This window comes from Suncus etruscus, chromosome 15 (assembly GCF_024139225.1).
Source record: "Suncus etruscus isolate mSunEtr1 chromosome 15, mSunEtr1.pri.cur, whole genome shotgun sequence".
Classification (NCBI taxonomy): domain Eukaryota; kingdom Metazoa; phylum Chordata; class Mammalia; order Eulipotyphla; family Soricidae; genus Suncus; species Suncus etruscus.
The window spans coordinates 59,240,968-59,521,421 of NC_064862.1; the positions used below are offsets into that span (position 1 = coordinate 59,240,968).

General features: G+C 49.4%; 11 protein-coding genes, 2 non-coding genes and 1 pseudogene across 18 annotated transcripts in view; 5 read left to right on the forward strand and 9 right to left on the reverse strand.

Annotated features, from left to right (window-relative positions):
- Positions 1-8,906: 8,906 nt before the first annotated feature.
- Positions 8,907-16,608, reverse strand: STX4 (syntaxin 4). The gene is made up of 11 exons (XM_049789205.1): positions 16,323-16,608; positions 16,047-16,148; positions 15,830-15,929; positions 15,633-15,707; positions 15,133-15,203; positions 13,527-13,635; positions 13,380-13,456; positions 10,413-10,550; positions 9,401-9,511; positions 9,229-9,324; positions 8,907-9,137 (listed from the first exon to the last, which is right to left on the reverse strand). The coding sequence occupies exons 1-10, from the start codon at positions 16,350-16,352 to the stop codon at positions 9,247-9,249; spliced, it is 891 nt and encodes a 296-aa protein (XP_049645162.1). The 5' UTR covers positions 16,353-16,608; the 3' UTR covers positions 8,907-9,137; positions 9,229-9,246.
- A 19,430-nt stretch (positions 16,609-36,038) lies between these two features.
- Positions 36,039-54,858, forward strand: STX1B (syntaxin 1B). The gene is made up of 10 exons (XM_049789209.1): positions 36,039-36,259; positions 45,429-45,503; positions 45,709-45,808; positions 45,894-45,968; positions 49,726-49,799; positions 50,005-50,113; positions 50,265-50,338; positions 53,594-53,731; positions 53,821-53,931; positions 54,220-54,858. Exons 1-10 carry the CDS (start codon positions 36,230-36,232, stop codon positions 54,298-54,300), a joined length of 867 nt encoding a protein of 288 aa, XP_049645166.1. The 5' UTR covers positions 36,039-36,229; the 3' UTR covers positions 54,301-54,858.
- Positions 54,859-57,568: 2,710 nt separating this feature from the next.
- Positions 57,569-60,199, reverse strand: HSD3B7 (hydroxy-delta-5-steroid dehydrogenase, 3 beta- and steroid delta-isomerase 7). The gene is made up of 6 exons (XM_049789273.1): positions 60,034-60,199; positions 59,671-59,826; positions 59,150-59,258; positions 58,862-58,961; positions 58,556-58,718; positions 57,569-58,174 (listed from the first exon to the last, which is right to left on the reverse strand). Exons 1-6 carry the CDS (start codon positions 60,197-60,199, stop codon positions 57,741-57,743), a joined length of 1,128 nt encoding a protein of 375 aa, XP_049645230.1. The 3' UTR covers positions 57,569-57,740.
- Positions 60,200-61,109: 910 nt separating this feature from the next.
- Positions 61,110-91,483, reverse strand: SETD1A (SET domain containing 1A, histone lysine methyltransferase). The gene is made up of 19 exons (XM_049789081.1): positions 91,391-91,483; positions 90,617-90,781; positions 90,326-90,421; positions 86,993-87,263; positions 84,342-84,463; positions 83,707-83,933; positions 82,608-83,448; positions 81,656-82,444; positions 80,845-81,021; positions 80,630-80,717; positions 78,882-79,039; positions 78,667-78,754; positions 74,393-74,707; positions 65,292-66,344; positions 64,730-64,902; positions 64,547-64,657; positions 64,302-64,421; positions 62,017-62,154; positions 61,110-61,936 (listed from the first exon to the last, which is right to left on the reverse strand). The coding sequence occupies exons 2-19, from the start codon at positions 90,764-90,766 to the stop codon at positions 61,763-61,765; spliced, it is 5,091 nt and encodes a 1,696-aa protein (XP_049645038.1). The 5' UTR covers positions 90,767-90,781; positions 91,391-91,483; the 3' UTR covers positions 61,110-61,762.
- Positions 91,484-95,081: 3,598 nt separating this feature from the next.
- On the reverse strand, positions 95,082-101,438 carry ORAI3 (ORAI calcium release-activated calcium modulator 3). Its single transcript, XM_049789206.1, has 2 exons — positions 101,050-101,438; positions 95,082-96,166 (listed from the first exon to the last, which is right to left on the reverse strand). Exons 1-2 carry the CDS (start codon positions 101,275-101,277, stop codon positions 95,504-95,506), a joined length of 891 nt encoding a protein of 296 aa, XP_049645163.1. The 5' UTR covers positions 101,278-101,438; the 3' UTR covers positions 95,082-95,503.
- Positions 101,439-103,008: 1,570 nt separating this feature from the next.
- On the reverse strand, positions 103,009-127,733 carry FBXL19 (F-box and leucine rich repeat protein 19). Of its 4 annotated transcripts, none has more exons than XM_049789110.1 (11): positions 127,574-127,733; positions 126,455-126,655; positions 124,036-124,179; positions 123,845-123,931; positions 123,541-123,759; positions 123,010-123,042; positions 121,319-121,830; positions 108,299-108,462; positions 108,047-108,208; positions 103,612-103,830; positions 103,009-103,516 (listed from the first exon to the last, which is right to left on the reverse strand). In XM_049789110.1, the coding sequence occupies exons 2-11, from the start codon at positions 126,629-126,631 to the stop codon at positions 103,338-103,340; spliced, it is 1,896 nt and encodes a 631-aa protein (XP_049645067.1). In that variant the 5' UTR covers positions 126,632-126,655; positions 127,574-127,733; the 3' UTR covers positions 103,009-103,337. The 4 variants fall into 4 exon arrangements, with proteins under 4 accessions (XP_049645067.1, XP_049645066.1, XP_049645068.1 ...); XM_049789109.1 differs by having other exon boundaries at positions 122,881-123,042; XM_049789111.1 differs by lacking the exon at positions 123,010-123,042.
- A 1,149-nt stretch (positions 127,734-128,882) lies between these two features.
- LOC126029880 (cardiotrophin-2-like) lies at positions 128,883-155,428 on the forward strand. Its single transcript, XM_049788128.1, has 6 exons — positions 128,883-128,985; positions 129,229-129,345; positions 147,850-147,911; positions 148,083-148,236; positions 152,218-152,354; positions 154,970-155,428. Exons 1-6 carry the CDS (start codon positions 128,883-128,885, stop codon positions 155,426-155,428), a joined length of 1,032 nt encoding a protein of 343 aa, XP_049644085.1.
- A 1,416-nt stretch (positions 155,429-156,844) lies between these two features.
- On the reverse strand, positions 156,845-162,085 carry CTF1 (cardiotrophin 1). The gene is made up of 3 exons (XM_049789226.1): positions 162,055-162,085; positions 160,410-160,528; positions 156,845-157,770 (listed from the first exon to the last, which is right to left on the reverse strand). The coding sequence occupies exons 1-3, from the start codon at positions 162,077-162,079 to the stop codon at positions 157,309-157,311; spliced, it is 606 nt and encodes a 201-aa protein (XP_049645183.1). The 5' UTR covers positions 162,080-162,085; the 3' UTR covers positions 156,845-157,308.
- A 4,467-nt stretch (positions 162,086-166,552) lies between these two features.
- On the forward strand, positions 166,553-206,825 carry BCL7C (BAF chromatin remodeling complex subunit BCL7C). Of its 2 annotated transcripts, none has more exons than XM_049789219.1 (6): positions 166,553-166,823; positions 167,295-167,373; positions 167,546-167,654; positions 167,748-167,909; positions 169,425-169,510; positions 206,625-206,825. In XM_049789219.1, the coding sequence occupies exons 1-6, from the start codon at positions 166,732-166,734 to the stop codon at positions 206,823-206,825; spliced, it is 729 nt and encodes a 242-aa protein (XP_049645176.1). In that variant the 5' UTR covers positions 166,553-166,731. The 2 variants fall into 2 exon arrangements, with proteins under 2 accessions (XP_049645176.1, XP_049645177.1); XM_049789220.1 differs by lacking the exon at positions 206,625-206,825 and adding an exon at positions 169,964-170,158.
- LOC126031794 (uncharacterized) lies at positions 197,611-197,704 on the forward strand (annotated as a pseudogene).
- Positions 206,826-225,310: 18,485 nt separating the features above from the next.
- On the reverse strand, positions 225,311-225,417 carry LOC126031583 (U6 spliceosomal RNA). The gene has a single exon (XR_007503415.1). It is a non-coding gene; the product is annotated as a U6 spliceosomal RNA (small nuclear RNA).
- Positions 225,418-243,913: 18,496 nt separating this feature from the next.
- LOC126031582 (U6 spliceosomal RNA) lies at positions 243,914-244,020 on the reverse strand. The gene has a single exon (XR_007503414.1). It is a non-coding gene; the product is annotated as a U6 spliceosomal RNA (small nuclear RNA).
- Positions 244,021-254,585: 10,565 nt separating this feature from the next.
- ZNF629 (zinc finger protein 629) lies at positions 254,586-259,900 on the forward strand. The gene is made up of 3 exons (XM_049789107.1): positions 254,586-254,733; positions 256,881-256,988; positions 257,144-259,900. The coding sequence occupies exons 2-3, from the start codon at positions 256,916-256,918 to the stop codon at positions 259,642-259,644; spliced, it is 2,574 nt and encodes an 857-aa protein (XP_049645064.1). The 5' UTR covers positions 254,586-254,733; positions 256,881-256,915; the 3' UTR covers positions 259,645-259,900.
- A 6,411-nt stretch (positions 259,901-266,311) lies between these two features.
- Positions 266,312-280,454, reverse strand: part of RNF40 (ring finger protein 40) — a 21,601-nt gene continuing 7,458 nt past the window's right edge. Inside the window, exons 1-20 of one of the 2 annotated variants that reach the window (XM_049789095.1) lie at positions 280,131-280,172; positions 279,823-280,023; positions 279,142-279,309; positions 278,871-279,012; positions 277,782-277,988; positions 277,184-277,305; positions 276,811-276,957; positions 276,649-276,723; positions 273,894-274,013; positions 273,482-273,661; positions 273,222-273,357; positions 272,512-272,633; positions 272,000-272,427; positions 271,796-271,913; positions 271,535-271,684; positions 271,139-271,351; positions 270,938-271,063; positions 269,211-269,351; positions 269,024-269,125; positions 266,312-267,399 (exon numbers count right to left, since the gene is read on the reverse strand). In XM_049789095.1, the coding sequence (XP_049645052.1) occupies positions 267,223-267,399; positions 269,024-269,125; positions 269,211-269,351; positions 270,938-271,063; positions 271,139-271,351; positions 271,535-271,684; positions 271,796-271,913; positions 272,000-272,427; positions 272,512-272,633; positions 273,222-273,357; positions 273,482-273,661; positions 273,894-274,013; positions 276,649-276,723; positions 276,811-276,957; positions 277,184-277,305; positions 277,782-277,988; positions 278,871-279,012; positions 279,142-279,309; positions 279,823-279,951 (3,003 nt within the window). In that variant the 5' untranslated portion in view covers positions 279,952-280,023; positions 280,131-280,172 and the 3' untranslated portion in view covers positions 266,312-267,222. Of the gene's footprint in view, positions 267,400-269,023; positions 269,126-269,210; positions 269,352-270,937; positions 271,064-271,138; positions 271,352-271,534; positions 271,685-271,795; positions 271,914-271,999; positions 272,428-272,511; positions 272,634-273,221; positions 273,358-273,481; positions 273,662-273,893; positions 274,014-276,648; positions 276,724-276,810; positions 276,958-277,183; positions 277,306-277,781; positions 277,989-278,870; positions 279,013-279,141; positions 279,310-279,822; positions 280,024-280,130; positions 280,173-280,454 lie in introns of those variants that run through there. The other variant, XM_049789094.1, reaches the window with a different exon arrangement.

Sequence of the window (280,454 nt, forward strand, 5' to 3'; positions counted from 1 at the left end):
GGAGAAATAACATGGAGGTAGGGCATTTGCCTTGCATGCAGAAGAACGGCGGTCCGAATCCTGGCATCCCATGTGGTCCCCCAAGCCTGCCAGGAGCGATTTCTGAGCATAGAGCCAAGAATAAACCATGAGCGCTGCTGGGTGTGACCCAAAATACAAAAAAGAAAAGGGGGGGAGACCAATTATTTTTGTCTTTTTTTTTTGATTCACACCCAGCAGTGCTCAAAGGATCAAACCCAGCTTGGTTACATGCAAAACAAATGCCCTTCTCACTGTACTATTGCTCCAGCCCATGTCATGTCTTCCGTTTAGTCATTTATCAAATATAGTCAATAGCAACCAAAACATGCTTTTGCTATTCTCTTTCCGATTATTTTTTTTCTTTTTCTTCTTTTTTGCCTAATGACCCATGCTCATTTATATGTTATTTATTTCTTGGTTATTTACAGCTTCCATTTTGTTTGTTTATTTATTTTGTTGTTTGTTTGTTTTTTGGTCACACCCATTTGATGCTCAGGGGTTACTCCTGGCTAAGCGCTCAGAAATTGCCCCTGGCTTGGGGGGACCATATGGGATGCCAGGGGATCGTCCTTCCTTGGCTAGCGCTTGCAAGGCAGACACCTCTAGCGCCACCTCACTGGCCCCCAGCTTCCATTTTAATCCAGTGCTTCACTACTGCACACAAATCACCATATTCCCTCACCAGTCACTGTCCAGCTCCAAAGTCAATGTCACATTATTTTCAGTTTAGGGTTTTATCTATTTGGGTTTTGTTGTTGTTGTTTTGGTTTTTGGGCCACATCCAGTGACACTCAAGGGTTACTCCTGGCTATGTGCTCAGATATAGCTCCTAGCTTGGGGGACCATATGGAACACTGGGGGATCAAACCGCAGTCTGTCCCAAGGTTAGCCGTGTGCAAGGCAAATGCCTTACCGCTTGCACCACTGTTCCGGCCCCTTATCTATTTGTTTTGCTTTCTTTCATTTTGGGGTCAGATCCAGCAATGCTTAGGGGTTACTCCTAAATTTGCACATAGGAATTATTCATAGCAGTACTTGGGGGGAGGACAATATGAGATACCCAACCAGAGTTGGCCGTGCAAAGCAAGTGCCCTACTCTCTGTACTATCTCTCCAGCTCCTTCAGTTTGGTTTTTATTTTAGTATTTAGAATATAGTTTAAATTAGTATAACTTAGCATTACTGTGCTATAAAAGTAGGTTTAGGCTTATTATGATGTGGTAACAACCAACCTCCAAATATCAGTGACTCACAGCAAGAAAGGTTTCTCACTTAAATTATTTTGGTTGGGGCTGAAGCAATAGTATAGAGTAAGGTACTTAAGTTGCATGATGCTGAATGTTGTTCAATCCTGGCACAGTCAGAAGAGATCACTGAGCACAGAGCCAGAAATAAGCCCTAAACCTAGTTGGGTGTGGCTTAAAAACAAACAAAATAAACATTTTTGGCTACAGTTCATTCTCATATGATCCTAATTCTGGGATCCCTGTTAAATAAGTTTTTTTTTTCTCTTTCGGTGTTTGGGTCAGCAGCAGTAGTGCTCAGGTGTGTCCCTGAGCTCAGAAGACTATATGTGGTGCCAAGGATTTAAACTGGAGTCAGTGAGGGGCCGAAGCAATAATATATCGGTAGAACATTTACCTTGTATGTGGCCAACCCAGGTTCAATTACCGCATCCTATAGGATCCCCCAAGTCATGACAAAGGTAATTTCTGAGAGCAAAGCCAAGAGTAATCCCTAAGCATTGTCGGGCATAACCCACACTCCTCAATTTAAAAAATAAATAAAATAAATATTCAAACAATTAACCTAGGGTCAGTAGGATGCAAAGCAAACACTTGAATCCCTGTGCTATCTCTCTGACCCTTGAAGTAGATTCAATAGACATTACCACGGCAGAGTTAAAAATAGAAGGGAAGGGCCGGGAAGGTGGCGCTAGAGGTAAGGTGTCTGCCTTGCAAGCGCTAGCCAAGGAACGGACCTCGGTTCGATCCCCCGGCGTCCCATATGGTCCCCCCAAGCCAGGGGCGATTTCTGAGCACATAGCCAGGAGTAACCCCTGAGCGTCAAACGGGTGTGGCCCAAAAACCAAAAAAAAAAAAAAAAAAAAAAAAAAAATAGAAGGGAAGCCATCAGAATATCTACTGTGCCTCTTTTTTTTTTTTTTTTGGGCCACACCCATTTGATGCTCAGGGGTTACTCCTGGCTAAGCGCTCAGAAATTGCCCCTGGCTTGGGGGGACCATATGGGACGCCGGGGGATCGAACCGCGGTCACGGTCCTTCCTTGGCTAGCGCTTGCAAGGCAGACACCTTACCTCTAGCGCCACCTCACCAGCCCCCTCTTTTTTTTTTTTTACCCCAACTCCTCAACTTTTATTTGGAAGTGGTATATTGTATTTCTACTCAATTCAATTAGCAAGCAATGTAAGTAGAACATGAACATATAATTCATATATTTATTATAATACATGTAAAATAAAGTCTATTGTGAGAGGGCTCAGTGGGGAAAAATTGCCTATGTTTGGTACAGTCTCCCCCAGGACAGAAGCAAAAATAAGCATCAGCAAATTTATTCACTTCTCTCTTATACCTGCTGAAGCATTCTGTGCCCTGTAACAGCTCATGCTCGCCATGGCCAGAGGTGAAGTCTTGATAAAGATGGGCAGCACATGGCAGATTAATGCAGCCTGACCTAGAAACAAACTAGATTAAACTAGTTTCCTTTTCTTGGAAATACGAACCATGAAATGTTGAGTGGACGAGAGGCAATGTGTTTCCATTTATTGGAAACTGGGGCATGCAACTAAAAAGATGCAGCTGAAAGGCGGGGATGGAACACAGATTTGGGAAAGTTGAATCAAACCCAAGATCCTGTTCTCTAAAGGTGGTTCTAACAGGAACAGAAAGATAGCACAGCGGTAGGGTGTTTGCCTTGTGGTTCTAATCCCAGCATCCCATATGGTCCCCCATGCCTGCCAGGAGAATTTCTGAGTGCAGAGCCAGGAGTAATCCCTGATTACCGCTGGGTATGACACAAAAACAAAAACAAAAACAAGGGGCCGGAGAGATAGCGCAGGGGCATTTACCTTGCAAGCAGCCAACCCAGGACCTAAGGTGGTTGGTTTGAATCCCTGTATCCCATATGGTCCCACGTGCCTGCCAGGAGCTATTTCTGAGCTATAGATAGCCAGGAGTAACCCCTGAGGATAGCCAGTGTGGTCCAAAAACCAAAAACCAAAAACCAAAAAAAAAAAAAAAAAAAAAAGGTGGTTTCAACAGCAGTTAGAATTTTAATGGAAAACTCTTCAACTCAGGTTGATTTCTCACAGGAAAGGGGTGTATACAAGGAATCCTACAAGGTAGCATAACTTACCTTGTAGGTCATCTACAAACCTACCCTCACCTCTTCAAAAATCTTGGTCCCCACATACTAAAAGTTCAAATGAGCCCACCCGAGGTCTCACTTGGCCATCAAGCCATTTCTTCCAGGAGGTTCTGGACAGCTTCCTGGGTCAAAAGGTAAACAGCCTTTCAGGGGTGGTACTTCCAGAATGGCCAAACAGAAGATTGTTTTTTTTGTTTGTTTGTTTTTGGGTCACTCCGGCAGTGCTCAGGGGTTACTCCTGGCTCTACGCTCAGAAATTGCTCCTGGCAGGCCTAGGGGACCATATGGGACGCCGGGATTTGAACCACTGACCTTCTGCATGAGAGGCAAATGCCTCACCTCCATGCTATATCTCCGGCCCAGAGGATGGCCAAACAGAAGTCACACGTGGTACATGAACATGCAGCTGTGCTGATGTAGCCTGTTCTCCACAAAGATTTCAGAGTCTCTCAGATCCCAGGAGTGTCCTGGGGCCACTGTTTTACTCTGAAGGCAGAGGATGAATGTGGACAAAGGTGACCCACAGAACAAGAATTCACCAAAGATGCAAGACGGGGGCCCGGAAGGTGGCGCTAGAGGTAAGGTGTCTGCCTTGCAAGCGCTAGCGTAGGACAGACCTCGGTTCGATCCCCCGGTGTCCCATATGGTCCCCCAAGCCAGGGGCGATTTCTGAGCGCATAGCCAGGAGTAACCCCTGAGCGTCAAACGAGTGTGGCCCAAAAACCAAAAAAAAAAAAAAAAAAAAAAAAAAAGATGCAAGCCACAGGAAGGAGACAGAATCAAGGGGCCCAGAGGACCCAGATCCCAACCAGTGTTCTTTGGGGGCTGGGTCCTCCGCTTCAGAAACTTCTTGATAGAGACATACAGATTGACAGCAGACTGCTGAGAATAAGGAGCTTGCTAGGCAGGTGTGGGTGTGCCAAGTGTCATTCATGGGTAGGACAGGTGGCTGGCCGAGTCCTCATCCCTTCCCAGCTTTGAACAGCTGCAAATAACGATGAGGAGTGGGGTCTAGTCACTCCTTGTCCCTTCAAGTTCATGACTACTATTTCCTCCAACTTGTGAACAAAGGCCCCGCAGCTTTCCAGAGTCTCAAGGGCCACAGTTCAATAACTGAAACATCTTTGGCTGGCACACGCTTTGTTGAGGTCCTTCCCACATCCCCTGTTATTCGAAGGTGTGCACCCCACTCGGCCCAGCCCCACATCTGCTGCCAATAGTTTCCACTTATGACTTGCCCTTATCTCAGTCCCACCCTACATTCAGACCTGGCCTAGGGGCCCTGTAATAGCCTGCCCAGGGATCACTAGGGCTACCAGGCGGCAGGTGGCCACAGCCCTAGAGGGAGGTGGAGCAGACTGGGTGGCAAGTCACACTGCTGCCTGATCCAGCCCTTTGGTTCTGCCCCTGCTCAGCCCCAGGACAGAGTCCTGATTGCACCAAGAACATGACAGCCTTTACAAGACTGGCCTCACATAGACGCCTCACAGGGACACCCACGTATGTGTTGAAGATCTGGTGCTGCAGCCCCAAAGGGAGCCCTATGAAGTGGGAGGTGGGAAGGAAGCCAGCTGCCTAAAGTAAAGCCTGTAAAGCATCTTGAGGCCAGGAGGGAGGCAGGAGCTGTCTCAACTCTGAAACTAGTATGTCACATCCAACTCCACCAAGATTAATTTTGAGGGCCCAGTGAGGCGCTAGAGGTTAGGTGTCTACCTTGCAAGCGCTAGCCAAGGAAGGATTGCAGTTTGATCCCCCAGAATCCCATATGGTCCCCCCCAAGCTAGGGGCGATTTCTGAGCGCTTAGCCAGGAGTAGCCCCTGAGCATCAAACAAGTATAGCCAAAAAAAAAAAAAAAGAGAGATTAATTTTGAAGCCCTAAGTTCAGTTCTGTTATTACCCTATATGTCTGAGAGCTTCCTCTAGCTTTGGAGATCCCCAGTATCAAAACAAAGTATACAGTTTCTAGTATATTAATCCAAGAGTGCAAACACCTCTGCACTGCAACAACCAACAGAAGAAGAAGAGATCCACGGAGACATTTCAAAGGGTGAGTCTTCAGGTTTAATCCCAGGTAATGCATGGCCCCCAAATTAGGCTGCTAAAAAAGGGGCCATAGTGGTAGCATAGTAGGGAGGGCATTTGCCTTGCATTTGGCCAGGCAACCCCAAGTTCAATCACCAGCATCCTTCAAGCACTGCCACCACCAGGAATGACCCCTGAGTACAAGCCTGGAGTAATCCCTGAGCACTGTTTGTTGTGGCACAAAAACAAAAACAAAAAAGGAAAAGACTGGGGGCCAGAGTCATAGTCCAGTATGTAGGGTATTTGCCTTACACACAACTGGCCTGGGTTTGATCCCCAGTACCCATAATGGTCCCCCAAATCTACAAGGTGTAAGCCAAAGCCATTAAGCACAACTGGGTATGACCCCAATAAAAAAGGGTAACCAGACTAATAGTACAATGGATAGGGCACTGGCCTTGCACATGGCCAATACTGGTTTGATCCCTAGGGATATAAACACCTCATACAGTATTCTGAGTCTATCAGGAAAGATCCATGAGCACAGAGCACAGGAGTAACCCCAGAAGACTGCCAGGCATGAATCAAAAGGCAGAAAAAAAAATAGAAAAGGAGGAGCCAGAGAGCTAGTACAGCAGGTAGGGTGCTTTGCCTTGTGATTAACCAATCTGGGGTAAATTCTGGATACCTCAGATGGTCCTCTCAGATTGCCAGAAATGGTCCCTGAGCACAGAACTAGAAGTGAGCCCTGAGCACAACTGGGTATGGCCCTCAAATAAAAAAACAACAGGGGCCAGAGCAATAGCACAGTGGTAGGACTTGCATGTGGCCAATCTAGGATGGACCTTGATTTGATCCCCCAGCATCTCATATGGTCCCCCGAGCCAGGAGTGATTTCTGAGCACATAGCCAGGAGTAACCCCTGCGCATCACCGGGTGTGACCCAAAACCGGAAAAGAAAGAAAGAAAGAAAGAAAGAAAGAAAGAAAGAAAGAAAGAAAGAAAGAAAGAAAGAAAGAAAGAAAGAAAGAAAGAGAAGAAAGAAAGAAAGAAAGAAAGAAAGAAAGAAAGAAAGAAAGAAAGAAAGAAAGAAAGAAAGAAAGAAAAGAAAGAAAGAAAGAAGAAAGAGAAAGAAGAAAGAAGAGAGAAAGAAGAAAGAAGAGAGAAAGAAAGAAGAGAAAGAAAGAAAGAAGAAAGAGGAAGAAAGAGAGGAAGAGAAAGAAAGAAGAAAGAAAGAAAGAAAGAAAGAAAAGAAGAAAGAAAGAAAGAAAGAAAGAAAGAAAGAAAGAAAGAAAGAAAGAAAGAAAAAGAAAGAGAAGAGAAAGAGAGAGAGAAAGAGGAAGAGAGAAGAGAGAGGAGAGAAAAGAGAGAAAGAAAGGAAAGAGAGAGAGAAAAGAGAGAGAGAAGAAAGAGAAAGAAAGAAAGAAGAAGAAAGAAAGAAAGAAAGAAAGAAGAAAGAAGAAAAGAAAAGAAAGAAAGAAAGAAAGAAAGAAAGAAAGAAAGAAAGAAAGAAAGAAAGAAAGAAAGAAGGAAAGAAAGAAAGAAAGAAAAAGAAAAAGAAAAAAGGCCCTAAAAAAAAGAAACAGCAATAAAAATGTAAAAACTAGAGAAATATTGGGTGTTAAGGCACTTCCCTTGTACATGGCCAACCTGGGTTTAATCCACAGCACAGCATATGGTACCCTAAGCACCATCTGGGGTAATCCCCAAGACCTGAGCACCACCAGAGGTGACTCAAAAACAGAAAAGCAAATTATGGCCAGGAGAGATAGCACAGCAGTAGGGCATTTACCATGCACATGACCAACCTGGGACAGACCTGGGTTCAATTCCTGGCATCCCATATTCCCTGAGCCTGCCAGGTGTGATATCTGAGCACAGAGTCTAGACTTGCAGTGGTCCTCAAACTATGGCCCGCAGACCACATATTGTATTTGTATCTGTTTTGTTTCTTCATTGCAAAATAAGATATATGCAGTGTGCATAAGAATCTGTTCATAAATTTTGTTTTTACTATAGTCAGACCCTCCAATGGTCTAAGGGACAGTGAATTGGCCCCCTGTTTAAAAAGTTTGAGGACCCCTGGGAGTAACCCCTGAGCACCCCTGGGTATGGCTCAAAAAACAAAATAAATAAATAAATAAGTATTGGAAAGGAAAATTAAAAACAACAGGGGTCAGGCTCCTCAGTGTAGATCTCCCCCAGGTATGATGCTCTCAGTCCCTGGCTTTCCAAGGTGAATTCTAATTTAAAAGGCATTGCTTAAGACTGATGAGCAGGGGCCAGAGAGATAGCATGAAGGTAAGGCGTTTGCCTTTCATGCAGGAGGTCATCGGTTCGAATCCCAGCGTCCCATATGGTCCCCCGTGTCTGCCAGGAGCAATTTCTGAGCCTGGAGCCAGGAATAACCCCTGAGCACTGCCTGGTGTGACCCCCCCCCCCCAAAAAAAAAAACCACACACACAAAAAAAAGACTGATGAGCATAGAACAGCAGAAAGTGCACTTGCCTTGTATATTGCAGGCCCAAGTTTGACTGCCATCACCATATAACATCTCTTAGGGCCAGCACATGACACAATCGGTAAGGCGTTTGCTTTGCATGAGCTAGCTTAGGACGGACTGTGGTTCAACCCCCCGGTGTCCCATATGGTCCCCTAAGCCAGGAGTAATTTCTGAGCATATAGCCAGGAGTAATCAGGTGTGGTCCAAAGAAGCAAAAACAAAAAACAGACATATACCGTCTCTTGAGCTCTGTCAGGAGTGATCCGTGAGTCAGAGCCAGGAGCAAACTAAGCACCAAACCAAACGGCACAACCTTTTCCTAGACACAGAGCCTGGCCTGCTGGGTTTTCCTCTGCTTGATAACTTCTTCCCTTAACCATTTCCTATAGCTGGCTCCTCAGAAAACAGTGCACTCAAATATGGTTTGTTCGAGACAGGCCCTCCCCGTCTACCACATTCATAGTAGTAGCTTCAAGAACTCTTCTTTTTTTTTTTGTGTGTGTGTGTGTGTGGTTTTGGGGGTCACACCCAGCAGTGCTCAGGGGTTATTCCTGGCTCCAGGCTCAGAAATTGCTCCTGGCAGGCATGGGGGACCATATGGGGCGCTGGGATTCGAACCGATAACCTTCTGCATGAAAGGCAAACGCCTTACCTCCATGGTATCTCTCCGGCCCCCAAGAACTCATCTTAATGCCTTTTCTTCTCGGGCTCAATAAGGCCCATTGATGCCACACACAGCTCTCACCTGGGTCATCTGGCCTGGCTGGCATGATTGTTTCAAGGGCAGGTATTCACAGAAGTCGCTCTCCAGGAACAGTAATGAACCTGCTGTGGAGTGATTGTTGCCCCTACCTTTCCATTCCTGTTGAAGAGCAGAAGGGCCATGCCAGTCCACTACAGTGCCTACAACAGCCTCCGCTCAGCCCATCTGGGTTGGGCAAGCCTCCCTTCCAGGAATACACATGTGCAGGGGAGTATCCAAGCTCTTTTTCTTTAATTTCTTACAAAACCACATGTCCCAGCCAAACAGGACATTGCAGGCACTTCCCTAGGCATTGTGATCCAAGCAGGGAGGCCCCCATGAGTGCATTGCTGCCCCTCTGCACAGGACCACTGTGAGACGGGGGTGCTGGCTGGAGGCTTTGTCCTACCCTCCCCAGCTGTGGGAGAGAAGGCAGACCCTGGGTCTCTGGAGTTCTCAGTGCCTGCAAGGGAAGGAATGAGAAGAGGGTCTGAGGGGAGTATAGGTTGGAGCTGGGGATGGGACAGGCCAGGGGACAGGCCAGAATATCTCACCAAGAATGAGTGACGCTCTCAGGTCAATGAGACAGCAATGACGACCACCAGAATGAGGACAGTGATGGACAGACAGATGGCAATCAACAGTTTCTTCTGTAGGAGAGAAGGAGGTCAGGGAAAGTTGGTGGGGAGCTGCCCAGAGGCACACAGGGGAGAGCAGGGAGCCCACCTTCCGTGCTTTCTGCTGGTTCTCCAGGGCTGTCTTGACATGTTCCTGCCCACGTTCCACATAGTCCTGTGAGCTCAGGATGTTCTTCTCAATCCGGTTGATCATCTCCCCCTACTCCGAGATGGGGGAAGTTCAGGAGGGGGGCCCAGAAGTCTTGCTGCCCACCCAAAGCTCCCAAAGACTAAAGGGCATTCCTGGGGCCAGAGTGATAGCACAGAGGTAAGGCATTTGCCTTGCACGAGGCCAACCCTGGATGAATTCCGGTTTGATTCCCAGCATCCCATATGGCCCCTGAGCCTTCCAGGAGTGACTTCTGAGCACAGAGCCAGTAGTAACCCTTAATCGCCCCTGGGTATAATCCAAAAACCAAAAATAAATAAATAAATAAATGGCATTCCTGATGGCAAACTTCACACCAAGGAAGTCCTGGAGGCACACTACGGCAAAAAATTCACCTTTAATCATCTGGTCCTTTCAGCCTGGATCCCACTCCTATGGTTCTTTCCATTTCAGAGGGTGAACTCTGCTCTCTTACCAAGCCCCCCAAAACCATGCCCTCTTCCAGTCCTGACCACAGAGGCTGAGAAACTCTCTCTCATCCTGTCTACCTTTGGCACTGCCAGGTTATGCTTTGCCAAAGGAAATCCCAACCCCATGACTGCCAGCTGCAGCACTGAGCCAGTCCCTCCAGGATGGGGCTGGAAGCTCCCTTCATCCTGTCTACCCCAGTACATAATGGAGGAGGCAGGCCCTGAAGGGGCAGCTATGACCAAATTTTAGAAGTGCTAAGGGTATATCAAAGGGGCTCATACCTGAAGGCTCAGTTTCGAGGACAGGGGATGCTGTGTTTGGTTAGAGGACAGGCCTCTGGAAATATGCAATTCTGGGGCCTGATTCTAAATGGGAAGGTATGGGTGTGGGTGATAAAACCTGGAGAGAAGCTAAGGGCTGATTGAGTTACAGCAGGGATGCTGACCCGATACAGACTGTGCCTGGTACCTGGGGTACCCACCTGCATTTCCACCTCAGTAGCTAGAAAAGTGAAGATCTCGTGGAGTTCCCGGATACTGCGCTCCAACTGCTGGATCTCACTGTGCCGGGCCGAGATCTCATTTAGGGCCTGCCGAGTGACCTGCGTGTCCTTCAGGATCTGTGGCAGACAGGAGCAAGGGCTACTTCACAAGCAGCAGGTCAGCAGTTCTGGGGAGCAGGGGAAGCCCTCAGGCTAGCCTGGGACAGGGCCCTGAGGAATAGCTCCAGAAGTACTGATGCCTTTTATCTGAAGAGGACACTTGGTAACTAAGCATTCACCTGACAAGAATACTTGAGTGAAACTCTAGTGAGGCTTAACTCTACCCAGATAAATAAACAAAAAAATGTGAAAAGAGCAGTGGGAGGGCAGGGAGACAGCATAGCTGTCTGGAGCACATGTTGCGTATCTATGAGACCTGGCACTACTGAACCGGGCCCTTATATTGCTGGTACTAACATGGACTCATCAGGTTTAAAATAATGGGTGACATATGTCTGAGAGGAGCTTCCTTCTTCCTTCCTTCCTGGGTCACATATGTCTGAGAAGAGCTTCCTTGAGCAAGACTGGAAAGTTCCATATTTTGTTTGTTTCTGTTTTGTTTTTTGGGTCACACCCAGAGGTGCTCAGGGGTTACTCCTGGCTCTGCACTCAGAAATCACCCCTGGCAGTCTTGGGGGACCATATGGGATGCTGGGATTCAAACCACCATCTGTCCTGGATTTGGCTGCGTGTAAGGCAAATGCCCTACCGTTGTGCTATCTCTCCAACCCCTTGTTTTGTTTTGTTTTTAAAGGAGGACACAGCTAGAGAGAAAATATAGGGGTTAAGGTGCTTGCCTTGCAGGGCTGGAGCGATAGCGCAGAGGTAGGGTGTTTATCTTGCATACAGCTGACCCAGGATGGTCCTGGGTTCAATCCCCAGTGTCCCATATGATCCCCGAGCCAGGAGCAATTTCTGTTTGTTTTTTTTTGGGGGGGGGTGTTGTTGTTTTTGTTTGTTTTAGTTTCTTGGGCCACACCTACTGATGCTCAGGGGTTACTTCTGGCTTTGTGCTCAGAAATCGCTCCTGGCTTGGGGGATCATATGGGATACTGGGGGATCAAACCATGGTCCATCCTAGGTTAGCACATGCAAGGCAAATGTCCTACTGCTTGTGCCACTGCTCCGACCCAGGAACGATTTTTGAGCGCATAGCTAGGAGTAACCCCTGAGTGTCACAGAGTGTGACCCCCCAGAAAACAAAAAGGGTGCTTGCCTTGCAACAGATGACCCGGGTTCAATTTATGTACTTCAAGGTTTCCTTAGCACAAATTGGAAGTAGCCAAAGCATCAGCAGGTGTGGTCCAAACATCCCCCCACAATGAAAATTTAAGGGCGGGCCCGGAGAGATAGCACAGCGGTGTTTGCCTTGCAAGCGGCCGATCCAGGACCTCAGGTGGTTGGTTCGAATCCCGGTGTCCCATATGGTCCCCCGTGCCTGCCAGGAGCTATTTCTGAGCAGACAGCCAGGAGTAACCCCTGAGCACCGCCGGGTGTGGCCCCCCAAAAAAAATAAAAAAAGAAAAAGAAAATTTAAGGGGGGGTGCAAGGATTAGTGCTTCCTTGTAAGCAAATGATGGCAAGTTCAAATCCCTAGGGTCACCATGTGACCTGAGCACCATCCTGGCAGCTCTGCTGTCTGTAAACTCTAGTATCCCAATTTCCAGCTGCACTGCAGCCAGGTGTGTGTCTGTGTGTCACAGAAGTGTTTGTAACTCCTGAGCACCACAACTAAAAGATGTGTGAGTGCCACAGCCAGGAAGGGCTGTGGCTCAGCGGTAGGTCATTTGCCTTGCACATAGCTGATTCAGGATGGACGGTGGTTCTAATCCTGACAGCCTATATGGTCCCCCGTGCCTGACAGGAATGGTTTCTGAGTGCAGCGCCAAGAGTAACCCGAGTGCTGACGCCACCGGATGTGATCCAAAAAATAAAAATAAAAACAAAAAAAGGAAGTGTGGCTGCTGGACAGCACCTGTGTGAGCTCCATAGCAACCATAGCAACCCAGAAGTGATCTTTGGTGAGCACCACAGCCCGGCATGTGTGTCTCCCAAGTCTCTCAAACAACAGCAACAATAAAGGGAAGGGAACTAAAAAAAAGAAAAAGAGAGAGAGAGAACTAGAGAGATGGTCCAGTGGGCTAAATGCACACACTGCACACTGGAGGCCTGGGTAGAATCCCCTACACCATATGGTATACTGCAGCACCTTGAGTACCCTCCAAATATAAAAATAAGAGTAAATCATAAGGGGCCGAATCAATAGCTCAATGTGTAGGGTGCTTGCCTTCAGCAACCTTGGCTCAATCACCAGCACCATATGGTCCCCCAAACCTTCCAGGTTCCTGAGTGCAGAGCCAGGAGGAACCCAAGTATTGGATGTCTTCTAAAAACCAACAAATGGGCCAGAGTGATAGCGCAGCGGTAAGGCATTTGATTACATGCAGCCAACCCAGGACAGACCTGGGTTCAATCCCCAGCTTCCCATATGGTCTCTTGAGCCTGCCAGGAGCAATTTCTGAGCACAGAGCTAGGAGTAACCCCTGAGCATCGCTGGGTGAAACCCATAAGCCAAAATAAATATATAAATAAAAGAAAAATGGGCTGGAGTGATAGCACAGTGGTAAGGCGTTTGCCTTGCACATGGCCAACACAGGACAGACCCCGTTTCAAATCTCTGCATCCCTTATGGTCCCCTGAACCTGCCAGGAGCAACTTCTGAGTGCAGAGCCAGGAGTAACTCCTGAGCACCACCAAGTGTGACCCAAAAACCTAAAAGAAAAACAAACAAACGAGTAACCCCTGAATATTACCAGTGTATGGCCCAAAACCAAAAACAAAACTAGAAAGGTCCCCCCTAGCTGTGAAAGTGTGGATCCAACACAAGAATGCTGGCTGTGGACTCACATTGGACACAAACACCTCGCTCTGTCCACTGTCCAGCATCTGCTCTAGTTCCTCTTCAGACACCATTCCAGCATTGGCTGTGGAAAAAACACCAGGTTCAGTACAAGATCAGCTTATCTGACCCGAGGGCTGGACACCAACACTCACTAATTTTCAGCTGCCTCCGGATGCGCTCCACATTCTTCTCTCGGTATTCAGACTGCAGCGCATTGCACTTGTTGATGAGCTCCACAAATTGCTGGGACAGGATCCCGTGCTATGGATGCAGAGGATAGGTTGGCACACCTCACTCCCTGCCTATCCTGGGCCTCAGTCTCTCATTGGACACAGCAAGTAAACAGCATGCATAGTTAAAAGTGCCCATTGCTAAACCACCTGGAAGGACTCTCCTGTTCTTTCCAAGGAAAAGTCAAAGCCTTTCCAGGCCTACAAGACCCTATATGGCCTACCCACCCCCATTTCCCCTCTCCATACCTCCTCCCAGATTCCTACCTTCCTCCCACCACAGTGGCCTTCCTACTTCCCTGCAAAGCACACCACCACCTCCTTTGGCTTAAACTGCTCATTGTCTACAAAGGCCTTAAGTCTCCCACACACAACAGGGGCTCAAGTAAGTTTTGAGCATTTGTTGAATACAAGTCTCACTGCTCAGGGGACAGACACAAATGCTTAGAGATTGTTCTGTTCCTCTGGGCCATTGACCTCCATAGGTTCCTCTAGAAATACCCTTTTACTCTCTTTCCTGATACTTAAATGTGCCCATTCTTTAAAAGTTCCTTCCGAAGGTCTAGAAAGATAGTATAGTGGGGTAGTATACTTGCTTTGCATGTAGCTAATCTGCTGGGTTCAATCTCCAGCACCCTACATGGGCCCTCAAGTCCCACCACAATAAGTCTTGAGCATTGCTGGGTGTAGCCACAAAACAATCAAAGAAAAAGGAGTTCCTTCACCTGAGACATCTCTGCTCTCCTGGTTTTAGCTGCAAGATGCCTAAACTGCTCCATCTTTAATCTGGCAATATTGCTGGGCTCTAGCAATTCAGAATTTCTAATTCTAATCTCTGAAAACTCCAAAGAAGATCTCACCAGGCACCCAGAGGCTTCTGGTCAGATCATATTGATTCAGTGACCTTCCACCCAGGGAAGTTCCGTTTCTTCTTGAATTCTGCTCACCAGGCAGAGGATGTCCCAGTCATGTGGGCAGGGAACTCCCTGTCATTTATGACTTCTCTTGCTTCTTCCCTAGGCAAAGCTATGAGCCACCAAATTCTCCCTAAGTAGTCTTTGTTACTTGTTCTTCATCTTGGCTACTGCAAAGACTGTCTCCACAGTCAAGTTCAGGTCATATTCCCATTGAGGACCGGATGTTATAGGAAGAAGCTAGGAGCTATGTTAGGAGTCAGAAAACCTGAGTTTTAGGCCTTGGGAGAGTCCATACTTTCTTTTATCCTATTTCCCCCATCTGGAAAATATTGGCCCTGAGAGGGTCAGAACAATAGCACAGTGGCAGGGCATTTGCCTTGCACGTGGCCTACCTGGAATGGACCCCAGGTTCAATTCCCAGCATCGGCATCCCCTGAGCCTGCCAGAAGTGATTTCTGAGCGCAGAGCCAGAAGTAACCCGAGCGCCACCAGGGGTGGTCCAAAATAAAAAAATAAAAAGATTGGTCCTGAGACCTCAGGACCCTTGTTTCTTCCTCTGCTATCTAATGATTTACAGAGCACCTGCTGCAATGATCTGGAAATAAACCTACTTGGGTTTTTCTCATTCTTGTGTTTATTGAGTTATAGTTCTCATCAGCTTCTTCCTTCGGTGGCTCAATGGCTGCAGAAAGATACAGGTAACTGGTGAGGGAAGGTGTTTAACTTGCAACTTTTGAAAATCATTTGAGGATCAAGATACAGGGTCAGAATTAGAACCCAGTCAGAAACAATAGGGAGGTGCTAACCTCCATAAGATTTTTCAAATATTTTGCAATATAGCAATGAATCCTCACAGGTCTGCAAAGCTTCCTAACAAAATGCTTACTTACTACACAGTGGATTGAAAGAATTATAGAAATAAATGGGTTCAATATAAATAAAGAGGAAGGCATGGATGTCACGATGTATTGGTAGCCAAGTAAGGAACTCTAGACCTAGGTTTGCTTTATGACCTGAATAAATCCTGGCTCTCTCTGGGCATATGCTTACCAAACAAACCAGCAATTGGACAAAAACAGAGGGAATAATCTCTGAGGTCGAGAGAGCTTACCCTTCAGCTGTGTGCGAACCTCATTCCCCAGCTGTTTGATTTCTTCGCGCAGATTTTGCAGGTCCTGTTTCATACCTGCCCAAGAGAAGACTCCCAAACATCAGGCACTACCCACTGTCTAGTCCCTGGCCAACACAGGTGTTAGGGAACTACAATCCCCACAATCCCTCGGGCCGAGCACCCAGGGTTCCACTCACTCTCCTCGGGAAGGGGTGTGGCCATGATGGTTATCTGCTGCTTCTCCAACTCCTGGACTTTATTCTCCAGCTTGATGATAGTCTGCCGGATTGCCCGGACCTGAAGGAGGAGACCGAAAGGAGACTGAAGGAGATGCGGAAGTACTCTAGACTGAGCCGCTTTCGACTCCTTCCATGCAGTCCCCTCATGAATCCGCACCATGAACCCCAAACTTACCTTCTGGAAGAACACATCGTCTGGGTTCCCCAGCCCCGCAGTGCCCGAGTTGAGCACCAGCGCCACGCGCTCCGTGTCCTCATCGTCCGAGCTGTCAAGTCCCTGCAAGGGCCAGGGTCGTTAGCATCCTCACTTGCCTGCTCTCCTCCATCCCCAAGGGACCACAGGCTTCCGGCTTTTGCCTCCAGGCCTCTTCGGCCCATCCCTCTCCGAGAGGAACACTTGATGCCTGTAGCCCAGCAAGACCCCACCCATCGCAGCTGCCCGGCTTCTCACCTGCCTCAGCTCAGAGGTCCTGTCACGCATGGCGGCGGCTCCCGCTCCTTCTCCTTCTCCTCGGTCCCCGAGCCTGGAGGGCCTCTAGATGCTAACTTGGGGACCCTGTACCCTACTTAGAGCCTGACACTTCCTTCCCTCGGCCCTCGCTCTGCTGACTCCTATCAGCCCGGATCACAAGTTTCAGAGGTTATATTCCCAAGCACCATCCACAATCGAGGGAAAGAAAGGCTTGCAGCGGCTTTAGGGGACCCCAAGGTTCCACAAGTTGCAATTCCCTTTGCTTGCCCCCCTCCCGTTCCCTGGGCCTCGGCCCCGCCCCCTTCTGGGATGCCTCTGCGCATGCGCACAGGCCCGCGTCGCTTCCCCCTCCCAGCGCAGGCTAAGGCGGAGATCGGAAGTTGTGGCGCCCCGAACGGAAGCGAACCTGCCAGGAAGTGAAAGCCCGCCCCGGGGCCGGAAGTATAGCGCCTCCGACCGGAAGTCTCGTTGCCCACGGGGGTGTGAGTGCGTCATGGGTACGTAAGCCGAAAAGCCCTGCATCGCAGATCACCCCATCGCGCAAGCCCGTGTCACGTGACCCGCAGGCCCAGCTCGCGACCGCGGAACGTGACGCTTCGGCTGTCACGTGTTTCGTTCGACTCCGTCAATTCCATATCTGGAGCAACCTTCTGCCTTTGACGTCCCGAGCTCCGCCCCTCCAGGACTACATACACACCCCATCCCACCTCCCGCCTCGGGGAGGGGACGCTGTAGTTAGCTCCTCTGGAGAGCGTGGCTGGACCCTTGCTGAACTGGGCTTTAAGAGAGGCTTTGGTGGGCCCGGAGCGATGGCGCAGCGGTAGGGCGTTTGCCTTGCACGCAGCTGCCCAGGACGGACCTGGGTTCGATCCCCCGGCATCCCATATGGTCCCCCCGAGCCAGGAGTGATTCCTGACCCCATACCCAGGAGTAACCCCTGAGCGTCACCGGGTGAGGCCCAAAAAAACAAATTTAAAAAAGGGGGGGGGTCTGGAAGGGAAGATCTAGGACCCAGGGAAGTGGGACAGATTGATTGATGACTTCTGGTTTGGGGCTGTCAGCATCATGGGACCTTGAAATTCAGGGGCGATGTACTTCTGGCTTCAGAGAATTGCAGGCTTTTGTGGGCAGACACACGGGGGTGGGAAATGACCTCACTGAAGCTGCTTTGCTCCTGCTCCTGCGCAATCTTGCGGTGCAGCCTCCGACAGGTGGGCGGCTTGCGCAGTCCTGCCTTGCAGCCGTGGGATCACTAGCTGACGGCTCAGGTTGAGAAAAGTGTCTATTGTGTCTGGAGTCCCGAGGGCAGAAGTGACCGCTTTCACCTGTGTCTGCCTTCCAGCTCCTACCCATGAAGGCAGATCTGTCAGATCTGTCGGGCATGACTGCTCAGAATCCTCAGCGTGGAGTTCAGTACCTATCATGGGTTTTCAGTAAGAAAATTGAGAATTTGATTCTTTCATGCCTATGGAGACAAAGCTCATGGTTTCCTTGCCGCTTGCAAGGCCACTTCTTTCTTTCTTTTTTTTTTTATTATTTTTTTGTTTGTTTGTTTTGTTTGGGCCACACCTGGCGGTGCTCAGGGGTTATTCCTGGCTATCTGCTCAGAAATAGCTCCTGGCAGGCACAGGGGACCATATGGGACACCGGAATTCGAACCAACTACCCTTGGTCCTGGGTCGGCTGCTTGCAAGGCAAACGCCGCTGTGCTATCTCTCCGGGCCCCCCTCTCCCTCCATTTTATAAGAGACCCCAAAGATCCTAGAATGGTCCTGGAATGTGGATCAGGTTTCATGCGCCCTCAGTTCAGAGAGCTGCTTTGTTTTGTTTGGGGGCCACACCCGGAAATGCTGAGGGGTTTACTCCTGGTTCTGCGCTCAAAAATCACTCCTGGCAGGTTTGGGGGACCACACGGGATGCCGGGGATCGAACTCGCATTGACCTCATGCAAGGCAAATGCCCTATCCACTATGCTAGCTTTCCATTCCTATAGAATTGCTTTTGTTGATGATGACGTTCTTTGGGGGGGGGACCCCCATACCCAGCAGTGCTGGAAGAAACTCCCTGCTCTTTGCCAAGAGGTGACTCCTAGAGATGCTCAGGGCACTATGAGGTGCTGGAATAGACCTGATCTAGATGCAAAGCAAGTGCTCAGCCCACAGAGCTATCCATTCAGCCATCTTTCTGGGGAGCCTCTAGGAAGAGAAAAAATGGCCCCGCTGTGTTCTGGTAATAAGATCCATATCCCAGTCCTAGAACTACTGAAAACTTGTGAATGTAACTTCTTGTTTCGGGCCCCCAAAAGAGCAAGTTAATTTCTGTGTCTTACTTCCCTCATTGAAAATGGGAATGGGGTCATAACTATTGCTCAGTAGTCTACAACACATGACTTACCCGCAGGAGATTCAGTTTTGATCCCTGGCACAACATACGGCCCCCTTAATCCTGCTGGGGTTACTTCTGAGCATCACTGGGAGTGTCCCCAAAACTATTGGAATAAAAATAATTATAATATTCCAGAGAGATAATACAGCAACACAACACAATACAACACAAGTTCAATCCCAGCATTCTTTATAGTCTAAGCATAGAGCCAAGGGTAAGCCCAGAGCATTGCTGGATATGGCCTAAAAATCAAAGTAATAATAACAATAATTATATGAAGCACATTGTTGCTAAGTGAAATGATAAATGTTGAGTGACTAATACCTAGGGCAGAATAAGTGCTATAAGATATGTAATATATAAAATATGTAATTTATTATAACATGGTGATGATAAGTGGACTCTAAGGGTATCAACAGCCTGAAGGTCAGCCAGGAAAGCCACTCACTATTTGCCAAGTGTCCTTTCTCCTTTCCATCTCCTGAGTCCCACTGTGCAGCAAGCAGGTACTAGGCTGGCAACCTTGCTACTCCTGTACATCTGTCATATTTCCACTTGGGTCTGGCACAGTGTAGATTGTGCCCATTTATTTTATGTCTTTTTTGTCTTCTTTCTACTCCACTAGGAGGTGAGCTCTGTGAGAACAGGGTTTTTTCTCCTGCCTCATTCACTGCTGTACCTCCAGTGCCAGAAATAATAACAGAATAATAATAATAATAATAATAACAACAATAACAGAAAGTTGATCCATAAATATTTAGGAGCAATATTCTGTCATCTTTATTGGATGGATCTGTGAAGGAAAAGAGCAAGAAGAGGATCCGGTGAGGTGGCGCTAGAGGTAAGGTGTCTGCCTTGCAAGCGCTAGCCAAGGAAGGACCGCGGTTTGATCCCCCAGCATCCCATATGGTCCCCCCAAGCCAGGGGCAATTTCTGACCGCTTAGCCAGGAGTAACTCCTGAGCATCAAATAGGTGTGGCCGGAAAAAAAAAATAGCAAGAAGAGCGGCTGGAGAGATAGTACAGTGGGTAAGGTGCTTACCTTAAACACTGCTAACTTGGATTCAATTCCTGGCACCCTATATGGTCCCCTGAGCACTGCCGAGAGTGATGCCTGAGTACAGAGCCAAGGAATAAGCCCTGAATACCTCCAAATGTGGCCCCAAACCCAAAAACATTTAAGAAGGAATCAGAAGATACTTTATTGCAAGATTAAGTCTTGTGACTTAAAAACTAAACCTTGACACAAATGAGTTTCTTTGAGATCAACAATACTACAACACTGTTTAAACTTGGAGGAGAGTTTATAAACCTGCTATTTTTTTTTTTTTTTTTTTTGGTTTTTGGGCCACACCCTGTGACGCTCAGAAGTTGCTTCTGGCTTCTTGGGGGACCATATGGGACGCTGGGGGATCGAACCGCGGTCTGTCCTAGGCTAGCGCAGGCAAGGCAGGCACCTTACCTCCAGCGCCACCGCCCAGCCCCTAAACCTGCTATTTTTCATTGACTAGACCAAACTATTTTCCCACTAACCCAGGTTCTATGCCTAGCATCCTTATGATTCCCTGAATCTGCCAAGAGTGATTCCTGAGCACAGAATCAGAAGTAATCCCTGAGTACCACCGGGTGTGGCCCACCCAAAAAAACAAAAAATATTTGTGAGAATTTCTATTTTTGTTTTGTTGTTTTTTATGTTTGTTTGTTTTGGGGCCATACCCGGCGGTGCTCAGGGGTTACTCCTGGCTAACTGCTCAGAAATAGCTCCTGGCAGGCACGGGGGACCATATGGGACGCTGGGATTCGAACCAACCACCTTAGGTGCTGGATCGGCTACTTGCAAGGGAAACACCGCAGTGCTATCTCTCCAGCCCTGAGAATTTCTATTAAATGAAGCCTAAAGGGTTGAAAAAAATGTCTCAAAGGGCTAGATGCATGCTTTGCATGTAGGAGGCTAGATGCATTCTTTGCATGTAGGAGTCCCTGAGGACTGCCAGAAACACAGCTTGAATATGGGGCCACTGATCATGCAGGGGATGTCCCCCAAAAAAAGGCACAGAGAAGAAATAAAGGAAGATTGAAGTTCAACATATAGAATCTTTTATTTATGGTTGTTATTATTTTGCACTGCTGGAGAAGCAAAGCCAATATTCTTCCATTGAGCTATATCCTTGACTATGGTAATTTTGGGGTTTTAGGGTCACATCTGGAAGTTCTTTTTTTTTTTTTTTGGTTTTTGGGCCACACCCGGTAACGCTCAGGGGTTACTCCTGGCTATGTGCTCAGAAGTCGCTCCTGGCTTGGGGGACCATATGGGACACCGGGGGATTGAACCGCGGTCCGTCCAAGGCTAGCGCAGGCAAGGCAGGTACCTTACCTTTAGCGCCACCGCCCGGCCCCACATCTGGAAGTTCTTAAGGCTTACTCTTGGCTGTGTGCTTAGAGATCATTTCTTATTTTTATTTTATTTTATTTCTTTTTTTGGTTTTTGGGCCACACCTGGCAGTGCTCAGGAGTTACTCCTGGCTGTCTGCTCAGAAATAGCTCCTGGCAGGCACGGGGGACCATATGGGACACCGGGATTCGAACCAACCACCTTTGGTCCTGGATCGGCTGCTTGCAAGGCAAACACTGCTGTGCTATCTCTCCCGGCCCTAAAGATAATTTCTGGCAGGCTCAGAGATACTGTAGATTGGATCTGACTCCTGACAGGTTTGGGGGACCATATGGGATGTCGGGGATAGAACCTGAATCGGTTGCATGCAAGGCAAATGCCCAACCTGCTGTGTTACCACTCCATCTCCCCTCCCAATAAAACTTCTTTTCTTTTTTTTTTTTTTTGGGTTTTTTTGGCCACACCCATTTGATGCTCAGGGGTTCCTCCTGGCCAAGCGCTCAGAAATTGCCCCTGGCTTGGGGGGACCATATGGGACACCGGGGAATCGAACCACGGTCCTCCCTTGGCTAGCGCTTGCAAGGCAAGACACCTTACCTCTAGCACCACCTCACCGGCCCCCAAACTTAGTTTTCAATAGTTCTTGTGAAAATAAGTTTTATAGGGGCTGGTGAGGTGGCACTAGAGGTAAGGTGTCTGTCTTGCAAGCGCTAGCCAAGGAAGGACCGTGGTTCGATTCCCCGGTGTCCCATATGGTCCCCCCAAGCCAGGGGCAATTTCTGAGCGCTTGGCCAGGAGGAACCCCTGAGCATCAAATGGGTGTGGCCAAAAAAAAAAAAAGAAAAAAAAAGAAAACTGTTTGCTGTTTAGGTTATTTGAATGTTTTTTGTTAACACAAGACTGAAGAGATAGTACAGGAGATAAATCCCTTCCCTTTCGTGGCTGCAAACCTGGTTCAAATCCGAAGCACCATATATGGTCCCCTGAGACCACCAGTTTAGGATCCCAAAACTTTTGGGTTATTTTTTTTTGGGGGGGGGGCCACACCAGGTGATGCTCAGGGGTTACTCCTGGCTATGCACTCAGAAATCGCTCCTGGCTTGGGGGACTATATGGGACACTGGGGGATCAAACCGTGGTCCATCCTAGGCTAGCGTAAGCAAGGCAGACAGACGCCTTACTGCTTGCTCCACCACTTCGGTCCCAGAACCCCAAAGCTTTATTTTAAATTTTTAATAAAAATAATATTTAAGGGATCAGAGTCATAGCATACTTGCCTCACTCACAGTTTCAATCCCTGGCACTCCCTACAAATTACTTACTGAAGTAGTGGCAGCCACCCGAAGAGAGAAGATGAAGATGACCTCTCTTACACTTCGCTGGGTTGAGCCACTACTCCCATGAGGCATTTAATTCCTGGTTTCTTCATATCAGTGACTTCAGGGTTTCAAAGGGGTAAGAAATTGCTCAGAAATTGCCCAACATCAATTCTATAATATTTATTTAATCAAAGCAATTCACAAGTCCATATAAACCAATAGCAAAGGGAATCTTAATTTACCATATCTTTTTTTGGGGGGGGAGGGGCACACCCGGTGCCTGGCTATGTGCTCAGAAATTGCTCCTGGCTTGGGGGACCATATAGGACACTGGAGGATCTAATGGCAGTCCGTCCTGGGTCAGCTGCGTGCAAGGCAAATGCCCTACTGCTGCACTATCACTCCAGCCCTAATTTACCATATCATATATACAGATGAAGTGGCAAATATTAATTTATTTATTGGATATTATTCTCTATATATCAGAAATTTGCCTGTCTGCAGATCAACAAAGAATTAATGAAGACATTCAGTATGTATGAGAGTACTTCCAGATATACTGATGTTGGTTGACTATTAAGGTGTAGAATGAGTGCATTGTACTCTATTGAATGAGAAAGAGTATGTATTAGGACTAGAAGCACAGAATGACAGCGGTGGAGGATCTGGGGCAACTTGGGGTTGTGAATTGTATACATCAAAATCATAAATAGCAACACTAACCATGGAACAAACTAAAACTAGAGTGTGTCTGTGTGTTTCTTGCGTCCTTATAAAGAAATCCTGAGGGGCTGGAGAGATAGCATGGAGGTAAGGCGTTTGCCTTACATGCAGAAGGTCGGTGGTTCGAATCCGGGCATCCCATATGGTCCCCTGAGCCTGCCAGGAGTGATTTCTGAGCGTAGAGCCAGGAGGAACCCCTGAGCGCTGCCGGGTGTGACTCAAACCCCAACTCTCACCAAAAAAAGAAATCCTGAAATGCTACATAATAAACTAATAAGGATGATTACCTACAGCTGGTTCACAAGAAAAGGTGATGAGAACATTGTTTTAGTGTAAATTTTTCGGTTTTTTTGTTTTGTTTTGTTTTTGGATCATACCCAGCAGCGCTCAGGGATTCCTCCTGGCTCTATGCTCAGAAATCGCTTCTGGCAGGCTCGGGGGACCATCAGGGATGCTGGGATTCAAACCATCATCCTTCTGCATGCAAGGCAAATGCCCTACATCCATGCTATCTCTCCGGTCCCTACTTTTCATATGTTTTAACCTTGTGAAAATTATTTAAGTAATTATATAAAAAACAGTAAATGGAACCTTTGAATAATTTTAGAAAAGAAGTATATTCGTCAATTCTAACTACTATAACAAGGGGGCTGGAGAGATACCATGAAGGTAGAGTGTTTGCCTTGCATGCAGGACAGTGGTTCAAATACCGGCATCCCATATGGTCCCCCGAGCCTGCCAGGGACGATTTCTGAGCGCAGAGCCAGGAGTAACCCCTGAGCACTACCGAGGGTGACCCAAAAAAACAAAACAAAACAAAAAAATCCACTATAACAAAAAAAAAAAAAAACAAAACAAAACTGGAGAGGGGGCTTGGATAGCAGACATTCATTTGTCAGTCCTGGAGAGAGACCATGGTGCCAACAGATTGGATTTTTGGAGTAGACTCTCTTCATGGTTTTCAGGTGGCACCTATGAAAACATAACAGACAGAAGAAAAGCGCTCTAAACAGGTCGAGAGATAGCACAGTGGGTAGGGCTTTTGCCTTGCATGCAATTGACCCACATCAGGTTAGAACCCTGACATCATCTATGGACCCCCAAGTGTGCCAGGAGTCATTTCTGAATGTAGAGCTAGGAGTAATCCTGAATGCCACTGAGTGTGTCTCCAAAAGAAAAGAAAAGAAAATTATTTGGGGCTGGAGAGATAGCATGGAGGTAAGGCGTTTGCCTTTCTATGCAAGAGGTCATCGGTTCGAATCCCAGCGTCCCATATGGTCCCCCGTGCCTGCCAGGAGCAATTTCTGAGCATGGAGCCAGGAGTAACCCCTGAGCACTGCCGGGTGTGACCCAAAAACCACAAAAAAAAAATTATTTAAGACTTGTTCCTTTTATTTTAGGGGACCAAACCTGGCAGTATTAAGGGATCACACCTGGCAAATCCAGGGCACCGTGTAGGAGGCTGGGGTTTGCTCCTGTGTCAATTTTGTGCAAGAAATGCACTTTAGGGCCTGGAGAGATAGCACAGCGGCGTTTGCCTTGCAAGCAGCCGATCCAGGACCAAAGGTGGTTGGTTCGAATCCCGGTGTCCCATATGGTCCCCCGTGCCTGCCAGGAGCTATTTCTGAGCAGACAGCCAGGAGTAACCCCTGAGCACCGCCGGGTGTGGCCCAAAAAAAAAAAAAAAAAAAGAAATGCACTTTAGCCACTGTACTCTCTCTGCCCTGGTTTATTTCATTTCTTACCATATTTCATTGCATAATTATTGCCACTGCAATATCATCACATACTGGTTTTACAGTCCAAACAATCAGAGGATAGGGCACTTACCTTGCACATGACTGATCCTGGTTTTATTTATTTATTTATTTATTTATTTATTTATTTATTTATTTATTTTTGTTTTTGGGCCACACCCGGCAGTGCTCAGGGGTTACTCCTGGCTGTCTGCTCAGAAATAGCTCCTGGCAGGCACGGGGGACCATATGGGACACCGGGATTCGAACCAACCACCTTTGGTCCTGGATCGGCTGCTTGCAAGGCAAACGCCGCTGTGCTATCTCTCCGGGCCCTGATCCTGGTTTTAGCCCTAGCATTCATCACCTATGGCCAGAAATGATTTTTTTTGTTCGTTTGTTTTTTGTTTTTGGTCACACCCAGAGGTGCTCAGGGATTACTCCTGGCTCTGTGCTCAGAAATCTCTCCTGGCAGGCTCAGAGAACCATATGAGATGCCAGGATTCCAAACACCAACCTTCTGCATGCAAGGCAAATGCCTTATCTCTCCATGCTATCTCTCCGACCCCAGAAGTGATTTTTTTTTTTTTTGCCAGAAGTGATTCTTGCATGCACAGCAAGGAGTAACCTCTAATTACCATTGGGTGTAGTTCAAAAAATAATAAAAATTGGTTGACTTTTTTTTTTTGGTTGATGACTTTTTAACCCCTCCCCACCCCACCTGCCAGTTTATAACCATTTGAAAAAAGATCCATATGGGCCCGGAGAGATAGCACAGTGTCATTTGCCTTGCAAGCAGCCGATCCAGGACCAAAGGTGGTTGGTTCGAATCCCCATGTCCCATATGGTCCCCCGTGCCTGCCAGGAGCTATTTCTGAGCAGACAGCCAGGAGTAACCCCTGAGCACTGCCAGGTGTGACCCAAAAACAAATAAATATATAAAGTGGCTTTTGGTGGCCATGTATGAGACCACCACAAATGACTGGCACAATACCAGGACTACATGTGAAATCCCAACCACATCACAGACAGCATTTGAATCTTTATTATAGTTATCTGACAATTGGAGGTGGAACACTTTGAAGAAAAAATACCTTATTTTGGCTGGAGAAATAGCATGTAGGTAGAGTGTTTGCCTTGCATGCAGAAGGATAGTAGTTCGAATCCCGAGATCCCATGTGGTCCCCGTGACTGCCAGGAGTGATTTCTGAGCCCAGAGCCAGGAGTAACCCCTGACTACTGCTGGGTGTGACCCCTCCCCACCCAAAAAAAAATCCCTTACTTTATTTGCACAAAGATAAAATAAGGGTTGACAGTAGGCCTAGTTGGGTGAAGTGAAGTGGGAGATTTAGGAATCATCCTGGTCCTGCACTGCAGATCTAGACATGGGGATGGAATAGACACCAATAGTCTATCCAACTCCTGCAGATGAGAAGGGATGGGAAGCAAGAAGAAGGGGAGGAGGATCTCTTTTTTTTTTTTTTTTTTTTTTTTTGGTTTTTGGGCCACACCCTGTGACGCTCAGGGGTTACTCCTGGCTATGCGCTCAGAAGTTGCTCCTGGCTTCTTGGGGGACCATATGGGACGCCGGGGGATCGAACCGCGGTCCGTCCTAGGCTAGTGCAGGCAAGGCAGGCACCTTACCTCCAGCGCCACCGCCCGGCCCCAGGAGGATCTCTTGATCTGGTTATATAAAGAGAAGTAACTTGGCTAGAAGAAGAGAAACAAGGGGCTGGAGAGATAGCATGGAGGTATGGCATTTGCCTTTCATGCAGAAGGATGGTGGTTCAAATCCCAACATCCCATATGGGTCCTCTGAGCCTTCCAGGAGCGATTTCTGAGCGTGGAGCCAGGAGTAATCCCTGAGTGCTGCTGGGTGTGACCCAAAGACCAAAAAGAAAAAAAAAGAAAAAGAGAAAATAATATTCTATTGTATCTTTTTGTTTGTTTGTTTGTTTTCAGGCCACACCCATTTGATGCTCAGGGGTTACTCCTGGCTAAGCGCTCAGAAATTGCCCCTGGCTTGGGGGGACCATATGGGATGCCGGGGGATCAAACCGCGGTCGTGGTCCTTCCTTGGCTAGCGCTGGCAAGGCAGACACCTTACCTCTAGTGCCACCTCACTGGCCCCTATTCTATTGTATCTTAGAATAAATCACTGTGGGCCCAGAGAGATAGCACAGTGGCGTTTGCCTTGCAAGCAGCCGATCCAGGACCAAAGGTGGTTGGTTCGAATCCACATGTCCCATATGGTCCCCCGTGCCTGCCAGGAGCTATTTCTGAGCAGACAGCCAGGAGTAACCCCTGAGCACTGCCAGGTGTGGCCCCCCCCCCAAAAAAAAAAGAATAAATCACTGTTACAAATTATAGCAACAATTAAGTATATTAAATCATCAGTTATAGGGAGCCAGAGCAATAGTACAAAGAATAAGGTGCTTACCTTGCAGATGGCTGGAGTGGATTTGATTTCCCAGCATCCTATATGTTCCCTTAAGCCCACAAGAAGTGAACTTTGAGTATAAAGCAGGAGTAAACCCTTAGGACAGTTGGGCCCCTAAAACAAACAAAAGCCAAAAATTATCCCCAAAGGAGCTGGAGCAATAGCAAAACAGATAGGGCTTTTGTCTTGCACATGGCCAACCTGTGTTTGATCCCTGTCATCCCATAAGGTCCCCCAAACACTGCCAGGATTGACAGGATTGAGTGCAGAGTAAGGAGTAACATCTGAGTACCACCAAGTGTGGTCCAAAAACAAACAAAAAACACCCCCACATCAGTTACAGAACACCCAAGTAAATCTTTATTTCCTGGCTTATATTTTTATTGAGGGGACTTTAGAATACACATAGTAGTGCTCAAGGCTAACAATCCTGGGAGTGTTTGGGGATTATATGTGGTACCAGGAATTGAACCTAGATTGGTCACATGCATGGTAAGTGTGCAATCACACCAATCCATTTCCTGAGGGTTTTTTTGGGGGGGAAGAGGACCACAAGTGTTGCTCAGGGGTTACTTCCTGGCTCTACACTCAGGAATTGCTCATAGTGATGCTTGGCGGACCATATGGGATGCTGGGGATCCAAACCAGGTAGGCTATATGCAAAGCAAAAGCTCTAATCATTGTACTATCACTCTGGCCCAGTTGACTTTTTTTTTCTTCCTTTTTTTTAGACTTTTTTATTTTATTTTATTTTATTTTTGGTTTTTGGGTCACACCCGGCAGCGCTCAGGGGTCACTCCTGGCTCTACTCTCAGAAATCGCTCCTGGCAGGCTCAGGGGACCATATGGGATGCCAGGATTCGAACCACCGTCCTTTTGCATGCAAGGCAAATGACTTATCTCCATGCTATCTCTCTAGCCCTAGACTTATTTGTTTTTAAATTTCCCTTTGATTCCCTCTTTGCTGTTGTTGTGATGACTGATGGTTACACAAGCCTTGTTGCAGTACTCAGACACACATGACTGATATGTGGTAGAGATCACATGCTTTGTGGAGGAGCTGGGAGGTCACCAGGACAAAGCTCAGTGTGTGGGGTGGCACAGGAATCAAACTCACTACTAAATACTTGCAAGGCAGCTGTTTTTGGTATTAGACAATGCCCAGACCCTCACATATATAATTTAAAAACATTTTAAACTGGGACCGGAGAGATAGCATGGAGGTGGGATGTTTGCCTTGCATGCAGAAGAATGGTGGTTTGGATCCTGGCATCCCATATAGTCCCCCGAGCCTGCCAGGAGCGATTTCTGAGCATAGAGCCAGGAATAACCCTTGAGCGCTGCCGAGTGTGACCCAAAAAAACAAACAAACAAAAAAGAGAACGTGTTAAACAATTTCAACAGAAATTGTTTTTAATTTTCACAGAAAAAATCAAATGTGGTCAGAGAGATAGTTCACAACAACCAAAATGTAGAAACAACCCACATATACAAATGGATGTATATGTATACATATGTATATGCACACTATGGTACATATACATAATGGAATAATACTTGGCTCTAAGAAAAGATTAAATCATGCAATTTGTCATATGTGGATGAAACTAGAGATCATACTGAATGGAATCAGCCAGAAGGGGAGAAACAGCTCTGATATGTGAGATCTAAACTAGTAGGTGAGAGTACAATGGGTAAGATGCTTGCCTTGCATTGACTGATTCAAATTTGATCCTGGCATCCCACATGGTTCCCTAGAGCCCGTTAGGAGTAATTCCTGAGCATACTCATGAGTAACCACTGGGCACTAATGTGTGTGGCCCTAAAACCAAAAATAAAATAAAGTAAAATAAAGGAGCGGTAAAGATATGGGATGCATGCTGGGAACAGGGGTGAAGGGAGGACAACACTGGTGGTGTTGTCACTATTCACTGTCACTATGTACCTTAAATTTAACTATGAAAGACTTGTAATTCACATTGGTTACAATAAAAATTATTGAAACATAAAATAAAGGGGCCAGAGCGATGGCACAAGCGGTATTTGCCTTGCATGCATTGACCTAGGATGGACCGTGGTTGGATCCCCCAGCGTCCCACATGGTCTCCCAAGCCAGGAGCGATTTCTGAGTGCAGAGCCAGGAGTAAGCCCTGAGCATCATCGGATGTGGCCCCCCAAACAAAGCAAGTAAAAAAACCAAAACACAAGGGGCTGGCGAGATAGCATGGAGGTAAAGTATTTGTCTTGAATGCAGTAGGTCGGTGGTTCGAATCCCGGCACCCCATATGGTCTTCCATGCTTTCTAGGGACGATTTCTGAGCATAAAGCCAGGAGTAACCCCTGAGCACTGCTGGGTGTGACCCAAAAAAAACCAAAAAACAAAAAAACAAAAACAAAATAAAAACAAAACACTTATAATTATCATCAAAAAATGAAAATAAAACATAAAAACACATTAAAGGGGCTGAAGGCTGAAGTGATAGCACAGCCATAGGGCGTTTTTGCCTTGCATGTTGCTGAGCCAGGATGGACCCGGCTTCTATCCCTGGCATCCCATATAGTCTCCTGAGCCTTCCAGGAGTAATTTCTGAGCACAGAGCTAAGAGTAACTCCTGAGTGCCACCTGGTGAGGTCCCAAAACTGGAAGGAATAAAAACAAAACATTAAAAACAGCTGTAGATAGCTCAGACATTAGGAGACCAGTTTACATGGTGGAGACCAGCATCTAATCCCTGGCACTGTTCCCTGGCAAAGAACACGAGACATGACCCAAAACCTAAAGACAAACATGTCCATATGCTGTCCTTTATACAAGAAAAATTTTAAATTAACTGAAAGACATTAAAGAAGTCCTAAACTAATGGACAGAGAAGCATTGTAAATATGGTAAAAAGATTCTCTACTCTAAGGACATCGGTTCTCCCAAAATATTTCCTCAAAGGAGGAACCATGACTCATTATCCCTGCTCTGAGATGATGAGTCTGCATTTGGTGATGGGAAGGGCCAGTTAAGAGGAGAATGATCGGGCCTGGAGAGATAGCACAGTGACATTTGCCTTGCAAGCAGCCGATCCAGGACCAAAGGTGGTTGGTTCGAATCCCGGTGTCCCATATGGTCCCCCGTGCCTGCCAGGAGCTATTTCTGAGCAACACCGGGTGTGGCCCAAAAAACCAAAAAAAAAAAAAAAAAGAGAATGATCAGGGGCTGGGGTGATAGCACAGCAGTAGGGCGTTTGCTTTGCATGCAGCTGAACCAGGATGGACCTGTCTTGTGCGTGCTAGCTAGTTCGATCCCCTGACGTCCCATATGGTCCCCCCAGCCAGGAGTGATTTCTGAGTGCCTAGCTAGGAGTAACCCCTGAGCATCTCTGAGTGTGACCCAAAAACAAACAAACAAAAAAACAAAAAAAAAGGAGAATGATCAGTCTTCCAGGGCTGCTCCCTGGATTGGATCCTGATCCCTGATTTACATAGATTATTTAAACTTTTTTTTGGGGGGGGGCCCACACCCGGCAGTGCTCAGGGGTTACTCCTGGCTATCTGCTCAGAAATAACTCCTGGCAGGCATGGGAGACCATATGGGACACCGAGATTCGAACCAACCACCTTTGGTCCTGGATCGGCTGCTTGCAAGGCAAATGCCGCTGTGCTATCTCTCCGGGCCCGATTATTTAAACTTTTTCTGCTGCAGTTTATCTGTAAGCAAGGGTAATAATAGCAGTGTTCCTTGTTACTACCCACAAAAAAAAAAAATAGCAGATTATCAAGTAGTTGCTGTGGATTAAATAAATGAATATAAATAAGTGAAAACTTAAAATAGGGCCAAAAAATATCTTTCTCTCTTTTTTTTTTGGGGGGGGTCTACACCCAGCAGAGATCAGGGGTTACTCCTGGCTCTACGCTCAAAAATTGCTCCTGGGAGGCCAGAGAGATAGCATGGAGGTGGTGTGTTTGCCTTGCATGCAGGAAGATGGTGGTTCGAATCCTGACATTCCAAACGGTCCCCCTGTGCCTGCCAGGAGCGATTTCTGTTTTTTGGGTTTTTTTTTGGGGGGGGGTCACACTCGGCAGCAGTCAGGGGTTACTCTTGGCTCTATGCTCAGAAATCGCTCTGAGAACATCACTAAAGCAAAAAGTTTATGATGGTTTGAACAGGCAATGAATATAGAGAAAAGATGTAAGACTAAATTCCAGGGGCCTGATAAATAAAACCTGAAATTGAAGTGAAATATGGTGAGGAAGGCTCACAGAATGGTGACAATGCTTGCTATCATCTGCTAGAAGTGAATTTTATGTTACAAATGGTTTCAATGCTTATTTTCTCAGGAATCCTCACACTAGACTACAAGAGCACATTTTATATTTTTTATTTAGGGTGGGGATAGAGCCAGACCCAGGCTGTACCCAGGGCTTACTCCTAAAAGTCCATTATGTTTTAAACTTTTTTGGGGAGGAAGGGGTGTGCCACACTTGGCTGAGCTCAGGACTTATTCCTTATCATATGACAGTGCTCAGGGGGCCATATGAGATACTGGTGATGGAACCAGATCATCTGTGTGAAAGGCAGATGCCCATTGTACTATCTATCTGGCCTTCCAAGGAGGTTTCAGTGAAAAAGTTAGCCTGATTATAGAAGCTTTAGAAACACCAGTTGGGGCCAAAGAGATAATACAATAGGTAAGGTGCTTGTCTTGCATGTGGTAGACCCATGTTCAATCTCCAGAAATCCCATATGGCCCCATAAGCACAGTCATGAATAATTCCTGAGCACAGAGCATAGAGCCAGGAGTAACCTCTGAGCATTGCTGGGTGTAGCTCAAAAATCAAACCAAACAAACAGGTTCTTGGGCAAGAAAATCACAGGAATGGGCCCGGAGAGATAGCACAGCGGCGTTTGCCTTGCAAACAGCCGATCCAGGACCAAAGGTGGTTGGTTCGAATCCTGGTGTCCCATATGGTCCCCCGTGCCTGCCAGGAGCTATTTCTGAGCAGACAGCCAGGAGTAACCCCTGAGCACCGCGGGTGTGGCCCAAAAACCAAAAACCAAAAAAAAAAAAAAAAAAAAAATCACAGGAAGCTGATACATGGCCAAGGTTATCAGTTGGACTTGTTTGCTTGTTTTTGGGCCACACCTGGCAGTGCTCAGGGGTTATTCCTGGCTGTCTGCTCAGAAATAGCTCCTGGCAGGCACAGAGGACCATATGGGATGCCGGGATTCGAACCAACCACCTTAGGTCCTGGGTCAGCTGCTTGCAAGGCAAACGCCGCTGTGCTGTCTCTCCAGCCCCATCAGTTGGACTTTTAAGTACTCAGGAAGATGACTAGCTCAGAATCACTAAGAGGAACGGCTGCTACCAACATATTGTATATGCCTATGTCTACCTTTAGGAGCATAGTTAGCTCTGAGTCACTGGCATGCATGTTTGATTTGTTTGAAGGCCATATCCAGCAATGCTCAGAGGTTACTCCTGGCTCTGTGCTCAAGGGAATTTCTCCTGGGGGTACTCAGGGCCCCATGTGCTAGTGGGGATCTACCTGAGCACAATACATGTGCTCAGCCCATTAAGTCATTTCTCCAGCTCCATTTCAACAATATGAATCAAGCACCTACTCCATGCCAGGTGCTATGGTGCCACTGGAGAGGTGCCTAATGATGTCTTCCTGGGCCCTACTTCCCTTGTCTTTATGCCTGAATAGTAATATTTGGGAGTGAGAAACTCAGTCACTCATGTCTTCAGCCAGGTGTATGCATGGCACCAGGGACTGAAGCCCAGTCTCATGTATGCAAGGCAAGCACTTTACCACTGAAACGCATCCCTGGCTCATCTTTAGAGTATCTGAGTATCTTTTTGCATCTGATCTAGAGGTTGTTGGGAAGAAACCGACGTGAGTAAGATCCAATATAGCGTCACAGACAATCAGCCTACACTTCCTGGACTAGCTGGACTGCTGGGAGAGGCTGACTGGGCCTTGAAGAATAAAATGTCTATCAGAGAAGGGGAAACACCAATGTACAATGAAAGATTCTGAGGCGCAGAGCGATAGAACAGCAGGGAGAGCATTTGCTGTTCATGTGGCCAACCCAGGCTCTATATTCAGTACCCAATATGCTCCTGAACCCTGCCAGGAATGATTCCTTAGTGCAGTCAGGAATAATCACTGGGCACTGCTGGGTGTGTCCCAAAACAAAAATAAAACAAAACAAAAAATGAGAACCTAAGGCATTTAGGGCCCATGATCCCAGTGTGGTGATGGCCAGGCCTATTGGCACAGGGAGGGGTGTAACTGGGGGCTTAAAATGCCATCACAGCTACGCTCTGTCACTTGGAGAGATTATGTCATTTTTTGGGGGGGGAGTGGGGGTCAATCACACCTGCAACTGGTTGCAGGTGGAGACACATAGGAGTAGCTGCCCTAGAGATGCAGATCACTGGCCTAGATTCATCCATGATGGGACATAAGGGCCCTGGAGCCAGCCTGGAATGACCTAGAGGGAGAGGCTGGATCACTAAAGAATGGGACTGTGTCAGAGGTGCAGGGGAGCCAGTCCACACTTAACTGACTTGGGAATCCAGTTCCTTTATAAATCCACTCTAGGCCCTACTTTCCTGATCTTTTTGATTTGTTATTGGCCACACATGGTGGTGTGCTCAGGAGATACATGTATTAGTGGGGATAGAACTGGGCCATTCACTTACAAAGGCAAATGTCTTTTTTGTTTTCTATATCCAGTAATACTTAGGGGCTACTCCTGGCTCTGCGCTCAGGAATCACTCTTGTGGGTTTTCGGGGAACCATATGGGATGCTGAGATCAAACCCATGTCAGTTGCACGCAAGGCAAGTGCCCTGCCCACTGTACTATCTATCACTCTGGCCCCTATTGTATTTTTGGGAGAGAGTGTTCTGAGGCTACTCTCAATTCTATGCTCATGGGTCAGTGCAGAAAGTATTCAGGTTTTAGGTGCCTAGGATCAAAGCTGGATTGGCCACATCCAAGTTAGTGCCTAAGTGGGGTGCTAAGGCCCACCTGCATGCCCAGCAGAGCAGCAGTGGCCTCCCCCTACCAGGGTCGAAGGATAATGGAATTGCTCAGTGTAGAACTTGGAACTTCAAATGCCCCAGCACAGGACAGCACTGCTGGGACGGGAAAGAAGCAAAGAAAACTCCTGGTGCCCTCTGAGAGACAGAAGCGAAGCTGTTGTCTCTGATGGAGAACAGGAAGAAGCACATGGGCATGGACAGCCCCACCAACACATCCAGTCCGGAGCAGACACAGCTTTCTGGAGGAGCTTTCTGGAGGCTGAATTACCTAGGCTTGAAGATGCAGCTGAACATGAAGGGGTGAAAAAGTAAGGAAAGATCCCAGAGGATGGGAGGAGGAGGGATCCGGAGAGAATGGGGAAACATTCAGAGGTCAGGGTGTATGCAGAGGGATGGGCATGTGCCTTTGTGGGCAAGATGTTAGTCAGGTGAAAGGACTAGGGAGGAGGGTTTGAGAAGAGGACCATGGGATGATTGCCAGAGACCGATCAGAGAGGCAGGGACCTGCTGAGTGGTCAGTGGTCAGAACTTGGTGTCCAGCGATGACTGGGAAGTGGACAAAGCAGGTTTAAGGGCCACTGTGGGGTGCCAAAGCCCCTTACCAGAGTTAAGGTGACATGGAGAAGTGTGACATTAAAGAGATAGAGGCTGGGCCACCTTGCAAGCAGTTGACCCTGGTTCAAGTCCTCTCCACCACAAATGGACTTCTGAGCAAAGTCAGGAATAGCCCTGAGCACCGCCAGGGTGACCCCCAAACCATAAAACAAAAAGGAAAATGAAAGAGCAGGATGTTGGATACTGGAGCCCTCGGGGTACCTGAATTCCCTCCAGTGTGTTATGCACAAAACCCTATCATGAACAAACAGTCTTGTAAACCACAGTGCCTAAGATCATTTTATATTTAAATAAATAAAAACGAAGAAATCTGGACAGGAAAAAGAAAAAAAAACATATTAGTCATCGACAGAGCTAGGCCAGGATAGAGCTAGGCCAGCGACAGAGCTAGGCCAGGCAGGTCTGGAAGGTGGTGAGCACCCCGTCCTAGTAGACAGACAAGCAGAGCTCAGAGACGGTCTCTGCATCCGGAGCCCAGATAGCCCGGCCCGGCCGGCAGCGACCAGGCCCGTGTCCTTCTCCCATCACCCGCCTCCGGGAGGGTCAGTCAGTCAGTCAGTCAGTCAGTCAGTCCTATTTCTGGTACCCAAAACGCCTTCTGCACCTCCCCACCCCGAAGCCCCCGCCGGGTCCCACGCCGATACTCCTGAGCACTGAGCAGACACTGAGCCTGGCCCCCCCATTCGCTGGGGGGAACGTAGGCGCCTCTCCCAGGTCACCCGTTAATCCATTCATCCGCCCTTGCCGGTGCTCCCCCCTCCCGCTGCATCTCGGTGCAACTCAGCATCTCGGCGCATCTCAGCCTCTCCTCCGCATCCCTCGGCATCCCTCGGCTTCCCGCCTCGGGGCCGCTCGTCCCCTCCCCGCCCCTCCCCCGCCGGCCCCGACCCCCTCCCCGGACTACAAGCCCCAGGCGCCCCCAGCCCCGGGGCTGCGCATGCCCCTGCTCCCGCCCGCCGGCCCCCTCCCTCCGCCGGCTCCCTCCCTCCCTCCGCCCCCCTCCCCCGCGCTCCGGCGCCCGCATCCCTCCATCCCAGCCTGTGCCGCAGCCGCATCGCCACCGCAGCCCCGGCCCCGCCGACGGAGGCCCCGGCCCCGGCCCCTGCCCGGCCCTCCCTCGCAGCCCCGGCGCCCCCCCGGCGCCCCCAGACCCGGCCTCTGGCACCCAGGCAGGGGGCAGGAGCGGCAGGAGCCCGAGCCGGAGGACGAGGAGGAGGAGGAGCCGCCGTCGCAGGATGAAGGATCGGACTCAGGAGCTGCGGAGTGTGAGCCTGGGGCGGGGGCGCCGGGGGCGGGACCCCGCGTCTGGGGAGTGGGCAGGGGGCGGTGGGGGAGGGGAGGGCCTGGGGGCAGCTGGAGAGAGCTGATGGGGCTGGGGGCAGGGGCAGCCCGTACCTGGAGGACCTGCCTCCTGTCTCCAGTGGAGCTTTTTGGGGCCGGTGGCTGCCAGGGGTGGGAGGCCATTAGCGACGCAAGGGGGGCGGATGTCCGGCCCTGGACACCCCCAGATTCCTGAAGGGACTCTGGTCGAACCTCAGGATGAGAGAGGACAGGTTGCCAGGATGCGATTGGAGGGACTGTCAGCCCCGGGCAGATGTGCTGAGAGAGAAGACTGGGGGCGGTTACTGAGCCAGACCTGGAGCAGGACCTAGATCTGGGGGGAGCCGGCTCGGGACTGAGCCCGCACACGGCAGTGAATGAAGTGTGTGTACTCAAGGGTGCTCCCCCTGGGGAGGAGGCACTTGCCGAGGCTGGGAGGGAAGAGAGCCGACCTGAGGGGCAGCCGTGGCCGGCCAGTGCAGGCCTGCCTCGCAGCCAGGTGGGAGAAGAGGAGGTTTTGTGCAAAAGGCCCTGGAACTGGGTTGTGCGACCTGAACTAGGCTCTGCTGGGGGATCTGGGGCACCCTGAGGAGTTAGCCAGCTGACAGGGCCCAGCTGCAAGACTCCAGCCCCCCAGGTTGCATGGGGTGACCAGGAACAGGGGTGGCGCTGGTGTTCAGTGAGGGGCTGGCCATGGGCCTTGACAGGAACGGTTTCTGGGACGAGGAGGAAGGACCCAGGGTGCAAGGAGGCAGGCAGCCTTGGCAGCTGGCTGGCGGGGAGCTCCTAGCCTGAGGTGTCGTGTGAAGGAGGTTCTAGCCTCAGCCATGCACAGATGTACCCAATCTTCACCAGGAGCCTGGGGGAGGTTCCTTTGGGGGGTCATTATCCTAACCGACAAATGAGGAAACTGAGTTTCAGACAGGCAGGAACTTGCCCAAGGACACCAAACAGTGGTGGCAAGGCTAGCCTGGGAGCAGGGCTTCATTCTGTACCAGGTCACACGGGTCTCTGCTTTGGGGGCCTGTGAAATAGAAAGGGGCAAAGGGCTGTACCTGAGGAGGACACCCCCCCCCAGGCAATGAGAAAGAACCCAAAGGGAAAACAGAGGAAGGTGCTTTTTTCTGGGGAGAAAGGGGGCAAGGAGGAAGGAACTGGTGTTTGAGATGAAGGAATTTTCAAGATTTATTTCTTGGTTAAACTTTTACTGGGGGGATGTAGGCACCTCTTTCCAGGTCACCCCTTAATACATTCATCACCATTCACCTCCTCCAGGCATGATGGAAAAGACATTAACAAAAGTAGCCAACACTCATGTGCTAGTCACTGTTGTAGTATTTTATACCATTAACCTAGATGGGTCTTCACCAAAACCCCAGGAGACTGGTGTTGCTCCATTTTACAGATAAGAAAACTGAGACCTTAATGAAGGATCTGAAGAGCGATGTCTTGAGTAACCAAGAGACAGACCACTCCAGCAACTCCTTCTCTCACTTGAGTTTTCCAAAGCAGATTGGTTTCTGCAGCCCCTCACCCATCTTATTTTGGATTGGGTAAACTGAGGCCCAGAGCAGCTGACCAATTTGTTCAAGGTCACAGAGCTAGCAAATGAGGAATCTAGGGTCAGCCCCACAGTCCCTCTTCCCTGATCCCCAAAGCTGAAGAACTAGGAACTGGGTGAGTGGTAGGAGCAGTGGGGTGCAATTGAAGGGGTGAGTTTTCATCCGAGGGGTTGGGGTGAGGACTCTTGTCTGACAAAGCTGCTGGAAATAGCGGGGAGGGGGGCTTTGGTAGGTGCTGCTTTGGTGTTAGTCACAGCTCAGAGTTTGGGAGGGGGCGGGTGGGGTGGACAGGAACTGCCAGAAGCTGCGGCGTTGCTGTACCCCCCCACCCCAGCTGAGAGGGAGGCTGGCCTAAGAAAAGGGCATCTAAGAGGAGTTCGATTCTTTCTGAAAGGCCCACATAGTCTAAGTTCACTGGTCATAGAGCAGTGGAGGGCACAGGCTTGGAAGTCAGACTGTCCAGGCTCAAATCCCAGCTTTTTTTGGAGGCAGCTTAGAAATAACTTGCTGACCCTCTCTGCTCCCGTTTCTTTCCTGTTTTTTTTTTTTCTTTTCTTTTTGATTTTGGAACCACACCGGCTTTGTTTAGGGTGACTCCTGAAGGTGTCTGGGGGCCGTGCAGTGCTTAGATTGAACCCCAAGGGCCCACATGTAGAGCATTTACTCAACTCTTTGCACTGGTGTCTGCCCCCTCCATTTCTCTGTGTGAATCAGGAGTAGTTATAGTATTTGCTTCCCAGAGCTGCTTATGTATCAAAATTAATCTATGGCTGGAAGGGGGCCTGAGGCCCAGCAATGCTCCACAAGGCTTGTTATGTTTTTGTCTCCTGAGTGCATGTCGGTCCATTGAGATGACAGGATTGACTAATTTATTTTGGAATCAGTGAGGGTTAGAGGTAAGATGACTTGCTCAAGGTCACAGAGCAGTTAAAGGCAGAATGGGTGGAACTGTCCAGGTCACTTTGCACTTTTGGGATGTGGGAGTTGGAGGCTGGGGGCAGGAGGGGTATCAGTCGTGTGTATTGTGTCCCAGGGTCCCAGGAGTAGCATCCGGATGAGGCTCCAAGGAAAAGAGGTAGAGAAGAAGGCTGGTGGCCCTGGGAACACGTGGGCTGCAGCAGGGAGTGAGGTGGAGGGGATGGATGAGAAGAGGCTGAGACTTGCCATGAGGGAGCTGCAGTGTTGGGGACACCCTGGCTGGCCTCCAGTTTCAGGAAGTGCTCCCCGCTTCTGCCCAGAATGCCAGACTCTCTGGAACTGTCCCCACCTTTAGTTCTGTGCCTCCCAGATTGTGGCACAGGTGACTCGTTCAGGACTTGGCTCCAGTGTCATTCCCTGATAAGCCTTACAGGACCGCCCTGTACCCCTTTCCTCTCCCAGTGCCCTCTACACTCCAGCTGCTGGCTGGAGCCTGCCACTATCTCTCCCTGGAAGAGAATGTGGCTCCTGGGGGCATGAATTTCTTGCACTGGGTGCATTGCTGTCTTTTTCCGCACCCTGAGAACTTGGCACACATCCGAGGGATTTGTTGGATGAGTGAATGACTCAGTGGCCCGGGGAGGGTGAGAATGAGCTAGGTGGGTACAGCAGGTGGGTTAGGCTGTGAGGAGAGGAGAGGCGGAGTGCAGAGGGAGGCAGTGCGGGTCAGAGACAGATGGCCCAAGCAGGGGGTGAGGTGGGGAGAAACTGCTGCCTCTAGAGCAAATGACGCTGTACATCCCCAAGGGGCATGTGTTAGCTGAGTATATACATACACATAAGCATGCATACATACATGCATAAGCATGCATGTGTATGCATGTAAAACGCACGCTCCCACACACCCTTACTCTGCAACTTTCCTGTCACCTTCTCATCCCTTTCCACTTCTGTTTTAGATGCCATCTCACTGACTGTCTTTGGTCTTCACATTTTCCCTAGACTCCACTGAGGTCTACCCTACACTAAGGGTCCCTAGTGTCTCTGATGTGGAAGGCCTGGGCTTTTGCAGGGTGTCCGAGGAGGCCACATAGAAACTAGAGACTTGTATATGATGCCTCCTGTTCAGCACCCCAGGGTGATTCTGGGAGAGGCCAAGGCCCTGTGCACATACATGGAATCCTTTCTACACTCAGGGACTTGGTGAGAGACAAAGAGCAGTGTGTCTGGACTCAAACCCAGGTACCCACTTACTTGTATCCCATTGTCTGTTTATTTATTTATTTTTTGTTTGTTTGTTTGTTTGTTTTTGGGTCACACCCGGCGGTGCTCAGGGGTTACTCCTGGCTGTCTGCTAAGAAATAGCTCCTGGCAGGCACGGGGGACCATATGGGACACCGGGATTTGAACCAACCACCTTTGGTCCTAGATTGGTTGCTTGCAAGGCAAATGCCGCTGTGCTATCTCTCTGGGCCCTATTTTTTACTGTTGTTTTTGAGCCACATCCAATGGCACTCAGGACTCACGCCTGGCTCTGCTCTCACGAATCACTCCTGGCAGGCCCAGAGGAAGCATATGGAGAACCTGGGTTGGCTGCATGCAGGGTCAATGACCTACCTGCTGTACTATCTCTCCAGTTCTGGCTGTTTAATTTTGGGCAAGTTAGTTCATCTCTCAATGTCTCATTTCCTCTTCTGTCAAATGGGAACAAAAATAATGCATTAGTCTCTCATCCATGGGGGATACATTCCAATACCCCAGAGGATACCTGAAATTCTGGAGAGTACCAATCCCAATACATAAATACTATGTTTTTTCCTTATGAAGTTTAATTAGGGGGCAGAGAGAAATCATGCAGCAGGTAAGGTGCTTGCCTTGTGTGCATCTGACCCAGTTCAATCTTTGCTCTGACATATGGTCTCCTGAGCCCCCTAGGAGTGATACCTGAGCACTGCTGGTTGTGGCCCATTTGCACTAGAGGAAACTGAGACTTGAGCTGCTCTTATCACTGTCAAGTGAATTGAATGTGGGGTTTTTTGGTTTTGTTTTATTTTGTTGCGTATTTTTATTGTTCTTGTTTTTGTTGTTGTTTTGGCCACACCCACGATACTCAGGGATTACTCCTGGTTCTGTTCTCAGGAATACTCTTGGTGGTTCTCAGGGGAGCATATCGGGTGCTGGGGAATTGAATTTGGGTTGGCCACATGCAAGGGAAATGCCCTCCCCTCTGTACTATCTCTCTAGTCCAGATTGAGTGTATTTGATCATCAACTCCTCTCATCTTGTTGGCCAATGGCCTGCTTTCCTTTTCTTTTCTTAGATTAGCCAAGTCCTCCCAGAAAATCTTATGATTAAATGCTACAGAACAGGGAGCCTATGAACCAGCCCATTTCATAGATGACTGGGAATGCAGAGAAGCATGAAACCTGCATAGGGTCACCCAGTAAGTTGAGGAGACTTGAATTCCAGACTTTCTGCCAGGTTCTTCTGCAGCCTACCTCCTCCCACTGTTTTTCTGTCCTAGGCAAGGGAAATCAAGAGGACTAAGGACCTGGCAAAGTGGACCTTTGGGGACCAGGCAGAGGAAGGTCCCTTCGATATCTTCTCTAATATTATTTGCTGTGAAGTCTTGGGCAGGTTAAACTGTATGAGCCTATGTCCTCATCTGTATTGCAGATGATATCTAGTCAACTAGTGATATCTAGTTAATATACTAGACTGGGCTACTCTGGCCTACTCTCTACTCCTGGCTCAGTGCTCAGTTGACTCCAGCATGCAAAGTTGGTGCTCAAGCTCCTTTTTGGGGTTACTCCTGGCAATGCTCAGGGGTAATTCTTGGCTCTATGTTCAGGGGGACCATATGGGATCATATGGGCTGTCAGGGACCAAACCCAGATCAGTCGCCCATGCAAGGCAAGTGCCCTTCCTGCTGCATTCTCTCCAGTCCTGGTATTCTGGCAGCTCAGCTCTCAGAAGTTAGTCACTGCTCTTGACTCAGGAATAACTCCTGGCAAGCTCAGGAGACCATATGGGATGCTAGGGATTAAACCTGTGTCGGCCGCATGCAAGGCAAATGCCCTACTGACTTTGCTATCACTCTAGCCCCTGGTGTTCAAGATTTTTGAGCTATGTCCAGGGCCCTCACCAAGCACCTTCTCTGAAAATCTAGGCTTTTATCCTGCCTGATGTCACAGTCTACTCCAAAGCACCATGTGAGGTCAGTCTGATCGCCTTTCACAAAGCCAAAGGCTCAGGGGACGGAAGTCATGTGACCTTCTTGTTGCTAACCTGGGACAAGATATTTAGCTTCTCATTACCTCAGTTTTTCCAGCTGTTAAAGGGGCTTTAATAATATCTGTTCTTTGACAATTCTTAGAACTAAACAGATATGTCCAGTCTAGATACTGGCCCATCACAACAGCACGAGCTACATGTAGTATCAGTTTGCCATGAATATCATTAGTCAGTGGCCCTGAGGGGATTTTAATGAAGATTCAATCAGACAAGAATGTATGACCTATGCAGAGGGACTATTAAGGGATAATATTTTCCTAGGTTTCCAGGGCAAAGAGCCTCACCCAGGCTGGGCCTTAGTAGGAACTGGCCTGAGATGAAAACTGGCCTTGTGTGTCTGAGAGATGTGTGTCTGCAACCCAGAAGGGGCTGTGGAGGTCAGTGCTGTGGTTTAGGGGAGAACAGTTATTGCCTGTGTGAGGTTCTGGTTCCATCCTTGGCACTGGGGTGGGGTAAGAGAAAGGAGAGGAGAGAAGAGGGGAGGGGAGGGGAGGGGAGGGGAGGAGAAGGGAGGGGAGGGGAGGAGAGGGGAGAGGAGGAGAGGAGAGGAGAGGGGAGAGGAGGAGAAGAGAGGAGAGGAGAGAAGAGAGAGAGGAGAGGAGAGAAGAGAGAGAGGAGAGGAGAGAGAGGAGAGGAGAGGAGAGGAGAGGAGAGGAGAGGAGAGGAGAGGAGAGGAGAGGAGAGGAGAGGAGAGGAGATGAGAGGATAGAGAGGAGAGGAGAGAGAGGAGAGAAGAGAGGAGAGAGAGGAGAGAGAGGAGGAGAGAAGAGAGAGAGGAGAGGAGAGGAGAGAGAGAAGAGAAGAGAGGAGAGAGAGGAGAGAGAAAAAGGAGAGGGGAGGGGAGAGAGAAAAAGGAGAGGAGAGGAGAGGAGAGAGAGAAAAATGAGAGGAGAGGGGAGGGGAGGAGAGGGGAGAGAGAGGAGGAGAGGAGAGGAGAGGGGAGAAAGAGAGAGTAGGAGAGGAGAGGAGAGGGGAGAGAGGAGGAGAGGAGAGGAGAGGGGAGAAAGAGAGAGGAGGAGAGGAGAGGAGAGGGGAGAGAGAGGAGAGGAGAGAAGAGGAGAGGAGAGGAGAGGAGAGGAGAGGGGAGAGAGAGAGAGGAAGAGAGGAGAGGGGAGAGAGAGGAGAGGAGAGGAGAGGAGAGGAGAGGAGAGGAGAGAAGAGAGAGAGAGACAGACAGACAGACAGAGAGACAGAGAGAAGCATATTTTAAAAACAATCCCCTCTGGCCTTAGAGTTGATCACTGTCCCCCCCAGACTTTCCCGTTCCTTGTTTGTGCCATGGGGACAGTGTCTGTTAGCCTTTTTCCCTAGGCAAGAGTGGTGAAGAGCAGGTTGGGTTACAAAGGTAAAAATGTTCACGAACTGTGGAGATAGTGCACATGCTGAAATTATTTTTCCAAAGCTGTCATGTTTGGGCCTTTTGACCCTTCCTCCATTCTCAAGGACATGTGAGGGGCCAATACAGCATTTCAGCACTTCCCTTGTACCAGGTTCAATTTCTGGTACCACCTATGGTTCCCTGAGCCCTGGTAGGAGTGATTCCTGAGCAGTGCTGGGTGTGACCAAAAACAAAATAAAACAAAAACAGCCAGGGCAGCCCCCCACCCCATCCCTGGCAGAACTGCAGGGAGTTCCCTGGGGGAACAATGGGAGACAGAAACCTGCCTTTAAGGAAGGAAAATGGCTGGAGAACTGGGAAGTCCCAATTCTAGCCAGGAAGGCTCTTGGCCTTTGGCACTGGGTGGAGTGGCTGGTGCTGTTGGACAGAGGGATGGGTGTGCATTTGTCTGTTTTTGGATCCAGAAGATATATCTTAGGGCCATGGTTCAGGTTGGCTTGGGCCCAATGGAGACTGTGAAGTCAGAAGTGCTATGAAGCTATCTAAGTCCTGCCAGTGCCACCTGCCTTCTGGGACCACAGAGGGCCGAGATTGTGGAACTTTCGCTCTGACTCTGTGAGGCTGTTCAGTGCCCAGCGTGTTTTCTGACACAGTGTATGTGTGTGTGGGGTTAGTGTCTCTGCAGACAGCTGGGGTGATTGAGGTGTCCCACCGGAGGACCCCTCCCAGGCTGCTGGCCCTGCCAACTCCCTTGACCATCTTCGATTGCAGCGGGGGCCCATCTGGCTCTGTCTTGGCTCCATCTCAGCTGTCTGGGATTTGTCTGCACCGAGTCTATGTCGATCTACACTTGTCTGGTTCCTGTCACACACCTGCCATCCTGGGACTGGGGGCGAGAGGGCTTCCCTCTTTAAATCCTGACTAGCTGCACCCTCGGGAGATGCAGGGTGGGAGTGGAGGATTCAGTCTGAGTTTGGGCTGGTTTGTCCAGGAAACCAGGTGAACTCTGAATTTCCACTGGGGCTGGTTAGAGCCTCAGATGTAATTAAGTTTGATGAGCCCAAATTTTGCCCTCAGACTGTCACAGGCAGGGAAAATTCTTGAGGCAGGAATTTGTGGCACTGGGGAGTCACCCCCTAGCTCCGAACAAGGGTATAGAGCTGGGATTCAGAAAGGCCTGGAGCACAGCCTGGAGGCCCCTTCTGGGAGGGGGGTGTGGGGGGAGCCTAGAGTCTGGATAGTTCTTCTAGGCGCTGTGTGCGGTGGCACAGCGTCTCAGCGTGGGTGTCTACGGGCCTATTTCTGTGTGCTGCGTGTCATCCCCTCTATCGGTGTCACTGGCCTGTCTGGCGGTGGCGGTGTGGGTGGGTAAATCCCTTTGTGTCTCTGAGTCCTGGGGGTGGAGGGCTGAGCAGCTGCAGGTTGCAACTGGGAAATCCAAGCAAGGCAGAGTCGGTGGGTGTGGAGTGGAAGAGGGGCCCAAAAGCAGAGGTAGAGTCGAGCAGCAGTGCTTGTGGGGGCCATCAGGAGTGAGAGGATGGAGGAAGGCTCAGTGCTCATCTCTGGGCCTTACAACCCTGTCTGTGCTTGTTCCTCTGGCAGCAAAGTGACCTAGTACAGGGGCTCTGACTATCAGTGGAAGTTGGAGGTAAGGCACAGGCAGGAAAGTGAGGCCTTGGGCTGGATAGGGTCGAGGTAGGGGGGTGGAGAACTGGGGATGGCCAGTGACTATAAGAGCCCTGACCTTTCAAATGGTGGCATCCTGGCAGCCCTCCAAGTAGGGAAGTGCTCAAGGCTCCTCCTCTGGATGCCTTTTTCTAACTCTCTCCAAGGTGTCCTTTTGGGCTTTCAACTCCCCAACCTCAACCTGGGTCCTCAATGTTTGTTCTGACTTTTCTGGGCCCTCGCAAACCGCAAACCTGACCCCTGCTCTGAGCTGATCCTGGACATGTTAGGACCACTGGGGACCACTCATTCATACCTCCTCTCTTTGCCTCCCAGGCAAAAGACAGCGATGATGAGGAAGAAGTGGTCCACGTGGATAGGGACCACTTTATGGATGAGTTCTTCGAGCAGGTAACACGCTCACTGCTCCAGACCAACCCTGGCCCCTCCTACCTTCCCGAAACTTCATCCTCCCTGCCCTCACCCACCCTCTCTCTACTCTGGCTTCCTTGACATCCCTCTGGGTCTGGTCCATTCCCCTGAACTCTGGCTGAGTCCCCTGGATCTCCCTGCCTGGCCCTGGCCTTGGAAGGCTCTAGCAGATTTGCTGTCCCAGGTGGAAGAGATCCGAGGCTGTATTGAAAAGCTGTCAGAGGATGTGGAGCAGGTGAAAAAACAGCACAGTGCCATCCTGGCCGCCCCCAACCCTGACGAGAGTAAGTATGCAGCCCAGCGGGCAGACCCAGAGGAGAAGGGCTCTGGGCCCCAGGTAGTCTCTTACCCACCTTGGCCTCCCCTCAGAGACCAAGCAAGAGCTGGAGGACCTTACTGCAGACATCAAGAAGACGGCCAACAAGGTTCGGTCCAAGTTGAAAGGTGAGGAATGTGGCCCCACTCTAAGGAGAGATTCTGGGCTACTTAGTCATGTCTGCACACTTCAGGAGTGATACTTGAGCAGGGAGAAAGCACAGGCACTCAGACTGCCTTCTAGACAAAAGCTGTGTGACAGGGACAGGAGGAGAGGGGTCATCTGAGTGCTGGTGGGGGCACATGCTTCGCAGGCAGGTGGCACTACATATACCCCTGAACACCACTGGAAGTGCTGAGCCAGGGCTAACTCCTGAGCACCACTTGGTGTGACCCCCAAACTAGACCAGATGAAAACCAAACAGTGCATATCTGTATGATGCCCATTGCAGAAACCTGTGTCCGAGTGCCTTCAGTTTCCCCACAATGAGTGCCAGGCAGAGCCTAAGAACCCGGTAGGTGGACTCAGCAGATGCTTCTGAGTTGGTAACCTCGGCTCAGGACAGATTGGACTGTGTGGCTGACATCAGGGGCTGGCAAGCTTTCAAGAGGCCCTGCCAACTGCTCATGTATTCACTCTAATTTAAGGACTTGGGTGCTGGTAATAACCACCTTCCCTCAAAGCACTGTGGGCTGGGAACCTCCTTGTCTGCTGGTGCCAGGGGAATTGCAAAGCGACTGCGCTACTGCTGTCGGCTTCTGCTAGTTCAGCTTCAGGAAGCATTTGCTAAGCACCTACTGTCTACCTGCTGGCCCTGAGCACGCTGACCTTGACCAGGAGATGACAGGGACTTCGTGTTCCCATGGCCAGTAAGCCCTGGAAGCCTGTGCTACTGCAAACAAGTCCTTTGCTCCCAGGGGAGAGAGATGGAAGTACATGTGACCCAATGACCCTGCCTGGGAGGTCATTGTGAAGATGTGGGTGGAGGGAGCCCCAGCTCCATCATGATTTTGTTTTCTTGTTTTTATTCTTTTTATTTTGCCACTGGCAGTCGTGTGTGTGTGTGTGTGTGTGTGTGTGTGTGTGTGTGTGTGTTATTCTCCAGCCCTGTTTGTTTGGTTTTATTTTGTTTGTTTGTTTGTTTGTTTTATTTTTGAAAGAGAAAAGGAGGGGCCACAGAGAGGTAAGGCATTTGCCTTTCATACAGAAGGACGGTGGTTCGAATCCCGGCATCCCATATGATCCCCCAAGCCTGCCAGGAGCTATTTCTGAGCATAGAGCCAGGAGTAATCCCTGAGCGCTGATGGCTGTGACCCAAAAACAAAAACAAAAACAAAAAAAAAAGAGAGAGAAACAGGCTTCATTGGGAAGGGAGAGAGAGAGGAATAACATGCTAAGGAGAAAGCACAGACTTCTCCAAAAGTGGAGAGAATCCTATACACTACCCAGTATGAAGGTAGGAAAGTTTGCATCTCAAGAGTGGTGATGTGGGCCCAGAGAGATAGAACAGCGGCATTTGCCTTGCAAGCAGCCAATCCAGGACCAAAGGTGGTTGGTTCGAATCCCGGTGTTCCATATGGTCCCCCGTGCCTGCCAGGAGCTATTTCTGAGTAGACAGCCAGGAGTAACCCCTGAGCACCTCCGGGTGTGACCCAAAAACCAAAAAAAGAGTGGTGATGTGGGTACATGTGTCCTCATGTCATTTTGTAGCAGTCACCTCTCCACAAACTCTTTTTTTTTTTTTTTTTTTTGGGTCACACCGGCAGTGCTCAGGGGTTACTCCTGGTTCTACACTTAGAAATCACTCCTGGCAGGCTTGGGGAACCCTATGGGATGCCAGAATTTGAACCACCATCCTTCTGCATGCAAGGCAAATGCCCTACCTCCATAGTATCTCTCCGGCCCCCTCTTCACAAACTCTTTATTGACACAGCAAAATAGGATGGTGAGATAGTACAGGGCACTTGCCTTATATGCAGCTGGTCTTCGTTCAATCCTTGTATCTGCCTGGTCCCCTGAACACAGAGCTGGGAGAGCCCAGAGCATCATTAGGTGTGGCCCTACCCTCCCAGCCCCCATAAAAAGGGAACCAAGTTCACAGCTCTTTCTTCACCTCTTTTTGATACGAAAAAAATTTTTTTCAAATAAAAATATTGGGGCCAGAGCAATAATACCTAGTGGGTAGGGTGCTTGCCTTGCATGTGGCCAACCTGAGTTCTGTTCTTGGCTCCCCATCAGTCTCTTGCACCTTTGCTAGGGGTGGTCCGTAAACACAGAGCCAGGATTCACCTCTGAGCACTGCTGGAAATGGCTCTTCAGCAACAACAACAGCAACAAAAAAACAATAAATGAAGGATTATAGGTGTCAAGGAGATGGCTCAAAGACTGAAGCACATATGCTATGTGCAATGACCCTTGGTTTGAACCCTGGCACCACATGGTCCCCCCAGCACAATAGCTGGACTAATGTGCCCCTGAAATGACACTTATGTGGTGCTCCCTGCAGCAGCCCTGCAAGCCCAGCATGGGTCCTGAGGTGCCTGTTCACACACCTCGGGCCCTTAGTTTAGTGGAGTTGACTGACTTCACTGTCCCTCAGGGCAGGCTCTGTTGCTCCAGGGCACAAGAATAACTCAGGTGCAGCAGTTTAGAGGCGCTGACCTTCAGGCCTTCGCTGCCTCTTCATCTTTCTCCAGCACTTGGTGGCACAAGGTTCTAGTTTTTTTTTTTTTTTTTTTTTTTTTTGTGATTTGGGTCACACCCGGCAGTGCTCAAGGGTTATTCCTGGCTTCAGAAATTGCTCCTGGCAGGCACGGGGGACCATATGGGACACCAGGATTCGAACTGATGACCTCCTGTATGAAAGGCAAATGCTTTACCTTCCATGCTATCTCTCCGGCCCCTTGGTTCTAGTCTTGTGACCTTGAGCATCTTAGTTCAAACCTCCCTGTAACCATGAGGTCACTGAGCTCCCATCAAAGTTCTGAGAAGTCAATGGGCTCTGCAAGGCTCCTTCTTCTAGGGCTTTCGGAGGACCCCCAAGTTCTGACCAGAGGCCCCCATGCTGGGCCAGATGTTCTGCCCAGTGGTTACCCTGTGTAGTGGGGTCAGGAAGTCCCTGTGCACACCTTCACCAGCAGTCCCTGTGCCCCTCACCATGCCTGCTGCCATAGGGAGGAAAAGGGTGTTTTCAGGAACGTTCTACGCCTTCCAGAGCCAGGAGGGCTGGTGATTCATTGCTGCTGCTACAGCTTCCCGGCACTGGCATTCGGGGCTGTTGTGGAAAGTCTGAATGATAGGTGCAGGAATGTGTGATGCAGAGCAAGAATCCAGTTCATCTGCTACTTTTCCAGAACATCCGTCAGCAGCGGGAATTCCTTGGAACAGGGTCACTTTTGCAGGGCTGTTGAAACATCTCTCTACTCAGTCTAGGGTTTTCAAAAGGCCAGGTGGCCAGCAGGACAAACCATCTGGAAGTGTTTGCCTGTCTGCCTATTATCAGACACCCCTTTATCACAGTTGTTGGAAGGGCAAAGTACCATCTGTGTGGGGGATAGGACTTGTACCCTGTGGGACTGGGTGGGAGATAGCACTGCCCAAACTGTCCAGAGCCCAATCCTGGCATCAGAGCCAAAAATCTCTCCCACAGCATGACTGGTCACCTGTCTATCTCTCCACTGGCCTTCCAGACCCCCTAAATCTCCTGCCCCTTTATGTGAGGCCTCCTGACTCTTCTCTAGATCCTCTACTCTCTGCCCTGGCCATGGGTGCAAACTGTCCCCACCAGTCTGGGACCTGCTGCCCATTTGTCAGTCCTTCGACCATCCCAGACCCTAGGCCACACACCTGGGGTCTCTCACCTATCCCTGTACCCCTCTCCCACAGCGATCGAGCAGAGCATTGAGCAGGAGGAAGGGCTGAATCGCTCCTCTGCAGACCTGAGGATCCGCAAAACCCAGGTAGGCAGCAGAGGCCAGATTGTGCCTTGTGCTCTGTGCCTACAGAGCTTGTGGGACTGCAGCTAGGCCCTAGCAGAGGATGGAACCTGGGTTCTTAGGGCCTTGGAGACTCCGGGCTGGCTGGGCTTGGGCTCAGGACTGAAAGGCTGAGGTTGTTTTGCTGAGGGGTAGGACAGGCCAAGCTCATTCCTTTCCCTTCCTTCAGCACTCCACCCTCTCACGGAAGTTCGTGGAAGTAATGACTGAATATAATGCAACGCAGTCCAAGTATCGGGACCGCTGCAAGGACCGGATCCAGAGGCAGCTGGAGATCAGTGCGTGACACCCCCCACCCCACCCCCCAGGTCTGCCCAAGCCCTTTGCCAGACCCTCCATCTCTGGAGCCAGCCTGGCTGGGGGTAAGTGGGAGGCAGGTGTCAAGGTCCCAGCTCAGCCCCTGAACTTGGAACTCTTTTCTCCCCATAGCCGGCAGGACCACGACCAATGAGGAGCTGGAAGACATGCTAGAGAGTGGCAAGCTGGCCATCTTTACCGACGATGTAAGCTGGGTCGGGGCAGGTTGGGAAAGGCTTAGTCTCTCCTTCACACACTAAGTTTGAACCTGGTCCAAAGACCACATGTAGCAGGCATCAGAGCCAGACACTGCACTGGTGGACTGAGTGAAGAGGAGCCTTTGGGGTGCACCTTCCTCTTCAGGCACTTTTCAGGGTCATGTTTCCCTGCTAACTCACGTCACCATCTTCAGTGTGGAGATGGGGCAGATGAGGACCTCACCTCAGTCCCAGAGTCGGGCAGGGCAGTACCAGCTCACAAGCCACTCAGCACTAAGGATTTTAAAATAAAATAAATTAGTTTGGGGCCGAGAGATAGCATGGAGGTAAGGCATTTGCCTTGCATGCAGAAGGATGGTGGTTCGAATCCCAGCATCCCATATGGTCCCCCGAACCTGCCAGGAATTATTTCTGAGCGTAGAGCCAGAAGTAACCCCTGAGCGCTGCCGGGTGTGACCCAAGGACCAAATAAACCCAAACAAACAAACAAAAAATCAAATCAATTTGATGGGGAGGGGGGTAGGGCACTTGTCTTGCATATGGCTAGTCCCAGCACAGCAGCCTCAGTAGAAAGGAGCTATGAACCCAGATCCAGGAGGAAGTCCTGAACGGGCAGGTGATGTCCAAAGACCAAAAACAAAACCAACAAAATAAAGCTGCCTGGATAATGTGAGGCCCCCGGGTCCCTCCCTCATCCTGTGACCTTTCCAGGCCCTACCCCCAGTCCCAGCACTATGGGATGTGACCAGTGACCTCACTGCCACCAGGCTGAGTGAAGGCTGGAGCGGCCTACAGTTCCAGCACTGCTGAAGAAGTGAAAGCCAAGCAAAACTAGTTTGTGTTGCTGAAGTTCTTTTGTTTAGTTCAGTCCCTTATCTCACACATGAGTGGCTGGGCCTTACCCCCCACCCACAAATCTTTATCTTTTTAGACTTTTGATCTGGTCTGCCCCACTCTGCTTCTCTGTTTTTTTCTTCTTCTGCTTCTTTATTATGTATTATTATTAATTATTACCACAGCCTGGTTTCCTGTAGTATGAATATTTCTGTTTAATGTGTCCTGTGTTTCTGCCCACCCCATATTCTACCTTCACTGCCCACTTTCCCCAGGTCCCTTCTCTCTCTCTCTCTCTCTTTTTTTTTTTTTTTCTTGGTCACACCCGGCAGCGCTCAGGGGTTACTCCTAGCTTTATGCTCAGAAATCACTCCTGGCCTGCTAGGGGGACCATATGGGATCCCAGGATTAGAACCACCGACCTTCTGCATGCAAGGCAAACGCCTTGCCTCTATGCTATCTCTCTGGCCCCCAGGTCCCTTATCTTGTGCTGTCAGAATCTGAGGCTTTGTTTTCTTTTCAGCCTGCCATTCTTTTGTCTATTGTCTTTTCTTATTTATTTTTCAGGGGTTGGGAGGGCAACTCAATTGTGCTCAGGGTTTACTCTTGGCTCTGCACTCAGGGTCACTCCTGGTGGTGCTCAGGACCATATAGGGTACTTGGGATTGTACCTGGGTAAGCCATATGCAAGACAAGTGCCCTGCTTGCTGTGCTCTCCCTCTGGCCCCCATTCTGTAAACTTCCGTTGTCAGAATTTCTAGAAAGGGCTAGAGGGCCTGGATAAAGCACACTCAGCGGTGACTTTACATTGTCAGCAGTTGTTTCTTTTCTTTTTCTTTTTTTTTTTTTGGTTTTTGGTTCACACCCAGCAGTGCTCAGGGGTTATTCCTGGCTCCAGGCTCAGAAATTGCTCCTGGCAGGTACGGGGGACCATATGGGACACGGGATTTGAACCAATGCCTTACCTCCATGCTATCTCTCCGGCCCCAAAGCAGTTGTTTCTTTTGTTAAATTAACTTCGGCAAAACTGACTGCTGCTCTTTTAGCTTGAAGCCCTCCCCAGCTGCTCTGTTCAGGCTGCTAGCTGGGACAGCACCTGCCAGTAACTGGCCATTGTTGCAGTAGAAACTCAACCTGACAGTGCTGATGGGGACGTCAGGAAAGACTTCCTGGGGGAAGTGGCATTGAGCTTTGCTTAAGAGAGCAGAGAAGATGGGCAAAGAGCACCGAAGACAAAGGGAACAGAGGGGACCAAAACAAGAAGAATGGACTATTGTTGACCAATGTCAGGAGTGAGACTGGGTCTGCTCAGCTTGGGCAATGGGGAGCCTGGAGGGGGAGAGAATAAGCATGTCTGGGTGTGCTCTGACATTCAGTGCTTGTGAGCACTTCACCTGGGACCAGCATTTGAGGAGGAGGTGGCTGGCATCCTCAGGCTCCTGGCTGATGCCCCTCATGTGGTCTGTGGGCTCTGTGGTGTGATGCCTTCACACTGGCGTCTCTCCTGTTGCCCGGACTTGGACCGGATGGAGAACCCCAGTACTGGAAGCCTTTCCTCTCCCAGACATCCCTGTAGGGGAAGGGGAGGGATCCTGAGGGTGCTGATGGACTCAAGACATACTTGGGGCCAGAGCAGTGGCGCAAGCAGTAAGGTGTCTGCCTTGTGCGTGTTAGCCTAGGATGGATCATGGTTCAATCCTCCGACGTCCCATATGGTCCCCCAAGCCAGGAGCGATTTCTGAGCGCTTAGCCAGTAGTAACCCCTGAGCATCACCGAGTGTGGGCCAAAAACAAAAACAAAAAAACATACTTGATTCCTTGTCATTAAACAAACTTCTCTTCCACACTGTGAAGGTCCTTTTTGGACCATATACGTGCACTCCCTTTTTTCTCACCTCACTTTGGGAGCGGCTAGGGCATTTGCCTTATATGCGGCCAATCTGGATTCTTTTTCTTTTTTTCTTTTTCTTTTTTTTTTTTTTTTGTTTTGTTTTTTGGGTCACACCCAGTAGTGCTCAGGGGTTACTCCTGGCTCTATGCTCAGAAATCACCCCTGGCAGGCATGGGAGACCATATGGGATGCCGGGATTCGAACCACCATTCTTCTGCATGCGAGGCAAATGCCTTATCTCCATGCTATCTCTTTGGCCCCCAATCTGGGTTCTATCTCAGGCATCCCATATGGTCCCCCGAGGAGTGATTTCTAAATGCAGAGTCAAGAGTAACCCCTGAACGCCACTGGGTATGGCCACCCCAGAAGACACTATTAAGATCCATGTAATCCAGTAGGGAAACTGAAGTTTGAAGAGACTACCTAATGTACTCCAGGGTGCCTGATTTGTGCAGACACTGGTGGCCACATCGGTTCTCAGATGAGGGTGATCCAGCTGCCCTCTCCTGTTGCCCTAGATCAAAATGGACTCTCAGATGACAAAGCAGGCACTGAATGAGATCGAGACGAGGCACAATGAGATCATTAAACTGGAAACCAGCATCCGAGAGCTGCACGACATGTTTGTGGACATGGCCATGCTTGTGGAGAGCCAGGTACCGTACCGTGTTTGCCACCTGCAGTGGGCAGCCCTAGGTCCCTTGGTTCCTTCTTGACCCAGTCACCATTCCGTGTATACCTGCAGGGTGAGATGATTGACCGCATCGAGTACAACGTGGAACATTCTGTGGACTATGTGGAACGAGCTGTGTCTGACACCAAGAAAGCTGTGAAATATCAGAGCAAGGCCCGGAGGGTGAGCTGGGGCTGGCCTGTGGAGGCCGGTGGGGGCCGGTGGGCCAGAGCCAAGTGGGTGGGGCTGGGCTTGGACAGGGCCGAGGTGAGTGAAGAAATCTGCTGCCAGACCTTGGCTCCAGCTCTGACCTTTTCCTTTTCTGTTTTCTCTCCCCTCTTCTTTTTCCCTTGCCCACATCCCCCATTATCCTGCACACCCCACCTATCTGTCTGCCTGTCTGTCTCTCCTTTGATCTCTTTCTGTTTCTCTGTCACTTTTCTCCATCCCCATGACTCTTCCTGTCTGCAGAAGAAAATCATGATCATCATTTGCTGTGTGGTGCTGGGGGTGGTCTTGGCGTCATCCATTGGGGGGACGCTGGGCTTATAGGCCCCCACCCCTTTTCTTCCCAGATCCCTCCCCCCTACATTGGGAGCAATACCCCCACCATCCTTTCACTCCATCCCTTGCTCCAGGCTCATCCCTAAGACAGATCCAGGCAGTCCTCTGTGACCCTAAGTCAGACCCTGGCATCCCTGGCCTCACCTTGCCATGGACCCACTACCCAACCCCGCACGTAGATAGCAGCAGGCGTGATTCCACATGCACACCAACATGCATGCCGCCGGCACATGCTTGAGACGTGTGGACACCCCAGCGTGTGTGTACATGTGTAGACATGTGTGTAGAAGCACCCAGTCACCTGCCTCCTGCTCCACCCAAGTCTGTGTTGTCTGAGCTTTCCCTGTCACTGGGATTATTCTGTAGACTCTGCACTGGGCCCTGTTGTTTTCTGTGATAGGTGTGTGTGTGTGTGTGTGTGTGTGTGTGTGTGTGTGTGTGTATGGCCATGGAATGCTATGTTTTGAGTCAAACACAGCCACACTTTAGCCTCAGACCCCTTTTCTCCTTGTCTGCTATACAGTGGTATGTGTGTATGTTTGTTTGCATGACTGCTCACATCCCATTTCTGAGGGTCAGTTGACCCAGTACCCGGGCTGTGGCAGACCCTCCTGACTTAGGGTCTGCGAAGCTTGGAGTTGTCCTGGGGACCATGTGTATATGCTCTGAGTCCCGTGAGTTCAGCCAAGGTGAGTGGAAGGATCCACATGTAAATAACTTAAAGTAGCCTATATATATGCGTGCTTCCCCTTGAGGATGTGTGTGTTTGTGTGTGGGGTGTGTGCAGAGAGCATGGGTGGGCTGCAAGGACCCACACAGTAGTCACTGGAGCTCTGTTTTGGGTGGGAAGAGAAATCTATATTTCTATGTTATCTGCAGAGAGAGAGAGAGAGACAGAGAGAGAGAGAGAGACAGAGAGAGACAGAGAGAGAGCGCGCACTTACCTTTAAGGCCTATGCCCTGTCCTGGTGGGTTTCCCCAATTTCACTGCACCATCCCCTACCACTGGCTGCTGCTGCTGCGTGTCTGGTTGGCCACACACTCACTCCATCTCCATTGTGTGACTCTAGCTTTCTACCCTGCATGTCTCAGGGTTCATATGCCTTGGTCCAGATGCTGCCTGGTTCTGCTATGTCCTGAAACCAGTGCCCCTCAGTGTGCTACTGTGCACTGTGCCTCCTGGGGTGGGATGCTGTTCTGGGAACACCAAGGGTCAATCTGCACGCTCCTGCCTTGCACACTCTTGGAACTGGGAGAGACCACTGCCAGTCCCGCCAGTCCCTTGGATGCACTTGGTGCTGTTGCAACTCCTTGAGCCCAGGAGAATCGATGGCACAAGTACTGGAGGGGCCTTTGTGACCACTCAGGACAAGCAGAACCCTGGCACTCACGCCCTTGACACGTCCCCTGTTGAGACATCATCTTAGCTGCACCCCACCAGGGTGAGACCGAGGGTATGAATCTGGCCTGTTGGTGAGGTCACAGGAAGGCGTGGCTCCACCCACCGACAGACAGCACACATGGAAACGGCCATCGGCACTGTTGACCCCTCAGGAACATGGACCCATCAAAGCCTGGAACGTGGGATAAGAATCTGCCTTACCTAGGGTTAGGCCGTGTGTGCACAGGGTGAAGGATGGGGCTGAGGCTGGGGTGAGTCTGCTTACCTGAGGCTCACTTCATGTGTGTGTGTGTGTGCTCACTTCATGTGTGTGTGTGTGTGTGTGTGTATGTATACATGTGCTTGTGTGAAATAATGGACATGTGGCCTGGAACAGAGTCTCCTTCCCTGTCCTGTCCCAGCTTAAACAGTTTTTTCCTACCACCTGGCTGTGTGTGGTCAGTGTATGTGATCCCTTTTGGGCAGGCTCTCCTGAGTTGGGGGACTTGCCTGTTCATTCCCAGAATGCCCTTCTGCAGGACAGGAAGTGAGCCCCCTTGTCTGACTGCAGCCCTTCTCCCCCCCCATCTCAGGCTTTCTGGGGGACATCAGAGCAGGCCCCACCCTGCCCCCTGCTTTCCTTCCGGCCTCCTAGCCAGGACATCTTCCAGGCATTTCTCTAACCCCCACCACTGGGGCATCAGGAGAAAGGGACGGCCGAGGCCAAGCCAATGCTGCCGTCTCTCCGAGTATGTTAGTCCATAACTGCCCATCTCTCCGGGCCTCAGTTGGATCAAAGAATCCCTGAGGGTCTGCTGTACCCCAGCTTTCTATAAGCCCCACATCAGAGGATGTGTTTGCTGTTGGCTGCTGTGTCCGTGCCCCTGCAGTGTTGTTCGGGGCTGGTGTGTCTCTTGCATGTTCTTGGACAAGTGTGTGCTGACCACCTTTCATGCCTGACACCATCAGCCCCGTGTGGGCCCTGTGGGTGGTCCGGGCCTGGCCAGTGCTTGCTGCTCCCCTTAGCCCACTCTCATGAAGCTACCACGTATTCTTCCGTGTGCCTGTGGGGTGCTGCACGCTCCTGCCACCCTCCCGAGCGTGTGGGCATGACCTGTCTCGGCACCCACTTGCCCCCAGCTGCCCTGCAGAGGAATCGATGGGTGGCCTTTCCCCCAACTGTGCAGCCCTGTGCGTTGGCGTGTGTTTCCGTGTTGCTGGCGTGTCATGTGATGTAGCCGTGTTTGCTGACCTCAGCCCTGCCCCCCTCTGTTTTTCCTTTGGTTTCTAGAGCTCTCTCCCTTCCCTCCCTGGAGGGGACAGGACTCCTGGGGCCTGGCTGGGGGGCCAGAGCCAGGCCCCCTTCTCCTGTGAGCCCTCCGAATCCCATTTCTCTCTATTGGTGACCAAGTTGCAAATGGATCAAACAGGAAAACTCTGACCCCTGCCCCAGCCCTGCATGTCCTGTCCTCAGATCCCCACCCCGGGCCGGGAGAAATAGCAACCAGTCCAACAGCGGGTGTGCTGTGTGCTCACTTCCTTGTCCCAGCAGGGACAGGCGCCGTGGGGTGGGAGGTGGGTGCATGCGGGGGTGGTGGTGGCAGAGCAGACAAGCAGTGGGAGACACGGGCCTGGGTCAGCAGCTTTAATACAGGGCTGGGGCAGGGCTTGTGCCAGGGCATCCTCAGGCGAGCTCTGAAACTTGCAGGAAGTGGGTTAAAAATACATGGATTTCCTTGGCTTTCCTTTCCTTATAGAGCATTGAAAGAGCAACTTCTTTCAAGTGATGATAGTGAGAGGCAGGGAGCGCCACTTCCACCCCCCAGGAGGAACAAAAGTGGCAGGAGGAGATGGAAGTAACTGCCCTCCCAATCCCAGCCCAGTCTGGGATGTGGACAGGCCTGTCAGGCCCTCAGCAGGCAGATGCCAGGCAGAGGAGTTGCAAAGATGCCCTGGAAATGCAGAGGCTCAGGGCAGGGGCAGCCTCTATGCAGGCTCAGGAAGAAACGCTGAGTCTGACCCCTGACTCCAGTTGCTACCTTTTGTTTCAAGGCCTGGACTGGGCCTTGCTGACTGACCCTTCATTGGTCTGCAACCAGTGGATGGTTCGAGCCCGACTGTCCTCCCAGGAGAACAGGGGTGTGTAGCCGAAGTGGCGCTGAGCCTTGTCGGTGCTGACTGTGAAGGTGGTGTTGGCCATGGCCAGTGTGTAGGGGTTGAGCATGGGCGTGTAGAGTATCAGCGGCCGCAGCAACCACTGCAGCAGGGCGTTGAGGGTAGCCAGAAGCACCAGCAGCCAGTATGGCAACAGTGGCCGGGTGCCCACCAACTGCAATCCACAGGGCCCCAGGAACTCCATGTTGAAGTCCACATAGCTCCTGTAGGGTGACTCGTCATAGCAGAAGTACACCTGACCCCCCATCACCGCAGCTCGACGCTCCAGCTCCCGGGCTGCCAGCACATGCATCCAGGCCACATTGCCTGCCAGTGGGAGGGGGGCATGCCTCTGAGTACCATCACAGCCATAGAGGTGCCGCTATCTCCTGACCAGCCCTTAAGCCAGCTCCCCGTTCTTTGGGGCCTTTCTCTTTTGGGGCTGCCTGACCTCCGGGGCCAGCCTGTGTGGCCACAAGCCTTCTGGGTAGGTACTACCCCTTCCTCTCCTGGGAAGATGCCGGGCCCACCCTTGCTTCCCCTCTAGCCTGACTTGCTTTCTATGACTCTTGTTTTCCATGGCTCAGCCTACAAATGCCACAAAACTCATCTTGACCCTAACTGGGTTACTTTGACTTTTCTCCCCATCCCAGCCACATGGGTCCTGCCTTGTGGGTAAGCCTCCATTCTGCCTCACCCAGACCTCACCTACATAGACCCGACCATGTTCCACAGATGCTGGGATCATACGGAAGAGCCGTCCCCCCATGTGCAGGCCCTGGTGGTAGAAATCCCTTATGATCTGACTGCCTTCACCATAGATGCCAGTGGGACGCAGGGCACATGTAACCAGGGGCAGCCCTCCTCGAACCTAGGAGCAAAAAGATCAATAGTGCTAAGACCTGAAAGACAGTGGTCTGCCCTAGAGAGGCACTGATAGAGACAGGGTAGATGTAGAGACCAGGCTCTGCCAGTGACTTCTCTTTTTGCCCTTTTACTTATACCTCATCTCACCTTTCTGCCATTGGCTTCCAGAACCAGCTTCTCAGCTAGAGTCTTGCTGCAAGGATAGGGATGACTGTGGACTACTTCATATGGGGTGTCCTCATTGCCCCTAGTGAGGAAGGGGAAATTTGGGGGTAAATGTTTGAGGCATTCCTGGTAGTTCTCAAGGGGCCATGCCTATGCTGTAATAGGATCAAAGATGCTTAGCCCTTTGAGGATCTCTGACTCTGCAAAGGAAATATTCTAATGCCATGAGGAGATGGGGTTCTTTAAGTTTTTTTGGAAACCTCAGCTCACCTGTAGAAAGGATGGCCTTTGGCATTGGGCCCCACAACTTCCATGCTGCTTGTGTAGACCAGGATCTGTGTTCCGGTCTGCACACAAGCCTCAATCACATTCTGCGTGCCTGGGCAAAGGCAGAAGGTTTATCAGCCGAGGCTTGGTCGTCTCCCTCTTCCCCTCCTCTCCCAAGTCTGACTGCCTTCCCTGGTCTAAGATAAAACACAGTGGGCCCCCCCGCCGGGCGGTGGCGCTAGAGGTAAGGTGCCTGCCTTGCCTGCGCTAGCCTTGGATGGACCGAGGTTCGATCCCCCAGCGTTCCATATGGTTCCCCAAGCCAGGAGTAACCCCTGAGCGTCACCGGGTGTGGCCCAAAAACCAAAAAAAAAAAAACACAGTGGGCCTGCTATCAGGTTCACCAGATAGATAACTGGGGAGTCCAGAGGCCAGCAGTAGTGGGGGTGGAGTCAATAGTCAGGAACAGAGTGTAAGCCTAGGAGAGAAAAGTGTTTTTGATAAACAAGTGGTAAGTGGCTCACCCTGCACATTGATCTCATAGATGGTCTTGGAACTGGCCCTCCCAAACACGTCCACTAGCCCGGCTATGTGGATGACCACATGGGCTCCAGCCATTGCTGCTGCCACCTCGTGGGCCTGGGTCACATCACCCTGGATTGGTGTCACCTGTACAGGCCCTGGGGGGAAGTAGAGACAGCCAGAGACTATGTCAGAGCAGTACTCCCGGCCCCTGGCCAGCGGCTGAGTTCAGCTAACACCCTCCAGCACCCACATTCCCAGTATGACTCATTCATCCCATGCACAGCCCTAGAGCATCCACAGACATCATTGGTTTTTCCACCCAGGAATCTGCCCACTCCCCACTCCCATTCCACCATGGTCACCTGTCTTCAGCTCCTCCAGCCACGGACCCAGGTGTAGGTCAAAGACCCTCAGCTCCTGCAGCTGGGGCTCCCGCTGTAGCAACATGCGCACCACATGCTCGCCTAGGAAGCCACAGCCACCTGTGACCAGGTATACCAGCTTCCGGGGCTGTGCAGAAAGTGCCATCCTGGCTGCGGAGAGATCGTCTCACCCAGGCTGCCTGCTGCCCATGCCACAGCACAGGGAACCACCTGTTCCTCCTAGGCTGGAGCTCTGGTCATGAATTGGACATGAATTGACCAGGCTTGTCGGCTGCTTGGGCTGGTGGGAGCAGCGGGGCTCCAACCCCAAACTGAGATAAGGATGTAACTGCTTGGGATTCTTTTGGGGTCACTGTTTTGAGTTAGGGGGAAGTTTCTGGAATGAAAGGGGAGGGTGAGGCAGGGAATTGGAAGGACAGAAACAAGTGGGTTGGAAGGGCTGGGTCCAGGGTAGAGGGTTTCTGAGATCTGGCATCACCCTTGCCTACCTGCATCTGTAGTCCGGAGGCGTCTGAACTGGCCTCAGAAGGGTCTGTCTTTTAGGTTGAGTCGCCTTCCGTTTGCTCCTCCCCACTTGACCAGGAACCAGCCCAGCCTCCACCCTCCACCTTTCACCACACGTCTCTTGCACAACGCACCCCCTAGTGGCTACTTGGTATGAACTACTGGTTGTAGGTTCCAGCGAAGGACTTCTGGAAGGAGATGGAGGAGGCTGAGGTGAAGGGCCTCCGTGGCCTGCTGGTGCGGGGGTGGTGTTCCTTACTCCCACTGCACAGCACCCCTTCCCTCTCACTGGGTTTCTGAGCCGGTAGGAGCCCAGCACCGCTGTGGTTCTGAAGACCTGACCTTGACCTGGGGGATCTTGGGATGACTACCAGCCTCTGAGGCCCGGAGTGATAGTGACTGAGATCTGCATGGCTGGGCTCGTTATAACCCAAAGCCCCTCTACTTACCCCAAACTTCAAGCCACCCATTTCCTCCTCCTCTCCACTTGCCCGACCTTGTCCTCAATACTCATCCCATCCCACTCTTTCCCAAAGACACTGAATCAGTACTTTTGTACAATAAAGTTTAATCACAATTATAAAAATGTGGCGTTGGGTCTGCAGTATTAACATATGTACAATCCAGCCCAATGGGAAGGTCTGCCACCCACCAGCCTGGTCAAGCCAGAGCTTCCAGGTACCAGGGTGGAAGGGCGACCCTCAGGGTCTGGCAGGAACAGATGAGGCAGGGTTCCAGGCACGGAGTCCCTAGGATTGGGGGCACAGGGCCCCCCCCCCAGGGGGAGAACACGGCCACTGCCCCTAGAGGCCCCTTAAACTGGGGAGGGGTGCACGCTGGGCACAAAGGGAGTTCCCATTATTAACACAAAGCAAGAGGGCTATGCAGCCCCTCCCAAGAACAGGATCTGTACAGGCCGGCACCCCAGGTTTCCACAGGAAACAGCTGCTGGCAGCTATGAAACATTTACAGCTTCTTCTCCGCAAAGAAAAAAAATAAGGGGCTAAGGGGATGGGCAGGGGCAACAAGAGGATGGAAGTTGCCTCAAGGGACTGTCTTCCTCACTGGGTTCAGGAGGCCCCCAATATTTGTGTTTGGAGATGGGGGTGTATGGGCCCTGCTAAGCCCAGTAAGGCTGAGTGGGGGCTGGGAGCTCAGGGCACCAAGGGGAATAAATAGGGGAGGGCAGCAGTTCTGCCCCATTTCAGTTGAGGGAGCCCCGGCAGCTCTCAGTGCCGCACAGACACGGGATCTTGTTGTCCTCCAGCGGGAATTTGTAATCGTAGGTGATTTCCTCGTCCACGCCAATAGGCTGCTTGGAGTAGATCACGATCTTCTTCTGGGATTCGATGGTGATAACCTTGGCGTAGCAGTTAGGCTGCAGGAGGGGAAGCTAGTGTGAGAAGAGACCGTGCCCTTGACTCTGGCCACCCCCCAAGTTGCTGCCCCCCTCCGCACCGTGCAGCAGTGATTGATGAACCGCGCCAGGTTGCCACACTTAGTGGCATCGATGATGGTGTCATGGTCCACCCGAAACAGGTAGCTGCTGCCAATGCCTTCCTGCACATAGCGCTTCTCCCGCATGTCGGCCACCATCTGAGAGCACGGGCGAGAGGAGCCACACGAGCACATCAGTTCTCCAAAGAGGAGACCAGATGTCTCACTGAAGGCTCCTTAGGGTTCCACAGCACTTTACTAGACCTGCCCGCTTCCTATCTGCCTATAGCTGCCACCTGACTACGCTGTCAAGTGGGAACCAGGGAATCTGCACTGGTCACTGAGCAGGCCCAGTGATGAAATCAGTGAAGTTGAGACTGGACTCTGCTCCTCTGCTGCCCATCCCAGCCATGTGTGTGCATGGAGGGAGACTCTTACTCCTGGAATTAGGGTGGTGCAGCCTCTGGCTGGTCACACCTTCTTCCCAGTTTCAGGTGTCAGCTAAGTGGGGGAAGAGCCTCACACCACCAAAATTCACTTCACCAGAGCTGCTGGGCCTTGTCCCCTAGACCCTGAAGTTCCCCTGTTCCACCTGTATTGATTCATGACCACAAACCTGCTCTTCTCCGCTCCCATTTCACTGCCAATACCACCTCTCATCCCAGTCTATGGGCAGTACTAAGAAGCAGCCTCGCCTCCCCATCAGAGCCCACTCTGCTGTCAGTTCCCCTGAACCCAGTACTCTTGGGTTTTCAGCTATCTCCAGAGAGAGATTACTCACCTCCAAAGTGCTCTCCTACTTAATGCTACCCCGCCACCTCCCTCCTTCCTCACCTCATGTTCAAATTTATTAATATTTGTAGGGGCTGGAGCAATAGTAGTGTTTGCCTTGCAGGTGGCCAACCCAGGTTCAATCTTCTAAACCCACTCAGGGAATCAGGAGTAATCCTGAGTCAGGTGTGACCCAACAACCCCCTGCCCCAAATCAAAACCCAAAACACCCCAAATTAATAACAGTCCCAAGTCTGGTATCCAGCCTCTCCAGTCTCACATTGCTGCTCCTGGTCAAGTGGTTCCCATTCCAGTCTCGGGACACATGCATGGCCCACCCTATACGGAAGCTCAGCCCTCAGTTCAGCCTAATCATAACTGGGATCACTTCTCCTGCCTCCCTTGAAATACCAAATTCCACCAACTTCTCCTGGAGCTTCCTGGTAGTAATGTCCATCTTCTATTCAACTAGGTTTGTTTGTTTTGGCTTTGAGACCATACCTGGCAATGCTCAGGGATCACTTCTGGCAAGTGCTGGGGACCATGTGCTGGGATGGCCATGTGCAAGGCAAGCACCTACCTGGTATATTATCTCTGGGCCCTCAACTCCATACTCAAGTTTTTTTTTCTTTGAGCCACACCTGGCAGGGTTTACTCCTGGCCCTGTGCTCAGAAGTTACTCCTGGCAGCCTTGGGGGGACAATAGATTGACCATAGATCGAACACAGGTTGGTTCGATGCAAAGCAAACATCCTACCTGCTGTGCTATCACTCCAACTCCCATACTCAAAAGTCCTTAGAGAGTATTAGTAATATGTTTTGTCACATAATTAAGCATCTAGTTAACTAATGCCCATCACTAGTTATTGAAGGAAAAAAAAAAAAGAGCAAGTTTCACCAGAGTCAGAATAGGGACGAATGTGGAGCAGTGTTTCCTAAAGTGGGGGACATCACCTCCCTGAAGAGTGCTGGAACAATGAGGAAGGGCTGGGTCCAATGGGGGGCACTTATTGCTCCCTTAAGGTAAATTTAGGGCTGGAGCAATAGTACAGTGGATGGAGAATTTTGCCTTGCATTTGTCCAACCCTGGGTCGATCCCCAAGCATCCCATGACAACTGCAGGAGTAATTTCTGAGTGCAGTTAGGAATAACCCCTTGAGCATCACTGGTGTGGCACAAAAAAACAAAAAGGCAGGGCCCAGAGAGATAGCACATCGGTGTTTGCCTTGCAAGCAGCTGATCCAGGACCTAAGGTGAAGGTGGTAGGTTCAAATCCCGGTGTCCCATAGGGTCCCCCTTGCCTGCCAGGAGCTATTTCTGAGCAGACAGCCAGGAGTAACCCCTGAGCACTGCTGGGTGTGGCCCAAAAACAAAAGGAAACAAAACAAAAACCCTAAAACAAACAAACAAAAAAACCCAAAAAGGCAGATTTCCAGGGTTTGCTAAGCCAGTGTTATTTTTTCTGAAAAGGCATCTGGGAACCTCAGCTCTAGGGCCAGTTTGCACATGCAATCATCAGAGGAGTGGGATCTCACCTGGCGGATGTTCTGACCCACGTATTCGATGACCATCTCGTCAGCTGCAATGGGTTCCATGGCAAAAAGACCCCACTCATGGATGCGACTCCGGCCAAATCGAAGCTTCTTCTTCCGAAACTAGAAGGTGAAAGGCAGACCCCTCTGCTGGCTTCCTCCCATAAGCCAATTGCTGGCCTTTCTGCTGGTGCCTAACGAAGGGGCCACTCATCTCCCCCCTGGGTCCAACCTTCCTTCCATCCCACCTTGAGCTGGTTGAGCTTCAGCAGGTCACTATCCATGATGGCTGAGGTGCCAATAGCACTCAGCAATCGCCGCTGCTCTGACCGCCGCTCCGAAAGCACCCGGTTAGTCCCCTGTGTGGAGATAAGGGAGGTCAAAGCCCAGGGAAAGAATGTGGGGCAGGTGTGCAGTAGGCAGGTCCTCACCTGAACATCTGTTCCTTCCAGTTGTCGTGCTGAGACAGGACAAACATCCAGGTACCTGTCCTTTTCTTTCTTGCTGATGGGGTAATAGCCTTCGCTACGGGCAGAGCCTGTCTGGTGCTCACGGGGCCCATCCTGGGGTCTCCGCTTGCGTTTTGGAGTGCTCAGGTTGGTGAGTGCAGGGTGTTAAGGAAGAGAAGGGTTTCTCATTGACCATCCTCCCAGGGCCTTATCACCCACCCCAGTCCCAGCTCCAGGAAATGCCTCAGCTCAGCTGGATGTTCTAAATGCATGAAACACAGAAAAGAGAAATAATCCATACCCCCATCTCTTACGTCAGAAACAGTGGGCAAGAACAAAAAGAGGAAGGAAGCAGAGAAAGAAGGAGAAGAGAAATACCAAGGCTGAGCAAGTGAAAGAGAAAAGGATGGTGAAGGAATGAAGCAGCGGGACAGAAGGGGCAGTGGGGTGTGGTGAGGGTGGGGCGCCGGCAGACCAATTCTAGAAGCCCTCCCTCCACGTTCCCTTCCAGGGGGTGAAGGCCAGCCTCTGAGGCTAAGGATATTGGTGTGATGGACCCAGTGAGTGTCATTCAGCCAGTCGGCCCCACTGGTCTGCTGCAGCAGCTGTTCATATGTGAGCCGAAGGTAGCTCATGTCCTCCAGGTCCAGGCCGGAGTTCCAAATGTCATACAGGATGGTCATTTGCTCAAACTCACTACGAGGCTCGAAGGATGGGGGTGGGGGAGATGGGGGTGGTGGGGGTGGCCGTCGGCGCTGGGCATGAGAGCGGAGACTGCGCCTGCGAATGGCACCCTCCCCATCGCTGCTGCTGCTGCCACTACTCTCAGACCACTCGGACTCCTCCTCTTCCTCCTCCTTCCCTCGATGCTGCTGCTGCTGCTGCTGCTGTGGTGGATGTTTCGGCTCCTCTGCCTCTGAGACTACCACTTCAGGGGCCTCTAGAACTTCATCTGCTGGGGAGCTGAAGAGGGCTGCAGGGGCAGGAGCTGGCTCCAGTGGCCGAGGGGCCAACATAGAGGTTGGTGGCTTGACGGCCAGAGCATAGTTATGTTCCAGGAGGATGTGGCTGAGGAAGGGGGTTGGCTGGTCAGCCTCGTCTGGAGTCTCTATGCTGATGACCTCCAGATCTTCACCAGCAGGCACAGCAGCCAGTCCGCGCCTGGCTGGCGTAAGGGCCAGGTTGGCCAGCACTGCCAGATCCACTTCTGTCCCGGGCTCAGCCTCTTCATCCTCGGTGGGGCGACCTCGGCCTGCAGCCCGGCTTCGACTCCCTCTGGACACTTCCTCAGGCCAACTCTTGACCAGAGAAGCGTGGTCCAGGGGCAGGTTGCGTATGGTCCGCTCCACACCTCGGGGGACTTTGCGGGAGACGGGGCCCAGAGGCTTGACCTGTGGTGGGGCAGTGGAAACTGGTTCTGGGACCGGCACTTCCTCCACAGCAGAGAAGGAGACTGTTTTCCGGCGTTTCTTGGGTGGAGGCAGGAGGGGAATTGGAGAGGAGGGCCGCTCATCAGGACGGGGAGGAGGGGCGGGGGGCCCAGCTGGTGGCTCTGTGGGAGGCTGGGGCACACTGGGCAGAGGCTCCTCTGTTGAAGCTGGGAAGGAAACACAAGGAAAGGAGGGTCAGTTCTCAGTCTCAGTAAGGCAGGAGAAAAGCCAGACTCAGTGGGGAGACCACACATCCCAGTCTCCTCAGCTCTGACAGACACGGCCAGCCTCTCCACAGCACTTCAGGTCTCCTGGCTCCCTGCTCATTTGCACACCTCAAGAACAGTTATTGAGTTCCAGTTCTTGTCAGGCCAAGGCACTGAGTGAGTTTGAAGCAGTACCCTCAGAGAGCTTAGAGCCCAAGGAGACATCGTACAGGTTATGTTGCTTTTGTCCTCGAGCCCCACCAGGAGTAAGCCCCGGTGTAAGCAACACCAGATGTGATCCAAAAACAACACAAAACAAAAACCTCCTGGCTGTGCTTAAGGGATTATGGGATACCTGGGATTGAACTGGGACTGGGAGGAGTCCTAGTTCAATACTGGGACTGAACTATTGGCTGTACAATTGCTCTGGCTCAATACTTGGGACTGTTCTTTTTTTTTTTTTTTTTTTTTTGGTTTTTTGGCCACACCCGGTAACGCTCAGGGGTTACTCCTGGCTATGCGTTCAGAAGTTGCTCCTGGGTTGGGGGACCATATGGGACGCCGGGGGATCGAACCACGGTCCGTCCAAGGCTAGCGCAGGCAAGGCAGGCACCTTACCTCCAGCGCCACCACCCGGCCCCGGGACTGTTCTTTTTGTTTGTTTTTGGGCCATATCCAGAGGTTCTCAGGGATTACTCCTAGGCTCTGCACTCAGAAATCGCTCCTGGAAGGCTCAGGATGCCAGAGATTGAACCCAAATCAGTCGCATGCAAGGCAAACACCCTACCTGTGCTATCTCTACAGCCCTGGGACTGGTCTTTTTTGCAGTGCCAGGGATGGAATCTAAAGCCCTGTCTCAGACTCCTGAGGCAAGTTCTCTGCTGCTGAGTCACACCTCCAGCCCTGGTACTGCTCAGGGACTACTGTGCTCAAGTGACCCACTGGTGACACTCAGAGGACTAGATACAAAGCTTATAACTAAACATTGTAGCATCTCCTCCAACTCTGTCACATGTTTTTTGTTCTGTTTTTTTTTTTTTTGTTTTTTTTTCCTGGTCGTCACACCGGATTCCTCCTGGCTCTACCCTCAGAAATTGTTCCTGGCAGGCTCGGGGGACCACATGGGATGCCAGAATTCGAACCACGGTCCTTCTGCATGCATGGCAAACACCCTACATCCATGCTATCTCTCCGGCCCCCTTGTTCTGCTTTACAGCGACACCTGGTGGTACTTTGGGATCACTCCTAGGATCATCATTCAAAGGACTATATGGGATGCAGAGGATTGAACCCAGGTTGGCCACATGCAAGGCAAATGCCCTGCAAAATCAAATGTTTTCTCTATTTAAATTTTCTAGTATTTTACTAAGATTAGTCATGACTACCTAAATACAACAACTAGGCACAAACTAATACAAGTTTTGCTAGCTACATTTTATGACTGGGATACCATTAGTCAGATCTAAATAAAAGTATACATTATTTCAACTATAAGTAATACTGTTTAGTGAGTGAAAAAGATACAATGTAATAACAGCCCCTGTTCTTTCTTTCTTTCTTTTTTTTTTTTTTTTTTTTTTTTTGTTTTGTTTTTTTTTTTTGGGTCACACCCGGCTGTCTGCTCAGAAATAGCTCCTGGCAGGCATGGGGGACCATATGGGACACCGGGATTCGAACCAACCACATTTGGTCCTGGATTGGCTGCTTGCAAGGCAAACACCGCTGTGCTATCTCTCCAGGCCACCCTGTTCTTTCTTGAACATGAATCTTTTTCTCTCATCTTTTGCTAAGTAAATTTATTTAAATAAATCTATTTTATACCATCCCTCAAAAAATGTTTATTTTTTTCTATTATGAGAGTGGGGTATGGGATGATGCCACTTTTTTGTTTTTGGGTCACACCAGTGGCACTTTAGAGTTACTTCTGACTCTGCACTCAGAAATCACTACTGGAAAGCTCAGGTTATGTCAGGGATTGAACCCGGGTCAGCAACATGCAAGGCAAACATCCTACCCACTTGTATTATTGTTCCCCCCCCCCCACACACACACACACTTTTGAACCCAGAACTTCACACACTCAAAACAAGTGTCCTGGGGCCGGAGAGATAGCATGGAGTAAGGCGTTTGCCTTTCATGCAGAAGGACTGTGGTTCGAGTCCCGGCATCCCATATGGTCTCCTGTGCCTGCCAGGGGGGATTTCTGGGCATAGATCCAGGAGTAACCCCTGAGCGCTGCTGGGTGTGACCCCAAAACCAAAACAAAACAAAAAAAAAGTGTCCTCCACTGAGTCTCATGGCTGCTAAAATTTCACTGAAGGATGCCTTCCTCCCCACTGGGGTCCTGCCACGCACCAATAATCCAACCACATAGTGATGTGCATAGGAAGAAGCTTTTGTTTCCTGGGCAACAACCGGTGGTATGCAGGACTTACTTCTGACTTCACTCAGGGATCAGTCCCGGGTCAGGAAAACAAAACCTACCCCCACTATACCACTGCTCTGACTCTATTATTAAATCTATATTACAAATAAAGAAGCTGAGGCAAATTAATAGCCTATCCAAGATCACATGCTAACAAATGGCAGTAAAAATCTGTATCCTTCTCTGGGTGCCATACTAGACAGACAGGAGAGACTGCACTGGAGTCAGCATATGCCGGGTCCCCTGATGGGGGGGGGGGGGTTTGAGTCAAAGGGTAAACCACATTCTATGGGCCCGGAGAGATAGCACAGTGGCGTTTGCCTTGCAAGCAGCCGATCCAGGACCAAATGTGGTTGGTTCGAATCCCGGTGTCCCATATGGTCCCCCATGCCTGCCAGGAGCTATTTCTGAGCAGACAGCCAGGAGTAACCCCTGAGCAACGCTGGGTGTGGCCCAAAAACCAAAAACAAAACAAAACAAAACACAAAAAACACATTCTAGGGCTCATCACAAGAGCCTCTATATATTTTTTTTTTTTTTTTTTGGTTTTTGGTTTTTGGGCCACACCCGTTTGACGCTCAGGGGTTACTCCTGGCTATGTGCTCAGAAATCGCCCCTGGCTTGGGGGGACCATATGGGACGCCGGGGGATCGAACTGCGGTCCTTCCTTGGCTAGCGCTTGCAAGGCAGACACCTTACCTCCAGCGCCACCTACCCGGCCCCAAGAGCCTCTATATTTGACTATTCAGTTTTTTTACAAATCAAGACATTCCGTGTGTGTGTGTGTGTGTGTGTGTGTGTGTGTGTGTGTGTGTGTGTGTGTGTGTGTGTGTGTGTGTGTGTGTGTAATTTTTTTTTTTGCTAGGGCTCCTCACAAGAGCCTCTATATTTGACTATTCAGTTTTTTACAAATCAAGACATTCCGTGTATGTGTGTGTGTGTGTAATTTTTTTTTTTTTTTTTTTTTTTGCTTGGGCATATCCAGTGTTGCTAACTGGACTGGTTATGAGCAAGGCAAGTACCCCTGCTATTCTATGGCTCTGCCTCTACAGGTTTGTCTTTAGTGTGTCCATATCATAGCGCTGCTCCCCTTATCTTCTTCCTTATACAAGCAATGGATCCCAAGGGTGGGAGACATAATACAGTGAGTGGGCAGGGTGCTTACACTGCTGACTCAAGTCAAGCTCTGGCACTCTATATGGTTTCCTGAACCCATCCAGGAATGATCCCTAAGCATAGAGCCAGAAGTAAGTCCAGAATATCACCTGTTGGGGCAAGAGAGAGAGCACAGTGGTAGGCCGTTTGCCTGTACACAGCCGACCTGGGACGACCCAGGTCAGATTCCTGACACCTCATATAGTCCTCCGAGCCTGCCAGGAGTGATTTCTGAGTACAGAGCAAGGAGTAACTCCTGAGTGCTGCTGCCGCTGAGTATGGCCCAAAAAGTCAAATGAAAAACAAAAACAAAAACAAAAGAATACCACCTGTTGTGGCCCCCAAAGCAAACCAAAAAAACTGATGAGAGGGGCAAGAACGAATAGCACAGTGGTAGGGCATTTGCTTTGCACACGGCTGACCCAGGACGAACCTGGGTTCAATCTTCGGCATTCCATATGGTCACCTGAGCCAGGAGCGGTTTCTTTTCTTTTCTTTTTTTTGGGGGGTCGCACCTGGCAGTGCTCAGGGGTTACTCCTGGCTCTGTGCTCAGAAATCACTCCTGGAAGGCTTGGGGGACCATATGGGATGCCGGGATTCGAACCACTGTCCTTCTGCATGCAAGGCAAACGCCTTACCTCCATGCTATCTCTCTGACCCTTCTTTTCTTTTTTTTGGTTGGCTCTAAGCTCAGAAATCTCCCCTGGCAGGCTCAGGGGACCATATGGGATGCTGGGATTTGAACCACTGTCCTTCTGCATGCAAGGCAAACACCCTACCTTCATGCCATCTTCTGGCCCAGGAGCGATTTCTGAGCACATAGCCAGGAGTAAACCCTGAATATCACCAGGTGTGGCCAAACAAACAAACTGATGAGTGTATATGACTGAAACTTAATGACGAACATATTTGTAACTATCTCTCATGGTGATTCAATTAAAGAATTTATAAAAATGAACAAAAAATACAAGGGGAGGGCTAGAGTGATAGTAGAGTGGATAGGGAATGTGCCTTGCATGTGGCTGACCCAGATTATGATTCCTAAACTCTACATATTCCCCTGAGCCTGCCAGAAGTGATCCTTGAGTGCAGAGCTAGTGAAGAGCCAGGAGTAAGCCACGAGCACTGCCAGATGTGCCCCCCAAAATGCCTGAAAACCTAATAAAGATAGGCCTCCAGTTCTCTATCAACTCAACCACCTGTCTTTTCTCCTTCACTTGCTTCCTCTAGAGTTAGGAGGACTTCTGGGTTGTAAGATCTCAACTCCATACTGCTCACTCTCCATCTAGTCCCTTTACACTCTGCACAGGTCCTTTTGCAAAGTGGAAAAGGAGACTGAGACATGACGTCTATCTCACTGAAGACATCATACAGGAGTTAAGGCACTTGCCTTAGCAGAACACATGGTACCCTGATCACTGCTAGGAGTGACCCCAGAGCAGAATTAGGAGTAAGTCCTGAACACTCCTGGATGTGGCCTAAAATCTCTTGAAGGATTTTTAAAAAATAAAACAAAAAACCAATTCATGCATCACCATCATGTTCATACCTTTATGGAGATGATTTTTTTTTTTCAGGAAGCATCAGCTTTATTCATCCCTATTCACCACATGTGTGTGGCCTATCTCATAACCTTTCAAGTATTCAGCCATTCTTAGCTACCCTGCATCTTAACCCCTTTCAGCCATCTTCCTTTGACCTCCATCCTGGTCAAAGACCACAAGAGGCTGGAGATGATTTTTATCAGTTCTAGAGTCCATGCCTCCACCTTTCCTCTCTTTCCTGGCCCATCAATGGAGTAGGAAGTCATTCTTTAGGGTACCCCTTCCTTGCAGTACATGGACATGTTCAAATCTCACACTCTTTGAAAAAATCTAACCTGTCATCAACCCTGTCAATGTTCCTTTCTTAAATCCCAGCTGGATAAACTGAGCACCTCACTAAACCACCAATTCCTGCAAAATGGTAATAGGGATGCTCAGACGCAAAAGACAGTGAGTTTACAACATGGTAGATCTAAAGTTGGATACACAAGAAGTACTCAAGAACAGTTAACAAGACTGGAGAGATAGCACAGCACGTAGGGTTCTTGCCTTGCACACAGCCTACCTGGGTTCAATGCCTGGCACCCTGAACACAGAGATAATAATAAACACTATGACTGCCGGGTGTGACCAAAAAAAAGTTAACTAGTACTATCAATTATAATACCTCAACTATTTATAAAAAGAAGAAAATTTTGGGGGCAGGAGAGATAGCATAGAGTCCTGGTTAGATCCCAGTACCGCATATGGTTCCCAAGCACTACTATGGGTCACTCCTAAGCATAGAGCCATAAGTAGTCACTAAGAACTTGGTGTGACCTCAAAACACAAATAAATAAAAACAAGCTACCATCTCAACATCAGAGAAATGCCCTAGTCCAAATCACCACTGCTGCCTGCTTTCTTCCTACAACCACCTCTGAAACAGCCCCACATAAAACTCTGGACCCTCTCCAAATTTTCTCTGCACTGCATCTTTTCAAAATACACATATGTGGGGCCGGAGAGATAGCATGGAGGTAAGACATTTGCCTCACATGCAGAAGGTCAGTGGTTCGAATCCCGGCATCCCATATGGTCCCCTGAGCACTCCCGGGTGTGACCCGAAAACCAAAAATAAATAAATAAATAAATAAATACACGTTATTCCACTCCTTCACCTAAAGACCAAATTTCTAACATGACCCGTACATTTTGCATGGTGTGACCCTTGCTCGGCATGACTTTAGCCACCGCATTCAGAAGGCTACTCTCCATTTTCAGCCATTTTCCTGAGGTCCTTTTGCAATGCTAAGTGTTCTCTCATGTTGGCTTTGCTGAATTCGAGCCAATAAAGTGTCATGGGGATGATTCTGCTCAGATATGCTTAGGATCTCAACATATCTAGTCCTTTTCTATGCTTTCATGACACTTATCACAGATTTGGATGGGGGGGGGTATTTGGAGGGGGGAGCCACACTCAGTGGCTCTCAGGATTACTCCTAGCTCTGTACTCAGAAATCGTTCCTGGCAGGCATAGAGGGGGTTGGGGAGGGGAATGACCATAAAAGATGCCGGGATTCAAACCACCATTCGTCCTGGATGGGCTGCATGCAAGGCAAATGCCCTACTGCTATGCTATCTCCCTGGCCCCAGATTTTTTTTTAAACTCAACTCATTCACTTTCCTCATAAGTTTCATGAAGGAAAGGTTCTAAGGATACAGTATAATATCTCTTGTACTTACTTTAGTACTTACTTCAATAAGCAAATACACATTGTATAAATGAACACTCTACCTGACAGCATAAATTACGTGTATTTGCTATACTACTGTTGCCGGGGGTGGGAGGGATGCTCAAGGAGCAATAGTACGTGGTTAGGGCATTTGCCTTCCACAACAGCTTACCTAGTATCCCGTTACCAGGAACCTGACCAGGAGTGATCCTTAAGTGCAGAAATAAGCCCTGAGCAGAGCAAAGTGTGGCCCAAAAACAAAAACAGTAATATCGAGGACCAGATAGCACAGGGGCTTAAGGGGTTTGTTTGCCTTGCCTACAACTGAATATGGTTTGACCCACAGCACTGCATGATTCCCCAGCACTGCCAGGTGTGATTCAAAAACCCAAGTATAAATAAAGAATAGATTCATCAATAATACTGAATGTTACAGATCCACAAAGGAAAGCAAAGTCAGAATTAAATTCTGTGTAAATTTGTTATTTCCTGTCCAATTGTCTTTTTAGTCCTGCAAGCACACAGGATCCAGCAGAGAAGAGGCTGAAGAGATCATACAGAAGTTAAGGTGCCCTACATGAAGGCTGACATCCCATTGTCTCTGGTTATTACGTAGTCCTGAAGGCCCTGAGTGCTTCCACAAGCAAGGGTTGAGGCCCCAGCACTAGCTGGGTAACCCAGATAAGCCCCAAAATCATGAGGCCCAAAAAGGACCACATCCTAGAGAACTTACTTTCAAATACCAGCCCAATTGGCTGAAAATTGTTTGGAATGGTCCTTAGGGTCCCTTGAGCACCCTCCAAAAGAATGGGTTTTAAAAATATTAGTAGTAGGGTTGGGGATATAGCTCAGTGGTAGAATGCTTGCCTTGAATGCAGACCACCTGGATTTGATCCTTACACTACAAAGAAAAAAAAATCTAAAAGAACTGCAGGTAAAAGTATTACTAGGAGGGACCAGAGAAAGTGCAGAGAGATACAGATGCCTGGTTTGATCCTAGCATGGCATCTAGTCCCCCGAACACTGTCTGGAGTGATGCCTAAGTATGAGTTAGGAATAGCCCCAGCACCACAAGGTATGGCTCTAAATGTCCTCCTCTGGGCCCCTAACCCATAACTGTTCTTCTTATAAGCACAGAAAGATAAAATCAGCTTCTCTATACAGCTTACCTGGAGATCTGATGGGAGACTTCTCTTGCTCGAGAAGAGGGGTGAGTGGGGAGCTTGCAACTTTCTCCAACTTGGGCTCCTCCACTGGTGCTGGCAGAGGGGTGGGAGGTTCCCTGGGGGGCGATGAGGCTGAGGAGATGGTTGCTGGTGGCTCCTCTTCCTCTTCCTCTTCAGAGGACTCAGATGATGATGATGAGGATGATGATGAGGAACTGGATGAAGTGCTGCTCTCGGAGTCTGACAAGCTATCGTTTTCACCATCTGAGTCAGCATACGGAGAACATTTGGAAGACGAATTGCTTTCCTCATCCTCACCTGGAAATCCAGAAAAGGCAATCAAGGAAATTCAGTTTCTTTTTTTTTTTTTTTTTTTTTTTTTTTGGTTTTTGGGTCACACCTGGCAGTGCTCAGGGGTTATTCCTGGCTCCAGGCTCAGAAATTGCTCCTGGCAGGCACAGGGGACCATATGGGGCGCCGGGATTCGAACCGATGACCTCCTGCATGAAAGGCAAACGCCTTACCTCCATGCTATCTCTCCGGCCCCGGAAATTCAGTTTCTTTGTAAAGCTGGATACAAATGCTTTAGGGTCCACACTAAGTGTTAGAGTGACGACCTCTCTAAAAGAGTTGGTCAAGGTCCCAATTTGTTCAGTATGACAAGCTGGATTCTGCTTAAAGGAAACTACGAAGAACCCACCAAACATGAGTACAATTGGAGACTCTTCTCACTCTTGATGCTCATCTCAAGATCTTTAGAAACCAATTTTCAACAGCCTGGCTGCAGATGACAGTTAGCAGACGGAAAAAGAGACCAAATGGGCTAAAGTAATAGCAAAGGATAGGGCACTTGCCTTGCATGTGGCCAGCCCAGGTTCAATTCCCAGCATCCCATATGGTACCCAAAGTACCGTCAGGAGTCACTCCTGAATGCAAAGCCAGGAGTAAACCCTGAATATCACTGGATGTACCCCACCACTTCTCCAAAAAAGAAATTCCAAGAACTGGGGTTGGAGCAGATCAGGGTGTTTGCCCTGCACCCAGTCAACCCTGGGTCAACCCTGGCACTGAATATGTTCCGCTGAGTCCCCACCAGGAGTAATTTCTGAGCACAGGGCCAAGAGTAATGCTACTCCCAACCCCAGCTTAGCTGGGTGTGTCCCAGCCCCCTTCCCCTGTCCCCCAATAAAACAACTGTTACCTGAGGAATCACCTTATAGAAAAGAAGCCAAAAAGACTATGGAGGGAGTAACAGGTGTATTTTTAAATTTTTTTTTTTGTCATACCTGGTAATGTTCAGGGTTTACTCCTGGCTCTGCATTCAGGAATTACTCCTGGCAGTGCTCGGGGGACTGACTGTATGGGGTAGTAGGGATCAAATCCAGGTTGGTGGTATACAAGGCAAGTGCCTTACCCACTGTACTATCACTCTAGCCCCTGCCTATGAGAAGGGTGCAATCTCTCCAGTTCCACAGTTATATGTTTTAGAAAAGAATTTCCTCAGCAGGGTGGGAAATGGACTGGAATGCTGGAGAAAGGATGGAAACATGGAAGTCAGTTAGAACTGTTACTAGTTTTGAAATATAAGTGAGAAAGACGGGCTAACAGGAAAAAAACAAACGACAAATTCAAGAAACCTTCAATTGGCAAAAACTGACAAAAACTGGGGCCAGAGTGATAGCAGAACAGGTAAAGGTGTTTATCGTTGACAGAGATGAGCAGGATTGGTTCCTGTCATCCCATATAGTCTCTAGCACTGCTAGGAGTGATTCCTGAGTGCAGAACCAAAAGTAAGTCCTGAGTACTGCAGGATATGGCCCCAAAACAAAGACAAAAAAAAAAGGTGACCCAGTGGATGTCACTCATTTAGCAGATGACCTTACACCTCTCACAGGTAGTCTGGTATTCATTCTCCCTTCACTTAGAAAGCAGCTCCTTTTTCGGTTACACTCCCTGTCACTCTCTACCTCATCACCCTAGATTATCTTCTTCAAAGCATCACCTCTGAAATGCTAATATTTGCCAAGTCCCCTCCTCTCCCATGGTTATGAAAAGCTTCTCAAAAGCGGACATTACGGGCCCAGAGAGATAGCACAGTGGCGTTTGCCTTGCAAGCAGCCGATCCAGGACCAAAGGTGGTTGGTTCGAATCCCGGTGTCTCATATCCCCCGTGCCTGCCAGGAGCTATTTCTGAGCAGACAGCCAGGAGTAATACCCCTGAGCACCACCGCGTGTGGCCCAAAAACAAACAAACAAAAAAAAGAATTAAAAGAGCTTCCGGGGCCGGAGAGATAGCATGGAGGTAAGGCGTTTGCCTTTCATGCAGAAGGTCATCGGTTCGAATCCCGGCGTCCCATATGGTCCCCCATGCCTGCCAGGAACAATTTCTGAGCATGGAGCCAGGAATAAACCCTGAGCACCGCTGGGTATGACCCAAAAACCACAAAAAAAAAAAAAAAAAAAAAAAAAAAAAAAAAGAGCTTCCAACACATGGTACTGAGTATAGCACCACCTATGGTACTTATGGGTGCCCTCTAGGAGATTAAAAAAGTTATTTTAAGGGAGGGAAAGGAGGGGATATTGCTGGCGGAAAAGGGGGGGGGGTGTACATTTTATGACTGAAACTCGTCTATGAATGTTTTGTAACCACGGTACTCAAATAATTTTTAAAAAATTAAAAAATCGCCGGAGAGATAGCATGGAGGTAGGGTGTTTGCCTTGCATGCATAAGGATGGTGGTTCAAATCCCAGCATCCCATATGATCCCCAGCCTGCCAGGGGCGATTTCTGAGTGTGGAGCCAGGAGTGATCCCTGAGCGCTGCTGGGTGTGACCCAAAAACCAAAAAAATAAAATAAAATAGTTATTTTACAGATTTTAAATAATGAACTAATATCTTATTTATATAAAATATTCAATGTCTGATCAGTTTTTACATCCAGAAAGGTTCTTTATTTGTTTTGTTTTGGTTTTGGGTCACACCTGGCGGCATTCAGGGGTTCCTGGTTCTGGGCTCAGAAATTACTCCTGGCTGGCTCGTGGACCATAAGGGGTATCAGGATTGAACCACAGTCAGTCCTGGGTCGGCTGCATGCAAGGCAAATGCCCTACTGCTGTGCTATCTCTCCAGCCCCCCCCCATAAATTCTTACTGAAATCATTTACTTTTTCAGACACATAAACAGTATACTATATATTTTCTTTTTTTTTTATTTTTATTTATTTTTGTTTTTTTACTATATATTTTCTAACATAAAACCATTATTGCCTTTTTGGGACAAAACACTTCTTCTATAGGCCAATTCAGATTATTCTCCTTTAAATTCTCTTAATTTTAGCCAAATCATCACAAATCGAATTTTACTAATTTACTGTCTGATAATTTCACTTGCTATTCTTTTAAATTTTGTTGGAGCAGGCCGGAGAGATAGCACAGTGGTAAGGCATTTGTTTGCCTTAGATGTGGAAGGACGGTGGCTCGAATTCTGGCATCCCATATGGTCCCTGCCAGGGGCGATTTCTGAGCATAGAGCCAGGAGTAACCCGAGCGCTGCTGGTGTGACCCAAAATCCCCCCCCAAAATTTTTTTTGTTGGAGCATGGGGTCGGAGCAGTGGCGCAGCTGACCTAGGACAGATCATGTTTGATCCCCCAGAGTCCCATATGGTCCCCCAAGGCAGGAGCGATTTCTGAGCGCATAGCCAGGAGTAATCTTGAGCGTAACCAGGTGTGGCCCAAAAATAAAATTTTTTTTGTTGGAGCAAACATCATGAAATAAATTTGTGTGTCTGTCAAGTAGACGAGCTGGGGGTGGGGTGGGGCAAGGAAACGTGGGGAATTTGTTGGAGGGAAGATCACACTGGTAATAGGGTTGGTGTTGAAAAGAAAAAGAAAGAAAGACCAAACTATGTACCCAAGGTATTAATAAACATGAAGGAACATGAGAACAGAATCGTGTTTGGTGGTAGCAGTCATTGGAAGGGAAGGAAAGCATAGCCAAAGTTGAGCAGTCCAATATGGGAGGGTTAAGGACAGCAGAAAACAGACACCTTGAGTTAAGGGCTTCAGGGAACTAGGCTCTGCTGGGTTGACTTCCAAGGAGAGCCCTGTTGCAACAGTAAAGGTAAGCAAAAGAGAACATTCTAGTTATTGGAGTTTACAGTAAGCTAAGGTAGACAAAAATGTGCCTGAAATGGCAAAGGCAGGAAGTTTATCTGGGGGCTCAGACGACTGAACTCTCTGATCTCAAAACAGAATTCAATTTTATTGTTTATGCTTACCATCTGATGCCTCTGTCTCTTTCTTTGTAACATCCATGGCTTCCTCATGTTCTTCATCGTCCTCATCTTCTTCCTCATCCTCCTCATCCTTAAACAAAGAGGAAATATAGGAACTAAAAGAAGGACAACTAGTTCTCCTGGAGGCAGATGCAGCCCAGACAGAAACTGGCAGTGAGAACTCAGGAAAAGGCATTTGACTATGACTGCTTGCTCACCTTGTCTGAGGAAGATTCCTGGGATGCCTCCTCGCCCTCACTGTCCAGAGCAAAGGACTTGTGGTGCTTGCCCTGGGTTTTGCCACGCTCTTCATCTCGCTTTGGAGGCTTGGTCCCTGGGCGTCCTGGTTCTCCAGCCTCCTTCTCTCGTTCAGGGTCTAGGCCCGGGTGAGTGGTAGTGAGGACAGTTGACCATTGACAACAACAACAACCATTCCCCTACCCTGTGAAAGGAGCTTCGCTTACACCACTGCTGATCTTCCCAATTATCCACAAGACAAATCTCACTTTATTTATTTGCTTTTTGGGCCATACACAGTGGTACTGAGAGGTTACTTCTGGAAGTCTTAGGGAACCATATGGGAAACCAGGGATAGAACTTGGATCAACCATATGCAAGGCAAGTGCCCTACCTGCTGTACCTGGTATCCTGAGATCTAGGACACTGGTTCTAAATCTCATTTTAGAGCCAAAATTAAGAGTTCATCATCAGATTAATACAAAAATCCTAGAGCTGGGCCCGGAGAGATTGCATAGTGGCGTTTGCCTTGCAAGCAGCCGATCCAGGACCAAAGGTGGTTGGTTCGAATCCCGGTGTCCCATATGGTCCCCCGTGCCTGCAGGAACTATTTCTGAGAAGACAGCCAGGAGTAACCCCTGAGCAACGCCGGGTGTGGCCCAAAAACAAAACAAAACAAAAAAAAATCCTAGAGCTAATTAATTAATACTTTATACAGGTTTAAACATATCACACCTATTTTATCTTTCAACCTTTTCTGGGTAGCCCAAGAAAAAAGTATGAACGCAATAGTCTCCATAGGATGTCCCCTTGCTATGTAAGACAAACTGGCAGGAAGGTTATGCAGGAGCTACAGCATCTGATGGTAAACTAGAGTAGATGACCTGGGATTCAGGAAGAAATGATAGTTCAAAAGGCAGAAAGCTTGCCTTGCACATGACAAACTCAGGTTTGACCCCTGAGTGCAGAGTCCCTGAGCACTACTAAGTGGCCCCAAAACAAAACTAAAAGAAAGATAATAAAAATCCTGAGGTTTTAAATGCTGGAGTTACCATTTTTCTATTTTACAGATGGAAAACTGAAACATAGAAAAAATAAAATCAGCATAGCAGAATAAGATTCACAAATCCGGGCCCAGAGAGATAGCACAGCGGTGTTTGCCTTGCAAGCAGCCGATCCAGGACCAAAGGTGGTTGGTTCGAATCCCGGTGTCCCATATGGTCCCCCGTGCCTGCCAGGAGCTATTTCTGAGCAGACAGCCAGGAGTAACCCCTGAGCACCGCCGGGTGTGGCCCAAAAACCAAAAAAAAAAAAAAAAAAAAAAAAAAAGATTCACAAATCCAGGCTACCCCAGGGCAACATTTCCTAGTTAAGTCTGAGATGATCCCTACTCTCAGAATTGCTTTACTGGAACTGGAACCCCACATCAAAACCTCTGCTACCATTTGGTTGTTTTGTTTTGGTTTGGTTTTTGGGCCATACCAGGATGCACTCAGGGGTTACTCCTGGCTCTGTGCTCAGAAATCACTCCTGGCAGGCTTAGGGGACCATATGGGAGGGTCTGTCCCAGGGCGGCAATGTGCAAGGAAATGACCTACCGCTGTGCTATTACTCCGGCCCCGCTGCCACCATTTGGAACTCTCCCCCATAGTCCCCTTTCCTGCTTCTTACTTTCTTAACAACATCTTAGCAGCCCTTCTCTTTTCCTTCTATCCAGCCTTCCACTTACCATCTTCATCTTCCTCAGCAGGAGTCGAAGGCCGGGGTCTCTTCTCTTCACTGGCCTCTGAAATCTCTGATGGTTCTTTTCGCTTTACCTGAATAATGGTAAGAGAGGTTCACTTAGAACTTAAGACACTCATGTTTCCCAAGCTTATTCCCTAAGAAAATGGGGTTCACCTCCTCCTCCCCCATTCAAATAGCCAAGACCATAATTTTGGGTACCTTGAAAGATGGCAGCCGCAGAGCACCTCGAAGCCCTGAGCCAAAGGTGAAGGCCTCGATGCCTGTGGTACCCCCGCTCTTGGCCCAGTCTACGAGGGACAACATGCCTGGTTCTCGGAGCTTAGTCTTTTCTTTATCCTCCTCCTTGGCTTGCTGCTTGGCAGCATTCTGGAATGGCTGCAGGCAGTAGGGGAACTGAGCTGAAGAACCCAGGTGCTCCTTCCTATCTTCTGCCTGAGAACTACTCTCCAGCCCCAGGAATACAAAGACGACATCTACTCATTGCTCTGACACTGAGGCCATACCTTACCTTCCCTTGTTTTGTTTTGGGGACACACCTGGCGACACTCATGGGGTTATTCCTGGCAGGCTCTGGCAGCTGTTTAGACTGCATGGGATGCCAGGAATTGAATCTAGATTGACTCTATGCAAGGCAAAGGCCCTACCCACTGTTATAGCTCCGCCCCTTCCCCCCATCTAGCTTGTTCTAGCCACTACACAGGCTCACTGAACTAAGATTGCATATTTATTTTATCAATAATTTTATCTGCTATTCTACTCTGTAGAGAGAGAAACTGGAAATGGACATCCAGGAGCATTGGAGGCCTGTCCACCGGAAGCAGAGGAGAGCAAGAAAAAGCTCCTGAAGCAGGCTCTGCCACTCTCCCATTCCGTGAGCTCTGATTCCCCTGCCCAACTAGCATGTCCTACCAAATTCCCCTCTCCATTTGTTTTGACCATTTTTCTTTTCTATTCTCAATTGTGTAGCCTGAACTCCAGGTTTCCTCTAGTCCCAGACACTCATCCTCACCTTGGCCTTCTCCTCCTTGCTTTCCCACCACTGGTCAAAAGCACCAAAGGCCACATTCTCCACCATCTTGCGATTGAGGTCTCTCTGCATGATACTCTTCATCTCTTGGACAAGGGTGGCCAGCACATGGGCCACAGTGCCAGCTACTGGTAAGGACTTGCCCTCTGCCTGCTCAGTTTCTTCCCTGGGAGGCAGCCGGGCCTCTTCTCCGGAGACAGAGGAGGAGAGCAGGGGCTCAGCTGTCATGGGCAAAGGCAGGGGGTAGGCCTCCCGGGAGTAGGTCCCTCGGCCTTCTTGCCCTGGTGTATACAGAGCATAAGGTAAGCCATAAGGTGCCTCTTGTGGGGGCGGGAATGGGAGAAAGGCCTCCCCAAAGGCTGCACCAGGGGGAGCAGCTGAGGCAGCAGTCAGTCCTTTGCCCTGCCGTAGCTGATGGAGCCGAGTTAACATCTGGGTCTGCATCTGGAAGGACATGGGCATTCCTCCCCACTGAGCTCCAAGTCGATCCATGAGCTCTAGGGAGTTCACGAAGTCATAAATGTGGGGTGGTGGTGGAGGAGGCGGTGGGTACTCAGGTGGAGGTGGCCCATCAGGCCGGGGTGGGAGGAGGTAGGTAGGCTGGTGGGGAGGATAACCAAGGGGAAGAGAAGCCAGGTAGGGAGGTGGTGGTGGAGGCGGAGGGGGAGGTGGGGGAGGAGGTTGCTGGGGAGGTGTGGGGGCCGGAGGGGGTGAGCCGCCCCTGTCGTCATCGGAGATCTCCATGTCCTCTCCTGAAGAGCATGGAGATGCCTGCAGGAGCACAGAAGAGAGTCAAGGAAAGCTTCTGCCTACCCCTGTGTTTTTCCTCAAGTCCCTCACCTCCTATTGAATGAACTCCCTTCTCCCCTTCAGCCCAGCCCAGCCCAGCCTCCTAGACCACCCCAGGTACCATCACTGGCTGGCCCAACCTCACCTGGTTCTGGCCATTGGCCTTAGGAGACTCCCGGACAGCCCCTGGGTCCCCACTCCCTGTTGGTGTCACATCCTCAAAGTTAGCTGGAGCTGGAGGGGGCGTGCAGGGCCCATGACTGGACCCAGAAGGCACCTCGCTGCCCGTTTCTCGAGTCCCAGGGCCGACACTGCTGTTCTCTTCCTCCTCTTCTGTGTCAGAGGCCAGAAATGAAAACTTGGAGCGCTGCTCTTTCAGCAACATCTCAATGCGGGAATCCAGGCTGCTGTGTTGAGCAAAGGGCACACTCTCGTTGGTGGTCTCTGGGGCTGGGGAGCCTGAACGGGCAGGTGAGGCGGGACGAGGGGAGGTCCGAATTTCTTCTCTCTCGGGGCTAGAGCCCCCACCACCGCCACCTCCACCAGGTTCTGGAGGCTCTGGGGGTGCAGACTCAGAGACAGGAGGCCGATAGTCCTGGTCCGAGGGCCGGCTGGGTTCAGGGGGCAAGTAGGAGGTGTAAGAAGGTGGAAAGCGCTCAGTTGTATTTTCAGCAAAGGGGGCCCCAGGAGGCTCCTCTCGAGTTGCCCGGCGGGGTGGGTAGGAAGCATGGCGTTGATAGCGATTCCAGCTTTCATAATATGCTGGGTAATTTGAGTCAGAACCACGGAAATGAGAGGATGAAGAAGATGAGGAGGACGAGGACAATGAGGAGGAAGAGGCAGAGGACGTGGCAGTTGCCACAGTGGTGGCGGAGATGGCTGCAGAGGTGGTTGTGGTGGCAGAGGAGGCAGAGAAATGGCGGCGGGAAAAGGAATCCTGGTAGCTGTTCTCTGACCGCCGGGGCTTGAAGGAGGTTGAAGTGGTGCTGGGGGAAAAACAAGTTCAGGAGTTAGCAGAGTTCAGCTCTATATGACTAAACCTTACCTAGTAAGGCTTCTCTGTACCCAGAACATCTAAATGCTGCTGGGCTCTGATTGCAAGCTCTGATTGCAAGAGTCTCTGAGGACAGGGCTGAATCCGCAGAGAAGGGGACAAATTATCCACCTCCCTAATTCCCTTCTCAAGACACCCCAGGCTTTCTTTTTCCCAGTGGTAGCTCGTCAAAATCCGGGGGACCCAGCACCTGCTGGAGTAGGCAGAGTCCTGAGAGTAGGGCGTGCTGCCCCGAGATGTGTAGGGGGTTCCTTGGGAGGACTGCGGGGTGAATTGGCCAAAGGAAGATGGGGTATCCTGTCGGCTGCTGGAGAAGCTTGTATCCTGTGAGCAGGGGGTGCCATTGCCAGGTGTGCCCACAGCAGTGCCTGTTGGGTAGGCAGACGTGTCTGAGGAGGAACGGCGGCGGGACTCAGTCTGCAGGGAGCAAAGAGAAGGAGAAAGGATAAGAACAAATACCCGGGGCCCGGAGAGATAGCACAGCGGTGTTTGCCTTGCAAGCAGCCAATCCGGGACCAAAGGTGGTTGGTTCAAATCCCGGTGTCCCATATGGTCCTTCATGCCTGCCAGCAGCTATTTCTGAGCAGACAGCCAGGAGTAACCCCTGAGCATCGCCGGGTGTGGCCCAAAAAAAAAAAAAAAAAAAAAAGAACAAATACCCGACAGCCTGCCCACTGCAAACAAGAACCCCACTTTCCCATCTTTCAAAAACATCTGGGCACCTTTCTTGGCATTTGCTAAAAAACTCAAGAGCCTCCCAAAGACCTCTTGGCACTCAAGCATTTTGCTACATGCGGAAGGTAGCGGCAACTGCAAGCTTCTCACCGTCTCAGTGGCTGTACCAGAGCCCTGGAATTTCTCACTTAAGGCCTTGCCACCCGTGGGCACCGTCTGGGGTGTGTAAGAGCCATTTACTATCAGCTCATAGTACTTCATTCGTTGTTGTCCTGCAAGAAGGAAAATGGGATTAAGAGTCTGAAGGGGTCGGAGAGATAGCATGGAGGTAAGGCTCTTGTCTTGCATGCAGTAGGACGATGGTTCAAGTCCCGGCATCCCATATGGTCTCCCGAGCTTGGCAGGAGCGATTTCTTTTTTTTTTTTTTTTTTTTTTTTTTTTGGTTTTTTGGGCCACACCCATTTGACGCTCAGGGGTTACTCCTGGCTATGTGCTCAGAAATCGCCCCTGGCTTGGGGGGACCATATGGGGCGCCGGGGGATCGAACCGCGGTCCTTCCTTGGCTAGCGCTTGCAAGGCAGACACCTTACCTCCAGCGCCACCTACCCGGCCCCAGGAGTGATTTCTGAGCGTAGAACCAGGAGTAACCCCTCAGTGTTGGCCAGGTGTGACCCAAAAACCAAAAAAAAAAAAAAAAAAAAAAAGAGTCTGATAATCTCAAGTCTACCCTGCTGTGGTATTCCCTGTTTGTATCCAGGCCTCAAGCTTCCTACAATTTCTTGAAAGTCATGGGTTGGAGATTTCAATCGAAATGTTGGGTTCTTCTAGCTCATCTCTACATCAAAGTTCTCACAAATGTCATAAGGTACACTACTTCAGTTTGTTTTTTTTGTTTTTGGGCCATATCGGTGATGCTCACGGGATATTATGTGGTGCTGGGAATCAAACCCATATCCGCTGTATTCAAGTCTGGGGCCAATCCACTAGACTCTTTGCTTTTGAATAAGAATAAACTGAGGGGCCAAACCTAGAGTCTAATGGGTAGGCATCAAGTGGGGCATCTTCATAATGGTGCCCAGAGCTCAAGGCCCACTTCTGATGATCCAGATATGACAGTGCAGGCCTGGAGGTGTTGAAGCAAATCAGGCCATATCCAGCAATACTGATAGCATGGGTATATGGTAAAGGAATCATGCCAAGCATCTTTTCAGCCTCTTCAGTTTATAAAAACACTTCACATCTCATTTTATGCTGGATGATTAGCAGACGCAACAGTAACGTCTACTGTAAAGGTTTAAAGAATAATGATCTGGGCCCGGAGAGATAGCACAGCGGCGTTTGCCTTGCAAGCAGCCGATCCAGGACCAAAGGTGGTTGGTTCGAATCCCGGTGTCCCATATGGTCCCCCGTGGCTGCCAGGAGCTATTTCTGAGCAGACAGCCAGGAGTAACCCCTGAGCACTGCCGGGTGTGGCCCAAAAACAAAAAAACAAAAACAACAACAAAAAAGAATAATGAGCTGCACAAAGTCAGTTTTGGTCAGTGACAGAATTTGAATTCAAACTAGATCATATGATGCTAGATTCTACCAAATTCTATAGACTAAAGATTGCAAAATGGCACCCTGAGTGTGCAAACCAGGCTTCAGTTGTGTTCTATATTCCCCACATGTTGGCTTAAAAAAATATTGGAGGATATCCTTTGAACATGCCCAGGCATAAAATTTGGATGGTCTGTAACATTTTAAGAATCATGGAGCCGGGGCCGGAGAGATAGCATGGAGGGTAAGGAGTTTGCCTTTCATGCAGAAGGTCATGGGTTCGAATCCCGGCGTCCCATATGGTCCCCCGAGCCTGCCAGGAGCAATTTCTGAGCGTAGAGCCAGAAGTAATCCCTGAGCGGTGCCGGTGTGACCCAAAAACCAAAAAAAAAAAAAAGAATCATGGAGCCGAAGCAATAGCACAGCAGGTAGGGCATTTGCCTTGCATGTGGCCAACCCAGGACCAACCCGGGTTCGATTCCCAGCATCCCATATGGTCCCCCAAGTCTGAGTGCGGAGCCAGGAGTAACCCGAGTGTCACCAGATGTGGCCTAAAAACTAAAATACTTAAAAAAAAAAAAAGGCATAAGATTTCACACAAAAACCCAGATTTATGATTCAAAAACTAAGATCACAGGGGCCAGAGTGATGACACAGTGGTAGGGCATTTGCCTTGCACATGGCCAATCCAGGACCAACCCAGGTTCTATCCCCAGCATTTCATATGGTCACCCTAGTCTGCCAGGAGTGATTTCTGAAAACAGAGCCCAGAGTAAGCTGAGTGCTTCAGGGCATGGCCCAAATCCCCAAAATAAATAAATAATAAAAACAAAGATCACATAGCAATTAGTCTTCAATTCCACCTGCAATGGGGCTAAAGCCAACTAACTGTAATCTCCTTGAGACTGACTCTGTACTCTAAGAGATGACACCACAGTCCCCAGGCTCCCTAGTGCTCTCCAGCAGACACCCTGACTGCTTCACTCAATTTTGGGAATTCATTACCAAAACCAGGTCCGAGTTGACAATGCTATACACTAGTTTCTACTCATCCAACAATATGTAACCCTCCAAGTTTTCTTAGCCAACAGCTATACACTAGGTGATCCCAGCCTTGCCAAAGAAAACACAAGCCATATGCGTCTCAGGAAAACACTGATTCCATAACCACACATGGAACTAGAAAGGCTGAATCCAAAGGCATTTGCATGTATAGTCTCCATTGCTGCCCAACCAAGTCAGCAGTCACAGGAGCCCTCACCTTTGATGTCAAGCTGGGCATGGATGATGTTGCCCATAACAGAGGTAAGGTGAAGGTTTTTCACTGTTTCCTTGGCTCCCCGAGTGCTGGTGAAGAGCACGCGGGCCAGCCCCAGGTGCTTGCGGGTACGAGGGTGAAGAAGGATCTCCACCTCTTCTACCTCACCATACTTCCGGCACATATCCTTCAGGAAGGTCTCTCGCACGTTATCATTCAGTCTTGCAAAAGTCACTTCCTTCAGTGGGATCTGGCCGATATAGAATTCATCCAGCTGTGGAGAAAACAAGCTTTCATCTCAGGTCTTTCATCTCATTTGTTTATTCTTCTATCCATGGGGAAATTTTAGTGAGATACATAACATCAGGTGAGACTTGACTCAGAAACTAAGTGACGGGCCCGGAGAGATAGCACAGCGGCGTTTGCCTTGCAAGCAGCCGATCCAGGACCAAAGGTGGTTGGTTCGAATCCCGGTGTCCCATATGGTCCCCCGTGGCTGCCAGGAGCTATTTCTGAGCAGACAGCCAGGAATAACCCCTGAGCACCACCAGGTGTGGCCCAAAAACCAAAAACCAAAAAAAAAAAAAAAAAAAAAGAGACTAAGTGACAAGGAAAGGTGGCCTCCAAACTAAATACGGTTTATCGTTTTGGATTGTGATTGCTGTGAGGCATATATAGCAATGCTCAGGTTATTTCTTCCTCTGTGCTCAGGGATTACTCCTAGCAATGTCCTAGGGCCATATAGGATGCTGAGAATAGAATTTAGGTTGACCACATACAAGGCCCCATCTACTTTAATCCCTCTTTCTTAAATTCTCACCAGACTAACAGTATAAACAAACCATGAAATAAACATGCAGAAATTAGCTGTAGAAGTTGGTTGTAGAAATTAGCCAATGATATATTGGCTCAATATTTACTGAATTACCTTGAACTAGGAACTATGAAAACAAAGATGGGAAAGATAGCTGCTTAGAAAAGAAATCCGGGGCCGGGCGGTGGCGCTCGAGGTAAGGTGCCTGCCTTACCTGCGCTAGCCTAGGAGACGGACCGCGGTTCGATCCCCCGGCGTCCCATATGGTCCCCCAAGCCAGGAGCGACTTCTGAGCGCATAGTCAGGAGTAACCCCTGAGCGTCACCGGGTGTGGCCCAAAAACCAAAAAAAAAAAAAAAAAAAAAAAAAAAAGAAAAGAAATCCCTGGGGCTAGAGAAATAGTAATCGGTAGGGTGCTGGCCTTGCCTGTGGCTGATCCAGGTTGGATCCCCAACAACTCATAAGCTCCTGGAGTCTGCCAGGAGTAATCATTGAATTCAGGGACAGGAATAAGTCCTGAGAGTTGACAGATGTGACCCAAAACAAACAAAAAAAAGTGAAGAAAGTAGACAAGACTGACAATCACATGACTGAACAACTAAAGGTGAAGATGGTGATTTTCATGCAAGGATTGAGTAACCATATGAAGTACAGGGAATAAACCTGGATTGGCCTTGTGCAAGGCAACTGCCCTATTTGCTGTATTCTCTCTTATCCTAAAGATGTTATATGGAATCCCAGAGAAGGAAACTGTTGTTCCTTGTCCCAGAACAATGGCTGGGAGAATTCATAAAGATGTCATTCTTGGGGCTGGAGCCATAGCATAGCAGGTAGAGTATTTGCCTTGTATGCGGTCAACCCGCTTTTGACCCCCAGAATCCTATATGGTCCCCCAAACCTATCAGGAATGATTTCTGAGCACAGAGCCAGGAGTAACCCCTGAGCGCCTCTGGGTTTGTCACCCCCCCAAATGTCAGTCTCAGATATTATAAAAGAAAGGAGTTTACAACAAAAAGGGCACGAAACCTGGCATTTTCTAGAAAATGACTAGTAGGGTAGATACTGATGTGCAATACTAAGCCATGGGATGATGATGCTTGGCCATATATGCCAATGCACAAAGTGGAGACAATAGTAAAGTAAAAATAATAAAACAGGGGCCGGAGAGATAGCATGGAGGTAGGGCATTTGCCTTGCATGCAGAAAGTCGTGGTTCGAGTCCCGGCATCCCATATTGTCCCAAGCCTGCCAGGAGTGATTTCTGAGCATAAAGCCAGGAATAAACCCAAGCGCCACCAGGTGTGACCCAAAAAACAAAAAAACAAAAGAATAATAGGACAAAAGAGTCAAACAACAGTGAAGTGGTATATGAGATGACAAGAGACAAAGAAGCCACTTAAAACAAATATAAGAATATGCAGGATGGAGCCAGAGTGAAGGTGCAAGTGGTAAGGCATCTGCCTTGCCTGCACTAGCCCAGGAAGGATCTCGGTTCTATCCCCTGGCATCCCACATAGTCCCCCAAGTCAGGAGCAATTTCTGAGCGCATAGCCAGGAGTAACCCCTGAGCATCACAGGATGTGGCCCAAAAAAACAAAAAACAAACAAGAATATGCAGGAAACAAACTAAGATCAGGAGTGAGCAAGACTTGCCTACAGATTATGTGACAGTCAAAGGAGAAAGAATCCCAGATGACTCCCAGGTTCCCAGCTAGTTCAATGGGTGTGATCACTCAGAAAAAGGAAAGGGGAAGGAGAGCAAGATGAAGATGTTAAGAACCACTGGGATGGCTACAGAGCCTGTTTCTCCAACGGACATTAAATCAGAACTTAGGAGACTGATCTTGGCTGGAACTTATTAACATTTGGTAATAGGTATGAAAGAGACAGACTGAAATCATAAATCTGAAAACGACTGTAAAGAAAAGTGGACAGAGTAAAAAAAGTGGAGTGAAGAAACCCTGCAATTGACTTATTTAAAAAGAAAGAATATAGTGTTTATTAAGGAAACAGAACCATCAGCTTTAAAGATCTAATAAAGATATGCATATTTAGGGCCCGGAGAGATAGCACAGTGGCTCCAAGACCAAAGGTGGTTGGTTCGAATCCCGTGCCTGCCAGGAGCTATTTCTGAGCAGACAGCCAAGAGTAACCCCTGAGCACCACAGGGTGTGGCCCAAAAACCAAAAAAAAAAAAAAAAAAAAGATATGTATATTTAGAGAATGGAAACCCTGTGAAGACATGAGACAAAGTATCTAAAGGCCAAATAAGAGGGCAAGGATCAGAGAACTACAGAGGAGTTCCTCTGAAGGTCGAGACACCGAGATGTAACAACGGGACACAATCGTATTATGACGCTGAAAACATATACTGATAGGCAGAGCAGAGAGTAAAAGTAGAATAAACCTGTCTTTCATCCTCTCAGGCTACATCACCTTTCTAGAAGTTAAGACTGGACCAGCCCGGATGCTGCTCCACAGCCTCCAGCAGTCAGCCCACTAGAAGAGTAGCAGACACATACCTTGAACTTAGGAACTGGGAGGGAGAAGTCCCTGTTTTTAGATCGGACATGGCAACGGGGATCTTGAAGGTCTTCAACCGGTATATACTTTGAGTCCTAGAAAGGAAGATAGCTCAAGGTGAAACCATGTTATTGAGCGAGACCATTCTTGCAAGAGCCAGGTTCTGGCTGCCCACTTGTAAGAAGTGAGGCTACGAATGGAATTCGAGGTGCTCATGAGGAGGGGAACCGGCGAGTGGGGGCCACAGAGCTGACTCGATGGCAAAGACAAGGTAGGTCTGGGGCACTCACGTTGACACTGAAGTGGATTCCATCATAGCGGTACACCTTTTGAGAAGGCCTGCGCAGGGCAGGGTCCAAGGCAGGATCCACGATGAGCTTGTAGTTCCTCCACTGGAAGCTCGGGGCCTTCTGCCCATCTCCCCCACCTTCTTGATCCATCTTTGCTCATTTACACTGCCAGGGGAGAGGCAGAGAGAGATCCCTAAGAAGGCTGGACTTAGGCCTGACTCCCTGACTCCCCGCCTTCCCTTCCCAGGAGCTCTGCCTCCGGGGGTCTCTCCACCTTAAACCTCACCTCGATCAGCGAGGGGGTCCCCCCAGGTGCCACCCCCCAGCACCTCCATTCTCGGCACCCCGTTCTCTCCACCTCCCTCCCATCCCAACCCTCCCCAAAGGCCCCCAGCCAGGCCCCATCGCGTGCCCCCTCACCTTCCCGCTCTCCCCAGCTCGCGCCCCCGGGCCCCCCAAGGCGCAGGCAGACCCCTCCCCCGGGCCCGCAGGCCCCGCCCCCGCCCGCCCCCTCACCGGCCAAGCGGCCCGGGCCGAGCCCGGCTCGGCTCCAGCTCCGGCGCCCGTGCCCGGAGCCTCCGGCCAAGAGGCGGCACCGCTTCGGGGCGTTGGGGAGCCCGCGAGACGCGGCTCGGCCGCCCCGAACGCGGGTGGGGGTGGGGGCCCGCGCGCCACTGCCCTCTCCGCCCCGCTCCTCGCTCTCTCCTCCCGCTCCGGCGCCTTCGGGCCCCGGCTCCGCGCACGCGCGACGCGGCCCCGCTCGCCCGCACTCACCCGCGCGCGGCTCCCGCTCTCCTCCCCCACCCCGCGCGGCAGCTCGGCGGCGCGAGGCGGCGGCGCGAGACCCGGCCCCGCAGCGGTGGCGGCGGCCGCGGCGGCGCCCCACCACCACCACCACCACCACCTCCCCGGCGCGCGCACCAAACACCAGCGCCACCTGCGAGAGGCCCAGCGGGCGCCGCGTCCGCAGTCGCACTTTCGCCACGGGCGCCGCCGGCCGCCCCACGACGCCGACCGCCGCTCCGCCGGGGCCGGCGGCCGCTCGAGTCCGAGAGTCGCGGCCCGGGGCGCCGGGCGAAGGGCCGCATCCCCCGGGGAGTGGGCTGGGCCGCGCGCGGCTCTCCGGCGGCTGCGGGCCGGGGCGGGCGCTTGACGAATCGGCGGCGGCGAAAGCGGAGGCTGGTCCCCGAGGAGGAGGGGGCGGGGCGCGGGGGGCGGCGGGCCAGGGCTGGGCAGAGCCGAGCGCCGCGTCCGACAGGCGCAGATTCGCCAAGCGGGCGGGCGGGGCGGGGCGGCGCGGCGGGCAGGATGTGCGCGCTCCGGGCTCCTCTTCCCCCGAGCGAGCGGAGCGCCGTCCCGGCTGGCGGGGCTCCGCGGCTGCAGATTCGTCACTGGCGGGAGGACGCCGGGCCCTTCCCCGAGCCGCAGCGGAGTTCTGGAAAGAAGGCCCGAGCGGGTCGTGCCGGCCACGGCCACACTTATCCGGGCGCCTTTCTAAGCAGCGCAGCTCGCGGGGACCGCCGCGGCCCACGCTCCCCTCGGAGCCGGAAGCGCATTGGGGGCCGTGGCGCGCGAAGCCCGGGAACAAGGGGCGGGGCCCGGCCGGTCCGGGGGCGGGGCCCGGCCGGCCTAGGGGCGGGGCCAGGCGGCGCGGCGCGCTTCCTGGAAGGAGGGAGGGAAGGACGGAAGACCCGCCGGAACCCGCGCGGGTGCGAGAGTTGCCCGCAGATGGGAAGCCGCCCTTCGCCTCCGGGCCCCTGGGCTGCCTGGGAGACTGAGACCTGCTGAGGGGGCTCGCATTTTTTTTTCCTGTACTCGTCTCACCACGCGTGTTGGTCTTTGCAAAGTCGACGCCTGGGAGGGTCTAAGACAACCCAGCCGCCGGTCTTGTGACTTAAGGGAGCGGAATGTAATCCTGCACCCCAGATCACCCCTCCGAATCTGACCTCCGTGCAGTAGAAGGGTGGGCCGAGCGCTCCTCCAAGCAACGTGGTCTTAATGCCCGTTTTTATTTTATTTTATTTTTTTACACCGCGTATCCCTTTGCTTGCTTGATCTCCGTCGCTTGAGGGCAGTAACGGCCCAGGTTTACACTCGAGATCGTTGGGATTCTAGAAACCCACACTTCACCTTTTTTTGAAGTGCCAGTACTTGCAGGAAGGAGAACCTCTAGGAGCTGGAGATAGTTCCAGGATCTGTCTATTAGCCCCTTTGGGCGAGTCATTGACCACTCAAAACTTCAGGTGATTTCTTTGAAAAGTTAATGTTAATTCTCACAGATCGGAACAGTGAAGGAAAGCACCCCTAGGGCTTGGTCTGTGGGAATTAACAAACTTATTAGGAAAAGAGAACTTGGCTTATTAGGTCTCAGACCAAAATAATTGAGCAGCAGTGTTTAAATTTATGAGGAGAGACTGGAGACATAGGGGAGCTGGGAAGATGCTTGTCTTGAATGCAACTGAGGTTCAATTCTTGCACCCCATAGGGTTCCCTGAGCCCACCAGGAGTGAACCGGCTGTTGTCCAAAGACCAAGTAAATTGTGAGGAAAATACAAATTCATGGAAGCACGGAGGGGGGGGTGGGGGAATTTACATTGTATTCCTTTCTCAGCTGGAAAGACTGACTTCTTTCTCAGGCCAAATAAAAATGTGATGGTCAAGGTAGCCCAGGATCTCACTATCTGTTTCTGTGGGACATACCCAGTGATGCTCGAGAGTTACTCCTGGTGCTGCTCAGTGGAACATATGGGATGCTGGGAACCAAACCTGGGTCAGCTGTGTGTAAGGCAAACACCCTACCTGCTGTATCTCTCCATTCCTGTGATTTGTTTTGGGGCCATATTCAGCAGTACCAGGGTTACTCCTGGCTCTACACACAGAAACCACTCCTGGCAGGCACAGGAAGCCATATGGGATGCCACGGATTGAAACCAGGTCTGCTCTGTGCAAACGCCCTACCCTCAGTGCTCTCCCTACCCTCAGTGCTCTCGGGCTTCCTGCCGCCCCCATGTGATTTGAAGTGAAATCCTTAACCTTTTGGAACCACCTCTTATCTCTGAAATGGAAACATTTGTGTGGAGGTGGTTGTGAGAAATAAGATAACCTATGTAGGGGTTAGAATTAAGCATAGCCGGTAGAGCGCTTTGCCTTGTGTTGGCTGACCTGGGTTCGATCCCCAGCACCCATGTTATCCCTGGAGCCTGCTAGGAGTAATCCCTGAGCATCACCAGGTGTGGGCCCAAAACAAAAAAGATGAAGACTGCAGGCTTTGCATGTGGAAGGTCTTGGTTTGATCCCTAACAATGCATATGGTTCCTCAGTACCATCAGGAGCAAATACTGCCAATTGTGGCCCCCCCCCCCAAAAAAAAATGCAAAGAAACATCCCCAATGGAAGAAGATCATGGGCATGAGAACAAGAGTATCAATAATTTGGAATTGGGGTGGGAGAGATAGCACAGCGGTAGGGTGTTTGTCTTGCACACCGCTGATCCTGGACCAATGGTGGTTCAAATCCCAGGCATCCAATATGGTGCCTTTATCTGCCAGGAGCAACTTTTGAGCACAGAGCCAGGAGTAACCAAGTACCGCCAGGTCTGACCCAAAAACACAATAATAATAACTTGGAATATCTTTCCACATTCAGAAGGTAACCTATCTAATAGCACCAGGGGATCAGACCTAGAGCCCACACATCCTACCCCCAAGTGAAGTATTCCTTCCCCCAATGCCCTAAACGTTCTATTGAAATGTTAATACATTATTCCTTATCTCTAGGAGACCTCTTACCCATTCACAGCCAAGGGATATCTGTGAAACACATTTTATTATACAAAACAGAGTGCACCAAAAATGCAGTGTTAGAATATGTGTTCCATGGGCTAGGAACTGAACCTTTCTCAAAGCCTTTCTTGAGCCAAAAAAGATACTATAGAGGCCATGCACAGGTTTGATCCCTGGCACTGCATATAGGCCCTGGGCCCTGCTAGGAGAAAGTCCTGAACTGTGCACAGCCAGGTGTGGCCCAAAATCAAATAAAAATTTTTTCAAGCTGTGCTAGGGAGGTAGGCTGGATACACAGAGTCCCCGTCTCCAAAGACCCCAGCACTGGCCCAGGAGAGTGAGAAACATAAAGTTAAGTGTGGGACTAGGTAAATGGGGGCAAGCATTCGAACTTTCTGAAATAGGGTGGCTCCTAGGAAAGATTAACTCTATGCCTGGGAGGCCAGAGAGATAGCACAGAGGTAGGGCATTTGCCTTACACACAGCTGAACCAGGACTGGTGGTGGTTCAAATCCCAGCATCCTAGATGGTCCCCCATGCCTGCCAGGAGCAATTTTTGAGCGCAGGGCCAGGAGTAACTCCTGAGCGCCACAAGGTGTGAACAAAACAAAACCAAAAACAAACCCTCTATGCCTGGGATGGGAAAAAAAACAACTCCCGAAATACCAACATGAAATAGACTGCAAAAATTGGGGATCCGAGAAATAAATAGGGTATAGGACATTTGCCTTGCACATAGTCAACACAGGTCCAAAATCCTGGCATCCCACATGGTCTCCCAAGCACTGCCAGGAGTAATTCCTTAATGCAGAGCTAGGAGTAACGCTTGAGCATCACCTGGTATGGCCAAATATACAAAAACAAAACCAACCTCATGAACTTCATGCCTTCCTTGCTCCTCTCAGCTGAGTCACAGTAGAACTGACAAAACTCAAGGAGAAAAATCTCTCTTCTTGTGGGAGATGCCCCGGGAAAGACCCGGAACAGGAATCTATCTCTACCTGAGAATGGCTACTTCATGTAGCTCTAAGCAGGTGCAGGAACTGGTGTCAGTAGGCCTGAAGCTAAGGGCCAAGCTCAGAGTGTGGCAGTGTTTGCACCAGCCTCATACAGCCTGCAGCTCCCCCTGCAGCCGACTCAGCTCTTCTAGCTCCTGCTTATGGCGGTCTGTCTTGTGTGCCACCAAGGAGCGATAGAAATGCAAGGCAAAGGCCACAAACACGAGCCCCACTGGTACCATGATTGCTGTGGAGGCCATGGCTGCTTGCCAACCTGGCCCATGGTCCTCACCACCACCACCAACACTACACTCTTGCCGGGGTGGACAGAACACAGAAGGTTCAGATGGGGCCACGGGAGGAGGGGATGGCTTAGAAGATGAGCTAAAGGACGTGGTCAATGGTGGCAGAGTCCCAGGCACCTGGGAGGTAGGCACCACAGGGGCTGGTGTGCCTAATGGGGCCCCAATAGGCACAAACTTGACCCAGCCAACTAGCACAACTTCAGCCAGGAAGAGGAAGGTGCCCAAGGCAGTGGAGAAGCCCCAGGCCAGCTCCACATAGCGATGGAGTCTCTGATGTGGAGACTGGTGGACAGAGTTGAGGTTGTGGATGTTGCTAACGGCTTCAATGTGGGGCAGCAGACATGTGGAAACCATGAGTGCAAAGAGGTGCACAGCCACGAGCACAGTTGTACAGGCACTAAAGGCTACCAGCAGACCGGGTGGGTATTCATAGTTGTTTTCCAGCTGGACCTCCACCATGGCCACCTGTGGGGACAAGAGTTAATGGATTGAGTCCCTATAACATTAAAAGTGAACAAGTGCCAAAAAGTGATGTTTTACTTGTTGGCATACTTCTTTTTTTTTTTTTTTTTTTTTGGTTTTTGGGTCACACCCGGCGATGCTCAGGGGTTACTCCTGGCTGTCTGCTCAGAAATAGCTCCTGGCAGGCACGGGGGACCATATGGGACACCGGGATTTGAACCAACCACCTTTGGTCCTGGATTGGCTGCTTGCAAGGCAAACACCGCTGTGCTATCTCTCCGGGCCCGGCATACTTCTATATAGCCCTTGGACCTAGAACTGTGCCTGCCAGGAATTTGAGTGAGGGAATGTGAAGTCATGGCAAGGCTCTGACTGATTTTGGTTCTTCGTTTCCCCACTGACATGTTTCTGACTATCTTACCGTTTTGTTGTTTTTTGTTTTTGTTTTTGTTTTTTTTTGTTTTTTGAGCCACACCCGGCGGTGCTCAGGGGTTACTCCTGGCTGTCTGCTCAGAAATAGCTCCTGGCAGGCATGGGGACCATATGGGACACCGGGATTCGAACCAACCACCTTTGGTCCTGGATCAGCTGCTTGCAAGGCAAACGCCGCTGTGCTATCTCTCCGGGCCCCAATCTTACCGTTTTACTAGGATTAAAAAGCAAGTCACCTGGGCTGGGAGATAGCTTAAAGGAGTAGGGTGCATAAACAGAGCTCCAAATTTGAGCCCTGGCATCATATAAATCCATGATCCTCTGCCGAGACCAACAAACACTACGAAGTACTACTGGTACCTCCTTTATTTTAATTTTTGTTTGTTTTGGGGCCACAACTGTCAGCGCTCAGTTACTCCTGGCTCTGCACTTAGAAATCTCTCCTAGCAGGCTTAAAGGATGACCTGGGATGCTAGGAATCAAACTCAGATCGGCTATTTGCAAGGCAAACGCCTCACCCACTGTGCTATTGCTCCAGCCCCTATTTTGAACCCAGGTCAGTTGCCTGTAAAGCAAGTACCCTATCCATTGTGCTCCTTCCAGTCCCAAGTTGTAGAGTCTTGATTTGGTGCTATGCCTCAGTGACCTCATTTAAAGAATGGGAATTTAAAAATACCTTCCTGCCTTAGAGATGTGGTGAAAATGAAAGGAATCAACATAAACAATAGTCAAGGTACATAATAAACAGCAGGTATATTAGTTAATAAAAGTAACAGAGCTTGCAAATTGTATTGTGAACCTGAACCAGTCTACAGATAGATTTTGCTAGGCTCATAAAATGTTTTTATTCTGGTTTGGGGGCCACACCAAAGATTCAGGGGGCTACTCTTAGCATAGTGCTTCAGAGGGTTTCTTCTGGAGGTGCTCTGGGACCACAAAGTACCATTCAACTTGGGTCTCCTGCATGCAAAGCATGTGTGCCACTGTTACTCCTGGCACCACATGTGGTGGTATGTTTTGACTCAGAAAACCACATGGGGTGCCAGAGATTGAACAAGGGTTGGGAACAGGCAAGGCGAATGATCTAGTTATACTACCTTCCAGTCTCAAGTTGTCAACTTTTAAACTCAAGAGATAGTATATAAATATTCTATTTCCAGATGCTCTTGAAAACTTGGCAAACCTAGTTATATCATTCCAACATGATCACTCTCTGCTAGAGGTTATACCACACTTTTGAACCAGTCTTAGTATCTCTTTATGTTTTCTTTTCTTTTGTTTTTTGTTTGTTTGTTTTTGTTTCAAACCTGGCAGCACTCAGGGGTTACTCCTGGCTCTACACTCAGAAATCGCTCCTGGCATGCTGGGGGGGGGGGCGGGAAACATATGGGATGCCAGGATTCGAACCACCATCCTTCCACATGCAAGACAAACGCTTTACCTCCATGCTATCTCTCCAGCCCTCTCTTTATGTGTCAAGCCATGCCCAGGGATTACTCCTGGCTCTGTATTCCTGATGTGCTCAGGAGACTATGCTGGGGAGCGAACATGGTTAAGCCTTGTGCAGGACTAACACCTTATCTACTATACTACTGCTCTGACCCCACTCATATCTCTTGATAGCTAGTCTCTACCCCACTCCCATCCAACATCAAATTGACATCTCCTGTCTGGCCTTTGCAAACATTAATGTTGCTGAGTTTATAATTTTGTACTCTATAGTCAAGATTATGCCACTTACTTGCTGTGGATTATTAATATGTTTATCATCTGTGATCCTTAGTTTCCTCATCTGTGAAATTGCCACAATTGTGGTACCTTTCTAAGATAATAGTAAGATGAGGCAGCTAAAAGCATAGGGCTGGAGAGATAGTACAGTGGGTAAAACACTTGCAATGCACATGGCTGATGTGGGTTCAGTTCAATCCCCAGTACTTCAGTACTCCATATTGTCACTCAAGAAATGACAGGAGTCATTCCTGAGCACAAGGCCAGGAGTAAACCTTTAGTACCACCAAGTGTTCTCCTTTACTCCCCCTCAATAAAAGTCCTAAGCTGGTACTTAGAGATTGATCAAGACTATATTAATTTAACCCAGGCCATTCAGATCACAAAATTTGGGTCTTCTATCATGCCTGATCCTGGCACTGGACTGCTATGGGGCCAAGGAAGGGAGAAAAGTACAGAGTGGTATAGGAGCCAGGCCGAGGGCAGGTGTCAGCAGGTGTCTTCCAGGCAGGCCTAGTTCTCATTTCCCCCAGAGCCTGACCCTGCCTTGCTAACCCAGTAGGACTAGGGCCAGAATCCACTCATCTGGCCTCTTGATCGGGCACAGAAAGCCCTGACCCTTAAGCTGTCACCCTAGCAACCTGCAAGAGTAGCAGCAAACCGGATTGTCCCCGTGGGAACCGACTGGACCATGGGGCAGATGAATGGGGAGCATTTAGACAAACCTATTACCATGCTGTCCCCTTTTCTCAGCAATCTATAGGGGAGTCAAGCCCTGTCCCCAGATGACACCATGTCAGAAAGGCAATCTAACTCAGAAAAACCTAGGCCTATGATGGCATATAGACACTTTCCCTCTCACTTGCACAAAGGCTGTGGGCCTGGGCTCTAAGATAAGTCTCCTAACTCTATGTCTCCTCTACCCCATGTGGATAACTCCATGGCACTGGCTCCTGATGACTCCAATTTCTTCTTCCTGCCATAATGGTAAAGAAACTCTGGCCAGTCAATCCAATGAACCTGGCTCTAAGCTCATTCTCTCTTCATCTGATTCTTGAAGAAGCTACCATCTCACCCTGGTCTCCATGCTCGTTGAGCCAACAGGCCTGAATCTGATGTGTCTTGCTCTGACACACTCAGACAGGTTTATTCATTTTGGTTTTGGCAGCACTCAGGGGTTACTCCTGGCTCTGTGCTCAGAAATCACTCCTGGCTCAAGGAACCACAAGGGATGATGGGGGTGGGGGGATCAAACCAGTATCTGCCTTGGACCAGCTGTGTGCAAGGCAAATGCCCTACCACTATGCTACCACTCCGGCCCCCTTAGGTTTATTTAACCTATGGTTCCACCCCCCTTGCTTGTTTTATCTTGGGAACACAATTGGTGGTGCTCAGGATTTACTCCTGGCTCTTAACCAAAAAAACTGCACTGGCAGTGCTTAGGGGATCATATTGGGATGCTGAGGACTGAATCAGGGTGGCTACATGCAATGCAAATGCCCTACCCACTGTAGTATATAGCTCCAACCCACATAAGGATAAAAATAAACAAAAAAAACTTAGGCCCTCCTGAAAATCTACTTTCTTTTTTTTTTTTTTTTTGGTTTTGGGGCCACACCCGGCAGTGCTCAGGGGTTACTCCTGGCTGTCTGCTCAGAAATAGCTCCTGGCAGGCCCGGGGGACCATATGGGACACCGGGATTTGAACCAACCACCTTTGGTCCTGGATCAGCTGCTTGCAAGGCAAACACCGCTGTGCTATCTCTCCGGGCCCCGAAAATCTACTTTCTTTAAGAAAACACACAGAAGTACCCACACCCATTGCACCTGAAGCTACATATATGCCCTCCTTACCCATCTTACAAGTGCCCCCAAATGGTATTGCCCATTTTGGCAAATAGTGATCTAGGATTTTTGTTTGTTTTTGGGCCACACCCATTTAACGCTCAGGGGTTACTCCTGGCTGTGCGCTCAGAAGCCGGGGAATGGAACCAGGGTGTCCTAGGCTAGCACTTACAAGGCAGACAGACGCCTTACCTCTAGCGCCACCTTTCCGGTCCCTGATCTAGGATTTGATGTCAAACTCCATACATAGCTTGTCCGGGGTTGCGTGTGAGTCTTCAAAGAATATGTACCCTACCCTACCTATATAACTCCGTTTCCCCTGGTCTGCCTGGGGCTGGTCTCATGGTCAGAACTGGCCACACAGCAGGGAGCTAGGATGTGTCTGCTGGTCCCTCACCTAGGTCCCCTGTCCTACTTCCCAATGAAGCTCCGCAGGGACTTTAAATGGCCTCCACATCTGCAATATTAGCGCAGTCATCACATACCCTCTTCCCTAACAGCTTCTCCCCAGGCCTCAAAGCTATCCAGGTTATGAGAAAACACCGGAGCTGCTCTCCTTGGGACCAGCTCAACTTCACAGGGGGACCTGTGATCCAGCTTACTCTGACTGGCCCTACCAAACTGATCCTTTAAACTTATTCAGTTGTAGGGAACTTTCCCCCACTTTTGGGCCACTTATCTGTCCCTATAACTTCTCTCCAGACACCCCCCCTCCAAGAACCCAGGTCTTTGCACACGTACCACGAAAAAGGAACTACACTGGGAAACCTTGCTGGCACCACCCTGCACCTACGAGAATCCGGTCCTTGCCTGCCTCCCTTGGGCACTGTCCACTTCACCCCACGGGCCTCCCCCAACCGGGGCCCCTGGCCTCCCCTCACCATGGCGAAGCCCGACAGCAAGGCGGAGGTGCGGCTGGAGGCCTTGAGCTTGGCCCGGCTGAGGTAGAGGCGGCGCCAGCTGAGCGCCCGCAGCGAGTGCTGACTGGCCCCCATGAGGTCCAGGTAGCCGCGATGCACGAAGTCCCTGTAAGTGGCCGAGCCCGCAGGACTCTCGGCCTCTGGGTTGAGGGGGGCCTGCTCGCCCACCTCCCCCTCGCCGCTCTTCATCCTGAGGGCTGCAGCGCAGGACGGACGGGCGATCACGGGGGTGGCGAGTTGACCCGGGAGCCCCAGGTGGGCCCGGGCCGGATCAGGGAATGCCCCATTCCCCGGCGGGCCCAGCGAGGATGCGGGTGCGGCCCGGGCGGAGCAGGAAGAGCCAAAGAGCCCTCAGGCTGAAGCGGGACCACAGCGGCCGAAACAGGAACTGGGGCAGAGGCGGAGCCCAGGCGGCCACATGATGGGGTGGAGTCAGGGGGACCAGCGGCAAAAATCCCAGGGGATCATACGATCCCAGCCTCCTAGATCCAAGTGCCCAGCTATAACAACTTGTGACCGGACGTCCCGGTTCATGCCGCCCCGACCATCTGGACACTCCCGAGTGGAGACTTTCCAAGATTCTAGCTTAAAAGTCCGGGAAAGACTCAAAGCTTCTGCGAGGTTGGCGGGCACCTGGAAACCCCAAGAGCCTGCTCCTCTGAGTCCCAAGGATGTGTGAACACTCATGTAGGTTCCCTTCCAACCCCCAGACCGAAGACAGACACACGAACTGCGGGCCCAGCTGGAAGATTTTGAGTTTTATAGCAAACCGTATTGTACAGACCCGGGGCTCAGGGGCCCAGCCCGGCTGGGTCCCCTTCTAGTCCCTTGCCGGGCTGCCTCCTCCCCCTACCCCAAGCGGCCCCATCCTCAACCTTTCGCGACCCCCAGGAACCCCTCCCTCTGGCCTTTGGTCCGCCCAGTGTTCCCCCCACCCCACCCGCGCACCTCCCTGTTACCTGAGGTATTTGGATAGATCCCCGCTTCCCTACACCATACAACCCGGCTCCCTTCTGAGGCCCGGTCCAAGGGGCGGGGCCTGACCTCGACCCCTCCCCAGCCACTGAGCCCCACCCCACACTGGATGGAGGGGCCAGGGAGGGCCAAGAGCCTGTTACTAGGTTCCCATGGCAACTAAGAGGGGCCATTTCCAGCCTTAAACTGGCCTTGGGAAGTGTCCATTGGCTGCTATTTCCATGGCAACCAGGAGTGGCAGTTCCCTGGGCAAATGGGATATAAGTTTCCATGACGATGAGAGAGTAGAAAGAGCCAAGTTGGAGTGCACTCTTCTCCATCATTGGGCTGGCACCCTCCCACCCCAAGTCAGGAGGGCTGGAGCTGCTCAGTACAGTAAAACAACACAAAGCCTGGGGTGGCACAGTCCAAACTGGGTGTCCACCAGTCCAGTCTCAGTCCAATATGGTCCTGTCTCCTCACACTCCAGCTCCCCCAGGTCCGAGGTTCCCCCAGTTCAAGTAACACTTCAGTACAGATGAATGTTCAAGTATTGTGCGGGGAGGCAGATAGGGGGCTGGGGTACCCCTCACTACTCCCCTGGGCCGCGCTGAACGCGGGTAGGCCTGTGGCCCCACTCCTAGCATTAGCTGCCATTGTCAGTGACGTTCAAGGAGTCAAGGTTGGGGGGAAAGAACTGAAATCTGGGGAGACAGAAGAGGGGTGACCCCCACACCTGCTTTTGTCCCACCCCTCACTCAGCCCTGGCTTTATCCCTAGTTCCCCAAGTCCCCCACCTCTGACAACTGGATCCCCAATTGCTCCCCTACTTTCCTTTTTTGGCCCCCCACCCCCCAATCCAAGTATCTGGTCGCTGTTCCCTGAACCCTTGGTGGTCTGCTTTCAGTCCCTGCCCCAGATCCTCCACCTCCCCAGCCCCCCCTACTCCCAGTATCCTTTCCCCAATTTCCCTCCCTCAAACTTGCACCTTAACCCCCCTCCCACCATCCCTTTGGCTCAGCACCCCCCCAGTACCTCTGACCCACTCCCCCCAGGGGATGGACAATGAAGCAGGTAGAGGGGGAAGGGGATGGGAAGGAGAGACCCCCAGAGATATCAGTGCAGGGGGTAGAGGGGGGGAGGCTGGCTCAAGTCCCTGGGCAGGAGTTCCAAGTCATAAAACTCAGAAACCCCAAGTTATGAGGTGGGTAACCTGGCCTCCTGGCAGGGGTGAAATGAAGGCCTGAGGTCCAGGCTCCTAGTAAGTCCTGGGGGAAGATGGGGGCACCCAACAACTAGCTGTCCTTGAGAAGTAACTTCTCCTCGGGGCAGCGGAAGGGACCAGGGGGTCCAGCAGCTGCCAGTCGGGCACAAGCTTCAGGTGAGAGCTGACGGCAGGAGCGCAGATCTAGGCGGCGCAGGCGAGGGCAGCGACGGAACAGCGGGAGACAGTGGTCCGTGAGGCGATGACAACCTGGGTGGGACATTGGGCACTGACTGAGAGCAGGGAAGGAGAGCAGGAGGTAGGTACCAAACATGGGGGACAACACAACAAGACACCATGCTTACCAGCAAGATTGAGGTGTACCAGGGTCTCTCGGAGCGGGGAGGTGGGCGCGGTAAGAAGGTGGACACTGGGATCCCCAACATGGGCGCAGTGACTGAGGTCCAGGGCACTCAGCTGGGGCGCATGGCGCAGCAGGAGCCGCAGGGAGGCATCTGTGAGCTCCAGGCCTGCCAGGCGTAGCTCTGCTACCCCTTGCAGCCGCCCACGGCTCTCCGTTTGACCTGCACAGCAGGTAAGAGGTTACCATTCCTGGCTGCTCCTGTCCAGACCAGTCAGGTCTCTATACTCATTCTTCATCACTCCAAACCCAAAATGGAGCCTCAGCTTGCCTTCTCTGAATAGGCTGTTCTTTTCCTAAAACCTACAGAACTCTGGGCCAGAGAGATAGCATGTAGATAGGGCATTTGCCTTGCATGCAGAAGGACGGTGGTTTGAATCCCAGCAGCCCATATGGTCCCCCGAGCCTGCCAGGAGAGATTTCTGAGCACAGAGCCAATAGTAACCCCTGAGTGTTGCCAGGTGTGACCCAAAAAACAAAAAAACAAAAAAGAAAAACAAAAACACCCACAGTACTCCTAAATCCACTGCTCACAATGCCTCCTCAATGAGACCGCCATGATTACTCCAGTTGAAACTGACACTTCACATTTTCCTATCCCTTCCTACCTTCTTCTGTGGCTTTTTCTTTGGGTTGAAGGGAGAGTAGCACTTTATCTGTCATCTGTCTTTTTTCTCTTCTTTTACTAGGCACATACATACATATACAAGAAACACATCTTAGGAGTAAGTTCACTCTGGTTTGATTCTGCTTGTTTGGGGAGGAATTATGGACGACACCCAGTGATGCTCAGGAATCACTCCTAGTTCTGAGCTCAGGGATCACTCCTCCCTCATCAGTCTTTCCGTATGTGCTGACAGGGATTGAACCCAGGTTAGCCTGTGCAAGGCAAGTGCCCTTCCCACTGGACTATCTCTCCAACCCACAAGCAGTTAGTTCACTTTAATCCACTCTCCTGAGGATGTGGAAGACTCACTAGATTAAGAACTACTGGGGTCAGCCAGTCAATTGGTTTTTGGCCCTCAGAGCATGACCAGGTGTGATCGAAAAACAAACAAAGAAGACAAAAACAAAATTATAAAGAAAAACATGGGGCCGGAGAGATAGCATGGAGGTAAGGCGTTTGCCTTTCATGCAGTAGGTCAGTGGTTCGAATCCCGGCATCCCATATGGTCCCCCGAGCCTGCCAGAAGCAATTTCTGAGCGTAGAGCCAGGAGTAACCCCTGAACGCTGCCAGGTGTGACCCAAAAACAAAAAACAAAAAAACAAAAAAAAAGAAAGAAAAGAAAAACATAAAGTGAATTCCTTGTTCCACCTGGGGGGAAGAGTTACATTTTTCTAAAAAACTCTCTGATGAGGCTAAAGCAATAATACAGCATGTAGGGCATTTACCTAGGTTCTATCCCTGGCACTCCGAATAGTCTTCCTGAGACCACCCAGAGTGATCCCTGAGTAGAAAGTCTGTGATCTGATTGACTACCATGTCCAAACTCCTACCATGCTACACTCTGCCTCCCAGATCCTAGGCTGGGCCATTAGTAAATTGAAATCTGATGTTACAAAGAAACAAATTACAATATTTTTTCCTGTTGTTAGTTGGCTGGGGTGTGTAGGTGCATCATACTCAGTGATCTTCAGGGCCTATTCCTAGTTCTGTGTTCACTGTATTCACCAGAGACCTCTATGTGGTGCCAGGGATCAGATGGAGCTGCACACCAGCTCCTTACTAGCCTTACTTCCTGTAGTATCTCCCCAGCTTTATATAACTGTCTTACAGAGTCTACATAGTATTAAACTTTTTGGGGGGGCTGGGGGCACACCCAGAAGCATCAGGAATTACTACTCCTGGCAGATTTGGGGGGCCATAAGGGATACCAGGAGTCGAATTCGGTTGGCCACGTAAAAAGCAAACACCCTATCCACTGTGCTGTTGCTCTGGCCCCAGTATTAAACATTTCTTAAATTAATGACTAATGCTATGAAAAGGACTTTGGGGAGGATAGTGCTATGAATTGAATCCAAGGACTTATACAAGCAAGGCCAGTGAGCTATCTTCAAAGGACACCACAAGAGGTTTTTTTTAGGCTGGAGTTGGGGCACAGTTTGGGTCATGCCTGGCAATGCTCAGGGGCTATTCTTAACTAGTTCAAGAGTGATCCCTGGCAGTGCTCAGGAGCAACCCCTAGCAGTGCTCAAAGTGATCCTACATGGTCCCATGGATTAGAACCAGAGTTATAACAGCTGCTGCTATATGCAAAGAAAGTGTCTTACCTCTGGGTGCTATCTTTCTGAACCCTAAAAGAACTTTTTGAGTTTTGGGCCACAACTTTTGATACAAAGGGTCTGGTTTCAGCAGTGCTCAGGGGACCACGCAGAGTCATATTGGGTTGGGGGACTGAAATGAACCTGGAGCTCCCACATACAAAGCATATGCTCCAACTCTATAAACTCTCTCTATAACCACCAGAAGGACTTTTTGGTTAACTTTTGGCTCACATCTAGCAATAAGGCTCAAGGGTCATTCCAAGCAGAGCCAGGGATCAGACTCAAGCTTTCTTTTCTTTTTTGGTTTTTGGACCACACCCAGTGATGTTCAGTGGTTACTCCTGGCTCTGTGCTCAGAAATTGCTCCTGGCAGGCTCAGAGACCATATGGGATGCCAGGGATCGAACCCAGGTTGGCCGTGTGCAAGGCAAACACCCTATTCACTGTGCTATTGCTCTGGCCCCCGAGACTCATGCTTTTTTGTTGGAAAACCTGTGCTATAGCTCACTGAACTCCTCTTTAGTTCAAGGGTATCTGCATAAAGAAAATTAGAACCAGTCTCAGTTTTCAGCATCACCTTTGCCAAAATGGGCATGTGTGTGCGCACGTGCACACAGACACCCTTTTATTTGGTAGGTCACACCCAGCAGTGCTCAGGGGTTACTCCTGGCTTTGCGCTCAGAAATCGCTCCTGCAGGCTCAGAGGACCATATGGGATGTCGGGGATCGAACCAGGGTCTGTCCTGTGTGGCCACATGCAAGGCAAAAACACCCTACCACTGTGCTATCACTCTAGCTCCCACACACAACCTTTTTAATTTTTTTGGCTACACCCAGTAATGCTCAGGGGTTAGTCCTGGTGGTGCTGATCATCAAACCAGAGGCAGCTATGTGCAAGGCCCTGTACTATGACTCCAGCTATACACGTATCTTTCTTTAACTGCAGCTACCACACTATTCCTATGTCTCTTCTTTCTAGGCCTTGGGTTCCAGGATGTGAACAGGGCTAGCTCCTGGCCTGACTATAGAAAATTTAACAATAAATCCGTTGGTGAATAACCTGGGTCTGACTCAGGAAAAAAGATCACTAGTCTCATTGGGAGATGAGGCTATCCTCCAAATACAACTTTCCAGTTGGTTCCCTCCTTCAATCAAAGTTTCATCCCTTATAAGGTAAGAGGGCTCAGGGGTCTAAACTGCAGTTCAACCATAGTTTTTCTGGATCCACACTTCATTCATTCTTGGCAACAGCTGCAGTTTCCTCTAGAGAAGAACCTTCCTCTGAAAGTGCCTACCAGAACCTTCCCAAAGAGATCCTGACTTCTCCTAGAATTCTTTTTTTGTTTGTTTTTTGTTTTGGGGTCACACCCAGCGGTGTGTGCTACTGGCTCTATGCTCAGAATCGCTCCTGGCAGACACAGGGGACCACAAGGGATGCCGAGGTTCAAACCACCCACCATCCGTCCTGGATCAACTGCATGCAAGGCAAATGCACTACCACTGTGCTATCTCTTCAGCCCTGTGTGTTTTGTTTGCCACACCCTGGGCACTCAGGGGTTACTCCTGGCTCTGCGCTCAGAATTGCTCCTGGCTTGGGGGATCATATGGAATGCCAGGGATTAAACCTGCATCCATCCTGGGTCAGCTGCATGCAAGTCAAATGCCCTATTGCTGTGCTACCACTCTGGCCCCTTCTAGAGTTCTTTTAATTTTGTTTTTGTTTTTGTTTTTTTGGGTCACACCCGGCAGCGTTCAGGGGTTACTCCTGGCTCTATGCTCAGAAATCGCTCTTGGAAGACTCAGGGGACTATATGGGATGCTGGGATTTGAGCCACCATCCTTCTGCATGCAAGGCAAATGCCTTACCTCCATGCTATCTCTCTGACACACACCCCCCTTCTAGAATTCTTATGCCATCCTCTCTATATTCAATAAAGTTATTTTATCATGTAATTCTTGGTTCCCTGGCTTACAGGAGCAATCTCCTGTTTCCTTAGCTCTGATCACAAGATCTACTATACTTACTAACATCCAACACGAGTCAGAAGAGACTTTGGTGGTATCAACCACCACCGCACCCCCCTCATTCTACACATGCCAACTAATGCCGCACCCGGTTTGGTATCTGGTGGAGGCAGCAGCAGCTCCCGGAGCTGGGAGTCTTTGACATCCTCGATCCAGCGGAGGTCCAAGAGTCGCAGGGCTGGCAGTGGGGCTGAGCCCAGGGCAGAGACGGAGAGCCAGGAGCAGCCAGAGAGCACCAACTCCTGCAGGCCTGAAGAGAAGTCAAAAAGCCGGTACTGGGGGACCCTGCCCAAGTCTGTGCCTTTCTTCCCACTGTCCTCACCTCATCACCCCATCCTACCTTGCAGTCGGTTCAGAAGCCACATGAGCTGCTTTTTGGAGACACCTGTCCAACTGAGGTCCAGGGCTCGGGGCTGGCGCCGAACCACACCACTGAGCATGGGTGGGGTCAGGGACTTTCTCCTGCTCAGGTCCATTCGAGGCCATAGACGCTTGTCATAGCACCTGTCCAGCCACAAGGGGGTGAGAGAGTTACAGAGACCTGAGGCCTCAGTTCTCAGAAGCTGACAAGGCTCCCCCCATTCAACCTTGACAGGAGCTCTCCTGTGGGTCAGGCAGGGAGTAAGAAGGTCCCAGGCCACATGTCTGAGTTTGAGGCTCAACTCCATCACTTAACTGGATATAAGACCCTGGGCAAGTCCATTCCTCTCCCAAAGCCTTCAAGGCCTCATTTATAAAATGAAGATAATGAGTGCCTGTAAGATCAAATAAGGTCATTATAGTTTGTGGATCTTACAGTTTACAAGTTTTGCCAAACACACACATACCATACACACTCATCTGATGTAACACCAAAGGGTATGTCAGCTGCTTCCACCCACCAAACTCAGATTTCTCAGATCACCCTAAGTTACAGCACTTCTTAATTTCTCCTCCATTAATCTCTGCCCTGGATACACATACATGTGTATGTGACTTGTTATGCATGCTGGGATCAAATGCACGCACTTTCTTACAGACCCATGCATGTGTCCAGCCCCTATATGAGCCCATCTCAAAGTGATACCTGGTTGCACTTGGGAAGCCCTGGAATATCTCATACCAGAGCTTTGAACCAGGATCAGCTGCATTTCAAGGCAAGTGCCTAAAACCCTTACATCATCTCTGATTTTCTCATTCTAATTTTTGTTTTAGAGTCAGCACTGGGGGCCACTAGGGCCACATACTGGAGGCCAATCACTGTGACACTTGAGAGTAAACTCAGGATTCTGTCTGTACAGTCCAGCCCTCTCAGGCCATATTACCCATCTTGAAGGCCAGAGGCCCAAGATTTAAGGATTTGATTCATAGCCTCACAGTCCTATTCTGTTTCTTTTTGTTTTGGGGGGTCTTTTTTTGGGGGGGGGTCACACCCAGTGGCACTCAAGAGTTACTCCTGGCTCTGTGCTCAGAAGTCACTCCTGGCAGGCTCAGGGGACCATATAGGATGCCAGGATTTGAACCAGGTTGGCCTGGTTGAACTGTGTTGGCCACATGCAAGGCAAATGCCTTACCACTGTGCTGTTGTTCCAGCCACTCTATTCTATTTTCTTATTTCTGAGCTTGCAGGTCTGCGATCACTCATGAAACTACTGAGATCTCTTTGGGCTGCTTTTCTTTTCTTCTTCTTTTTTTTTTTACGGGGTGGGGGGGTGGGGGGGAGCATACCTGACAATGATCAGGGACTGTTCCTGGCTCTGCACTCAGAAATCACTCCTGGTAGTACTCAAAGGACCATATGGGATGCTGAATTTCAAACTCAGGCTGACCACTATAAGGGAAGCGCCCTACCCACTGTGCTATCTCTCCAGCCATTTTCTCTTTTTTGATAACTGTGTCTCCCCCTCCAATTAAAATTGAGCCATCATAAAGTGCATTTCCAATGCCTCGCACTACGCCAGGTGCACAGTGAGCTGCACATCTGTTGAATCACTTGAATGCTCATGCTAGCAGATGTAGCTGAAATCCTGAATTGACTCACTATTACTGGAAGATTTCTGAAGGGTTCTTTTTATGTTCCAGTACTCTAGGTTAGAGCAGTGATCCCAAACCTGAATAATAGCACCTGGCTGAAATTTCATAACCCTATTATGTTCTATTTCTTATTAGGAGTAAACAGGGGGTTTTGGGGGGGGCCTCACTCAGCAGCGCTCAGGGATTACTCCTGGCTCTGCACTCAGAAGTTGCTCTTGGCAGGCTCGGGGATAATATGAAATGCTGAGAATTGTCCGGGTCTGTCCCAGGTTAGAAGTGTGCAAAGCAAATGCCCTACTGCTGTGCTATCGCTTGGGTCAGGGAGTAAACAGTTTAGATGAAACAATATTGTTTTCTAGTGCAAATCAACTTTTTTTTTTTCCTGCAATTTGGTTCACACCCAGCAGCACTCAGAGGTCAAAACCAGCAAAACATGGGAGACCATGCAGTGCCAAAGATCAAACTCAGGGCTCCCGCAGCATAGCCTTTTCAATCATTTTTTCCAGAGGCCTAGAGGGGGGGGGGTGTCACAGGCGTGGTGGCGTGTACAAGTGGAATCTAAAGCTATGTTCTACAGAAAAGCAGCTAACACATGATGGGACTGGGAATCACTGCTCTACTAGGGTGCAAGAAGGTAAAGTCCTTCAAAGTAGGGAGTGTGGAGGTGGGATGGGGGTGTAAGCTAGAGTTTTCTGGCACCCCCTTGCTGCTTCTGACACAGCTCATCTAGCAGGCATTCTTGTGGCTTTAGGTTACCTCCTAAAGACAATTTGTTAACAGATACAATAGCAACTAAACGTATCTTTTTAAAGATACAATTAGCAAACACTTGACACAACTTTTTTTCTTTTTTGACACAACTTCTTCCCTCTGCTCCACCTGCTACCCCTATGCCCCTCCTGATGTTCCTGTCTCTCCCACTCCTGAGTCCTTTTTTTTTCTTTCCTTCTCCTTTTTGTTGTTTGTTTCTGAACCACACACAGAAATGCTCAGGGCTTACTCCTGGCTCTACAGCCAGGGATTACTCCTGATGGTGCTCAGAGAATATAGGCCGCTAAAGATCAAACCTGGGTTGGCATGCAAAGCATGTGCCAAACCTGATGCTCTATCTCTCCAGCCCCATCCTTTTTATCTTTTAGAGAAACCCATACAGCAGTGCTCAGGGATTACTCCTGGCTCTGTGCTCAGGGATCATTCCTCAGGGTGCTTGGGGAATCATATGCAGGGCTAGGAATCAAACTGGGGTTGGCAATACAAAACATAAGTACCTAAACTGCTTCGTCAGCCCAGCAAAAGGAAAAAATACCACATTCTACTCTCAGTTCAGCTTCAGCCACTATATTCTGCCATTTTCCCCTTTATTTATTTTTTTTTCGGATCACACCCGTTTGATGCTCAGGGGTTACTCCTGGCTAAGTGCTCAGAAATTGCCCCTGGCTTGGGGGGGACCATATGGGATGCTGGGGGATCGAACCGCGGTCCTTCCTTGGCTAGCGCTAGCAAGGCAGACACCTTGCCTCTAGCGCCACCTCGCCGGCCCCCATTTTCCCCTTTATACTCAATAAAATAAGCTCCATTCAAAATGATCTCACCAAAAAAGTAATTCTTTCTTTTCTTTTTTGGGGGAGTGGGGGGGTTGGGCCACACCTGGTGACAGTTAGGAATTACTCCTGGCTTATGTGCTCAGAAATTGCTCCTGGCTTGATGCCGAGGATCCAACCAAGGTTCGCCCTGGGTCAGACGTGCAAGGCAAATGCCCTACCACTGCGCTATCACTCCAGCCCCCCAAAATAATTATTTTTTCTGGTTTTTGGGCCACATTTAGTGACGCCCAGAGGTTTCTCCTGGCTCTGCACTCAGGAATCACACCGCGTGCAAGGCATACGCTCTATCCTCTATGCTATCGCTTTGACCAAAACAAAACAAAACAAAAAAACAGTACTTGTTTAAAAGTATTTGTGCCATATAAGGCAGTGCTCAGAGAACCATGTGCAGTGCCAGGAATCAAACCTCAAACTAAGCAGGCAAAGCATATATTCAATCCCACTGAGATATCTCTCTAGCCTTTATGCCCAGTTTTTTAAAAATAAAAATAATAGGGGCCAAAGTCATAGTGTAGCAGGTAGGGCATCTGCCTTGCACATGGCTGACCCAAGTATGATCCCTAGTGTTCCATATGGTCCCCTGAGCCCACCAATAAGAGCCAGGAGTAACCCCTGAGCACTGTCAGATGTGGCCCAAAAAGTAAAAAAAAATTTTTTTTAGTTTAAAATTTTTTAATTTTAAGAAAAATTAGAGTGAAAAACTAAACAGGAGTCTAGAGATAATATAACAGGTAAGACACTTGTGTTACATGCAGCCAATCAGTTTAATCCCTAGCACTATCAGGATTGATGGCCCCTGAGCACAGAGTCAGAAGTGAGCTCTGAACCAAAAGGATATGCACCCAAAACAACAAAAAAATGTTTAATCAACGTTGACCCAATTTTGAGTCCTAGATCAAATGTTGCTGCCACCAACTGTACCAAATAAGAACCTTCCCCATTGTTTCTGAATTTTATTCCATAAGAGACAAGGCATAGCACACAATGTCTTTTTTTTGTTGTTTTTGGTTTTTTGTTTTTTGGGTCACACCAGGCAGTGCTCAGGGGTTACTCCTGGCTCTACACTCAGAAATCGCTCCTGGCAGGCTCTGGGGATCATAAGGGATACCAGGATTCGAACCATTGTCCTTTTGCATGCAAGGCAAATGCCTTACCTTTATGCTATCTCTCCAGCCCAATCAGTCCAGATCCTTCAAAGCTCACATTTAGGGGCCAGAGAGAAAGTACAGGGGCTACATTATATGTTTTGCATGTGGCAAGCCTGTTTGATCCCTGACAGAGTCCATTGAGCATCACTGAATACAGTGCTGGAGGCCCTAGCACTCACTGCTAGGGTAGTCCAGGTATCCCTAGTGGTGAGGGCTTAAGAAGAAGCATGTCTTTGGGCCCTGGCATTGAACTGCTGAGCACCACTTGGGATGGACGCCCACACAAGGACAACACTCAGCCCAGTGATGACAGTTTCAAGACTTATCCCTTGATTGTTCTTGGCTAGAAATTTGTGTTCTTCTGCCACTGTGTGGCCAGCCACTAAGTTTTTATTTATTTATTTATTTATTTATTTATTTATTTATTTTATTATTTTCTTTGTTTTGGGGGCCTCACATGGCAGTGATCAGGGGTTACTCCTGACTTTATGCTCAAAAATTGCTCCTGTCAAGATTGGGGGACCATATGGGATGTCAGAAATATAACCCAAGTCGTCCCGGGTTGGCCACATGCAAGGCAAAAGCCCTACAATTATGCTATCTCTCCAGCCCCCAGCCACTATGTTTAAACCTCAGTGCATGGTCTGCTGCAGTCAGGTTCAATCTCTGATACCACATGCTTGAGCACCATCAGAACAATTCCTAACCAGAGAGTCAGGAGGAGCCCCTAAGCACCATCAAGTATGGTCTATAAACAAAACCAAAACATAAAAACACAAATACAAACTAATCAATAAAGCTCAGAGTGGCAACCAACAGTCAACCACAACCCTATCTCCACTGGGCCATTCCCAGAATCCCCAGATTGGAATCCCCAGAAACCAAGCATAAAAAAAAATGTCAGAGTCAACAGAAGGACTAGAACAGAGGCCTTCAGAAAAGATACTGCCTGACTGGAAAATGAGGAAAAAGGAGTCATTTCCATGGAGGAGAGGAGAGGGGAAGACAAGAGGTGTGTGTGCATGTGGATGGGGAAGAACCGAGGTCCAGGCACAGAGAAATTAGAGCGCCAAGAATCTCAGGTATCCCAAATAATGAGAGTAATAATGGTGGTGATGACCATGACACTAATAACATGTTTATGGAAGGCTTACTGTGTCTCAGAAACTGTTCCTTATTTAATCTCCATTTAACCTCCCAGTCCCCCTAGGAAATAAATACTGTCATTACACACCTCTTTCTAAAGGAGTTAGGAAAATAAAGCCTAGAGAGGTTAAAACTTTTTGTGGGCCAGAGCAATAGCACAGTAGGGAGAGTGTGTATGCCTTGCACTCAGCTGATCTGGGTTTGATCCTCAGCATCTCATATGGTTCCCTAAAAATGCCAGGCATAATTTCTGAGCACAGAAATAACCCCTGAGCATGGCAGATGTGGCCTAAACAAATAAACAAAAAAGGTGTTTGGTGGCTACTCTTGGCTTGGGGTTCTTGGGGGGGGGGGGGGTCGGTCCATGCAGTTCCAAGGATTGAACCAGGGCTCCTTCATTCAAAACATACAATCTAGTCTTCTCTGTCACCTCTCTGACCCAACATAATAAACACTAGCAACTTCAAGGGGCAGGAGATACAGGAGGGCAAGATTCAATCCCCAATACCAACCACATGGTCCCATAAGCACCAGACGGAGCAACTTTCAAGAAAGAGGCACTGAGAGGGAGTGGCCTCTGAATGTTACTAGTTATGCCCCCAATACCAAAAATAAAGAAACTTGGTCAAGATCCTTTAACTACTAAGTGATACCCAAGCCAGGACTTGAACACATCTGGTTTGGCTCGAGTAGTCTAAGCTCTAAATGGAGAAGTGGTGGGGCAAGTGTTGGGAACTAGTGCCATGCCAGAGAAAGCCAGATGCCAGGCTGAGCTGCTGTGTTTAGAGCCAGGAGAACAATATGATCTGTGAAGCTCTGGATCTCAGTTCTGCTAAAAGGGAACTTAGGCAAATCACTGTTCTACTGTTAGTTAGCTTCTACCAAATAGTGCTACAAAGATGAAGGGAGGTAGCTCAGGAGGTACTTAGTGCAGTCAGTAGTCATGCCCAAAGTCCAGCAAGATTGTGGGAAGTCCTATTAAAAAGACCTTGGAATGGGGCCGAAGCAGTGGCACAAGTGGTAAGGCATCTATCTGCCTTGCCCACACTAGCTTCGGATGGACTGAAGTTCGATCCCCCGATACCCCAGATGTTCCCCCAAGCCAGCAGCAATTTCTGAGCGCGTATCTGGGAGTAATCTTAAGAGTAACACACCAGGTGTGGCCCCAAAACAAAAACAAACAAACAAAAAGAGACCCTGGAAAGGTTATTTGGGGGGTAGAAGGTTGGGGTTGGATTTGGAGGCAATGTCCAATGGTGACCAGGGGTAACCAAAGACTGTAACCAGGGTCAGTTGCATGCAAAGTCAATGCCTTCATCCCTGTACTATCCCTGTAAAGGATCTTTCTTTTGTTTGTTTTTGGGGCCACACTGGGTTTATTCTAAACACTAAGGGTTTATTCCCTGCTCCGCACTCAGGAATTATTCCAGGAATCATATGGAATGCTGGGGACTGAACCCGGGATCACAGCATTGTACCCACTATACAGTCTCTCCCAGGTGGAAAGGACTTTGTAAGCTGGGGAATGACTTTAAAGCTAGAGACAGGAATGTTTAAGGTGTGCCCTCATTAAGGGAGTGGGACTTGATGTCCAAGTGTATTCACCCATTCATTTTCTCCTTTTTTTTTTTTTTTTTGGTTTTTTTTTTTTTGGGCCATACCCTGTGACGCTCAGGGGTTACTCCTGGCTATGCGCTCAGAAGTTGCTCCTGGCTTCTTGGGGGACCATATGGGACGCCGGGGGATCGAACCGCGGTCCGTCCTAGGCTAGCGCAGGCAAGGCAGGCACCTTACCTCCAGCGCCACCGCCCGGCCCCTCATTTTCTCCTTTTAACTCACCATTTCACTTTCAGCCAACCTACTAAACCTACCTCCAAAATCTGAAATTTCAGGGGTTGGAGTGATAACAGCAGGAAGGGTATTTGCCTTGCATGTGGCCAACCAGGATCCAAACCCCAGCCCCACAAGGAGTGATCCCTGAGCACAAAGTCAGTTCTTCCCACTCAGGTCTCTGTACCACTACTGTCCACTCCAATTTGTCAATCTTTACTCCCAATCCTGACTGGCCTTTGATCCTGTTCTATTGTTTCCTCTGCCATCCTCTTAGCCATACCTCCAAAATTCTAACACTCTTCCTTACAAATCAGCTCCTCAAAATCACCTCTCCTAGTCCACTATCCCCTTACTCCTGGTTAGTCGCTTTACCTCCTGGTGCCCATAGAACAGGGCCCGGAGAGATAGCACAGCGGCGTTTGCCTTGCAAGCAGCTGATCCAGGACCAAAGGTGGTTGGTTCGAATCCCAGTGTCCCATATGGTCCCCCGTGCCTGCCAGGAGCTATTTCTGAGCAGACAGCCAGGAGTAACCCCTGAGCACCGCCGGGTGTGGCCCAAAAACCAAAAAAAAAAAAAAAGAAAAAGAAAATAAGAGGCCCATGGGGGCCAGAGTGATAGCACAATAGCAGAGCATTTTTGTCTTGCAGCCGACCCAGGATGGACCCAGGTTTGATCCACAGGATCCCATCTGGCCCCCCACATCTTCTCCAGGAGTGATTTCTGAATGCAGAGCCATGAGTAACCCCCGAGCGCCTCTGAGTTTGGCCCGATAACAAAACAAAACAAAACAAAAAAAGAAAATAAGAGGCCCATAGCAAACAGACCAATAGCCTGCTTAGGAGCTAAAATCCTCAACTCCACATGATTCGAATTTATCCCCTCCTGTAGCACAGCCAAAGCATCAAGGCCTCCCTCCATGTAGGAAAGGTAACTGACACTTTGTCTTCTCCATGACCTTCTACCAATACCCAGTAAGTCGCCATCATTATTCACCCAACTTAATTCGAGCAGGACTTCTTGCAAACTGGGTAAGAATTGCCAGAAACTCCTGGATTCATTACATGGTTGAGTTTGAATTGATTTTTGGACAGTGAGCCTTCAGAAACCTTTTACTGTTGCTAAATTTTTCACAATCCCTCTATTCAGTTAGGTGATTCCACAGAGGGTCAAGATCTACAGCTTGGGGGCCGGAGAGATAGCATGGAGGTAAGGCGTTTGCCTTTCATGCAGGAGGTCATCGGTTCGAATCCCGGCACCCCATATGGTCCCCTGTGCCTGCCAGGAGCAATTTCTGAGCCTGGAGCCAGGAATAACCCCTGAGCACTGCCAGGTGTGACCCAAAAACCAAAAAAAAAAAAAAAAAAAAAAAAAAAAGATCTACAGCTTGAGAAGCTAGACTTCAGGGCATATTTCTACCTTAAAACTTCTCTTTATCCAATTCACAAATCTGGATGTCCTGCATTTGCCCCCACCCCCCTTTCCTTAATGCTGAGGTCAAAAGCTTCCATCAGGGACCAGATAGTACAGCAGGTAGGACAACAGGAAGATGCTTGCCTTGCAAACAACAGACCTGGGTTTTGTCCCTGACATCCATATTGTTGGTTTTACAACTTATTTTTCCCCTAATCTGGCTTCCTGCCCCTTCCTTCCTCTTTACATATCAAAAAGACTCACTCACCTAGGCCCAATAGTTCTAGATAAGTCTTCTGTCTGCCACCTCCCCTCCCCCCCAATTGTGGTTTGGTACTTAACAAAAACAAAAAATAGACAGCTCAGTTTTGTTTGTTTGTTTTTGGATTTTGGGCCACACCCAGTGATGCTCAGGGGTCACTCCTGGCTTGAGGGACCATATGGGACGCCAGGGGATCTAACCACGATCTGTCCTAGGCTAGCGCTGGCAAGGCAGACACCTTACCTCTAGCGCCACCTCGCAGGTCCTGACAGCTCAGTTTTAAGGGTTGCTCTCTCTCCCTCCTTCCTACTGGAGGTCGAAAATTTCCCTACCTTTCACCCTCATTTGGTCTGGTTTGTTTCTCAGGCAACATCTACTCTAGAACCATTTTTCCTGGGGTTGGATTATAGCATGTAGAGTCACACACAATATGGTGCCCCAAATCCTCCAGGAGTGATTCCTAAGCACAAAACCATGAGTAACCTGAGCACAGCTGAGTGTGGCCCCCAAAACTAAAACAAAAGCTCCCATCAGAACTAGACATTCCTTTTTTCTTCTGCTAATTCTTCATATCCTGGCCTACATGACCAAAGGTGAACACTGTGCTGTCCCCAGAAACTTGCTCTTCCCCCAGCATTTCTGAATTCAGGAACCAGCATATAGTTGGTTCATCCAGACTAGTGGGCCAGAAATTCAGTTGAAAGTCACCCTACAAGAGATAGCATCGAGATAAGGCATTTGCCTTTCATGCAGAAGGTCATTGGTTCTAATCCCGGCATCTACCACCACCCCCCACCAAGCCTGCCAGGAGCGATTTCTGAGGGTGGAGCCAGGAGTAACACCTGAGTGCTGCCGGGTGTGAACCAAAAAAGAAAGTCACCCTACTACTCCCTAAGCGATTTAGTTACCAAATTAAAATCATTCTGTTTCCTAAAAAGTTCTCAAACTGACAGGAGTGAAGCCTTGCATATGGCCAACCCAAGTTGGATCCTTGGCATCCCATATGGTTCCCCTAGCCCACCAGGAGTGATTCCTGAATGAAGAGGCAGGAGTAAGCCTGAGCACCATTGAGTATGGCCAAAAATTCATTCATTCATTCATTAAAGAGATGAATAAAGCTCTCAAGCTGGGAATCACCTGTACCCCATTGCTACTACTTCTATGCCCAGGCTCCTGAAGGTCTGTCTCACTATGTCTCCTCAGACTACCCTCACACTTCTCATTGAAATCCACCACCTGACTGTTTATGCTGTGTTTCACAAGAACCAGTTCGTTGAATCTTCCCAGGCAGGTATTACTATGAACCTCATGAAGACTGAGGCCCTGGGAGGAACAGTAAGCACACGTAGCCAAAGGTTAGGCAGCAAGTGTAGGAGGAGTCAGAGATGGGGAGGCCAGGGGCAGATGGCCCACGCTGGAAATCACGGTGTAATTCCACTCTCCTCCATCCACTCCCATACACAGAACCACTGTAGACCTCCGCCCCTTTGCTACCCACAATGGTTGGCTTCAGTAAAGAGGCCTCAGCAAAAATTCCCTCAATACAAGCAAGGGTGGGAATCCCTAGGGAACTGTAGTAACAATTTGCTTCTATGTTGCAGGTTGACTAGAAGCTCAAGGGCATTGGACTGTACAGATAGTACGGCAGCAGGGCATTTGCCTTGCATGCAGCCGATTCAGGGCAGATGGCGGTTTGAATCCCAGTATCCCATATGGTCCCTATGCCTGGCAGGATTTCTGAGCACAGAGCCAGGAGTAACCCGAGTGATGCTGGGTGTGACACACACCCACCACCCCCCCCCCACCACCCCCCGCCCAAAAAAAAGAAGAAGCTCATGGGCATAGTTTTGAGTTCTAAGATTTTCAACCATCAGGGGCCTGGACTAGTGCCTGCCTACAGAAAAGCACTGAGTAAAAAGTTATAAAGCAGCTGAATGTATATATGGCAGACCTTGCTCAAGTAGAAATAGTTATAAGTAACAAATAATTAATATATATATATGCCATATAAGTAAAAATATTGGCGTTAAATTGGGTGTGGCCCCAAAACAAAACCAAAAAAGGTTGAAAACCACTTTTCAAGGATTCCCTTTAAGTAAATATTTTAACTGGTTATATTTAGGACATGAGGTAGTTTCTCTTTGCCAGGTTCTAACCTCAGTTCTTACCTACAAAAATCATGAAAGGTTGGCTAGAGAGCTAACTCTAAGAGGTATAGTGTATGGGGAGGGGGGGTAGATATCTCCAATGTATCCAGCTTCTCCCTGGCTTTATACTCAGGGATCATTCTTTTTTTTTTTTTTTTTTCCTTTTTGGGCCACACCCAGTGATGCTCAGGGCTTACTCCTGGCTATGCGCTCAGAAATCGCTCCCCGCTTGGGGGACCATATGGAACGCTGGGGGATTGAACCATGTTCTGTCCTAGGTTAGCGTGTGCAAGGCAAATGCCCTACCACTTGCGCCAGCTCTCCGGCCCCTTAAGGATCATTCTTAGCAGTACTTGGGGGACTATATGGAGTATCAGGGATTAAACCCAGGTCAGGCACATACAAGACAAATGCCCTACCCACTCGCTGTCCAGTTGCAGTATGCTTTTAGCACAAGGCCTAGATTGATCCCTGGCATCACACACAGAGTATAATCAGCACTACCAGGGATAGCACAAAATAAATAAAAAATCCAGTGCTTTAGTTATTTTGGTTCTACAAGAGAACAGAGACACAAGATTTTAAGAAAATGACACAACAGCATGATGCTGTGACGAAGACAATGAAAGCACAGTAGCACTCCCCTACAGAATGTTCAGCTCCTTTGCTGCCCAACAGGGAGTAATGTGTCCACGCCTCATTTACAGGAAGACACAGAGGACTGGCATCTGAGTCCAGTCACAAACCTACATGGTGACTCTGTGTCCTTCATTCCCTCAAGGCAGCAGCTATCATGGGGAGCAAATCTTTCAGCCCCAGACCTCTTACTAGCACCCTCTACCTGGGAAAAAGAACATGAAAATGCTTATTTACTAAAATCTTTTGAGCTCCTGCATTGCCCTCTTTGTTCTATTCTTGGGACACATAATGAAACAGTAAGTGAAGGAAACATAAAAGGGAATGAATGAAGGCTTGTCTCACACATGCACGTGCACACCGTATCTCGGGGAACAGTGCTGCAGAAATTAGTGGCAAAGGGAAAGAATCAGTCATGGGGCAGGAGCAAAGAAGAAGACCAAGGAGGATGACCATCATCTGTGAACAAACAAGATTCAGGAAACACTGCAGAAAGGGGAAAATAGGCAAAGGATGTGGATGGTGGCTCTGGGATATGAATAATTATCAGAAAAATCTGGATAGTCCAAGTATCCTGTGAGAGTACCAGGGCACCTCTCAAAGGGCTTTTTGAGGCAAAATAGAAACAGAAGTAAGGATGCAAAAAGATGAGGTGAATGACTGGACAGTTAACACTAAGCCTGGCACCTGCTAAACATTTTTAAATGATAGTTACTGAAAGAAAAGATTCTGATGCCAGAGGCCTATGTTTAAATTTCTGGGGCTGGAGATAGCATGGAGGCAAGGCGTTTGCCTTGCATGCAGAAGGACAGAGGTTTGAATCCCCACATCCCATATGATCCCCTGAGCCTGCCGGGAGCGATCTCTGAGTGTAGAGCCAGGAATAACCTCTGAGCGCTGTCGGGTGTGACCCAAACACCAAAAAATAAATAAATTTCTGGTTCTACAGCTTCCTCTCACACGACCTTAACCTCAGTTTCACCCACATAAAGGAAATCACAATACCCACTTCACAAAACTGTTGTGAGGATGAAATAGGCCCATCTATGAAAAACACAGAAATCCTCAAGTCTCCTATCACGTCCATGCTATGAAGGCCTCGGGACAAGAGTGAGGTCACACTGCAAACGAAGAGCACTGGACCAGTCTAGGCCACTCACCAGCGGCTCCAAGTCCGGCAGACTCGCATGCAAATGCACAGCTCTCGGGGCCCAAGGTGCTGGAAGACACGTAGCCAGGCGGCACGGGGCAAGGGGTGGTCGGATCCAGCAGCCAACGGCAATGTGTCAGGCTCAGGGCTTCGAGGTGGTGGCCGTACCACATGCCGCTCCAGCTGTGGGGGCCGGGGCGGTGGGGCAGGGCCCAGGGGCCAGCTGAGGAGGGGCCCCCCACTGCCAGGGCGCACAGCCCTCCGCCCGCCTCGGTTCTCCTTCTCGCCTGAGCTGCCCCGGGCTGGCCGTCGCCCGTTCCGGGCCTCCCCAGGGGCCTCATCCTCACTCATCGATGTGCCTGATGAGTCAGAATCAGAGTCGGAGTCGGAGGAGGATGAAGAGGTGTCGGGCACCCGCTCTAGCAGCTGGCACATCCGCTTGAAACGCTCTAGCTTCTCCCTCTGTGGTGATGGAGATGGCACCGCTGGGCCCTCGGCAGTGGCCAAAGGTGGTTTCGGTTTCTGTAGGGAGATAAGTGGGGGCTGTTCTAGGGTCTGGCAGTGTGTACCCACCCCCCTTCCCCAAAGGAGTGGTCAGGGAAGAGCCCAGGGGAGTCCTGATTTCCAGTCCTGGCTGTGCTCCGGAGGGTGTGACCCTCAGCCAAGCTTTGCCCTGCTCTCAATTGCTTCCTTATCTGTCATATGAAGGCACCGAAGAATTAAAAGTTTCATTGGTTTCATAGTGTCTGAATTTCCCAAAGAATGAAGGAATAAAAATTTGAAACCCAGTTTTGAGTACTGGCTTGAAAATCATCCCATGCCTTTTTACATGGCACACTGGGCAAGATGGTGCCGGTAAGGAAGGGACCTTGGAAGAGGAGGGATGATCCCCTGGCGCCAGGCAGGGCCTACTCTACATGCTGCCCCCCTACATCCTCACAGGCTCAGGTGAAGGGGCAACTTGCACCACTGTCTTCTCCAACCTGAAGAAACAGGCTCAGAAATTTAGGCCCAAGGTTACAGACAAAGGGCAACGGCAGGGTTTGAATACAACCAAGGAACAGTGTCAGTGCAAAATAAAACTGGAATTCCAGCTTTGCTGTGTGACCTGACACAAGTCTTTTAACCCTCTGAGCCTAATTTTCCTTGAATCTGGGTACATCTGAGTCTATAGAGTTCCTTTATTATCATTAGCTGTAAACAATTCCATGGGGTAGGTGGATAAGGTTGGCAGTATCATCACCATTTCATGGTTGAGCAAACTAAGGCTCAGAGTGGCTCATTTGCAAGACCATGAAGGGCCTAATTGGACACAGCTGCTTCCCCTTTAAAGGTTGGTAAAGATGAGGCAAACAAGTCAGATGAGTTCAAGGGTTCTTGGAAGTGAGGAACTCCTGCCCTGCCCTGCCCTGCCCAAACCGCTCTCCCCTCTACTCTTCCAAGGGTTCCAATGCCCCTCATGGCGAAGTAGGACGGGGCAGGACAAGATGAGCAGGAAGGTACAACTCTGTCTCTGGGTGGAGGGTGGGGCAAGGAGAGGTGGGAGAGGGAGGGAAGAGGTCCCAGGCACACCTCCCAGTTCTCGGGAGGGAGCCCAGGGTGGCAGGATGAAAAAGCCTGGCTCGGATTCAGAACCCTGGGGGGCAGAAGGCCTGGGCCGCCTAGGTCCGATCCTCGGAGGAGGCAGGCATCTCCACCCACCTTCTTCAGGTGCCTTTCTCGGCCTCCTTTCACCTACCAGGGTAAGAGGAAGATATGGGACGGAGAGACCCCATTAGGCCCTCGTTCACGTAACTAAGATCCATGCCCTCTTGTTAAAACTACAAATCCCAGAAACCCCCATCTCAGGAAGAACTCTGAGCATGCTCACCTTGCAACCAGTGTCTTGGCTCACTGAGCATGCTCTCATCTCCTTTTTCTCCCCCCTCAGGCCCTTTCCAGCCCCTCCTTCCTCCACTGTGGTAGCTCCGGTGAGCATGCTCTCTTCCTCCTCCCTAATATACCCAGGGCTCCAAAGCGTCCCTGCCCAGCGCCAGTTGCACCTCACCTGTGCCTCTTCCTCCATACTGAACATGCTCCATCCTCCCCGCCCCCACAACTCCTGTACCTCATCTCCCTGGGGAAAACCCTAGGAGCACAGCCTTCCAGGCCCACCCTCCCCTCCCCCAAAGGAAGAACTACAGCTCCCAGAATCCCTTGGGCTGGACCTAGTGAGCATGCTCCCCGGCTCACCTTTTTCCTTGGGGTAGGGGGCTCATTCCCTGCCTCCCTCTCTTTTCTTTTGGGGGGCCCAGGCACGTCCTCTGAGGGAGGCCCAGCAGGTAGGGGGCCCTTACGCCTGGGCGGGGGTGGAGGAAGCGGAGGCTCCTCCGTCAGCTTCCATCCACTCCCCAGGCTGGCGCCCTCCTCTCCGTTGTCAGCCCTGCGGCGGCCTGGTCCCTCACCTGAGTCCTGGGAAGATGGAACCTGGGGGTGAGACCCTGGACCGCTCCCCAAACCACACCGACCCAGCACCCAGCCTGAGCTTTACTCCTACCTTGCTGGTCCGGCCTTCCTGGGTACAGCGAGGGCATTCCCAGCAATTGGGGATCTCTGCATTGATGACACCCTCAGCCTTCCCCATCTGTAGGCAGAGGGCAGGGAGTGGATGGAGGGCCCCATTCAATCCAGAGCTAGCATTCCCCAATCGTCTGTTCCTCCCCACATGCCAGGATCCAGGGCCATCACCTTCAGGCAGCCGGGGTGGACGATCTCGTTGCAGATTGTACACTCCATGAGGCTCAAACCAAATTTCTCCTCTTCTCCCTCCACTGTGTCCTCCTTCCCAGCCTCCCCACACAAGAGGCATACAGCTGTGTGTGGGAGCACGGGCTGTGGGGGAAAAGGGAGTCAGGGACCCAAAGGCAAAACCTGAGGAAAGACCCTTCCTTCTGGGCACCCTGACCAACTAATGAATGAGGTTAAGAAATCATGGGCAGGCAGCAGGAGCCACACTACAGTAGGCCCCTTGCCTTGCACGTGGCTGACCTGAGTTGGATCCCCTGTACCCCATATGGCCCCAAGTCAGTCAGGAGTGATTCCTGAGCATAGAACCTGAGTATGCCCTGAGCACTGTAGGGTGTGGTCTCAAAACAAAAATACAAAAAGTGATCATAGGGCGCTTGCCTTACATGGAGCCAACTAGGTTCAATCCCTAATCAAGCCCCTGCTGGAGTGATAACTGAGCACAGCAGGGTGTGGCCCAAAAACAAAAACAAGAAACCATAGGCATAGCTGAATTTATGACTTTCTTGGCAATATGACCTTAGACCACTAATTTCTCCTTATGTCCCTGCCCATCTGTTTTTATTGTTTGTTTGTTTTGGGTCACACCGGGCAGTGCTCAGGGGTTACTCCTGGCTCTATGCTCTAAAATCGCTCCTGACAGGCTCGAGGGACCATATTGGATGCCGGGATTCAAACCACTGTCCTTCTACATGTAAGGCAAACGCTTTAACTCCATGCTCTCTCTCTGGCCCCCATCTGTAAAATGGTACTAGGACATTTTCCCTTGTAGAACCTTGTAAGAATGAGAAGCCAAGAGGCATTCGATACATAGTTATCACTGCTGCAATTTTTGTAACTGGGTCTAGGGCCTCAGTGACCCTGAAACTGTAGCTATTTTGGGGGAGGAAGAGAGACCGTAAGCAAACATGTATCAATATTCAGAGAGCTACAGCAATGGGGCAAGTTGTTTAAGGGTAATTTTTGTTTTGGTTTGGTTTGGTTTTTGGGTCACTCCCGGAGCACTCAGGAGTTACTCCTGGCTCTGTGCTCAGAAATTGCTCCTGGCAGGCTCGTGGGGGGGGGGACCATCTGGGATGCTAGATTATAACCCAGGTCCGTTTTGTGTTGGCTCCTGTGTTGGCTTCGTACAAGACAAATGCCTTACTGCTGTGCTATCGCTCCTGTCCCATTTAAGGGTAATTCTTGTTTATTCAACAGGCAATCAGGGTTGCTCTAGACCCCATAAAGAGTCCAGTTTCGGCACGATCTTTGGGAACATTAGGACAACTGGCTGGTCCTAGGAAAAGGAGGCTTTTAAACAGTATGACTTTAGAAAGTAGATATAATTCTGAGTAACAAGGTGGGAGGCTGAAGGTTCTAAGAAATAGGGCCAAGTGATAGCACAGCAATAGGGCATTTGTCTTGCAGCAGCCGATCAAGGATAGACTCCAGTTTGATTCCCAGCATCCCATATGGTCCTCCGAGCCTGCCAGGACCGATTTCTGAGCACAGAGCCAGGAGTAACCCCTGAACACCACCGAGTGTGACCCAAAAAATGAAAAAGGGGGGAGGGGCCAAAGAAGCAGCAAACAGGAAAAGAAAGCCTAAAGTTAGGCAAGGAGTGGGGACAAAGGAAGAGGTGGACTGTGGATGCAGAAACTCCCCAGGAAACTATATAGCTGGAGGGAAAACGGTGGCAGTGGTAGAGACTAAGGCCAGGGCCCTCTCACTCTACAGGGTGGCCACAGGACACGGCTCCTCATGGTTACCAGAGAAAAGCTGCTCTATGGAGTCCAAGCAGCCTAGAGAACCCGGAAGGCGAGGAAGAAACCTTCATTGGTGATGGAGCTGCATGGGGGCCTTCCATGGCATCTTTGTTTCAGTGCCATTGTTTCAAGTCGGTAAAGGAAATATTCTACAGACAAGATCCAAGGAGGTTCAAAGTGATTTGTTCAAGGTCACACAAAGGGTAAACTTTGCCTCAAATCCAGGAGTCTACTGCAGGGGTGAGGAAGAGGGCAAAGACGGGTAATACCTAGTCCCAGTTGCCTGTTCTGGGGAGGCCCCCAGATACATGGGATACTTGTAGGTATCTGTGGAGGCTGAGTTTTCTGTGGGTCTGTGACTCTTAAGACCAAAAACAAATGGAGGGAGTTAAACTGAGGTGGTTTTCTATGCATCCTCACACCAGCACCACCATCCAACTGGAGCTGTGGATAAAACTGGAGGGCCTGGTGCGTATATAAGCTAGTGAGCTTATATATATAAGCCAATGAGGCAATGAGTAACAGTAACTTTCTAGCACACTAAAAAATCATCCAGAAAAGCATTTGAGCCAGTTGGGGAAGGTGTTCAGCCGGAGGAGCAGAAGGGAACTCACGGCAGTGCACTGCCGAAGCAGGCACGACTGCTTCATGCGCCCGGGCCCCCCAAACTTCTTCATGTCTCGGCAGAAGTGGCAGTCCCCGCACTCAGTTCGCACACAGGCCCGGCAGCGGCGGCAGCGGGTTCGGCGTCGGCGCGCTCCGGCCCCCGGCCCCCGGCTGCTCGACGACATTGGGGGCGTCAGCAACGCCGAGGGCTGTGGGTGAATGGTGTCAGGGTTAGATGGGCCCTTCGGGGCTCTGGGCAAACCATCCCCACTCTCAGGCAGCCAGAGCTTGCCCATCTTCCCAAGCAGAGGAGGAACAGGGAGGTCACCCCACCTGCCAGGGGTGCAACCCCTCTCACCTGGCTTCCTGGTCCCTGCTCTAACTCAGCCTAAGGGATGGAAACAGAGTCTAAGGGCCTTCCACTGACACCCCCCACCAAGGCTGATGCCAATTCTTCCCATCATGCACACACAGTGCACCTGAAAAGCCCCAGGTTCTCCCCAGTATATCCACAGATTCCTGGGGAGGGCGAGGGGACGTCAAACCTATCACTCCTTTCTCAAACTACCACCCAGTCTCTCTAGCTATCCCCCAAACCTAGATCTCCACGGACGGGCAGATAGATAGATGGACGCAATGAGCTTCTTGCCTCCTGGGAGCCGGAGGACAGCCTAAGAAACCTCCAAGAGTCCTAGGATCTAAAATTCCGGCTTGACACGCCACACGCCTTAGGGTGGGGAGGCCCACTCCCCAAGCTGTCTCCATCCCTAATTGTCCAGAGTCCCTAGGGCTAAGCCTTCCCAAGGAAATCGTAGATCCCAGAGATCCCAAGAGCCCAGAGACTCGGCAGGCCCGGAGGGTCTTACCCCGGCTTCCCCCTTGGCAGGAACTTGCAGACCCCTCCAGAGGGAAGGGGCTCCCGGGGAGGAGCCGGGCCGGGGTCGCGAGGGCATGCGGGGTGTGGGGAGGAAGCCCCGCTCCCCGGGGCGCAGAGGTAGCAGGAAGGAGGGCTGGGACGCGACCGGGGCCGGAGCCCGAGGGTGAGGCTGGGGGCGGGGAGGAGGCGGCCGGGCGGGATGAATGGGAGTGGGAGCTGCCCGGGGCTGGGCCGGCGCCGCGGGACCCACCTCACACGTGTCCCGGGAGCCATCTCTCCCTTCTCGGCAGCTCCCGGCGGGTCGGCGGCCATCGGCGGCGGGGGGGCCGGGCGGCGCGGGGCGCGGGACGCTCAGAACGCCGGGGTCCACGGCCCCCCGAGGGCGCTCGGCCCCTCCCTCCGGCGGCGAGTGCAGATGGGGGGCGCCGGGGGCGAGGCCCTCCCACGGGCCACGGCGAGGCCCTTCCAGGAGGAGGTCCTGCTCTGGGGGGCTCAGGCCCTCGGCCCCCCCAGGCCACCGGGGGCTCCTCGGGCGCAGGGTGCTCCGCTTCGGCCCGGGCCCCGCTCAATTAGGGGGTCCGAGTCCAGCTCCCCTCCCCCGCCCCCGCCCCGCCTCTCCCCCTCGGCGTCCCCGGACCTTTAACCGGCCCCCGGCTCGCCCCCCACAGTCCAGCCCAGGGGTCCAGGGCCGGGCCCGGACCCCCCACCGTTTCCGGGGTTCAGGCCCCGCCCACCGCCGGTTCCCGGGGAGGGGGGGGTCCCAGTAACCTGCCCCCCTCCCCTGGGCCCGCCCCCGGACTGCGGCCCCCTGCCCGACGCCTACGGGTGGAGAAGAGGGGGTGAAGGAAGCGGCTCCGGCCCCGCCCCCCAGCCCGCGCGCGCCCCCGCCCTCGCCCCTCCCCCCAGCGCGAGACCCTCCGGAGGGAGAGATTTAAATAAAATTTGAATAAGCCCCCTTCCTCAGGCAGGCGGTGGCAGGGAGGGATGGAAGGGAGCAGGGAAAGGGGAGGGGGCAATCGGGGTGCCTCAGCCCCCCTGGTCCCCCGGCCCCGCGCTGCTTCGGCCCGGGGCCCTGGCCGCCTCTCTCATCCCTCCTGATCTCCTTCCTCCTTCCTCCTCTCTTCCCTACCCCTCCCTCCTCCTTCCCTCCTCCTCCTCCTTGCTCCCTCCTTCTTCCAGAGGAACCCCGCCCCCCGCCCCCTCCGGCCCCACCGCCTCCACTTTCTAGGACCGACTCGCGCGGGGCACGGCGGGTGTTGTAGTCCCGTAGGCGCCGATGCTACCACGGAAACAATGGGACGCTGAGGGCAGCGAGGACTACAAACAAGATGACGGAGGGCGTGCCGAGTCGGGAGCGGAGGATTCTGGGATTTGTAGTCCCGCTGCCCGAGGCTTCCCGCGGTAGTGCATAGAGGCCCGGGAACGCGGACTACAAACAAGATGGCTCTCTTCTTGGACCCGACCTCCTTCCCAGGCACTCACACGCCCTCCTGTCCACAACCCTCCGCGTGTGTGGTACCTGACGGGAGTCGCAGTCCGTCTGCCGCCTTACCGCTGCCATGTCTACTTGTCAGGAACAATGGAAAGGTGCACCGGCACGAGGACTACAAGCAAGATGGCTGAAGAGGGGCGTCCACCTGACTAAGGAGTCGCTCTTCGGAGGTGCGATGGGAACAGTAGTTTTCCAGCTTCCTAAAGGGCCTTACGTGCGACACATAGCCAGGAGGTTAGGGAGACTACCATCAAAAAATAAAAAATGGCAGGCTACCTATGGCTTTTTCCCTGGAGCCTCATTCTATCACTTTGGGCGCCTTACCCGCCTGGAATATCAAATCCTCTCCTCCGTCCCGGTGTGCGCGGGGCCTGACGGGAATTGAAGTTTTCCGGGCTCCCCTCTGGTATCAGCGAGCGAGACAATGGAAGGGAAGAGGGGCGGGGGCAATCTTCAAAGATGGCGGCTGAAGGAGAAGTGCGATGGTTTCATGGGACTTGTAGTCCATGCGGTGGGGTTGCTCTCTGCAGGTACTGGGGCAAGAACTACAACTGACATGTCCGGCTGTCATGAGCCCTTGACCCAGTGCATGCTGGGAGATGTAGTCTCTTCCTGAAATCTGTTGGAAAAAAAAATACTTGGGCTGTTGAAATTCGCATCACTGATACACGCCGACTTGCAAGCCAGAAGAAACCTAGAATCTCTTCCCTCCTCGCTCCACCGGATCGACTGCCGGGAAATGTAGTCCTACGCCCACACTCGTGGAAGGGGAGAATTTTTTGTCATCCTTTAGAGATCGCGATGGGCAAGAGAGAAAGACGTCTGGGAGATCCGGGTGTACTTAAATTTTCACCTCCCTGCGTAGCGGGATGCTATTTCAGAGGACAGCACTGAAAGAAAAGCTTCAATAGTATAGTAGTCGGTGTATAGCCAGGGAGGTGTGGCTGCAGAGCCAGGAGTAAGCCATGAGCATTCCGACTGTGAAGCAAACAAAAAGCCAACAAACAAAAACAAATTCCTAAATCTGTGATATCACCCTTCTGGGGCCGGGGGATAGAAACCCACGATTTAGTGACATTCCACCGAGAGGTAAAGATTACATATGGCTTCAGAGGTTTTTCCTTGTATAAATGGGAAGATTCGAATTCTGAGGTTTGGGAACAGGCACAGCGAGGCGTGCGGAAGGTTCTGCGTTCAGGGGTCACTTCTTTGAAGCTCGGGAGACCCACCTATGTGCTGCTGGTGATCGGAATTGGGTGCAAGGCAAGCGCCTTATCCAGTATACCATCTTATTACTTCAGCCCACACTTAGGAATATGAAAATAATGTTCACAAATGTAGCGTGAAAGAAAGATTAGGCCCTGGCCTCGGACGCGTGTGTTAGTAATTCCTCATTTGCGCTTCATCACAGTTCATCATAGAGGTTCCCGAATCCCTGTGTTCGCGGAGCTTACCCTGTGAGAACAAATGTAAAGGCATGTTACCTGCATCTTGAACCTCACACCGCTCCACAGCCCTTACTAGCGGCTCCTTCTCTTCGGTCTTGGAGTGTCCATTCTGAGTATGGCTCCCAGGGGGCGCCCGTTCTCCGTTTAACTAAAGACCCTACCTGCCGCTCAAATTCCACAACAGCTTTCCAGTCTGCTCGGAAAGATCCTGCAAACACCCAAACCCAAGCAAAACAGAACTGCCTGTGTACCTTCTCCATCTTTCCTCCCTGCCTAGAAAAATCAATTTCCACAGCACACTGCTGTGAAGTCCCAAGTCCCAGTCCCAAGGGTTGGCACCAGCTTCCATGAAGTGAGGTTCCAGGATTATAAGGAAATAGTGGGTTGAGTCCAGGGCATGGTCGGTTTATGTACTAAGACTTAGCTTTGCCACAGCCCCTTCCCCCCATAGTTTCTTCAGGACGTCTCGAGAACTGTTTTGTCCACCTATTTTCCTTTACTTTCCTCTAAATACCAATAGGTGCCCCAAATCAAAGAAATATACGAATAAAGCAATATAAGGATTAGTGTGTGTAGGTTACTGTATGTTTTGTTTGTTTTATTTATTTTTTATTTTTTGGTTTTCTTTTTGACCAAACCTCGGGAGTTCTCAGGCTCTGTGCTCAGGAATGTGGTGCCAGAAATCAAACCTGGGTTAAGAACTCTCCTGCCCAGTTTGCTGTTTGTTTTATGTTGTATAGAAGACATCCAAGAAATAAATGTTTAGCTAGAGAATTGATAGTCTGTGGAAAGTGGAAAGAGATGATTTAAGGATAATTCATTTGGGAGCCGGAGACAGGGCGTTTGCCTTGCACGTGACTAACCCAGGACAGACCGGATTTGATTCCCAGAATCCCATATGGTCCCCTAAGCCTGCCAGGGGCGATTTCTGATCATAGAGCCAGGAGTAACCCCCTTGAGTTTTATTGTGTGTGGCCCAAAAACAAAAAATAATTTTCTTAATTTGAATTGCCTGCATGCAGGTGTCAGCAAAGAAAGCTTTGCTGATGAGGGCCCTGTATTCACTCTTGTCTGCCATCTCTGGAGGAAAAGAATCCACAGATTTTCGCTCTAGCTTCCTCTTCCCTTCACACATCCCCTTTGTAATGTAAAGACCCATTTAGGCTTGATTAGCACTAGATAAATACTGTACATGCAGGATAGTAAGGGTGCTCAATCCACGAGGCTGGGAGCCCCTGAGCTCATGCTTTTCTCTATGTCTGTCTTGTGTTTTTGTTTTGTTTTGGTTTTTTGGTTTTGGGGTCACACTCGACAGTGCTCAGGAGTTACTTCTGACTCTGTGCTCAGAAATCAAATGATGAGATGAAACAAAATGCTCCATGTCACCCTGACTTTGACATAGGATCTGTACAAAAACCATGATCTCTAACTACAGAAACCTGACTGCGACAACCATGATTGTTAAGAACTTTTACTGGGCCCGGAGAGATAGCACAGTGGCGTTTGCCTTGCAAGCAGCCGATCCAGGACCAAAGGTGGTTGGTTCGAATCCCGGTGTCCCATATGGTCCCCCGTGCCTGCCAGGAGCTATTTCTGAGCAGACAGCCAGGGGTAACCCCTGAGCAACGCTGGGTGTGGCCCAAAAACAAAAAACAAAAAAAAAAGAACTTTTACTGGGACCACAGAGAAAGACTGCGATTAGACAATTTAGTATGCCTGGAGCCTGTAGTTGGTCTTATGCCAGGATGCTTCATGGGTAAGGTCTCCCTGTTTTTAGGCCAAATGTTTTTCCTTTTTATTTCCCCCATATTTTGCTGTGCCTATGCAATAACAAAACAAAACAAAAACTGCCACACACACATTTTTTAATCTCTTATCTTTTAAATTGGGGCTCCTGCCTTTTCCATAGAATCTTGGGACACGAATTACTTTATTTTACCACATATTTCCACATTTCTTCTAAAAACTAAGAAGAAAGGATCAAAGAAAGGCTGAGAGTCAGGGGCCAAGTGGTTTTAGATGAATTGACGGGGAAATAAATAAGGATAGAACTAAATATCCAAGCCAAAGTCAATGATAATAGAATCAAGGGACCTAAACTTGAACAATCTAAACTTAATGGAGCCTGTTATACTGGCAGGCCAGGGGCAAAGGATGGTGGTATAAGATGCACTCTGGGACCATTGGTGAAGAGAGGTTGACACTGGTGGTGGGAAGAGCCCTGACTCATTGTATAACTCAAATTCAACTATGAAGGATTCTGTTGATCACAATTGTTTCAATAAAGTAAAGTTAAAAAAAAAAAGTTACAACACAAATAACCAGATTGCCTCCAAGGAGGGAGCTGGGGGGGCCTGAGAACAGACAGTGGAACTTGAGAGATGCCTTTGGACCCTTCTGAAATGTGAACCTGTGCCAAGGGCTGTGTTTCCTTTGTGAGAAATTTACACACAAGCTAGAAGCTTCTACTGCTTAAATCTGGTGAGTTGAGAATCACTACAACTAGACTGAAAAAAGCATCTCCTGAAAGCCAAGTCTCATGTATATGATTCCTGGCTTCTTCCAAGATGAGCAAAAGCTCCGAAACATATTTGATCTATTACCCCCTTCAAAAAATCATTCAACACACCCTTTGAAATCTACCTGCTTCTTTGGGAGCTATATTCTGTGATATTCAATGACTATTTCTGGATCGGGGACTGCTCCTGGTAGTACTCTGAAGGCCATTTAACAGTCTCCCACATGCAAAGCATATGCTCAGCATATGTTCCCTTTGGCCTGAAATCTACTTCCTTTCTTCCTCCTTCCTTCCCTTTTTTTCTCTCTCCCTTCCTCATTTACTTCCTTCTTCCCCTCTCCCTCCCTTTCTTCTTAGTTTCTCCCTTCTTTTCTTCCTCCTTCATTTTTCTTCCTTCTATCCTGCCTCTTTTTTTTTTTTTTTTTTTTTTTTTTTTTTGGTTTTTGGGTCATACCCGGCAGCATCAGGGGTTACTTCTGGCTCCAGGCTCAGAAATCGCTTCTGGCAAGCTCGGGGTACTATATGGGATGCCAGGATTCGAACCACCATCCTTCTGCATTCGAGGCAAACGCTCTACCTTCATGCTATTTCTCCAGCCCAGAACTCAGCATTTCTTTTTTGTTTGTTTGTTTTTTGTTTTTTGGGCCATACCCGGTGGTGCTCAGGGGTTACTCCTGGCTGTCAGCTCAGAAATAGCTCCTGGCAGGCACGGGGGACCATATGGGACACCGGGATTCAAACCAACCACCTTTGGTCCTGGATCGGCTGCTTGCAAGGCAAACACCACTGTGCTATCTCTCTGGGCCCAGAACCCAGCATTTCATATAGATCCCCAACCTGCCAAAAATAATTCTTGGGTGCAAAACCAGGAGTAAGCCCTGAGCAGAGTCAGGCATGGTCCAAAAACAACCCCAAAAAGAGGTAATACAATGAATTTAATTTACATAAATTTAATTTATTTATTTATTTTTTTTTTCCCTGCCCCAAATTTAATTTATTGACATTAACTATTATCCAAATTCAAAATAAACACAGGAGGCTGAGAAAATGCTCAAAGAACTGAAAATGCAGGCCAGAATACTACTCAGCTGTTAGGAAAAATCAAGTCATAAAATTTGTTTATACATGGATGGATATGGAGACTATTGTGCCAGGTGAAATAAGGGAGAGATAGAATAATCTCATTCATGTTTGGAATACAAGTAAAATAAAAGATAGCGTGGGGGCCAGAGAGATAGCTTGGAGGTAAGGCGTTTGCCTTGCATGCAGAAGGACGATGGTTCGAAACCCGGCATCCCATATGGTCCCCCGAGCCTTCCGGGAGTGATTTCTGAGCATATAGCCAGGAATAACCCCTGGGCGCTGCCAGGTGTGATTCCCCCTCCTCAAAAGAAAGAAAAAGAAAGAAAGAAAGAAGGAAGGAAGGAAGGAAGGAAGGAAGGGAGGGAGGGAGGGAGGGAGGGAGGGAGGGAGGGAGGGAGGGAGGGAGGGAGGGAGGGAGGGAGAGAGAGAGAGAGAGAGAGAGAGAGAGAAAGAAAGAAAGAAAGAAAGAAAGAAAGAAAGAAAGAAAGAAAGAAAGAAAGAAAGAAAGAAAGAAAGAAAGAAAGAAAGAAAGAAAGAAAGAAAGAAAGAAAGAAAGAAAGAAAGAAAGAAAGAAAGAAAGAAAGAAAGAAAGAAAGAAAGAAAAAAGATCGCATGGTAATAATATCCAGGGATAATAGAGACGAGGACCAGAAAGACCAGTCTATGATAGCACAAATAGTGGAAGGGAATAGGGTAGAGAAGGGACCACTATGACAATGACAGTTGAAACTGATCACTCTGGGCAGGAGCAATAGCACAGCTGTGAGGCATTTGCCTTGCATGCAGCCAATCCAAGACTGACCTTGGTTTGATCCCCGGAGTCCCATATGATCTCCCCAAGCCAGGAACGATTTCTGAGCGTATAGCCAGTAGTAACCCTGAGCATCACAGGGTGTGGCTCAAAGACTCAAAATGGGGAAGGAAAGAAGGAAGGAAGGAAGGAAGGAAGGAAGGAAGGAAGGAAGGAAGGAAGGAAGGAAGGAAGGAAGGAAGGAAGGAAGGAAGGAAGGAAGGAAGGAAGGAAGGAAGGAAGGAAGGAAGGAGGGAGGGAGGGAGGGAAGGAGGGAGGGAAGGAGGGAGGGAAGGAAGGAGGGAGGGAAGGAGGGAGGGAGGGAGGGAGGGAGGAAGGAAGGAAGGAAGGAGGGAGGGAAGGAGGGAGGGAAGGAGGGAGGGAGGAAGGAAGGCCCGGAGAGATAGCACAGCGGCGTTTGCCTTGCAAGCAGCCAATCCAGGACCTAAGGTGGTTGGTTCGAATCCCGGTGTCCCATATGGTACCCCGTGCCTGCCAGGAGCTATTTCTGAGCAGACAACCATGAGTTAAGACCTGAGCACCGCGGGTGTGACCCAAAAACAAAAAACAAAAAAAAACAAAAGAAAGAAAGAAAGAAAAAGAATGAAGTGATAGGTATGGTACCCTTTCATTCACAATACTGTAAACACAGTGTCTAAAAGAGAAAAAATAAGGATGAAAGAGAGAAAAAGAAAGAATAGTTAAATGTCTGCCCCAGAAGCAGGCGGGGAGGAAAATTGGAGACATTCGTGGCAGAAAATATTTACGGGTAAAAGATACATTGTAAAACTGAAACTCAATCATGAACAACTTTGTAATCACAGTGTTTAAAAGGGAGAAAGTGTTTTAAATGCCAGTAGGACCAGAGAGATAGTACAATAAGTAGTTTGTACTGTTCATGTCTGATCCTGGGTTCAATCCCTAGCACCCATTATGGTCCCCAGAGTTAGCCAGAAGTAATTCCTGAATGCAACGCAAGGAATAATCTCTGAGCACAAAAACAAACAAAAACAAAAAACTAAGAAAGTACAATTTTTTGTGTGTGGTGTTTGGGTCACACCCGGCAGTGCTCAGTGGTTATTCCTGGCTCCATGCTCAGAAATTGCTCCTGGCAGGCACGGGGGACCATATGGGACACCAGGATGCGAACCGATGACCTTCTGCATGAAAGGCAAACGCCTTACCTCCATGCTATCTCTCCGGCCCCACAAAAACAAAAAACTAAGAAGAAAAATTGCACAGTTCTTCCACCAAGCTCCCCAAAAAGGTAATAGCCACTGATACTAGCTAACCAGGTAGTCTGGTCCAGCCTGATCCCTCTGTGACCTTCTCAGAAAGGGATGGGGGCAGATTCTTCTTTCTATATGAACTACAGCAGTGAATACCACACCCTACTGACATACACCCTTCAACAGAAAATGACTAGGTCTGTGACTTAAACTTATCTAACTTCAAGCCCCTAAAATTTGATTTAAACCTATAAACCCTGAACCATATGGCTGCATCTGGAGCCCACAACACCATAATATTTCATAGTAGTGTCAGCCCATAAAAAATCTGATAGGAGGGCCGGAGAGATAGCATGGAGGTAAGGCGTTTGCCTCTCATGCAGGAGGTCATCGGTTCGAATCCCGGCGTCCCATATATGGTCCTCCCGTGCCTGCCAGGAGCAATTTCTGAGCCTGGAGCCAGGAATAACCCCTGAGCACTGCCGGGTGTGACCCAAAAACCACAAAAAAAAAAAAAAAAAATCTGATAGGAAAGTTACAATCAACACAGAAAACTCAACAAGCACCAACAACAGCCCAGTAAATCTGTAGACACTGACTGTAGTAACACCATGGAGAGCTAGAACAATCATTTCAAACTGACCTGTTATGATCATTCCATTTGCCTTGGTATTGTAATAAGCAATAGGAAGTAAATTTGTTTGTGCCTGCATGGAGGCAGGCTTGAGTGGTGGGTGGAAGATTGGGGACACTGGTGAAAGGAAGGACACACTAGTGCTGGGATTGGTGTTTGAACATTTAATGCTTAAAACAAATGTATTATGAACAAATTGGTAAATCATGGTGTTACCAAAAATATTAGAAAAAAGCAAAACAGGGCCAGAGACCTAAGAGTAATTGAATATAGCCCCTAACCACCAAAAAGTAGGAGATATTTGTCAAATCCAAATCCATCATGATCCTTCATATCTCCTTTTAGTGATGGAGGTCTGTTTCCCAGTATTATTCCATATCTGTCTCTCTATAGTTGGCTGAGATTAAAATCCAAACCAACTCTTCATACGTGGCTCCAATGTGTTCCTCTTGCCTTATAACTGGACCTAGGGACCTGCTCTTTCAGTAATGAAATTCAGTGAAGACATGTAGATTCACTGGGATGTGGCCCTCAAGCTGTGACTTCTAGCTTCTCTGCACTTTTAGCTTTTTTTGCCTTCTCTCATGAAGGCAGATGTTGAGAAAGACTCGGTGGCCAAGCCTCTAGGAAAGGACTGATAGCCACATTAGCTGACAACCAGAAAATGACTGAGGCCTTCATGACCTCAACCATTGAGGATCCAAACTCTGCTGTCTCTCTGAGAGGGAGCCCCAGAGCCAGAGTCTGTGTGCCAGGTGGCTGTAGCTCTGACCCTGGACTCCTTGTAAGAAGTCCTTACGATCATAGTCTCAGAGGCTAAAAGAACAAACAGTGTTTTAGCTGTTTGCTTTTGGGGTGCTCAGGGTTACTCCTGGCTCAGGAACCACTCTTGGCAGTACTTGGAAGATCATAAGGGTTGCTGGGGATTAAACCTGGGTAAGCTGTGTGCAAGGTCAATGTTTACTTACTATACTATCTCTCCCCACCCATAAATAATATTTGAAGCCAACAGATTTTGGGAAAGTTTGTCACACAATAGAAAACTAATCTTATTAATTAGTCTCCTAGATTTCTTTGTTTCTTTGGGCCACACACACAATGCTCTGGACTTACTTTGGCTCTGTGCTCAGGGATCACTCCTTACAGGCTCAGAGGACAATATGGGGTGTCAGTGATCTAATTCACTGCACTATCATTCTGAATTCTCCTGATGTCTTTAATCTACCACTATTTTCCTACCTCTTTTGTATGGTCTGATTTAGTGTGGAAAACAGTTGGTTCTCAAAGAGAGACCCAGAATCCCCTGCAAGCCCCTATACAACTATGCAAATTATAGAAATACATATTAATTATAGAGTTCTGGATGGTTGTGTATGGTGGTGAGATGGATGGTGAGGCCTTTCTCTGCCAGCCAGGGCCACCTGCCTGCAACCCCCTCAGCTGTCAGGTCTGAGTGTTCAAGGTAGTAGTGAAGAAATGATCCACAGGCAATCAAGTTCAGGAGACATGAAGCTTTATTAATAATAAGGCCTTAGCCACCTTGTGTGGCTCCTAAGATTAAACCTTTTAAGCAGGCTACTTCAGCCACCCAGCATCTCAACCTTTTTCCAAATCCTCCATCCTGCCAACCTCTCCTGCTGCTTCTCATTGAATTTCCCTCTCCATCTCTGAGGCAATTCTTTGTTCCCTTCCAGATGTGGGCAGGTCTGGCCAGGTAAAATTAGTATTTTGCCCTGGAAGGGGATGACAGCAAATGTCCAAGCTCACTGAAACCTATTCAATCTTGGAGGCAGGCACCAGGAACTGGTTTATCCTTTTTTTTTTTTTGGTTTTTGGGCTACACCCAGCGGTGCTCAGGGGTTACTCCTGGCTGTCTGCTCAGAAATAGCTCCTGGCAGGCACGGGGGACCATATGGGACACCGGGATTCGAACCAACCACCTTTCGTCCTGGATCGGCTGCTTGCAAGGCAAATACCGCTGTGCTATCTCTCCGGGCCCGGTTTATCCTTTTTTATGTCTTTTTCTTTTCTTTCCTTTTTTTTTTTGGAAGGCTCAAAGGACCATTTTGGATTCTGGAAATCGAATTCAGGTTTGTCCTGGGTCGGCCTCGTGGAAGACAAATGCCCTACCAATGTGCTATCTCCCTGGCTCAGGTTTATCTTTTTTTAATGTTTTATTGAAGAAACATTAATTTATAGCTTTATATAGGTTTCAGGCACATGCATTATAATTTTAACACATATTGAAGAAACATTGCAGCTTTATATCAGCTTTAGTTAGAGTGTATTATAGTTTGACACCTGTACATATTCTGATTTACTCTTCCCTACATCATTTGTCCTCTTAACCTGGATTTACACACCTCCCCTCCTCTTTGCTTCTTGTCACCAGAACTATACTCAAGTTGTTGAGGAATGTTTTGATTTTGGTTCTTCACTTGCTTTAGTTCTCAGCTTCCAGGCATGGCTGAAATCACAATGTATTAGGGATTGGTATTTCTTTCTTGCCTTTTTGTTTTGTTTTGGAGCCATAATCAGTGATGTTCAGGGGTTACTTCTGGCTCTGCACTTAGGAATTACTCATGGCAGTGATTGGGAGACTATATGGGATACCAGGGATCAAACTAGGGTTGACCCAGTATAAAGCAAACACCCTCCCCACAGTGCTATTGTTCTGGCCCCTTGAAATTGGTATTTCCTTTTTGTTTTGCTCTTTGTGTGTGTGTGTGTGTGTGGTTTTTGGGTCACACCCAGCAGTGCTCAGGGGAAACCCCTAGCTGCATGATCAGAAATTGCACCTGGCAGGCACGGGGGACCATATGGGAAGGCGGATTCGAACTGATGACCTACTGCATGAAAGGCAAACGCCTTACCTCCATGCTATCTCTCCGGCCCCGGTATTTCCTTTTTTTTTTTTTTTTTTTTTGGTTTTGGGGGTCACACTTGATGGCACTCAGGAGTTACTCCTGGCTCTGCACTCAGAAGTTGCTTTTGGCAGGCTCTGGGGAATATATGGATGCTGGGTTTTGAACTGGGGTTCGTCTTGTATTGGCTGCATGCAAGGCAAACGCCCTACCGCTGTGTTATCTCTCCAGCCCCTGGAATTGATATTTCTTTCTTTCTTTTTTTTTTTTTTTGTTTTTGGGTCACACCCGGCGCTGCTCAGGGGTTACTCCTGGCTCTATGCTCAGAAATCACTCCTGGTAGGCTCAGGAGACCATATGGGATGCCAGGATTCAAACTACTGACCTTCTGCATGCAAGGCAAACACTTTACCTCCATACTACCTCTCCAGTTCCTGGAATTAGTATTTCTAAGAACTTCTCATTCGTCCACATTCAAATCTGGAAACAAATCTGGAGTGAGTTTCTCCAAGGTAAGTTGAGATTCTAAGAGTCGAACCACCGTCCTCCTGCATCTAAGGCAAATGCCTTACCGCTGTGCTATCTCTCTGGCAAGACAATATAATTCTATGTATAGGAAAATCAGTTCAATAGGGGCCGGAGAGATAGCATGGAGGTAAGGCATTTGCCTTTCATGCAGAAGGTCATTGGTTCAAATGCCGGCATCCCATAAGGTTCCCCGTGCCTGCCAGGAGCGATTTTTTTTTAGTTTTTGGGTCACACCTGGCAGCGCTCAGGGGTTATTCCTGGCCCCATGCTCAGAAATCACTCCTGGCAGGCTCAGGGGACCATGTGGAATGCCAGGATTCGAACCACCGTCCTTCTGCATGTAAAGCAAATGCCTCACCTCATGCTATCTCTCCGGCTCCTAATGTAATTTTTTTTTTATTTAGGAAATTCTTGTTAGTCTGAAATGTCTAATACTCTTCATTTCACTTTGTGATACTCTTCATTTCACTTGTGTTATGAAGTTATAGATTCTTCATATTGTTGTTTTGTATTTGTTTGTTTTTTTGTGCTATACCCGGTGGCATTCAAGGGTTACTCATGGCTCTGCACTCAGAAATTGCTCCTGGCAGGCTCAGGGATGCCGAATGGGATGCCGGAAATCAAACCTGCGTTCCTCCCAGGTCAACTGCATGCAAGGCAAATGCCCTAACCTGTGCTATCACTCTGACCCAGATCAATTGGGTTCTGCAGAGATAGTGAGTAGGCTCTTGCCTTGTACTCAGTCAACCTGGGTTTGATACCATATGGTTTTCTTAGCCCTGCTAGGAGTAATCCCTGGGCACAAAGCCAGGAGTAAACCTTGAGCACTGCTGGATGTGACCCAAAACCAACAATTAAATCATCCTGAAATGAATGAAAATATCAGTGAACACATAAGCCAGTCATGTTCTATACTGTGAGAGAATATTAGTCTCTAGTCATGAGCAATATTTGGGTGCACTTACAGAGAAAAAAAATTTAAGTTGTTGAGTTTAAGCACCTTTTTTTTTTTTTTTTGGTTTTTGGGCCACACCCGTTTGACGCTCAGGGGTTACTCCTGGCTAAGCGCTCAGAAATCGCCCCTGGCTTGGGGGACCATATGGGACGCCGGGGGATCGAACTGTGGTCCGTCCTACGCTAGCGCTTGCAAGGCAGACACCTTACCTCCAGCGCCACCTTCCCGGCCCCTTAAGCACCTTTTTTATACCTTTATAGCTTATGGGTATTACACTTTGTTCCATTCTCTAGAAGGCTTAGCTTAACCCAAGCTTTTTAAAGTATTCTATATTGTTGCTTAGTAATTTTAGAGATCATTTTCACACTTAAATCTTCCAGCCTAAATTGTGGATTTAACCTACAATTTAATTTTTAATGGTGTTAGAAAGGGATCTGCCTCAGATCAAGTTCACAAGAAACAGGCTCCAGAATGGGGATTTTTGGGAGGGCCCCTGCCCGGCGGAGCTCAGGGGTTGTTCCTGGCTCTGTGCTCAGAAATCACTCATGGGGCCAGAGCTGTGGCGAAGGCAGTAGAGCATTGCATTACATGTGCTAACCTAGGACAGACAGCGGGTCGATCCCCGGCGTCCCATATGGCCCCCCAAGCCAGGGGTGATTTCTGAGCACATAGCCAAGAATAACCCGTTAGTGTCAATAGGTGTGGCTCAAAAACCAAAAAGAAAAAGAAAAAGAAAAGAAATCACTCCTGGCAGACTCAGGAGACCATACGGGATGCCAGGATTCAAATCACCGACCTTCTGCATGGAAGGCAAATGCACTACCTCCATGCTATCTCTCCAGCCCCCAGGGTTCTGGAGATGGGCTGATAGATAGAGTACTCAAGTGCAGCCTGGTTCCTGCCTGCCCCACTGTGAACCAGTCCTGTTTCCTGCTAATGGCCAGATCTACTGACCTGACAGTTTTTTTAAGTTCTGTCTGTTGGGCTATTAGTGTGAGACCAAAGGGACTGGGCACAGGGGGAGTTCAAATTTATGGGGACTCAAATTCACTGGTGGTGCTATTCATGTTCTCTCTGAGAACTCCAGAATCATTAACCCATAAGACTTGAAACCGAGCCAAATATCCCTAGGAGAGACTGGAGCAAAAGTACAGCAGGAAGGGTCTTGTCTTGCACTTAGCAAACCCAGGTTTATTTCCCTGAATCCCATATGATCCCTGAGCTATTTTTGGAGTGATTCCTGGGTGCAGAGCCAGGAATAACCCTTGAGCACTCTAGGGTGTGACCCAAAAGAAAAATAAATTCCCCCAGGAGTTATGGGGTGTAATGCTAAACAGGAAGGTCCCATGTGGCCTGCATTCTCTGATTCTGCATCTGTGTTCTGGGCAGTGTGGTCAGCCCACTGTTGAAGAGGACTTGGCTGACATCCTAAGGAGCGGAGCACTGTTCCCTTCAGCTGACCATTCAGCTGTGCCTTCCAGATGCTGAAAAGCCAGAAGCCTCTGGATTTTGTAGCAAATAGTAGCTTGTCCACCCCTGCAGGTCCTTGCTATTGATTAAAGAGACCTGTGACTAAGCTCATGCCAGCAAGGGATTGGTGCTAGTGAAGGGATCTGGGGGGACTCCAGGTGCATTTGTTACAGGGTTTAACTCAAACCTGTCTAGAGGTTTAAGTTAGACTCTTTTCCAGCTGTTCTGTATTTTATTTAATTTAAAGCTTATCCATATCCTCCCTCATTTGAAATGATTTTTTTTTGTGTGTGTGTGTGTGTTTTTTTTTTTGGGGGGGTCACACCCGGCAGTGCTCAGGGGTTACTCCTGGCTTCATGCTCAGAAATTGCTCCTGGCAGGCACGGGGAACCATATGGGACGCCGGGATTCAAATCGATGACCTTCTGCATGAAAGGCAAACGCCTTACCTCTTTGCTATCTCTCCGGCCCCTGAAATGATTTTTATTTTGATGTAAAATATAAATTCTTCTTTGTATGTAGTCTTTCTCTTCTGTTCCATTACTTACTGTTTAGTTAACCTCCATCATAGTGTTCAATTGAGCCTAGTTTAAGGTTGTTTTGTGGTTTGGTAGAGCCTTATTTATTAGATCATGCAGCACTTTGGAAGAAGTTCAGGTCACAGAGCAAGAATTCAGTAAGGGGGCCGGAGAGATAGCATGGAGGTAAGGCAATTGCCTTTCATGCAGAAGGTCATCAGTTCAAATCCCAGCGTCCCATATGGTCCCCCGTGCCTGCCAGGAGCAATTTCTGAGCCTGGAGCCAGGAATAACCCCTGAGCACTGCTGGGTGTGACCCAAAAACCACCAAAAAAAAAAAAAAAAAAGAATTCAGTAAGGAGGGGCCAGAGCGTTAGCACAGCAGTAGAGTCTTGCACGCGGCTGACCTAGGGCAGACCTGGATTCGATCCCCAGCATCCCATATGGTCCCCCGAGCCAGGAGCAATTTCTGAGTGCATAGCCAGCAGTAACCCCTGAGTATCACTAGGTGTGGCAAAAAAAAAATTCAGTAAGGAATTAGTGAATGGAAGATAGCCTCATGCTATGGGTGCACTTCCTCTGAGCTTATTTATAATTTACCATTTATTTACCTAGGGTCAGTTTTAGCAGTGCTCTGAGGACCATGTGGTGCCAGGATCAAATCTTCCCTATCCAGGGGCCAGAGAGAGAGTTTGCCTCACATGGGTTTGATCCCTGGCACTACACACACTCCTGAGTGTTCCAGGAATGATTCATGAGCATAGAGCCAGGAGTAAGCTCTTAGCACCACTGAGCCAACCATAACATTAAAATTCTTTTTTCTCTTTTGGGGTTCACATTTGGCTGTGGTCAGAGCTTACTCTTGGCTCTGTGCTCAGGAATCACTCCTGGCAGGACTCTAGAAATCAAATGGGGTACAGTTACAGAACCCTGCTTCTGTACTATCTCTCCAGTCCATTTCTCTAGGGTTTTTTGTTTTTTGTTTTGTTTTTTTTTTTTTTTTTTTTGGTTTTTGGGCCACACCCGGCAATGCTCAGGGGTTACTCCTGGCTGTCTGCTCAGAAATAGTTCCTGGCAGGCACAGGGGACCATATGGGACACCGGGATTCGAACCAACCACCTTTGGTCCTGGATCGGCTGTTTGCAAAGCAAACACCACTGTGCTATCTCTCCGGGCCCAAGGAAGTACTTTTTTTCTCCAGTTTTAAAACTAACTCCCTCGGGGCCCGGAGAGATAGCACAGCGGTATTTGCCTTGCAAGCAGCCGATTCAGGACCAAAGGTGGTTGGTTCGAATCCGGTGTCCCATATGGTCCCCTGTGCCTGCCAGGAGCTATTCTGAGCAGACAGCCAGGAGTAACCCCTGAGCACCGCTGGGTGTGGCCAAAAAAAAAAAAAAAAACTAACACCCTCAATATCTCCAATGATTGTTCCTGGCACGAAGCTCCAGCCCTCTTCATGAATCAGAACAAAGCCAGGCAAAAGCTGCTATCCCCAGAGGCTGCTAAGAGCTGGCTGAAGAGTTGAGCATGTGTGTCTCCCACTGGTCTGTGTTGTCCGGTCCTCTACCTACTCTGGGACAGATGGTGCAGATATTGGAAGAGCAAAGGCCCTAACCTGGGCTCCATCCCTGATGCTGCATGACCCCCACTGTCTCCTCATGTATAAAGTGGGGAAATCTATTTCAGGGACTTTTGCTAAGATGATATGAGTTATTACCATACAGAGAGAACTTAGAGCAAAAGTGCTCAAGAAATGTCAGTGAGGGTCCGGAGAGATAGCACAGCATAGGACATTTGCCTTGCATGCATCTGACCCGGGAGAGACCCAGTTTGATTACTGGCATCCCATATGATCCCCCGAGCCTGCCTGGAGCAATTTCTGACTGCAGAGCCAGGAGTAACCCCTGAGCACCGCTGGGAGTGACCTAACAACCTACCAATCAATCAATAAAGTTAAGAAAAAAAGAGGGCCGGAGTGATGGTGCAAGCAGTAGAATGTTTGCCTTGCATGCACTAACCTAGGCATCCCTTATGTTCCCCCAAACCAGGAGCAATTCCGAGCGCATAGTCAGGAGTAACCCCTGAGCATCACCGGGGTGTGGCCCAAAAACAAACTAAAAAAAGAAATGTCAGTGAGAAGGAAAAGGAGGTGGGGCTGAAAAAAAGGATGTAACATCTCAACACCCTCTGGACCCATGCAGAGAACTCACAAATGGTTCTGTGAACCCCCACACCAACACCCATCACACACTCTTCATGCCACCCTGTCAGGTTGTGGTGCGGACCTGCCACTTCCCAGCAGGTCAGATTCTGGGCTTGGCTTTGCATAGCCCCAATTGGACCCATCACACTCTGTCCTTTCTCCCAGCTGCCCTAAGCAGGGTGGGCAGATGACCAGTCTTTATCTGTTGTGGGAGCTTTGAATGGCTATGCAAGGTGACAGTAAGTAGGTGGGAGACACCTGAGGAGTGGAGAACCAAGGGGAGGCCTTGACCGAGCAGGCACAGGAATTGAGTTCTGAGAAAGGCTGTGCTGGGTGCAGTGACATGTCAGTGTTATTGTCATGACATGTGACATGTCAGGGCCCTGCTGCTTTTGTGACCTGGACTGTGGGCTAAGGTAGCAGGTGAGTAAAATCAAGGTTGCATAGACCTGGGGACAGGAAGGCCTTGCAGGCAGAATGCCCAGAAAGGACTTTTCTCTGGGGACTGAGAATTAAGAAAAAGCAGGGGGTTATCAGGAGGGACAAAGGAGCCCTGGATCCTCCCCCTTTCTTTATAGTTCACCAACCTCCCCTCTGAATTCGGGACATTGCTTGTCCCGAAGCCTCCCCCTATGCTTTTTAAAATTCCAATTCTGGGGTCACACACCATAGTAATTAGAGCTGATTCTAGGCACTGTGCTCAGAAGACTAGAAACATCAGAATTTGTTCCTGAGGGTCTTTCAGGTGAAGCCCTTTGAACTCGTTTCCTGACCCAGTGGGTCTGTGATCTCAGTTTCCCATTGAAGAAACAAAACAGTTTGGAAAGGGTAACTGGTCTATCAGTAACCAGGGACAAAGGAAGACTAGAAAGTGGGTCTGCTGATTCCTAAATTGCTGGGCTCCCCAGGCTCCAGTTTCTGGAGAGACCAAGCAGAGACAGGGATGAACTTCGAGGTGGGGGCAGGACAGGATGGCACTTGACCTCTAATGACCTCTGTCCTACGGGTGCCTTGGACACATAAAGCTGGCTGGGCCTTGGTTGGATGAGGACCAAATCCTCCAGCTGTGATGGACACATGGAGTCCAGAGAGAAAATCCAAATCCTAGAAGTAGGAGGTGGTGGCGTCGGGTGAGGGTGAGGCTGGCTCCAGGTACACGTCCACCTGTGAATAGCACCAGATCGAGTATCTGCCTTCCCTTCTCCTCTTCCTCTGGGCCACTCTCGAGCCTGGTCCACGCCTCAGTGCACCAGCTCAATAAACCTCATCTAATCCGCTGACATCACTGCCTGCCCAGCACCAGCCCTGTCTGCAATCCTGGCAGCCCCCAGCTCTGATTTAGGGTCTTCCATATTAGAACTCTTCTTTTCCTCTTTCATGTGTCTATTTTTTTTTTTTTGGTTCTGCTTTGATTTTTGGGTTGTACCTGGCAGTGCTCAGGAGTTACTTCTGGCTCTGTGTTCAGAAATTACTCCTGGTGGGGCTGGAGAGATAGCATGGAGGTAGGGTGTTTGCCTTGCATGCAGAAGGACAGTGGTTCGAATACCGGCACCCCATATGATCCCCCGAGCCTGCCAGGAGCAATTTCTGAGCATAGAGCCAACAGTAACCCCTGAGCACTGCCGGATGTGACCCAAAAAGCTGCTAATTGCATCAATTTGCTTTGACTTCTTAGCACTTGCCACTTTAGGATCTTTTGGTTTTGACCCCCTGCCCCTTTACTTTGTTATTGTTGAGGATGATGATGTGATGAGAGCCAGGGATTGACCCGATGTCTGGTTTGGGTACTAGCCCCACCCCGTGCACCCTCACTAGCTCAATTTTTGTGGGAACCACATAGTAGGTGATGGTGCTCATAGTGGCTTGCACCTTCCTGCAAATGTATTTTACTTAATATCTGGCATTATCTTTTGAGGTAAATATTTTGGGGGGTTCATACCTGGCAGTGCTCAGAAACTATTCCTGGGAATAGGGGGACCATGTCGTGCCAGGGATTGAACCTGGAGGTACTGCATAGTGTGCCACTGAGGCCCTGTTTACCCTCCTTAATAGTGTGTGCTCACGAAGGGCTGCTCCTCAGCAGAGGAGCAGGGTGACAGTTGTGGTTTGGAGGTGCAGCAGAGGACAGACTTCCTGGCTATAGAAGACATATTAGAGCTTGCCAGGCTCTCACTGTGTGTGTGTGTGTGTGTGTGTGTGTGTGTGTGTGTGTGTGTGTGTGTGTTTGCATGTGCACATATTCACTCTCTAATGGGACCATATGTAGTGTCAGAATTTGAACTAGGGTTGGTTGGCCTCACACAAGGCAGGCACCTTGACCTGGTTCCATCTCTCAGCTCCCATGTTGGTCAGTGCTCACTGGCTATGCACAGAAGTGAGGCTGGAGCCTGGCCATGTTATTATTTTTCCCTGTCCAGTGAGGGATCCCTGGCTATCTGCTGGGGTACAGAGCTAAGTCAATGAGCCACAACTGTACTTCCTACCATATAGGGGGGCTGTAGTCCCCATGAGGGGGGGGGAAATTGGAGCTGGTTTTATTCCAGATCCAGTTGGGTGGAAGTCAGAGATCTGGGAAGGGATAGGCCTGGCCAAGTAGACAATTCTAGAGGGCAAAAGCCCAGGGCTTGTCTCCTGGCCCTCCACCTCTACTAAGGCATTGTGGGTTCCTCTGATGATGTTTTCCGTGTGCTCTGCCATAGCAGCAGACACCCCAGCCTATCCTCCTGCTGTCAGGGACAGACTAGCCCCCCATTTGTCCACACTCCACACACTGGCCTGTCTTGTGTGCCACAGGGCTCTTCGCAGAGTCACGTCAGGTCTGTTGTGTGGGTGTGTCCAGGATCAAGGTCCTGCAGGTGGGCATCTATGTGACCAGCTCTGCGCCACGCATGGACTAGAATGAATGAATACAGAGAAGAAGGTTTGCGTGTCTGGTGTGCCACATGCCAACACAGGTGTAGATGTAGATCTGTGGATGCAGCTGGGTGTGGGGGTGTTGCCCACGCACCATCCCTCTTGTCCTCAAGAGCCAGGGCCAATGCCTAGGTCCAGCTAGGGCGGGCAGAGGCCGCCTCCAGGGAGAAACTAGATCTCAGGACGTGCGGAGCAGCAGGGAGCAGGGCGGCCCCTTTGTCCCTTATAATCCCTCCCCGCCCTTGCCCTCTCCCTCCAGCAACCAGGGTATAAGGTTGAGTTTGGGGGCCACAGAGGCCCAGGGTGTCACTTCAGTTTCCCCTTCCCTGCCTGTCCCCTGCCTCTGGGAACTTCACACAACCCTTCCCTCCTCCCTGAGCTGCCCTGGGGCTCAAGCCCTGTATAAAGCCACCTGAGGGCTGGGATAGGTGTCACAGAGCTACTGGAGACCAGAGAGGAAGACGCCAAAAGGAGAGCATGAGTAATCAGCTGGGTGAGTAGGGGCCCCGGCTGAGACCAACAATCAACATGGGTGGGTACTGCTGGGGCTCCCCTGCCCACTGCCCTGGCATCTGTCAGGTACCTACTAGAAGGCTGTGCTCATTACTCCTCCGGGATCTGTTCCTGGAGTGCCAGGTAATGAGCACTGAGGGTACAGCTGTGAAAATTTCATTCTTTTTTTTTTTTCTTCTGGTTTTTGGGTCACACCTGGCACCGCTCAGGGGTTACTCCTGGCTCTGTGCTCAGAAATCGCTCCTGGCAGGCTCGGGGGACCATATGGGATGCCGGGATTCCAACCGATGATCTTCTGCATGATAGGCAAACTCCTTACCCTCCATGCTATCTCTCTGGCCCCGAAAATTTCATTCTTTAGATACTCTGCGATCTAGAAGAAGCACAAGGGGTTAGGGTATAGGTGAGTGCAGTCAGCCAAGTTTGCTGAATGAATGAATGAATGAATGGACCTTCACAGCTGGCTTTGCTCATTAGGTGGGAATGTCTGAGAACTCAGGACAGAAAGGGAGCAAGCAATGGGGCCAGAGAGATAGCACAGTGGTAGAGTGTTTGCCTTGCTCGTGGTAGACCCAGGATGGAAGCAGTGCTAGGGCAACCATCTGAGAGGCTGGAATGGAACCCAGGTCAGCTGTGTGCAAGGCAAGTACCTTAGCCGCTGTACTGTCTCTCCAGCCCAGAAATTCCCTTCTTTTCTGAGACTCCTGTAGTTGGGGGAAACCTAACTGGGCCCTACTTTTGGCAGCAGAGAATGTTCACACAAAGTGAAGATGCTCATACGCATTCCCCCATGTAACTAGTCCTGCTTTCCAGAGTGTGCACAGGGAGGAGAATGTGCCTGGCGGATCCAAATACTCAATAAATCTTCCTGAGCAGCGGGGGGCGGGAGGCGGTTAGTGGGAAAACAAACAAACAAACAAACAAAAAAAACCTTCCTGAGCACACGTGAGGAGCCAGGGAACTAATTAACAGTGAGGTGAGGGATAGAACCGAGGTCCATCCCAGGTTGGCCATGTGCAAGGCAAATGCCTATGGTTGGGCTACCACTCCAGTCTCATTTCATCCTTTTTTAAAAAGAAACCCTTAAACCTACTGCTTCCACAGTGGCTGTGCCCATTTCCACTCCTACCCACAGAACCCCTTACTCTTCTCTTCACAGTCATTCCCCCCCCCTTTCCACAGACTTATCCACATCTCTTGTTCCTTAACATTTTGAGAAGTCATTCTAACAGGTGGGAAGTGATGATATGGTTTTGTGGTATTGATTTGCAAATCAAGCTGGAAAATCCATGATAAGCAGCATCTTTCTTTCTTTTCTTTCTTTTCTTTCTTTTCTTTTCTTTCTTTCTTTCTTTCTTTCTTTCTTTCTTTCTTTCTTTCTTTCTTTCTTTCTTTCTTTCTTTCTTTCTTTCTTTCTTTCTTTCTTTCTTTCTTTCTTTCTTTCTTTCTTTCTTTCTTTCTTTCTTTCTTTCTTTCTTTCTTTCTTTCTTTCTTTCTTTCTTTCCTTCCTTCCTTCCTTCTTTCTTTCTTTCCTTCTTTCCTTCCTCTCTCCCTCCCTCCTTTCCTTCCTCCCTTCCTCCCTCCTTCCTTCCCTTCCTCCCTCCCTCCCTCCTTCCCTCCCTCCCTCCCTCCCTCCCTCCCTCCCTCCCTCCTTCCTTCCTTCCTTCCTTCCTTCCTTCCTTCCTTCCTTCCTTCCTTCCTTCCTTCCTTCCTTCCTTCCTTCCTTCCTTCCTTCCTTTCTTTCTGTTTGTTTTTGTGGTGTTTGGGTCACAGCCGGCAGTGCTCAGGGGTTACTCCTGGCTCCACGCTCAGAAATTGCTCCTGGCAGGCACGGGGACCATATGGAACGCCAGGATTCGAACCAATGACCTTCTGAATGAAAGGCAAACGCCTTACCTCCATGCTATCTCTCGGCCTTGCATCTTTCTTTTTTTATTCTTGTTTTCAGGCCACACCTACAATACTCAGGAGTTACTTCTGGCTCTGTGATCAGGGAGTTATTAAGGGAGGATGTTGGGGACCACGTGGTGCTGGATTCTACTTTGAATCATATTTATGGCATCAATTTTTTCATCTCCTGTGTGTATGTGAGCGTACGTGTCTGTGTTGAATGTGAATGCATGTTTGTGAGTCTGTGTATGTGCGTGAATATGTGTGTGCTGTGTGTTGTGCACATGTGGCTTGGGGCAAGAGTTGTGCTTAGGGAACCATGAGTTATTGGAGATTGAACCTGGGTACATTACTTTGCTCAAGTTGCCTCTCCAATTGACAGCTCAATTTCTTTGATTTTTAACATATTTATTTATTTGTTTGTTTGTTTTTGGGTCACACCTGGCGATGCTCAGGGGTTATTCCTGGCTCTGTGCTCAGAAATCACTCCTGCGGGCCGGAGAGATAGCATGGAGGTAAGGCGTTTGCCTATCATGCAGATGGACAGTGGTTCGAATCCCAGCATCCCATATGATCCCCTGTGCCTGCCAAAAAAAAAAAAAAAATTACTCCTGGCAGGATTGGATCGGGAACTATATGGGATGCTGGGTTTTGAACTACCATTTGTCCTGTATCAGCTGCATGGAAGGCAAATGCCCTACCACTGTGCTATCTCTCTGGCCCCAACTTTTTTGTTTTGTTTTTTGGGGCCACACCCAGTGATGCTCAGGGGTTACTCCTGGCTATGCGCTCAGAAATCGCTCCTGACTTGGGGATCATATGGAACACCGGGGGACTGAACCTCGGTCCATCTTAGGCTAGCACTTGCAAGGCAGATGCCTTACCTCTAGCACCACTGCTCTAGCCCCAACTTTTTTTAAACACTTTTAATTGAAAATTTATGGGGCCAAAGAGCTAGCATGGATGTAAGGCATTTGCCTTGCATGCAAAAGGATGGTGGTTCGAATCCCGGCATCCCATATGATCCCCCAACTGTGCCAGGGGCAATTTCTGAGCCTTGAGCCAGGAGTAACCCCTGAGCACTGCTGGGTGTGACCCGAAAACCAAAAACAAACAAACAAACAATTAATGGGACCAGAAAGATAGTGCAGTGGTAGGGTGTTTGTCTTGCATGCGGCTGACCCAGGACTGGCCTAGATTCAATCCCGGCATCCCATATGGTTCTCTAAAGCCAGGAGTGATTTCTGAGTGCAGATCCAGGAGTAACCCCTGAGCATCAGTGAGTGTGGCCCAAAAATCAAAAAGAAAATAACAATTTAGGGACCATAAAGATAATCCAAAAGTCTGAGCACAAGCTTGACATGCAATAGACTGAGTGTGAATATCACCAGCACCTCAATTTTTTTTCCAAGACAACTATTCTCCCTGAACACAAAGCTGGGAGTAGCCCTTGAGCAGTGATGAAAGTGTTAAGCAGGAAGTTGAATATATGGGTCTGGAGAAAAACTTTCTGGACTAAATTAATCTAGGGATCAGAGTGGTAGAACAGTGGGTACAGTGATAGTACACTTACCTTGCACTGGGAAAACACAGATTTGATCCCCAGGAACCTATATACCCCCAATCCTGCCTGGAGTGATATCTGAAAACAGAATTAGGAGTAAGCCCTGAGCACTGCTGGTATAGCCAAAAATCAAAACATAACAAAATATAATCTAGTTCACAGCAATTCTGCCCTGGCTTGGAGCTACCATGTTTATAGTCCATGAGATATCTGAGTACAGAGTGTAACAGGCTGGGTCAAGGACTTGGTGCTGACCTTGGACCTCTGATTTCTTTTGCCAGTCCCTTTCTGTCTGCTGACCCTGCTGCTGTCACCCCTGAGTCTGGAGGCCCCCATTTCTCCTGCTGAGCCCATCAGTCAAGCCTACAACTTGGCCCTCTACATGCAGAAGAACACATCAACATTACTACAGACATATGTGAGTGGCAACAGGGGAGAGGAGTCCTGTATTCCAGGTTCAGCCCTGGATAGGGAAAGCAGAGCAAGGGCAGGAGAAGATCCCTCAATGGCTCCTCAATGGCTACAGGAGACACAGACACACAAATGATGACTGGGTGACCAAGGGCAATCCTTTCTTTTCTCATAATCTCACTATCCTCATCTTCCAAAAAAAAAAAACAATCGTGGGGACCCTCTGAGAGATAGTACGAGGGGAAGGAGCTGGCCCTGAGGGCTGGAGTACAGCATTTGCCTTGCATGTAGCCAGAAACCTGGACTTGAATCGTGGAATCCCATATGGTCCCTTGTGCACTGCCAGAGTAATTCCTGAGTAAAGAGCTAGGAGTAACCCGTGGGCATCACCGGGGTTAGCCACACTTTGCATGTGGCTAACACTCAAACCTGAATACCACCAAGAGTGATCCCTGAACACTGAGTTAGGAGTAAGCCCTGAGCACCATGTGATCATCTTTTCTGCTGTTGTTTAATTTTGTTTTATTTAGCCATACCTGGTGGTGCTCAGGGTTTACTCCTAGTTCTTTGCTCAAGAATTACTCCTGATGGGCACCAGAGATGATATGAGGATGCTGGGGATCGAACCCTGGAGGGCCACACACAAGACAAGCACTGTACCCACTGTGCTATTGCTCTAGCCCCCAGTCTATACCCTTTAATTGACTACAAATTCAAACTGGCAGCTTGCTGCCTGGGTCTGGCCCACCATTTATTTTGTGTCCTAAAATGCTTGTTCAAATTTGGAATATTGCCAGAAATGGACCCATAGCTATTGGCCAAACTTCCTCCCTCCCATCCGCAGCCTCATCCTGCCTATCCCCAAAGTGACACAATTGCCTGACTCCTGGAAGCTTTGGAGTCTGTTTTCTTCCACCAGTTTAGATCTCAGGCCCTTATGAAGTTCCTAAATTGAATTTCTAGTTCCATATCTGCCATCATTTTCTGGGTATCCTTGGACACCCTGCACCTTAATTTGTAAAAAGGGTGAGGAACTAGGCAATGATCTATCATTTGGGGTTTTTTTTTGTCTGTACCTTGAAACCTTGATTCTCTGAGTTGGGACTGAAGAGAGGATAAGGCACTTGCCTTGTATGAAGCCCACCTGATTTCGACCCCTGGCATCCCATATTGTCTCAAGCTTCACCAGGAGTGATGATCCCTGAGTCTAGAGATAGGAGTGAGTCCTGAAGTACTTGACAGGTGTGTACCCCACCCCCACCAAAAAAAAAGATTCTCTTGGTCTAGGTTCGTGGAATTGTGAGAATTTAGGCAGGCACTCAACTAAACTTAGTATTCACTATAACAAATTGATAAACATATACAAATAAATGTTATAAATAAATTATATAGAAATGTAATACAGCCTGAGAATTTATTGTTAATAATTTATTTAGGTTATAAATATAATAATGTAACAGCCTTCATAATAAAATAGTGGTTTATCAGGAACTGGAGTGATAGTACAGTGAAAAGGATATTTACCTTGCATACAACTGATGCTGGTTTTATCCTCAGCATCCCATATGGTTCCCCAAGCACTGCAGGATGTTACTCCTGAATGCAGAGCCAGCCAGGAGTAATCCCTGAACATTGTTATATTTGGCCCCAAACTAAAGTGGTTTATCATTCCCTTATTTTATCATTTCCTTATTCTATACCAGGTGCAGACTACTTGCTTTATATATGTTGTTGTGGTGTTTTGTTTTTGGTTTTTGGGTCACACCCGGTGGTGCTCAGGAGTTACTCCTGGCTCTGCACCCAGCTCGGGGAACCATATGGGATGCCAGGTCCATCCCGGGTTGTCGCATGCAAGGCAAACATCCTACCACCTACCACTCAGTTAAGTACTCTTTATTTTTTTTTGGGGGGGGGGGTCACACTCAGCAGCGCTCAGAAGTTACTCCTGTCTCCATGCTCAGAAATTGCCCACGGCAGGCTTGGGGGACTATATGGGATGCTGGGATTCGAATCACCGTCCTTCTCCTTGCAAGGCAAACGCCTTACCGCTGTGCTATCTCTCAGGCTCCTCAGTTAAGTACTCTTAACTCTGCACTCAGGAAAGCTAAGTGGTCCCTGCCAGTGATCAGGAAACCAAATACAAGTCTGCTACCTGAAAAGCAAATGCTGGACTATTGCTCTGGTCCCGTATATTCCTTCTGACAATATTTTTAATTCTGCCATATGGGAGTCATTGATGCCATGATTCAAAGTCCTGCAATATATACATGGAGTAGGCTGAGTCAGAATCCAACAGAGCCCAGTCTTCCTACCTCATCTTAGGGGTAGGAATGGCAACTATCCTTAGGAAGATTTCAATCTCAAAAAGACCAGATGTGGGGCCGGAGAGATGGCATGGAGGTATGCATGCCTTGCATGCAGAAGGACGGTGGTGTGGTTTGAATCCCACCATCCCATATGGTCCCCCAAACCTGCCAGGAACAATTTCTGAGCCTAGAGCCAGGTATAACCCCTCAGCACTGCCAGGTGTGGACCCTCCCCCAAAAAGAGACCAGATGTAAATTCAGGGGGGAGCCCCAGTAACCCTTCTGTGCTCACTCTTGTCTCTGTTTGCTCATGCAGCTCCAGTACCAGGGCAGCCCTTTTAGTGAACCTGGCTTCTCAGCCCCTGAGCTCCAGCTTCGCAGCCTGCCTCCTGCTACCGTCTCCTTCAAGACCTGGCATGCCCTGGATGATGGGGAGCGGCTGGGCCGTGCCCAAGGAGCCTTCCTGGCTTTGAGCCAGCACCTTCAGCTTGTGGGGGATGACCAAAGCGACCTGAACCCTGGCAGTCCTGTCCTTCTGGCTCAGCTTGGTGCTGCAAGACTCAGGGCCCAAGGCCTGTTGGGGAACATGGCTGCCATCATGAATGCCCTCGGCCTGCCCATCCCCCCAGAAGAAGATACTCTTGGGGTTATCTCCTTTGGGGCTTCAGCTTTCGAAAGGAAATGCCGAGGCTACATAGTGACCAGAGAATATGGCCATTGGACAGATAGAGCTGTCAGGGACTTGGCTCTGCTCAAAGCCAAATACCCTGGATAGGGAGTTTAAACTTTTTTTTTTTTTTTTTGGTTTTTGGTTTTTGGGCCACACCCGGTGGTGCTCATGGGTTACTCCTGACTGTATACTCAGAAATAGCTCCTGGCAGGCACAGGGGACTATATGGGACACCGGGATTCGAACCAACCACCTTAGGTCCTGGATCAGCTGATTGCAAGGCAAACACCGCTGTGCTATCTCTCTGGGCCTGAGTTTAAACTTTCTGTGAGGCAAAACTTCCTCTCACTGTGGACCTGCTACTTGGCTGGGAGACTTGGCTTGCTTAATAGACAGAGATGGTTTGCTGTGTATTTGGAATAGTTCGCTATTGCCTGGGCCTTCCTGCCTCAGTCCTAAGACTCCTGTACAGCCTGGTGAGGCCTCTGGGTATCATTGCATGGATAATAATCCAGTGACACTGGGTGCTTTTTTTTTTTTTTTGGGGGGGGGTCACACCCAACAGTGCTCAGGAGTTACTCCTGGCTCTATGCTCAAAAATCACTCCTGGCAGGCTAAGGGGACCATATGAAATGCCAGGATTCAAACCACTGTCCTTCTGCATGCAAGGCAAATACCTTTCCCCCATGCTATTTCTCTGGACAGTTGTTCTCCTGAATTCAATCTCTCTAAGACCATCTTTTTGTAATTTGAGGGCAACCAAGGACTTCTTTTGTCTACCTCACTTTCTGTTTTAGGAGCACAGGTGGCCCTCCTTTCTTGCTGGGTTCTGTTCTCTTTCACCTGACTGGCCACTGCTGCAGCTTCCATTGTTAAGGGGTTTTACTTCTTGATGAGAAGCTCGGTTCTTGACAAAGTGCTCAGATCACATCTGCTTCTGGCTCAGGACAGGGTTGACAGAGGGCGATCTTGCCACAGCTCTCATTAACCTATTTCTTCTTCTTTTTCTTTTTTTTTCTTTTTTTTCTTTGGTTTTTGAGTCACACCTGGCAGCACTCAGGGGTTACTCCTGGCTCTACACTCAGAAATTGCTCCTGGCAGGCTCGGGGGACCATATAGGATGCCAGGATTCAAACCACCAACCTTCTGAATGCAAGACGAATGCCTTACCTCCATGCTATCTCTCCGGCCCCTATTTCTTCTTTCCTTCCTTTCTTTGTTTTACTTATTTATTTTTGTTTGTTTGTTTTAGGCTACTCCCAGTGAATCTCAGGAGTTAATCCTAGCCCTGCACTTAGCAGTTAGTCCTGGTGATGTTCAGGGCTGCCATGTGTAGTACTGGGGATCAAACCCTGTTCAGAAAAGTGCAAGGCAAAGACCTTCTCCCCTATACTATTGTTCTGGTTCTGTATGACTCTATTTCTAGTGTGACTTTTGGGTATGTCTGGGTACCAAACTCCATCCTAAGGATCCTATTCTTCTCCAAGAACTCTCTGAGCCATTTTCAACATACTAGTAACGTTAGTATTTTTATTTCCAAAGGTTTTATTTACAAAAGTTAATTTATTTTCCGAAATAAAACCCTTGAGTTGTCATTCTTTTTCTTCTCCGCAAACCTAGCTTGGGAGGAAGGATAAGAGGGACATGGCAGAGGCAGAGGCAGAGGACAGTGGGAGAGCAGGCGCGCGTCAGAGGAAAACGGGGACACAGTAGAAACGGGGGAAAAGTGATGACATTTTGTCTGAATTTGCCTTCCTACTGCTTTAGCTGGAAATGAGCAGCGAAAGGAAAGAGGGAAACGAGTGTCCCCTCCATGAGCTGAGATTGAGGAGTCCACGTATTCAAGTGCGGACAGGGTAGACTCAGGAGCGGGTCCTGGGAGAGGAGAGATGGCTGCGGATGACGGAGATGACAGACCAGGGAGACGCAGCAAGACGAGGGACAACGCGTAGGGACAGCTGGGGAGGAGGTGACAGCGCAGTGCATCAAGCGGGACCCCCGGGCACCAGAGGGCGAAGGTCAGCCTCGGTGCGGCTCACCCACTCGCGGAAGAGGCGGCACACTTGGAGCCCCAGGACCTTGGCCGAGAAGACGCTCGCGGGGGCGGAATCGGTGGGGTCGGCGGCGGGGGACTCGGGCGCCTCTCGGGGCTCAGCCCCCAGCGCCACCAACACCACCTCCAGTGCGGCCCCCAGTGCCCGGGCCTGGCGCGCAGCGTCCTCCAGGCGCCGCAGCAGGCGCACGGCGCGCGGGTTCAGCTCGACCTGGTGGCGGCGCACCGTGTCCAGCAGCGGCGAAAGCGCTTGCAGGGCCGCCGCGTCCAGCCGCAGCCGCTCCGGCACCGGCAGGCCCGCGTGGCCAGTCACCGGGGAGCTCAGGCCGGCCACTGCCGGCAGCCGCGGGGGCGAGAAGCCGGGCATCCCGAAGGGGTCTCCTTGGTGCTGCACCTGCGGAGACAGGGCGCCGAAACTAAGGACAGAAGGCCCAGTTCTTTGGCCCTTTCCTGGGGCCTCAGTTTCCCCATCTTGCAAATGATTTTTTTCTCCTAGCAGGGCACTAAAAGAACCTGGGCTTTGTTCCAATGACTTGGATTTATCTCTAAAGTGACTAACAGAACGGTACCAACATGCCCTGGCTCATTGGAAACATGCAGGAACATTAGCTGGGGGTGGTGGGGGTGGTGGGGGTGGAGAAACCGCAACTAGGAAGATCAGGCTTACTCCTGGCTCTGCATTCAGGAATTACTCTTGGAGATGCTTAAGGAATGGAACCCGGATTGGCCAAGTGCAAGACAAGTCGCCCTACTTACTGTACTCTCTCTAGCCTTAGCTTTACTATTAACATTGCTAACACAGTCTCGCTCTGGAGAAGCCTGTGTTCTCTCTTGAACCTATTTCCCTTTTTATTCTCCTCTCACATCTACCTAAACAAGTTTTGTTCAATAAAAATTACCTTGCTTCCCAAAAAAAGGGGGGGTGGCAGGGTGTTTGCCTTGTACCTGCCAACAAGGGTTCAATTCCCAGCATCCCATATGGCCCGTTCAGCATCACTGGGAATAATTCCTGAGTGCAGAACCATGAGTAACCCCAGAACACCATTAGGTTGGCCGCTTCAAAAATTGTTTTATAGATCAGTGTTCAGAACTGGCCTCCAACACTCCCTAGATTTTTTGTTTGTTTGTTTTTGGGTCACACCCAGCAGGGCTCAGGGGTTACTCCTGGCTCTACGCTCAGAAATCACTCCTGGGAGGCTCAGGGGACAATATGGGATGCCGGGACTCGAACCACCATCCTTGTGCATGCAAGGCAAATGCCTTACCTCCATGCTATCTCTCTTGCCCCAACACTCCCTAGTCTTGTCAGGGCTCCCCTGAGAACCATCTAAGTCAGCAAGGACTTCCTGTGATCTATTTCCCTCCCTCCCACTTCTCTACACCTGTCTGGCATACAGTTGGGTTTCCATGGAGAACTGTGGGAAAAAATGAAAACAAAACATAACATAAAGGTGCTTTGTGACTTGTGAAACTGCCTTAACCAGGTTTCTATACCCAAAGGTCTGGCATAGGCAGTGTCTCTATTGCCTTAACAAATAACTTTGCTAATAATGGCTATGACTATGGTCATTATTTAATAAAAGAGGATTCTGGGGGCCGGGCAGTGGCGCTCGAGGTAAGGTGCCTGCCTTACCTGCGCTAGCCTAGGAGACGGACCGCGGTTCGATGCCCCGGCGTCCCATATGGCCCCCCAAGCCAGGAGCGACTTCTGAGCGCATAGCCAGGAGTAACCCCTGAGCGTCACCGGGTGTGGCCCAAAAAAAAAAAAAAAAAAAAAAAAAAAACAAAAAAAAAAAGAGGATTCTGGAGCTATAAAGATAGAGTGACAAGGGCCCGGAGAGATAGCACAGCGGTGTTTGCCTTGCAAGCAGCCAATCCAGGACCAAAGGTGTTTGGTTCGAATCCCGGAGTCCCATATGGTCCCCTGTGCCTGCCAGGAGCTATTTCTGAGCAGACAGCCAGGAGTAACCCCTGAGCAAAAGATAGAGTGACAAGCTTGGGCACCCATCTAGAAGGTGCAGAACTAGAATGTGCCCCAGAGTTGGCAGATGTACAAACCTGATCCTTTTTTTTTTTTTTTTTTTTTTTTTGGTTTTTGGGCCACACCCGTTTGACGCTCAGGGGTTACTCCTGGCTATGTGCTCAGAAATCGCCCCTGGCTTGGGGGGACCATATGGGACGCCGGGGGATCGAACCGCGGTCCTTCCTTGGCTAGCGCTTGCAAGGCAGACACCTTACCTCCAGCGCCACCTACCCGGCCCCACAAACCTGATCCTATTACCCCACTATTCACTGTCATAATGGTTAATTTTTCTTTTTTTTTTTTTTTTTTTTTTGGTTTTTGGGCCACACCCGTTTGATGCTCAGGGGTTATTCCTGGCTATGTGCTCAGAAATCGCCCCTGGCTTGGGGGGACCATATGGGACGCCGGGGGATCGAACCGCGGTCCGTTCCTTGGCTAGCGCTTGTAAGGCAGACACCTTACCTCTAGCGCCACCTTCCCTGCCCCTATAATGGTTAATTTTTCCTCTCTCCACCACACCTGCATTATTTGGAGAAAATACCTTCGTTTTTTTTGGCAGTACTCTCTGTCCAGCACAGATGTTTGTAGACACCCTTTCTTTGTACAAGTTCCCATGGAATTTGGCCCCAGATTAAACCCCCTTCCTGGCTGCTTTGCAGAACATAGTTAGCAGAATCATAGTTCAGCTTGTTTAATGACCATCTCTCATAATTGGAACGATCAAGCCCTATAGGCAAGAAGCAGGCACAATGCTTATCACTGAGAACCAGGGTTTTTCTCTCCAGATCAGAATTTTCTCCATTCTGTCCGGCTATCTGTCATACAGCACCACAGAGGGACCTCCAAGCTCAAGGCGATGGAGGGTCACTGGGGGTACAAAGAGGGGGTGCTTGGCCAATTTGCTTTGGGGCCAAGTTACCAATCCCTCTCAGGAGTGCCAGCAGCAGCTAGGAAAGGAAGCTGGGACAGTGCTTGAACCCCTTAGTCCCCCCACCCCCATCCCCACTCACATATTCCTGGAGCAGCTGCTCAGCATATTTGCTGAGGAGGTGGGCATGGCTGTGTGTCTGACAGATCTTGGCCTCCAAGTGGGGAAGGGGTGAGACTGAGGAATCAACCTGGGGATCTTCTGGTGGGAAAAGGGGAGGAATGAGGACACCCCAGACGCTGACTCCTTGACTATTTATTGCAGTCTCTTCCTTCCTCAACCCACACCTGTCTAAAATTTCCAACTTTAAAGTTGGGCATGTCTCATTCCAACTGAGGGAAAATAAGCCAGCAGAGTTGCCAAAGGGTCATTCTTGTTTCCTCAAGTCACTGTTGATTCTATAAAAGCCAAATTCAAATGTCTCCATGCAGCCCTGATTCAATCTCACCCTAAATTAACATGATAGATAACCCAATGGGCTGAGCTCATTTGCATTCTAGAAGCCAAGCTTTTACCTGGCTCTGCAAGGTTCCCCAGTTCCTGAGCAACACTTGGAGGGACTCCCAGCTAGGAATCAGTAGCAGCACTATGGGTGTGCCCTTCAAATTTTACTTTTTTTGTTTTTCATATTTCTGAGGCAGGATTTTTTTTGGGGGGGGGTAATGGTTGGGCCACACCCACCAGTTGTACTCAGAACTCCAGGTTCTGTTCAGTTGCTCACAAGAACCCTTTCGGGCATGGTCCAGGGTACAGCCATTTGTAAGGCAAGAAAGAGCCTTAAACTGTTCTCTGTCCAGCTCACGTAGGTTTTTGCTGTTGTTGTTTTTTGTTTCTGACGTGGGACCTTGTCACAAAGCTCTGGTAGTCTGGGGGAGGGGAGAGGATGGAACTGAGGGCGACGAAGCTGGAGATCAAACCCACAACTATTTACGCTACATCCCCAGCTCCCAAGGTTATTCTTTTCTCTGTGTGAATCCATAGAGTTCTTCTATCTCTGTACTTAAGTGATTCAACATCAATGAAGCAGAATGCATAAATAAGCCCATTTTAGAGAGGGAGTCTAACTTGTCTTCCGACAGCCCCTTGGTACCACCACTCAGCATCGATGATGAACTCGGGGTCTTTCCTCGCTCCTGCTAACAGGAGGTGCGCTTGGACGAGCACTACATTTCCCGAAGTGAATCGCGCGTGAGCCGAGAGCCTGCTGGGGAATGGAGTCTTGGGGTGCAGCTCCTGCCCCGCCCCGCCCCGCACCAGAGTTTCCACTCCGTGCCTAGCCTCAACTGCTGCGACTTTCGTCTCTTGCTGTCACTCATTAGCTCTTGGGGCCTCAAGGCTTCCTTTCTCAACTCTCCTTGTCCCTCTGGTCCCCAGTTCTGAATCTCGATTCCGGAGGGGATCGAGGCGTCGTGCGCCTGCCTGGGCTCCGGGGCACCCGTCCACCCCCTCCAGTGCACTCGGACTAGGTGTGCTAGTGACCTCCCCTGCTTTGGGGCCCGCAGACGCAACCCCAGGTCTTTTCTATCCTCGGACGGACGCTAACCCCTTCCCGCAGCTCACCCGCCGCCGGCTACCTGACACCAGGTCCGGCTCTCCCCAGTCCAGTTGCTCGCTCCCTTCCCGGACCTGGCGGGGGCGGGGGGTGGCTGGGACCCAGAACCCCAACTTCCAGCCGTCTGACCCCGGCTCCCTTCGGGCACTCAGTTCCCGGCCCTTGAGTCCCTTACCCAGACTGCCCTCCCTCGGGTTCATGTTGGCCCCTGGCTGATCCCGGTTGCCTCCACGCCCCCCTCCCGAGGGGGGAGTAGGGGCATTGGGGTAGGGGCGTGGCCTGGGCACAGCCAATCAGGGATCAGCCCCCAAACACTCTTGCCCCCCCACCCCCTCTCCACCTCCCGGGGCTAGATTCTTTGACTCTGAGCTCAGCTCCCAGCCAGAGCCTCCTTCTCGGTGGTGTCTGCGCTGTGGACCTAGAGACCGGAAAGTTGGTGTGTCGGGCTAGAGAGGCAGGTCTGCAACCCGCCAGGAGAAAGACTCGGGCCCTACCTGGAGGCAGGATTGGCGCCTTTGGGAGAAAGCTCGAAGGAAAGGGCGGCGCTGGCAGAATGGGAATACTTTGACCTTTCCGCTAGAAGCAGGGGAATGCAAAGGAGGAGCCAACATGGGGCCCCTCAAGCTTGGGGCATATCTGTCTTGATTTACACCCCTCAGCCTATTTTAGGTGTCTTGTATTTTTGCTTCTATCCCACCTAAGAGGGAGACCATTTCACTCTGCCTTCAGTAAGACAACACAGATAGATTAACCTATGCAGACACTGACCTGGTGTGGACTAGCACTGCCCTACAAAGGATTCACTTGAGCTCTTGGACTCCAAGATGATCCCTACTGGGAGCTCAGAGTTTGATGGAGGAGGTAATTTATAACAGCTGGTAAAGATTGAGGGGTTGGTGAGGTCTATGTGCCCGAAATGATGATACCGCTATGATAGGAAAATGGCTGAGGTCGGAGCAACAGTACCGTAGGTAGGTGGGTTGCTTGTCTTGCACGTGGCAAGCCGACCTGGGTCAGACTGGAGTTAGAGCTAAAGAGATAGCACAATGAGCAGGGTGCTTACCTAGCATACAGCCGACCTGGGTTCTGTTTCTGGCACCCCAAGGCATGACCAGGAGTGATTCCTTAGTGCAGAGCCTGGAATAGTCTCTAAGCATCACTGCTTGTGACCCAAAACACACACACACACACACACACACACACACACACACACACATACACACACACACAATCAGAAACTGACTAGAGTTATATAAATTAGTTGTTTTCTAGTAAAAGAACAGTGTGTTATATCTGTGTGTAAACCACATAATGTTTTGTTTTTGTTTCTTTTAGGGTCATACCCAGTGGCACTCAGGGGTTACTCTTGGCTTTGCACTCAGAAATTACTCCTGTGCGGAGAGATAGCACAGCAGTAGGGCATTTGCCTTGCATGTGGCTGACCTGGGAGGGACCTGGTTCGATTCCCAGCACCTATCTGGTCCCCCAGCCTGCCAGAGGTGATTTCTAAGTGTAGAGCCAGGAGTAACACCTGAGCACCACTGGGTGTGGCCCAATAACCAACCAACCAATCAATCAATCAATAAATAAATAAAAAGAAAGAAATTACTCCTGACAGGCTTGGGGGACCATATGGGATGCCAAAGATTGAACCCAGGTGGCCACGTGCAAGGTAATTGCCAGAGCCTCATGTGATGTCTTTTCAATAGTGTTTAATATGCTATAGATGTAAAACACCCTAACAGGCAAGAACAATAAAGGTTTGTAAAGCCAAGGGAATTCGGGGTGAAGAACCAGATGATCCATGGACAATTTCCAGCTTATTATGAAACATGTGCATAATAAAGTCACACCCTACTTGCTCCCTGTCAGTTTGCAGTTACTGTGACAACCCCTGGAATGACCAAGTATGGTAAAAATCTGGATGGTGCCACCTTGACTGCAGAAAATCTCCACTAGAGTCTTCCTTATTCCCTAACAAATCATGAATATTCAACCCTTATTACCTATAACAATTTGAAATCTGTGTAGAAACAGTACTACTCTCCCTGGAGTATGCCCTAGACTTTGACTCTTAGAGAAATGTTTGCTTTGCCCAGGAATGATCCCGAGCCTCTGTGCCCAGTGCTCAGGAGTAATCTCTGGTCATCTTCAGCGGGATCATGTGTAGCGCCTAGGAATTTTGCCAATTGACTTCATGCAATGCAGGTACTTTCCTTCTGGACTACTTTTTCTCTCTGGTGCTACTTTTTTTTTTTTTGTGGTTTTTGGGTCACACCCGGCAGTGCTCAGGGGCCACTCCTGGCTCCATGCTCAGAAATTGCTCCCGGCAGGCACGGGGGACCATATGGGACGCCGGGATTCGAACCGATGACCTTCTGCATGAAAGGCAAACGCCTTATCTCCATGCTATCTCTCCGGCCCCCTGGTGCTACTTTTTTTTTTCTTTTTTTTTTTTTTTTGGTGTTTTTTGGGCCACACCCGGCGGTGCTCAGGGGTTACTCCTGGCTGTCTGCTCAGAAGTAGCCCCTGGCAGGCACGGGGGACCATATGGGACACCGGGATTCGAACCAACCACCTTTGGTCCTGGATCGGCTGCTTGCAAGGCAAACGCCGCTGTGCTATCTCTTCGGGCCCTACTTTTATTATTTCTTTATGAATCCTACATGTGAATGCTTTCCTGCGTGAATCAAGTGAACCATGGTACCAGATTGGAACCTAATAGCCATAGTTGGCTGGGTACTTCCTGCATCTCCATGAGAAGAAATCGGCAGAAAAAAGGGAGAAAAGGGGTCGGGAAGGTGGCGCTAGAGGTAAGGTGTCTGCCTTAACAAGTGCTAGCCAAGGAACAGACCGCGGTTCGATCCCCCAGCGTCCCATATGGTCCCCCCAAGCCAGGGGCGATTTTTGAGCACATAGCCAGGAGTAACCCCTGAGCGTCAAACGGGTGTGGCCCAAAAACCAAAAAAAAATAAAAAAGAAGAAAGAAAAAAAGGAGAAAAGGAGTCACTGGCAGAGGGCACTGCTGATGCAGCTACTGGACTGTGTTGGTGGAGCCCCAATTTATTTATTTATTTATTTATTTATTTATTTATTTATTTTGGTTTTTGGGTCACACCCGGCGGTGCTCAGGGGTTAACTCCTGGCTGTCTGCTCAGAAATAGCTCCTGGCAGGCACGGGGGACCATATGGGACACCGGGATTCGAACCAACCACCTTTGGTCCTGGATCGGCTGCTTGCAAGGCAAACACCGCTGTGCTATCTCTCCGGGCCTGGAGCCCCCATTTATACACTGTAAATCAACAGTGAATTATATTGGATATTTTCTACATGCAAGGTATAAGGGCTTTCTACTTATTGACACTCTCGTGTTATGGCTGAGAAAAAATAATTGCCCAAATTCACAGAACTAGCAGTTTTATTCCAGCAGTTTGCAGAAATGTCATACCTCTGGATAAAATCACACCACAGACACAAACACTTGTCACCCCTTGAAACACACATACAAACAACACTTTAGATTGGTCATATCCGCTGGCAAACAGATTCAAATGAAGTCAAACAAGAAACTCATTTTAGTAAATATAATTGAAATATACTCGAAGGCAGAGTGATAGTAGGGTGCTTGCCTTGCAAGTTCCTTGGTACCCTGTATGGTCCCTTGAACTCCCTAGGAGTGAGTGGTCCTTGAGTGCAGAGCCAGATCTAAGATCTGAATACAGCCTGATGTGGCCCCCCAAAACCAAAACAATTATACATAGGGAAAATTACAGGCATCCTGAATAAGAGCTGAATACATTTTCACAGAGAACCTGAACCGGAAGCCCCTTAGGAAATAAGCATAAATAGTTCCTAGTCGCAAAGGTGATCACTATGCTTATTTACTCAGTGAATTTGTAGTCTGTTTTTGCACTTTATGTAAATGGAATTACACTGAGTGTACCAGCTTCTTTCATGAGATTTGTCCCTTTGTGGGGTGCAACAGGTCCAGCCGTGCTGGTTCCTATGCCATGGTGTTATTCCCACTCTTGTGGAGGGGTTGTTTCCAGTTTGGGGCGATTGTGAATAGTGGCAACAACATTCCATAGCAGGACCCTCAGTGTTCATACACTGCACTTGGGCTTTGAAGTGCTGGCACAAAGGGTCAATGTGTGATCAACTTTATTAGGTTACCCCTGGCTTCCCAGGGTCTCTATCAACAGAAATATGAGCAGTCCAGTCGCTCGATTTATCTGCCAACCCAAGGCGATGCCCCCCACCCCCACGCAGATTGTAAATTTGCAGTCTGGCAAGTCACGGGCGCCCAGTTTACAGATGGTGGAATGAAATGATGAAGGGGTAAGTGGGACAGAGAAGAACCGAGAGCCTAGTGCGAGTGGCCGCACACGCACCTTCTCTCAGACACTGCAGGACAATCGCTGGCCCGCCCGGGCCACGCTCAGCCGGACACAGCGCCTCTCGCGCGCCCCGCGCCCACGTGGCCAGAAAGCCCGCCGCGCGCCTCCGGTGCCCAGGGGTCCGACCCGCAACTCCGCTCCAGGCGGCGGGCAGGGGGCGCTGCGCGTCCGGACGCCCCGAGGGGGCGGGCCCGGCCGGGGCGGGGCCGGGAGGCTTCCAGGCCTGTGCTCCGGCCGTCCGCGCCTCCCGGCCGCTCCCGGGACTGGCCGGGGAGGGGCGCGGCGGCAGGAAGCGGGGCGGGGACACGCGGAGGCGTTGGGCGCGGGGAGGGCGCGGCCAACTCCCCGAGGGACGCGGGCCGAGAGCGCGGGGCCCGGCCTGGCTCCGAGCCTGAGCCCGCCGGACGGGAGGCGGCCCAGCCGCGGGCTCGGCCTCGGCCCCAGCCCCGCCAGCATGGCCGGCCGGACCGTGCGGGCCGAGACCCGGAGTCGGGCCAAGGATGACATCAAGAAGGTGATGGCGACCATCGAGAAGGTCCGGCGATGGTGAGCGCTGCCCAGGGACCGGGGACCCGGCGGGGCCACTCCGCTCCCCCCCAAGGCGACTCTCCCCTTCACCAGCCGCGGCCTGCAAGTGCGAGAGGTGCCCCAGCTGCGCCCCGGTGGGCGCTCCGAGTCCCGGCCGCCTTCTCCTTCCTGGCCACCCTCTGGGGTCCACAAAGCACGCTGCTCCGCTCTTGCCTGGCGGCGCTGGCGCCCCGCTTTTGCTTTTGCTTTTGCCCCGCCCCCAGAGCTCTGACACTCTGGCAAGTTTGCCTCGGATCTTGCTCGCCACGTCCCAGGGCACCTCGAGGAACGCGCCTCACGTGGTCCCGAGGGGCTCCAGCGCCGTGGTCCCCAGAGTTCTCTCTCCCAAGAAGAGACCCCGCTCCCAGGAGTCTTTCCGCCTGCCTGCAGCCGTCCCGTTGCGCCCGCCCACCTGTGCCCAGCTCTGACTCACCCCCCCTTGTCCCACAGGGAGAAGCGCTGGGTAACCGTGGGTGACACTTCCCTTCGGATCTTCAAGTGGGTGCCAGTGGTGGACCCCCAGGAAGAGGTGAGCAAGCCCCTACAGCAGTCCCTGTATTTGGCAGCCCACTACTGCGCATATGTTGCTCAGACACATTGGGCTTTTCAGTGTCCATTATCTCCCATCCAGCTCCACACCCTCCCTTCCCCCGGGTGCAGGAACCCACCTTTCTAACTAAGTCTTCCCCTCTCACCCCCAGGAGCGCCGGCGGGCAGGTGGTGGGTCAGAGCGATCCCGGGGCCGGGAGCGGAGGGGCAGGGGCGCCAGTCCCCGCGGAGGTGGCCCGCTTATCCTGCTCGATCTCAATGGTATGTAGGAGGGCCAGGGATTAGGGGTGCCAAGGAGGCTGCTGGATTGAGAAAGGAGAATGGGGCCTCAGGCCTTGTTGTTTGCTCCTGCAGATGAGAACAGTAACCAGAGTTTCCATTCGGAAGGCTCCTTGCAGAAGGGAACTGAGCCCAGCCCTGGGGGCACCCCCCAGCCCAGCCGTCCTGTGTCACCTGCTGGACCACCGGAAGGGGTCCCAGAGGAAGCTCAGCCTCCACAGCTGGGTCAGGAGAGAGGTAGGACTGGGTATCCCCAAGAGCACTCCCTCCAACAAATGTCCCTCTGGAAGTGGAAGGCAGAACCTTATTTCCTTGCCGCTTCCACGAGCCACGGCCCCTCAGTGACTATCCCCTGCCTCAGCTTTCTCATGTCTGAGACCTTCATGTACATATTTCATTGCTTTCTTACCACTGAAGTGTCTTCCTCACCACCTCATGTCAGCTTCTTAAATTGATTGAGGCTTTACCTCACATCCAGGACATATTAAGTAAATGCTTAATCCTAAGAGTTGAGGAATAGGGCCTGAGAACTAAATTAGGAATAGAGTGCATGCAAGCAGGTAGGGGTGCGACCCCAAAACAAAGCAAAGGAAGTTGAATAAATAATAGCGATAATCCCCAAAGTGATAGTTATTGGTTAAGCTTTAACAACAGCCAATACTTATTGAGCATTTACTGTATGCCCAGTGAGGCCTGAGCACTGTTTCTCTGCATTAATCCTGACTGTAGTCTTTGCTTCCCATTGAAGCTAAAGCATGGAGACATGAGTGAGCCCATCTGTGCTTGAGCCACGGCTCGTTCATTCAGGCCCGGTCTACTCAGTCCCACCTCCCAAACATCTCTGCCTACCAGGCTTCTACTACCAGGCTTTGCCATCATTTACCCACATCTGGCTTCTCAGCATCTCCCTCTTCCTGTCACCTCTACATAGCTGCCAGGGTTGCGTTTGTTTTCAAAAGCACTCACTGTCTGAGGGGGATCTTTTCCTGCTACAAAACCTGCCATAACTCCAGATGGCTCAGCAGGGATTTGCATCTGTTTGGAATTATCTGTGACCTGCTACCTTCACAGCTCCCTTCCAGGAGCACTGTGTTCTGAGGTGCTATGCTACATCCATGTTGTACCATGCACTGTGTTCTTATTTACTAATAGGAAATAAAGCTGGCATTGATAAAGAACTGTGTGCCAGGCTCTGCCAAGGGCTTAACTGTGTTACTTCATTTTAAGGGGGCATACCTATCATGCTCAGGGGTTACTCCTAGCTCTGCACTCAGGAATTATTCCTGATGGCTCGGGAGACTATTTGAGATGCCAGGTATTGAACCCAGGTCAGCTGCATGCAAGGCAAATACCCTACCCACTGTACTATTGTATGCTCTGACCCCTGTGTTACCTGATTTTTTATCCTAACAAGAGCCTCATGTGGTAATAACCGATTCTTTTACAGATGAAGGAAACCAAGTCCTAGAGATATTAAGTCATTTGCCCCAAGGTTAGGATTTTAACCCAGAGATTGCAGCCCTATAATCTTCCTTCTGCTGAAAATGGACAGCACATTCTAATTGTCTCACTGCCCATACCCCTCTTCAGTTACAAGCACCCCAAACTGTCCTTCCTAGGTTGCCACCATTTTCTATCTCCCTTCTTAGTCACCCCCATTCCTCTTCTTCAGGACTGAGGCTCTGGTGTTTGTGCCCCCCTAGTTTACAACATAGCAAAGATGCTCAGAGAATTATTAACTTGACTTTCCAGATCCTGGGGGTGTAACTGCAGGAAGCACTGATGAACCCCCAATGCTGACCAAGGAGGAGCCAGTTCCAAAATTGCTGGAGGCTGAGGTGAGAGGGTGTTTGGGGGAATGGGGCTCGGGGCCGAACTCCTGAAGCCCACAGGAAACCGTTGTCCTTGACTACAACAGATCTAGGCACAGAGGCTGGGTTCCTGGCTTTGAAGGGCCAGTGTTAGAAAGTGCTGCAGGTGGGGTCAGGCTGACTTATAACCATTGGTGTTCCTGCAAGTACTGGAATTTTATCCTAACTATCCAAACTCAGAAAGCCCTCCCACAAAACTCCTAACTTTTCCACAAGGACTGCCTTGGTGCATTTCCCAGAAATATCAAACATCAACTTTCTGCCCCAGAGTTGTCGTCGTTTCCACATGGGGCCCCTAAGCCTGGGTTAGACTCCTAGGTCTAGAGGGGAGTCGACTAGAGGCTTTGGAGAAGGCAGCAGTGAGGAGGCCACACTCCTGGGTCTGGGTGGAGCTCACTCCTGTCCACCCTTCCTCTCCAGGCCCCTGAAGCTTACCCCGTCTTTGAGCCAGTGCCACCTGTCCCTGAGGCAGCCCAGGGTGACACAGAGGACTCGGAGGGCGCCCCCCCACTCAAGCGCATCTGCCCAAATGCCCCTGACCCCTGAGAAGCCGCCTGCTTGTCCTGTCACCCCTGGGGCCCCTTTGGCTTTTTACGAATAAAGACCCTTTTATAATTCCGTGTCATGTCATTTCCCCCGTCAGGGCTGGGGCGGGTCTCGAGCCAGTTTTGTCTTCTGCTCCATTTCTCAGATGGGCTCACTGAGACTCTGAGAGGATCTTCCTGCAGTCACAGCACGAGGAAGACATGGGATGGGGGTGCCAGGCTCCTGCCTCCCCAGCTCTCCCGCCTGTCCTGCTTTCCATGGCCCTTCCCGACCTTCAGCCCTGGGTATCCCAGGCCGCCTCATTGTCCTGCTCAGTCCTTACCTGGTCCAGCAGTGGCCCAGGTTCTGGGTAGCTCCAGTTCCTGGGTCCTGTTTATTCACAGGGATGCAGGCCCAGAGGCACTTTGGGGTCTGGGATGCACCTTGTCCCCCGCCACCTGCAGGATCCCTTCCCCTGCTCTGCTTAACTATTCCTTCATGGGAATGCCACCCTGCTCTTTTGGTTGAATTTTAGCTGTTTCCAGTTCAGTCACCACCTCTCCTGAAACCCTTCCCTGAAACCAGGCTCAGCTTCCCCTGCTTTGAGCTCCCACATTTCCCTGTGCTTCTTTCCCTTTGCTTGGCATTTATTGAACTGTTTGGGATGGTTTGTTCATGTGTCTTATCCACTGGGCTATGGGTTCCTCAGGGCAAACTGGGCCCCGACGTTTTCTATCACTACATTGGGCTAACTGTGGTCCCAGTGACTGAGTAATGCGTAAATGAGTGGGCAGAGATTTTTCCGAGTAGCTTCTATTAGGAGATGACATGTGGGTGACACAGGAACTAGGCTGAGCTGTAAGCCTCAGTGTGGCAAGTCTGAGAGTCAGAATGTGGATTCAGTTTTGGCTGTTCCTTGCGAGCTGCCATCCTCTCTGAGTCTGATTAGGTCACTTGAGCTGCTGTACTAGGTTTCACATCCAGTGGCCTGTGGAAACCCACAAGTAGCAAGAGGTACTTTCACTCTGTACTGGCATGCCAAGAAAGTTAGATCTGAAGGTATTAGGTCTGTTGGAAGAAGGGTTGGGGGCTCTCCCAAGTAGTGCTCAGGGCTGGTACCACTCCTGCTGGTATTCAGCACTGGGGCCACCAGGGTCTCCCCCGTGCAAGGTCCAGGACTTCATATTACTAAGCATGCACTCCAGTCTTTTGAGCTTTTTCTCTACACCCCCATTTTTAATTTAACAGAGAAAGAGCCCGAAGCTCAGAGAGGGCCAAGTTGAAACTTCCAAGGACCGTTTTTTTAAATCAGGGCACTGGGCTGTGGAAATGACTTACAGGGTTGGAGCACATGTGGAGATCCAGGTCAGTCCCCAGTACTACATGGTCCCCTTTGCTGGACTGGGAGTGCCTCATGAGTAACCGTTTGAATCCAAAGATTCAAAAAAGAAAGGTATTTCTGGGGGCAGCTATGGTGGCGGTGGCACTGGGGCTTACAGGGGTGCAGTGATGTGGTTTGGTCTGCTGTCATGAGTGATCACAAACTTGAAGTTCCCTATGATGGAGACCTGCTTTACTCTTCCGGCGGTCAGAGTGTGAAACTTCTCACTGGACCAAAGGCAACTTATCCTCAGGGCTGTTCCCTCCAGGGGTTCATGGGGTGTTTCCCTACCTGTCAACTTCCGGGGGCTGCCTGCACTCCTTGGCTTGTGATACCTGATTTGTCTTCAACTATCATAACTTAGCAGCTTCCAAGTTCTCTCTTTGTAGCACCATATTCTTTCTCTGGCTCTCCTGCCTCTTCTTTATCTTTGGTATGGAGGCCACACCTGGCAATGCTTAGCGCTTACTACTGGTTTTGTGCTTAGGGACCATATCTGATGGTGCTTAGGGAACAATATGCAGTGCTAGGGATCAAACTGGATTTGGCCATGCACAAGGCCTGAACCCTTGTAGTTTCTCACTGGCCGTCTTGTCTCCCTCTATAAGGACCCAAGCTAGATAATACAAGATGATCTTCCCATCTCAAGATTTTTTTGTGGGGGGGGGTCACACTCGGCGCTCAGGGGTTACTCCTGGCTCTGCGCTCAGAAGTCGCTCCTGGCAGGCTCAGAGGATCATATGGGGTGCTGGGAATCTAACCGGGATTTGTCCTGGGTTGGCTACATGCAAGGCAAACACCCTACTGCTGTGTTATTACTCCGGCCCCTCATCTCAAGATATTTAATTTTATCACCCCTACATGATATTTTTTTTGTTTTGGGTTCACACACAGTAGTGCTCAGGGGTTGCTTTTGGCTCTGCTTTCAGGGGTCATTCCTGCCAGTGCTGGGAGGGTAGTGGAACCAAATGGGATACTGGGGATTGAACCTGGTTCGACCAAGTGCAAGCAAATGTCCTACCTGCTGCAGTGCTGTTGCTCCAGCCCCTTCTGCATGATCTTGTCTGCCATAAAGGCATTTTCAGGTTCTGGGAGCGAGAGTGTGGGAGTCAGAGGCTGTTGAATGCCTAAACCTTTGTTGACATCTCCACCATTTTCTGGTGAGTTATCTCATTCCTCTTGTCCTCTTTCTGACCAGGTTCCAGAATCACACTCTGGGTTTAAATCTCAACAACTTTATTTAGTGTGATTTAAGCAAGTGATTTAGGTTCTCTGTGCCTCGATTTTCTTAGCCATAAAATTGGGGTAAAAATGCTGTCATTGCATGAGGCCTGGATTTAATTCCAGTACACACACACACACAAACCACACACACACACACACACACACACACACACAAACCAAGGAAGAAAAAACATCAGATAAAAAATATATTGGGCCAGACACACACACACACACACACACACACACACACACACACACACACACACACACACCCACCAAGGAAGAAAAAACAAAACATCAGATAAAAAATATATTGGGCCAGAGTGATAGCACAGTGATAGGGTGCTTGCTTTGCATGCGGCCAACCTGGAACGGACCCAGGTTCAATCCCCAGCATCCATTTGGTCCCCTGAGCCTGCCAGGAGTGATTTGTGAGCACAAAATTAGGAGTAACCCTTGTATGCTTCCGGATGTGGCCCACAAACCAATAAAACAACAAGAAGAAAAACATCATATCACACCCTTCCAGCTCTACTGGTAAGACTGTTGTGAAGATGAAATTCATGGAGAGAGATCTTAATGTCTAGTAAATGTGCAATAAGACCCCGCTGATCTCCTTATTGACTTGTTGTACAGATGAGGGTGTTGGGGCAGGCATCAGAGACCCTTCTCTATTAGTCACACAGGACTAGAGGTATAGATATGTGAGTATCCTTGTGTCTTTCCCATTCCTGTTCTTTCCTGGCCCCAGGTCCCAGACATTAGTCCTCTGGTCTCTTTGTCCTCATAGCCCTCCCTGACCTGATTTAAAAGTCACTTCTACTGGATTATTTCCTTGCCATGCCTTCCTGGCCTTCCTAGTCCACTCTCTCATCAGAAATTTTTTTGCCCCTATTCTGGGGCCTTTGCCTCACAGGCTTCCCCATCCACTTCCTGTTTGGTGCTCCTCCTATCCCCTAAATAAGACCTGACTTAGCTCTCTTCATCATATCACCCTTCCAGCTCTACTCAAGTCTTGATTAAGGCTTCCCAGTTTCTTCCTTTGAGACTCACCCTCTACCTTCAGACTCAGGGAGCCAAATGCCTACAGGATATCTGCACTGGATGTCCCCCAGGCCTTTCTCATCCTCCTAACCTGTTCTCCCATCCCCTGTGCCTGAAAATGGCCGTATGTTCCCAGAAGTTGGCCGAGATAGGACAATTGAAAGAGTCATAGCCCTACATCATCTTGTCCAGAGTCCAGATGGGTCTCTGTGCTAATGACCCTCTGTCTATACTGTGTATAGAGGTAGGAAACCCCACATTGCTTGAGGGCCCTTACACATTTAGGCCAATACTCTTGACACATGAACCACATTCCTGGTCTTCCTTCCTCTCTCGCTTTCTCTCTCTCTTTCTCTCTCTCTTTCCTCTCTCTCCCTCCCTCTCCTTTGGTGGGCACTCCTGGCAGTACTCAGGGTTTACTTCTGGTTTACTCCTGACTCTCCACTCAGGGATTACCCTGGCAGTGCTCAGGGTACCATATGGGTGCCAGGGATCAAATCCAGGTCATCTGCATACAAGGCAAGTACCTAGCCACAGCCCTCCTTTCTCTTATAAACATTTTAAAGTATATTATTTGTGGTGGGGACCTCTAACCAGTACTCAGGAGTCCACTTCCAGCAGTTCCTCAAGGCCCTACCATTCTGAGGGTTCTCAGGCCATCCTGGTTGTACCTGGGGGCCATCTAGGGCTACACCTGGCAGGGATTGGGTGCCCTGTGATGCCAGGGATCAGATCGGTGCATGTGCACTGTATCCTCTATACCACCTGCCCAGCCCTATTTATTATTCCTTTTATTCTCCCCTCTTTATCTTTACTTGTCTCAGGGAGCTTACTTACCATCAGTGAATGTGGGAAGTGAGGATTACCTTGGAAGAAAGAGGATAAAGAAGCTGAAGAAAGAAACTTGCTTTACAAGTTTCTGTGTGTATTCTGTGGTCACTCTGCTGGGGTTCTTTTGGGACCATGTTTGTGCCAGGGCTCAAAACTAGGGCTCTCCTGTACAAAGCATACTTGCTGACCCTCTGCTTTCTTTGTAAGTTTGCTTATTTATTTGTTTGGGTGTGCACACCTGGTCTTGCTTAGGGTTGCACTCAGCTCAGGAGGACCCATAGGGGTGGTACTAAGAATTGAGTCAGGGTTAGCTGCATGTGAGTTAATTGCCCTAATACCAAAAGCTATGTCCAGCTCCTGCTTTACAAGTTTAAATAGGGAGCTAGGGGAAGGCCTTGCTGAGGAGACTTTGGAAGAAAAACTTGAAGGTGGTAAGAGAAACATGTCTTTCCTGAGGAAGAAGCTGAGGGAACCCCAAATATATAGGCCATAGGAAGAGGCAGAGAAGGAGCAGTGGTGGGAAGTGAACCATCTAAGGGAGGGCCTCTTGGGCCCTAATCTGCTATCCAGACTGGGGGGCAATTGAGACAAGAAAAGTGATTTACTGGGCCCGAAGAGATAGCACAGCGGCGTTTGCTTTGCAAGCAGCCGATCCAGGACCAAAAGTGGTTGGTTCGAATCCCCAGTGTCCCATATGGTCCCCCGTGCCTGCCAGGAGCTATTTCTGAATAGACAGCCAGGAGTAACCCCTGAGCACCGCCGGGTGTGGCCCAAAAACAAACAAACAAACAAAAAGTGATTTACTGATTTTGTTTGTTTGTTTGTTTGTTTTTGGCACATACCTGGCAACACTCAGAAGTTACTCCTGGCTTCACACTCAGAAATTGCTCCTAGCAGGCTCGGGGGATTATATGGGATGCTGGAAATCGAGCTCAGGTCCATCCTTGGTTGGCCTATGCAAGGCAAAGGCCCTACTGCTGTGCTATCTCCCCCACCCCTAGAAAAGTGATATTAAGGGGCCGGGAAGGTGGCGCTAGAGGTAAGGTGTCTGCCTTACAAGCGCTAGCGTAGGACGGACTGCGGTTCGATCCCCCGGCGTCCCATATGGTCTCCCCAAGCCAGGGGCGATTTCTGAGCTCATAGCCAGGAGTAACCCCTGAGCGTCAAACGGGTGTGGCCCAAAAACCAAAAAAAAAAAAAAAAAAAAAAAAAGAAAAGTGATATTAAAATTAGGCCCATAAAAGAAGTAAAACTGGCTTAGCTGGACTTGTGTCATTCTGCCTTTTTTTTTTTTCCCAAAATTAAAAAATGTTTTTTTTCCCCTTGGGCCATACCCCATGATACTCAAGGGTTACTCCTGGCTCTGCACTCCTGCATACCAGGTATTATTCCTGTTGGCACTCAGGGAATCACGTGGATGCCAGGGATCAAACCCAGGTAAGGGAAATGAAAGCTCCCTACCTGCTGTAGTATTTCTCTGGCCCGAATTTTAAAATATTTTATTTAAAGAATCATGAGTTCAGCTTTATTTTGTTTGTTTTTGTTTTTTGTTTGTTTGTTTGTTTGTTTTTGGGTCACACCTGGCTGTGCTCAAAGGTTACTCCTAGCTCTGTGCTCAGAAATTGCTCCTGGCAGGCTCGGGGGACCATATGGGATGCCAGGATTCGAACCACCAACCTTCTGCATGCAAGCCAAACGCTTTATCTCCATGCTCTCTCTCCACCCTCTCTCCACCCTGAGTTCAGCTTTAAACCTATAATCTAGCACAATCCCAGCACAGTATCAACTGCCCTCCGGAAAAAGGTCATTCTGCTTCCCTTGACCATTATCAGGACTTGACTTTGACACAAGAAGTTATCAGAGTCCAGAGCATGAGACCAGAGTGATAGTACAGTAGGTAGGGCCTGGCTAATTTAGGTTCAATCCCCAGCACCCAGTCTACTGAGCACCACCAGGAGTGATCTCTGAACACGGAGCCAGAAGTAAGCCCTGAGCATCACCAGATGAGATGTAGCCAAAAAATAATATCAAACCAAAAAAAGAGTTCTGAGCAGAGGAGTGACATAAGCATAGGTCCCCTGGGGCCGCAGCAGTGGTGCAGTCGGTAGGGCATTTGCCTTGCACTCACTAATCTAGGACAGAATGCAGTTTGATCTCCAGGCATCCCATATAGTCCTCCAAGCCAGGAGACATTTCTGAGTGCATAGCCAGGAGTAACCCCTAAGCGTAATTGGGTGTGGCCCAAAAAGAAAACAAAACAAAAGAAAACAAAACAAAAAAAACCCCATAGGTCCCCCTCCCAGTGCTGTATCATAAGACATTTTTAATAGTCAGCAGAACTGAAAGAATTGTATCAGTCACATCTGTGTAATGAGAGTCCTGCTCACCTGGAGTTGGAAATACAGTATGTGGGGTGATTTTACAATAATAATTGATTGTATTTGCCCTATGGATATTCATCCATCCATCATCCAGTTTTATTTTTTTTGTTTATTTGTTTTTTTGTTTTTGTTTTTGTTTTTGGGCCACACCCGGCGATGCTCGGGGTTACTCCTGGCTGTCTGCTCAGAAATAGCTCCTGGCAGGCACAGGGGACCATATGGGACACCGGGATTCGAACCAACCACCTTTGGTCCTGGATCGGCTGCTTGCAAGGCAAACGCTGCTGTGCTATCTCTCGGGGCCCTGTTTATTTGTTTTTGGGTCACTCTTGGTGGCACTCAGGGGTTACTTCTGGTTCTGCTCTCTGAAATCACTCCTGGCAGGCATGGGGAACCATATGGGATGCTGAAAATCAAACCACCATTTGTTCTGAGTCGACCACGTGCAAGGCAAATGCCCTACTGCCGTGCTATCTCTCCGGCCCCAATCAGCATTCAGTTTTTTTTTTTTTTTTTTTGGTTTTTGGGTCACACCAGGCAGTGCTCAGGGGTTATTCCTGGCTCCAGGCTCAGAAATTGCTCCTGGCAGGCACGGGGGACCATATGGGACCCCGGGATTCGAACCGATGACCTCCTGCATGAAAGGCAAACGCTTTACCTCCATGCTATCTCTCCGGCCCCAGCATTCAGTTTTTAAACAATTTCACCTTACATTCACACAGAGGTTCATTTACCCTCTAAACACATGGCATATGCATCATTAGCTAGAGCCCATATGCTTATTTATAAGTTTATTTCTCTTTCTTCATGAAGTACCCAGACAGTGAGATGTACACTATAATCTAGGATTATACCTCACAAATACAGACATTCGTGTAATGCAAGCTTTTATTTATTTATTTAATTTTTTTCTTAGTTTTTATTGTAACACCAAGTTGTTTCAAATGTAGTCATTTCAGGCATTAAATGTTCTAACACCAATTCCACCAACACTTATACCCAGAGTCCCCAATTTCCCACCCACCACCCTAGACTGCCTCCACGCAGGCACAAACTTACTTTATATTTACTTTTTTTTGTTTTGTTTTGGGATTACACTCGGCTGTGCTCAGGGGTTACTCCTGGCTCTGTGTTCAGAAATCGTGCCTTTCTCTCTCTCTCTCTCTCTCTCTCTCTCTCTCTCTCTCTCTCTCTCTCTCTCTCTCTCTCTCTCTCTCTCTCTCTCTCTCTCTCTTTCCTCTCTCTCTCCTCTTTCCTCTCTCCCTCTCTCTCCTCTCTCTCTCTTCTCTCTCCCTCTCTCTTTCCTCTCTCCTCTTCTCTCTCTCTCCTCCCCCCCCCCTCCATGCTATCTCTCCGGCCCCTTACTTCATATTTCTTTTTTTTTTTTTGGTTTTTAGGCCACACCCGGCGGTGCTCAGGGGTTACTCCTGGCTGTCTGCTCAGAAATAGCTCCTGGCAGGCATGGGGGACCATATGGGACACCGGGATTCGAACCAACCACCTTTGGTCCTGGATCGGCTGCTTGCAAGGCAAATGCCGCTGTGCTATCTCTCCGGGCCCTTCATATTTCTAATGCAAGCTTTTAGTAAAAACATTACCAACCTGCTCCCTCCACCCAGTTTCCTTTACTTTGCCCCTCCCCGCCCCCTGCCCGGTCAATACCTGTTCTGATTTGGGTAGTGCTTCAGTTCCTCTGTTGTGGAACTCTGAGTGACTCCAGCCTGTCTCTTGGGCTGGCCCAGGTCAGCTGGATTCCATGATGTGGCTCTGCTGGAGGGATCAGTCCAAATCCTTTCCTAGTTTCTAGCTCTCAGCACTATCCTGTCTAGCCTGGGGCTCAGCTAGGGCTGGGTGTACCCTAGGGAGATGGATAGCTTTTCCCCCAGAGATCTTTCTAGAATGCAGTGTATGGGAGCAGTTCCAAGGAATCTAGGGGGATAGAACTGTATGGGGCATGGTCTACAGTAGCCATGGGTCCTGGTTGGCCCAGAATCCTGAGCATGTCACTGTTTCATTCCTGAAAAGCCTTTCAGTCTCAGCCAACAGGAAAGGTTCCACTGTTTCCCTCAGGTCTCTAGGCCCGTTCCCACTCCAGACTACATTCCTTCCTGAGGATGATTTTTCTTTTTCTTTCTTTTTTTTTTTTGGGGGGGGGGGTCACATCCAGCTGTGCCCAGGGGTTACTCCTGGCTATCTGCTCAGAAATAGCTCCCGGCAGGCATGGGGGGGACCATATGGGACACCGGGATTTGAACCAACCACCTTAGATCCTGGGTCAGCTGCTTGCAAGGCAAACACCGCTGTGCTATCTCTCTGGCCCCAAGGAGGATGATTTTTCTTAAACTGTGAACTGATCTGTTCCTTGCTCCAAAACCAGTACCCAGACTTGCCTGGAACAAAGGATATGTTTAACTGACAGCTAGGAGATCACCCAGGAGAAGCACCTCGAGATTCTGAAACCTGTTTTTTTTTTTTTTTTTTTTTATGGGGGGTGGAGCTGTTGGCCACTCCTGGCAGTGCTCAAGGATTATACCTGCACTCAAGGATTATTCCTGTACTCAAGAATCTTCTGACAGTGCTCAGGGGACTCTATGGGATGCTGGGAATTGAAGCCGGTGGGCCTCATACTAGACAAATGCCCTACCACTGTGCTATCTCTCCAGCCATGTGTTAGACATTTTAATGAACAATATTAAAATCAAGTGATTTGGGCCAGAGTGCTAATGTTAAGGCACTTGCCTTGCATGCAACCAACAATGGTTCCTCCCTTGAGCACCGCCAGGGGGCACTTCAGAGCACAGACCCAGATATAATTTCTGAGCACCGCCATCAATGGCCCTAAAACCAAAAAACTAAATAAAATAAAGTGAATTCAGAGGCCAAAGAGATAGCATGGAGGTAGGGCATTTGCCTGGCATGGAGAAGGACAGTAGTTCAAATTCCGGCATCCCATCTTGTCCCCATGCCTGCCAGGTGCGATTTCTGAATGTAGAACCAGGAGTAACCCCTGAGCGCTGTTGGGTATGACCCCAAAACAAAAACAAAAGTGAAAAAGAAAAAGTGAATTTGGAACCTGGGAGATAGTGCAGGAAGTAAGACACTTGCTTTGCCTGAGGCCATAGAATCTACAACCTGGGTTTGAATCCCTATCACCACCCAATGTTATTCCTGAGTACAGAACTAAGAATGGTCCCTGAGCACCACTGGTTATAGTGTCTCAAACATTCTAAAAATTCTGGGCCCGGAGAGATAGCACAGCGGCATTTGCCTTGCAAGTAGCCGATCCAGGACCAAAAAGTGGTTGGTTCGAATCCCCGTGTCCCATATGGTCCCGTGCCTGCCAAGAGCTATTTCTGAGCAGCCAGCAGGAGTCACCCCTGAGCAACGCCGGGTGTGACCCAAAAACCAAAAAAAAAACAAAAACAAAAAAATTCTAAAAATTCTAATTGTAGCATGCAGAAGGACGGTGGTTCGAATTCCAGCATCCCATAGGGTCCCCTGAGTCTGCCAGGAGTGATTTCTGAGCGTAGAGCCAGGAGTAACCCCTGAGCGCTGCGGGGTGTGACCCAAAAATAAAAACAATTTTAAATAAAGGGGTTTTGCTGTAAAATCTGACTCCCAGCTACCTTTATCAAGCTGCACATCTGAGATACTGAGTTTTGCTCTAAGCAAGGGAATCCCCAGGGGTCAGAGTCAAAGCTTCTGAAACTTTTTTTTCTACTCCTGACCTCTTTTCAGTTCAAGAAATGCAACAATGGTGAGTGGTGCCAGAAACACCTCAGATTCATTATGCAATTGGTTTTGAATTAAGTTTTTGGTCATTGTATGTTCTGAAACTTTCAACTGCTTCCAGTTTTTCTGGCCCCGTGTGTCTCCAGTTCCATATCTCCCATAATGCCTTGCTCTTGTCTTTCCTGTTCCTTTGCTCAGGGCTTATTGGGAGGGCAGGTTCCAACTCTGTATTGCTAGGCCTCCCTAGCTTATCCCCTCAGCCTCTTTTATTGCTCCACCATAGACCTCTTATTTCTTTTTGGGGTGTACAACAGAACTGCTGGTGGTACTCAGGCATCATTCCTGGCTCTGAACTCAGGAATCACTCCTGGCAGACTTGGGGGAAAGCATATGGGGTGCTGGGGATCAAAAGCACCCACCAGTCTGTATTATCTTTCCTATCCTTCACAAATCCCTATTTCTGCTTCTCAATCACTCGTGCTTTTCACCTTCCAGTCTCCTTTTTGGGTGCACAAACTCTGCTCAGTTTGGCCTCAGCCCATCTCTCTCTCCTCACTCGCCTCTCCCCTGAATTCTGCCATCAAATACCAGCATTCCAAAACAACTGTTGAGGCCAGTTTCTATCTTAGCACTTGCTGCTGCTTCTTCCCAGGAAACTTCCCTTTCTTCCTGGCACTCCAACTAGGTCAGATCCCAGGTTACTTTCCAGACTTCTTTTTCATCTGATACTTAACTCATTTCCTTAGCTTGAAGGGCACATTGTTCTGCTCTTTCCTCCGAGGGCCTCTGGATAGAACCTGGTATTTGGGTATCAAAGAACAAAAACAAGCTAGCTCATTTCAGTTTCACCAATCACAAAATCTTACTCTTAGGACTAGGAAAGTGTAATTATAATTATAAAAAGTAATTATAGGGCCCGGAGAGATAGCACAGCGGAGATCCAGGACCAAAGGTGGTTGGTGTCCCATATGGTCCCTCGTGTCTGCCAGGAGCTATTTCTGAGCAGATAGCCAGGAGTAACCCCTGAGCACCGCCAGGTGTGGCCCAAAAACCAAAAAAAAAAAAAAAGTAGTTATAATTCTTTACCGGTTACATTTTTTTGTTTTTTGTTTTTGGGCCACACCCGGTGACGCTCAGGGGTTACTCCTGGCTATGTGCTCAGAAGTCGCTCCTGGCTTGGGGGACCAAGTATGGGACTCGGGGTGATCGAATTGCTGTCTGTCCTAGGCTAGCGCTGGCAAGGCAGACACACCTTACTCCTAGGGCCACTGCGCTGGCCCCTACCGGTTACATCTTGATTTTGTTCTGAAAGCCCCAAATCTCAACAAGGGCAAGAGATCCACAAAATTGTTTGTTTGTTTGTTTGTTTAGGGGCCATACCTGGAGGTGCTCAGAGTACTGCTTGAACTGAAATAGGGCTTTTGTGGTGCAAAGAAGGCTCCAGTTATTTCAGCTCTCTCCCTACCCCAAATTTTAACTCAGGTTCATTTCCCACTAGTTCTTTGGATCCCCAAAACCATTCTGTTTATTGCATTCCACCACTGATTCAATAGCAAGCTATGTCTGGTCTTGGCTTTGAGAGACAGGGCTAGGGATGGTATGACTAGGGAGGAGCCAACAAGCCGGGTAACCAGCTGAGCTCTGTAACTTAACTTTCTGATCCTCTCCTTTGACTGTTACTAGTGGAGTCTTTTTTAAATTTATTTTGGTTTTAATTTTGGGCCACACTCTCAGCAGGGATGGGAATGCAGATGCTGGGCTGGCATCCTGGTCTGTTTGCAACTCCAGCCTTTGTGCTTTCTGGGAGGTAGGGGGTACAGTCCTTTGCTTTCTGATTCACAAAGGCTTTTCTGTCCTTCTCTTTTGTTCTTCAAATCAGTTCTGGGAGGCAGCATAGGGATGGGTCAGGCCACAGGAAAGGGATAAATGAAGGTGTTGCAGACTGATTGTATTAACTCTGTAATCTAGGTAGGGCAAGTCATTTCCACTCTCCGGGCCAGTTACTGCCTTTGAAACTCGAAGCCAAGATTCTTTCCGCATCTTTGAACCTTGTGGGTCACAGCGTGTCCTTTGAGCAGTGTGTACCTGAGACACTGCTATATGTAACCTACATTTTTCTAAAACGAACTTCCACCATTTTTATAATTCCTGACCAGACTGCGCGCTCTCCTAGAAATTTAGGGATCATAGTGCCCAAGAATGAAAGTAAAATCCCATTGTAATCTGCAATCATCGCAGTTGAGGTTATTTATTTTATTTTTGGGTCACACCCGGCAGTGCTCAGGGGGACCATATGGGATGCCGGGATTCGAACCACCGACCTTCTGTATGCAAGGCAAATAAATGCCTTACCTCTATGCTATCTCTCTGGCCCCTTGATGTTCTATTTTTGTTTGTTTGTTTTTGGGCCACCCCCGGTGATGCTCAGGGGTTACTCCTGTCTCTGAGCTCAGAAATCACTTCTAGCTTGGGGGACAAAATATGGGACTCCGGGGGATCGAACCCAGGTCCGTCCTGGGTCAGCGCGTGCAAAGCAAACGCCCTACCGCTGCACTATCGCGCGCCCTTCAGTTTGAGTTTTTTTTTTTTTTTGGTTTTGGTTTTTGGGCCACACCCGGCGGTGCTCAGGGGTTACTCCTGGCTGTCTGCTCAGAAATAGCTCCTGGCAGGCACGGGGGACCATATGGGACACCGGGATTCGAACCAACCACCTTTGGTCCTGGATCGGCTGCTTGCAAGGCAAACACCGCTGTGCTATCTCTCTGGGCCCCAGTTTGAGGTTTTAATTGTCATGTTAAGATAAAAGCAAACAGCCTCGGGTACTCCGACTGGATTCCGAGTCTGCTGCGGCTGCAGAACTTCTGTCTGTGCCGGGCTTGGGGGCTGGGACCCCGCCGCCCAGTTAAGTTCCCCGCGGGCACCTTTGTGAAGCTCGGAGCGAACAAAGGAGAGGACAGCGCGCGGGGCCCGGGGAAGCCGCCGCCGTCGCGAGGGTTAAGGCCATCGAGCGCGGCGCGCGGCGTCCTAGAGAGGCCCGGGGCGGACTTCCGGCGAGCGGCTGCTGCCTAGGACATCCTGGGTCGGGCCTCGCCCACGTCACTCCTCCCGTGGCCCTGGGGCGGCCGCATCTCCTGGAGCCTCTGGATCCCGGGCCGGGCCGAGCGGAGATCAGATGCTTCCTCCCGTAGAAATCTGATCTCTCCCGTTCAGATCGAGCTTCCCCAGCTAGTTCTTCGCTCAATCCGCTTTCCTCGCTCATCTGGCCTGGGAGGGCCCAGGCGCTCCTACCTGAGCCTTGAATACTAACTAGGAGGCCAGATGGTTGGGGTGTCAGGCGAGCCCCACAACTTCCCTCTTCATCCTTCAACTTCTTGCGGCAGGCGCCTTCGTCCCTATTTTAGGAGTGAGAAAGGGGCTTAAAAGGGATTGCTCAGCAACCAACACAGGACTGATGTTGGTTTGAATCCTGGCATCCCATGTGGTCCCCCTCCCGAACCTGCCATTGGGGCAATTTCTGAGCAGAGTCAGGAGGAACCCCTGAGCACCTCCGGTTGTGGCCCCCAAACAAAAACAAAAACAAAACAAGAGTGATTGCTCCAGCTCTTTGACGCAGGTTAGTGGCCAAGGTGGGAGTATGGAAGGCCAGGTCTGTCCAACTTTTTTTTGTTGTTGTTGGTGTTTTTGTGGGTGTGCATGGGGGGGGGGGCGCACAGCGGTGTTTAGGACTTATTCCAAACTATGCGCAGGAATTACTCCTGGCGGGGCTCAGGGGTACTGGGGATCAAATCCAAGTTAGCTGCTGCGTGCCAGGCAAGTTGTCCTCCCTACTCTACTCTCTAGTTCCCTCCTGTCCGCAGCAGCTTTTCTCTGAGAGTATCAGCGAACATTACTTTCGAGTGAATCTTTTCATTTATTTATTTTTTGTGGGGGTCACATCCGCAGCGCTCAGGGGTTACTCCTGGCTCAGTGCTCAGATATCGCTCCTGGCGGGCTCAGGGGACCATATGGCATGCCAGGATTCGACGGCCGACCTTCTGCATGCAAGGCAAATGCCTTACCTCCAGCCCCTCGAGTGAATCTTTTCAGAGAGACAAGAGCTTCTATTCCGATATGAGGTGTGGGTTATAGGGGCACTGAGCTCCCCTAAATTCAGGGGTCTTCTGATCCATTCATTGACCTTAGAGAGAAAGAATCAGATAACGCCATCTCTTTTTCAGTAACTGCTTTATTGAGATTTAATTTACAACCACCTCCCCCATTTAAAAGCGCACAGCTGGGGCTGAGGCAGTGTGCTCTTGCACATCTCAGCTTCCTGCAAGCGGTTCTGGTTTGATCTCCAACACCACAAGGAGCACCCCGATGCCCTAAAGCTAAAACCAAAAGACAAAAAATAAAAATAATAAAGATTCAAAGCGTACAGTTCAACATATCTACAGCTGTGCGATTCATCATGGCCAATTTTTTACAATTATTTTTTGGGCTTTGGGCCACATCGGCAGTGCTCAGGACTTACTCCTGCTTCTGTGCTCTGGGATCATTCCTGGTGGGGTTCAAGGTGTCACGGATTGAACCAGGGTTGATTATATGCAAAATAAAAGTTATATTCCCTGTACTAACTCTTTGACCCTTAATTGGGGGAGGGCACACCTGTGCTGAAGGGCTACATCCTGGCTCTGTGCTCTCAGGAGTCAGTCCTGGAGGCATTCAGAGAACCCTCACCTGTGCTGGAGATGTATCGGGGAACAGGGGTGGGGGATAGGCAGTTTGCAAGACAGGTGAGCATCTTCACCCTGTCCCACCTCTCCCCAGTCCCTATTATTTTATTTTATTTTTTTTTTGGTTTTTGGGCCACACCCAGTAACGCTCAGGGGTTACTCCTGGCTATGCGCTCAGAAGTTGCTCCTGGCTTGGGGGACCATATGGGACACCGGGGGATCGAACCACGGTCCGTCCTATGCTAGCGCAGGCAAGGCAGGCACCTTACCTCTAGCGCCACCGCCCGGCCCCCCCTTTTTTTTTTTTTTTTTTTTTTTTTTTTTTGGTTTTTTTGGGCCACACCCGTTTGACGCTCAGGGGTTACTCCTGGCTATGAGCTCAGAAATCGCCCCTAGCTTGGGGGGACCATATGGGACGCCGGGGGATCGAACCGCGGTTCGTCCTACGCTAGCTCTTGCAAGGTTAGCTTGCCTTACCTCTAGCGCCACCTTCCCGGCCCCCAGTCCCTATTATTTTTATTATTATTATTTATTATTATTATTGTTTTGGTTTATGGGTCACACCTGGCAGCGCTCTGAGTTACTCCTGGCTCTATGCTCAGAAATCATTCCTGGAAGGCTCAGGCGACCATATGGATGCCAGAATTCAAACCACCATCCTTCTGCATGCAAGGCAAATGCCCTACCTTCATGTTATCTCTCCAGCCCCATTCCCTTATTTTTTTTTTTTGGGCCACACCCTGTGACGCTCAGGGGTTACTCCTGGCTATGCACTCAGAAGTTGCTCCTGGCTTCTTGGGGGGACCATATGGGACGCCGGGGGATCGAACCGCGGTCCGTCCTAGGCTAGCGCAGGCAAGGCAGGCACCTTACCTCCAGCGCCACAGCCCGGCCCCATCCCTTATTATTTTTTAATAGGAATCACACTCTTGAGTCCTCAGGGTCACCAGGGCCACAAAATGCCTGTGACTGAATTCACAGTTACCACTCCAGCTATCTTCCTGACTTAGTTTTATTTATTACCATTAAAATTTTTGTGTTCGGGGCCGGGCGGTGGCGCTGGAGGTAAGGTGCCTGCCTTGCCTGCACTAGCCTAGGACGGACCTCGGTTCGATCCCCCGGCGTCCCATATGGTCCCCCAAGAAGCCAGGAGCAACTTCTGAGCGCATAGCCAGGAGTAACCCCTGAGCGTCACAGGGTGTGGCCCAAAAACCAAAAAAAAAATAAATTTTTTTTTTGTGTTCAGGGATCCAAGGATCATTGTAGTCAGTTTCCCCAAGGGACTGGGATACTGGGGATTAAAGCAGGTCCATGCATATAAGATAAGCACCTTACCCACTGCACACTCTTTGGGTCCACAAAGTTTTAGGCCATCTTTGTTACTTAGAAACCATATTCACTGGCTCTATAGATTTGCTGTTCTGAACATTTCATCTAAGTGGTTATATGACCTTTTTTAATTGAACTCATCTACCTTTTTGTTTTGTTTTTGGATTATACCTGGCAATGCTCAGGGGTTACTTCTGGCTCTGCTCTCAGGGATTATTCCTGACAGTGTTCAGGGACCCTCTGGGATCGAAACCAGGTGGGCTACATTCAAGGCAAGCTCCCTACTTGCTGTATTATCGCTCCAGCCCATCCCGATTTTATTGTTTGTTTTGGGGGCTCACCTGGCTATGTTCAGGGCTTACTCTTGGCTCCTTATTTAACTCTTGGTTAAATAATGTCCCTTTTAAACATGCACACCTTGAGCTCAGAGTCTGTAATCATAGATTGCTAGAACTGAATAGCTTGTTTTGTTGTACATATTTTGAACACGGGAGGATGATTGATAGGTATGTTCTATTTATAGTAGTGATATAAAGTTTCTTTTTAAAATAAATTCATGCCCATACAAAACTGTGAATTTGTATTTTTAAAAGAGGGTTAATAGGAATAAATGGTAGACAGTATGTATGGAAACTTGTTGATGGGATATAACTGGCATTTAGAAAAGAGTGTCTAATTTGAGGGACATAACTTGAGAACCATTTGTTACTCTATTTTACTCTGTTGTAATTCCAGAGAGGAAGCACATCATTGTTCTAAGGAAGAAAAAGGGTCAAGAAATTTAGTTGTTAGCTTGTCACAGGCCAAGCTTGTGAATTAAGAATTAAGCCAAAGTCTTCCTGGCATCATTTACTTGCCAAGATTGGAAAGTCTGGAAAAGGAGCAAAAATGTCCTTTCAGTCTAGAGAGAGGCCTAACTATGAGGAAAGAACGTGGGGCTCAAGTGAATGTTGGGGTGTGCTGATTTTCTGGGCCTGTAAGTAGCTTATTTTGTGGTTCTCAGCAGACCCCCCCCCCAGCATTTTCCTGTCTTGAGGACATACACAATCCCACTGGTAATGTCCAGATAACTAGGGGTGTATGAAAGGGAGGAGGGGACCAGGGATGAACTAATCACAATTTATTTGACCATTGTATTTTCTCAGAAGTCATTCAGTGACCTTTTTTTCCCCCTCCATATCCAGCAGGAATCACTTGTGGTAATGCTCAGGGGACCATCTGGGTGTTAGGGACTGAACCCAGGTTGGTCGAGTGCAGGGTAAGTGCCCTCCCCACTGTGCTATATAGCTCTGGTCCCAGTGATTATTTTCTTTAAGTGAGCAAACAAAGTGCTAATTGCACTGGAGGCTACTACTGTTCCACTAGAATGAATTGGCATCGGAAGTGCCCACTTTGGGAAACATGATTGGCGGCCTCATCTTGGTTGCTGTGCCAACTCAGTTGAATCCCACAGTAGGATGTAAACCCTATCTACTGGCCTATAACAAAATCTCTAGACTGATGAAGCCTGTGAGGGAGCAGAATTTTCAGACATTTCTCCTGTTTTCTCTCAAAATTGCCTGCTTTTATTTTTATCGGGGGGGGGGGGCACACCTGGTGACACTCAGGTGGTTATTCCTGGCTATGCGCTGAGAAATCACACCTGTCTTGTGTGATCATATGGGATGCTGGGGGATCAAACCGAGGTTCGTCCTAGGTTAGCGCATGCAAGGCAAACGCCCTACCGCTTGGCCCCAAAACTGCCTATTTTCATGGAGCATGACTATGGGGAGGAAGGGACTCTCTTCTATCCTTTCTCTTCCCTTCTAGGATGGAGAATGTTTATTCCATCACCTTCACTACGACCCTTTTCCCCTGACCCAGTCAAGCCCTTACATACCACTACGTATTGTTCACGGTGGCCTTTAATTTAAACACCAAACTCAGAGATAACTTTTAGTAAAATCCATTTCTTCCTATTCTAAGACAGAGAGAGGGTGTTTAACTTTAACTTAAAATCAAGTATCTAGGGGCCAGAGCTATAGCACAGCAGCAGTATAGAGCATTTGCCTTGCATGTGGCCAACCTGGGACAGACTCAGATTCAATCCCTGGCATCCCATATGGTCCCCTGAGCTTGCCAGGAGCCATTTCTTGGAATTTTTTTTTTTTTTTTTTTTTTTTTTTTGGTTTTTCGGGCCACACCCGTTTGATGCTCAGGGGTTACTCCTGGCTAAGTGCTCAGAAATTGCCCCTGGCTTGAGGGACCATGTGGTATGCCAGGGGATCGAATCGCGGTCCTTTCTTGGCTAGCGCTTGCAAGGCAGACACCTTACGTCCAGCGCCACCTCGAGGGCCCCGTCAGGAGCGATTTCTGAGTGTAGAACCAGGAGAAATCCATGAGCGCTGCCAGGTGTGCCCCTCCCCCAAGAAAGCATCTAGAACAGATTCAATGAAAATCTTGCTGCATTGTAGTTTAATTCAGTCCTTACCTAGCAAAGCAATTCAAATTGGACCCAGGTTGAATTAACCACTGTCCTTCAAAGGCAATCAACCCATCTCTATCTCTGTTTCTCTTTCGTTTTGGGGCCACCCCCAGCATATCTCAGAGCTACTCCTGGCTTTGCAATGAGGGATCTCTCCTGGCAGGCTTGAGGGACCATATGGGGTTAGCTCAGTGCTAGGTAAGTTCCCTCCTTCCTATGCTTTGCTGAGAATCTGACCCCCAAGTCTAAGCAGCATTGATCTTAGTCACTTTCAACCCTCTAACACAAAGCATCTGCCAGGGAGGTGATTTCCTGAGACTGGCTCACATAATCTTATACAATCATTTCACAACTCCTGAAGTAAGTGTATTATTGTGCCTCTGATAGACAAGAAAATGGAGGCACATTCAGTCGCTCATGCGCTCATTGCAGGTATTAGTAATAGTGGAAGCAGATTTGGCTCTCTTCACATCTTCAGATCATGTGTGCACAAGAGTTGAGAGCAACAACTGACGTCCTTTCTCATTCCCAGCAATATGTGCTGGCATTCGGGAAGCAGTTTGTAGCTCCTTGGGAACCAAACTTTAAGAGGAACCTAGATCTCCCCCTTGGGACAGCTCTCGCTCACCACAGTCCCTGCCTTTCTGGGTGTGAATTAACTCACAGCTGTTCCCCTAATCCCAAATTGCCACTCAGAATTATTGCTACCGGGTCAGCATCAAGCCCGTTGTCTATTCCTTGCCATGATCCTGTAAGGAATTTTGCCCATTTCACAGGCACTGAGTGTGTTGAGCATTAGGGAGGCCACAGAACTTGCTTTGAATCTCAATGCATACTTTGATGTAAAGTGCTAAGTAAGGGAGTTTCAGGGGAGGAAACTTCCCTTTCTGTTCCTTGGGTATTGGGATTAAAAAAAGCCAACGAAGTTTGTCCCTCATTTCCCCCAATCTTATAATGAAAGCTGACTTTTTTTTTTTTTTTAAGCAATCTCAAAATTAAACTCAAAATGCCATGGAAAGAGGGTTTGTGTAACAGAAGGAGTTTTGCTCCACTCCATTTTGTGAGATTTATATGTAGACATTTTTTTGTCAAGGTTCCCAAGGAAGCCTCTGAATTGAAGCTTAAAGCTTGGAGGGAAGGAGCAAGACCTGGGCCTTCCATTTTTCATTTATTTTCATTTATTTGTTTGTTTGTTTGGGTCACACCTGGCAGTACTCAGGTATTCCTGGCTCTGTGCTCAGAAATCGCTTCTGGCAGACACGAGGGACCATATGGGATGCTGGGATTCGAACCACTACTGTTCTATCTCATTCCTTTTTTTTTTTTTTTGGTTTTTGGTTTTTGGGCCACACCCAGCAGTGCTCAGGGGTTACTCCTGGCTATCTGCTCAGAAATGGCTCCTAGCAGGCACGGGGACCATATGGGACCCCGGGATCCGAACCAACCACCTTAGGTCCTGGATTGGCCGCCTGCAAGGCAAATACCTGCAAGGCAAATACCGCTGTGCTATCTCTCTGCCCCCCATTCCTTTTTTTTTGTTTGTTTTTGTTTTTTTGGGGGGTCACACCCGGCAGTGCTCAGGGGTTATTACTGGCTCCAGGCTCAAAAATTGCTCCTGGCAGGCACAGGGGACCATATGGGGCGCCGGGATTCGAACTGATGACCTCCTGCATGAAAGGCAAACGCCTTACCTCCATGCTATCTCTCCGGCCCCCCCCCATTCCTTTTTTTAAAAACATTTTTTTCCCTTTTTTGATTTTTGTTCCATACCTGGCAATGCTCAGGAGTTACTCTTGGCTCAGTTCTTAGGAATCACTACTGGCGGGACTTGGGGGACCCTCTTGGATGCCCAGGATCGAACCTGGGTGGGCTGTATACAGGTAAACAAGTACCTACCACTGTTCCATTGCTCCAGCAGCCCCCTTTAAAACATTTTTTAAATTAAAAAAAACATGATTTACAAAGTCAATGAGAGTTGAGTTTTAGGCATATAATACTTCAACACCAGCCCCACCACCAATATCAGCTCCCCCCATCATCCCCACCCCTTCATGGGCACAGTACAGAGTTGGGGTTTGTGGCTTAGATCTTGTGTTTTCAGTGCTGTTGAATCTGTGCTTTGAATATATAGCTGTGTCACTCTCCCATATCACCTTGCCTGGGTTCCCCCCCTCTCTTCTCTCTCTTCTCTCTCTTCTTTCTCTCTCTTCTTTCTCTCTTCTTTCTCTCTCTCTCTCTCTCTCTCTCTCTCTCTCTCTCTCTCTCTCTCTCTCTCTCTCTCACACACACACACACACACACACACACACACAAACACACTCACCCTATTGCCTGAGGTAGAGGCACAGGATTATTTCTGTTCTTCGATGCAACATTCTTTTTTTGTTTGTTTGTTTGTTTTTTTGGGCCACACCCATTTGGTGCTCAAGGGTTACTCCTGGCTAAGCGCTCAGAAATTGCGCCTGGCTTGGGCTGCAACATTCTTAAAGAGACAGAAAAGATAAAAATGTTAACATCATTGTCGCTCTACAATGCACATAAACTGCTTTTTTTTTTTTTTTTTTGGTTTTTGGGCCACACCCTGTGACGCTCAGGGGTTACTCCTGGCTATGCGCTCAGAAGTTGCTCCTGGCTTCTTGGGGGACCATATGGGACGCCGGGGGATCGAACCGCGGTCCGTCCTAGGCTAGCGCAGGCAAGGCAGGCACCTTACCTCCAGCGCCACCGCCCGGCCCCATAAACTGCTTTTTAAATATTTTTATATCCACACTCAGTGGTACTCAGGAATCACTCTTGGCAACTTGCAAGGCAAATGCCCTATTCATTGTCCTCTCATTCTGGCCCCACATACTTTTGATATTAAAGTAAAGATTCTGGACTGGAATGAGACTACAGTGGGTAGGGTGCTCATCTTGCACATGACCAAACTGGATTCAATCTCATAGAGTCCTCTGAATACTACCAGGAGTGAACCCTGAGTTCAGGTATTCGAATCACCGTCCTTCTGCATGCAAGACAAACGCTCTACCACTGTGCTATCTCTTGGGCCCTAAAAGTTTTTTTTAATATTTGTTTTTTGTTTCACACCCTGCATTGGTCACTCCTGGCAATGCTATAGGAAGCTGGAGATGGAACCTGAGTAGGCCAGATGCAAGATAAGTACTCCCTGGGGGGCTGGAGCAATAGTACAGCAGGTAGGGTGTTTGCCCTATGTGGCTGACCCAGGTTAGATCTCTGGCATCCCATATCGTCCCCTGAGCCTGCCTGGAGTGATTTCTTTCTTTTCTTTTCTTTTTTTCTTTTCTTTTCTTTTCTTTTCTTCTCTTTTCTTCTCTTTTCTTTCTTTCTTTCTTTCTTTCTTTCTTTCTTTCTTTCTTTCTTTCTTTCTTTCTTTTTTTTTTTTTTTTTTTTTTGGTTTTTGGGCCACACCCGTTTGACGCTCAGGGCTATGTGCTCAGAAGTTGCTCCTGGCTTGGGGGACCATATGGGACACCGGGGGATCGAACCGCAGTCCGTCCAAGGTTAGCGCAGGCAAGGCAGGCACCTTACCTTTAGCGCCACCGCCCGGCCCCTCTTTCTTTCTTTCTTTCTTTCTTTCTTTCTTTCTTTCTTTCTTTCTTTCTTTCTTTCTTTCTTTCTTTCTTTCTTTCTTTCTTTCTTTCTTTCTTTCTTTCTTTCTTCTTTCTTTCTTTCTTTCTCTCTCTCTCTCTTTCTCTCTCTCTCTCTCTCTCTCTCTCTCTCTTTCTTTCTTTCCTTTTCTTTTCTTTCTTTTTTTTTTTTTTTTTTTTTGTGGTTTTTGGGTCACACCCGGCAGTGCTCGGTGTTATTCCTGGCTCCAGGCTCAGAAATTGCTCCTGGCTCCTGGCAGACACGGGGACCATATGGGGTGCCAGGATTCGAACCGATGTCCTCCTGCATGAAAGGCAAACGCCTTACCTCCATGCTATCTTTCCGGCCCAGGAGTGATTTCTTTTTTTCAGAGGGCAGTCACACCTGGCAGTGCTCAGGTGTTACTCCTGGCTCTACACTCAGAAATTGCTCCTAGCATGGGCCCGGAGAGATAGCACAGCGACGTTTGCCTTGCAAGCAGCCGATCCAGGACCAAAGGTGGTTGGTTCGAATCCTGGTGTTCCATATGGTCCCCCGTGCCTGCCAGGAGCTATTTCTGAGCAGACAGCCAGGAGTAACCCCTAAGCAATGCCGGGTGTGGCCCAAAAACCAAAAAAAGAAAAAAAAGAAAAAAGAAATTGCTCTTAGCAGGCACAGGGGACCATATGGGACACCGGGTTTTGAACCACCGTCCTTCTGCATGCAAGGCAAAAGCAAGTGTTTGAATCTTTTTAGATGGAGGCAGGTGAGACCTCAAAGCTTGCACAGGTCTGGGGTCCCCACCAGTAATTCTTGGCCAACCAAGACCCTGTTTCAGCCCATGGACCTCAGATGATTCTGCTCGAGCCATTCTCTGCAGTGCTGGGGTCCCCCAGGGCTGCACCTGATGATGTTTGGGGATCATGTGATTTCAAGACTAGAACCTGGGTTGTTCACATGCCAGGCATGGACCCAACAACTATAGCCAATTGTCTCATATCAGTTTTTTTAAAGTGTGGAGGAAGTAACCACAGGGTGGATCTGTGAGGCCAGTTGGTTCCTCTCACTGAATTGATCTGATGTAAACCCCTACTCTGAATGGTGGACCAGTGGGATATGTGGGCTAGGAAAATGTGCTCATTCAGGCCCATTGTTTTGCAATTCAAGAAAGTCTGGGTATTTCCTTTCCCCTCAAGTTTTAGACACCCGATAACTTGGTGCAGTACCAGGTCTCCTTCTTCAGGAGACTCTGGCTTTGGGATTGATTTGATTTGGGGGGACTAAGAGAGACTGAGACCCTCAAATGGCCATTCACATCAGGATTTGGTTAATAGACCTGTGACTAGATCTAGGAGAATGGAGGAGTAAGAACCTCTGAAAAGTTATCCTGTTAAGCCATAGAACCCTGGGGGAAATGAGCCTAAATCAGCCCTTTTTATATTTTGAAACTTTAGATATTAACCAAAGGCAAGAAAATTTAAGGAAAAATAGTTAAGTCCTAGTGTAGAAGTGACCTTTGAACTCCTCTATTTCATTCTCCTTGCTCCTGTTTCAGGAGCTTCTGACCTAACTGGCTGACAGCCATTAGAAGGGGTTGGGATAAGTTAATGGCCCAGCTCCAGAGAAATGTCATTACTTGACTAGCCTGATTGGCTCTGAAAGCAGGTTGGGGTTTGGGTGTCTCTGCACTGATTCTTGGTTCCACCCTTGCTAATAGTCACAGCCTAGGGTATTCAAGGAAAACAGCCAGGTGCCACTCTTTATTGTTTAATCTTGAGGAAATCCAGGGAATGAAATACTCACAGAGGACTCTGAGAAGATCCGGCATGTTTCTGGGAGTTCCTTGAAGGTCACAAGCATGTGTATGCGCCAGAAGGATGGAAAGGAGAGCACCCTAAACTCTAGCCCTCACAGGTTGCTAAGTCTCCATTACTGCACAGCCCCTGAGCACTACCAGGAGAAGCCCCTACAACTAACAAAAAGTGAAATAAAATTTAAAGTGAGGGGCCGGAGAGATAGCATGGAGGTAAGGCGTTTGCCTTTCATGCAGAAGGTCATCAGGTCGAATCCTGATTCCCATATGGTCTCCCGTGCCTGCCAGGAGCAATTTCTGGGTACGGAGCCAGGGGTTTCCCCTGAGCACTGCTGGGTGTGACCCAAAATCCACACACACACACACACACACACACACACACACACACACACAAAGGCAAAGTGAAACTAATAGCACATAGTAGGTATAAAGGGTTAGCCCCCCCCCAAAAAAAAAATTAGGAAAGTCACTTAGCAAACAGTAACAACAAAGCTTGGAGAGGGATGAAATATGATTTTTCAAAGTTTCCACAATATCATTGGTTTGTTTTGGGACCATACCTAGCAGTGCTCAGGACTTACACCTGACTCTGCACTCAAGGATCACTCCTGCTAGGGCTCAGGGATCTATATGGGATGGATGGAATCCATGGATGGACGGAATCCAGTTCTGTGTGCAAAGCAAGTGTTCTACCCAGATCACTTCAGTCCCAGTTTCCACAATATTTAATATATCACTTTTGGTAAAAAATGATGAGAATTGCAAAGAAAAAGGAAAGTATAGTCTAAAATCAGTGAAAGAAAGAAAAAAAAAAAAAGGGCCCAGAGAGATAGCACAGCGGTGTTTGCCTTGCAAGCAGCCCATCCAGGACCAAAGGTGGTTAGTTCGAATCCCGGTGTCCCATATGGTCCCCCGTGCCTGCCAGGAGCTATTTCTGAGCAGACAGCCAGGAGTAACCCCTGAGCACCGCCGGGTGTGACTCAAAAAAAAAAAAAAGAGACACTTAAAGGCTGGAGTCTAGGGGCCTGCGAGGTGGTGCTAGAGGTAAGGTGTCTGCCTTGCAAGCGCTAGCCATGGAAGGACCTCGATTCGATTCCCAGCATCCCATATGGTCCCCCACGCCAGGGGCAATTTCTGAGTGCTTAGCCAGGAGTAACCCTTGAGCATCAAACGGGTGTGGCCCGAAAAACAAAACAAAACAAAAAAAGGCTGGAGTCTGTGTTTAGCAGTCAGGAACCCCAGGCTAGAAAGATTCCCAGTGGGCTGGAGAGATAGCATGGAGGTAGTAAGGCTTTTGACTTGCATGCAGAGGGTTGGTGGTTCGAATCCTGGCATCCCAATCCTGGGTGTGACCCAAAAACTGAAAAGAAAAAAAGAAAGATCCTCAGCACTACAGGGTCCCCAGCATACTGCTGAGAATAGTCTCTGGATACATCCAGAGTAGCCTCTGACATTGAATGTCGACCACAAACCAAAAAGAGTTTCTGCAGTCAAATGCTCTACAACTGAGCTAAACCCCTAAACCAAAAAGTTTCTATAAAACAAAAAAAAACCAAAAAATCCTTTCTGTGCCAGAGAGATATTACAGCCAGTGAGAGTCTTTTCTTTTTTTTCTTTTTTTTTTTGGGGGGGGTCCACACCCGGCAGCACTCAGGGGTTGTTACTCCTGGCTCTATGCTCAGAAATCGCTCCCAACAGGCTCAGGGGACCATATGGGTTGCTGGGATTCAAACCACTGACCTGCATGAAAGGCAAACGCCTTACCTCAATGCTATTACTCCGGCTGCTGAGAGTCTTTTCTTATGCATGACTTTTGTGGTTCAGTCCACACTTTGAGCACCTTCTAGAGAGATTCCTAAGTACAGAGTCAATAGTAAACCCTGAATAAACCCTGCCTAGTCCACAAACAAACAAGCCAAAGCAAACAAACTAACAAATAAAACAACACCAAAACCCAAAAACCTACCCCTAAGAAAGCCCAAACATTAAAGTTACTAGTCAGGGATTTGGATTTTTTTTTCCTTTAAATTTGGGAGGAAGGTCAGTTTGTACCATAGCTGGTAGTGCTTGGAGATTACCCTTGACTCTGTGCTCAGGGATCATTCCTGGAAGGGACCATAGGCAATGTCAGGAAATGAACCTGGCTCAGCTACATGCTGTGTTTCTGGTGACTCAGTAAAGTGGGGGAACAGGGAAGTAGATTGGAGAAAAGGGGGCCGCTTTTCTGCTGGGCCACATGAACCACCAAAGCCAGGGGAATACCAGACTTGAACATCCATCACTTAGCGTGAGGTCAGTGCTGGAGAGTTGCACAAGCACAGGACTGGAGTGTTGTAGCTGTGCCATTGCCAAAAGTTGGGCCTTTATGTGCACCCAGTAAAGAGAGTGGGAGTGAATCAGGATACTGTAATGCTTGTAGAGGCAAGACTGGTGGGTGGGTCTCTGAATGTCAGAAGGTGTCCAATGGGGAAAGAAGTGATGATAGCAAGGTGCTGAGCGCCCTACAAAATAACTGTTTGTTCTGGACACACAAGTAAGGCAGAGAATGCCCAAATACACGTGTCTTTGCAGAACATCAGGCAGAGACAGAAAATGAAACCTCACCTGGACGTGTGCTTCAAGCGCCCTTCTCTGCTGTGTTACTTCAGCGCCCTCTACTGACAAAATCTAATATTGCGAGGCACAAGTTCATCTTTTTTTTTTTTTCAACTTGATTGATTGATTGATTGGTTTGGGGCCATACCCGGTGGCGCTCACGGGTTACTCCTGTCTCTGCACTCAGAAATTGCCCCTGGCAGGCTGGGGGACCATATGGGATGTGGGAATCCAACCGGGTCCCTCCCTAGTCAGCTGCCTGCAAGACAAACTCCCTAACGCTGTGCTATCTCTCTGGCCTCACAAGTTCATCTCTTTAGCTCAGAAGTGAATTAGGAGCTGAAATAATTTTATTGGGGATGGTGGTGGAGAGGAGGCTAGTGGGGCACATTTGCTGTGCTCAGTAATGGAGCTTAGAGATAATAAACTAAAAACTGATCGTGGGGTGCTTGCTTCGGCAGCACATATACTAACATTGGAACTATACAGAGAAGATTAGCATGGCCCCTGTGCAAGGATGACACGGAAAAACTGATTGTGAGGCTGGAGGGAGAGCTCAAGATCTGAACACATGTGGAAGGACCCCTGTACTCTGTCCTGAAGAGCACTCAGGCATTTCAGTACAGCAAGCTCCTAAAAGCCCTTCCCCTTGGCTTGTAACTGGCAATACCTCTGTGTATCTATTCTTTTTTTTGGGGGGGGGGAGCCACACCCAGCGGTGCTCAGGGGTTACTCATGGCTGTCTGCTCAGAAATAGCTCCTGGCAGGCACAGGGGACCATATGGGACACCGGGATTCGAACCAACCACCTTTGGTCCTGGATCAGCTGCTTGCAAGGCAAACGCCGCTGAGCTATCTCTCTGGGCCCTGTGTATCTATTCTTAAGGTGCATAGGGCTGTCAGTATGTGGCCAATGTAGAGCTTGATCTTTTCCTGGCATTAGTAGGTCCAGTGAGCAGGAAAATCACTTTTTTTTTTTTTTTTTTTGGTTTTTGGGCCACACTCAGCAACCCTAAGGGATTACTCCTGGATCTTTGGTCAGAAATTACTCCTGGCCAGGGCCCAAGAGATAGCACAGTAGTGGGGCATTTGCCTTGCAAGCAGCTGACCCAGGACTGATGGTGGCTCGAATCCCGGCATCCCACATGGTCCCCTGTGCCTGTCAGGAGCGATTTCTGAGCAGAGAGCTAGGAGTAACCCCTGAGCAAGGCCGGATGTGACCCAAAAAACAAAAGGAAGGAAGGAAGGAAGGAAGGAAGGAAGGAAGGAAGGAAGGAAGGAAGGAAGGAAGGAAGGAAGGAAGGAGAAAGGAAGGAAGGAAGGAAGGAAGGAAGGAAGGAAGGAAGGAGGAAGGAAGGAAGGAAGGAAGGAAGGAAGGAAGGAAGGAAGGAAGGAAGGAAGGAAGGAAAATTACTCCTGGCAGCTGGGGTCCATAGGGTCCATATCGAATACCTACCCACTGTGTTATCCCACTAGCCCCAGGAAAATTTTAACTACCCAATGTTTACCTCTTAATTACCGTAGAAACTAGAAAGTACCTATAGAAATGAGAAAGTAGGAGATAAACCCTACAAAAGATCCAGGAGCCTGGAATACTAGATACCTTCTTCATAGGGACTGAGAAATGGTATTGCAGATAGGTGTTTGCTTTGTACATTGGCCATTCTGTTTGATCTCTGGGTTCCTATATGGTCCCCCAAGCACCTCCAAGAGTAATTCCTGAGAGCAGAGCCAAGAATAACTTGTGAGAATTGCTAAATGTGGCCCCAAAATAAAACAAAAAGATATTTCCTAGCAAAAAATTAAGTTCTCCAAGTTGAAATTACAGAGCCTTTTCCCACAGAGGAGGTACACAATGCTGGGGGGCTTTGCTGAGTGTCAGAGGCAGCAGAACTAATCAGAAGAGTCACTCTGAGTGGAAGCAGAAAAAAGGGATCAGCTACCGCAGGTTCAGGTTGCAGTATTCAGGTCCCATAGCTAGCTTCAGGGTCAGCAGAGGCTGGTGGTCTGTGGAACCTCTTGCAAACACCACCCATAGAATCTGAGCACTGGCATAGGAGTCTGATCCATGAAGCCCTTCTTTTTTTTTGTGTGTGTGTGGTTTTTGGGTCACACCCGGCAGTGCTCAGGGATTATTCCTGGCTCCAGGCTCAGAAATTGTTCCTGGCAGGCACGGGGGACCATATGGGACGCCGGGATTCGAACCGATGACCTCCTGCATGAAAGGCAAACGCCCTACCTCCCATGCTATCTCTCCGGCCCCTCCATGAAGCCCTTCTTAACAACCTGTTGGAACTTGGTAGGAAGCCAGACATCAAGATGACTGGACCCCTTCCGTTTCCCACAGAACGGTGTGTAGTCCAACGAACCATAATCATGTTGATTGTGCACACAGTAATCTCTGAAGTGGAGACACTCTTTAGAAAGGCTTAAAAACGGGCCGGAGAGATAGCACAATGGTAGGGCATTTGTCTTGCATACAGAAGGATGGTGGTTCGAATCCTGGCATCCCATATGGTTTCCCAGCCTGCCGGGGGTGTTTTCTGAGCATAGAGCCAGGAGTAGCCACTAAGCACTGTCAGGTGTGACCAAAAAAAAAGAAAGGCTCAAAACATATGAGGGGGCCCCGAGCAATAACACATTAGGGATGACATTTGCCTTGCTCATGGCCAACCGGGTTTTTATCCCTGGCATCCCATATGGTTCCCTGAGCTTGCCATGAATAATTCCTAGAAGCCGGAGTGGTAGCACAGCGGTAAGGCATTTGCCTTGCATGTGGCCAACACAGGACAAATCCCAGTTCGATTCCCAGCATCCCATATGGTCCCCTGAGCCTACCAGGAGCGATTTCTGAGTGCAGAGCTGGGAGTAACCCCTGAGCACTGGTGGTTGTGGCCCCTCCCATCACCAAAAAGAAAAGTCCGAGGCACTCACATGAGTAGATAGTTTCTGCTTGTCTTCTCTCCCTTGGTCAGTGCCTAGGCTGATCCTGAGAGTTCCTGTGCTCAGCTGAGGAAGAAAGGGGAAGCCTGCTCAGGGATGGGTTTGCTATGCTTTAGGGTTTCACTGTGGACAGACACACAGCTACCTGCAGACCCACAGCGGGCAGCAGCCAGAACTCAAAGAGGTGTATTTGTTGCTCTCTAGGTGGCTTGAGGGACAGGATCAGAGAGCACAGGCCTGGGGAGGTCAGTGCTTGGAAGAGCTAAGATGGAAAGCTCTGTGCCGGAGACTCAGCTCACAGTCAACCTCCTTTGCACTGTCTCGAGCAACACTCACAAGGCAAACACTCTACCCGCTGTGCTATCAGTCCAGTCCCCATTGATTTGTGTTTTGTTGAATAATCCAGGGGGTTGGCAATTTTAGGGACACAAAAAACATGTGTGGTATATGCTCCCTCTGACAGAGCTCATCACCTCCTTATCTGGTTCCTAAATTCAACAGGAAAAGTCTTTAAAATGCCAAGCCCTTTCTTTAAGGTAACCTACTGCCATCTGTTGGAACTTTGGTGTAATAACTATCTAGATCTTAGCCTAAAAAATACTGCACCTCCAGGAGTATTAGTAGTGACTTCATCTCACCTTAGCAGAGAACCGTCTACACATTCTACCTATGTCCTATGCTTTCATCTAAAACCTTATTTTTTGTTTGAGCACTACACCTATCATTGCTCAGGGGTTACTTTATCTGTACTCAGGACTAACTTTTGGAGGGTTCAGGGGATATGGGATACCAGAGATTGAACCCAGGTTGGTTGCATGCAAAGTAATGCCCTACCCCTTGTGCTATCATTCCAACTCCTATCGAGACATTCTTTAGAACAGCTCTCTGGCATTCTTCATAGAGGTGTTTGAGTCAGGGCACACCCCACAATGTTCAAGGGACAGCTACTCCCAGTTCTGTGTTCAGGGGTGACTCCTAGAAGTGCCTGGGGGGGGACAATGCAGTGCTAGTATCAAACCTACATCTCCTGTATGCAGGGCAGTCTGCTGAGCTATTTCTTCAGTCCCTTTATAGCTTGTATGCATACCTTGTAGGAGGTCAACCTGGGTTCAATCTCTGGCATTCCATATGGTCCCCAGAGCCTGTCAGGAGTGATTTCTGAGTGCAGAACAAGGAATAACTCCAAAACCTAAATCTATGTACTTCTTGGAAGGGATTTTAAAGATGGGAGTAAAGTTCCAAGTCAGGTGAAGCTATAATGGGATTATTATTGTTGTTCTTGTTCTTCTTCTTCTCCTCCTCCTTCCTCCACCACCACCACCACCACCACCACCACCTCCTCTCTTCATTCTTCTCTTTCTTCTCATGAGCAAGAGAGAACACAGACTTCTCCAGAGCAGAGAGAGCCCAAAAGTTCACATCTCAGGAAGGGAGATGCAGACTGCATGCAGACTGCCATGCAATGCATGGGCAGCACATGGGCACGGGAAACACATGTGCTATAGGTTCTTTTTTATCTGTTGATAGTTTGATGCTTGCATCTGATGCTAATAAAATGGCCATCATTAGTCTGATCAACTTTTGTTTTCTTCATAAATACCTGAGTCCTTCCAAGGAGAAACCCCCTAAAGAGAGGTATTAGTTGACAATGGAAGTCACTAGTGTTATTCAATGCCTGGATTATACTCCCAGATGGGGTCTCTAACATATACACCCTCACAGATATGGATGATCTCATTTAATTCTCGTAGAACCCTGTCAAGTAGGGTTATCTCCTAGGTAGACAAGAAAAGTGAGGCCTGATGATGTGATATTACTCACCAGGTCATCTGAGCTTCTGCTTCAATCCCTACTCTTCATCACTGACCACTGTTTTTGGGCATTATCCTGTGAGTGCCTATGTCCAGTGTGGAGTCTTTGCTATTTGCCTCTTTGGGGGAAACACTAGGGTTTCCCTGTAAAGAGATGAAGCTAAGACAGGGAAGAGGCCAGGCTTAGGGATAGCCAGAGGAGAAACATGTGATAAGAAGTTGCCTACAGGGCCTGGAGAGATAGCACAGTGGTGTTTGCCTTGCAAGCAGCCGATCCAGGACCAAAGGTGGTTGGTTCGAATCCCAGTGTCCCATATGGTCCCCCGTGCCTGCCAGGAGCTATTTCTGAGCAGACAGCCAGGAGTAACCCCTGAGCACCGCCGGGTGTGGCCCAAAAAAAAAAAAAGAAGTTGCCTACAGTTTGAGACAGTGGAACTGGGCAGGTACCACCAACTTTGCTCCATCATACCTGCATCTTGGTTTTGTGAAGTCAGAGTCCAGGGGTGTGGCTTAGTGACAGAGCCTTTGCCTTGCAGATGTGAGACTGTGGGTTCCATTTACAATACCTCATAATTTCCTAAGCATTGCTGTAGATTGAACCCCAGAGGAGTAGCCCTAACCACATTCAGGGATGATTTTAAATAAATAAACAAATATAGTGCATCTCAAATTCTAGAGCTGAGAATCTCCTGTGCTAGAGATAAATATATATAGTCTTCTGAACTCTGTTTAATATTCAGCTTTTTTTTTTCTTTCATTTTTTTATTTGGGGGGTCATACCCGGCAGTACTAAGGGGTTACTCCTGGTTCTAGGCTCAGAAATTGCCCCTGGCAGGCACAGGGGACCATATGGGATGCTGGAATTCGAACCGCTGTCCTGCATGAAAGGCAAACACTGTACCTCCATGCTATCTCTCTGGCCCCAATACTCAGCTTTTTTATTTAATTATTGGGGAGGTTATACCAAGGCTACTCCTAGGGATCAAACTCAGGCCTTGTGAGCATGTAAAGGACCACTCAGCTGAGGCCAGAGTGATAGCAAAGTGGATAGGGTGTTTGCCTTGCACATGGCCAACCAGGGCTTGTGGCATCCCATATGGTCTCCTGAGTCTGGCAGGAGTAATTTCTTTTTTTTTTTTTTTTTTTTTTTTTTTTTTTTGGTTTTTTGGGCCACACCCGTTAGATGCTCAGGGGTTACTCCTGGCTACGCGCTCAGAAATTGCCCCTGGCTTGGGGGGACCATATGGGACACCGGGGGATCGAACCGTGGTCCTTTCCTTGGCTAGCGCTTGCAAGGCAGACACCTTACCTCTAGCGCCACCTCGCCGGCCCATTTCTTTTTTTTTTTTTTAATTTTTCTTTTTTATTTTGAATTATGAGAACAAAGATGCAAAGAAAGAGGACAAGGTAAAGTTACAGTGGAAGAACAATCACCCATAACATAATTCTCAGAAGAAGTCCCCTTGCTGATATCTTAACTTTGAACTTTCAGCCAAAGAACGTTAAGATAAATAAAACAGAATCCATGTACAATTACTTTGTCCCTCAAGTCCCCAGATTAGGAGTAATTTCTAAGCACAGAGCCAGAAGTAACCTCTGAGAGCCTCTGGGAGTGACCCAAAAGCAAACAAACAAAAAAGGCAGGCACATTCAGCCCTCTGAATCATCTCCCTAGCTGCATTAATGTTCGATTTTTAAGCTAATTTTTGTATAAATACTAACTGACTTTCATTTGTTTGATTTGGAGGGCTACACCCGATGATGTGGGATTATATATGGTGTCAGAGATCAGCTGTTTGAAAGCCAAGTGCCTTCTGTATTATGCTCAGGTCACTCAAAATACAAAATGTGAGGATCAGAAAGATAGTACAGAGGTGAAGGCTCTTGTCTTGCACATAGCCAATCCCCATTAGGGCCTTGCAAGCACTGACAGTGTTGATGACTGAGCACAGAGCTAGGAGCACCACTGGATATGCCCCAAAATACAAAACTTGAAAGCTGTTGCTTCCATACAAATAATTAGTCTTTGTTTATTAATTTTTTTTTTTTTTTTGGTTTTTGGGTCACACCCGGCGGTGCTCAGGGGTTACTCCTGGCTGTCTGCTCAGAAATAGCTCCTAGCAGGCACGGGGGACCATATGGGACACCGGGATTTGAACCAATCACCTTTGGTCCTGGATCGGCTGCTTGCAAGGCAAACGCCGCTGTGCTATCTCTCCAGGCCCTTTGTTTATTAATTTATTAGGTTTTTTTTTTTTTTTTTTTTTTTAGTGAAGTTAGGTAATTTTATGGAATAAAATTTTCTTTAAAAGATGTGAGGGGGGGGCCGGAGAGGTGGCGCTAGAGGTAAGGTGCCTGCCTTGCCTGCGCTAGCCTAGGATGGACCGTGGTTCGATCCCCCGGTGTCCCATATGGTCCCCCAAGCCAGGAGCGACTTCTGAGCACATAGCCAGGAGTAACCCCTGAGCGTCACCGGGTGTGGCCCAAAAACAAAAAAAAAAAAAAAAAAAAAAAAAAAAAAAAAAAGATGTGAGGGGAGGGGCCGGAGAGATAGCATGGAGGTAAGGCATTTGCCTTTCAGGCAGAAGGACTGGTTCGAATCCCGGCATCCCATATGGTCCCCTGAGCCTGCCAGGCGTGATTTTTGAACGTAGAGCCAGGAGTAACCCCTGAGCGCTGCCGGGTGTGACCCCCCCCCCAAAAAAAAAAAAAAAAAAAAAGATGTGAGAGGAAGGGCCAGAGCAATAGCATTGTGGCAGGGCATTTGCCTTGCACATGGCCAACACAGGATGGACACTGGTTTGAATCCTGGCATCCCATATGGTCCCCCAAGCCTGCCAGGAGCAATTTCTGAGTGCAGAGCCAGGAATAACTCCTGAGAGCCATAAGGTATGGCCCAAAAAACAAACAAAAAAAAAAAAAAATGAGGGGAGAGCTTGCCTTGCAAGGTAGTGCTCTTGCCTTGCACACAGCTGACACAGATTAGATCCCTGGCATCAATCACATAAGGTCCCCCAATCTCTTCCAGGATTGATCCCTGAGCATAGAGCCAGGAGTAAGCACAGATCACTCCTCGGTGTGACCTAATATACAAAGTAAGGAAGAAAAGCAAGATGTGAGAGGAGGGAAAGACAGGAAATTCAAGTTTAAGGGAGAATTCAAGAAGGATTTGAAAAGCAAGCCACCTGATTTTATTTTATATTTAAAATAAATATACCAGTGATGCTCAGGGGTTACTCCTGCTTCTGCACTCAGATATAACTCCTGGCAGGCTCGGGGGACCATCTGGGTCCATCCCTGAGCACCAACAGGAGAATCAGGACACCCCAGCGCCCAGCTGGATGTGGTTCCCATACAAGCAATCCAAACAAAGTTTTTTCATCCCTAATGAATACAATAGTGCTAAAGTCATGAATCTAAGTTTTTTTTATCCTATTCTACACTTTCTTTGGTTCTAGTTTTCACACCTTTCCTGTGTAGTTTCATATCCTACCAGTTATTATCTTATACCTTCCTCAAGTGTTTGTAATCTAGCAAGACCCAAAGGAAAAAGAAACTGTCTCAGACTGCCAGGTTACAGGTTCTGGCCAGGAAATGGGATCAAGTTACAAAGTTCCAAAGGTTCAAATTTAAGCCTATTCATAGTCAAGCTTTCCCTGAAACTGGTAGGGTGTCTCCTCATTTTTGTGTCTGTCTGTCTTTCTTTCTTTCTTTTTTGTTTTTTTGGGTCACACCTGGCAGTGTTCAGGGGTTACTCCTGGCTGTCTGCTCAGAAATAGGTCCTGGCAGGCACGGGGGACCATATGGGACACCGGGATTCAAACCAACCACCTTTGGTCCTGGATCGGCTGCTTGCAAGGCAAACACCGCTGTGCTATCTCTCTGGGCCCTGTCTTTCTTTCTTTTTTATTTTTTTTTGTTTTGTTTTGGTTTGTTTTTGGTTTTTGGGCCACACCCAGTGATGCTCAAGGGTTACTCCTGGCTATGTGCTCAGAAATTGCTCCTGGCTTGGGGATCATATGGGACACTGGGGGACAGAACTGCAGTCCATCCTAGGCTAGCATGTACAAGGCAGATGCCTTACTGCTTGTGCCACCGCTCTAGCCCCTCATTTTCATGTCTGGGGGGTTATAGAGCTAGAAGAGTGGGGAGAGCCCTTGCCTTGCATGTGGCTAACCAGAGTTTAATTCCTGGCACCCCATAACATCTCAGAACATATGGATATATGAGAAGAGACAGATAAGACTGGAGCACATGCTTTGCATGCCAAGACTTGGGTTTGATCCCTAGCACCTCACGGTCCCCAGACCACCATAGGGAGTGAACCTGAGCTTGAGGTAACTCCTAGGCATTACTGGGAATGGTTAAAGTACTAGAGAAACCTCAGTGATTTGTATGCAGGAGTGCCTGCTTTGGTCTCAGCATCACATTTGGTCCCCTGAGCACTATCTGGAGTGACACTTCTGTGCTGAGTTGGGAACAGGCCCTGAGCACCTCCAAGTGTGGCCCTGACAAACTTCAGATATGAACTCCTGTGAGTTCCCCCACCAGGCTGGACCTTCCCTTCTCCTTCTATGGGAAAATACAACTTTGCCCTCCAAAAAACCTTTCTAGCAGGAGTCCCTTTTGTCAGGCTCAGTCAGGGCCTCCCTAGCTCGGGCAGGGTGAGGGCGAGCAGACACTACCGACTATTTTCTCCCTGCAGGAGTCCGCTGTGAGGATGACCAGGAGAACCCTCCATGAGAAAGGCCTGAAGCCAGAGCCCCTCCGGCGCCTCCTTCCCAGGAGGGGGCTCCGGACAAATGCCAGGCCCACTTCCACGGTGCACCCTGATACCAGAGCTCTTGGGGGAGGAAGCAAGGCCCCTCGGGCACCCAGGACGATCCCCCAGGGGAAGGGAAGGTGAGCCGCTCCCCAGGCAAGGTGAGGCTCTTAGACCTCCCTTGGCCACTCCAAGTCCAGCTACCAGCCCACCCAGAAGGTGGAGGGAGCGGCCCAGTCGACTGCCACCGTGGGAACTTGGAAGCCGGAGAGCCTAGTTTGCCCCAAATGGAAGACACAGCATCCACAGTCACTCGCCACTAGCTTCACAGTGAGGGGCACACCCCAAGTATGCAAAGGGCTTTGGGCAAAACTCAGCCCACATCCAGCACCCAAGGACGCTTTGCAGACAGAAGCCTGGCAACACTGAAATGTGGAGTGCGGTGACCATCTCCGTGACACCAGCACCCCCATTTGTGCCAGGAGCCACAGGAACAAGGCGTACCCAACACCCACACCAAGGCCTCCTCCTCCAATACGCACATTTCCCAACTCCCAACCCCCCACCATCACACACACACACGTGCACACATATACACAGAGACCCATCTCGGGGACACAGACTTTTCCCTAGGGCCCTCTCAAAGCCCATGGGAGAAGGACCCCTGTGATGGTCTCTAAGCTCACCACATCCAGGCAGGGGCTTAGAGGAGATGGCCCAAGCCCCCCACCAGTAGATGGCGCCACCAGTAGATCCCTCAAGGAGAACCTCTCAGACCAGTGGTCACACTGCAGGCTTGTGCAGGAAGGTCATCCACTTCTTCTGGGTTATGATTTCCAAATACCCAATAGATACTATTAATCTTCGGGGTTTGGGAATACACTTGGAAATTGGATTCCTCAAGTGATTCCCCATTTTGGGGGGCATTCCGGACACCTCAAAAATTACCTAGACCCCCATAGCATCCCTGTGGCACAGTGTCTCAGCATTTCACAGATGGAGAAACAACTGTCTCAGAGAGGCTCAGGCACACAGCCAGTGAAGAAACAGAGCCTGCCTTCAGCCCCAGGGCTGCCCGCTGCTCTTCGCTTTTCACTGGCACACATGCGTTTGGGTACTGTTCTGATGTGACATTCATTTATAGAGGATCATATCATTCTCAGTGGTAATTAGACAAAAATGTTTTTATACTAAAGTACTGGAAGCAACAGATACTTGGGATAAAAGTATGGGGAGCAAGGAGGAGACACCAGTAGATCCCTCCAGGCGAACCTCTCAGATCAGTGGTCACACTGCAGGCTTGTGCAGGAAGGTCATCCACTTCTGGGTTATGATTTCCAAATACCCAATAGATACTATTAATCTTTGGGGCTTGGGAATTCACTTGGAAATTCGGGGATTCCTCAAGTGATTCTGTATTTTTCATAACTTTCTGTATTATTGTTGTTGTGTTGTTATTGTTCTTGCAGTGCCAGGGATGCAACCCAGGGTCTCATACATGTGAAAAGGGTGCATCGCTGCTGAGTCACATTCATGGTGCTTGACTTTCTGTATTTCCAAATAAATTAGAAATGCACATTTAGCTGTAGCCACAGAACTAGAGGCAAATATCAAAAAACCTGAAAAATGCCAGAGAGCATTGTCAGTATTCAAATAACAAAACATTTAAGTCCTTAAGATTAACTAAACTAGGAGCCGGGAAGGTGGCGCTAGAGGTAAGGTGTCTGCCTTGCAAGCGCTAGCCAAGGAAAGATCACGACCATGGTTCGATCCCCCGGCATCCCATATGGTTCCCCCAAGCCAGAGGATATTTCTGAGTGCTTAGCCAGGAGTAGCCCCTGAGCATCAAATGGGTGTGGCCCGAAAAACAAAAAACAAAAAAAAGATTAACTAAACTCTATTGAATTGTGTGTTGATATATCTAACTTAAGGACTCATTTCCAAACTTTATTATTTTGGGGGCACTATACATAGAATTTTGTGAAATATCTGATACACATAAACAGATTAATACATGTTTTATTTGTGGAACACTCACTATTAACAATAGACAAGACCACTAACACTCCAATTTGCCAACAGCCCCTTCCTGTCTCTATGCACCCCACTTTCTTCCAGAGTGTCTATGATAACCCTGAACTTCCTGTTCCTGCAGTTCCCTCTCTTACTTTTTACTTGACATCAGTGGGTTGTTTTTCAAACCCACAATACATCTTGTGCTGATTGTGAAGCAATTATTCTCTCAGGATAATTACAATATTTTTTCCTATTTCCCAATTTCTTGAGATTCAGAAAACATAAATCTCCCTACCCCCCAAAATGTGAGGAAGGACAGTTGGCAAAGGTTTCTGGGCTGAGCAGGGTTGGTGTCTGACTTGGCTGTAGAAATCATCACCCCAGTGTCTTCAGGAGCCCAGGGATGTGGTTTGGGAGGGGTGTCAGAACCAGGTCTGACTTCCAGTTCTGCCAACTCTTGGTTATGAGGCTTGAACCACTTGCCCTCTATAAGATCAGATCAAGTGGCTGAAAGAATGCCTGGGGGAGAATATCATTGCTTTGGGATGTGAAATTATAGAGAATTAAAAGTGTGAGTTTGAATGCATGACCTACTACCTCTTCCATTTGGGGCAAGTTATAACCACTCAGCCCCATTTTCCTCAACTTTAAAGTACAAGTGATCGAACCCATTCACAGGGTTTTGGTTGTTTAACTGAAATCATGCGTGAACATGCTCAGCCCCAGGTGTGACCTGGTGTTACTCTCCCTTTTATCTACTATCTACCTCACAGGGTACCATGAGGGTACAGAAAGGGGCTATTGCAGGCTTCTCGGCTGTACTTTTGGTACCACCCATTTCTCTGTATTCCAGAAGTGGGGTTTAGTTAATCCCACAAATATCTTCAGTTGGGGACTTGAGAACACTTGCTTCTGTCCTTAGAAGGTAGAGGACTCCTGAGGTGTCACCGTTGTTATCTGGAAAACTATATAGTCAGCAGAGAATGGTACTTGTGGACAGAATGAAGGTTCATTTTTGGAGGTAGCTTTTGAGAAGAGAACATGAAATAGAAGCTGCTATCTCAGTATTTAGGGCAATAGCCACTGAATTGGAGGTGCAGCAGGAGGGAGCCTGGTTTTGGGCTGTTTTAAAAAACACCCAGCTCTGGACCTGCTTAGCCAACTCTTCCTCTGGGCTTGTGGGACCGACCTGTGTCCTGGGGCTCCCAGAGAGGATCTGGATGGAATCTCCGCAGTGGCCAGGATGGCAAATAGATGCAGGGCTTTTGTTTCACAAAAAAAGGGCTTGGGGTGCCTGGGAGAACTATGCTCCGGCTGTAGAAAGTAGAGTCAGATATCTTCCCTCACCTCCACACTTCCCATCCACTGGCCAGGCAGACTGCTGAGCTTGAATAGGAAGATGAAGAAAGATATGTATACCTTAGCACCTACATTTGATTTCCTCTCCTGCCTTTTGTGACAACTCTCTCTCCCAATATTACTCTTGCTTAACTCTTTTTTTTTTGTTGTTTTATTTTTGTTTTTTTTGGGTCACACCTGGTGACATGCAGGGGTTACTATGCACTCAGAAATCGCTCCTGGCTTGGGGGAACCAATGGGACGCCAGGGGATCAAACCATGGTCCATCCTGGGTCAGCCAGTGACCTTACTGCTGTGCCACTGCTCCAGCCCCTGTTTAACTCTTAAATCTATGTCTCTGGACCCCATCTTTGATCCCTTTGTACAGGTCTATGAAACTGTGAAAAACCTTGTGTCAGCCATCTCAGACACTGATCTCCTTCCTTCCTTCCTTCCTTCCTTCCTTCCTTCTTCTCCTTCCTTCCTTCCTTCCTTCTTCCTTCCTTCCTTTCTTTCTTTCTTTCTTTCTTTCTTTCTTTCTTTTTCTTTCTTTCTTTCTTTCTTTCTTTTTTTGTTTTTGTTTTTGGGCCACACCCAATAACGCTCAGGGGTTACTCCTCGCTATGCGCTTAGAAGTTGCTCCTGGCTTGGGGGACCATATGGGACACCTTACCTTTATCGCCACTGCCCGGCCCCTCTTTCTTTCTTCCTTCCCTTCTCTTTCTTTTCTTTTTTTTCTGTTCTTTCTTTTTCTCATTTTCTTTCTTTCTTGGCAATACCCAGCAGTGCCTGGGGCTTACTCTTGGCTCTGTGCTCAGGGATCACTCCTCGCCTGTCGTGCTTGGAGAACCATACCTGGTTCAATTTCATGTAAGACAAATGCCCTACCCGACGTTCCATCTCTCCAGTCCCCAGATCCTCATTCTAAACCAAACTGCCCATGACCACAGTCTGAATCAGTCTACTTGACTTGCCCTCCCGAAGGTTCCAGGAATTCATCATCTCCCTGCTAAGGTGCCTCTTGCATTCCCTTTTCATCAGGCTGTAGCTGCTGACAGTGAAGGCAAACCTAGAAGTTTCATACACAAAAGCTCTGGGATCATCTCTTGGAGCTAGAGAGGAGGTTTTGGTTGTGTTCTCGGAGAACTGCCCCCAGTTTGGGGGTGTTATGTCCACCTGGTGAGTAAATGTACCAATAAGTCAGTTGTCTACTGGTGAAAGTAGAAGTGTGTCTGTGTGTGTCTGGGGCAGAGTGGATATTGCATTCCTAAGTGAAATGCAGCCCCTCTGCAGACTCCAAGTGTTTTGAGGCTGCTAGAAAAGATAGACTTAAGCAAACTCAGACATTATGGTAATTATAATGAAGGAAAGTTTGGATGCTATAAAATCACTGTATCCCCGAGCACTGAGCTGAGGCAGAGAATCCACATGAAGACAACAGCAAGTGCTGCATGCAACCCAGGGAGGAAGGGGCTGAGTGTGTGAGAAGCCTGGAGGCAGCTGTGCCCCTGGAGCCAAGGGTACTATGCTATGACCAGACTGGCTGGGATGGTGGCAGGATCCATGAGACCAAGAAGCCTGGAGTTTTGATTTTAAATTTGGAAATAATATCCAAGTTACTGAACAGTTGCAAGAATAGTAAATGAGGGACCTGAGCGGTGGTGCAAGCAGTAGGGCATTTGCCTTGCATGGACTAACCTAGGACGGATCGCAGTTTGATCCCCCGGCGTCCCATATGGTCCCCTAAGCCAGGAGCAGGAGTGATTTCTGAGCGCATAGCCAGGAGTAACCTCTGAACATCACCAGGTGTGAAGCCCCCCCAAATCAAAACAAAACAAACAAAAAGAATAGTAAATTGAGCTAATGTAGTGGAAATGGCACTTGCCTGGGTTCAATCCCCTGTATCCTGTATAGCTCCCCAGAATTGCTAGAAGTGATCTCAGTACAGAGCTAGAAGTAAGCCTGAGCACTGATAGGTGTGGCACACACACATATGAATAGTACAATGGAAATTTTCTTTTATCCCAAGTTCTTGTTAACATGATTCATTCTTTACACAAATACATACATATACATACATGTGGCATTTACACAGAACTATTTGAGAATAAGTCACAGACACCATGTTCTTTAAACCCCAGAATACATCTCATGGGCATTCCTACTACTGTAGTTATTCATTCTGGAAATACAGTATCCCATTCATCACCCACTTCGTTTACTCTCTCTAGTTCAATCTAGAAGTGTTGAAGTGTTGTGTTGCATTAAGTTGCCATTTCTCTCTAGTCCCCTTCACCTTGGAATTGTTAGCTTTTCTTTGACTTTTACCACCTTGACATTATGAAAAATGTGTTCTTCCTCTTAATCGCATGTTCTGCTGTTCTTTCATTATTGGACATGGATCATGCACTCAGGTGGAAGGCACCTATGCTATATTTGTGTCTTAATTGGCAGTTAGGCACAGTGTCTACTCCTTGGTAACTAATTTTTGCCTGATTTCTTCTATCTATAGTTACTACTTTCCCCTTATAATTGATCAAAAGGTAGGTTACAGCCACAAAGGTAGCCTTCTCCAAGGTATAACAACAGTTGCTGATAATTCTGGCCGGAATCAAGTTGGTCTTTATCAGGATATTGCAGGATATTAGCCACAGCATTTTTTCTTCTTGACTTTCTTCTTCCCATTTGCTTATAAATGCTGATGACTCTCGGATTTCCATTATTTCTCAGTAATTTTTGTGGTGATTAACCTCAATTATCTTAATGCCCATATTGTCCCAGATTTGACCAGTGGGAGTCCCTTAAACCTGAAGCCTGGTTTCATCCAGCTTCAGTGAAGTAGCAGATTCTGTTGCACTGAACTGCATGTGCAGTGTGGGCCACATTGGGAAAGCTGATCTGGACAAGGGTGACACATAATATTTAGAGGAAATGGGCAGATACAATAAGAAAAGTGACTGAGTGATTTAGAGGGGGAGGGATGGCAGAGCAGCCAGAGGAGTTGGGAGAGTGTTTCCTGAAGAAGATAGAGGAAAGTGTGTCTGACTGTGACATCCTAGCTGGCGAGTAAAGTGTAGAAACTAGAGCTTCCATACATTGAGATAGATAGATGGCTTTTAGCTCTGTGATGGATGCAATTAGGGAGGAATGTGTGATGAGAAGAGGGGGGTACAGATGGGGAATCTTAGTTCATCATTGAGGTATGACAGGAGACAGCAATGGAGAGAGGTCTGTGAGGTGTTTGGATATCTTCTGAAGATTACTGGATACCCCCGGGGTCTGAATGACAGTGTTAATGGAAAAGCATGATCTGTGTTTATGGATCAGGATTCTGAAAGCCAAGTCTTGATTTGGACAATGAGGACAGTGGCTAATGCTGTGGATTTTCTAGAGCTCACTGCTTAGCTCCTGCCACTGGAACTGCTCAGCAAGACTCTGTACCTGAACTTGCTCATTTTTTCCTCTAGACATGAAAAGGTCCAGACCCTTATCTCAACCGCACTCCCAGCCTGCCATGTCTTCCTCTGTTGTCTCTGCCAGCACTCCTGCTTATGGGACTTTTTCCCAGGCAGGCACAATGAGTGTACTTGGTCTTATTCCTGAGGTTCGAGCACATCTGTTTGAGACCCCTGAGCTTCTGCTCCAGAGCGCTCTGAGTTCAATGTGATCTCTTGGGCCCGTCACACCAGAAAACAGTCCCCGCCAACCCTTGCCTATGGGGCTGAGCCTCTCTCTGGTGCTTCTTCTGCTTAGCCAGGCCAGGGCTATCTCAGTTGGCAAGTGAGTCCTGCCTTCCTGCCCATTTGGGAACACAAAAGATCAAAAGTGGATCGACGTATTATGTTGAGAGTTGGGGAAGAGACTAAGTGCTCTGGAAAGGGAATACTGGGAATGCAGCTAGAGAAATGAGAGGGCCCTCATAGATGGCATTTGAATTGGGCATTGGGGTTAATGCTGACTATTTTCCGTTTCACAAAAGAAATTTGTTTATTCAGGGTCTAGAGATAGCTAGTGGTAGAGCACATGTCTGACCCCAATTGAGGCCGTGTGTGGTCCCCCATTTCAGAAATTAAACGTTTGTGTATTTAGCAGAAAAGAGGAAATAAGAAATAAGAGTCTGTTTCCTCAGACTTCAGTATCATTGTCAACATTTGTCCTTGTTTACAACCTGTTCCGTGGTCTTCTCTCAGTAGAGTTACTCAGTCCAGACATAGGCAAGGGTCAGTGGATGGGTATTGGGAACTGTCCCGTTGCAGGGCAGATATAAGTCAGGAATTAGAGCTGGAGCCCACTGTTCCTCCAGCAAGGTTTATTCAGCCCCTAAGGATGCAGTGAGGATCAAATCATGACTTTTGTCCTGAAGATTTCAAGTTTAGCTGAAATACGTCACAGAAGAACGTCTAGTACATCAGTGGTGGGCTGGAGACCTTTATAATATTTATTTAGAATATCCTTATCTCTGCCTGTTGCCCCACCTACGATCTTCCAAGTGGGGGCGCTGTTGAGAGCCGACTAAATAGTTTTCGAGCAAGGTGCTCAGGGTCTTTTGGGCAGTTAGCTAGGGGGCTCTGGTCTTTGGGAGGCGCTAGCAAGCAGGCTGACAAAGGATTCAGCGTCTGACCTTGCCTTTTTTTACCCTCCTGTCTGTGGATTATTTGCCGAGGATATATATTACCAGGATCGCTTCCCCATCCTAGGGAATAGGGGAATGGGAATCAATTTCTCATTCTGGGAGCTCTTTGAGGATCCATCGATAACCAGTCAAGGAATAAATTTGAGTCAACAGTGGGCCACGGATGGGGCCTAGGGTGTCTACGTTGTGCCACTGCCAGAGAAAAGCACCGAAGCCTGGGAGGGGGTGGGAGGATCCTCAGCCTCACTGTCACAGAGAGTTCAGGGCACAGTTACTTCCTTGGTGTTGGGTGTCCCTGGTACTGATTGTTCCTGGTATTGGGTATTCCTGGTACCGGGTGTTCCTGGTACTGGTGGGTGTCTCTGCTGTTAGGTGTTCCTGATACTGATATTCCTGATGTTTGGTATCCCTAGTACTGGGTATTCTTGGTACTGGTGTTCCCGATATTGGGTATCCCTAGTACTAGGTATTCTTGGTGTTGGGTGTTCCTGGTACTGGGAGTTCCTGGTACCGGTGTTTCCTGGTTTGGAATGTTCCTGGTAGTAGGTATTCTCTACTACAAGGTATTCCCTGATACTAGGTGCCCCTGGTACTCAGTGTTCCTAGTGTTGGCTCTTCCCTGGTGCTAGGTGTCCCTGGTACTGAGTGTCCCTAGTATTGGGTATTCCTGGTACTGGGGCCCCTGGTGCTGGGTATTCCTTGTGTTAGGTGTTCCTGGTACTGTGTGCTAGGCTTCTGGGTGTTTGGGGTTGTTTTTTTGGTTGTTGTTGTTGTTGTTTTGTTTTCTATTTAGGTATTTCCTTTCTCCCATTTTGATGAAATACTTTTTCCAAAACACTTGCATGCTTAATCCATTATTTTTTCTTTTTGACAAAAAGCATTTAATGTTCTTTATTTCCCCCCTGCCAATAGCTTTGAGTGAATCACTTGGGTATTTTTTTGTTCTTGTGGGGGTTTTTTGTTTTATTTTTTTCTTTTTTTTTTTTTTTTTTTTTTGGTTTTTGGGCTACACCCTGTGATGCTCAGGGGTTACTCCTGGCTATGCGCTCAGAAGTTGCTCCTGGCTTCTTGGGGGACCATATGGGATGCCGGGGGATCGAACCGTGGTCCGTCCTAGGCTAGCGCAGGCACCTTACCTCCAGCGCCACCGCCCGGCCCCTATTTTTTCTTTTGTTTTCACTGTTCTTTATTTACTTCCATCCAAAGGATAATTTGAGGTACTTTTCACATTTCTCAATTTCTAAGTGGTATGTTTTATATATTGTTACTTTTTGATAAGAGACTGACTTCTAGAATGTCTACATTTCAAAGTAGTATTACATTTTGTCACTATTCTCAAAACTTGAAAAGATGGTATTATACTTGTTTTCAGGGTAAAAAATGTTATATGTTCATATCCTATGTCCTTTAAAACTGTTCAAAAATGTGTTAGAAGTTTAATAAAATTGTTTTTCATGTTTCTCATGTATTAACGAGTATTTTATCTCATGGATCTTCATTGTTATTTAACACATTCACTGTTTTGTTTTTTTGTTTTTGTTTTTTTTTGGTTTTTGGGCCACACCGGTGGTGCTCAGGGGTTACTCCTGGCTATCTGCTCAGAAATAGCTCCTGGCAGGCACGGGGGACCATATGGGACACCGGGATTCGAACCAACCACCTTAGGTCCTGGATCGGCTGCTTGCAAGGCAAACGCCGCTGTGCTATCTCTCTCTCCGGGCCTAACATTCACTGTTAATTATACACTTTAGAGATTGAGAGTCAGAGGTCAGGTTCAAGACCAGGAGAGCTTAAATTCAAATCTCAGCTCCACTATTTATTAGCTTAGATTCCCTATCATAAATTGGAGATAATATTTTAAAATTTCTCATAATATTATGAATAGAACTTCTATATGATCCAATAATTCTGTTCCTGAAGAGAACAGAAATACTTTATAAGAACACAAATAGGGGCTGGAGAGATAGCAAAGTGGTAGGGCATTTGCCTTGCACACCAACCTGGGACAGACCTGGGTTTGATTCCTGGCAACCCATAGGGTTCCCTGTGCCTGCCAGGAGTGATTTCTGAGTGCAGAGCCAGAAGTAACCCCTGAGCACTGCTGGGTATGACCCAAAAACAAAACAAAAACAAACAAACAAAAAAGAAATTGTAATATATGGAGCTGGAGCAATAGCACAGCAGTAGGGCATTTGCCTTGCAAATGGCCAACCTGGGAAGGATCTGGCTTCAATTTCCAGCATCCCATATGGTACCCAGATCCTCCAAGGAGTAACCCCTGTGCGCAGCTGGTTGTGGCCCAAAAGCAAAGAAAGAAAAAAGAAGAAAGAAATTGTATTATCAGTGATGTCTAAAGAGAAACCTAACCAATAAAATCTCAAAGTATTCAGGTTTGGGGGCTGAAACCCCTGGAGTCTTGTCTTCTTGGAGTGCAGCAGCCTCTTCCTATCCTTTCATACTTTCAGAAGCCTTAGCAGCCAAACCTATACCCCACAGCTGCTGACATGTCAGTTCATCATCCCAGCTCCACAGATCCTGGAATTCCTGTAGTGCACAATTCTATATGAAGCCACAAGACACCTCCAAATTGCTTCATACTGACACCCCAGTGGAAACACAACAAATTAGATGTGAAAATAGCATAGAAGTCACCTATGTTCAATAAATAAAACCAGTCATCATGTTCTAATCAGGCCAGCTCCATAAACTCACTCTTCTTGAATGAGAGATAAACTAAGCTGTGAAAGATTATGGGTACACACAGCAGAAAGCTGGCTATCTTGGGAGGAAAGGGTGGGCCAAGTCTCTGCCCTGCTGAAGCCAGGCCCACTGCCTCCATTACCCAAAATCACCATTTTGCCAATGGTCAATGGCCCAGCCTCATCACCCTTCTACAATTCACTTTGGCAATACCAAGGGACCAAACTTCAGGTATGCCAGCCTTTGGGCTGATATCACCAGGGCTTTCTGGAGCCAGTGCAGGCACCCTCCTACCTATATCTTCCTTCTTTCTGGAGGCCTGGCAGCTGAGTGCATGCCCCAAAAGTTGCAGTATCAGTGCTTCAAATTTCTGGACAACTTCCTTTGTTTGATGCGGTCACCTCTATAGGAACACATCAGTTTAACAGAATGGAATCACTTTCATTTGATCTTCATAATAACAACCAAAATAAAGGCTTAGAATGGTATTGGGATTCTCCAGAGAAATAAGCCAGCAGAATTATTTATTTGGTTTTTGGGTCACACACAGGGTGTGCAGGGGTTACTCCTGACTCTTTGCTCAAAAATTGCTCCTGGCAGGCACAGAGAACTTATGAGGACCATAGGGGATGCCAGAATTCGAACCACCATCTGTCCTGGATCGGTTGCATGTAAGGTAAACGCCCTACCACTGTGCTATCTCTTTGGCTCCAGAATTATTTATCATAATAACTTTATTTTTGGGCCACACCTTGTGATGCTCAGGGGTTACTCCTGTCTATCAGCTCAGAAATTGCTCCTGGCTTGGGGAACATATGAGACACCGGGGATTGAATCAAGGTCCTGGTTCAGCTGTGTGCAAGGCAAATGCCCTACCACTGCGCTATTGCTCCGGCCCCTTGTTTTGTTTTTTGAATCATACCCAGCAGTACTCGGGTTACTCTTAGCTCTATGCTCAAGGATCATTCCTAGCAGTGCTCAGGGAACCATATGGGATGCTAGAGATTGAGCACGGTCAGCAACCTGCTGTACTATGGCTCCAGCCTCAAATTTTGTTGTTTATTGGGCCCACCCAGAAATGCTCAGGGCTTATTTCTGGTTCTGTACTCAGAAATTGCTCCTGGCAAACTCAAGGGACCATATGGGATGCCAGGGATTGAATTTGGGTCTGTCCCAGGTCAGCCACATGCAAGGAAAACACCCTACTGCTGTGCTATCTCTCTGGCCCCATACTTTTATTAATTATGTTGGTTTTATTTTTTGGGGGGGTCACACCTGGAAGTGCTCAGGGGTTACTCCTGGCTCTACACTCAGAAATCGCTCCTGATAGGCTCAGGGGACCATATGGGATGCCGGGATTCGAACCACTGTCCTTCTGCGTCTAAGGCAAACGCCTTACCTCCATACTATCTCCTGCCCCACTTTTATTTAGATTTTTTAGGCCATACCTAGCAATTCTCAGGAATTACTCCTGGCTTTGTGCTCTGATTGAGGGATTGCACCTGTTGGAATTAGGAGACCATATAGGTGCCAGGGACCAAACCTGGGTCATCTGTGTGCAAGGCCAGAGCCCTTCCCACTGTAGTGTCATTTCAACCCCATGGTTTTATCTTTTACTGATGGTGAAATTTTGATTTTGCTTTTTGGGCCATACTTTGTGGGACTCGGGTAACCCTGCCTCTGCACTCAGAAACTACTCCTTGAGGGCTCGGGACCGTATGGGATGCCAGGAATCAAACCTGGGTCAGTTGGCCACGTGCAAGGCAAACACCCTACATGCTGTGCTATCACTTCAGCCCCTGATGGCAGGATATTAGATTTTCAACAACTAATGTTGAGCTGTCTATTTCTCCCTTTACTTCTGTCAAAAAAAAAAAAAAAAATCCGGTGTCGAAGAAGATAGCACAGTGGTAGGGCCTTTGCCTTGCAAACGGCCAACTCAGGGCCAACGGTGGTTCAAATCCCGGCATCCTATATGGTACCCCGAGCCTGCCAGGAGCGATTTCTGAGCTGAGAGCCAGGAGTAACCCGAGCGCCTCGTGGTGTGACCCAAAAACAACAAAATCCACTAAGAATTCTGTATCTGGGAGCCAGAGTGATAGCACAGTGGTAGGGCATCTGCTTTGCACGCAGCTGACCCAGGATGGACCTGGATTCAATCCCTGGCATCCCATGTGGTCCCCCAAGCCAGGAGCGATTTCTGAGCACATTGCCAGGAGTAACCTCTGAGCATCAACTGGTGTGGCCCCAAAACAAAACAATTCTGTATCTGGAAAAATTAAAGAAAAAAAAAATTTTTTTTTTTTTTGGTTTTTGGGTCATACCCGGCAGTGCTCAGGGGTTATTCCTGGCTCCAGGCTCAGAAATTGCTCCTGGCAGGCACGGGGGACCATATGGGGCGCCGGGATTTGAACCGATGACCTCTTGCATGAAAGGCAAACGCCTTACCTCCATGCTATGTCTCCGGCCCCTAAAGAAAATATTTCTATGTGAACAAAAGCGAAGGGAGCCAACTGCTCTCTAACACACCAGGCCGGGAGAAGGCTCACAGGCTGGAGGGCATGTACTGAGGGATGTTGGTTTTACTCTTAGCACTACATGGCTCCCAAAAGCACCAACAGATGTGCCCCCCCCCAAAAAAAAATCTATCTAAGGAGCCCTGCAGACTAAGATGAAGAGACTAGATTAACTCAGAGTCAATACAAGGGACGTAGGGTCTGTCACTCAGGCTCAGCTCTGGCACCATGTCCCCTCATGCGCTCTGCATACCAGGTGTGGTATCCAACATCAATAAATGGAATTTCGGGGCCAGGAAGGTGGCGCTGGAGATAAGGTGTCTGCCTTGTAAGTGCTACCAAGGAACGGACCGCGGTTCGATCCCCCGGCGTCCCATATGGTCCCCCCAAGCCAGGGGCGATTTCTGAGCACATAGCCAGGAGTAACCCCTGAGCGTCAAACGGGTGTGGCCCAAAAACCAAAAATAAATAAATAAATAAAAATAAAAAATAAATGGAATTTCAAATAAGAAATTAAAAACCCGGGCCCGGAGAGATAGCACAGCCGCGTTTGCTTTGCAAGCAGCCGATCCAGGACCTAAGGTGGTTGGTTCGAATCCCGGTGTCCCATATGGTCCCCTGTGCCTGCCAGGAGCTATTTCTGAGCAGACAGCCAGGAGTAACCCCTGAGCACTGCCGGGTGTGGGCCCCCCCCCAAAAAAATTAAAAACCCATTATTTTATATTTGTTTATATGTATAATTTATATATTTATAGGTTTATATTTTATTATATATTATTTATATCTATCATATTGTTTAATTAGGAAAATTAAAAAAACAAAAGTACTTTTGGTTTTATTGACATTTTTTTGCTTTTTGCTTTATTTTGGTTTTATGTTTGTTTGGAGGTCATCTTCAGTTATACTCAAGATTTACTCCTGGTTTATCATGGGCCTCTTGAGTACCACTGGGGAAACAGCCCCCAAAAGTACATTATGCTAATAATATTGTATAGTTCCATTTAAGAGAAAAGGAAAATTTATTGTGAAAGAATGTGGGTCAAAGGTTCCAGGAGCTGAGGCCGGAGAGATAGCAGAGCGGTAGGGCATTTGCCTTGCAAGCAGCTGATTCAAACAGACGGTAGTTCGAATCCATATGGTCGATCATGCCTGCCAGGGGTGACTTCAGTGCAGAGTCAAGAGTAACTCCAGGGCCCGAACAGATAGCACAGCGGCGTTTGCCTTGCAAGCAGCCGATCCAGGACCTAAGGTGGTTGGTTCGAATCCCGGTGTCCCATATGGTCCCCCGTGCCTGCCAGGAGCTATTTCTGAGCAGACAGCCAGGAGTAACCCCTGAGCAAAAAAAAAAAAAAAAAAAGAGTAACTCCAGAGTGCTGCCAGGTGTGACCCAAAAAACCCAAAAACAGGGCCCAGAGAGATAGCACAGCGGCGTTTGCCTTGCAAGCAGCCGATCCAGGACCTAAGGTGGTTGGTTCGAATCCCGGTGTCCCATATGGTCCCCCCGTGCCTGCCAGGAGCTATTTCTGAGCAGACAGCCAGGAGTAACCCCTGAGCACCACCGGGTGTGGCCCAAAAACCAAAAAAAAATAAAATAAAATTAGTAATGTAATATACCTTAAGTCTTTCAGAATTGTACATTGTTTTGAATTGGGGCCACATTTGGAAGTGCTCAGGGCCTACTCCCCATTCGGTTGTTGGGGAGTCATTCCCAAAGATAATTGGGGAATGTACGGTGGAGCAGGGGGATTAAACTTGACCTCCCACGTGCAACATACACAAAACACTTGTTGCAGACTCACTCGGGTCCTGATAGAGCAGTTCATGTGATGGAAATGCATGTTATGCAAATGATATCTCAATAAAGCTATTTTCTTTTTGTTTGGGGAAACCACACTCACTGATGCTCAGGGCTTTTCCCAACCCAGTGCACAGGAGCCACTCCTGGCATTGTTATAGGGCTCGTGCAGTATTAAGTCCTGAACCTGGGTCTGAACCATGGTACATTGAAAACCATGTGGGATACAAGGAAACATAAGAGAATAATAAATGACCAAAGGCAATGAAACTGAGAAATGGTAGGAGGAAGCTTCATGGCAGTGGTGGGGATGGGGACACTGGGACAATGGGGGTGAAGCAGGCACTGGTGGAGGGGGTGGTGCCAAATGTTTTCCACATGAAACCTTGCCGTTAGGGGTTCATAAGCCACAGTGCATGACTAAAGTAAATATAATAATAAAGCTACTTTACATTTTTTATTTTGGTGCTCCAAATTTTACCTTTTTTTTTTTTTTTTGGTTTTTGGGTCACACCTGTCAGGCTCAGGGGACCATATGGGATGCCCGGATTTGAACCACTGTCCTTCTGCATGCAAGGCACAGGCCTTACCTCCATGCTATCTCTCCAGCCCTCGTGTTTCTTTTTATTTTTATTTCACTTTATTTTTACTCAGTGCTTATTCCTGCTTCTGCACCCAGGGATCACTCCTGATGGGGTTTGAGGGGCTACATGGGGAGCCAGAGATTGAACCTGGGTGAGCTGCGTGCAAGGCCTTCCCTACCATATACTCTCTCCAGCCCTACCACTTACTTTCCACTACACCCACTCACTGCCTTTCACATGTTTTAACACGTATCTCAGCTAAGAAAGCAGGAATTTCTATTCATTAGCCCTGAGCATGGCCAGGTATGTGTGCCAAAAATAGCAACAAGGAAAAACTAACAGAGTAACTGGTGGGGTGAGTCTCAAAAGGTCTTGGAGTTTCACTACCTTCTCTAAGACAGACACCCCAGCTATTAACAGACATTTTGGTTCTTCCAACATGTCTTCTCAGCTTTTCAAAGGTATGTGTCCCACTGGCCCCAGGGTCACTCTGGACTCATCCAACCAGAAATCAAAGCCGCCGCACTCCCTACTCCACTGTATTCTATCCAGAGTGTAGAGGGTACTATAGGTTCAGGACACTTGAGCCCAGGCCCCAGCAATCATCCTGGAAGGGCACAGGGGGAGGTGCCTCTGTCTTCACTGCCCCTGGATACTGGCAATTCACTCAGGCTGCAGTATTTTTTCTTCTGGTCCTGAGGTCTGGATCTAGGCCCAGTTAATGACTGGACTTCAGAGAGTCCCTGTCTGATGGGTCTTACTCTGCAAGAATTCTTGGGCCCAACCAAAAAATAAATAAAATTTAAAAAATAAAGGGGGGGGGCGGAGAGATAGCATGGAGGTAAGGCGTTTGCCTTTCATGCAGAAGGTCATTGGTTTGAATCCCGGCATCCCATATGGTCCCTGAGCCTGCCAGGAGCAATTTCTGAGCATGGAGCCAGGAGTAACCCTGAGCATTGCTGGGTGTGACCCAAAAACCAAAAAAAAAAAAAAAAAAAAAAAAAAAAGAATTCTTGGGCCTCCCTGGACTATTGCTTTAAGTGCCCATGAATAAGTATCCAGAATGCTGGTACTGTCTGCTTCCCTGGGCTCCCTTGGCCAAGTCCCAGCCCAGTCCTCTAGTTTAACACTGAGGGACTCAGCAGCCTAACTGATACATTTCTTCTAGTTCTCACTATAAAACCATTTGATAACAGGTGTAAAGGGTCTATCATTGAATGAAGTTACTATATGCTATATACACTTCTGTAAAAGACATAAAGCTACAGGATTAGGGCCAAAGAGATAGTATAAGGTTACAGTGTTCACTTTGTATATGGCTAACCATGGTCTGACCCCTGGCACCTCTGATGGTATATCAAGATGTGCCACAAGTGATCCCTGAGCCAAGCATAAGCTCTAAGCACTGCTGGGTATGATGGCCAAACCAAAAACAAGAAAATAAAACAAAAAGCAAACAAAAATCCTGGGGCAGGGGTATAGTACAGAAGGTGAGGTTCTTGTCTTGCACATGGCAGACCCAATTTCAATCCCTGGCATTCCCTGAGCACCACCAGGTGTAATTCCTGAGTGCAGAACCAGGAGTAACACTAGGTGTGACCCAAAACAGTCCTGCCTTCAAAAAAACAAAACAGGTTTATAGAACTGATTGGTAGCTAGAAATATTTTTTGATACAAACCCATCCTTTTGTTGTTGTTTTTGTGCACACCCGGTGGCACTCAGGCTCCTGGCTCTGTGCTCAGAAATCGCTCCTGGCAGGCACAGGGGATCATATGGGATACCAGGATTTGAACCACCATCCATACTGGATCAATTGAGTGCAAGGCAAATGCCTTACTGTTGTGCTATCTCTCTGGCCCCAAACCCATCTTTTGTTGTAGTTGTTGTTTTTGGGCCACTCCCTGCAGCACTCAGGGGTTACTTTTGGCTGGGGACCATAAAGGTTGACAGGGATCGAACCCAGGTCAGTTCTTTGCCACTTGCAAGGCAAACACCCTACCACACACCCTACAGCTGTGCAGTTGCTCGGCTATGCTATTACCCCCACAAAACCCATCTTTTAAAAGCATCTGGAGGAGACTGATAGGTCAATAGACATGCAGAAGACACAGATCCCTGTATGGAATAGTTCCCTGGTGAGTCCCAAGCATAGATCGAGGAGTAGCCCACAACTAACCAAAGGAAAAACAAACAATAAAAACTCTGAAGTACAGGGGCCAGAGAGGTAGCGGTGAGGTAAGGCATTTGTCTTGCATGCAGAAGGACGGTGGTTCGAATCCCGGCATCCCATATGGTCCCCCGAGCCTGCCAGGAGCGATTTCTGAGCATAGAGCCAGGAGTAACCCCTGAGTTGCCCTGTGTTAGATATAACCATCGTGTGCCTTGCTTTTTCTTAGGAACATAAAATAATCCTGTTTCCTTTACCGATCTATTTCTGCCTTATTACAGGATTCATATGACATATGACAGATTCATATGAATCTGTCACAGTCCTTCAAATGTCTCTAGCTGTCAGGTTTTGTGCTACAGGGTTTTCCCTCAATTCTTCTATGAGAAACTTTTACATATAACTGATCCAAAGTTACATGATTCTTACTGAATGATTCTTACTTTTATTATTCTTTTTCTTTTATTTTTTCTTTTTGGTTTTTGGGCCACACCCGGCAGTGCTCAGGGGTTACTCCTGGCTATCTGCTCAGAAATAGCTCCTGGCAGGCACGGGAGGACCATATGGGACGCTGGGATTCGAACCAACCACTTTAGGTGCTGGATCAGCTGCTTGCAGGGCAAACGCCACTGTGCTATCTCTCCAGCCCCACTTTTTTTTTTTTTTTTTTTTTTTTTTTGGTTTTTTTGGGTCACACCCGGCAATGCTCAGGGGTTACTCCTGGCTTCATGCTCAGAAATCGCTCCTGGCAGGCACGGGGGACCATATGGGATGCCGGGATTTGAACCGATGACCTTCTGCATGAAAGGCAAACGCCTTACCTCCATGCTATCTCTCCGGCCCCCTCCAGCCCCACTTTTATTATTCTTTTTTTTTTTTTTAAATATGGAACACTTCACGAATTTGCGTGTCATCCTTGCGCAAGGGCCATGCTAATCTTCTCTGTATCGTTCCAATTTTAGTATATGTGCTGCCGAAGCGAGCACCACTTTTATTATTCTTTTTTTTTTTTTTTTTTGGTTTTTGGGCCACACCCGGTAACACTCAGGGGTTACTCCTGGCTATGCGCTCAGAAGTCGCTCCTGGCTTGGGGGACCATATGGGACACCGGGGGATCGAACCGCGGTCCGTCCACGGCTAGCGTAGGCAAGCAGGCACCTTACCTTTAGCGCCACCGCCCGGCCCCCACTTTTATTATTCTTTTTTTTTTTTTTTTTGATTTTTGGGCCACACCCGGTAATGCTCAGGGGTTACTCCTGGCTATGTGCTCAGAAGTCGCTCCTGGCTTGGGGGACCATATGGGACACCGGGGGATCGAACCGCGGTCCGTCCGAGGCTAGCACAGGCAAGGCAGGCACCTTACCTTTAGTGCCACCGCCCGGCCCCCACTTTTATTATTCTTAAGAATATTAGTGATAGCTTTTAAGTAAAATTCCCTGATTTTCTGCTAAAGGTTTTTTTTTGGTTTTTGTTTTTGTTTTTTTGGGTCACACCCACCAGTGTTCAGGGGTTCCTCCTGGCTCTACACTCAGAAATCACCCTTGGCAGGCGCGGGGGATCATATGGGATGCCGGGATTCGAACCACCATCCTTCTGCATGCAAGGCAAATTACTTACCTCCATGCTAATCTCTCCGGCCCCCTGCTTCTTTTCTAAAAATTCATTCTTGGAAGTTTCTGTGTGATTCGTAAAATCATTAATGTGCTCTCAAATAATTGTGTTGTGGGTTTCTATAGAACCCAGTTTGCCCAGGTTACTGTAGCATGGAATAAGAAAAACAATCATCATTGTTCCCAGAAACAATAAATGACGTGGGGAGTATTTTCTTGCTCCGGGACCACCTGCGACTGCTCCAGGAGACTAACTTCTATGAAGCTTTTGCCTCAGGTCCCAGAGCATGGCTTTTGCCATGTCACACGACCTTCACTGGAGCTGTCGTGGCAGATTCTCAGGTACGCTGAGAGGCTGTGAGGTCTTTTGATCTAGCAATCTGCAAGATTCCTTGGTGCCTGAATGGGACACTCCTATAGCATTGGGGCATAAGGAGGCAAGGAGTGAAGTGAGCGGGTGGTGTTCTGCTCTCCTGATCACCTAGGTGAACTTGGGAACACGAGACTTAGGTCTCCATTACGTGAGCAAGGTTGGTGCAAAATCAGTATTGATGCTCAGACTCAAAAAAGAAACTGCTTGGAAGTGGAGGGGGCTGAGGTGAATTGAGGATAACACCCTATTGGTGCAGAAAGCTAGAATTGGGCAAGCTCTTTCCAGGTTTGTTTTTAAAAAGCTGAAAAATGGGGCTGAAACAGTACAGTGGGGAGGGCACTTACCTTGCAAGTAACTCACCCTGTTGACCCTGAACCACATATCACTGCTGGGTATGACCTCTGCCCACCCCCAAATGAGGTAAAAAAAAAAATCTCAGGGGCCAGAGAGATAACATGGAGGTAAGGCGTTTGCCTTTCATGCAAAAGGTCATTGGTTCGAATCCTGGCGTCCATATGATCCCCCGAGCAATTTCTGAGCGTGGAGCCAGAAGTAACCCTGGAGCACTGCCAGGTGTGACCCCAAAACCACAAATAAATAAATAAATAAATCTGGGGGCTGGGAAGATAGTACAGTGGTTATAACACTTGCCTTGCAGGTGCTGACCTGGATTCAACCTGGGACCATGTCAAGGCTCCAAGCCTTCCATAAGTGACCCCAAAACAAAAACAAACAAAAAAATAACATAAGACCTAAGGAATGTGGGCAGTCCTAGGGAGAGTGCTACAGGGGAAGCAGGGATTGAAGGTGCACCCTGAGTTGTAAGACAGAAAACCCCCAAGTGGAGAGCCTTTTTCCCTTTTAATGAAATCTCCAAATTAAAACCAACAGCTCAAAATTTAAAAAGAAAATCCATCCTACTGAGGATTATGTTTAAGAGTGGGTACATGCGTAGCATGTGTAGGTTTGAACTCGCCTTTTTTTTTTTTTTTTTGGGTCACACCCGGCAGTGCTCAGGGATTATTCCTGGCTCCAGGCTCAGAAATTGTTCCTGGCAGGCACAGGGGACCATATGGGACGCCGGGATTCGAACCGATGACCTCCTGCATGAAAGGCAAACGCCTTACCTCCATGCTATCTCTCCGGCCCCATGAACTCGCCTCTTAGTCGTCGTAACCTTCAGGTAGTTCTGAGCTCCTCTGGGTCAGGTAGCAGTACTTAGGTAGACATGCAGTGCTGGGGAGTAAGACCAGGCTGCCAGGGGCCAGAGAAATAGCACGGAGGTAGAATCCCAGCATCCCATATGGTCCCCTGAGCCTGCCAGGGGTGATCTCTGAGCTTAGAGCCAGGAGTAACCCCTGAGTGCTGTCGGGTATGACCCAAAAAACAAAAACAAACAAACAAAAAGACCAGGCTGCCTACAGGCAATGCCTATGCTGTCAGCGGAGCTCTTGCCAGCCCAGTCAGGACAGCTTCGCTAGGAAGACACCCAAGCTCCCTGAGCACTGCCAGAGTCCACCTGACCCCACAAGAAAGGGAAAGGAAGGGGGCCAGAGAGATAGCACAGTAGTAGGGTGTTTGCCTTGCATGCAGCTGACCCAGGACGGACAGGACGGACGGTGATTTGAATCTTGGCATCACATACATCCCCCAAGCCTGCCAGGAGCGACTTCCGAGCATAGAACCAGGAGTAACCCCTGAGCACTGCTGGGTGTGACCTAAAAAAGAAAAGAAAGGAGAAGGAAGAGTAAACAGGGAAGGAAAGGAGAGGAGGGGAAGAAAGGGGAGAAGAGAGGGAAATGGAGGAAGGAAAGGAAAAGAAGAGGGGAGGAGAGAAGTGAAAAGGGGAGAGAGGAAGAAAGGGGAAGGGAGGGGAGAAAAGAGAGGAAAGGGAGGGAAGAGGAGTGAAAGGAAAGAGGAGAGTGGAGAGAAGGGAGGGAAGAGCAGAGGAGAGAGAAGGGGGATAGGAGAGCAGAGGAGAGAAGGAGGGAGGAGGGGGAGTAAAAGAGAAAGGGAAGGACCGGAGTGGTGGCGCAAGCAGGAGGGCATCTGCCTTGAACGCGCTAGCCTAGGACAGACTGCGGTTTGATCCCCCAGCATCCCATATAGTCCCCCAAGCCAGGAGCGATTTCTAAGCGCATAGCCAGGAGTAACCCCTGAGCGGTTTTGGGTGTGGCCCAAAAACCAAAAAAGAGAGGAGAGTAGAGATTACTGGCCAATTACTGGCCAGATGGTACTTTGACAGTCCATGAGAGCAGGGTCCCCCCTACTTATCAGCCTCTTCTGTGCCGAGAGAGAGATAGAGAGATAGACAGAGACAGAGACAGAGAGAAGGGAGGAAGAAGAGAAGACGGAGGGAGGAAAAGGGGAAGAGAAGGGAGGGGAGAGAACAGAGGGGAGAGGCGGAGAGAAGGGGGAAGGAAGGGCAAGAGAGCAGGGGACGGGAGAAGGCAAGCAGGCAGCGGAGACAGTGCGGCCCGGCGGAGCCCATCTGCAGGCGTCCCCGGGGCCGGTTTCCGCGACCCGAAGGGCAGCGGCGCGCCTGCGCGAGGCTCCGGGCGGCCGACGGGGGCCCGTGGCTGCCGGGCACGAGGGTGCTGGGTCGGGCACCGCCGCTCCCTCCGACGCTCGGGGCGCTCTCGACGTGGCTCTGGGGACTCGGCCGGTCCAGCCCGACCCGGCGACACCGCCGCTCCAGGCTCTCGGGTCCCGGGGCGCGGGGCTGCGGCAGGGAGCGCCCCCAACGGCGTCCGCGAGCCGCCCGGCATCCGAGGCGCGGCCGAGGCCAGAGTGCGGTCCGCGACCGGAAGTCGCTGCCGCCCGGACGGACGCTCTAGGCTGCGGCGGCGCCGCCTCGGTGGCAGTAACCCCTTCGGCCCCGGAGCCGGCCCGTGCTGACCTCTAGGCGCGCCGAAAGGGGACACCGCGGGCGTCAGGAACCGCTCCGGAGCCTTATCGCCGTCTGAGCCGCTGCCGCTGCGGGTGGGGAGTGGGACTGGGGCTCTGGGTGCTGGCGTCCGTGCTCCACCTTGTCCCTAGGGCAAACCTGGGAAAGTGTAGACCTGGGGATCGGGGAAGGAAGGGCTCCCCGCACAGTGTCTGCCGGCTAGTCTGGACTCTGGCCTCCCGGTTCCGGGTGTACCATCTTGCCGCCCCTCTGTTCTCCCAATCTTTTTCTTTTTCTTTTTTCTTTTGGTTTTTGGGTTACGCCCGGCAGCGCTCAGGGCTTCCTCCTGGCTCCACGCTCAGAAATCGCTCCTGGCAGGCTCGAGGACCCTATGGGATGTAGGGATTCGAACCGTCGTCCTTCTACATGCAAGGCAAACACCTACCTCCATGCTATTTCTCTAGCACCACTCGCAGCTTTTCGATGGCTAGCATCCAAACATGGTGTTGACACAGACAGAATCGCCTCCTTCCCACACTGGGAGGACGGACGGAACCCTGGCATCTGCACCATCCCACCCTCGGAGAGGTTCTCAAAGACTTTAGAAAGAAGTGAGCTGGGTCCGAGTGAAACTACCTGTCTGTAGCACCCCATATGGTCTACTGAATGATCCCTGACTACAGAACCAAGAGTAAGCCCTGAGTAAGAGTAAACTGGGTGTGCACCTCCCTGCACCCGGTTACAGACTTCCAAAGAGAACGGGACATGGAGGGTCTCAGTTTTAGGAGCATAATAAGTCACTTAGTAAAAACAACCGAACAATTACTGGCCAGATTGTACTTTGACATAATCTATGAGAGCAGGGTCCCCCCTATCATCAGCCACTTCTGTGCCTTGAGTTTATGAGGACCAGCTCTTTCTGACATAAGGTGCAGGAGAGCAGCTACTTAAGAGGGTGGGAGAGATGGGGCCGGAGAGATGGCATGGAGGTAGAGCTTTTGCCTTGCATGCAGAAGGACGGTGGTTCAAATCCCGGCATCCCATATAGTTCCCCTGTGCCTGCCAGGAGCGATTTCTGAGTGTAGAGCCAGGAGTAACCCCTGAGCAAAGCTAAGTGTGACCCCCCCCAAAAAAAAAAGAAGGTGGGAGAGGAGAGGAAGAACAGTTGCTGAGCCCCTCTATGCCCTATGCTCTGAGCCACTGTTCCCTTTGCTTATTATTATTACTATTGTCTGGTAGGATGAGCCACATCTAGAGGTTGCCCAACTGTTACTTGTGGCTCTGTTCTCAGGAATTACTCCTTGCAGGCTCGGGAGACCATACGGGGTGTCAGAAATTGAGCCCAGTTCGGCCACATGCAAAGCAAACACCCTATTCACTTTATTGTATCTCCAGCCCTCCTTTGTCTGGTTTTAGATTTGAGAGTCTGAGAGAGGTATAGTCAGGAGTTTTGCTGTCATCAGGAGATTAGAGTGTGCTACTAATAAGGACACACATGAAACAGGCCACAAGCCATACTACTTGGAAAACCAGGTTCATACTATACAGAGAAGATGGTTTGTGTTTGTTTGTTTGGGGCCACACCGGTGATGCTTGGGTCACTCCTGGCTATGCTCTCAGAAATCGCTCTTGGCCTGGGGGACCATATGGGAAGCCAGTGGTTTGAACCGGAGTCCATCCTGGGTTAGCACATGCAAGGCGAACACCCTACTGCTGTGCTATTGCTCTGGCCCCTGCAGAGAAGATGTTTGTTTGTTTGTTTTTTTTTTTTTTTTGGTTTTTGGGTCACACCCGGCAGTGCTCAGGGGTTACTCCTGGCTCTATGCTCAGAAATCGCTCCTGGCAGGCACGGGGGACCATATGGGACGCCGGGATTTGAACCACGGACCTTCTGCATGAAAGGCAAACACCTTACCTCCATGCTATCTCTCCGGCCCCAGAAGATGTTTTTAATAAGAGTTTATGATTTTCTTTTCGATTTCCTTTTATATTGAGAGAAGTCACTTTTTTTTTTTTTTGGTTTGTTTTTTGAGCCATGCTGGTGGCACTTGGTTTGCTCCTGATTCTGAGTTCAGAAATCACTCCTGGCAGAGTGCAGGGGACCACATTCGATGCCAAGGTCAAACCCAGGCAAGTACCCTAACCTATATCCTGGATTCACATTTTTGTTTGTTTTGAGCAGTGATGTACTGGGCTTATTTCCTGATTATGTGCTCTGGGACCTATATACAGTACTAATGGGGTTGGCTGCATACAAGGCAAACATTTTAGCCTCTGCATATCTCTCTGGTATCAAAATTCTTGGGGGATTTTATTTGTTTGAAGACCTGGCTTACTCCTGGCCCTACACCCAAGGATCAATCCCGACGGGCTCAGGGAACCATATGTGTGGTTCTAGGGATTGAACATGGATTAGCTGCTGGCAAGGCAAATGCTCTACCTGCTGTAATATCACTGCATCCCAAAATCCATGGTTTTAGAGGACACATATGGACCAGGGAGATGGCTCAATGGCCTGGAGTTTACATGCAGGAGGCCCAAGTTTAATTTCAGGATTCCCAGGCACTTCAAGCACCAAGGCAAGCATAGTCCTTGAGCATTGCTGAGTATGGCCTGAAGCAAACAAACAAAAGTGTTACTTGTTGCCAGTGACTTATGTAACCCAGAGGCAGCAGCCTCGAGAGAGGAGCGTCTGCCCCTCTACCCACCATTTCTCCCCACATCAGTCACTGGGCAATGCGGGGAAATTGAGAGCTTTTCTAGTACATGCCTCACAGCACACCAGCCCCATGAGGCAGACATCAAGCTGCGCCTGAAATACACTTGCAGGGCCCGGAGAGATAGCACAGCGGCGTTTGCCTTGCAAGAAGCCAATCCAGGACCAAAGGTGGTTGGTTCAAGTCCCGGTGTCCCATATGGTCCCCCGTGCCTGCCAGGAGCTATTTCTGAGCAGACAGCAGGAGTAGCCCCTGAGCATCGCTGGGTGTGGCCCAAAAACCAAAAAAAAAAAAAAAAAAAAAAGAAAGAAATACACTTGCACAGTACAGCCTGGGAGATTATCTCGCTCCTCAGATTTCCCATAGATGCTCTTTGCAGGGAAGGAAAGGAAATCTTAAGTCTTACCCAGGCTTTTCAGGTCTGTCACCTTTCCTCGTAACAAAGAATTTCCAGATGAGAGAAACAGTGAACTAAATTTAGAGATTATGAGGAAGGGAGAAAGAGAGAGCAGAGTGAACATGGCATAGGTGGAAATGGGACCAACCTGGGCCTGGAGAGATAGCACAGCGCCGCTTGCCTTGCAAACAGCTGATCCAGGACCAAAGGTGGTTGGTTCAAATCCCGGTGTCCCATATGGTCCCCGGTGCCTGCCAGGAGCTATTTCTGAGCAGACAGCCAGGAGTAACCCCTGAGAACTGCCAGGTGTGGCCCAAAAACAAAACAAAACAAAAAAAAAAAGAAATGGGACCAACCCCCATAAAGCTCCCTGCTTGCCTTTGCAGAATTGTCTTTATGTTTTTTCCTCCCAAGCTGTTTCACATGGGGCTCTCCCTAGATAAGACTTGCTAACTACAGAAGGAAAGCTGGGAATTTTGGAGGTCCTCTTTCACATCCTTGTCACAGTTTTTTATTTGTTCGTTGATTTTGTTTTTGTTTGGGGCCACATTGGGCAGCGATCAGGGGTTCAGGGATTATTCCTGGCTCTGTGCTCAAAAATTGCCCCTGGCAAGCTCAAGAGACTAAATGGAATGCTGGGAATTGAACCCAGGTTGGTTGCGTGCAAGGCAAATGCCCTATCTCTGTACTATCACTCCAGCCCCCTTTGTCACAGTTTTTTAATCTGTTGTTTTTTAATCTCTTGCAGAGTTCAGGCTTTGCCTGAGCCAATATTGGTGTCACGGGCCCGGAGAGATAGCTCAGCAGCGTTTGCCTTGCAAGCAGCTGATCCAGGACCAAAGGTGGTTGGTTCGAATCCCGGTGTCCCATATGGTCCCCCGTGCCTGCCAGGAGCTATTTCTGAGCAGACAGCCAGGAGTAACACCTGAGCATCGCCGGGTGTGACCCAAAAACCAAAAAAAAAAAAAAACAAAACAAAAAAAAAAAAACAATATTGGTGTCACTTGGAATTTTATAGGCCTCAGATTCTGTGTCCATAAAATGAGTCTATCAACTCTTTTAGCTGTTTCAGGGTTAATGACAGAGTAACTCTTCAAATCTATCTTAGTTTTATTACACCTCAAGTACTCAGTGCCATTTCTCCCCCCCATCTATCTGCGTGCTTCAGAATTACATAAAAAGCTGAAGTAGAAGCCAGCTGTTTTCCTACCTGTCTGCTGCTCTCCTGAGTTATGTGCTTTCCTTAGCTCTAGTGCCAGTTTCTTGGGTAACTACATTCTGTTGGGGCTGTTATTTAGGCCACACCCGGCAGTCAGAGATTGAGAGCTCCTATAAGGTGCTGGGATAGAACCTGCATCGCCACCTGAAAATCAAGCTTGCCAGCCTATGAGTAGCTTTCTAGAAAGCGACTAAACTTATGTAGTGACTCCTTTTAGAAAGACATTTTAAAATAATCGCATACTCACAGGGGTCCTCAAACTTTTTAAACAGGGGGCCAGTTCATTGTCCTTCAGACTGTTGGAGAGCCAGATTATAGTAAAAACAAAAATTATGAACAAATTTCTTTTTTTTTTTTTTTTTTTTTTTGGTTTTTGGGCCACACCCGTTTGACGCTCAGGGGTTACTCCTGGCTATGAGCTCAGAAATCGCCCCTGGCTTGGGGAGACCATATGGGACGCCGGGGGATCGAACCGCGGTCCGTCCTACACTAGCGCTTGTAAGGTAGACACCTTACCTCTAGCGCCACCTTCCCGGCCCCTCAAATTTCTATGCACACTGCATATATCTTATTTAGAAGTGAAGAAACAAAATGGGAATAAATACAATACATGGCCCGAGGGCCGTAGTTTGAAGACCCTTGCTCTAGAGCCATGTGTTGTTTTTATTTTAGGGCCATGATCAGTGGAGCTCAGACTTACACCTGGCTCTGCATTCAGAGTTCACTCCTGACAGGGCTTAGACAATATTTTTTTTTTTTGGTTTTTGGGCCACACTCGGTAATGCTCAGGGGTTACTCCTGGCTATGTGCTCAGAAGTTGCTCCTGGCTTGGTGGACCATATGGGACACCGGGGGATCGAACCGCGGTCCGTCCAAGGCTAGCGCAGGCAAGGCAGGCACCTTACCTTTAGCACCACCGCCCGGCCCCGGGCTTAGACAATATTATGGGGTGCCAGAATAAACCTATGTTGACCACAAGCACCTAGCTGCTGCACTATCCCTCTGATCCCCAAGTCCTTGCTTTTTGTAAACTGGAGACTGTTTCATGTAAATTATCTGGTTCACTAATTTCACAGCTATTGAAGACCCCATAGTACAGAAATGCTCTCATTTACATTCTTGTCTCCTCTATTAGTAAATGTTGGGTGGATTGGTTTTGTTTTGTTTTGGTTATTTGTTTTGAGGTCACACCTGGCTGTGCTCAAGGGTTACTCCTGACTCTGTGATCAGAAATTACTCTTGGCAGGCTTGGAGGACCATATGGGATGCCGGAGATCAAACATGAATCAGCCACATGCAAGGCAAACACCCTACCCACTGCTATGGACATAATACAGAAGTATTTCAATAATTAGCTTCATGTACACACTTCTATGGGCATATGCCCTCTACGGTTAAATATGTGATCATTTTAGAGACTGAGTCCAGTTTAGAGGGCTGGAGCACAGTAGGTAGGGTGTTTGTTTGCCTTGGACATAGTCAACCCAGATTCCATTGCCTGCATCCTACATGGTCCCGTGAGCCCTACCAGGAATGCAGTCAAGAGTAATTCCTCAGTACTGCTGGGTGTGGCTCCAAAATAAGCAAATAAAAAAGTGGGCATTTTGGATGCTGGATTGATAGTTAAGGCACTTTCCTCACATGTGACTGACATTGGTTCTATCCCTGCCCCACAGACACTACCAATGTTCCCAAGCATAAAGCCAGGAACAAGTCCTATGCAGAGTCAGGTATGGCCCAAATCATCCCCCCAACAGGAAAAAAAAGATGTAACAGTTTGAATTGTGATTACTGAAGCTTAATTTTTCACATATAGACTCTCACTAATAATAGTTTAAAGTGCCTGTTTATTGTACATAGAATCTAATCGAAGTTTTTCGAAAATTATTGTTTTGGGGCCATATATGAATATGCTCAATGCATACCCTTGACTTTCTGCTCAGGTCAGGAATCACTCCTGGAAAGGTCGGGGGGATATAGGAGCTGCTGGGGATCAAACTCAGTTCAGCAGCATGCAAGGTAAGGGCCCTATCATTTTACTATTTCTCTAGCCCCAATTGATTTCTGTTTGATAGCATCCTGTTAAGCATAGATTTCCTTTTATTTTATTTGCATCAAAGTTTGTTTTAAAGCCTGATATTAGAAGTTTGATTTTTTTTTTTTTTTTTTGGTTTTCGGCCACACCCGGCAGTGCTCAGGGGTTACTCCTGGCTGTCTGCTCAGAAATAGCTCCTGGCAGGCACGGGGGACCATATGGGATGCCCGGGATTCGAACCAACCACCTTAGGTGTTGGGTCGGCTACTTGCAAGGCAAATGTTGCTGTGCTATCTCTCCAGGCCCGGAAGTTTGAAATTTTATAACAAAATAAAACAAAACACCATATTCTTCTGAATTTACTCATATCTCTTTCCCTGTCTTGGACAATGAAAATGAGAACTTGTAACCCTGAGTGCTCTGGGGGCTACAAAGCACTTGGTTCCTTATGTGTGTTGGAGAAGACATAAAAGGTTGGAGACAAAACTTGATGCTTTATTTTATTTTTGGATTTTGGATCACACCCGACAGCACTCAGAGATTACTCCTGGCTCTGCACTCAGAAATCGCTCCTGGCAAGCTAGGGGGACCATAAGAGATACTGAGAATTGAACCGGGGCCATCGCTGGGTCAGCCTCGTGGAAGGCAACTGCCCTACAACTGTGCTTCTCTCCAGCCCAAAACTTGATGTTTTAAAGTCAGTTGAAATTGTAAATCAGAACATTAATGAGGGATTTGTAAATAGGCTAATATAGGGAAAGAGAGAAAGGTCACAACACAAAGTCTTACACAGGGGCTGTGCATAAGGGATTTCATACCTCCCTCCCTGAGTTTCTGTTTTCTCAGCATCAAATAGAGGTGGCAATAACCACTGGCCAGAGTAACAGCAAAACATAAAATAACTCATGTTTGCTGCAAAAGAATTTATAAGGCTTGGAGAGATAGTTACAGCAGGTACAGCTTGTCTTGCAACCCAGGTTCAACCCTCACACCACATTGTCCCCTTTGCCCCACCAGGAATGATTCCTGAGAGAAGAGCCAGGAGTAAACCTGAGCACTGCCAGGTGTGGCCCAAACAAACAGACAAACCAAAACTTCAGTTAAAATGGAGTGGAGGGCCCGGAGAGATAGCACAGCGGTGTTTGCCTTGCAAGCAGCTGATCCAGGACCAAAGGTGGTTGGTTCGAATCCCGGTGTCCCATATGGTCCCCCGTGCCTGCCAGGAGCTATTTCTGAGCAGACAGCCAGGAGTAACCCCTGAGCACCACCGGGTGTGGCCCAAAAACCAAAAAAAAAAAAAAAAAAAAAAGGTAAAATGGAGTGGAAAGATAGTTTACGTCACCTATGGATGACCTCAGTTTAACCACCAGCACCACATAGGGTCCCCTAAGCACCACCAGGCTTCTGAACATCGTCAATTGTGGCTGAGTAGTAGCTCAAAGATCTGGAGCTTTGTATGTACTTTATATGTGGGCACCCCAGGCTCAATCTTCAACATGGCAGTGTCTGCTAAGTCGCCCCTCCCCATAGCATCAAAGTAGCAAAGATGTGGAAGGGGGAAGGTTAGGCCCAAACCCCACAGATTAATGTACCTCTGAACAAAGGGAAAGATGGCGAGAGATCAAAAGCTGTCTCGCTTGGCCCAGACAGAGATTGATGAGGGCAGGAGATGCCAACCTAGAAGGTAGTGTCAAGAGTGAAAATACAAGGCCGGAGCGGTGGTGCAAGCTGTAAGGCACTCGCTAGCCTAGGATGGACCACGGTTCGATCCCCCGGCATCCCATATGGTCCCCCAAGCCAAGAGCGATTTCTGAGCGCATAACCAGGAGTAACCCCTGAGCATCACCGGATGTGGCCCCCCAAAAGAACAAAAAATGAAAATACAGAGCAGGGGCCAGAGCCATAGCCCAGTGGGGAGGGCACGTGCTTTGAATACAGCCAACCCAGGTTTGATCCTTAGCATCCCATCATGGTGGTCCTGAACACTGCCAGGAGTGATTCCTGAGTACAGATCCAGGAACAACTCTTGAGAGCCTCCAGGTACGGCCCAAAAACCAAAAGAAAAAGAATAAACAGAGTAACAAGACCCCCTAACAGAGGGAAAGAAAACCACTTCCCAGGGTCTTGACTGCTGCAAGACTGACTCAATTCTTCGGGATTGTCAGAGATGGTCTGGGATATTTGTATCTACTTGTCTCTGGGCTGCACAAACACATGTAGCAAATCCCTGCTCAGGTTTCCGAAATGAAACAGTGTTTTTCAAAGTCACTAATTCCACAAGTAGCCCTCTCGCCCCTTCATTCGATCCCCTGGGGCTTCACCTCTGGGAACTTTCTAGCTACAGAAGTGGTCAACTGTAACATTAACTGTACCTTGGGATCAGGAAAACATTCTTCCAAGCTCATGTGAATTATATGTCAACATTTGCTTCCAAATTCCCCGCGCACAGCTGGAGCTTTGACCATGTTTTGTGAACCAACCCTGCACACACCTTATCACTTTCTCTTTAGTCTCTCTTTGCCATTTTATTATTTGGGGTATGAGATAGAAGTTTTATTTAAAAAGAGGGGCCCGGAGAGATAGCACAGCGGTGTTTGCCTTGCAAGCAGCCGATCCAGGACCAAAGGTGGTTGGTTCGAATCCCGGTGTCCCATATGGTCCCCCATGCCTGCCAGGAGCTATTTCTGAGCAGACAGCCAGGAGTAACCCCTGAGCACCACCGGGTGTGGCCCAAAAACCAAAAGAAAAAAGAAAAAAAAGAGGATAGAGGGGCCCGGAGGGAGAGCACAGTGGTAGGGCGGTTGCTTGCACGCAGCCGATCCAGGATGGACTGTGGTTCAAATCCCGGCATCCCATATGGTCCCCTGTGCCTGCCAGGAGCGATTTCTGAGCACAGAGCCAGGAGTAACCCCTGAGTGCTGCCGGATGTGACCCAAAAACCCAAAATAAATAAAAAATAAATAAAAATATAAGAAGGATAGAAACAGAGTGAGCAAGCAGAAAACTCACTACTTCTGCTACAGTCAGTGATGGCCCACTAGTACCTGTGTTTTAGCAGCTGCCAACCACTCAGCTCTATAACTGCCTCAGGTTCTTCTAGAAACCCAGCAAGGTAGCCCCTCTCACTTCTGGTCTTGTGTCTGGTTCCTCAGTTGTGCTGGGAATTAAATGAGGGCTGGCTCTGGGCAAAGCAAGTGCCTTAGTCTTCACACTCTCCTACCCTTGCAGCTTCTCCTATAGGAGTTTATTTTTGTGTTGTTATTGTTTTTTTTTAGTTTGTTTTGGAGGGGTTGGGTTTCTGGGGGGGTAGCGCTCACGGGTTACTCCTGACTCTACTCCTGACTCTACACTCAGAAATCGCTCCTGGCAGGCTCAGGGGACCACATGGGATGCTGGATTTGAACTACCATCCTTCTGCATGCAAGGCAAACACTCTACCTTCATGCTATATCTCTGCCCTCACCCCCCCATAGGAGTTGGCTTTTTTTTTTTTTTTTTTTTTTTTTTTTGGTTTTTCGGGCCACACCCGTTTGATGCTCGGGGTTACTCCTGGCTAAGAGCTAAGAAATTGCCCCTGGCTTGGGGGAACCATATGAGACGCCGGGGGATCTTTCCTTGGCTAGCGCTTGCAAGGCAAATACCTTACCTCTAGCGCCACCTCACTGGCCCCAGGAGTTTAATACTGGAGGGCACATTATCAGATAAAGGCTTCATGGCGGGGCCGGAGAGATAGCATGGAGGTAAGGCGTTTGCCTTTCATGCAGGAGGTCATCGGTTCGAATCCCGGCATCCCATATGGTCCCCTGTGCCTGCCAGGGGCAGTTTCTGAGCCTGGAGCCAGGAATAACCCCTGAGCACTGCCGGGTGTGACCCAAAAACCAAAAAAAAAAAAAAAAAAAAAAAAAGGCTTCATGGCTTTGATTTCCTATTTACTCTCATGACCCTGTCTTGGAAAACAAACTGACAAAGCAAAACAAGAACCTCCAAGGAGCCAGAAGCTGTTAGACAAATGACAAAAACTGAACAAAGCTCAGCCCCTATGGCCCCATTAAAAAAGTTGAGATAGGGGCTAGGCGTCTGCCTTCCAGGCAGAAGGACGATCCTGGTGGTTCGAATCCCAGCTTCCCATATGGTCCCCTGTGCCTGCCAGGGGTGATTTCTGAGTATAGAGCCAGGAGTAACCCCCAGAGCGCTGACGGGTGTGACCCCCCCCCCAAAAAAAAAAAGAAAGAAAGAAAAGTTGAGATAGTAAAAGAAGGCACTTGCCTTGCTTGTGGTTGCCATAGCTGCAGCCTGTTTGTCTCTCCAGAATCACCTATGATCCCCTGAACACCAGCAAGTGGGGGAGGAGGTAATGACCACTGGGGGTCACAGAGAAGCAACAGTACCCACAAGGAAGAAGAGAATGGACTAGGACTCCAGTGTACTCCCAGGGGCTACATGTGAGCTGGCCTGTCCCAGGAGCATACTTTAAAGTTCACCCTAAGGAATGGGAACTCTTTACTATAATCAAATTAATTGTTCCATAGATCAAAGAATTTATAGGTCTCACTTATATGTATTGGGAAGCACACCCTGCATGATCTCAGGGTTTACTCCCAGCTCTGTGTTCAGGGACCACTCCTAGCGGGGCTCAGGAGGCCACATGGGGTGCCAGGGATGGCTACATGCCAAGCAATGCTCTACCGGTGCTATCACTGAAGATCCTTGTTTACATGTGTTTATTTCAGCACAGCTTGAAATAAAACCTGTCTTCACATCATTTAGACATAATGAACGTCAAATATCCTGTATTTAGTTACAACTAGTTATAATACACCATGAGCCAAAGAAATGCTATCAGTTCGATCTAATTTGCAAGGCAAGTGCTGTATTATCACCGCACTCTCCTCCACCCACAGTTACTTCTCCATCAACTCTGAGTCACTGTCCAGTGTCCTTTCACTCCCTGAAGGACAGTGTCTGTAACTGCTGCTCTTGGCTCTAGGTACTTAGAAAGGTCTTCATATTGCCATTCTTCCCGTGAATGAAGGTTGTAAAACTGTGAATCACAAAGAATAGAGCCCCTGGATCACACTCAAGCCTGTCTGATTGTGCCAGTGTGTTGTGTATGTAAATATTTTAGGGAATTATTATGTTACTGACCCTAACCTGATTGGTGATTGTGCCCTACCCTAGGGTGAGACCTGGCATTCTGCCCCCACCCTAGGGTGGTGCCTGATTCTGCTTCCACCATTGGTTGGTATCTGATCCCACCATTGGGTGGTACCTGGTTCTGGGGTATAAAAACAAGGGTCTGTGGAAGGCAAGGGGCTTTTTTGCTGGAACTGAGGCTGAGTCTTTGGACTTCAGTCTTGTCCACCGAATAAAGCTAATATTTCCACAAGCCTGACTGTCTGCGAGCTGTTTACCCGCTGTTTCACCTCAGAACCGTCAGCTAGACAGGGTGGCAGACGCTTGCTCCGAGCTGGAAGAGAAAGGCCTCATCCTCCATCCCTCCATCAGTCAACTTCTTCAAGGGCTGACTTGCAACACCAGGGATCAAAGTAAAGGCCTCATGCTGCCAGATAGAAGTTCCGATACGCAGTTCCAATACTGAGGCCATGTGACTATTTCACCCAAGAGAAAGCTCAGCAGGGTCAGAGTGATAGTACCATAGGGAGGGCATTTGCCTTACACAAGGCTGACTTGGGTTCAGTCCTTGACATTCCATATGGTCTGTCAAGCACTGACAAGAGTGTTTCTTGAGCACAGAAGAGCATAGAAGAGCACTGTGAGGTAGGGCCCCAAAACAAAAGCCAACAGAGACAGAGAGACAGAGAGATTGGCCTGGGATTAGGGGTCCCCATTTCTCGACTCTGTATCTTTCACAGTTCTCTCACACAGATCCAGAACCTGCACCTTAATTGTACAGCAATATTCAGGTTGAATTTTTTGTTTGTTCTGTTTTTTTGGACCACACACACCCAGTGTTGCTCAGGGGTTATTCCTGGCTCTGTGCTCAGAAATACCTCCTGGAAGGCTCGGGGCATCATATGGGATGCTGGAGATCAAACTCGTGTCGGCCACATGCAAGTTGTATTTATTAACATAATTCAATATGGTTGAGCATTTGGGGGGCTCCCAATTATTGTTGGGGGCTTCCAGTGTAACCCAGCAGCACTGAGTGGGCCATATAGCACCTGAGATTGATCATGGGTCTATGCATGTTAGGCACCCAGCCATTTAAGCCTCTTTTCACTGGGCCAGTGTGATAGAACAGTGGTAGAGCATTTGCCTTGCACACTTCTGACCCAGGACAGACCCATATGGTCCACAGAGCCAGGAGAAACCCCTGAGTGCCACTGGGTGTGGCCAAAAAACAAACAAAAAACCCTACACCACTTTTCGCACCCTTTGGTTGTACTTTTAAAAATGGGATGCATACTTGGTGGTGCTCAGGACTGGCTCTGCACTCAGGTATCTTTCCTAATGGGCTTAGGGGCCATATTGGGTATCAGAGACTAGACCTGCAGCTCGAGGCAAGTGCCCAACCTACTGTATTATTGCTTCACCTCTTTTATCCTTTTCCTTTTCCTTATATTTTTGTTAGTTATTTTTGGGGGAGGTTGGGTCACACCTGGCTGCGCTCAGGGGTTACTCCTGGCTCCACACTCAGAAATCACTCCTGGCAGACTCAGGGGACCATATGGGATGCTGGGATTTAAACCACTGTCCTTCTGCATGAAAGGCAAATGCCTTACCTTCATATTATCTCTCCGGCCCTATTTTTATTATTATTTCAATTGAGGATTGCACACTTGGCTACGCGTTCACCAGGCGGCGGTGAGTGTGGAACAATCCCAGGGTCAGACTCCAACCTCATGCCTCAACTGCTCCATCTCCAAGTCACACTCCGGCCTCCATGTGTCCCTGAGCAAACTGTGATGTTTTCCCTCCAACATGCTCAAGTGTTCAGCCATTTTTCATTTCCACTGAAACTGTGTGAGGGTTACAATTTATTCACATCCTCTGCAACACCTGCTACTTCCAATTTTTTTTTTTTTTGGTTTTTGGGGCCACACCCATTTGATGCTCAGGGATTACTCCTGGGTAAGTGCTCAGGAATTGTCCCTGACTTGGAGGGACCATATGGGACGCCCAGGGATCGAACCGCGGTCCTTCCTTGGCAGACACCTTACCTCTAGTGCCACCTCACTGGTCCCTGCTTCCAGTTTAAAAAAAATTATTTTAGGGGCCGGAGAGATAGCACAGCGATAAGGCATTTGCCTTGCATGAGGAAGGACAGTGGTTCGAATCCCGGCATCCCATATGGTCCCCAAGCCTGACAGGGGTGATTTCTTAGCGTAGAGCCAGGAGTAACCCCTGAGTACTGCCGGCTGTGGCCCAAAAAAAAAATTTTTTTTTAGCCAATCTTTGAGTACGAAGTGAAGGATGTCTCATTGGAGCTCTGATTAACATTTCCCTAATCACTAATGATGTTGGCAGGTGCCTTAATCCCTGTACTATATATATGTCTGGTTCCTGATAGCTCCTTTCTGGAAAAATATACATTCAGGTTCTTTGCCATCTTTTTTTTTTTTTTTTTTTTGGGCCACACCCTGTGACGCTCAGGGGTTACTCCTGGCTATGTGCTCAGAGGTTGCTCCTGGCTTCTTGGGGGACCATATGGGACGCCGGGGGATCGAACCGCGGTCCGTCCTAGGCTAGCGCAGGCAAGGCAGGCACCTTACCTCCAGCGCCACCGCCCGGCCCCCTTTTTTTTTTTTTTTAAATATGGAATGTTACTCCACCCTGGATTTACGTGTAGCGACCTGAGACCCACCCATTTCTGGGAGGGGTCTTGGGAACTGGATAATAGGTGTGACTTTAATTGCAAGACCCGGCCCATTCCTGGGAGGGGTCTTGGAAAAGGTAGATAAACCCGGAAGCCAGGGGATTAGGGGCTTTTGCCTTTTGGCCCTGCTGGGCTCTCTGAGGGAGATGGCTGAAAGAGGATAAGACGCAGGGCAAGCCTAGAATGGCTGTATGCTTGAAAGGTTATGAGTAGGCCACACACATGTGGTGGCTAGGGCCTAAATAAAGATGATTCTTCCTGAAGCCTGCCTGTGAGTGAGTGATTTTGCGTTTCACCTGGGCCTGAAACTCACCGGTTCATGGGGTTGCTGAGCCACGTGGCCTGGGATGGCAAAAAGAAATCCATCGCCATCTACCGCCATCCAGCCCCATCCTTAATTATTTAATACAACAATGGAACGCTTCACGAATTTGCGTGTCATCCTTGCGCAGGGGCCATGCTAATCTTCTCTGTATTGTTCCAATTTTAGTATATGTGCTGCCGAAGCGAGCACTTTGCCATCTTTTATATGAATTATCTATCTTAGTTGTTAAATTATAATAGTTCCTTTTCCATGGTTTTATTGAGAAATAATAAGGCACACAGCATGACTTGGTTGGATTTTGGGGGAGCCATACCTAGTGGTGCTTAGGGACTACTAATGGCTCTGAGTAGCAGGCTCTGAGGACCATACGGGATGCTGGGAATTGAACTCAGTTGGCTGCATGCAAGGCAAGTATCTGACCTACTGTACTATTATATGTTTTAATTTACATGTTGTAAAATTATTTTAATAGATTTAGCTAACATTCATCTCTTTATTATAGATATAAATGAGGGAAATTTTTGCCTGAGATAAGAACTCTTACATTTTTTTCTCAGAACAACTTCCTATATAAAACATAACAGTTTTGGGGCTGAAGAGACAGTACATGTGTGGGGCACTTGCCTTGCATGCAGCTGACTTGGGTTTATCCCTGGCATCCCATGTGGTTCCCCTGAGCACTGCCAGGAATAATTCCTGAGTGCTGGGCAGAACCCCTGAGCAAACAAATAAAAACACAAGCATAACAGACTTAACCTTACAGATGGACCACTGAACTAGAAGTTTTTACCTTTTGATAGTCTCTTCCCTAGGGCCAGTATTGTAACCCAGATATCAGGCAGTAATGTTTGTGCTGTAAGCATGGAGTCACATGACCTGCCCCCATCACCACTTTCTTCCAACCCCCCCTCCCTATCTCTGGTAACCACAACTCTCTTACTTTGGTTTTTTTTTTTTTAAGCTCAGAAACAAGTGACATCATACAGCATTTGTCTTCCTCTGACATATTTCATTCAGTATAATGCCTTTAATGCATTAACTTGTCACAAACAGTAGGGTTTTCTCACTTTAAGTGCACAGTCAGTGGTGCTCAGGGGACCACAACAGTGCTGGGGATTGAACCCAGGGCTCTTGCATACAAAGTATGACTCAGCCCTTGATCTGAGCCCTATATCTGATCATCCGGATTTCCTAAATTTTCTTTTATTTGTTTGTGTTTGGTCACACCCAGCAGTGCTCAAGGGATACTCCTAGATCTGTACTCAAAAATTACTGTTGGCAGGTTCGGGGATATAGGATGCCAAGGATCAAACTCTGGAAGGCCTCATGTAAGGCAAATGCCCTCCCTGCTGTGCTATTGCTCTGGCCCCTGGGTTTTCTAATTTTTGTTTGTTTGGGGCCACACCCATTGGTGCTCAGAGATAGTGCTGCACTAAGAAATTACTCTTGGGGCCAAAGAGATAGCATGGAGGTAAGGAGTTTGCCTTGCATGCAGAAGGTTGGTGGTTCAAATCCCAGCATCCCATATGGTCCCCCGAGCCTGCCAGGAGCGATTTCTGAGCATAGAGCCAGGAGTAACCCCTGTGCGCTACCGGGTGTGACCCAACCCCCCCCCAAAAAAAAGAAATCACTCTTGGCAGGCTTCAGGGACCATATGGGATGCCAGAGATTGAACCCAGGTTGGCCACGTGCAAGGCAAACACCTTACCTGCTGTACTATCACTTCGACCTCTATTCTTCATTTTTTAGTTTTTGTTTTTTTGGATCACACCCGACAGTGCTCAGGGGTTCCTCCTGGCTCTACGCTCAGAAATCGCTCCTGGCAGGCTCGGGGGACCATATGGGAGGCTGGGATTCGAACCACCGTCCTTCTGCATGCAAGGCGAACGCGCTACCTCCATGCTATCTCTCCAGCCCCTATTCTTCATTTTTTTTTTTGTTTGTTTTTGTTTTTGGGTGGTGCTCAGGGGTTACTCCTGGCTGTCTGCTCAGAAATAGATCCTGGCAAGCACGGGGGATCATATGGGACACCGGGATTCAAACCAACCACCTTTTGGTCCTGGATTAGCTGCTTGCAAGGCAAACGCCGTTGTGCTATCTCTCCGGGCCCCCTATTCTTCATTTTTTATGACTGATAATATTCCTGGTGCCAAAGCAATAGCACATCAGGTAGGTGTTTGCTTTGCAAGTGACCAATCTGGGTTCAATCCCCAGCATCCCCCTGAGTCTTCCAGGAGTGATTTCTGTGTGCAGAGCCAGGAGTAACCTCTGAGTACCCTGAATGTGCTACCCCCCCAAAATAAAACAAGACCAGGCCCGGAGAGATAGCACAGCGGTGTTTGCCTTGCAAGCAGCCGATCCAGGACCAAAGGTGGTTGGTTCGAATCCCGGTGTCCCATATGGTCCCCCGTGCCTGCTAGGAGCTATTTCTGAGCAGACAGCCAGGAGTAACCCCTGAGCATCGCCGGGTGTGACCCAAAAACAAAAAAACAAAACAAAACAAAACAAAAAAACAAGACCAATAATATTCCTGATGTGGGATACTCTTGAATTACACATTTATAAGCCACGGTCTCTAACTACTCATCCATATAGGTTCACAGATTGACCCTAACACACTGTACTGCAATTTCCTTAGTCTATTTTTAAATTAGATTATTTGCTCTTTATTAATTATTTCACCAAGTTTTAAAGAGATCACAGTCAAGGGGCAGAGAGATACCTGGGTTCTACCCACAGCATCCCACATGGTCTCCTGAGCACTGCTAGGAGTGATCCCTGTGTTATATGCTTGCAGGACTAGAGTGATAGTGCATGAGTAGAATGCTTGTCATGCTTACAGCTGACCTGGGTTCAATCCCTAGTACCCCATATGATTGCCAGAGAACCATCAGATGATTCCTGTGTACAGATCTATAATAACCCCTCATAATCACCAGTTGTGACCCCCAAACAAAACAAAATAAAAAGTAGAAGTATTATGTGCTTGAGATGGAGAGAGGGTAGCATGGTCACACTGTGTGTCTGGCATGCAACTGACCTTGGTTTCATCCCATCAGGACATGGTTACCTGAGCATCCTGCACGCAGCCCTGGATTTCTGCAAAAGAGTCCCCTGCACTACACGACAACATCCTTGGGTCCAGCTACTAATCAGCTGACCACTTAGCTAAGAATCATCCAGAGTGTCATGCTCCACCTCCTTCTGCTAGATTTCCCAAGTACCACTTGTGAGGCCGCCATAAAAAAATTTTATGGTCTTGGGCCGGAGAGATAGTATGGAGGTAAGGCGTTTGCCTTTCATGCAGGAGGTCATCGGTTCGAATCCCGGCGTCCCATATGGTCCCCCTTGCCTGCCAGGAGCAATTTCTGAGCATGGAGCCAGGAATAACCCCTGAGCATCACCGGGTGTGACCCAAAAACCACCAAAAAAAAAAAAAAAATTTATGGTCTGGGGAATGATGTTTGGTTGAATATCACTTGCTTTGCACACATGAAACCCTGAGTTCAATTCCCAGCACCACCCAGGGGAAATGTTTACCTGTTTTGTCATTAATTTAGGCCTTTGAATCATTTTTGAGTGTTCTTGCTCAGGAGGCCTGAGCCCTCTCCCAGAAATTCTCTGCCAACCAGGGGCCAGAGTGGTGGTGCAAGCGGTAGGTGTTTGCCTTGCACACGCTAGCCTAGGATGGACCTCGGTTCGATCCCTGGCATCCCATATGGTCCCCCAAGCCAGGAGTGATTTCTGAGCAGATAGCCAGGAGTAACCCCTGAGCATTGCTGGGTGTGGCCCACAAAGCAAACAAAAAACAAAACAAACAAACAAAAAGAAAAAAAAAGAAATTATCTGCCAACCAGACTATGGCTCAAGAGCCCAGGGATATGGTACAACTCAGGCCTTGAGGTGCCAGGATTACCACAAGGTTCTTCTCTGCAACATTCAGGTGCTTTAACTCCTGGACTATCTGCTTATTCAATCTCTCTCTATCTCTCTCTCTTTCTGGGGGGGGCCTTATCTGGTAGTCCTGAGGGGTTACTTCCTGGCTCTGAGCACAGAAATCCCTTCTGGCAGGCTCAGGGGACCAAATGGGATGCTGGGATTCAAACCAGTTCAGACCTGGGTCTACAGCGTGCAAGGCAAATGTCCTACTGCTCCGACCCCTTGTTTTTGTTTTAATAGTAATACCTTTATTTAAGCACCATGATTACAATCATGTTTGTAGTTTGTAGTTAACACTGAGTTTCTTTCTCAGGTCTGTTTCAGCTGAGAAAAATGAGTGAAACCAAGAAGCCTTAGCAAATAACAGTGTAGAGGACACCACATGTGACAAAAATGGTAAGACTGAGGAAATTTTGCAGTTAGGCTTGAGAAAAGGTGAGGGGCTTACCAGAAGGCAGGCTATGAGGGGAGAAAGGGAACTTTTAGATTTTTTTTTTGTTTTGTTTTTGGGCCACACCCTGTGACGCTCAGGGGTTACTCCTGGCTATGCGCTCAGAAGTTGCTCCTGGCTTCTTGGGGGACCATATGGGACGCCGGGGGATCGAACCGCGGTCCGTCCTAGGCTAGCGCAGGCAAGGCAGGCACCTTACCTCCAGCTCCACCGCCCGGCCCCTGGAACTTTTAGATTTTAATGGAGAATTTGAAACTTGAAGTCAGGAAGTATAGCCCACACACTCTGGATCTTCAGATCTCAGAGTTGAGCTGAGCCCTGAATATGTCTGGCCTTTCTGGCCCTGAGGAGATAGGGGTGGGGGAAGAAGACACTTTAGGCAGGTGTCGGCAACCTGCGGCTCCGGAGCCGCATGCGGCTCTTTTGAAGGCTTGCCGCGGCTCCGGAGCCGATGTCAGAAAAAAAAAATACTGCTTTAATCTCAGCTCCGCTTCTCTCCGCTATATCTATAGCAGTGAGGCGGAGCTGAGGAGCGGAGCCAATGGAGGCAGCCGTACCTGGTGACGTATATAGCATTAAGGTAAGAAACAATATATGCAGTGTTATATTTGTTTTAAATGTTGCAATGGTTTTGCGGCTCCCAGTTTCCTTCGGAAACGGGTCCAAGTGGCTCTTTATGTCTGAAAGGTTGCAGACCCCTGCTTAGAGGGAAGGGAGCAAGGAAGGGGAGAGAAGGGAGGAAGATGTAGTTAAAGGTGGAACACAGCCCCCAAGAAAAGTTAGAAGTGGTACAGTTCCTTCCTTCTTCCCCTCCCCCTCCCTCCCCTCCCCCTCCTTCCCTTCCTTCCTTCCTTCCTTCCTTCCTTCCTTCCTTCCTTCCTTCCTTCCTTCCTTCCTTCCTTCCTTCCTTCCTTCCTTTCTTCCTCCTTTCTTCCTTCCCTCCTCCCTCCCTCTCTCCTATTTCCTTTTTTTTTTCTCTCTCCTATTTTCTTTATTTGTTTTTGTTTTTGTTTGTGTCACACCCTTCGGCACTCAGGGTTACTACTCCTCGCTCTGTGCTCAGAAGTCGCTCCTGGCAGAGTCAACCCTATGCAAAGGCAAGTGCCTTACCTCCTGTACTTTCTCATCAGTCTCATTTTAAGGGGCTTTTTTTTTTTTTTTTCATTGCAAAAAAACTCCAGTCTACTTTATTTTAACCTTTATTCAAAAAATGTAAAAAGTATTACAAATGTGTCATCCTGAGTTAGAAGAGAGAGCTTTAGGGTAAAGTTCAGAACTCTTCCCAACCCCGGAGAAAAAGGAAATTCTGACAAATTTGGTAGAATCTTATTACAAAGACAGGACCAGCCCAGAACCCTCCTAGCTTAAGGGGATTGTTTAAAGGGGCTCTGCAGGAAGCAGGGAACAAGGACTGAGCAGAGAGTGGCTTTTTCCCACAAAAACTTGGAGAAACCCCCCTTGTTCTCTCAGCAGTGGTTCTGTTTGGAAGTCTCCTTTCTGGCTCTCTGCCAACTGACTCCCAGCAATTAGTCTGAAGAAGCATGTTCTGGCTTCTCAGCTTCTCTCCTGTTCTGGGAGCAGAGGGAGACAAGGGTCCAAGAGGACTCAGCCAGACACACTCGTGTGCTCACACATGCTTGAGTAGTACTAAGACGTTCAGAACCAGGATGGTTCTGAAGCCACCATGCCTAATTTGAATCTATCTCTGTTGCTAGCAAGCTATGCACAAGCAATTTGCTCTGACCTTGGGAGAATGATAACATTTTGGTGACATCATGGTGCTATTAACACATCAACCCATGCAAGTGCCTGGCACATAATGATCTTTCAGTAAGGCACAAAAGACGTCATGTTTGTTGTTCTAGAGAGAAGAGAAGGGGGCTATGAAATGGCAGTGGGTGGAAGCTGAGTGATATTCCTTTCACCCCACTTTTCATCTTTGTGGTTGGGGACACAACACGTGACTTTGAAAAGTTGGGAAGTTAGTCTCCCTTGAGAAATGGGAGCTCCTGGGGCTGAGGAGATAGATATACAGTGGGTAAGACACTTGCCTGACATACAACGAATGCGAGCTCCATCCCTTGCATTGCATATGGTCCCTCAGCCCTGCCACATATGGCCTCAAAAAACAAAGGAAATAAAAATAAGATTAAAAAAAAGTATAAAAAAAAAGTATAGAAAGGATGAGGTCAGAGGAATAGCACAGTAGTAGGGTATTTGCCTTGCATGCAGCTGACCCAGGTTCGATCCCCAGAATCCCATATGGTACCCCAAGGCTGCCAGAAGGGATTTCTGAGCACAAATCAGGAGAAACTCCTGGAGCAATAGCACAGCGGTAGGGTATTTGCCTTGCACATGGTCAATCCAGGATGGACCTGGGTTCGATCCCCGGCATCCCATATGGCCCCTAATCCAGGAGCAATTTTGAATGTGTAGCCAGGAGTAACACCTGAGCATGACCAGGTGTGCAGCCCCTCCCAAAAAAAAATAATCAAAAAGGAGGAAATTATTGGCCAGTCAGTTGCCATGTGAAGATTTGGGTTGTGGTCTTTGGACTTTCCAAAGAAACAGAAAATGCCCTATTATTATGTGAAATGTAATGACTTAAATATGGAGATTTCCTCTTTCTTTTCCCCCTTTATTGGTGGTAGGTATGGCCAGTAGTATTCAGGGCTTCTCAAGGCCTGGGAACCTTGTTCACCTCTCATCAACACCTGTACAATGCTTAGAGTAGAGGCATCAAAATACAAGTGAGCTCAAAACAATGACTGACTTATGTGATCTGGAGAAAAGAGTGGCAGCACCCTCGAGGGTGGGAGTCTACCCACCCTCTCTCCTCACCCTAGTCCCTGGGAGATTGAAGGCTAAGGAGTCTGTGATGAACCCCTGCCTAGTACAGACCTCACAACTCATCAGCCCCATGAGGCAGACATTGAGCTGCACTTGATACCCACTTGCTCTGCACAGCCTACCTGTGTGGCCTGGGAGATGGTCCCTGTGACTGATTTCTCAGAGAATTGGGGACTCAAGCTGGAGTGAGAAGCAGCTCTTGGCAGGAGAGGAAAGTCAGATTGGCAGGAAAGTCGGATTCTTGACAGGATCAGACCTAGATCTTTTTTTTTTTTTTTTTTGGTTTTTTGGACCACATCCATTTGATGCTCAGGGGTTACTCCTGGCTAAGCACTCAGAAATTGCCCCTGGCTTGGGGGGACCATATGGGTTGCCAGGGGATCAAACCCTGTCACGATCTTTCCTTGGCTAGCGCATGCAAGGCAGACACCTTACCTCTAGCACCACCTCACCTGCCCCCAGACCTAGATCTTACCACCTTCTTTCACTGAAAAGAATCTCAGAAGATGGGGCTGGGAAGGTGGCGCTAGAGGTAAGGTGTCTGCCTTGCAAGCGCTAGCCAAGGAAGGACCACGGTTCGATCCCCCGGTGTCCCATATGGTCCCCCCAAGCCAGGGGTAATTTCTGAGTGCATAGCCAGGAGTAACCCCTGAGCGTCAAACGGGTGTGGCCCAAAAACCAAAAAAAAAAAAAAAAAAAAAAAAAGAATCTCAGAAGATGTGAAGTAAAAACAGTTTTATTTAGATTATGAGAAAAAGAGAGGAGAGAGGGGAGAGAGGGAGAGACAGAGAGAATAAGACATTCAAGAGAGAAGGTGGGGGGCCGGGCGGTGGCGCTGGAGGTAAGGTGCCTGCCTTGCCTGCGCTAGCCTAGGACGGACCGAGGTTCGATCCCCCGGCGTCCCATATGGTCCCCCAAGAAGCCAGGAGCAACTTCTGAGCGCATAGCCAGGAGTAACCCCTGAGCGTCAAATGGGTGTGGCCCAAAAACCAAAAAAAAAAAGAGAGAGAAGGTGGGCTTCTCCAGAGGCAGAGACCTGAGATTCCTCATCTTGGGTAGAGACACAGGTTACCCCCAGAATGGGGAGGCAAATGCTTGTCTTGGCAGAAATTTGTAGCAGGATAGCCCCTGAAGAGGTTGACTGATGGAGGGATGGAGAATGAGGCCCTTTTCTTCCAGCTCGGAGCACGTGTCTGCCACCCTGTCTAGCCCACGGTTCTGAGGTGAAACGGCGGGTAAACAGCTCGCAGACAATCAGGCTCGTGGAAATATTTGCTTTATTCGGATGGACAAAACTGAAGTCCAAAGACTCCGATTCAGTTCCAGCCAGCAAAAGCCTCTCGCCTTCCACAGACCCTTGCTCTTATAGTCCAGAGTCAGGTCCCACCCAATGGTGGGATCAGATACCAACCAATGGTGGAAGCAGAATCAGGTCCTACCCTAGGGTGGGGGCAGAATGCCAGGTCACACCCTAGGGTAGGGCACAATCACCTAATCAGATTAGGGTGAGCAACATAGTAATCCCCCAAAATATTTACATACACAACAGGTGTGGCCCAAAAACCAAAAAAAAAAAGAGAGAGAAGGTGGGCTTCTCCAGAGGCAGAGACCTGAGATTCCTCATCTTGGGTAGAGACACAGGTTACCCCCAGAATGGGGAGGCAAATGCTTGTCTTGGCAGAAATTTGGAGGTTTTCTTCCAAGTTGTCCCCTCACCAGAGTTTTCTTTTAAGATGTCCATTTCCATTGCTATGCCATTGTCAAGGGGAAGGGCTGGAACCTTTTGATGTCCACCTTCATGTCCTTATTGCAGACTCTCTTCAGAGGGTCCAGCAAAAATGCTTTGAGGGCTAGCAACAGAGCAACTTCTTCAAATCCCATTATGGTTTTATTATTTCCCAAGAACTCATTGCCAGCCCTCCATCTATCTGCCTGCTTCAGTCTTATTTCTCTCATCTGGTTTCCTTTCCACAAAAACAAGGATAATATATGGTTCCTTCAGTGAACTGTGGGTAAAAAAGATTCTGAAATTGGGAACCTAGGTTGTCTGGGTCCTGGAGATCCCTGGGTGTTTTGTTGTTGCTGTTTTGTTTGGGGCAGTGCTCAGAGGGATCATGCAGTGCCTGGGATCTTGTAGCAATAAAGCATGTGCTAAGCCCATTGAACTCTCTTTCAGGCCCCACTCACAGGGTTTTAAAAGTTTATCCTGAAAGTTGGGGCTGGAGAGGTGGAGCAAGCGGTAGGTAAGGCATCTGCCTTGCCCGCGCTGGCCTAGAATGGACTGCGGTTCGATCCCTTGGCATCCCAAATGGTCCCCCAAGCCAGGAGCGATTTCTGAGCGCATAGCAAGGAGTGGCCCCTGAGCGTCATCAGGTGTGCCCCCCCCCCCAAAAAAAAAGTTTATCCTGATATGCCAGAGGATTAGTAGAGTGTGTAGGACACTTACTTGCACACAGTTGACCTGGATTTAATCCTTGGCACCCTCTAAAATTCCCCTAGCCTGCCAGGAGTAATCTCTGAGTGCAGAACACAGCCAGATGTGGCCCAAAATCAAAACAAAACAATAAAAAAAGTTAAGCTAGGGGGCTGGCTGGAGAGATAGTACAGCAGGTAAAGCATCTGCCTGTGATGTGCTCAGTTTGAATTTGATCCCCAGCACTCCATATGGTACCCCAAGCACCACCAAGAGTGATCCCTAATGCAGAATCAAGACTAAACCCTGGGCCCGGAGAGGTAGCACAGCGGTGTTTGCCTTGCAAGCAGCTGATCCAGGACCAAAGGTGGTTGGTTCGAATCCCGGTGTCCCATATGGTCCCCCGTGCCTGCCAGGAGCTATTTCTGAGCAGGCAGCCAGGAGTAACCCCTGAGCACTGCCGAGTGTGGCCCAAAAACAAAAACAAAAAACAAAACAAAACAAAAAAAAAGACTAAACCCTAAGCATCCCAGGTATAATCCCCCAAAATAAACAAATGGGTGAAAGTTTACCCTGTGATAAGCTGAAAGCAGGAAAAGTTCTTGCCCTCCTTGGTGGGATCCTGCTGACCTTCCTCCTCTGAGGAGGCCCTTTGGGTAGGAGGACCAGCAACCTTCACCCCAATTGAGCTGCCTGTACCCACCGCCACAACTGAGTATTTATTTCATTTAAACCATTTTCAATCGGGAGAAGGTTCCTGTCCAGGCCTTCCATCATAGACTCACCCCCACACAGATATCACCTAGAATTAGATTCCTGCTAATATATCCCGGAGAGCTGATCCAGCTAGATGGAGGAGCAGCCAAAGATCCGGAGACCCTCCCTGGCCTCTGGAACTCCCCGAGTACCTGCTCCTATTGGAAAGAAAGAACGAAAGAAAGGGACCGGGTCTCCTCTACCTCCCAGTTTCCTCGTCGTCGTCTTTTTATTCCAGGCTGTGGGAGGCAAAGGGTTAAATCCCATAGAGCTGATGTTCTGACTCCAGGCTAGAGGGGCCCGGGAAGCTGGGGTCACTTCCTGCTCCGTCCCAGTCACCCTGAACTGGTCCCCGGGTCCTCAGCCTGGGATCACCCCTGGAGAAGGACCCCGGAGACCTCGGCGTCCAGCCCGTGCCCCGAGGCAGGGCGGCGAAGGGGTTAAGTTCCCGGGGGCTGGAGTTCGCCTGAGGGTTTTTGCGGACCCCAGAGCCGTGAGTGGGGGGCGCCGGGGTGCCCGGGGGTGGCGGGGAAAGGGACCTGGAGCGCCCGGGCCGGCCACGGGGGAACAATGGCGCGCGGGCATTGGGGCGCGCCGGGCCTGTGCCCCTTCCCTGCGCGCCCGGGGGCCTGGGTGGGGGCGGCGCGGGCCGGGGATTCTGGGAAGCGCGGGGGGTCGTGGGGGGGCCAGGCGGGGGCATTCTGGGAAGGGGAGCCTGGAGGGAGGGCTCCGCTGTCCCGGGGCTCCAGCCGGCGCGGTTGCGGGGCCCGGCTGGGGCGTCCGAGGGGGTCTCTGGGCTTGGCTGGTGCGTGGTTGGGGGGCAGCTGGCGCCTTCCTGCAGCCGCCTGCAAGTCAGGGTCACCCTGGGCCGCCCCACTCCTCCGACCCGCCCTCCGCAGTGGGGCCGCGAGAAGTCCCAGGAGACGAGGGGTTCAGGGCCTGGGCCTTGGGGGGCGGTGCTGCAGTGGCCTGGTCTTGGCCCGTGTCCACACTCGCTGGCCTTCTCATTAACCCCTTCCCACCTCTACACGATACCTGCGATTCCACTGGGGACACAGCGTTTACCTGGCCCCCCGTAAAGAGCAGGGCATCCTCTCTGGCCTCATTACTAACAGGCAAGTCCCCCAGCTTGGCAGGTCCCCGTCTCCTCAAAGACTCAGGCAGGAGGTAGGGTTTTCATGGTCAAAGGACCTGCCAAGGTGAAGCAATTTATTCATGTCCTCCATCTCTTTGTAGGCTGCAGTCTGGTCTGCTCCACTCGGTACCTCCTCTTCAATCTTTCTGATCTCCGGCCACCATTGGCCACCTAAAGCCTGGGGCTTCCCCAGGGACTCTGAAGAATCTTTTGGGAAGTTCTCCTGGCACTTAGCTCCTCTGCTCCTCTGGCCCTGTCCACCCTCTGTGGAGTGACAGCTGCCATGTTTCACCAGAGGGTCACTCTGGACTCTGGTTCTTTTGTAAACTGGCCTTTAAAGCCCTGAGTGATACTGATCTTCCCCAAGTGAGGGTCCTCTCATTCATTCAGCTTATGATCACTCAACATATACTGAGCAATAGTAGTTGGATGTTAAGAAGTGGCCCAGGCAACACAACAGAATACAATGGCCCAATGGTGGAAGAGTTTCTAGATGCCAACATCTGGCTGAGTCTACTTCCAGGCAAGAAAAACTTTGGTCTTGGACATTTCTCCATTCCATTTTCCTGACCACAGGATGTCTTCCTGCCAACTGCCTAACAGAGTTTCATGTGATTTTCAAGGTCATCTCCCTCTTGCAGAGTCAGGGGCAAGTCAAACAGAATCTCACGTGTCTTGTCTTAGCTTTGCCACTTCCCAGTCCATACGTGATCTTCCTGGTGTTGATTCTGTAAAATGGACAACCCAACATGGGACCATGGGAGGGTTGGGTAAGCTCATAAGGACACATGGTGGGTCCTGCTGACACATGATGTTCTGCCTGCTGGTCTCTTTTCCTTTCCATTTCCCTCTCAAGGTAGTTCCTGCAGAAGCCCCTGAGGACTTCTAACTGCCCCCCACCCCAGACCTTTCTGTGTTTGGATAAAGGGGCATTGCCCAGTCCAGTCTTCCCAAGGACCCTGACCCCTCGGGGAATAGGGTGGGTTTTGTCTTTTGTCTTCTCATTTTTTAACTCTTTAAGTATTCCGTTCTGTCTCAGTTCTCAGTGGTGCTCCTACGGGAAGTTTATTAGTCCCAATTAGCAGCCCCATTAAGGAGGAGAATTAAAGTCTTAATGAGTTTCCTCTGATTAGCAAAACAAGTTTCCCAGCCTCTGGGCATTAGGAGTTTGTGGTGAAGGCTGCCTTCTGTGGTTGTCAGGCATCTCTTCTGCTTCACTCTGAGTTCAAAGGGTTACATATAACTGATGAATTTTTAATTACACTCTTAAATTCACTTACTTGTGATCTTAAGTCCTGGAGCAGGAATCAGGCCTGGGAGGTGGGGTGGAAGGGAAAGTGGCAGGAAAGCAGCTTTCCAGAGGAGTACGTGGTGTGTGTGTGTGTGTGTGTGTGTGTGTGTGTGTGTGTGTGTGTGTGCGCGCGCGCGCGCGCGCGCGTTCTCTTTGGGCACAGGCGAAAGAGGGCAGAGGTCAGCTCCATTGTGCACGCATGTCTCTTCTGCAGGGTCCTTGGGAGACGGGGCAGCCCTGAGCTCTGGGATGGAGCCCGAGACCGTGCTATGGGGCCCAGATCTGCAGGATCCGGAACAGAGCCCCAGCACTGCTCACAGAGGTGAGGGGCACCAGGAGAACCTGCGGGCCTGACACCATGGTGGCCCGAGTCCGGGGAGGGGCCCAAACTCTGGGGAAAACTCAGTGGAGGGGAAAGAGAGCTGACCCCGTGTTCTGAAAGGAGATAGGGGCTGGAGACTCCCTTTCTCTCTGTAGGTGCTGAGAGTGGGAACGAAGAGGCGAGCCCCCAGCAGGAAAGTTCTGGGGAGGAGATCATCCTGGGAGATCCAACTCCGAGTCCAGAATTCAAGGACCCACAAGAAGTGCCCCTGGAGAGATCCTCCCAGGACCCTTCGGCCCCCCAGGACTCCCTCACCACAGCGGGTCACCGCAGCCCTTTGAACTCCCCTACCCCTGACGTCGTCCCCTCGCCCTCTGACTGGACCAAGGCCTGTGAGGCCAGCTGGCAGTGGGGGACGCTGACCACCTGGAACAGCCCGGCCGTGGCGGCCAGCGAGCCCAGCCTGCGAGAGCTGGTGCAGGGCCGCCCCGCGGGCGCCGAGAAGCCCTACATCTGCAACGAGTGCGGCAAGAGCTTCAGCCAGTGGTCCAAGCTGCTGCGGCACCAGCGCATCCACACGGGCGAGCGGCCCAACACCTGCTCCGAGTGCGGCAAGAGCTTCACGCAGAGCTCGCACCTGGTGCAGCACCAGCGCACGCACACGGGCGAGAAGCCCTACAAGTGCCCGGACTGCGGCAAGTGCTTCAGCTGGAGCTCCAACCTGGTGCAGCACCAGCGCACGCACACGGGCGAGAAGCCCTACAAGTGCACCGAGTGCGAGAAGGCCTTCACGCAGAGCACCAACCTCATCAAGCACCAGCGCTCGCACACCGGCGAGAAGCCCTACAAGTGCGGCGAGTGCCGGCGCGCCTTCTACCGCAGCTCCGACCTCATCCAGCACCAGGCCACGCACACGGGCGAGAAGCCCTACAAGTGCCCCGAGTGCGGCAAGCGCTTCGGCCAGAACCACAACCTCCTCAAGCACCAGAAGATCCACGCGGGCGAGAAGCCGTACCGCTGCACCGAGTGCGGCAAGAGCTTCATCCAGAGCTCGGAGCTGACGCAGCACCAGCGCACGCACACGGGCGAGAAGCCCTACGAGTGCCTGGAGTGCGGCAAGAGCTTCGGCCACAGCTCCACGCTCATCAAGCACCAGCGCACGCACCTGCGCGAGGACCCCTTCAAGTGCCCCGTGTGCGGCAAGACCTTCACGCTGAGCGCCACGCTGCTGCGGCACCAGCGCACGCACACGGGCGAGCGGCCCTACAAGTGCCCCGAGTGCGGCAAGAGCTTCAGCGTCAGCTCCAACCTCATCAACCACCAGCGCATCCACCGTGGCGAGCGGCCCTACATCTGCGCCGACTGCGGCAAGAGCTTCATCATGAGCTCCACGCTCATCCGCCACCAGCGCATCCACACGGGCGAGAAGCCCTACAAGTGCTCCGACTGCGGCAAGAGCTTCATCCGCAGCTCGCACCTCATCCAGCACCGCCGCACGCACACGGGCGAGAAGCCCTACAAGTGCCCCGAGTGCGGCAAGAGCTTCAGCCAGAGCTCCAACCTCATCACGCACGTGCGCACGCACATGGACGAGAACCTGTTCGTGTGCTCCGACTGCGGCAAGGCCTTCCTGGAGGCGCATGAGCTGGAGCAGCACCGCGTGGTGCACGAGCGGGGCAAGGCCCCGGCGCGCCGGGCGCAGGCCGAGACCCTGCTGGGGCTCGGGGACCCCGCCCTGCTCGCCCCGCCGCCCGGCGCCAAGCCGCACAAGTGCCTGGTGTGCGGCAAGGGTTTCAACGACGAGGGCATCTTCCTGCAGCACCAGCGGGTCCACGTAGGGGAAAACCCCTACAAGAAGGCCGACGGCCTCGGCGCCCACCAGGCCCCCAAAACACCTCAGTTACGCTCTCCCCGGCTTCCCTTCGGGGGGAACTCCTATCCCGGGGCTTCAGAGGGGAGGGCCGATGCCCCAGGACAGCCGCCGAAAACGCCTGAGGGGCAGGAGAGCTTTAGCCCTCGGCCGGGTCTGCTCTCCTCCTCCAAGTCCTACCTTTGCTCGAACTGCGGAGAGAGCTTTCAGGATCGGGCTGTGTTCCTCCAGCACCAGCTCTCCCACAGCAACTTTTCCGACTATAGGACTGGCCTCGGGGAAGGGGCAGGCCCCAGTCCCTTCCTAAGTGGGAAACCCTTTAAATGCCCCGAATGCAAAAAGAGCTTCGCGCTCAGCTCCGAGCTCTTGCTGCATCAGAAAGTGCACGCAGGGGGGAAGGCGCAGAAAAACGCAGAAGGGGGAAAGCGCTCTTCTGTCCTCCTGGAGCACCTCAGGAGCCCGTTGGGTGCCAGGCCCTACAGTTGCGCCGACTGCGGGGCTTCCTTCCCTGATCGCCTGGCCCTCAAGCGACACCAGGAGACCCACAGGCCGGAAAAGTCCCCCAGCCCCGAGGACCCCACTCCAGAGCCAGCCCCCAGGTCCAGCAGCCCAGAGGACGAGGGCAAGGCCCCTACCTCCACAGGGAGCAGAAGCCATGGGAAAGGGGAAAATCCCAAAACCTTGTTGGAAGAAAAGCCCTACCTGTGTCCTGAGTGTGGTGATAGTTTCTCAGAGGTTGCAGCCCTCCTGCTCCATAGGAGCTGCCACCCCGGGGTGCCCCTCTGAGATGGAGCTAGACACCAGGGACCTTTCTTTGGTGAGAACAACACTGGATCACCTCAGAAATCATATGGAGGAAGGAGAAAAATCCAAGCAGCTTGTAGGGAAATGGAGGATAAAGAACCCTGGGTGGAAATAGTTTTTTTTTTTTTTTTTACAACAGTGACGAAAACCCATATGAAATTGTTGGTGGGAACCACTTATAAGGCAGTAGAGAATAACTCTCGGGTTAGAAACCTCTATGTAGGAAAAAAAAAAAGTCCTTTAAGTCTGTAGCTGAAAAACCCTATAAACCATAGTGGATAAAAGCCCTATTAATTGTAGGAAGAGGTGTATGTCTAGGCACCCCTATAAAGCCGTCTGGAATCCATGTGAAAATGGAAGGTGGGAAGGAGTGTAGGGTGGGGAAGTCTTGGACAATTCGAATCACTGAGGAAAGTGTTCAGTCACAGAGTGGGGAGACTCAGTGGCTCTGGAAAAGTGAGTGATGAGATACCCTCAGTGCCCCCCAGCCGCAGGGGAAACCGAGCTTATTGCACTGGGTGCTTGGGGTATGAAGCCACTGTGAACTGAGTTGTGGGTGGGAGAGGAAGAGGCCTGTGGGATTCCATGTCAGAAAGAAGCTGAAAATGGGTGGGTGGGGGGAAATGACATCAGGCTTTTAAAAATGGAAGTGTATGGATACTGAATAAAAATTAGAGGGGAGCCCTAGGAGAGGGGATTAAATCTATTGTGTGCTTAAGAGAAAAACAAACTGAGGCGAAAAAACTGTTCGCCTGGAACCCAGCAAACCTCAGGCCACCTAGTCCTTCTACTTCCAGAAGCTGATTCAAGTGCCAGCCCCAGTTCAGACCTCCAAAGGCCTCCTGCACCAGGCAGGATGCCCCTTCCCTAACCCCACTGGAGAGTACTCAAAGGCCTCCAGGTGCCGAGTAGCCCACTGTGTTCTCAGGTCTCACCACCACCAGCCTTGCGACGGGGGGGGGGGGGGGGGACCATTTCCTCATATCCTGTCCTCAGTGTGGAAGGAGAAGAGCTGCTGCTAATCAACCTCCAAAGAATAAAGCCCTTCAGAGACTCTTGCCTGTGGGGTTCAAGTCTCGCGTGGATTCTCAAGCCCGGTCCCATGTGGGATAGTGAGCAGCTGAAAAACGAGCCATGGTCAGCCAGCGATCTGCTCTTCCACCTCCCTCTTCTGAGCAGCTTTTCAGCCTGCCTGCAGGATGAGCCAAGCCTGCATGGAGCATCAGACATCCTCAGTCCAGGGTCCCTGAAGACTGCAGAGGCCTGACCAGCTTCTTCACCCTGATATGGGGCCCTCTGACTTAGTGCGGGACACCCTCACTGTTTCCTCTCAACCACAATCTTGCAAAGGGGAAGGGAGTATGAGAGAAGCAGTCCCCTGCCAGGCCCATCTCCTGTCCTCACACACTGCACACACCTACACTTAGCCAGCTAAGACTGCTAACATAAAGGGATGAGCAGTAGAGGAAGAGTTAACATTTTCTAATGATCGGAGAGAACCAAAACAACTCCACCTCTGCCCCTTTAGAGAGGGTACTGTCCAGTGCTGAGTCATTAAGGATATGCCTGTGACTCCACACTTGTCCCAGAGGCACTGTGAACCTGGAGAGGGGCCCCGATTCCTAAGAGGCATTGGCATAGATCTCTCAAAGGTCTTTTGTCTCCATGTATCCTGCCCCAAAGGCAGGGCCCCTGTAGGAAGAACCCAGGTCCACTGGACTGAAGGAAAAGCAGGACTTGTATGATTGGGGGAGGGGGGTCCCATCCCAGTGAAGGTCACTACTGATGGAGACAAGCCTACCTGCTGCATCTCTTGCCTGAGATGGAGCAAGAGGAGACAATCCTTCCGGTTAAAGCAGAGTTCTTGTCTCTAAGATGACAGCTGAGAGGAACTCTAGTTGTAGAGACAAACCTCACATAAAGCTAGACGCAAATCCCCTCAGAAAGTTCTGGGAATTGTCTCCAGAAGAGTTTTGGCCAACAGCCTGTTAGGGCTCAGTGTGGCTGATGGCTCCGTGAGGCACCTTGAGCAGTAGGGTATAGCAAATGTAAAATGTAAAAGATGTTTGCATTTAGTAGGGGTGAGTGAGACCAGGTTGGCAGTTCTGGTATTGAATGGATGACATGGACATGAGTTGGGGTCTGGAAAGGACTGGAAGAGCTTGGGTTGTGCCATCTACCTACCTCTCACCAGGTTATTCCAAAGGGTGGAAAACAACTTGAAGGAAACAAAGCTGCTGGATGGGACAGCAAAGCCAAGATTCCTTCTGACCAGCTCAGGCAGAGCTAGAGATCTTGACACTTCTCCACCAGAGTTGAGTTTTGAAGGCCAAACTCATCCATGCAGATTCCAAATTCCTCTCAGTGCTCCCATGGAGAGGCCCAGCAGACAGGGTCATGGAGCATTGGTGAAAACAGAGGAGAATGGAAACTGACCTGAGTGTAGGGTGAGACATTGACACTGTCAGACAGGAGCGTAAGAGACTGGAGTACGGGCCTGAATGGGATGGGGGACCTGAAGCCATGAGTGGGGGTTGCCTTGAGCTGAGGAACCCCCATTCTCCTTAACTCCCCATTAGGGAAACCCTATTTAAGTTGTCCCCCCTTTAGAATGGAGAGGTCCCACTTTTGAGTGTTATATGTCAATAACAGTGTTGTGTCACTGGTGGTCATGTTGCTTAGTTGAAGAGAATAAAGGGAATTCAGATTCTTCAAGTGTTTTGTCTTTATTTTTGGTTTTGTTTTTTTGGGCCATGCCCATTTGATGCTCAGGGGTTACTCCTGGCTACATGGTTAGAAATTGCCCCTGGCTTGGGGTGACCATATGGGTCGCCGAGGGATGGAACTGTGGCCCATCCTAGGATGGTGCTTGCAAGGCTGACACCTTATCTCTAGCGCCACCTATCCAGCTCCGTATTTTGTCTTCTTTTGCAAGCTCAAAGCACACCGGAAGGGGCTAGTGATCATGTGGGTAAAGCATTTGCCTTGCACCAGGCCAACACATGTTCAATTCTCGGCATCCCATATGGATGTATGACTAGAGTATGACTAGAAGTAATCCTGAGCAACACTGGGTGTACACGTACACGTACACACACACACACACACACACACACACACACACATACACAACAAAAGTTTCATGTGTGGCCCAGACTACTGGACACCTTTCAAGAAATACTAAAAGTCCTTGGTGAGCACCTGAGGCTATATGAAGTTTTAAAATACAGGTCTCTGGGAGACTAGTGCAATAGGCTGGGATGGTGGTAGTTAAATAGCTCTTGGTGACAGAATTGGGAACCAGAGTGTGCTGGCTGCTTGTTGTGCTCTTGGCTGTCTTAGGCCCAGCAGGGGCACTTCAGGAAGATCTTTCTTGGTCTTACATCCTCATCCTTCCAACTGCCACAGGAGAAAAAAGTACCTACAATCCAATTTTAGAAGCTGGCAGTGATTTCTGGTTCTTTACCTGGCTTGCTATTTCCTCTGAATCACAGCCTCCATTGGAGACCCGAGAAGTAGGTGGAAATGTGGCCTGTTGTCTCCCTCTCAGGAGACAGATATGTCTCACTATGAGACTGGAGCTCAGAGGAGAGCATCCTCTGGCCAAGAATCCACAGCAAAACAATAAGGGAAATCACAGTGGCCAAGGAGCAAGCTCTGCTCTGCACAGGTCGAACTCCCCTTATCACTGGGCCTGCCTGGACCTCATTTTGTCTGGATCAGGCGGGGCCACTGAAGCTCCAGTGCTAGTCTCCTCACTGCCATCTCCTGGCTATAGCCCTAGAGTAGCAGCTTGAGGTCAGCACTTGTTCTAACATGGTACTTTCTCCATCCCAATCTGTCAAGATCCTTAGCCTCAGCCAGGCAGCTGTCTGACCCTAGAACAGTCTCCGTTTTTGTCTTCAGGGAGAAGGGACTTGCCTTTCAAGGAGAGGTGAAGGATACTCCTGTCCAGAGTTCTAGGTGTTCCTAGCCCTAGGGACTACCCCCAACACGAGAGGGTAGAATGAGGAAAAGACAGGCATAGGGCAAAGGCATAGGAATCAGAAAACAGCAGGAGGAAGTGACCTGAAAGATGAGAGACAGGAAGTGGAGGGGCCAAGAGTGAGGGTGGGGAATAGAACCACAGTGTGACACACCTTGAGGTGTTTGGGGTAGGGTACCAAACGGGAAATGTTTAAGATGTAAAGGGGCTGGAAGTGGGACAGAGTGGAGGAAGGGGCCCCACAGAAGAGAGAGGAAAACCAGGAGTGTGTGGCACTGCAGAGCTCAAGGGAAGTTTGTTGTTTTGAACAGGGTTACTCAGAAGAGCTTGGGGCAGGGAAGCTCCAAGTTTAGTGCTCACCAGGATGAAGTGTGTGTGTGTGTGTGTGTGTGTGTGTGTGTGTGAGGGGTTCAAAACATTCTAGCCATGTGCTTTAGCATATCACTGGATTCAAGCTGAGTGTCAAATGAAGCGTCTATCAAATGCTGCATTGGACACTGGACATCATAGTAGTCCTGTTTTTATTAAAATAGAACTTTGCAGCATCAACATCTTATTGGGAGGCCCCACCATCTAGGTCAAGGTTGGCTCAGGAGCTACAGCGATACTGAGGCTACTGAATCGTAAGGGCGAGTAAAAGGCTCTTGGTAAAGGGGCTGACCAGCAGTTATAGTTTATCCTCCCAGCCCTGGGCAAGCCACTGCCAACACGTTTGGACGTTCTCAGTCTTAGGTCCCACAACTACACCGTCCTCACTCTGAGATTCGCTCATCTTTAGCTCTTCCCATAGCCTTGAGTTGGAGAAAGTGGCTTGGGGGAAAAACTTTTTTTTTTTGGCTTTTTGGGTCACATACGGAGGTGTTCAGAAATCGCTCCTGGCAGGCTCGGGGGACCATCTGGGATGCCGGGATTCAAACCATCGTCCGTCCTGGATCAGCTGTGTGCAAGGCAAAAGCCCTACCGCTGTGCTCTCTCTGGCCCCGGGAAATGTTTTTCTTTTGATAATTTTATTACCTCAGGGGTTATTTGGCGTACACAGCGACAATATATGATGGCTGAGCTTGAACCTAGGTCGGCCGTTCAAGGTAGACTCCTTCCCCACTGTAATATGGCTTAGCCCAGGATTACTTTACTTCAGGCTAGGGGAAGCGCGCGGACTCCGCGCAGGAAGATTGGCTGACCTCGACCTGCTGGGGGCGGGGAGGAAACGCGCGCCACTGTGGGGGCTTGGCTCTATGATGCAATACACGACATTCGCCAACGGCCCGATGCCATCCCCCGCCACAGCTCATGCTTCGGCCAGCGCGCCGACTACCGTTAGCCCTGGGCATGAAATTACCGTCGTCCGCAACTGCATCTCCAGTCCGACCTGGTCCTGCCAAGGCAGTCCTGGGAAATCCCCGAGCACCAGTTGGGGCCCAATGGCAGATCAGGCTGCAGACACCCTCGAAGGCGCCACCACTGAGAAAGCTGCGGGGCAGCGTGAAGGTGTGAACACCGAAAAGCCTTTGGCCGTGGCCCCGATGTAAGCTCACATCCCAAGACAGCCACAGCAATGGCTGCCATCTCAGCGCGCTGACCCAAGGGCCCCTCGACATAATGCATGATGACTGAGGACATGCCAGCCACCGGCACCAGCTGTAATGAAGGAAGTTGGCCCCTAATGTCTCAATCACTCTTTCCGAGGGGGTGGGGTGGGAGAGCCTTTGGGATGGGACCAGGCCTGCGTGAACCGGGAGAACCAGTCTCACTACCCACTGTGGGTGGGGTTGCGGCAAGGCGCATTTCCCAAGATGCAGCTTGAGGCATCCCAGCTTTCAATTATTGCGGGGAGGGAGCGAGCCAATCCCTACTGGAGACCGGGGGCACTTGGGCCCTTCCACGTGGGAGGAAGTGGCCCAAGTGGGACCCGAAAGCTGACGAGCTTTCTCTGCAGAAACACTACTCCAGTGAAACCATCCTTGCCTTGGTTGGGAGTGAGATGGAAGGCGTATTTTTGGGGGAGGGCGGTGCTCAGGAGTTACTGGCTCTGCACTCAGAAATTGCTCCTAGCAGGCTTGGGGGACCACATGGAATGCCAGGGTGAACCTGGGCCCATGCCGTGTGGGCTGCATCCAAGGCAAATGCCTTACCACTGTGCTGACTCCATCCCAATAAGGGTGTGTGTGTGTGTGTGTGTGTGTTTGGTTTTTGGGCCACACCCGGCGGTGCTCAGGCTAAGTTATTCCTGGCTGTCTGCTCAGAAATAGCTCCTGGCAGGCACGGGGGACCATATGGGACACTGGGATTCGAACCAACCACCTTTGGTCCTGGATCGGTTGCTTGCAAGGCAAACGCCGCTGGGCTATCTCTCCAGGCCCCAAGGGTGTATTTTGGGGGGTGTGTGTGTGTTTGGTTTTTTGGGCCATACCCAGCAGCGCTGGGGGGGGGGGGTACTCCTGGCTCTATGCTCAGAAATCGCACAGGGTACCATATGGGATACCCGGATTTGAACCACCGTCCTTCTGCATGAAAAGCAAACGCCTTACCTCCATGCTATCTCTCCGGCCCCAAAAAGGGTGTATTTCTTTTGTGCATGCTCACCAGTTCACCAGTCAAACCCACTAGCCTAAGTTGCCTGGCTACTAAGACTGAAGGCTGAGGGTTTGGTATTTATTCATAACATTTAATAGCCTTTACAAGACATCACTGGAGAGGCAGTGGTCCAAAGGGACCCTTGCCTGTCAGCAGCTCTTCTTCAGGCCCTTTGGAGCTTCAGTTTCCACAACCCAGGGTTTGCCTGGGAAGGCAGTTACTGGGAGCTTCCTTGGTACATGCTCATCACAGGGCCTTAATGAAGCTCTTCTACCTGGAATGATCGGAAGTTGGCCCAGAGGCTAGTCTGTCCTTTCCCCATCTGGGAAATTCTGCTTCCTGTGCAATTAAGGCCACCAGGATGAAAGAAGTCAAGTCCAGAGACCCAGTGCACTGGGATGCACTAGAGGGGGTTAAGTGGGCTTGAGACTGGAAGGGGGCATGATTCCAACAAAGACTCACTCCTGGACTGGCACTTCCAAGATGAGAGAATGGCCTGGAGAAAGGATGGTATCCCTATCAAACACTCAGCACTCAAAGCTGACCCGAATGTCTAGGGAACCCACGGAGAGAAGTCCTGCCCGACTAGGACAAAAGGTCTTCCCGGGTTGGAGGTTTCGGCTCAGAGGCCCACACTTGGTCCTCCTTGGGAGTTGTAAGCCAGTTTGTGGGGGAGGTCAAAGCCTGGGGAATTCCCTTCAAGGCTGGGCTGGGTCTGGATAGAAAGAATAGACTAATAGAAGGGTTTGGCCACATCCATAGGCACAGTTGAGTGTCCTGTGGCCCTCAGACCCCTCGCAGCCAACCTTTCTGCAGAGTGGAGGCCCCACATGCTTGGCTGAATCCGTTCCAGATGATGTTCTGGAGCATTCTCCCCCAACCAGGTGGGGGTTGAGGGGGTTGTTGGGCCCACAGGGTCCAGAATGGAAGGACAGGGTGTGGAGGAACTGGGGGCACAGCCTCCAGAGTCCATAGGTTCCAAAGTTCCCTGAGGTATGGGTTCAGCTGATGTAGACACGATGAAAGTCGTGGGCACCAAACGCTGCGTTGCACTTGGGGCACTTCCTCTGGCGGGCCTCATAACGGCCCCGCACACACTCGAAGCAGAAAACGTGGAAGCACTTAGTAAGGACTGCATCCTTCTTGCGGGTGTTACAGCAGGGACAGGTCAGCCGCGCCTGGGCCAGGCAAAGGCATCACTTGTGACAATCTGGACAGTGTCCACACCTCACAATGACATCAGGAAGTGGTGCATGCTAAGCTAATCACATGGAAAACTGTCCTTAAGGTTCACCATAGGGATGTGAGGATGAGTACTCTCCAAATAAGGAAACTGAGGCTCAGAGCCTCAAAACTAGAAAGTAGCAGTGAGGAGAGCTAACCTATTAGTGCAGGCTGCTAACTAGGTTCCTTTCAAGCTTCATGACATGCTTTAGACTGACCTCTCCACTTGCTAAATCATAGCTAGGTAACTAGTGTTACGAAAATCTGCTGTCTATAACCCTCAACAGGCTGGCCCAAAGATTTGGCTCTGGGCCCCTAGACTCACTCCTCTTTGGTTTTCTTTTTTGATGGGGTCAGAGCGATGGCACAGTGGTAGGGTGTTTGCCTTGTACGAGGCTGACGCAGGATGAACCTGGGTTCGATCCTGGCGTCCCATATGGTCCTGCAGCCATGAGCAATTTCTGAACTCATAGCCAGAAGTAACCCTGAGTATCACCAGGTGTGCCCCCCCCCCAAAAAAAAAAAAGAACTTAACAAATTTTCTCTGTCTCTAGTCTTTACTTCCTTTTTTTGGTTTTGGGGTCATACCCAGTGACGCTCAGGGGTTATTCCTGGCTCTGTGCTCAAAAACTGCCCTTGGTAGGGGCTCAGGAGACCATATGGGATGCTAAGAATTGAACCAACATTGGTCCTGGGTCAGCTGTGTGCAAGGCAAATGCCCTACCGTTGTGCCCCCCTCCCTTTGGTTTTTGAGTCGCACCTGGCGGCACTTGGGTTAGTCCTGACTCTGTGCTCAGAAATAGCTCCTGGCAGGCTCGCAGGACCATATGGGATGCCCGGATTCAAACCAACATCCGTCCTGGATAGGCTGTGTGCAAGTCAAACGCCCTACTACTGTGTATCTCTCCGGCCCCTAGTCTTTACTTCCTTGAGCCCAAATCCAACAACAAATCAAACTGCCATCTATGGGAAAATTCTTTCTAAGCTTTCTGTCTGCCCCCCTGCCTGCCCACTCACCTCCCAGACCATGAAATTCATGTCCTTCCTCCCATATCCAGCTTGGCCACACAGTCTCCAAACTAGGGACCTCTGATTCCCATTCTTCATGATTATCTGGACTCATTTGTTTTGTCTTTGGGCCACATCTATCGGTGCTCAAGATTTACTCCTGGCAGATTTAGAGGACCATATGGGATGCCAAGGGTTGAACCCAGGTCAGCTGCATGCAGGCTACCTGCTGTGCTATTGCTCCAGTCCCCTGGACCCATTCTTCTGATGGCCCTTAGCCATACCTCCGGGAAGCTTGCTAACCCTAAGCCTGTTGAAGGGCCTGCTGAGTTCCCACAAATCACTGCTTATTCATTTCAGCTGTGGCAGGTGTGCGCTAGCCTTCCCACAACTAGCTGGCACTGTGGCTATCAAGTAGCAGGTACCATCATGGCTCAAGATTCTGTCTAGTACCTGCTATCTTACTTGAGATGTCCCTAGAGTCTAGGGCCTAGACTATTCACTATGCTTCTTACTAGCCTCCCTCCCCAATTCCTAGGTTGATGAGCCATAACCCAGTCTCATGCTAACCTTGTACTCCTTGATCTCTTCCTGGAGGATTTCGTCAGCGTCTGCATAAACCTCTACCTTCCTCTGCTTCTCCAGCTTGCGCCGCAGTCGTGAGATGTCCTCCTGAAGCAGAGAGGATTGGGCTGAGTGAAGGGTCTGTACCCCACCACCTAATCCCTGAGTCCCACCAGCACCATCACACACACACCTGTGCCCTCTTGAGGTTGAAGCTTTCTTTCTCCCGAGCTGCCCTACTCTCTGCCAGGCACGGCTGGATCTCCCGCAGTCTCGTCTGCACATGTTCCAGCTGCACCTTCAGGTCCTCGGCCAGCTGCGCTGCTTCCACAGCCTGTGGCAGGTGGGAGGAGGGTAATCTCCTGAGCCCAAGTTAGGCACGTAGAGCCAGAGGCCACATACCCTCGCCCATCAAACACTCAGTTGTTCTGTGATCTCTTGCATTACCCAGGTCAGAGTTAAGCTGTCTGACAGCTCCTTCTGTTCTGAGACTTCACATGACTCTTCTCTTTACACATACTGTCCCTTACAGTCCCCTCAACTCCAGTATTTCCTTTTCTTTTGCCGTTCTTCATGAGAGTTAATGCAATTTACAGTAATTATGTTTTATCTGTGAAGTTACTAGTTCTCTTGATTCCTTAAGCCTAGAAGTTCCAACTCCTAGTAGGACCTTTGAGCTCCTGGAGTCTTCCCAGCACTCAGGCAGGTCCTAGTGTCCAAACAGGGCACAAATGGAACTGTTTCATTAATGAACATAGAGAAGATGAAAACAAATCCATCCCCTCAATCTCAAATCCAAGTTCACTCTGCTTTGAACAAAATCGAATGCCCTCCTTAAGGCTGTTTCCTCATTAACAAAAACTACCATAAGAATGAAGAACTAACAACAAAAAGAAAAAAAAAAAAAGAAAAAAAAAAGAATGAAGAACTAGGGGCCGGAGAGATAGCATGGAGGTAAGGCATTTGCCTTTCATGCAGGAGGTCATCGGGTAGAATCCCGGCGTCCCATATGGCCCCCTGTGCCCTGCCAGGAGCAATTTCTGGGCATGGAGGCAGGAGTAACTCCCGAGCACTGCCTGGTGTGACCCAAAAACCACACACACACACACACACACACACACACACACACACACACACACACACACACACCTGGTGTGACCCAAAAACCACACACACACACACACACACATATCCTGAGTGCGCGCGCAAGCACACACACACACACACACACACACACACACACACACACACACACACACACACACACACAGAATGAAGGACTTTGGGGGGCGGAGAGATAGCACAGCGGTAGGGCATTTGCCTTGCAAGTAGCTGACCCAAGACCAACGGTTGTTTGAATCCCAGCATCCCATATGGTCCCCCCCCTTGCCAGTCAGTAGCGATTTCTGAGGGTAGAGCCAGGAGTAACCCCTGGCACAGTTGGGTGTGGCCCCCTCAAAACAAAACAAAACAAAAAAACAAAGAATGAAGGACTTTGTAGATAAGAATGGTTTCAATAAAAGACAAACAACCTACTGTTAAGAAAATGAAATTTTCCAGCTGGAGAGATAGCATGGAGGTAAGGCGTTTGCCTTTCATGCAGGGGGTCATTGGTTCGAATCCCAGTGTCCCATATGGTCCCCCATGCCTGCCAGGAGCAATTTCTGAGCCTGGAGCCAGGAATAACCCCTGAGCACTGCCGGGTGTGACCCAAAAACCACAAATAAATAAATAAATAAATAAATAAAATAAAATTTTCCTAAAAGACTGAAATGTGATCAACACAGAGGTGACCCTCAGCACAGGGTCACAGGGACTGGGACAGAGCAGTTATGGTCAGAGGCCAGTACATCTGTTTCAGATTCTTAGAATCAAAAGAGAGGCCAGGAGGCGCTTCCCAGGGATCAAGTCCAGCCTCACCTTCCTCTTGTTGAGCTCCAGGGCCTGGCTGCGCAGAGTCAGCTCCTTCTCTACACCACCAAGGTTGCCCTGTAAGGCCCGCTCCTTCTCTTCCAACTTCTGCACGGTCAGCAGCTGGGCATCCACCTGAAGAAGAGTGGGCTCAGTACTGGAGGGCCCCGACCTCTCCAGCTCTCCCCCACAGGCCCAGAGAGGCCATACCTGGGACTTAAGGCCCAGAACCTGCTCTCCCAGCTCATCCTTCTCCTCGCGCAGTAGCTTGTGGATCTGGTTGGCCTTGATCCGCTCTGACATCAGCTTAAAGTTGGCATCATCCTTCTCCCGCAATTGTTGAAGAAGCCGCCCATTTTGCTCCTGCATGTCCTCAAAAGCCTGTCCTGTCACATCCATCTCTGACAGCAGTGCCTCCTCCTCCTGCAGCAAGTGTGCACAGATGAGAGGAACTGTGGTCAGTGAACAGGCTGACCCTGGGGAGAGTGCAGGAAGATACAGCTGAGCCAAGAACGCAGATGAACACTGGGTCACCTGCCAGAAGAGGCCCCGGGGAATTATGGGCATCCTCACTCAGAGCAAAGGCAATGGGAAAGGGAACTGTACCTGCTTGGTGGCTCCCAGCTTCCGTTGCAGATGTTCTATCTGCTCCTCTGCTTGCCGTATACGCCGCAGGGCATCTTCATCTGCAATCTTCTTGCTCTCCCTTCTATCTCTTTCCTCCAATTCCCGGATGCGGCTCCGCAATTCATCGACCTGTAACAGCAAAGCTCCCTTGTCACTGCTTCCTGGTGACTTAGAACCCTGCTCAGATCAGAAGCTCCAAAGGAGCCTCTACAAATCTCCCATGAACCATATCTGCCCTACCTCTGCCTTGGCCTTTCGTTCAGCTGCCATGAGCTGCACCTTATCCCGCTGTTCCTTGGGCGCTGACTTGTACATGTCCAGCAACAGTTTCATCTCCTTCTGGCTTTCCTGGGCCTTCCTGGGGGCAGGCAGAGAGGGAGGTTTGGAGAAAAGAGCTGGGGACAGGTTGTCAGGGGTGGGAAGGAGACAGGTCTAGGGCCTTACTTGAGCTCTGCTCGGAGACCTTTGAGGAGCTCTGGCTCCTTCCTCTTGGCCTCCTCCATCTTGGCCTTCTCCCGATCAGCCCGTGAGAGAGCTGAAGCTACCGATGGGGCTCCCAGGCCAGGTCCTTCCCGCTCCCGAAGCTCCCGCTTGGGCCTGACCTCAGGTTCTCGGATCCGGGAGGAGGGACCTTGGGAGCCAGGGGTGCCAGCTTGGACCTCGTCCTCTGCAGGGAGAGGCTCCTCCTTTTTCATTGAGGATGGAGTAGTGGCAGCACTAGGCACTGCTGCCAATTCCTTCCTGTTCTCTGGGACACCTAAAGGGCCCGGCCCTCCTTCTTCTTTCCCTGGAACTGGGGTACTGACACTAGAGTCCTCTGGATGGCCCACACTGGGGATGGAATGGGCAGAGCCACTGGCCTGGGCCCGGAGCTGTAAAGAAAGAGAACAAGGCTAAGATGAGATGATGATCCCTGGAAATGGGTTAAGTCTTTTCCTGAATAGCCCGTGCCTCACTTTGCCGATCTCAGCCTGTACTTCCCGAAGCTTCCGCTTATACCGCTGGGCGTCTCCCTTCAGCTGATGATTATGGTTTTGGAGGCTGCTGATCAGGTGGCGCATCTCCCGGTTGATGGGCCCTAGGGAAGAGGGAGCTGGGTTGACTGGATGCTATCCCCTCAATGGGGAAAGAGGTAAAGCAGAGCATTCACTCCCATTACAAAGGAGAGGAAAACTGAGGCTTTAGAAAGGGATTTTGCCAAGGGCTGGAAAGATAGTACAGCAGGTAGGATGCTTGCCTTGTATGTGGCTGACATGGGTTCAATATGAAGTATGCAATATAGTCCCTCAACACACCCAGGAGTAACCCCTGAGCACTGTTGGGTGTGACCTCCAAAACAAAAACAAAGGAAGTGATTTTGCCAACTAACCCACAAACTTGAAAGCTATTCACTTAAAGGAACCTCAACTTTGCTATTTATTTCTGGTAGATTTCCTAAATCCAAATTTACTCCCAAAGAACACATAATTAATATAACAAAAGTTAGTTCCTCTCTAAGTTCCTATCCCTTACCATCTTCATATCCTTCTATTTTTCTGTCACTGCTCTTTTGGTCTCTGCTTTTCCCTTCTGTATTCTCCTGCTCCATTACAAATGTGATCCGCAACAGCAAAGGTTATCTGGCAGCCCCGAGTAAGGCCCTGTCATGGCCTTTCTTCAGACATACCTGCCTGCTCATTGGCTGCCAGGTTCTGTTCAAACTCGATGCGCAGCATCTCATACTCCTTTCGTACCTGGGCCAGCGTGTCCTCCAGCTGGATCACCTCTGTACGCAGCTTCTTTTGTAGTCCCAGCTCATCACTCTGTAGGTTGAGGTATTAAAGATTCACTCAGCCCTACAGCCCCTTGAAGACTAATACTGAGGGCCAATCCATGCTCCTGCAGACATGCATGACCCGGAAGCCACCACCTACTCCCAGGCCATACCTCCATATGCTCAATATGCCTCAGGTGGGAATTCTTGGTGGCTAGCAACAGGCCCCGGGCCTCATCCAGCTGGGTCTTCACTTGCAAAGACTCATTGTAGAGAAGTGAGAACTGAGCCTGCAGCATCCGATATTCGCCCGTCTCCCGTACTACCTCCTCAGGAAGGCTCCGAAGGGCCACCTGGAGACACACAAATGTTAGCAGAAATCTGGGAAACCAAGAGAGACTTAACAGGCAAGCACCTGTTTTGTAAGTCAGAGTCCTGAGTTTCATCTCCAACATCACTCTGTTCCCCAAGCAGTGTTGGAAGTGGCAACAACCCTCCCCCCCCCCCCCCAAAGAAAACCAACCTAAAGCAATCAGCAAGAGGCCACAGGGCTCAGTCTTGCAGACTCAGGTCCTCCCAGCCCACCTTGAGACGCTCATTAGTCCGCACAGCCCCCTGGAGTTCGGCCTGCAACTTCTCCAGCTCTGCCATGCGGCTGTTGGCCAATTCTTGGTTTTCTTCTAACTCTGCATTCAGCATCTCAAACTATGGAGTGGGAAAGGAAGGTCATGGAAACAGGGGCAGGGCATGACACATGCTTCCCTGACTTCCTATTGGCTCTATTCAAGTTCTCTAACATAGGACAACAATGAGTGGCAGGGATGTGGCCCAGTAGTAGAGCGTATGGCTTATAAGTGTGAGAGCCTGAGGCCTGATTCCCAGCACCATCAAAAACAAAAACAAGGGGCCGGTGAGGTGGCTCTGTGTCTGCCTTGCAAGCGCTAGCCAAGGAAGGACTGCGGTTCAATCCCCTGGCATCCCATATGGTCCCCCCAAGCCAGGGGCAATTTCTGAGTGCTTAGCCAGGAGTAACCCCTGAGCATCAAATGGGTGTGGCCCGAAAAACCAAAAAAAAAAAAAAAAAAAAAACAACACCCAAAAAACCCCAAAAACAACCGAACAAAAAGAACCCATAGGACAAGGGCCTTTGGATTAATAGTGCAGACGGTAGGGCACTTTCCTTGCAGATAGCCAACTTAGGTTTGATTCCCTGCACCCCATGATTCCTGAAGCCCAGTCCTTCCTTCATACAGCCAGGTGTAGCCCAACACCCCTCCCCCCCTTAATAATAGAGCAAAACCCACAGGATGAGTTGGAGAGTTAATACAGTGGGTAGGGTGCTTGCCTTGCACATGGTTGACCAAAGTTCAATCTCTAGTACCTGACCTGATCTCCCAAACCTGCCAGGAGTAATCCCTGAATGAAGAGCCAGAAGTAAGTCCAGAGGGGACCAAGCAATGTAGCAAGCAGGTAGGGCATTTGCCTTACATGAGGCTGACCTGGCATCCCATATAATCCCCCGAGCCAACCAGAAGTGTCTTTTTTCTTTTTTTTTTTTATTTGGGGGGGGGCATCCAGTGGTGCTCAGGGGGTACTCCTGGCTCTGTGCTCAGAAGTTATTCCTGGCAGGAACGGGGTACCATATGAGACGCCGGGGATCAAACCTGGGTTGGCTAGATGCAAGGCAAACGCCCTACCTTGCTGTGTTATCGCTCCAGCCCCCAGGAGTGATTTCTGAGCATGATCCGGGAGTAACGCTTGAGTGCTGCCATGTGTGGACCCTCTCAAAAATAAAGGAAGCACTGCGAACACAGGGCATGTCCCAAAATCCAACCCCCCCCCCAAAAAAACCCCCCAAATCTATAGGACAATGATGAATTCTGGAGCCCTGGGGACAAAGCAAATGTCAGCACTCTCTTGTTTCCCGGTGAAGTATGGTTAATGCTGGGAACTGAATGGGTGATAGGGAAGCTTCAGAGGCGTTGAAGTGAAAGGCTTTGTGAGGAAACTTCTCCATGGTTTTAGGGTGCCTGCTGCGGACTTCACTACTTGTCAGGTTCCCGTCGTTGTTGCTCATGGGGCAGTTACTCCCCCATGAAAGTGTAATGAAACAAACAAAAAGCCCAAAGTGTAATGAGCCAAGAAAGGAGAGACAAAAGCAGAATGAGCAATGATTAAATGCACCCTGTCAGTGAGGCTCTTCTGCCAACTAAATCCAAAAAAAAAAAAAAACAAACCAGTTCCATCTATCACCCTCAGGCATTTTCCCTTGCAGTACAATCAACTGATGGACTGGTTTACTCACAACTCCTCTGTTCCCCCAACTAGAATCTAAGCCCCATAAAAGTTATCATTTCTGGGGCCGGGCGGTGGCGCTAAAGGTAAGGTGCCTGCCTTCCCTGCGCTAGCCTTGGACGGACCGCGGTTCGATCCCCCGGTGTCCCATATGGTCCCCCAAGCCAGGAGCAACTTCTGAGCGCATAGCCAGGAGTAACCCCTGAGCGTCACCGGGTGTGGCCCAAAAACCAAAAAAAAAAAAAAAAAAAAAAAGTTATCATTTCTGACCACTTTGTCCCCAAAATATGCACAGTGCCTAGTTCTTGGTTAGTGTTCGGCAATTACTAATTAAAGAAACAGAACAGCACCAGTGACAAGAAAGGGCCTGTGTTTGTCCTTAGTTTTTTTTTTTTTTTTTTTTTTTTTTTGTGGTTTTTGGGTCACACCCGGCAGTGCTCAGGGATTATTTCTGGCTCCAGGCTCAGAAATTGCTCCTGGCAGGCACAGGGGACCATATGGGGCGCTGGGATTCGAACCGATGACCTCCTGCATGAAAGGCAAACGCCTTACCTCCATGCTATCTCTCCGGCCCCCGTTTGTCCTTAGTTTTGAAGGGAATTTCCAGGGAACAGAAAAGGTGGGGATGAAAGCTAGAGTAATAGTACACCAGGGAAGGCATTTTCCCTGTACATGATTGACCTGGGTTCAATCCCTGGCATCCCATATGGTCCCCCAAGTATTGCCAGGAGTAATTTCTGAGTGCAGAACCAAGAAATTTGGGCATGGAATGATAGCACAGCAGTAGGGCATTTTGTCTTGCATGCTGCTGACCCAGGACAGACCCAGGTTCAATCCCCGGCATCCCATATGGTCCCTGACAGGAGTGATTTCTGAGCACAGAGCCAAGAGTAACCCCTGAACGCCACTGGGTGGTGTTTTTGGCCCAAAAATCAAAATCAAAACCAAACCAAACAAAACCAGAACCAAGAACATCTACAGATGTGGCCCAGGGAAAAACAAACAAACAAAAAAAGGTGAGAATAGAAAAATGAGGCCTCCTTACCTTCTGCATGCTGAGTGTGATTTGACCCCCCTGGAAGCCTGAGGAGCTCCCAGACACATAGTAGCCAGAGTTGAGCTGTGGAGGAAAGGTACACAGAAGGGCGTGTTGGAGAGCAGGTAGGACCTTAAGGCCTGGTGCCATCTTACCAACACCACAACTTACTTGCTCCAAGGCCTCTGCTAGGTGCTTATTGAGCTTCTGCTCACGCTTGCGCAGCTTCTCAATGTCCCACTGCAGGTCCTCTACTGTAGTCTCCATCTCTAGCACCTTTGTCTCTGATGATGTCACTTTGTCTTGGAGCTCAGAGTACTAGGGACAATGAAAGGGACAAATATTTAGAGAACCTACCCTGCCTCTATTTACTTATATTGGGGAAGGTTTGGGCTATAAACTACTGTGACCTTGGCAGTGTTTGGGGGGTCATATGCAGTGTTGGGATCTAACCAGTCAGCCACCTGGCAAGTGCCTTATTACTTGTGCATTCTCTGGGACCCTGCCCTGTTTCTAATCTCAGCCCCCAGAGCCCAACTCCAACCTCCAAAGAGATCCGGTGGTGCTTCTCCTGTAGCTGGGTAGCCAAGTCCTGTAGTCGTCGGTTCTCACGGCCCAGCTCCCGGGTGCGTGCCCGAGCCCCCTCATTGGACAGCTCACTGTCCCCTGGGAAGGTAGGGTATGGGTGAAGAGTTCAGTTCAAAGCAGTGGGGCACAGCAGCAACTCATACCAGAATAAGTTGTGTCCTCAGGTGACCCACTATCTCTCTCATCTGTTTTCCAGGACAGAATCAGGAGTCCTTATCCCCACCATACAAAGGAAAGCCAAATAGTTTTATGGCGAAGAAACACGTGTCAGCCTGCTGGAAGATCTGAGCTCTTGCTGCTATGCCTTACAGATCAACAGTTGCCACTGATGTTTGTGCCAAGTGCTCCAAAGATGGGCCCATCTGATTCACACTAACAATTCCTTCTATTCACAGCTCTGGGGCCCAAGTTCCAGAATCAAACAGATCCCATCTACAACTTGTCCCTTTCTTTGAGAATGTGGTTGACTTCCTAGGGCTCTGGGCTGAGGGAATAATATTCAGAAAGCAGCAAATGGAAATGGACATCACTGGGGAGGGGCACAAAGTACTAACCTCGGCTGTATACTCGCTGACAGAGTCCCTCCACCTGGCGCTGCAGGCAGTCTGAGGCTTCTACAACACGGGACACCGCTGCCTTGGAGAATTCCATACGGCCCTGTAGCTGCAGCTCTACCTCCTCACTACTGCTAGCACCCAGGGCCACCACGAAAGCCAAAGCTGGCTCACTGAGGGGAGGCCGCAACTGCACTGGCAGGGGATCTGGAAGAAGGATAACAGCAACAGTTCTCATCACTGTTCCAGATGGAAATCTTTTGACAGTATGGATTCATGTATCAACACAATAGCTGCTAGATATTATCCCTACCATCTAGCTGAAACACTGAGGAGGAGGGTAGACTATAATTGCCCAACAGCCCCAAAGGTACCAGATCATAGCTTCAAGTAAACTGTGTCTGCCTTCCCAAATAAATCACAATTTCTTTCAGAGATCCCCTAAACATTTTTGGTAGGACCAGAAATAGAACCCAGGATATCATATATTCAATGCAAATGTTCTACTGCTAAGTTCCATTACCTCCCTCAATCCCAAAACTCTTTTCACTTATGGTTGATAATCATTTTATCTCTCTTTTTTGGGGGGTTTTTGAGTCACACCCAGCAGTGCTCAGGGGTTACTCCTATATCTGTGCTCAGAACCTGCTCCCAATAGGCCCAGGGGACCATATGGGGTGCTGGGATTCGAACCACCTTCTGTCCTGGATCAGTTGCGTGCAAAGCAAACACCCTACTGCTGTGCTTTCTCTCCAGCCCCATCATTTCCCCTTTGATAGCAGAATTTCTTTTGGCTTATCTTGACCAGTGCCAACTATATGATCAACAATATAGAACTTCCCAAAATAAAATGAGAGTGTTAAAACATAAATTACACTACACACAATAACTTGGATTCTAAAATCCAAATCCTTACCCACTAAGTTCTTACTCACTTGCTCTACTACCAAACACAAAAGTGATTTTGTGTATAGGAGAAGGAGAGAGGGAAAGCAGCAAATCCAGAAGTTTAATATCAAAGACCTCTGCTCTTCAGTACCTTTTTCAGAACTTAATTAAGCTCCCCAGATTGCAGGACTTTGGCCCTACCCCTCAGTTCTGATGTCCCTGGCTCAGTCAGTAGAATTTCATCATGCACTGGCCCCTCCTGTGTTCCGGGCACCTCTGTCCCTGAAGACAGCTCCCCCTGGTTTTCATGGTGTCGGAGAAGGGTTTCCACAGTTTCATCCAGCTGAAGAGATAAAGCACCAAGAGTTACTGATTTCTCATGTGCCTCCCCACTGGACTCCTCAACTCATAGAGTAATCTGAGAACTGGCAGCCGGGTCCAGGCCAAGCAGTGGGAAAGCAAAGGTATTCACCTGGGCCCAGTAGCGATTGACAATGAGAAGAGTAGCATCATCGGTAGCCTGCCGCTTCTCTAGTTTCTCAATTCGCTCTCGAAGTTCATCTTCACAAGCTTGTCGCTGCTCCAAGCGCTCTGCTAGTTTCTTGTTCTTGAACTGCAGAACTTTCAAGTCCATTTCCTCCTACCAAGGAAAAAAGGGGTCACAGAAGAGGCCATTGACAACCCCCAAAAAGTCCCAGAGGAGACCAAGTTGGAATGAACGGGAGAAGGAATTATAGTATCCCTAAGCTATCTGCTCACACGATTTGGTTTTGGGGCCACACCAGCTGTGCCCAGGTACTCCATGCTCAAGGGTCACTCCTGGCCGTGTTTGGGGAGCTCTAAGGGGTGCCCGGAATTGAATTCAGGTCAGCTGCATGCAAGGCTCTTTAACCGCTATTAAAGCTCCTGTTCAAATGATTTAAAGAGGCTCAGACCCCCATAGAGACAGTCACTTTGCTATGGGCAGGGTTTCAGTGTATTTCTGCTCTGGCTCAGGAGTCTTTGACATGCCCTGTGACCCTTGGGAACCTGTATTCCTATCTGTAAAGAGACAGCAGGCATTGTCCTCGGCTTCCTTCAACACAGTGTTCTGCAAAGTGCTAGCAGAGACGGGCGTCTGGCCCATCGAAGGGCTGGAGCAGCACCCACGAACCGTGGAGGAAATGCCTCCGAGACGAATGGGCTCTATCAGAGTCGTCGTGGTCTTTTCCTCGCGGCTGAGCTTCTCCGGGGGTCCTGAGCCCCCATCGCCAGCGGCGCGTTTGTTGCCGGGTCCAGACATGGTCGCAGTGGACAGAAACCGGGTAGGGAGCCTCCGGAGACGTCAGGAAAGAGGCGGCGGCACTTCCGTTCCCTGCAGGAAACAGAAAACAGAAATCAAACGCGGGAGACACTGCGCTTCCCGGAGCTCCATCGTCCAACCCCGCAGGGTGGCTCCCGCATCGGCCCTAGGTCCCTCACCGCGGCGGACTCAGCCCAGCGCCGCCATGTTGGGCCTCGCCGGAAGTCCCCGGGCCGCGGCGTAGAGCGCAGGCGCCGGAGCCGGAGCCGGAAGTGGCGGAAGACCCGCCTTCCCTGTCTCACCTCCCATTGGCCGCGCTTTGTCCCGCCTCTGCGCCCCTTTAGCTCTCTGTGATTGGCCGGGAGGCAGTCCCCATGGTAACCAGTACCGCGCTTTCCAGCCCGGAAGACGCGCACCGCCCTCGCGACAGTGTGGAAGGGACGGTTCGGCGGCGGGAGCGGGTGACAGTTCTTCGCGCGTGCGGATTCGCATCCCCCTCCCCA

Coding starts and splice junctions, on each gene's coding strand:
- STX4 (XM_049789205.1), bottom strand. CDS start 16,352: ATGCGTGACAGGACCTCTGAGCTGAGGCAG. Junction 15,930..16,046: donor ACGATGTGTTCTTCCAGAAG/GTAAGTTTGGGG, acceptor CTCCTCCTTCAG/GTCCGGGCAATCCGGCAGAC. Junction 15,708..15,829: donor CACACCCCTTCCCGAGGAGA/GTGAGTGGAACC, acceptor TCTCTTGGGCAG/GTATGAAACAGGACCTGCAA.
- STX1B (XM_049789209.1), top strand. CDS start 36,230: ATGAAGGATCGGACTCAGGAGCTGCGGAGT. Junction 49,800..50,004: donor TGAGGATCCGCAAAACCCAG/GTAGGCAGCAGA, acceptor CCCTTCCTTCAG/CACTCCACCCTCTCACGGAA. Junction 53,932..54,219: donor ATCAGAGCAAGGCCCGGAGG/GTGAGCTGGGGC, acceptor TCCTGTCTGCAG/AAGAAAATCATGATCATCAT.
- HSD3B7 (XM_049789273.1), bottom strand. CDS start 60,199: ATGGCACTTTCTGCACAGCCCCGGAAGCTGGTATACCTGGTCACAGGT. Junction 59,259..59,670: donor CTATGAGATCAATGTGCAGG/GTGAGCCACTTA, acceptor GCCTTTGCCCAG/GCACGCAGAATGTGATTGAG. Junction 58,962..59,149: donor AAAGGCCATCCTTTCTACAG/GTGAGCTGAGGT, acceptor CTTCCTCACTAG/GGGCAATGAGGACACCCCAT.
- SETD1A (XM_049789081.1), bottom strand. CDS start 90,766: ATGGATCAAGAAGGTGGGGGAGATGGGCAGAAGGCCCCGAGCTTCCAG. Junction 83,934..84,341: donor CTGGTACAGCCACTGAGACG/GTGAGAAGCTTG, acceptor TGCTCCCTGCAG/ACTGAGTCCCGCCGCCGTTC. Junction 61,937..62,016: donor TCATCAATCACTGCTGCACG/GTGCGGAGGGGG, acceptor CCCCTCCTGCAG/CCTAACTGCTACGCCAAGGT.
- ORAI3 (XM_049789206.1), bottom strand. CDS start 101,277: ATGAAGAGCGGCGAGGGGGAGGTGGGCGAGCAGGCCCCCCTCAACCCA. Junction 96,167..101,049: donor TGCTGTCGGGCTTCGCCATG/GTGAGGGGAGGC, acceptor TTGTCCCCACAG/GTGGCCATGGTGGAGGTCCA.
- FBXL19 (XM_049789109.1), bottom strand. CDS start 126,631: ATGTCGTCGAGCAGCCGGGGGCCGGGGGCCGGAGCGCGCCGACGCCGA. Junction 123,043..123,540: donor CCCCTACCCCAAGGAAAAAG/GTGAGCCGGGGA, acceptor TTACCCTGGTAG/GTGAAAGGAGGCCGAGAAAG. Junction 108,463..121,318: donor TGCCGGACTTGGAGCCGCTG/GTGAGTGGCCTA, acceptor GTGGCTGGACAG/GTGCTATGACAAGCGTCTAT.
- LOC126029880 (XM_049788128.1), top strand. CDS start 128,883: ATGTCTACTTGTCAGGAACAATGGAAAGGTGCACCGGCACGAGGACTA. Junction 129,346..147,849: donor GGTGGGGTTGCTCTCTGCAG/GTACTGGGGCAA, acceptor TGTGTGCCACAG/GGCTCTTCGCAGAGTCACGT. Junction 152,355..154,969: donor CAACATTACTACAGACATAT/GTGAGTGGCAAC, acceptor TTGCTCATGCAG/CTCCAGTACCAGGGCAGCCC.
- CTF1 (XM_049789226.1), bottom strand. CDS start 162,079: ATGAACCCGAGGGAGGGCAGTCTGG. Junction 160,529..162,054: donor CCCGAGGGAGGGCAGTCTGG/GTAAGGGACTCA, acceptor TTTTCCCACCAG/AAGATCCCCAGGTTGATTCC. Junction 157,771..160,409: donor AGCAGCTGCTCCAGGAATAT/GTGAGTGGGGAT, acceptor CTGTCTCCGCAG/GTGCAGCACCAAGGAGACCC.
- BCL7C (XM_049789219.1), top strand. CDS start 166,732: ATGGCCGGCCGGACCGTGCGGGCCGAGACCCGGAGTCGGGCCAAGGAT. Junction 167,374..167,545: donor TGGTGGACCCCCAGGAAGAG/GTGAGCAAGCCC, acceptor TCTCACCCCCAG/GAGCGCCGGCGGGCAGGTGG. Junction 167,910..169,424: donor ACAGCTGGGTCAGGAGAGAG/GTAGGACTGGGT, acceptor TTGACTTTCCAG/ATCCTGGGGGTGTAACTGCA.
- ZNF629 (XM_049789107.1), top strand. CDS start 256,916: ATGGAGCCCGAGACCGTGCTATGGGGCCCAGATCTGCAGGATCCGGAA. Junction 256,989..257,143: donor CCCCAGCACTGCTCACAGAG/GTGAGGGGCACC, acceptor TTCTCTCTGTAG/GTGCTGAGAGTGGGAACGAA.